Source organism: Oncorhynchus masou, chromosome 8, assembly GCF_036934945.1.
Source record: "Oncorhynchus masou masou isolate Uvic2021 chromosome 8, UVic_Omas_1.1, whole genome shotgun sequence".
NCBI classification, from domain to species: domain Eukaryota; kingdom Metazoa; phylum Chordata; class Actinopteri; order Salmoniformes; family Salmonidae; genus Oncorhynchus; species Oncorhynchus masou.
This window is the reverse complement of record NC_088219.1, coordinates 35,680,977-35,904,723: the sequence shown is the minus strand read 5'-3', so window position 1 is coordinate 35,904,723 and position 223,747 is coordinate 35,680,977. Positions and strand designations below refer to the sequence as shown.

General features: G+C 43.7%; 8 protein-coding genes across 18 annotated transcripts in view; 4 read left to right on the top strand and 4 right to left on the bottom strand.

Moving 5' to 3' along the window:
* Window positions 1-9,177, top strand: part of LOC135543938 (substance-P receptor-like) — a 24,262-nt gene extending 15,085 nt beyond the window's left edge. The window contains exons 4-7 of the mRNA XM_064971260.1: window positions 7,504-7,654; window positions 8,381-8,586; window positions 8,704-8,806; window positions 8,965-9,177. Coding sequence (XP_064827332.1) covers window positions 7,504-7,654; window positions 8,381-8,586; window positions 8,704-8,806; window positions 8,965-9,177 — 673 coding nt within the window. The remainder of the gene's footprint in view (window positions 1-7,503; window positions 7,655-8,380; window positions 8,587-8,703; window positions 8,807-8,964) is intronic.
* Window positions 9,178-33,514: 24,337 nt separating this feature from the next.
* On the bottom strand, window positions 33,515-65,366 carry LOC135544577 (scavenger receptor class B member 1-like). Of its 7 annotated transcripts, XM_064972303.1 has the most exons (14): window positions 64,920-65,366; window positions 57,265-57,425; window positions 55,013-55,154; window positions 54,688-54,891; window positions 53,219-53,314; window positions 52,402-52,517; window positions 51,957-52,123; window positions 48,951-49,069; window positions 40,425-40,498; window positions 40,207-40,258; window positions 39,719-39,865; window positions 38,790-38,831; window positions 37,924-37,980; window positions 36,850-36,937 (listed from the first exon to the last, which is right to left on the bottom strand). In XM_064972303.1, the coding sequence occupies exons 1-13, from the start codon at window positions 65,031-65,033 to the stop codon at window positions 37,927-37,929; spliced, it is 1,488 nt and encodes a 495-aa protein (XP_064828375.1). In that variant the 5' UTR covers window positions 65,034-65,366; the 3' UTR covers window positions 36,850-36,937; window positions 37,924-37,926. The 7 variants fall into 7 exon arrangements, 5 of the variants coding, with proteins under 5 accessions (XP_064828377.1, XP_064828376.1, XP_064828374.1 ...); XR_010456351.1 differs by lacking the exons at window positions 37,924-37,980; window positions 38,790-38,831 and adding an exon at window positions 33,515-33,679 and having other exon boundaries at window positions 33,732-36,937; window positions 64,920-65,365; XM_064972305.1 differs by lacking the exons at window positions 37,924-37,980; window positions 38,790-38,831 and adding an exon at window positions 33,515-36,697 and having other exon boundaries at window positions 36,838-36,937; window positions 64,920-65,365.
* An 18,919-nt stretch (window positions 65,367-84,285) lies between these two features.
* On the top strand, window positions 84,286-91,275 carry ddx56 (DEAD (Asp-Glu-Ala-Asp) box helicase 56). Of its 2 annotated transcripts, none has more exons than XM_064972300.1 (14): window positions 84,286-84,372; window positions 84,783-84,944; window positions 85,921-86,075; window positions 86,222-86,392; window positions 87,272-87,362; window positions 87,508-87,749; window positions 87,848-87,985; window positions 88,283-88,396; window positions 88,629-88,723; window positions 88,848-88,921; window positions 89,733-89,822; window positions 89,913-90,018; window positions 90,126-90,226; window positions 90,478-91,275. In XM_064972300.1, exons 1-14 carry the CDS (start codon window positions 84,316-84,318, stop codon window positions 90,556-90,558), a joined length of 1,677 nt encoding a protein of 558 aa, XP_064828372.1. In that variant the 5' UTR covers window positions 84,286-84,315; the 3' UTR covers window positions 90,559-91,275. The 2 variants fall into 2 exon arrangements, with proteins under 2 accessions (XP_064828372.1, XP_064828371.1); XM_064972299.1 differs by having other exon boundaries at window positions 90,475-91,275.
* A 2,090-nt stretch (window positions 91,276-93,365) lies between these two features.
* On the bottom strand, window positions 93,366-114,649 carry LOC135544575 (inactive carboxypeptidase-like protein X2). Its single transcript, XM_064972297.1, has 21 exons — window positions 113,708-114,649; window positions 107,520-107,846; window positions 107,269-107,313; window positions 106,960-107,046; window positions 106,684-106,728; window positions 106,529-106,582; window positions 106,381-106,440; window positions 105,650-105,727; window positions 104,896-105,005; window positions 101,317-101,456; window positions 100,924-101,008; window positions 100,688-100,832; window positions 100,408-100,487; window positions 100,057-100,180; window positions 99,757-99,953; window positions 99,370-99,543; window positions 99,049-99,180; window positions 98,600-98,855; window positions 97,365-97,504; window positions 94,239-94,338; window positions 93,366-94,130 (listed from the first exon to the last, which is right to left on the bottom strand). Exons 1-21 carry the CDS (start codon window positions 113,949-113,951, stop codon window positions 93,535-93,537), a joined length of 3,219 nt encoding a protein of 1,072 aa, XP_064828369.1. The 5' UTR covers window positions 113,952-114,649; the 3' UTR covers window positions 93,366-93,534.
* A 2,174-nt stretch (window positions 114,650-116,823) lies between these two features.
* pnx (posterior neuron-specific homeobox) lies at window positions 116,824-119,314 on the bottom strand. Its single transcript, XM_064971259.1, has 2 exons — window positions 118,934-119,314; window positions 116,824-118,520 (listed from the first exon to the last, which is right to left on the bottom strand). The coding sequence occupies exons 1-2, from the start codon at window positions 119,076-119,078 to the stop codon at window positions 118,003-118,005; spliced, it is 663 nt and encodes a 220-aa protein (XP_064827331.1). The 5' UTR covers window positions 119,079-119,314; the 3' UTR covers window positions 116,824-118,002.
* Window positions 119,315-122,315: 3,001 nt separating this feature from the next.
* Window positions 122,316-137,435, top strand: LOC135544572 (set1/Ash2 histone methyltransferase complex subunit ASH2-like). Of its 3 annotated transcripts, XM_064972295.1 has the most exons (18): window positions 122,326-122,387; window positions 123,469-123,645; window positions 123,797-123,863; window positions 123,954-124,099; window positions 124,288-124,376; window positions 124,488-124,582; window positions 125,328-125,423; window positions 125,557-125,652; window positions 125,727-125,802; window positions 125,991-126,008; window positions 126,606-126,705; window positions 128,495-128,712; window positions 132,204-132,371; window positions 132,488-132,681; window positions 132,837-132,929; window positions 133,562-133,660; window positions 135,219-135,278; window positions 135,414-137,435. In XM_064972295.1, the coding sequence occupies exons 3-18, from the start codon at window positions 123,828-123,830 to the stop codon at window positions 135,519-135,521; spliced, it is 1,692 nt and encodes a 563-aa protein (XP_064828367.1). In that variant the 5' UTR covers window positions 122,326-122,387; window positions 123,469-123,645; window positions 123,797-123,827; the 3' UTR covers window positions 135,522-137,435. The 3 variants fall into 3 exon arrangements, with proteins under 3 accessions (XP_064828364.1, XP_064828366.1, XP_064828367.1); XM_064972292.1 differs by lacking the exon at window positions 123,469-123,645 and having other exon boundaries at window positions 122,316-122,387; XM_064972294.1 differs by lacking the exons at window positions 123,469-123,645; window positions 125,991-126,008 and having other exon boundaries at window positions 122,316-122,387.
* A 2-nt stretch (window positions 137,436-137,437) lies between these two features.
* LOC135544574 (G protein-coupled receptor kinase 5-like) lies at window positions 137,438-169,834 on the bottom strand. The gene is made up of 15 exons (XM_064972296.1): window positions 169,449-169,834; window positions 155,573-155,662; window positions 153,002-153,114; window positions 152,473-152,550; window positions 152,289-152,386; window positions 152,025-152,117; window positions 151,853-151,916; window positions 151,532-151,672; window positions 151,197-151,387; window positions 150,884-150,921; window positions 148,678-148,767; window positions 139,415-139,623; window positions 138,704-138,841; window positions 138,458-138,595; window positions 137,438-138,299 (listed from the first exon to the last, which is right to left on the bottom strand). Exons 1-15 carry the CDS (start codon window positions 169,498-169,500, stop codon window positions 138,150-138,152), a joined length of 1,683 nt encoding a protein of 560 aa, XP_064828368.1. The 5' UTR covers window positions 169,501-169,834; the 3' UTR covers window positions 137,438-138,149.
* Window positions 169,835-176,629: 6,795 nt separating this feature from the next.
* ttll11 (tubulin tyrosine ligase-like family, member 11) lies at window positions 176,630-217,286 on the top strand. 2 transcript variants are annotated; one of them, XM_064972291.1, is made up of 10 exons: window positions 176,630-176,737; window positions 185,890-185,989; window positions 187,383-187,516; window positions 192,220-192,510; window positions 192,716-193,000; window positions 193,800-193,895; window positions 193,966-194,078; window positions 211,981-212,202; window positions 212,441-212,547; window positions 214,690-217,286. In XM_064972291.1, exons 3-10 carry the CDS (start codon window positions 187,385-187,387, stop codon window positions 215,058-215,060), a joined length of 1,617 nt encoding a protein of 538 aa, XP_064828363.1. In that variant the 5' UTR covers window positions 176,630-176,737; window positions 185,890-185,989; window positions 187,383-187,384; the 3' UTR covers window positions 215,061-217,286. The 2 variants fall into 2 exon arrangements, with proteins under 2 accessions (XP_064828363.1, XP_064828362.1); XM_064972290.1 differs by having other exon boundaries at window positions 176,630-177,878.
* Window positions 217,287-223,747: the final 6,461 nt, after the last annotated feature.

Sequence of the window (223,747 nt, the reverse complement as noted above, 5' to 3'; positions counted from 1 at the left end):
TTTTTCCATAGCGTTGAAGGTCCCGAAGCTTCTGCGCATGTCTTTATTCTGTACTTTGGACACTCTGCTATAATCGTAGAGAACAGGCTACTCTGGCAAATGGTTCTCGTTTTAATAAGGTCAGATCAAAGTGGAATCAATGTCTGCACGATCACATAATGATATTATTCTACCGAACAGAATATAGAAGCATAGCGTTACTGGAAGACAAAAACACCACCACATTTTTCTCTCATATGGCCAAAACTCAACTGCGTGCCACGTGGCAAAAGACACAGGTGGGCTATGCTACAGTTTGTTAACACCCTATGCTATACAATTCTCTCACTGTACATCATTGAAAACAACACTGTAAGCCCTATAACTCAACACGATCTTATATGCAGATCCCTGTTGAAACTGATTGAGATCAAATGGTTGATGCTGCAAGGCCCGTTTCACCGGGTAAAACTTGAAGAATTATCATTCACGATTGACAGTGAGATATGTGAAGGGGAAGGAGACCAACAAAATGTGAGTGTGATGTACAGGTATTAAGAAACACACGTGCAGAGCGTGATCCTCATATGCACAGCAGCTTTGGGACCTTTGGAAGAAGAAAAAAAGTCGGATCCCACAGCCAAAGGCTTTGTTTAATCATGTCACATGACTTGGCGTTTAACCTTTTATTTTAAGCCTTTTCCAAATGAGAATTAGACCAAAAATGTAAGCAATTGTCTGAGGATGTTGCCGGACCGTCTGATACATAAAGAAAAGGGGACAGTTTGATGAAAATGCTTGAAATATAGGTTCAAATCCAGGTTATGTGACATGATTAACCAAAACACAGGGCACTACATATGTTACAACCACATATGGTATATAATAGAAACATGTATTTGTTATTACAAATGAAGGTGCATATGCATGTTTTTCGAGAAACTCCATGACAACCTTTGAACGGAGAGTTAAAAGCCACTTTTGTTTCAATTATGCCTGTTTTCAGTCACTAGCCCACCCAGACTTTATGCTTGCGTTTGTAAATTCACTCTCGGGCTATCTACTCCAAATTCACTCGGGCTATCTACTCCAATTTCAGCGCACTCTCTTCTAACTGTGCCAGAAATCAGAATAACTGGTTAATTTACAAACAAGCAACGCCCATTGAATATGACCGGTGTCAGTAAACGTCTGCAAAACGTTGATAAGTTGTTGCCAGCAGCACAGTTACAGTCACCAGCTCTCTAGATAACATGAAAACAGCCTAACCAGCTTTGCTAGTGTGAGTAAAAGGGTCAGAGAGAGGTGTTCTCTCATTTGTGTCAGGAAGTAGCTAGCAAGGCCAGAACGCTTGGATCAACCCTACTCCTCGGCCAGAGCTGAACGTTCCGAGAGCGAAACGCTCTGCATTTACGAAAAGACAATCTGACAATGCTCTGACTTTACGAACACCCAGAGTGCAGAGTGAGCACACTCTGGCACTCCAGAGTGAATTTATGAAAACCCTTATGTCAATTAATTTGCATAACCAGGTAAACAGAAGAGGAGACAAGATAACTTGCAGTGACAGACTCACGGAGAGGCAGTTTAGGAGGATTTAGATGACACATCATCAACTTCAATAGCTGTTTAAACATTTTTTACAATTATTTATGAAATGGGCCTCCCGGGTGGCGCAGTGGTTAAGGGCGCTGTACTGCAGCGCCAGCTGTGCCATCAGAGACTCTGGGTTTGCGCCCAGGCTCTGTCGTAACCGGCCGCGACCGGGAGGTCCGTGGGGCGAAGCACAATTGGCCTAGCGTCATCCGGGTTAGGGAGGGCTTGGTCAGTAGGGATGTCCTTGTCTCACCGCGCACCAGCGACTCCTGTGGAGGACCGGGCGCAGTGTGCGCTAACCAAGGTTGCCAGGTGCACGGTGTTTCCTCCGACACATTGGTGCGGCTGGCTTCCGGGTTGGATGCGCGCTGTGTTAAGAAGCAGTGCGGCTTGGTTGGGTTGTGTATCGGAGGACGCATGACTTTCAACCTTCGTCTCTCCCGAGCCCGTACGGGAGTTGTAGCGATGAGACAAGGTAGTAGCTACTAAAACAATTGGATACCACGAAATTGGGGAGAAAAAGGGGTAAAAAAAATAAATATATATATATATTTATAAAATTATGAAAAATCTTTATAACATTCCACCCATGAGGCAACTGGAGAGCAATTTGGTGATTTAACTGCAGGAAAGTGGTCTGCCTGCTTGCTTATTGGATAATTTTTTGTAGCTCGTTTGCTAAATAGCTTTCTAGCAAGCTATGCTCAGGGGTGAAAATTTGGCAGAAACCTCAGTGTTCCTATCTCCTCTGTGCTTGGGGCTACAAACAAATGGAAAAATGCATGCAATAGCCTCTATCCCTAGCCAGTTCATGTAGGATCAGCTGCTAGATAATAGTAAAAAAAAATTAAGTGCTTTTCACAGTCATCCAAGTTGTCTATGTCATCGATATACACCACTACACCCTGCCCGTGCAGGTCCCTGAAAATCTTGTCTACGAAGGATTGGAAGACTGAGGCAGCATTCATCAACCTGTACGGCATGATGAGGTACTCATAGTGCCCTGAGGTGGTACTAAACGTCGTCTTCCACTTGTCTCCCTCCCGGATACGCACCAGGTTGTACGCACTCCTGAGATCCAGTTTCGTGAAGAAGCGCGCCCCGTGCATTGACTCAATCGCCATGGCGATAAGAGGTAGCGGGTAACTGTACCTCACAGTGATTTGATTGAGACCTCTATAATCAATGCATGGGCGCAGACCTCCATCCTTCTTCTTCACAAAAAAGAAACTTGAGGAGGCGGGTGAAGTGGAGTACCGAATGTACCCCTGACGCAGGGATTCTGAGAAATATGTCTCCATAGCCACCGTCACGAGGTCCACGTGACCAGCAGGTTATCCAACCGGATGGACAGATCCACCAGTTGGTCAAAGGTGATGGTGGCATCCCTGCAGGCCAACTCCCATCGGACGTCCTCCCGCAGGCTGCATCGATAGTGGTTGATGAGGGCCCTGTCGTTCCATCCTGCTCCGGCGGTCCAACGCCGCGACTCCTTCTCCCCACACGGCGTTTGCCCACTCCAGAGCTCTCCCCGAGAGGCATGAGACGAGGGAGGACACTCTCTCACCTTCCCAAAGGAGCTGGGTGAACGGTGGCCAGGTATAGGTCCAGTTGTAATAGGAACCCCTGGCACCATGCTGCTGTCCCATCATACTCCCTGGGAAGGGAGAGACGCATCCCACTGGGACTGGATCCGGATGGGCCGGGTAGAGGTAACCCCCAGTTGCGCTGGTCAAGGCGCTGGAGAGACTTCCTGTCTCTCCCAGCGGTCCATGGTCTGGACAACGCAATCCATCATGGCACCAAGATGATGAGCATAGCCGCGTGTTCCTGGATGTGATCCTCGACTCCTCTGACCGGGGTACCTGCTCCTGCTGACTCCATGGTGGGTGTGAGATTCTGTCAGGCATGTGCGTACTGGTGCTGGAGAGCAGAGAATTGTGAACAGGCGTACACACTTTATTTCGGCAGGAGAGACTATACAGACGGACACAGCTGCGTCCAAAAACATCCAACCAACAAGGCAAAGTGTAAAACTCGCACAAACAGTCACAACGTTCCAATGTATACAAACAGGCTTCGTGGAGATAATACGAGAGAAAACGCACGCAAGCCCAGTGCGTACAAAACGCGTACCACACAAACAATCTCACACAAAGACATGAGGGGGAACAGAGGAATAAATACATGTTGTGTGATTGGGGAATGAAAACCAAGTGGGCAGGGAACAAGACAAAACAAATGGATAAATAAAAAATGGAGCGGCGATGGCTAGAAAGCCCGAACAAAGTGAGGAGCCGACTTTGGCGGAAGTCGTGACAGTCATTCATAAAAAAACACAGAAATAAATATGTATATAAACTCAGCAAAAAAAGAAACGTCCCTTTTTCAGGACCCTGTCTTTCAAAAATAATTCATAAAAATCCAAATAACTTCACAGATCTTCATTTTAAAGGGTTTAAACTCTGTTTCCCATGCTTGCTCAATGAACCATAAACAATTAATGAACATGCATCTGTGGAACGGTCGTTAAGACACAAACAGCTTACAGACGGTAGGCAATTAAGATCACAGTTATGAAAACTTAGGACACTAAAGAGACCTTTCTACTGACTGAAAAATACCAAAAGAAAGATGCCCAGGGTCCCTGCTCATCTGTGTGAACGTGCCTTAGACATGATGTAAAGAGGCATGAGGACTGCAAATGTGGCCAGGGCAATAAATTGCGATGTCCGTACTGTGAGACACCTAAGAAAGCGCTACAGGGAAACAGGACGGACAGCTGATCGTCCTTGCAGTGGCAGACCACATGTAACAACACCTGCACAGGATGGGTACATCCGAACATCACACCTGCAGGGCAGGTACTGGATGGCAACAACAACTGTCCGAGTTACACCAGGAACGCACAATCCCTCCATCAGTGCTCAGAATGTCCTCTCAGACTGTGGCTGAGAGAGGCAGGACTGAGGGCTTGTATGCCTATTGTAAGGCAGGTCCTCACCAGAAATCACCGGCAACAACGTTGCCTATGGGCACAAACCCTCTGTCGCTGGACTAAACAGGACTGGAAAAAAGTGCTCTTCACTGACGAGTTGCGGTTTTGTCTCACCAGGGGTGATGGTCGTATCCGCTTTTATCGTCGAAGGAAGGAGCGTTACACCGAGGCCTGTACTCTGGAGCGGGATCGATTTGAAGGTGGAGGGTCCGTCATGGTCTGGGGCGATGTGTCACAGCATCATCAGACTGAGCTTGTTGTCATTGAAGGCAATCTCTACGCTGTGCATTACAGGGAAGACATCCTCCTCCCTCATGTGGTACACTTCCTGCAAGCTCAACCTGACATGACCCTCCAGCATGACAATGCCACCAGCCATACTGCTCGATCTGTGGGTGATTTCCTGCAAGACAGGAATGTCAGTGTTCTGCCATGGCCAGCGAAGAGCCCGGATCTCAATCCCATTGAGCACGTCTGGGACCTGTTGGATCGGAGGGTGAGGTCTCGGGCCATTCCGCCAGAAATGTTCGGGAACTTGCAGGCGCTTTGATGGAAGAGTGGGTTAACATCTCACAGCAAGAACTGGAAAATCTGGTGTAGTCCATGAGGAGTAGAGGCACAGCAGTACTTAATGCAGCTGGTGGCCACACCAGATACTGACTAACTTTTGATTTTGACCCCCCCCTTTGTTCAGGGACACATTATTACATTTCTGTTCGTCACATGTCTGTGGAACTTTAGTTTATGTCTCAGTTGTTGAATCTTGTAATGTTCATACAAATATTTAGACATGTTTGCTGTAAATAAATGCAGTTGACAGTGAGAGGACATTTATTTTTTTGCTGAGTTTATATATACACTAACTGGTCACAAGTTCTTCTTTATTAAGAGCGTCTGCTAAATGACTTAAATGTAAATGTAATTATTTTCTACATTGTAGAATAATAGTGAAGACATCAAAACTTTGAAATAACACATGGAATCATGGAGTAACCAAAAAAGTGTTAATTAAACAAATCAATATATATTTGAGATTCTTCAAAGTAGCCACCATTCGCCTTGATGACAGCTTTGCACACTCTTGGCATTCTCTCAACCAGCTTCATGGGGTAGTCACCTGGGTCCGGATTCACAAAACATTACTACCGAAAAAAACGTAAGAAGTTTCTTAAGGAAAAAAATAAGAAGGTCATAAGATAGTTCGTAAACGCAATTCCTCAAAATGTTCTTAGGAATTTGTGGTTCTCTTAGGAACTTCGTAAATATCTTCTTATGTGTCATTGACATTCTATGTGTCATTTGAGACACATATGTGTCATTCTATGTCATTTGAGATTCTACAAATAGCCACCCTTTTCCTTGGGGTGGCCTACCCCTTCGGGGCTGAGCCGTAGTTGCTCCTAGATGTTTCCACTTCACAATAACAGCACTTACAGTTGACCGGGGCAGCTCTAGCAGGGCAGAAATTTGACGAACTAACTTGTTGGACGTTGAAAGTATTGGACGTTGAAAGTCACTGAGCTCTTCAGTAAGGCCATTCTACTTCTAATGTTTGTCTATGGAGATTGCATGGCTGCGTGCTTGGTTTTATACACCTGTCAGCAACAGGTGTGGCTGAAATACCTGAATCCACTAATTTGAAGGTGTGTCCACATACTTTTGTATATATAGTGAATGTACATGTCCATTGCCTCTGACTCGATGACGATGGCAGTATTACCAGTTCATGTTAATCAGTTCATTATCAGTTCAAGTATCATTAGTTCATGGTAATTCATTAACTTGACATTTTTTTAACTCGAAAAACCTTATTTGTCAATTGCCCAAGAACCACAAAGTGGTCTTTTTAGCTATTAAAAAATTCTTTATTACAGAATTTACTCTACTAATTACCTGACGTTATTGATTTTATAGTTTATAAACACACACACACACACATGCATGTGGATGCACATGGTCCTGGCTTTTTTCCTAGTTGTCTCGGGCCGGGATTCAATCCGATTACGGGTTCTAGGCATTTACACTTCTAAAGGAAAAGTTGCGGTAAATCCCAGTAAACGCTGCTTATATCGGCTCAATCGGAAATTGCCTTTAAAAGCCGCAATGCCTGTAACCCGCGATCGGATTGAATCCCGGCATCACTAGTTTCACAGTTCTCGCTCTCGCTGTCCCCACTTTTTCTGCCTCTCTCTCTCACTTGTACTTGCTGTTTTTCTCACCCTCCACCTGCTCTCCCTCTCCACTCTCTCTCTCTCTCCCTCTCCCTATCTCTCCCTCTCCCTCTCCCTCTCTCATGAGTATATGTGTGTGTGTGTCTCTGTGTGTCTGTGTGTTATTTAGTATCTCCATTAGTCTCAGGTGTTGAAGGAATTGAAGTCATTTCCATAAGCAGCTGACTCCCTGTAGTTAGTCTGATGGTAAAGTTAGGGGCTATGAGATGATAAATCCTCGTGACCTTCCCTCCTTCCTCTTCCTCTTCCCTCCCCCTCTCCTCTCCTGCTCTCAGTTAATTGATTTCATGCATCTTTCAGTGAGTCTTGCTACTCCCTGTAGCGAGACCGATAATCAATCAGCAGACAGTGTGTGTGTGTGTTTGTATGTGTGGACAGGCGGACGCAGAGATAAGGAAGCAATTCAGAACTCTGTTCCACTAGACTACTATCTGACTGACATCCCTGTCCGACTTTCTCATTTGTGTGTAATAATTTGGCGGGTCCCTGTATTTGTATAAGTGTGCATTTTTACGCATGTGTGAATTGGAAAAGTTTTTGCATATTCCACTCTCCCTGAGACACCCTCGGAGATTGTGGTCATAGCCAGGGATCTGCCAATATTAATGGCGACACTGGAAAAACTAGGGTTAAGTGCCCTTGCTCAAGGGCACTTTGACAGATCTGTGTGTGTGTCTAACTGACTCTCTATGTGTGTAGGTACTATTTGTCTGTGGTGATCCTTTGCTATTTCCTGCCGCTGTGCATTATGGGATGTGCCTACCTGGTGGTGGGCTTGTCCCTGTGGGCGGGGACAATCCCTGGAGACTCCACCCACCGCTACCGAGAACAGCTCATCGCCAAACGCAAGGTAGACACACAATCAACCACACACACACACACACACACACACACACACACACACACACACACACACACACACACACACACACACACACACACACACACACACACACACACACTCTCTCTCTCTCTCTCTCTCTCTCTATTTCTCCCTCCCTTCCTCTCTCTCTCTCTCTCTCTCTCTATTTCCCACTCCCTTTCTCTCTCTCTATTTCCCACTCCCTCTCTCTCTATTTCCCACTCCCTCTCTCTCCCCCTCTCTCTCTCTCTTTCTCTCTATTTCCCACTCCCTTTCTCTCTCTCTCTCTCTCTCTCTCTCTCTCTCTCTCTCTCTCTCCCCCTCTCTCTCTCTATTTATCCCCCCCTTTCTCTCGCTCTCTCTATTTCTCTCTCCCTTTCTCTCTCTCTCTCTCTCTATTTCTCCCTCCCTTTCTCTATCTCTCTATTTCTTCCTCACTTTCTCTCTCTCTATTTCTCCCTCCTTTTCTTTATTTCTTTCTCTCTCTCTCTCTATATATATATATATATATATTTCTCCCTCCCTTTCTCTCTCTCTATTTCTCCCTCCCTTTCTCTCTCTCCCTCCATCCCCCTCCCCTCTCTCTGCGTAGTGAAGATGATGACCATGCGTGACGATTGACGTACGCCCACACGCACACAGCAAGGAACCTCTTAAATGAATATTCTTAGGCAAATCCCTGAATTTCCTTCAACTCTCTAACCTCCCTCTCAGGTAGTGAAGATGATGATCGTGGTGGTGTGTACGTTTGCGGTGTGCTGGCTGCCGTACCACATCTACTTCCTGCTCCAGCAGTTCCACCCTGACCCCATGCAGCTGTTTGAGTGGCGCTACATCCAGCAGGTCTACCTGGCTGTCATGTGGTTGGCCATGAGCTCCACCATGTACAACCCTATCATCTACTGCTGTCTCAACGACAGGTGGGCTTACGTACATACACAGACATCCACACACCGTTCGGTGGGTGGCTATGAGCTGGTCCCATTTGTCTCTTTGTTCCTCTGTCTGTCTCTATACGTATATGTATCCCTCTCTAGGTTCAGAGCAGGCTTTCAGCAGGTGTTCTGTTGGTGTCCGTGTGTTCCTGCAGGCTCCTACGAGGGACTGGAACTTAAGTCCACCAGCTACCTACAAACTCAGGTGTGTGTGTGTGTGTGTGTGTGTGTGTGTGTGTGTGTGTGTGTGTGTGTGTGTGTGTGTGTGTGTGTGTGTGTGTGTGTGTGTGTGTTTCAAGTCCGTGTACTTTGTATATGCATGAATGTGTGTATAAACTTTGTCTCCTTTATCTCGGTTTCCAGGTGAGTGTGTACCGAGCCAGCCGGACAGAGACCAGTGTGTCGACGGTTCTTCAGCCCACTGAGGAGGAGTGCTGTGGGGCCGAGCTGCCAGCTAGCGCCCCTATCAGCCAGACAACTCTGGAGCTCACCTCCATGGACTCACAATCAGCCCCAAACACCCCCGACAGCCCTGTTTTTTTGCGGCCGACGCAACATGGATTAGTAGCTCAATAAACGCCTAACTGGACTGGTGTCTGAAACATTTCTGCAGGTTTATGTGCATTAGTACGGTACCAACTAGTTCACCAAGAAGTATTAAACAGGACTAGCATCGAGAGCGCTTCTGTAGGCAGACGTGGTTTTGGTGGACTACGACCTGCAGTTCTATTATCCTTGTCTAGTATACCTGACCAGGCCAAGTGGGGAACACATTAAGGATTCTTTCCATCATTCACCACACCATCCCTGTGTACCCCCTGCCTCACCCCCCCCCCCCCTGCATTCCAGAACCATAGGGCTGTGTTTGGAACACTCCGACCGCCACGTCCCTCAGCAACAACAGCAGCCACGGGTCTCTCGCTAAGAAAACACTGATGATTGTGTGTGCGCGTGCATGTGTGTGTGTGTGTGTGTGAACAGTGTCAGGCAGGGTGTGTGCCTGCGTGGATTTGTTTCTTCGTGCAAGCGCGTGTTGTGTGTGTGTGTGTGCGTGGGTTCATTTGTGCAAGTGTGCGTGTGTGTGGATTTCTGCGAGGTGATGTGTGCTGGCCCAGCACTTGTTGTCAGGGATTGCTGCTCAAAGCCGACAATGTGCGGAGCAGGGCAGATACACTACATGACCAAAAGTATGTGGACCCCTGCTCGTCGAACATCTCATTCCAATATCATGGGCATTAATATGGAGTAGTTCCCCCCTTTGCTGCTATAATAGCCTCCGCTCTTCTGGGAAGGCTTTCCACTAGATGTTGGAACATTGCTGTGGGGACTTGCTTCCATTCAGCCACAAGAGCATTAGTGAGGTCGGGCACTGATGTTGGGAAATTAGGCTTGGCTCGCAGTCGGAGCTCCGATTCATCCCAAAGGTGTTCGATGGGGTTGAGGTCAGGGCTCTGTGCATGCCAGTCAAGTTCTTTTCACACCGATCTCGATCACCATTTCTGTATGGACCTCGCTTTGTGCATGGGGGCATTGTCATGCTAAAACAGGAATGGGCCTTCCCCAAACTGTTGCCACAAATTTGGAAGCACAGAATCATCTAGAATGTCATTGTATGCTGTAGCGTTAAGATTTCACATCACGGGAACTAAGGGGCCTAGTCCTAACCATGAATGAAAAAGCCCTGGACCATAATTCCACTGTGGATTTGTCTGTCAGACTGCCAGATGCAAGACTCCTAGTCCAGGACCATTTAAGAATGGTCTTTGAATGAGTAGGTAATGGTCAACGATGTTGAATGCCTTGGAAAGGTCTACAAATAGGGGAGCACAATGTTTTTTATGATCTAGGCAATTTAACACATAATCTAAAACAAGCATTAATTGAGAGTCAGGTGAACTCCTGCTCTGTGGTCTGGGGAAATGCAACACCAAGTGACATTAGGAGGCTGCAGATTGCACAGAACAACGCTGCAAGGATTGTTTTAAAGTGGAGATATGGTTCTTCTGTTGCAGTCATGCGCAATGTTCTTGGTTGGTCATCAATTAACAAGATAACTGAAAGAAACATGCTTATTTTATTTCATAATATACACCATTTAAAACGGCCAAACTCTATTCACAACAGTATTCAGTTGGTAAGAGACAGTCATTCAGTAAATACTAGGAATAGATTGTCCAGACAGAAAAGAGAAATGGGCAAAATAACATTTCGATTTAGAGCAGTAAAGAAATTGAATAATTCATCTGAGCAAACCAGAAACCTTTCAATAAATAGATTCCAACAATACTTTAAAACCATTTAAATATAACACATAGGAAAGTTGTGCTGGACTATGGTCGATGAAGAATCAATCTATCTTTTTAGACTGTTAGAGTATTTATCTGGTCAATATGTTGGTATATTATGTATGTTTGTAATAGTGTGTTACATGTGAAAATGTGATCGTATTATAAATTGTATTTTAATGTTTAAGGACTCTTGGAAGATTAGTCCAACTGAGGACTAAAAGAGATCCTAATAAAATCTAAATCAAATCTAAATCTAAAACAAGCATAGTGGCTGAAACAGTGCTGTGTTCCACATCTAAAACCAGACCGGTGCATATTTAGAATAGAATTAGAACTAAAAAATAAAAATAAAAAAAGTTCTTAGCTGGGAGTTGTTAAGAGATTCTAGTACCTTGGTGAGGAAGAAAACTTGGAGATTTGGATGGTAATTATCTAAGTCAGAAGGATCTCCCCCTTTATGTAGGGGGAGGACGTGCCACTTTCCACATTTTTGGGAGAACATCAGTAGCAAATGCCAAGTTAAAAATACAGGTTAAAGGTTCAACAACGAGTGGGGCAGAGAGCTGTAGTAAAAAGGGGTCAAGTGCCCCTGTGGATTTAAAAAACAATAATACATCGTAGATATCAAATGGTTGAAATGAAAATAAAGTATGAGAGTCTGTTAGAGCATCGTTCTCTACAATCAGTTCTGAGGTGACTAAAGGACTCTCTCCTAAAGGAGAGTCATTTTCAGAGACTATCCTTTCAAACAAGTGGGCAGCTGAATCAAAAACGGTTATTAAAAGTACGACACATTTCAATTTTGTCCAGTATGGGACCAGAGGCTGTCAAAACTTGTTGAGGCAACGAGGAGATGGCGTTTTGTTTCAAAGATTTGACCACTTTCCAGAAATGTTGCTGGATTACTACCAGTTTCCGACACACAATTCAAGAAGTATGTCTATTTAGCTTTTCTAACCAGAGATAGACATCTATTTCTCAGCTGTCTGAAACTCTGCCAATCAGACTTAGAATCAGTCAGTCCAAAGCCCAAAGCTACATTTCTTCCCTGTCAATTCTCAAGGATTAGATTTAAACTGGGGAATAAAACAATTAAGGGCCTGATCCGAGTCAGTGATAGTCGACAGCAATTAAACAGATGTGTGAGTATATGTCTATGTTGTAAAAAACTATATTATTAACTCCCACACACATGATTTTACCTTTGCACATTTAGTTTTTTGATAGTTCACTGAAAAATGTGGGTAAGTGTACTTATTAAACCCACAAAAATCTAAGTTTAGACATTTCTAACATATACTGCCCTCATTTTTGTAAGAAAAGTGGAGATAAAATGAAAGGTAAATCTCTTATGTGAGGTTTTATGAATTTAATAAGGCATACAAATATTTGATAAAATATGTGAAAAGTCTGGACTGGGCTTAATGGGTATCGAGTGTACAGGGGGTTCCAAATAAGCCCGCCTCTAAAATATGAATATATTTTTTTAATTTACAAATGTTCAAAACTTAGAAACTGACATTTCATGTGTAAAATTTGAATATATTTAACTCCCCTGAAGTTATTAAAATAAATTAATCATTGCTATTCATTGTGAAAGTAGCATTTATAACAGGGGGGGGGGTGGACTTATGCTTTTGTTCTTTGCAACCTGTAATCAATTAACCACAGACTTCAATCAAGAGACAATTAGTTGAATCAGGTGTGTTACTGCTTGGTTGGACCACAAACCTACACCCACACCGGCCCCTCTGTGTATAAGAAGCAACGCTCAAAGACCATAAAACTCACAATTGTCAACGGGTTATCTGAAAGCTGAATAACATTTAATGTACTGCTAAACTTGTTAATTAGTTCAACTTGTCTTCCTTAAGCCTGTCTGAAGACAGTTTGAAATCTCCCTCTGAAGACAGTTTGAAATCTCCCTCTGAAGACAGTTTGAAATCTCCCTCTGAAGACAGTTTGAAATCTCCCTCTGAAGACAGTTTGAAATCTCCCTCTGAAGACAGTTTGAAATCTCCCTCTGAAGACAGTTTGAAATCTCCCTCTGAAGACAGTTTGAAATCTCCCTCTGAAGACAGTTTGAAATCTCCCTCTGCTGTGTATAATATTTTTTACAGGTGGTGGACCCAAAAAAACAGAATCACCTGGATGAATGAAGGACAACAATATGACAATGCCCCCACCCAAACGTGAATGAGTAGTCACCCAATAGTCATCTTATTGTCCCTCATTTGTTTGCATTTTTGTCCACCACTTGTGGTCGATTTATTTATTATCATTTACATTCTGAATAGAGGGAGTGATCTCTGTGCTACCTAATCTTTTAAACCCAACTAAGATAAATGTCATATTTTTTTTTTAAATGGCGTCTATGCATAACAATGCAAGGTTCATTTAACAGTAAAATATGAGAAAATGTATTTAAAAATGTAAGCTGTGAATGCCTGTAACATCTTGTAGTTATGTCGGAACATTAAATAGGAGAAAATCTTAGTTTTGAGTGGGCTTAATGGGTATGTGGGCTTCATAGGTACGCTTACCCTAAATGTGCAGAGGTAAAATGGAGAAACACATGGTAGTATGTGACTTAGTATGTGTCTGTGCTTTCATGTGTGTATGTGTCATGTACAGTATGTATGTGCTGTATATACATGTTCGGTTGACACAAACAGTGGCACTGGAAGTCTCTGCCACAGCTGTGAGGGTAGGGACTGTTATCCCCTCTGTGTGTTGGTGGAAGACATCTTTCACAGCCAGGTATGACATGCCAAGTGTCACCCAATGCCCAGGTGTGTGTGTGTGTGTGTGTCTGTGATTTGCTTTGAACACCTGACTGAGCATCCAGTAGCTGCACCTGCTCCTTCCCTACACCGTGCGTGTGTCTGGCAGACCATGGGTACACACACACACACACACACACACACACACACACACACACACACACACACACACGCACGCACGCACGCACGCACGCACACACACACACACACACATCCACACACACACACACACACACACACACTGACTGACCACATTATTATGCCTACTGGTTCAGCTGTCTGTGTGTGTTGAGTTCATGACGATAAGTAGCATAGTGCGATTGATGCATGATTGTCACTCTTTCATTTAGAAGGTAATCAAACCATTTAAATACCTGAAGAACTGAGAACATTATGTCCTCCGTGATTTGCCAGTTCACACAATGTTTTATGAATCATAGTCATTATTCTTATTGAGTGTGTTTACATAAATTAACGTGAAAAGTTTAACGAGTTATGTCATGTTATTTTATCATGACTCTGTACTGAATATACAGCTGTGTCCATGTTTGGTTTTGTCGTGCATCAGAAGATGTTGCCTAGAGCTTTACGGTGTTCATATTTGTGGTGTATTGAATTAAATTGTGACCTCAGCTCCTTGCCTGTAGTGTGAATACACATTATTTACTGCATCAAACAGTAGCCAGACTTCCTTCTGTCAAAGTTTTGAACCAGCTGAAGAATGCTGTTGACACACACAAAATGTACGTATTTATGATACAGAAAACTCGACTTCTAAAGTTGTGTATTATATGTTGGACAACATCAGGAAAGTTAACTTGGAAATGTCTAAATGGGAAGTTCACTTTCTCTAAGTGTTTGTCTCGGCAGACAGCCTGCAGGACAATCCATTCAACAGGAGGACCCGCTGTCTGCCTGGGGAGATGCTGTATACAGCCTGTTGATCAGTCTGATGAGAACACTTTAATTTCAAAATTAGAGCACTATATAAGGAATAAGGTACCCGAGTAACCTGAGGAAAGTTAACTTAAGTCAAATATACACCTTGCGCTAATATGTGGGTTTTGTGATCTGATCAATATTGACATTTGAGTCATTTAGCAGATGCTCTTATCCAGAGCAACTTACAGGAGCAATTAGGGTTGCTCAAGAGCACATCGACAGATTTTTCACCTTGTCAGCTTGGGGATTCGAATCAGTGACCTTTCAGTTACTGGCCCAGTGCTCTAACTGTGTCTGCATTGTGACCAGATTTCCTGGTGCTCCCCTATATGCAAACATTTTTTTAAATATTATTTTAAACAAATATGAATTCATTTATTTTTTAAGATATTTGATGCCATGAGTCAATGGTGGTACAATGGTTTTAGAGGCCGGTATAGTGATGATTTCAATGGTTTAATCCAGATCTGTTGACACTTTAATGATACCCAGATACAATGGGTCCCTGACTACCTCTAGAGGTTGTCAGGGAGATCTGATCACAATCAGATCACAATCCCTCTTTTAATCGTCTACACATGTCAAAAAATTAAAGACAAAGGACACATGTAAGAACCAGGTATAAACGAGGCTTGAGATGATCTCAGGTGCCACCAGAGCCTCTTTTACACCTTGAGCAAACGTGAGTTTCATGATCTAAATAACATGATCCAATCACTATTTGATTTAAGGTTTGTTGCGTCTACACATTGTAGTAAAATGTGTCGCTTATCTGTTCACTATGTTTGCATTGTGACCAGATTAGATGTTGCATCCCTGTTTGCAAATTATTTGAGAGATAGTCTTTCAAACTAACATGGACGTATTTTAAGACAATGCCGTAAGTCAATGGTGCTACCTGTCAAGGATTTTAGAGAACGTTATAATGATGATTTAAATCGCTCAACCATCCAGATCTGTTTACACAATGTGTGCCTGACTACTTCCGGAGGTGGTCAGAAAGATCTGATCCCAATCAGACAATGTGTATTTTAATCGTCTACACCTGTCTAAAATTGTAGGCACAATCAGAATGTGGACAAGATCAGGACAAAGGATGAATATTAGCACCAGATATAAATGGGGCTTGTAGGTGAAAATTCATGACTATGGTTGATTTTCAGTAACATATACTGTTCTCTTTGAAGTAGAAAGAATAATCGATATAAGTTTAAATATTAGACATGTGTAAACAGAATGAATCTGTGTGGATTAGGCAAGGTAAACCAACAAGACATGTCTGGTCTGGGCCATGTCTGATCTTGTGAAGGCTGCTGGACACGTAAATGGGTTAATCATACATAGACAACCTCTGTCTGAACTTGTGAAGACCTTTGGACAGGAATATTAGCTAATCAGTGATAGGCAACAGTAGGAGTATGCATGTCATGCCACCAATAGAATCTATGCCCCAATGTCTGAGCCAATAAGAGAATGGAAACTAAGTAAGACAACAAGATTCATAAAGTGAAGTGATGACGTTATGTAAGGGTAATACTGTTTAAAAACCAAGCACTGTAACGGTCATCGTAGGTGGAAGAAGGAGAGGACCAAGGTACAGTGTGGTACGTGTTCAGGATTTTTTAATTACACTGAACACTAGAACAAAAATAACAAAAACGGAACAAACGGGACAGTCCTGTCTGGTACAGAGACAGAAAACAGCTGCCCCTGATTGGGAACCATACCAGGCCAAACACATAGAAATACAAACATAGAATGCCCATCCCAATTCACGCCCTGAAGAACCTAAAATAGAGACATAAAAAAGGAATTAAGGTCAGGACGTAACAAGCACTAAGAATGGAATTGCTCGGCTTTGTTACTCTCTGTGATAAAGTCTATTTGAATTCACAAGCGCCGGTATCTGAGAAGTATTTGATTCAATATTTTCCACAACAGGCTCTGGTGTCTGGAGGAACTCCACCTTCAGTCTGTTCTCATAATAGGCCTGCAAAAATGAAATCATTTGCTAATGAATCTAAACCGTGCAGCTGATATCCTGGCAGTTAACACATCTGATTGAGTGTTAACCGTCTGAGTGAACACACATTTTCATTTAAATTCAATAGTAAATGAGGATATTGTAAGCCCTCATCAGCCACCTGTGACTGCATGTTCTGCAATGATGAGTGTGTGTGTTGACTGTGTGTTTTCTGTGTGTGTGTGTGTGTGTGTGTGTGTTGAGTGTGTTGACCGTGTGTGTGTGTGTGTGTGTGTGTGTGTGTGTTGAGTGTGTTGACCGTGTGTTTTCTGTGTGTGTGTGTGTGTGTGTGTTGAGTGTGTTGACCGTGTGTTTTCTGTGTGTGTGTGTGTGTTTATCAGAGAGAGAAACATAACTGACATATAACTCCTTTGTGTTCCTATCCAATGATGACAGATCATTTTTTATTGCTCCTCTGTATTCAAACCAGTGTTTGACAGCGCTGGTATTAACAAAAGAGAGGGAGGGAAGGGAAGGGAGGGAAGAGAGAGATGCAGTGGGAGCAAAAGCAAGGTAGACAAAGAAAGAGAGAAAAAGTGACAGAGAGGGGAGGAGAGACAGAAACAGGTCATAGAGATATAGACACAGAGAGAGGTTGTTCTGGATGGCCAGGTTGTTATGGTTACAGCTCCTCTACGTGAACCCATCTGCTTTAGCATGTGTGTGTGTCTGAGAGAGAGAGTGTGCCTGTAATATGTGGCAAATTGATGTTTGATCAATATTAGCCGTTTCTGTCTCTCTTCTCCTCTCACTCTGGATGCCATTAGGACCTATAGGAAATTACCTGCAATTTTCTCACTATTACGTGTTCACACACACACGTACTGGCGAGAAAATTGCAGGTAATTTCCTATCCAGAGTGAGAGTAGAAAGGAAGCTGCCGATAGCTGAATATTGATCTCATATTAATGTGCCACATATTACAGCCTCACAGACACACACACACACAGACACACGCACGTTACAGCAAATAACAATGCAAATAATTTATTACATTTGTAAAGTGCTTTTCAATTTACAGAACAAAATGCATAAAATTACAAATTTGACACGGCAACTAGACATAGCAACTGACACAAAGAACACAGCTGACACGACAAATGACAAGGACACCAAGGATGACAGCTATCAACAGACAGCCTTCCTGTCACACCCTGATCTGTTTCACCTGTCTTTGTGCTTGTCTCCACCCCCCACCAGGTGTCTCCCATCTCCCTCACTATCCCCTGAGTATTTATATCGCGTTTTCGGGATGGTCTGTTCCCAGCTCGTCTTGTCCCACCAGCGTGTTTCAGTGTTTCCTGTGCTCTAGTTTTTGTTTTTCCTCGTCTTCCCAGTTCTGACCTGTCTGCCTGTCCGACCTGATACTGCCTGCCGTGACTTACCTTTTTGTCTGCTCCTTGTTATGTAATAAACTCTGAGACTCGCACTAGTAACAGACACATCTCAACATTAACTGTTCAGAGGAGACTGCATATATCATGCCTTCATGGTCGAATTGCTGCTAAGAAACCACTACTTAAGGACACCATTAATAAGAAGAGACTTTCATAGGTCAAGAAACACGAGCAATGGACATTAGACTGGTGGAAATCTGTCCTTTGGTCTGATATGTCCAAATTTGCGATTTTTCCTTCCAACCACCATGTCTTGGTGAAATGCAGAGTAGGTGGACGGATGATCTTCACATGTGAGGTTCCCACAGTGAAGCATGGAGGAGGAGGTGTGACGGTGTGGGGGTGCTTTGCTGGTGACATTGTCAGTGATCTATTTAGAATTCAAGGCACATTTAACCAGCATGGCTACCACAGCATTCTGTAGCGATACGCCATCCCATCTGATTTGCGCTTAGTGGGACTATAATTTATCTTTCAACAGGACAATGACCCAACCCACCTCCAGGCTGTGTAAGGGCTATTTGACCAAGAAGGAGAGTGATGGAGTGCTACATCAGATGACCTGGCCTCCGCAATCACCCGACCTCTACCCAATTGAGATGGTTTGGGATGAGTTGGACCGCAGAGTGAATGAAAAGCAGCCAACAAGTGCTCCACATATGTGGGAACTCCTTCAAGACTGTTGGAATAGCATTCCTCATTAAGCTGGTTGAGAGAATGCCAAGATTGTGCAAAGCTGTCATAAAGGAAAAATGTGGCTACTTTAAAGAATCTCAAATATAAAATATATTTTGAATTGTTTAACACTTTTTGGGTTGTTGTCTGCCCTATTATTCTACAAAGTAGAAAATAGTAAAAAATAACGAAACCCTTGAATGAGTAGGCATGCCCAAACTTTGACTGGTACTGTATTTGTATTTAAACTATTAGCCCCAACACGTTCAATGTTATGTTTGTAGTACTTCCCCTAGACCAGAATGTTATCACACATCAGGCGAATGCGACAGAATTAGCCTCGCAGCGAGCTCACCGTCTTGTCCTCTTTCACTGGAAGTCTGCAAAGCCGCCTTTCTTTATGCTTTGGTTTGAGGAGGTGATGTCATCTCTGCCTCCGGGAAAAGGTTAGGTACAGTTTGTATCTGTCCAGACAAAAGTTTGATTTAACCTGATACCGATTTCCCCCCTCTATTGTTTTTGTTTCTATTATTGGTGTGGATGGATGGGATGGGTGGGTGAATGAGGGATTGGGGTTGTTGTACTGTTTTTGTTTCTGTTCTCATATCTTAAAATCGATAAATAAACTATATAAAAAATAAACTACATATAGATAAACTACATAACAAAAACTTCTCTGCAGATCCTCTCAAGCTCTGACAGATTGGATGGGGAGCGTCGTTGCACAGCTATTTTTAGGTCTCTTCAGAGATGTTCAAGTCCGGGTTCTGGCTGGGCCACTCAAGGACTCCTGCTTTGTCTTGACTGTATGCTTATGGTCATTGTCCTGTTGGAAAGTGAACCTTCAACCCAATCTGAGGTCCTGAAAGCTCTGGAGCAGGTTTTCATCAAGGATCTCTCCGTAGGGTATCTCTGTGCATTGACATTGCTATCGTTAATATGCAATTGTGTTAGTTGTTTGTAGCTTATGTCTGCCCATACCATAATCCCACCACCACCATGAGGCACTCTGTTCACAACGTTGACATCAGCAACCATGTAGCCATACACATGGTCTGCGGTTGTGAGACCGGTTGGACATACTGCTAAATTCTCTAAAATGACATTGCAGGCAGCTTATGCTAGGGAAATTAACATTCAATTATCTGGCAACAGCTCTGGTGGACATTCCTGCAGTCAGCATGCAAGTTGCACTCTCCCTCAAAACTTGAGACGTCTGTGGAATTGTGTTGTGTGACAAAACTGCACATTTTAGAGTGGCCTTTTATTGTCCCCAGCATAAGGTGCACCTGTGCAATGTTCATGCTTTTTAATCAGTTTATTGATATGCCACAACTGTCAGGCGGATTGAATATCTTGGCAAAGGAGAAATGCTCACTAACAGTGATGTGAACAAATTTGTGCTCAACATTTTGATAAGTACGATATTTTTGCCTATGGAACATTTCTGGGATCTTTATTTCAGCTCATGAAACATGGGGCCAACACTTTACATGTTGCGTTTATATTTTTGTTCAGTGTAATTACTATGACTATGCCTAATTCACGTGCTCTAGGCTCCACCAGCTTTATCAGCTGGAACTTAAAAGGCATGAATCTTGTGGTCAAGCATAGCCGAGTGTGTGCTCATCCTAAGTTTTTAAGTCTGGACACCGTTTGTCTCCAGGAGACCCATCTCCGGTCCAGCGACCATGATAAACTAAAGAGAGGATGGGTGGACCAAATATTTCACTTCAACTTTAGTGCCAAGGCCAGAGGGACAGCCGTCCTTATCAAAAACGTCACCCCGTTTGTCTCCTCCAAAGTCATTTCAGATACTAATGGAAGATATGTTACAGTGATGGGGAAATTGTTTAACACACAGGTTGCTCTGGTTAACCTTTCTGCTCCTAATTGGGATGACGCAAACATCTCTCTCATCATTTGATACTGGGCAGAGATTTCAATTGTGTACTACATCCAAGTCTAGACAGATCCAGACCGAAGCCCAACAATGTAACTTCAAAATTGAGCGCAATAATCAACTCATTTCTAGAATCCCATAATTTGTCTAATCCATGGAGGAGGAACAATCCCACTGCTAAACAGTACTTGTTTTTTTCTCCAGTCCATCCCTCATACTCTAGGATTGACTTTTTCCTGCTGAACAATAGAATTCCTCCTTTTGTAACTAATAACCAATATCATCAGCATCTTTATCTCGGAACAGAGCCCTGTCCAGCTAGATATCCACTTTCCGGACAGTATTACTACTATCATGTAGTGCCTTTAAAAATATATATATCAAACTCACATTGGGTTTTTTTTACAGGTCAACTGCACCCCTGACATTTCTCATTCTACTGTGTGGGAGTCGTTAAAAGCGTAGGGGCCACATTTTTTCATACACAGCACATGACAACAAACAGCGCACTAAACGCATGTCGAAGCTATCTTAACCCATTCTAGATGTGGACAACAGATATACCTCTTCTCCAACTCCGGAACTCTACAAAGAGAGACTGCTACTTCACATGGAATTTAACAATTTTCCCACAAAACAAGCCGGGCGGCTTCTGCTAAAAATCGAGGCAGATATTATATGAACACGGAGAGAAAGCTTCACCAGCTTCCACAATCTGCTGCTAGCAGCACCATACCTGAAGTCTGTGTTGAAGCTGATTTCATTTCTACCAATCCCCAAGAAATCAACAATCAATTTAAGCAATTCTACTCTTCTCTTTACTCGTCAGAGTAAAGAGCAGGTCCTCTTGTGCATTTCACAGACAGTGATTCCTAGCATAATTAACTCTCACCAAACTGGCTTTATCTCAGGTAGGCAATCTTTCTATACTATAAAGCTACTATTTAATGTTCTTTATTCTGCCCACTCAACTCTACAGCCAGAGGTCGGCATCTCTCTCGATGCTGAGAAGGCTTTCGACCGGGTTGAGTGGGAATATCTATTTACAGTACTAGAGAGATTTGGGTTTGGCCCGTCATTTCTTTCCTGGATTCATATTTTGTACTCGTCCCCAGTGGCTTCTGTTTGCACCAACAATGTTACCTCCAGCTACTTCCCTCTCCACAGGGGGACCACGTAGGGTTGCTGTTTATCCCCTTTCCTATTTGATATGGCTACTGAGCCTCTTGCTATCCCTCTGCAGGCAGAGGAGAGGATGAAGGGAATACTAAGGGGCAACATACTGTAACTCACAAGGTGTCTTTATATGCAGATGGTGTTCTTCTATATATCTATATAGCCCTGTGGAGTCTATACCCTATCTCTTAGTCATGCTACAAGGTTTTGGGACATTCTCTGGTTATAAGTTAAACCTTACAAAAAGTGTGCCAGTTAGCAGAAGGTATTGAGTATGCCAATTTCCTGTTTAAAGTGGAACATCAGGTCTTTACTAATTTAGGGACGAAGATCACACGCTCATTATTAAGGTTCTGTTTAAACATGACTTCAAAACAATACTCTGCAGTATTTCATACAGTGGCCGTCTCTTCCCATTTCATTAACAGGTCGCATTACTTCTGTCAAGAAGACTATACTACCTAGGTTTTTGTACTTATTTCAAGGATTCAAATTTTTCTGCCAAAGTCGATGTTCAAACAACTGGACAGCTGCTATTTCAACTTCATTTGGAATAAGTCAAATCCACAAATGAGAAAAGTATATCTAGAGAGATCTAAACCCACAGGCGGGCTGACTACTGGTCAGCAAATATATCTAAATGCGTTTATTGGTTTTCTACATTTGAAAAACGTTTGTTCCAACTTGGGCTATCATGGAGTCACAGTCAAGCCTCCCACCTTCTCCAGTCTCGTTGCTGTACTCTACCTATGAATCTTGGCACCCATGTTTTGAATCCCATTGTCAAGAAATTGGGTCCAAATTCCCGAAATCACTTTAGCCTTAAAGTTGTGACCTATTTGCTGATATCACATTTGTCTCATTCAATACTTGGATAGTTGACCATAATATTCCCAAAACCCACTTTTTTAGGTACCTGCAAATTCACACATGTTCTGTCTCCTAGAGATGAATGTACTTTGCAGTGAAAAGTGCCTAATCAATCCCAGAACAACAGCAAATGACCTTGTGAAGATGCTGGAGGAAACAGGTACAAAAGTATCTATATCCACAGTAAAATGAGTCCTATATCAACATAACCTGAAAGGCTGCTCAGCAAGGAAGAAGCACTGCTCAAAAACAGCTAATAAAAAAGCCAGACTACGGTTTGCAACTGCACATGGGGACAAAGATCATACTTTTTGGTGAAATGTCCTCTGGTCTGATGAAACAAAATTAGAACTGTTTGGCCACAATGACCATTGTTATGTTTGGAGGAAAAGGGGATGCTTGCAAGCCGAAGACTACCATCCCAACCGTGAAGCACTGGGGTGCAGTATCATGTTGTGGGGGTGTTTTGATGCAGGAGGGACTGGTGCACTTCACAAAATAGATGGCATCATGAGGCAGGAAAATTATGTGGATATATTGAAGCAACATCTCAAGACATCAGTCAGGAAGTTAAAGCTTGGTCACAAATGGGTCTTCCAAATGGACAATGACCCCAAGCATACTTCCAAAGTTGTGGCAAAATGGCCTAAGGACAACAAAGTCAAGGTATTGGAGTGGCCATCACAAAGCCCTTACCTCAATCCTATAGAACATTTTTGGCCAGAACTAAAAAAGTGTGTGCAAGCAAGGAGGCCTGCAAACCTGAATCAGTTGCATCAGCTCTGTCAGGAGGAATGGCCAAAATTCACCCAAATTATTTTGGGAAACTTGTGGAAGGCTACCCAAAACGTTTGACCCAAGTTAAAAAATGTAAAGGCAATTACAACCCACTGGGAATGTGATGAAAGCTGAATAAAAGCTGAAATAAGTCACTCTCTCTACTATTATTCTTACATTTCACATTCTTAAAATAAAGTGGTGATCCTAACTGACCTAAGACAGGACATTTTTACACTGATTAAATGTCAGGTATTGTGGGAAAAAAAAAGAGTTTAAATGTGTTTGGCTAAGGTGTATGTAAAACTTCCGACTTCACCTATATGTTCCGCTCCCCACCCCACCCTGTGACCAACCCCATCCACTTGGGATGTAATTGTATCAAAAAATACATAAATAAATTGGAAAACAAACCCATTTGAAAGTGCAGTATAATTCAGCATTTGTATGAATGTAACTCTCTATTGAAAATCCTAACAAGCCAGAACACAGACAAATTACTGGCAAACGCATGGTAATTAATACCCGTCTTGCAGTGTTTGCTCGGCTGTACAACCTGCGGTCCCATGTCAGCAAGTTGAAGGAAGTTTTGCCTCATCCACGCCCTTATCTCCTCGTGGCAGGTGTTCAGACAGGCACATGCATCAGAGGGACTTGGGGCAGTTTTTACAAACAGTAAGGTGTCAGCATAGCTATGAAAACAGCTTCCATGCTGGCTAATGACATGAGCGAGGGGGCGCATGTACAGGACGAACAGCATGGGTGCAAGAAGAGATGCTTGTCGGATGCCGCAGGTGACGTGGTGGGTCCAGGATTGGACTCACCTAGCGACACATAATCAGTCCCGTCTGACAGGTAGGAGTGGATCCAGCGCAGAGCTGGTCCAGACCGACAGTCCGATGGATTCTAGGAGGCGTTCCAGTAGGATTGGGTGGTTGACAGTGTCAAACACTGCACTCAAGTCCAGGACGATCAGCAGATAGGGAGAGCATGCATCAGCCCTCATCAGCTGTTGGCCGGACGGAAGCCTGACTGGAACTTCTCAAATAGGTTGTTCTGATTGAGTTGTACAGCAACCACTTTTTCCAAAACCTTGGATAGAAGGGGAGGTTGGATATTGGACTGTAATTGGCCAGCAATTCCGGGTTCATGGTGGGCTTCTTCAGAAGGGGCTGATGACAGGTGTCTTAAATGCAGGTGGGACACTGTCAGATTGGCAGGAGTGGTTAACAATCTGGGTTATCAGAGTGCTGAGTCTAGTATTGATTGACACCATGCCATTACTAGAGACAATTACTAGTTGGAGAAAACATCCATTAATCTTAAGGCTAGGGGGCAGTATCCTGAATTTCCGGATGACTGACATGCCCAAAGTAAACTGCCTGTTACTCAGGCCCAGAAGTTATGATATGCATGTAATTGGTAGATGTGGATAGAAAACACTGAAGGTTCTAAAACTCTTAAAATAATGTATCTGAGTATAACAGAACTGATATGGCAGGCAAAAGCCCAAGGAAAATTACATCCGGAAATGTTCTTTTGTTGAGGTCACAGGCCTTTTCAATGCTAGTCTATGGGATATGCAAAAAAATAGGACCCCGATTACAGTTGTTTTGGCTTCCACTAGATGTCAACAGTCTTTAGAAAGGGTTTCAGGCTTGTTTCTTGAAAAACAAACAAGTAGTTGTAGTTTATCCAAGGTGTTCTCATCAGGACAGGTAGACTTTTGGCGTGCGTGAATGAGGGCGCACACTTCGTTATTTTCCTTTTCTATTAAACACTGCTCTTTCCGTCTGAAATATGATCATTTATTTACATATTAGGGTACCTGAGGATTGATTAGAAACATTGTTTGACTTGTTTGGACGAAGTTTACCAGTAGCTTTTTGGATTCCTTTGTATGCATGTTGAAGGAGTGGATTACTGAAATCAATGGCACCAACTAAACAGACTTTTTGGATATAAAGAAGGACTTCGAACAAAACAAACATTCATTGTGTAGCTGGGACCGTTGAGATTGCAAAAAGAGGAAGATCTTCAAAGGTAAGTTATTTATTCTATCACTATTTGTGATTTTTGTGAAGCCTGTGCTGGTTGAAAAAGTTTTTTGATGTGGGGCGCTGTCCTCAGATAATAGCATGGTATGCTTTTGCCGTAAAGCCTTTTTGAAATCTGACAAAGCGGTTGGATTAATGAGAAGTTAACCTCTTGAAACTCCCCATCCCAGATCCGGGATTGTGACTAAGCCTCAGGCTCATTAGCATAACGCAACGTTAACGATTTCTGAAAATCGCAAATAAAATTAAAATAATGCGTTTGCTCTCAAGCTTAGCCTTTTCTTAACAACACTGTCATCTCAGATTTTCAAAATATGCTTTTGAACCATAGAAATTGACTAATTTGTGTAAGAGTATGCAAAGCTAGCATAGCATTTTGTGTAGCATGTAGCACGCAACATTTTCACAAAAGCCAGATAACCAAATAAATAAAATCATTTACCTTTGAAGAGCTTCTGATGTTTTCAATGAGGAGACTCCCAGCCACATACCAAATGCGCAGTGTTTCCTGAAAGCGTCTGTGTGTAGGAGAAATCGTTCCGTTTTCTACATTGCGCCTGGCTACCGAAACGAACCGAAAATGCAGTCACCTACAACGTGAAACTTTTTCCGGATTAACTACATAATATCGACCGAAACATGGCAAACGTTGTTTGGAATCAATCCTCAAGGTGTTTTTTCACATATCTCTTCATTGACATGCAGTTCGTGGAAGCTTGCTTCTCTCTCTGTGCCCCATGGAAAAATACTGGCAGGTGACTTTTGCGCACCAATTTCGGCGCAGGACACCGGGCGGACACGTGGTAAATGTGGTCTCTTATGGTCAATCTTCCAATGATCTGCCCACAAATACGTCACAATGCTGCAGACACCTTGGGGAAACGACAGAAAGGGCAGACTCATTCCTCTTGCGTTCACAGCCATATAAGGAGATCATGAAAGACAGAGCCTCAAAAATCCTTGTCATTTCCTGGATGCCAAGTCATCTTGGTTTTGCCTGAAGCTCACGTTAAAGGGCACGCACAGAGAAGATATTTGTATTTCTGGACACGTCAGAGTGTTTTCTTTCGAACAGTAGCAATTATATGCATAGTCGAGCATCTTTTTTGTGACAAAATATCTTGTTTAAAACGGGAACGTTTTTCTTCCAAAAATGAAATAGCGCCACCATAAGTGTAAGAGGTTAAGCTTTTAAATGTTGTAAGACACTTGTATGTTCATGAATGTTTAATATGTTGATTATATTTTTTTCATTATGGAGCTCTGCAATGTCACCAGATGTTGTCGCAGGTGGACCGCTAGCAGTCCACGATCCCTAAGAGTTAAATTAGCTGTTCTATTACCACTCTGTCCAATGTCTTATGTTGTTATGTACTTTGCTAGTTAATTACAAGTCCATTTCATTGCATAACCTGAAAACCAGGGATTGTGGCATCTGTGTTGTGCAAACAAAAACACTTGTTCGCAAATTTCACTGACAGAGAGGGCTGCCCCGCTTCTAATTGTTAGGAAACCTTGCAGTATTTTGTTTTGTTATATATTGTTTCTTACATTGTTAGCCAAGAGAATGTTATGTGTTATTACATACTCCCGGGAAGAACTATTGGACACAGGAAGAACCCATGCTAAGGACTATTCAACGCAAGCCTGACCAATCGGAATCCACGCTTCAAGATTATTTTGATCACATTGGCTGGCATATGTTCCAGGTAGCTTCCGAGAATAATATCGACGAATTTCCTGAGAAGGTGACTGAGTTTATCAGAACGTGTATAGGAGATGTTATACCCACTATTAAAACCTACCCTAACCAGAAACCGTGGATAGATGGCAGCATTTGTTAAAAAACTGAAAGCGTGAACCGCTGCATTGAACCATGCAAGGTGACTGGGAATATGGCAGAATACAAACAGAGTAGTCATTCCCTCTGTAAGGCAATCAAACAGGCAAAACATCAGTATAGAGACAAGGTGGAGTCGCAATTCAACGGCTCAGACACAAGACGTATCTGGCAGGGTCAACAGACAATCATGGACTACAAAAGGAAAACCAGCCACGTCGCAGACACCGACGTCTGGCTGCCGGACAAGCTAAACACCTTCTTTGCCCGCTTTGAGGATAACACAGTGCCACCAATGCGGCCCGCTATCAAAGACTGTGGGCTCGCCTTCTCCACGGCCAACATGAGTAAGATATTTAAACGTGTTAACCCTCAAAAGGCTGCTGGCCCAGACGGCATCCATAGCCGCGTCCTCAATGCATGCGCAGACCAGCTGACTGGTGTGTGTACAGACATATTCAATCTCTCCCTATCCCAGTCTGCTGTCCCCACACGCTTCAAGATGGCCACCTCTACCTTACTTGTCTCCCTAGACCCACTACAAGTTGCTTACTGCCCCAATAGGTTCCCAGATGATGCAATCGTCATCACACTGCACACTGCCCTATCCCATCTGGACAAGAGGAATACCTATGTAAGAATGCTGTTCATTGACTATAGCTCAGATTTTCAACACCATAGTACCCTCCAAGCTCATCATTAAGCTCGAGGCCCTGGGTCTGAACCCCGCTTTGTGCAACTGGGTCCTGGAATTCCCGACGGGCCACCCCCAGGTGGTGAAGGTAGGAAACAACAACTCCCCTTCGCTGATCCTCAACACTGGAGCCCCACAAGGGTGCATGCTCAGCCCACTCCTGTACTCCCTGTTCACCCATGACTGCGTGGCCAAGCACGCCTCCAACTCAATCATCAAGTTTGCAGACGACACTACAGTGGTAGGCTTGATTACCAACAACGACGAGACAGCCTACAGGGAGGAGGTGAGGGCTTTGCGAGTGTGATGCCAGGAAAACAACCTCTCACCCAACATCAACCAAACAAAGGAGATGATCGTGGACTTCAGGAAACAGCAGAGGGAGCACCCCCCTATCCACTTCAAGAGGAGGCTGAAGAAATTTGGCTTGTCATCTAAAACCCTCACAAAGTTTTACAGATGCACAATTGAGAGCATCCTGTCTGCTGTATGACCGCCTGGTACAGCAACTGCACCGCCCACAACTGCAGGGCTCACCAGAGGGTGGTGCTGTCTGTTCAACGCATCACAGGGGGCAAACTACCTGCCCTCCAGGACACCTACAGCACCAGATGTCATAGGAAGGCCAAAAAAGATCATGAAGGACAACAGCCACCCGAGCCATTGTCTGTTCACCCCGCTATCATCTAGAAGGTGAGAAGGAGAGACTGAAAAACAGCTCCTATCTCAAGGCCATCAAACTTAAATAGCCATCACTAGCACAGAGGCTGCTGCCTATATACACAGACTTGAAATCTCTGGCCACTTTAATAAATGGAACACTGGTAACTTTATTAATGCCACATTAATAATGTTTACATATCTTGCATTATTCATCTCATATGTAAACTCAGCAAAAAATAGGCAACGTTGTTGCCGGTGATGTCTGGTGAGGACCTGCCTTACAACAGGCCTACAAGCCCTCAGTCCAGCCTCTCTCAGCCTATTGCGGACAGTATGAGCACTGATGGAGGGATTGTGCGTTCCTGGTGTAACTTGGGCAGTTATTGTTGCCATCCTGTACCTGTCCTGCAGGTGTGATGTTCGGATGTACCAATCCTGTGCAATCCGATCACTTGTCCGTCCTGTCTCCCTGTAGCACTGTCTTAGGCATCTCACAGTACGGACATTGCAATGTATTTCCCTGGCCACATCTGCAGTCCTCATGCCTCCTTGCAGCATACCTAAGGCACATTCACGCAGATGAGCATGGATCCTAGGCATCTTTCTTTTGCTGTTTTTCAGAGTCAGTAGAAAGGCCTCTTTAGTGTCCTATAATGAAGATTTGTGAAGTTATTTTGATTTTTACGAACTATCTTTGAAAGACAGGGTCCTGAAAAAGGGACGTTTCTTTTTTTGCTGAGATTATATACTGTATTCTATACTATTCTACTGTATCTTCGTCTATGTCGCTCTGGCATTGCTCATCCATATATTTATATATTCTTAATTATTTACTTAGATTTGTGTGTATTGGGTGTATGTTGTGAAACTGTTAGATGTTACTTGTTAGATATTACTGCACTGTTGAAGCGAGAAACACAAGCATTTCGTCACACCGGCAATAACATCTGCCAAGTACGTGTGTGACCAATACAATTTGATTAGATTTGAATAGTTTATTTTCTTGTTTGTTTCAGACAGTTACTACATTACCGAGGCACCTGGACACCCACATCAAGGTGTGTGTGAGAGTCTGTTCTGTTCTGAACCAGTGTTCAGACTTCTAAAGCCTGTGGGGAGGACCTAGGTTATATGCTCTGTTTGATGTCCCATATAGGACTGTCACCCCTGCCTACCTTCAAACCTCAGAGGAGAGGAGGGAAGGATGGAGAGAAGGATGACGGGATGGAGAAAGGGTTCAGAGCGAGGGCAAGTTGAAATAACACACACCTGCATACAAAGAAACGCCTGCATGTACACCGACAGATGAACGAACAGACACACATGCAGACGCACAGAGCCAAAGCACGACATGCATTTGTCGTGGCAACAGCCAGACAAGGTCTAGACGCTCTAAAGGTCACCAGACAGTTAATTCATCCCCTTTTTCTTCCGTAAGTCCGCTCTGTTTCTCTCCCCCCTCTCTCTCTTCTGATCTCTCAGCTTTAATAGATTCCTCCCTCGCTTGTTTACCTGACTGCTGTCTTGTTTCATTTCCTTCGCTGTTAATCTTGTTCCCTCTGTCCCTCTTTCTTTTGACCTCATATGTCATCTCCTCTTAGACTTGCTCATCTCTTGTTCACCGACATACACTCCTCCAGGTGTCTCTCTCACTCTCTCTCTCCTTCTCTTTACCCCCCTCCCCCCCCTCTTTTTTTTAAAGGCCATCTGCCCTCTGGCTCACATCCATCTGAGAGGAGGCAGAGGGGAATGAGGACTGGTTCTGTCCCTCAACAGCAAGCATCTGTTTTACTCTGATGCCATCTAGTGGACCAGATTAAAACTGCAGCAGACTATGCTCGCTCTCTCACACACACACACATACGCATGCAAATGCAAGCACTTATTCAAAACAACAGCTGACTCGTAGAGTGGTTAGAAGGTGCAGTGGAAATATGTGGAAAATCCTGTTTGAGAAAGAAGAGAATAGGAGAGGGAGAGTTTGGTGAGTGATTAGGGGGTGAGTAGATATACTGTTGTAGTCCATGGGCCACCCACCAATAAATGCTTCAGAAAAGGCATTGCAAAGTTTCAACATCATTACGTAGATACTTTAATGAATATGAACACTGTGTGGTTTAAAAATTCTACAAGTTGCAGATGAATTAAAATGTTATAAATCAAAAGGTAACATTTCTAAATCATAGCGCAAGAAGCTGTTGAAAGGTGATAAAAGCATTTTTTTTCTCAGATGCCAGAAGAGCGGTTTATGTAGCTTTCTGGACCTTGAATGTTTTGAGAGCTGTTGTTAGCTAGCAAATTGCTGTCTTTAGACACAATGGTGGCCCTTGTAGGCTAAACATATCTGGCAAAATGTCTTTTAACTGAGAAAACCACTACATGGTTAAAACATATGACCTAATTTCAGGGTTAATCTGGATCAGTGAAGGACTGGTAACGTGCTGCTTGAATTTATGCAAGGACGAACATGAATAGTTACTAGTGTGACTTGTAAGTACAGTGGTATTTTCTTTCCAATATTTAACGATCTTATTTTTTTAAAAAGTTTTGGATTATTATTATGATAATTGTATTTAATGTCCTTGTCTATAACTGTTCTGTACTTTGTCATGTATTTGTTTGTTTTATGTGGACCCCAGTAAGAGTAGCTGCTGTGATTCTAGTAAACTAAACTCAAACGCACAATTTACACTACATGACCATAAGTATGTGGACACCTCATTTCCTCATCTCATTTCAAAATCATGTGCTTTAATATGGAGTAGGTCTGTGGAGTGGAGGCTTTTGGGAAGGCTTTCCACTAGTTGTTGGAACATTAGTGAGGTCAGGCACTGATATTGGGCGATTAGGCCTGGCTCGCAGTTGGCATTCCAATTCATCCCAAAGTTGTTCAATGGGGTTGAGGTCAGGGCTCTGTGCAGGCTAGTCAAGTTTATCCACACTGATCTCAACAAACCATTTTTGTATGAACCTCGCTTTGAGCACGGGGTTATTGTCATGCTGAAACAGGAAAGGTCCTAGCCCAAACTGTTGCCAGCACAGCTTACCCTTCACTGGAACTAACGAGCCCGAACCATGAAAAACAGCCTAAGACCATTATTCCTCCTCCACCAAACTTTACAGTTGGCATTCTCCTGGCATCCGCCAAACCCAGATTTATCCGTTGGATTGCCAGATGGTGAAGCGTGATTCATCACACACAACGCTTTTCCACTGCTCTAGAGTCCAATGGCAGTGAGCTTTACACCATTTTAGCCAATGGCCTTGCGCATGGTGATCTTAGGCTTGTCTGCGGCTGCTCGGCCATGGAAAGCAATTTCATGAAGCTCCCTACGAACAATTGTGCTGACGTTGCTTCCAGAGGCAGTTTGGAACTCGGCAGTGAGTGTAGCAACCGAGGACAACCATTTTTTGGCAGTGCAGTTCTGTGCGCTTGTGTGGCCTACCACTTCGCAGCTGAGCCTTTTTGCTCCTAGATGTTTCCACTTCACAATAACAGCACTTACAGTTGACCGGTGCAACTCTAGCAGGGCAGAAATTTTACAAACTGACTGGAAAGGTGGCATCCTATGCCGGTGCCACATTGAAAGTCATTAAGCTCTTCAGTAAGGCCGTTCTACTGCCAATGTTTGTCTATGGTGATTACATGGTTGCGTGCTTGATTTTACAGGTGTGGCTGAAATAGCCAAATCCACTTATTTGAAGGGGTGTCCACATACGTTTGTATATATAGTGTAGTTGAACCAGTGTTCATATTCATAACATTATCTACATAACATTGTTGACATGTTAACAGTTTTGTTTCCAGGGTCACTGAACATGTTTGGTTGGTGGCAACATAGAAATCAAATAAAGAGAATGGGCTTGGAAGCTCTAACCCTGGTAATGTGACTGGTAAACTCACAATGGCTGCCTGGTTGGGTGATGCAATAATTCCCATGGTGTTTCATTCTATCAACTGATGCTGGATTGTTATGGTAATGTAGAATGTTCATTCAAATTATGACAACTGATTTGGCCCATGCAAAGGAAAGTGCTTTTTGTAATGTCATTGGGTCAATAAATCACAGCACATATTGAAGGGTACACTTTCAGCTTTTACTTCCTGGCATGGTTACACGCACAATGGCTGCCAGTCCCACCCAATATGCCATTATCATCTTGAATGGAGACATCTTTTCTATTTCTATGGGCGGCCCTGGGACTATAGGAAAGGACTGAAGAATCAGGAAGATGTCTAAATATCCCAAACCAACTCTCTATGCTCCTTCCTCCTCTCTTCCCTTTCCAAAGTTGTTGCATATCAAGTTGTCGTTGATAGTCCCTATAGATGCTCAGACTCTCCAAACAGTGGGATCTTGGCAGTTCAGCACATGTCATAGACTACAGTGCATGTTTTACCCTTCTTTCTCACCTCTTACTCTGGTGTGTGTTTACAGTCAAAGCTGGAGGGGGGGGACCGTGAAATGGTGGCTCGTTCCTGATTGGCATAGTAACCGTTGTGATTGTCATCACATTCCTTCTGTTGACCACTGGTCATTCCCATGAATGTCAAACACTTCCCACACCACCAGCAGACACAAATGCACATAGTATGTAATGCAATGTCTTTGTATGCATTATAATTAAAGCACACAATCATGCATACACAGTTTTACAATGTATGCATATAAAACATGCGTACAGAGCAAACACACATCTGAAGCATCATGGGTTCTATTGCACTTTAAGTATGAACAGGTCTTTGTTATAAATCAATATAAAAGTATGTTTACGTCACACACACACACCTGATGTAAAATACCACAGGAGACCAACCCAGCAGTGGAAGTAATGTACGCCAATTTCATGGCACATTTATTTACAAAATTATCCTCGCCACTTAAAGGAGTACGATGGTGCAAATTCACAAATCTCACAGCAGCCTCTCATTCACAGATCCTGCGTTGTCAAAAAGCACACAATGAAACGCATCCAGACCCTTGTGTGCCTCCCAAAAGACACCCCATTCCATGCCTCCCAAAAGACACCCCATTCCATGCCTCCCAAAAGACACCCCATTCCCAATATATGCCTCCCAAAAGACACCCCATTCCCAATATATGCCTCCCAAAAGACACCCCATTCCCAATATATGCCTCCCAAAAGACACCCCATTCCCAATATATGCCTCCCAAAAGACACCCCATTCCCAATATATGCCTCCCAAAAGACACCCCATTCCCAATATATGCCTCCCAAAAGACACCCCATTCCCAATATATGCCTCCCAAAAGACACCCCATTCCCAATATATGCCTCCCAAAAGACACCCTATTCCTCAATACATATGTCCCAAATGGTTCCCTAATCACTAATAGTGCACTCTGGCCAAAGGTAGTGTATTATATAGGGAATAGGGTGCCATTTGAGACAGACAGTTTGGACACAAGCATTTTTAGGTACTACGCGCTTTACATTCAATCACAGAATTATTACTGTGTACAGTATGGTCTATGGCAGGGCCGACAACGTTTGGTTTGGCCTCTCATGGTAATGTAGCCCATGTCAGGGAACATTTTTGTTATTGCTAGATCGTCTAGCCAGCTATCATCACCAAACTACCAACTGGGCATGAGCCCAGGGGCCCTAACCACCAGGGGCCTCCCACTGATTGCTTACTTAGTCACTCACTCAGATGAACATGGCATAAGTCATGGCAACATTTGTACAATGGCCCCTGCGGGGAGGGGGACACACGAAATTGTCTTGCCTGTGAGGTGGTAATCAGAATGTAGTTGTGTTTCAAGTTATGGCTACAATGTTTTGAAGTGTGATTTTATGTTTGCTTACTAAAAAGCTATCCTTTTTTTAAATTTAAATTTTAATAAATACTTATACGTTCAGCCCGTGGCCCACCACTTCGATTATATTTTGGCTCACCAAGCCCAAAAGTTTGAGCACCCCTAGTTTGAACACCCCTGGTCACAATACACAGGACACACCATAAACGGCCCCATTCCAAATTGACCCCTGGCCCCGAGCCTTGGACGCCCATGAGCATTTGCTGTATGGTGAAAATCCAGAGAGGGCAAGATGGAGCGACCAGAGCTCTCCAATCCTCTCAAATCTACACGGAGTGGCAAGGGTTTAGGAGTCAATTTGGACAAAGGAGAAGTTTCCAATTGAAAAGGCACATCGGTGTAGTAAAACAGTCATTATTGGTGCCTATGCCATCAGTAGAGGAACATTTCTAGGTCAACTAATTTACTCTGAATGAGGCGTCATTCCTAACAATTGCAAAAAAATAAATTAGGTGGCCAAACCCCCCCCAAAAATAAAGACCTACTACACATAATAAACCGTAGAGCTAGAATGGAGTGAGACCTGAACATAAAACACCCTGATATAGCAGTAATAATCACAACCGGCTTGGTAACTTCTCTGGATCAGCAACCAGGAGACGAGGAGGCCACAAGTCATTTTGACTGGAAATTCACTTTCTCCAATTACTCTTGACATTTATTTTTAAAGCCGGCACCCCTGTCCTAAATAAGTCCAACACGTGATCGTTGTTAGAATCGCAATGCTTATAACCTCAATTCTGGTTGATATTAAGAGGATGTCATTCCTTCCCCTGCCCATCAGGTCTGTGCAGCCAATAGCCCAACCAAACTACACCTAAACCATATCAAAAGTAATTTTACATATACTTAGCATAAAGACTAGATTAAATTGACAATAACGTAATGGGTGAGAATATTATTAATTGTATATGAAGTATCTGATGAACAATTAAATTATCGATAGTCTATAGAGCCTAACTATAATGCATGGGCAGAGAAACAGGGAACAGTTCTGTTTCCAATTCAATTCCTAAAAATCATTGACTGGAAATACTGGTTTGACTATTTCACGCATTTGCCTATTTTCATATATAAATAACAGATCCGGTTTTATCCACTTAGGCCCACCCTTATAAATAACATAGAATCCCTTCTATTTCAAAATTAGTCTCACGCTAGGCTATGAACACGGGTAAGACAATAGCCTATTATTTGCGAGGCACATCGGAGCACACATTTAAATAACCTTTTCACTGGACTGATGTCCATGAGTCGAAGTGGAGAAGAGCATTTCATAATTAAAAAAAAAAAAGAAAAAAGTGTTGAATGAAAAATTGTAAGCGCTGATTGAATTTACTGAAAATGTCTTGAAAGGCCCTTAAATTAGATCCGTGAGTAATATAGAGGAGGACAGGTGGCCCTTCGTGGTGAAATCACTAAGATCAAATAACATGGCATATGCTCCAAAATCCTCTTCTAGAAATGGCATCTTAAAAAAAAAAGTAACCAATGAGCGTTGTTGGCAGCCTGAGTGGGTAAGCCTTTGTCCCCGAGTTGGGGGTAAATCCCATTTAAATGCCAGTCAATTCAGAAAGTAGACCAAATTTCAGTTTCCCTAATTGAAAAGCATGGAAGATTGAAATTCCAACTGTCTACTTCCTGAATTGACTGGAATTTACCACAGAAACAAGTTCACTTTTTGAGTCGTTGGTCTGGTGAGATATTGTTGAATGATGTTGCTTTTAGGTGCCGACTTTTACATTTCTTCCCCTAAAAGGCTAAGGGTAGGATTATCTGATCCTAGGTCTGTGCATACAGGCAACTTCTACACACACCAGAGGAGAGGAAAGCAGGACAATACAGATCTAGTGGTGTGGTTTCCTATGGCATTTCAGGAATAGTAAAAACACATGATACTAAGTTGTTAAAACATCGGAGGAACTGGAAGGACAAACAGACGAAGGAAGGATTCACATAACAGCGACTGAGGATGCGGTGATGTATTCCAATAGTGGATCCTCATTGGAGGATTGGATGGGACACCACAAGAGAGCAGAACCAACCGGGGGGGGGGTCCTGCCCTTCCCTGTTGACCGGTGAGTACTGAACAGAGTGAAGGTCTCCAAAGTCTCCCGGAGCAGATGCACGACCAGGTGAGAACTGTACCAGGTGAGAGTTTATAGCTGAGAGAGAGAGAGGGAGAGGGAGAGAGAGATAGATAGCAGGAGAGAATCAGTGGTTTTTGGAGTTCCAGTGATTATCAGTCTCAATAAAACACATGCAGAGTGTCCTGCAGAACTGGGCTAGGCAGCTCGCCCCCTACATGCGTGTTAGTCCACGTGGTCCTGTATTAGAGGGGTTTGCTCGCTGGATGAAGTGCTCACGCTGGCGTCCGGTATGACAGTCCTCTCACATTTTACGATCTGTTAGGAGAAAGAAACGGGATGGGAGAAGTCAGAGGCGAGGGTATAAGAGAACGGATGTTAGAAGCACAACACCGTCAACGTAGTGAGGATCAAGTCTGTTTTGGAGCCGAACTAGGCAGCTGACACCACTGATGCACAAATTAACTCAATGAAATGACACAGGCGGCTGGTGGCACCTTACATTTGGAAGAACAGGCTCATAGTAAATGGCTGGAATGGTAGACATGGTTGCATTTGATACAATTCACTTCATCCCAGTTATTATTATGAGCTGTCCTCCACTCACCAGCCTCCTGTGGTGGGCATACAGTAAACTTTTTAATGATCTATCAAACTCACGCACCAACACCTTTTCACTACAAAAGGCCCATAAACAATGCCTCGTCCCAAACAGACATTTTCAGACACTTTTCAGTTCGATTTACATTGGGTGTATTCATTCCACTGATTCTGTTGTAAACAGTTTTTTAAACTGAAACAACCGGAACAAAATGGAGGAACCTACCCGAATATGTTCAATACAAACTCTTGTCGAGTTGTTTACCTTTTAAGAACCAAATGGAAGCAAAATGTTTCCGTAATGAATACATCCGTTTGACGACAGAGCGTCGCCTGTAATCCACATTCTGTTAACATCATTTAAACTCCCAAAACATTGATCCTAAATTTATAACAGCAGTCTTCAGAGGGTCTGCTGCAAGAGTGTTATCTATGGCCTGTCGGGAGTTCTGGCTCAGACCATGCTCAGATTTCCAGACTGGACACTTAAAAACACAAACATGGGCAGACCACTGGGTCATATGAAACATGGCACAACCGCAGTGGATAAGAAAAGTTGATTTTAAATGATAGTGATGTTTGTACATTAAATATGGGTGAGCGTGATGCCTCGTGAGCCCTCTGTGTTCGTGTGACCTGTAGAAAGAAAAGGTGCACACAATGTACAGAAAAAGGGTGAGTGTGTATGTCGGCCTGAAACCTACCTGTCATTCACGATAAATGTGTCCATCTGTGCCATTTACTGGGTCTTTAACCGTTGCCTAAAAGATAGCCAGACCTTTACTAATGAGCCAGTCAGAAGCAGCTACAGGAAATCATTGACCAACCTGATTGGCTGTCAGGTGGTTGATTTGACTGACAGACAGGAAGTGCAGTAATTTAGTCACTCAGCCATTGGGTCATTTAATCACGGGCTGAATGTGTGTGTTCATGCAGTGTGTTTTAATTGTTGCAGTGTGTGTGTACGCAGATTCATATCTGAGAAAGACAACATATTTAAAAGGTGTGGCATGCAGGGCTCATGCGATTGGTTAATGACGCACCTCAGTCTTGACAAATCAATTGTGCCATTTGGATTGATTGACACCTGACCCAGTTGAGAAGGGATGATCAGATTCCATATTCCTCTGATCAAATCAACTTCGTACAGTAACACAATCAGGCTGAAACTGACACGTTATACGCATCCCCCCGGATCAGGAAAACTCTGGATCAGGAAGGCCAGCGTGTGCAGCCCTTTTGCGACAACCCAGCTTCCACACACACCTGCTTCAGCTAACACAACAGTACTCACCGTCTTCAATCTCCATCAACAGAACTTAACTAAAGATCGAAGACCACGAACACTAGTGTGCAAGCGCTTGGCTGGAGCAAAAGCCTGCACACGGGGGAGCAGCCCCCAAGGACCAAAGTTGGCCTTCCCCTCCCTACGGATGGGTCCTTATAATCAAATCAAAGCCGATCAGAGGCTGTCAGGGTATATAATTTTATATTCATATTGCCATCACATTCTCCTGATTGACAGAGGCAACTTTTCTGGAGTGATTGGGAACAGTTTGTGTAAACCAACCCCGTGGTTCTCCATCACTGTAGACAGATCTTTTTTCAACACCTGCAAGAAAGAAAATCGTTCACGCCACACTAGTCATAACCACGTGACCCGAAATGCCTGTGTACATGCCATAACCATACACTGTACGTATGGGTAGTCTTTATGGTCCCTGGGGAACATTGCGAATCTTGGCAATCAGGGCCTTAGTCTACTTCCCCAGAGTCAGATGAACTAGTGGAGACCATGTGTCTGTGTCCAGTATGAAGTTTGATAAGGTACTTTCGTGAGCCAATGCTAACTGGCGTTAGCACAAGGACTGGACGTCTGAGGGCATCTGCTAGTACATACACCCATAGACGTCGTCATTGAGCTAATCTAGCATATACCCATAGACTTCGTCGTCACAACTCTAGTTAGCATTGGCTTGAGAGTGCCGTTCATGCGTTGATCAAATTAACTGGCTAACGTATAGAGTCAGCCATGTAAAATACAACATGTGCCTTTGGATGAGTGTCTGTAAGGAAATCTCTCCCGTGATTAGTCTAACGAGAGTGAGGCGGTGGGGGTGGCAATGTGTGTGTGTGTGTCCCCACGTGGCACCATTGTACTGTATAAATCACAATCTACAGCTACTCAGAGAGAGATGGGGGAGACCTCACAGCACCCTTTCTGGCAGTTAGAAAGGGGGGGCCAGTGTGTTGGTTTGTTAGCCGAGGCTGTGGGAAGAGCCTGTTCTCTGGTGGGTAACAGAGGGCTGCTCAGGAGTCACAGTACCTAGTACCCATGCAAACTAAAGAACGACTCATGTCTCTCCCCTCTCACAACGACTTGCAGCACATTCAGTTTGTGAACACACAAACACTCTCGCTCTCCCATCCAACACACCACGCAAAACGTTCCCATCCACACAGTCAGCGAGTGGTGACCATGTGCTGTAGAGGCCTTACCTTCCCGCTGTAGTGTAGTAGTACAGCTCCCAGAACAGTGGCCAGGCCCAGGCCTAGGAAACAGTACTGCATGTACACCATCACCATTGGCAATAGCACCAGGTTGGTGTGGAACGTTTTCACGATGGCTCCGTCCATGTAGCCATTCTACATGAGAGAGAGACGTAGAGAAACACAGGGAACACAAATCTGATGAGCGGACAGAGTTATGAGGGTGTTAAAAAGGGCTAGACACACCTTAGGGCGGTGATGCTTAATCCTGGTCTTTGGTGAGTTGATTAGTGGTATCAGGTTGGTAGTGATATTACAAAAACAAAAAGGTGTACCCCTTTGGGTCCCCAGGACCAGGATTAAGAAACACTGATCTAGGGGTATGGGTGAGATATGGAGAGTGTGTTGGTTAGGTTTGGAGAGTGTTGGAGGGAGGGTAGAGGTATAGAGCAGGTTAGGGGGTAAACGAACCCAGTAATAGTCAAATCACCACTCACCTCCTCAAACCAGATCATGGGCATAACAACCTCTGAGATCTTCCCCGTTTCCCTGCAACAGACAAAACAGTCACACAGATGCACAAAAACACATCCTAAATAAAGACCTGAAACTCCCAGATTGAATGGGATCCTTCCGCTTTTTGGCCTTTGCGGTTAAAGGTCAGGGATAAGGAGTTGTCATGTGAGGAGTGCTGGGTTGGGGGGGGGGTCCTTACGTGATACCCAACACCTTCTTCATGTACAGGTTGAGCTGCAGACGGATAGACACATTCAGAGGCACACCAGTCTCCTGCAGAGAGAGAGATATACACACACAAACTGAGTGTCCAAAACATTAAGAACAACTTCCTAATATTGAGTTGCACCCCGTTTTGCACTCCGAAGAGCCAGGGCACGGACTCCAAGGTGTCCAAAGCATTCCACAGGGACGCTGGCCCATGTTGACTCCAATGCTTCCCACAGTTGTGTCCAGTTGGCTGGTGGACCATTCTTGATACGCACGGGGGACAACTTTGCAGAGCTGTGTTTCTTGACACACTCAAACCAGTGCACCTGGCAACTAGAACCACACCTTGTTCAAAAGTACTGTAATCTTTTGTCTTGCCCATTCACCCTCTGAATAGCACACAAACAAGCCATGAAAAGTGGGAAAGGATAGAAAAAAGAGAAAGAGGATAAGGACAGAGGAGAGAGTGTCAATGCAAAAATACTTGCTACAGTAAGCAAGTATACAAATGCTCCGTTGAAGGAGAGGAAATGCACATTGATGAGAAAGCACTGCGCGTCCTCAATGGAAAAATGTTTTGTTTGGACAAAGGCTCTCTGCCCTCTTATTTGGATACAGTCGTTAAGCTTAGGAAGAGACCTAGAACCACACATCTAGTCTCGCCTTCTTTTACCAGGATCATTTCATTCCACTCCCTTGTTCCCAAACACAGTTGTGACAAACGAGTGCATCCCCTCATAACTTGACTGGCATAGCTTAGTCTGCATTTTGTCAAAACACGGGATTAAAAACACGCGCAGAGTTAATTTAACACAAGGGGCATACACATACGGACACCACACCACCCCTATGAGCTCGGAGACTGAGCATCAGTCCAACCTCACAAATCAACTGTTAGCTAGCGTAAGTTAGTTGTACCTGAACCAATACTCCAGTATCTGTCATCATATAGCTTGTTCTGCAGCTTCTTTTTAAACCCCGTGAGACCCAACTTTGCAACAAAAAAAACAAAAATCATTAAATAAATCCTAATTTGCATCCTGTAAAGGTCTTAAATAACACTACAAAGTGCAGCTCATTCGGCCCACGTATCTCTTGGTACTGTGTTGTGTCAGTATGATTGTGGCATCTGCAGCCTCTGAAACATTGGAAAACTGTCCACGCATCTGACACCACACTGGTCACATGACTTGAAAAATGTGTTCCTTCTTTTTGTTAAAAAAAAACAATAAGTGAAATCCTCCAGAAACAAAACATTCCCGAGCCAGAGTTAGTTTCGTAAGTGTAGCAAAAACACTACAAAAAGGCTTAAAGGGTTGCCAAACAGACATTGGGTCAAGATCATATATTGATAGACACGTTGGATTGTGTCCCTTCCAAATATGGACAATCCATTACTTACGTAATTTGTCACATTAAATGTCATAGATATATCTATTTTTTGAAATAATTGTGGTTTATGAGACCATTCATTTTATGGTAAGTAGTACGGTTCTCTTCAAATTAAGCCAGAAAGGCCAACCAAATATTACTAAAAATGTGTTAGATGTTCTCTCTACATAGAAAACACAAAATAGTATTTTATTCTAAGGATAAACTATCAAAAAAAAAGTTTAACATTTGGATTGGTCAAATTTATCAATTTGGCTATTTCAGATGAAATTTGACTTCATTTCAAATGTATACACCATTACACAATATTTTATATCACATATATGCTTTTGATCCATTTATGTGATTTTAATATCAATTTCAGTTAAAAATGTTTGTTTTTTTACCATTGAAGCCCAATGTTGCATTTTTGCAACACTTCCAGCAGATTGTCTTTTACAAATGTCAAAATGTAAGTAATTTTTATGAGGCTTTTTACAAGTATTTCTGGCGAGTAATAGGTTTCCCCCCCCCCCTTCATTTGAATCTATGCTTGGGTCTCACAGGGTTAAATAGTGAGGCAACGCGTCATCACTTTTACTTCCCTGACTGGTCAAAACTGGTTTTCAGCATTCCCTTTGACCCTCTGCAGCAAGCATATAGTGAGCAACACGTTTGAAACTTCAAAAAATGGCAAATGCATATAGAATCGTAAGAAATCGCACTACGTATCGTGATAATATCGTATCGTGAGGTCTCTGGCAAGTCCCAGCCCTAATATGACTGGATAACATGAAACTTTGGTCAATAAGAGCAATCTCTCCACCATTGTCACATTCAAATTTTACTGCCGATCGCCATAAAACAGACTGCTAAACCAACATTATCGACTGAGTCGACTAAGACATCAGTATATCTATTAGGTTACATTCATATGCAATGCTACATATGTGAACATTAACAGAAATCAATAGATGACTGAAAACAGACTGAAGGGAGGTCATTGATCTGTCATTATCTTAACCAGAGTTTAGATCGTGACACACCCTGACTAACATACAACCGCCCCACCTTCTACCCCCCAAGCCATAATACAGTTACAACATCAAATTGATCAGAAATACAGTGTAGACATTGTTAATGTTGTAAATGACTATTGTAGCTGGAAACGGCAGATTTTTAATGGAATATCTACATAGGCCTAGAGGCCCAATATCAGCAACCATCACTTCTGCATTTCAATGGCACATTGTGTTAGCTCATCCAAGTCTATCATTTTAAAAGGCTCATTTATCATTAGAAAACACTTTTGCAATTATGTTCACACAGCTGAACTGTTGTGGTGATTAAAAGAAGCAATACAACTGGCCTTCTTTAGACTAGCTGAGTATCTGGAGCATCAGCATTTATGGGTTCGATTACAGGCTCAAAATGGCCAGAAACAACTTTCTTCTGAAACTCAGTATTCTTGTTCTGAGAAATGACGGTTATTCCATGCGAGAAATTGAAAACCTCTTACGTATGTAAAACACAATGTTGTATCTTGTCTGAGCCGCTTGAATTGCGACTCCACTTTATCTCTATACTGACATTTTACCTGTTTGATTGCCTTGGAGGATAATAAATACTCTGTATTCAGCCATATTCCTAGTCGCCTTGGCATGGTTAAATGCAGCGGTTCACACTTTCACTTTTGCGAATGCCGCCATCTATCCACTGTTTCTGGTTAGGGTAGGTTTTATTCACAGTGGGTACAACATCTCCTATACACTTTCTGATAAACGCAGTCACCGAACCAGCGTATTCGTCCATGTTATTCTCAGAGGCTACCCGGAACATATCCCAGTCCGCGTGATCAAAACAATCTCGAAGCATGGTTTCCGATTGGTCAGATAGGCGTTGAATAGACCTCAACTCAAACAGGAAGTACCCGTGCTTCTGCCTATAGGAAGGGAGGAGCAAAATGGAGCCGTGGTCAGATTTGCCAAAAGGAGGGCGGAGGCCTTGTATGCATCGTGGAAGTTAGTGTAACAATGGTCGTGTTTTTCCAGCACGAGTGCTAGTCGATAGAACTTCGGCAGCGGTTTCCTCAAATTTGCTTTGTTAAAATCCTCGGCGACATTAACTGCAGCCTCAAGATATATGGTTTACAGTTTTCATAAAGCCCAGTCAAGTTACTTGAGGAAACTCGTGGTGTTTGCTTGGGGGGTGGCATACACGGCTGTGACAATAACCGAAGAGAATTCTCTCGGGAGATAATACGGTCGGCATTTGTTTGTGAGGAATTCTAGTTCAGGTTAACAAAAAGGACTTGAGTTCCTGTATGTTGTTACAATTGCATCTCAATTACCTCATACCCCTGTACAGCGACTTGGTACACGGTTTATATAACCAAGTTATCGTCACTCAGTATGCGCTTATTCCTTGATTTCTAAAATATCATCTCTGCATTGTTCTGAAGTGCCCATAAGTAAACATTACACTTTTAGTCAACACCTGTTATTTATGAAGCATGTGACAAATAACATTTGATTTGACACACACAGTTCAGGCTGGCAAGGACTTCGATGAGAGTTGCGGCCCGGGGCTGTGGATGGGACCACCAGGTGTCAAGCTGCAATCCAACCCCAGATGGTCAGTCCCACATCCGGGGAGCCTTCCTCTCGCCATATCCTCTCCCTCCTGGAACTATGCATTACTCAACAGTCCACGTCTGATCCCACTGCCAATCGTTACAACAGCAGTTACAAACCATGTCTTCACTTAGATAACGACGCCGCCTTGTATGGAAGTAAACTACCAAGAGATCTGGCCCTAATTGGCACAGTTGGTAGTAACTGGCTCAAACCCTGCTGTGGTTGTCCCCCCCTTAAAATTGCTACACACCAACAGACCGAACATAAACAATTACTGGGAAAAGCTTATTGCCATGTCTGCAATGCTTTTATAATTGGCAGTGATGTGATAGTAGAGTGACCTAAAACAAGTGTGCGATTCTTGCTTAGTCAGCGATCATAAACCAACTTTATTGGGGCAAATACTAGCAGATCAGACATACGGTCTTATCTGTACAATACATCTTATCACCTTCAGCCATATTATGACATGGTGCCAATAATTAGTTGCAGTGTATTGGCCAGCAACAGTACGGGATCACCAAAAGCACCAGTCACAGCCTTACACCCCCACACATCTGGCCTTAATCTGTTTATAGGAGCAATCTCAACACCATCATAATACCCATTTCCTCGTACCGTAATACACAGAAAAGCTACAGCTCCAATTAGGCTGTCGCTAAAAAAAGGTCAGACTGTGTCCTGTGCCAGACAGTTTACCATTAGCATGCACACGTCTTAAATATTTAGCTGCTAATGTCTGTTCCAGACAATTTGACTTTAGACCTTTTATAGTTTCATCGTGGACGGGGAGGATTACTGCATGGCAGGCAAACTGAACCACATACATGACCCCCAGGCCTAAGAGGATTGTTAAGATAGAGCTGATATGTTTTTTGGTGCAATCTAAAGGAGGACATTTACACTAACCACTGCCACAGAAAAGCACTGTATATAATTAAGGACCCCCAGCAACCACGGTCACCAATGGCATTTATTCCTACAGAACAACTCATGCTTTGGCCAACGTTCTACAGCAAGGCATCACGAGTAGACTAGGTTAAAACGTTATTTTATTTTAAAAATCTGTCAATGTGCTCTGATTTAAGCAACCCTTTGCTCCTGTAAGTCGCTCTGGATAAGAGAGTCTGCTAAATGACAAATGTACTATGAAAAAGAGTACACCATATCCAACTTGGCACAGGAGCTGGACAAAAAAAGATTTGGATGATATCTGCTCACGTTGGCTGTCCCACAAGTGTATTTTGAAACCAAGCTCTCTGCGATCACAGTTGAAGATCAATGTTTGCATCAAACATCGAGTGGATATGAATGTTTATCTACAAATGAGTTCAGAGGCAGGACTCATAGGAGTCACAACCACACACACAAGAAACTGTGAATATACGAGAATGACTGTCCAACACAAGTTTCTCACCCTCAGCCAGGGAAAATAAATGTTATCTAAATGAATTCTAAGAAAGTTCTCTGGCCAAGCCTCCTCTGTGTGTGCGTCAGGTGATTGCCTCAAGGACAGGCTGCATGGTGTGCGTTCGCTACGGCTATGAGATCAGATGTGTTTACACAATCAATTTAGATAAGGGGAAACAGCCTCGCTTTTACTGTCAGAGATAGGTTTATAACAACGTGAATGGGCCCAATTCGCACTAGTAAAAGCACACACGTCTATAAATGGGGAAGAACTTGGCACAGATGCTTCAGCCATTCAGACAATGTTTTTAGCCCCCTTGTCAGATATATTGAGCGTCGTAAACCAATTCTTCATTCAATTTGACACGAAGTGGCACCAAGACCAACACGGTATTGAAACATTACGCACCCGATACAGACCAGTGGGGCTAAAAACCAGCGTCGCAAATCTAACTGGAACTCAATATATCTGTCAGAGAAGTGACATTCTTCATCTAAATAAAACCCACCGGGGTATAGTTCAAGGGTCAATTGATTGACTGCGAAACTGTAGAGACCACATTGGAGCCGTCTTGTCTCTGGATGATCACCTGTCAGAAACCCACTGGTCTTTGACCCTAATAGATCATAAAGGTGTGTGTGTGTGTGTGTGTGTGTGTGTCGCCGTCCACAAATCAGATTTCTTATGCAAGACCTATTAGAATAAAAAGGGGACGAGTCCACAGTCAACAGGAAAAATTCATCTTACTAAACTCAGCAGAAAAAGAAAATGTCCTCAATGTCAACACCGCTTATTTTCAGCAAACTTAATGTGGAAATATTTGTATGAACATGAATCACCAACTTAGAAACTGAACAAGTTCCACAGACGTGACTAACAGAAATTAAATAATGTGTTCCTGAACAAAGAGAGGGAAGAGTGTCAAAATCAAAAGTTGTCAGTATCAGTGCATCTCCTCCTCATGGACTGCACCAGATTTGCCAGTTCTTGCTGTGAGATGTTACCCCACTCTTCCACCAAGACATTCCTGTCTTGCGGGAAATCACCCACTGAACGAGCAGTATGGCTGGTGGCATTATCATGCTGGAGGGTCATGTCAGGATGAGCCTGCAGGAAGGGTACCACATGAGGGAGGAGGATGTCTTCCCTGTAATGCACAGCGTTGAGATTGCAGGCAATAACAAGCGCAGTCCGATGATGCTGTGACACACCGCCGCAGACCATGACGGACCCTCCAGCACGATCCCGCTCCAGAGCACAGGCCTCGGGTTAACACTCATCCCTGCGACGATAAACGTGAAGCCGACCATCACCCATGGTGAGACAAAACCGCGACTCGTCAGTGAAGAGCACTTTTTGCCAGTCTTGTCTGGTCCAGCGACGGTGGGTTTGTGCCCATAGGTGTCATTGTTGCCAGGAATGTCTGGTGAGGACCTGCCTTACAACAGCCCTCAGTCCAGCCTCTCAGCCTATTGCGGACAGTATGAGCACTGATTGAGGTATTGTGCGTTCCTGGTGTAACTTGGGCAGTTGTTGCCATCCTGTACCTGTCCCGCAGGTGTGACGTTCGGATGTACCAATCCTGTGCAGGTGTTGTTACACTTGGTGTGCCACTGCAAGGACGATCAGTTGTCCGTCCCGTCTCTCTGTAGCGCTGTCTTAGGCATCTCACAGTACAGACATTGCAATTTATTGCCCAGGCCACATCTGCAGTCCTCATGCCTCCTTGGCACATTCACACAGATGAGCAGGGACCCTGGGCATCTTTCTTTAGTTTTTTTCCCCAGAGTCAGTAGAAAGGCCTCTTTAGTGTCTTAACCTCTCTGGCCCACCCGACACGCTAGCGTCCCACCTTGCCAACAAAAAATGCAAATGCACTACGCCAAATGCTAATAGCACTCGTTAAAACTCAAACGTTCATTAAAACATATGCAGGGTACTCAATTGAAGCTACACTCGTTGTGAATCTAGCCAACAAATCAGATTTTTAAAATGCTTTTCGGCGAAAGCATGAGAAGCTATTATCTGATAGCATGCAACGCCCCGAAATACCTGAAGGGGACGTAAACAAAAGAATTAGCGTTGCCGGCGCTACACAAAACGCAGAAATAAAATAAAACATTACCTTTGACGAGCTTCTTTGTTGGCACTCCTATATGTCCCATAAACATCACAATTGGGTCTTTTTTTCGATTAAAATCGGTCCTTGTATACCCAAAATGTCAATTTATGAAGACTGTGATCCAGGAAAAACAGTTTCTAAACGCAACGTTATTTTTTTTTAATTAAAAAAGTTGCCTATAAACTTTGACAAACCACTTCAAACTTACTTCTGTAATCCAACTTTAGGTATTAGTAAACGTTAATAAACGATCAAATTGATCACGGAGCGATCTGTATTCAATAGCAGCAAGTTTAGAGAACATTGTCCCCTTTCCCCCTTCCATAACTTCCTGCTGTGTACCCGAAGACAGGATGTGCCTATTACTCATATGACCAAGGATTTACCTGAATAGAATTCACAACACTGGCGACATCGTGTGGAAGCTGTAGGAACTGTAAGCCGTTCGCTCTCCATTATACCTTGCAATAGACAATAGAGACTGGCGGATTGATTTTCTCTTCGTCGATTTTGTGATCAGGTTTCCTTGGGATTTTGACCACGAAACACGTTCTGTTATAGTCACAGACATCATTTAACCAGTTTTAGAAACTTCAGAGTGTTTTCTATCCACACATACTAATCAAATGCATATACTATATTCCTGGCATGAGTAGCAGGACATTGAAATGTTGCGAGATTTTTAACAGAATGTTGAAAAAAGTAGCCCTAGCTCTAACAGTTCATAACAGACCTTAATTGCCTACCATCTAAGCTTGTTCGTGTCTTAACGACCATTCCACAGGTGCATGTTCATTAATTGTTTATGGTTCATTGAACAAGCATGGGAAACAGTGTTCAAACCCTTTACAATGAAGATCTGTGAAATTATTTGGATTATCTTGCAAAGACAGGGTCCTGAAAAAGGGACAGTTCTTTTTTATTGCTGAGTTTTCTAAGTGTTCCAATTCAGGACAGCGTGTATGTGTTACTCACAGGGTGGATGTCTATGAAAAGTCCGTGTTCGTCCTCAGTAGGCTGAAGTCCCTGTACGTAGTCCAGCAACACAGGGTCAGCATTGTAGAAGTGGGGTTGGGAAATGAACACTGGGGCGTCTAGAACACAATATTAATACAACGTCACCTTGATTTGTATCATACATTTCCTTTTTAACAAGCACACTACCGTTCAAAAGTTTGGGCTCACTTGGGGAAAAAAAACAAGAATTTCTATGAAAACATACATGAAATGAGTCGCAAAATGAATAGGAAATAGTCAAGTTGTTAACAAGGTTATGAAATTTATTTTTTCTTTAAATAATTGTGAACTTCAAACTCTGCTTTCGTCAAAGAACCCATCATTTGCAGCAATTACAGCCTTGCAGACCTTTGGCATTCTAGAGATTTCACCCCACAAGCACCTCCCACAAGTTGGATGGGCATTTATGTACCACACGTCAAGCTGTTCCCACAACAGCTCAATAGGGTTGAGATCTGGTGACGGTGCTGGCCACTATTATAGACAGAATAGCAGCTGACTGCTTCTTCCCTAAATAGTTATTCCATAGTTTGGACCTGTGCTTTGGCTCATTCTCCTTGTCTAGGAATAAATTGGCTTCAATTAAGCACCGTCCACAGGGGATGGTATGGAGCGGTAGCCTTCCTTCTTCAAGATCCCTTTTACCCTGTACAAATCTCACACTTTACCACCACCAACGCACCCCCAGACCACCACATTGCCTCCACCATGCTTGACAGATGTCAACATGCACTCATCTAGCATCTTTATTTTTTTTCTGCGTTTCGCAAATGTTCTTCTTTGTGAGCCAAACACATCAAACTTAGATTTGTCTGTCCATAACGCCTTTTTTCCCCCCTCTAATATTCCGCTGTTCAGTGTGTGTTCTTTTGCCCATCTTAATCTTTTCTTTTTATTGGCCAGAATGAGATATGGCTTTTCTTTGCAACTCTGCCTAGAATAATTTGTAAGTCGCTCTGGATAAGAGCGTCTGCTAAATGACTTAAATGTAATGTAAATGTAATGACAGCATCCCGGAGACACCGCTTCACTGTTACTAGTTAATGAAGCTGCCAGTTGAGGATTTGTGAGGCGTCCGTTTCTCAAACTAGACACTAATGTGGACAAGAGGTTGAATCATAATTTAGAACTTAGTTTGAAATCAGGGACGGGCAACTGGTGGCCCAACTTTTGTAGACATGTGGATCAATTCTGAGAGTTAGAATACTAGAGTTTTGAACGTGCAACAGTTTCTCTTGTTATGTCAGTCACTCAATAATCCCATGTCAGCAAAAAAAATAATCTGGCTAGACTAAGACAAATCTATCCAAACTTTTATTAATCATGGTTGAATAACAGCCTGTTGGGCCCAAGTTGATTTTGATAATCACGCAATCAGATATCACATTGAAAACTGCAAGCATTTCTCGTCACCCGATGGCAAAATGTGTAGAATTGCATACAGATTTGTTACAAGCTTTGGTTTTTCAATTTATAATTTCGAGGTTGGACGCTAGCGGGCCGATGGGTGTCACCTCATTAGTCAGAATGTGTTACACTTCTGATGGTTTGTCATCTTGTTAGTGGAAAGTGTTTCATCAGTGTTGGCCCATGTGATATTTAAGAGAGGCTGGCCCAGTACTCCAGGTGTCTTGAGAGATGTGGAGGGTGAACACCTTTAGTTGCGAGCCCCCCCCCCCATTTGATTTCTAAAAGAACACGATGCCGGTTTTCGTTTTGCTTCCTGTCTAAGTTTGGTGTGGGTTTTCATTTTGTTTGCCTGTTCTTGGGAAAATTTGGTGGGTGTCTTAAGGTCCCAGGTGTTGCTAGTCAACTTTCAGAACCCTTCCTAAAGTCACCTGTTTAGATTTGGCTGTTAATTACTATTCATTAGGTCCCCCTTCTGTTTGAGTGACGATATTAGGTTTTCTTGCTGGGGAATTTAACAAATTGCAAACTCTTCTCTCCACCCATGGCAAAAATGTGTAGAATTGCAGCAAACTGCAACATTTTCTCTTTGTAGAATTACAGGAAATTAATTCCAAAACGTAAATGCTCGCTGTGCTGTCGAAAGGGGGTACGCTAAAACATTTTGCTCTCAAGGTGGGGTGCGGGGGACCAACAGAATTTCACTTAGGGACCCAAAAGGGCTAAGGCCAGCTCTGACCGAATTTGTCTACAGATATGCAGACCACTGTGACCCATCATGATGAGTTCAGATTGTGGCCCCCACTCCTATCAAAGTTGCCCATCACTGGTTTAAAATATCCCCTTGACATTGAATCATGATTTATACAAAACATTCCTATAGTATGTGGGCATTTCTAAAACCTACAACTCGGTGCCAAGTGCTCATGTGATCTTGAGATGTGATGTTCTATGGGGCGCTATTGGGAACATAAGTGTGTAATGACTCGTGTTGTCGTCTCATGCCCAAGTGTTTCTACAATGTGTTTCTACAGCGGCATGGCTCCTCAGTGTGTGTGCGCGCCATACTTCCTCCTCCAGTCTGTTGACCAGACAAGGCATGTCGGTTATGACTAACAGGGTAAACGACAGCGAAATGTATGCTGAGAAACATCTACTCACTTAGAAATAATTACTCCGGTCATCATTCAGTTCCTATTAGGCAAAAACAAAAAAAACTACAAATCGCATGTTTGTAGAGTGACAAGCTTGATGTTGTCGTCGAGTCCTAGGAATATGGGACCAAATACTAAGCATTTGACTATTTTAATACACTATTAGAGAATTTGTCCAAATACTTATGACTTCCTCAAATGGAACTTGATACATAGTGCATTCATGTCTAAACAGTAAAACATATGTATGAAAATACCCTCAAATAATAAGTGACATTCTGTCTGTACTGTCACCTGATATGAATCATTTGATCTCAAATTCAAAACGCTGGAGCCAAACTTCAAGTTTAAGCTCCACTGTCCAAATAAATACGTAGGGGAGGGTGTATGCATCTGTACTCACTGGATCTACAGCTGCTGACGTTGAGGAGGCCAGATTGTCTGCAGGGACAGAAGCCCTCATTGGGAGCGAAGTCTGAGCCATTAGCCAACATAGTCTTAGGAGCCACAAAGCGATAGAGGGGAATCCTTTTCATTATCCCCTCACGCTGATACACCAGCTCCAAAGACCTATAGAGAGTGTGTGAGGGAAAGGGGGATACCTAGTCACAACGCATTCAACTGAAATGTGTCTTCCACATTTAACCCAACCCTTCTGAATCAGAGGTGCGGGGGGGATGCCATAATGCACATCTTCGGCTCCCGGGGAACAGTGAGTTAACTGCCTTACTCGGGGCAGAACGACAGATTTTTACCTCGTCAGCTCGGGGATTCGATCCAGCAACCTTTCGGTTACTGGTCCAACGCTCTAACCACTAGGCTACGTGAGTGTTTGAAAGCGTGCGTACCTGCAGGCGTCAGGACTGTAGAACGGCAGTGTGGACTCTTTGGTCATGAAGGGCGGCCACATTTGTCCTGCTGTACCGTTGATCATGTTACACTGGGGAGTATTCCAATATATCAACTGGAGAGAGAAGGTTAACATCCGTTACACATTGAGCTCTCTAGAGCAAGAAAGTTTAAAAAGTACATTCAGGATTTGACTAAAGTCAAACTTTATATTCATTTAGCTGTCAGATTCAGAGAGTTTAATAGTCACATGCACAGGGTTGTTGGTGTGATTGCAGGGTACAGGGAAAATCTTAGGCGTCGAGCTCCAACATGTAGGACAAGTGAAATAAAAAACTCACAGAAATAGCACTATATACACACATAACCACTGTGGCAGTGATGAATAAATAATGTGACCAAGTGAAAAAGGTCCGCTCCATAACAGTAGCGGCAGATAGCCTGGTGGGTAGGAGCGTTGGGCCAGTAACCGAAAGGTTGCTGGATCGAACCCCAGAGCAGACGAGATAAAAATATGTCATCCTGCCCCTGAGCAAGACATTTAACCCACTGTTCCCCGGGTGCCGATGACGTGGATGTCACCCGCACACCACTGAATCAGAGAGGTTGGGTTGAATGCCGAGGGCCCATTTCAGTTGAATTCATTCAGTTGTACAACGGATTAGGTATCCTCCCTTTCCTATTGTAAAAGGACCCCATGAAAACAAAGGGCCCAGATTTGTTTTCCCCTCATCTATGCTTCTAACTGCCCTTCTCAAACCAAATCTGTAAAGATGAAAGGTCACGGCTGTGTGATCACTAAACTCCAGACATCACCTTGGTCAAGCCGTTCCATGAGTTGACTTTGTGAATCAGCCGGATGTCATCCTTCCCAGTGTGGACGGTGAACATACCAGTGTTGGAGTTGTTGAACTGATGGGAGAAAACAGAAGGGTTAGCTAGTCACCAGTCACTAAACAAACTAGACAGCCAACTTAAACAGGCTGTAGATAAGGGGCACTTATATATTATTTGAGAAGGTTGGGTCACAAACACATACTTCCTATGTGACAAGTCCGGATGGATAGTCATTTACCAGCGTAGTAAGAGTGGCGAACGACTGCCCCCTCGTTGAAGCTCCCAAGTGCTGCAACGGTCTAAGGCACTACATCTCAGTGCGAGAGGTATCACTATAGACACCCTGGTTCGATTCCATGCTGTATCACAACCGGCCGTGTTTGGGAGTCCCATAGGTCGGCGCACAATTGGCCCAGCGCGTTCGTCAATATAAATAAGAATGTTCTTAACTGACTTACCTAGTTAAATAAAAGGTTAAAATATATTTTTTTTAAATGTAAAGAAGCCAAAGTTTAAGGCTGACCTCAGTATTGCAGGCATGGTTAACAGAAAACAGATCCCCCCATTAGAGTGAATGGAAAAAATGCCAATCTTCGTGGCCAATCTAAATAAAAACGTTTGAAGACAATCATGGTACCAATAATTGCTTCTAATACACCAGATAAGGTTCTTGAACAGATTAGATTTATATACATTAAAAAGAACCCCCCCCCCCACAGAAGAAGTTAAAGGATTACTTTGATGCCAATTGAAGCCTTGAACTTGAGTTACTCAATGGAGGGGGCAGCACTGAGCTAGCCTGCAAAGTCACTTCCAGGAGTAACTCAAATCTGCACATTAGGTCTCCATGAAAACAGCATCTTAACAGAGCATTGAAGCCAAAGTCAGTTAGATCTTTACGTAGGAATGAGAGGTGCGATGGCTTTGTCCATTCATACATAGTCATTGCTCACTACCCATGCGACCCCAAACTGTTCAAACCGTCCCCTGGGGATGGAGTGTGGATGTGGTCATGTCCATCTAGGTTCCAACACTAAACTACCTACAGGGGGATGAGGCCACGAGGCACATTATTTGGCTTGGATAACTACAAGATTTAGATAGATAGCTGATAAGCCGAACACTTGATCAACTGGACATTTCTGACATGGTATTAATAGCGCTTTAAGGTCTGCCTGTGAATTAACATAATAGGGAAACTACCCTCGCACTACATAATTTCAAAGCATGACTGAAGCCTTGAATAAATTAGATCAGGCATTAAAGGGATACCGTGAGATCCGAGCAATTGTTTTTCTACATCCTCAGAGTAGAGATGAACTTGTGAATCGCATTTTTAATGTCTCCGTGTGCAGTGTGAAGGAAGAACGAGGTGGTTTCTAGCATATGCTACTGTACCCGTAGACTTCCGGTCATTGTGCGCTCATCTCCTCCACCCGCTCACTCACCTCAGAGAAGAGGCCAAACTTGCCAGTGGAGGGCAGCATCCCAGGGAACCACTTATTGAGGAAGTCCACCAGCTTGCTGTCGTAGCCCCACATCAGCTCCCCTACAGACTTGCTTAGGAAGGGTCCCTCCTTAAAGCTCTTAAAGGTGGCACTGAGCAACAGACGCACTGCGTGTGGCATGTTTTCCATCATCACCGCCGCACCCTGGAAGACAGAGGGAACAGAGGATGGGAGAAAGGGGATGAAGTGGGGGAGAGATGAGGGGGGCCGAAGAGATAGGAGTCCAGTTCATAGTGTGTATGTGTGTGTAGCAGTGCCGTCTTACCAACACCAGCATGTTAGGGATGGTGACCACATCCGACTCGTTGCCCACTGACATGCTGGGCTCAAAGAAGTAGCTCCTGTATTCAAGATACGACACTGTGTGGTTGGGATGGAACGTGATGTTCTCCTTCTGAAGACGCTTCCTGAAAACACAACCTCAGGTCAACCTCCCAACTGAGATGCAAATGGAGACACTTTACAACAGAGGGTTGATAGACTTCGTAGTTAAGACGACTGGAGATCTGATTGAATAGCTGATAGAGAAAAGAAGCAGAGAACGGGGATTGAGAGTTAACTTGCAGGGATAGGGCATGTCAGTTTAGGTTATTTTATTAAGTCACAAAGGGCATTCCACTGACACTGGCTTCCTAAAAATCGCTTACCGAGATGAACAGGGTAGATATTCTCAGAGTTACTCAAGGATAAAGAGAGGTAAGGTAATGAGAGAAGGAAGATCAGTTTGAGAACAGAGTAGGGCTGCACGATATGGGCAAAAAAAGTGATTTATTTTTAACTAAATATTGCGATGCCGATTTCTTTATAAGTAAAACGCAGCATCGTTCATGTTTGGAACAACCTGACTGCATTTGACCTAACAGAAGAGCATGCAAACTTGGTGAATCTAACAGCGAGGAGGAACTGCACTGCTTGAGAAATGGGGCGGGGCTTGACTTGTGCGGAAAGCAGCCGCAAGAGCAGAAAAAAAGGGTTACATGTGGCTGATGAGCATTTCCAAATAATGCATGCAGTGTGCATGCAGTGTGCATGCAGTGTAGACCTCTTCCAATATGAATATTGCATGTCAATATTGCAGTTTTGATGAAAATTAAATTGTGCAGCCCTAGAACAGAGACTGGATAGATCAATTGGATACGTTACAGGGTGAGACAGGCCAGATCCATAAGGAAAGGGGGTTCAATTTGGGGCGTTTCTCCCATTCTTCTCTGCGGATCCTCTCAAGCTCTGCCAGGTTGGATAGGGAGCGTCGTGGCACAGTTATTTTCAGGGCTCTCCCGAGATGTTAGATCCGGTTCAAGTCCTGGCTCTGGCTGGGCCACTCAAAGACATTCAGAGACTTGTCCCGAAGCTACTCCTGCGTTGTCTTGGCTGTGTGCTTAGGGTCGTTGTCTTTTGGAAGGTGAACTGTCGCTCCAGTCAGAGGTCCTGAGCAGGTTTCATCAAGGATCTGCCTGTACTTTTCTCCGTTCATCTTTCTTCAATCTGGACTAGTGTCCCAGTTCCTGCCCCTGACAATCACCACCACAGGATGCTACCACCGTCACCATAGGGATGGTGCCATGTTTCCTCCAGACTTGACACTTGGCATTCAGGGCCAATTCATTTCTCAGTTTGGCCGGGCGGCCAGCTCTGGGAAGAGTCTAGATTGTCCAATTGCACTGTATATTGCAGAGGATTTTGGTGGATCAGAGCAGAAAACTAGTTTGGGAAGAACTGATGGCACAAAATATTGCAGGACACAGTCATTTGGGCAACCCCCCTCCTCGAGCGTCTTATTGGTTCCTGCACACCATCTTCATGTTTGTGTGGCACTTGATTTCCACTGATTGTCAACGCAATTAAAATGTGGGTCAAAAAATGAGTTATTCGGGGCTGAAGAACACCGTCTACCGGTGTCACCCCATCGAACACCTGCCTAGCAATCATTAACAGACCTGTGAGAAAGCAGTTCCCGCCTCTTCTGTGGGGTTTACCAACGTTGTGGTGCATTACCGCCACCGACTGTAGGGCTCCCCACCTCCCAACTGTGTACCGGGGTTCTAGCTTTTTCTCTAAATTGACCAATAGAAATAAAAGCGAGAGGTTCCTGCAGATGCAATTGCATCCTTCTCCAAACGTACAGCAGTTCAGTCAACACACCATCATAGAAAATCTTGTGGTAATTTGTCTTTCACGAGATTCTAAAGTAAATTGTGTCCATTACATGTTGTTATTCCAATTTATGGCTAATGTTAGCTAGGCTAGGGGTTAAGTTTGTGTTAAATTGTTAAATGCTAGCTAAGGGTTTAGGCTAGGTAACATGTTAGTTACGGGTTAGCGCAGCATTCCCCAAACTTTGGGTCACACGAATTGAAAACGGGTAAATAAAAAGGCACTCGCAAATCTGAGCTATTTGTTGCAGTTGCATGGTAACAGCTGAATAAGATGAGAAATAAAAAGAAATCCACACACTACTTCCTGCTAGTATCACTGCTCTTTATTACGTTACGTAGCCGGTCAGGTATGAAAGCTTACCTGTATACGTAGGGTCCTCTCTGCTCCACCATGGGTTTCTCTCCCGCCAGGAATTCGGTGGGGTTGAGGATGTTGAAGAAGTAGACAGACATGAAGAAGGGGACAGGGATGTCCTTCCACATGGTGTAGGACAACTCATTCTCAGGGTCTATTACTAAGTTCTGAGAGAACAATGACAAAAGGCATATTATTATACAGTGGGGCAAAAAAGTATTTAGTCAGCCACCAATTGTGCAAGTTCTCCCACTTAAAAAGATTGGCCATAGTAGAGTTTGGAGTGTGACTGAGGTTGTGGACGGGTGTCTTTTATACTGATAACAAGTTCAAACAGGTGCCATTAATACAGGTAACGAGTGGAGTACAGAGGAGCCTCTTAAAGAAGAAGTTACAGTGAGAACCAGAAATCTTGCTTGTTTGTAGGTGACCAAATACTTATTTTCCACCATAATTTGCAAATTCATTAAATCCAATGTGATTGTTTTTTTTTCTCATTTTGTCTGTCATAGTTGAAGTGTACCTATGATGAAAATTACAGGCCTCATCTTTAAGTGGGAGAACTTGCACAATTGGTGGCTGACTAAATACTTTTTTGCTCCACTGTACATAACATATACAAAAGGTGTTCAGTATGACAGCTTGTTCCTCTATGCAGGATGGGATCACTGGCAGTTGACACTCATACTCAGTGTTCCTGATCCACAGGGGAACCAAACCCATAACTGTGTGGCTGCCAGTACTTCATGCCAACCAGCTGAGTCTTTGGAACCGGTGTTGGCAATAAAAGGATTGTGGTAGCAGTATAAAGTGACATTAACCCCAAGGGGGAATTGGTTATGGCAGAATCATCCTTAAAAACCAGAGCAACATCTTGGGAAAGCAAGACATACCCGTAGGCCTATAAACTATGGCAAGCCAAACATGCAATGCACAGGGGTCCCTGCTGGCTGGGGCTTCTGCATGTCAGGATAGGAAACAATACATTTTAGGTAATAGGGCGTCAAGTGCATTGACAATATACTGAACAAAATTATAAAAACGCAACATGTAACGTGTTGGTCCCATGTTTCATGAGCTGAAATTTTAAAAAAGCCCAGAAATGTTCCATAACCACAAAAAGCTAATTTCCCTAAAATGAATGAAAACAAATTTGTGCACATTCCTGTTAGTTAGAAGCTGATTAAACAGCATGATCATTACACAGGTGCACCTTGTGCTGGGGGACAATAAAAAGGCCATTAAAAATATGCAGTTGTCACAACACAACGCTACAGATGTCTCAAGTTGAGGGAGCATGCAATTGGCATGCTGACTGCAGGAATGTCCACCAGAGCTGTTGCCAGAGAATTTTGAATGTCCATGTTTATAACCCGCCTCCAACATTTTAGAGAATTTGGCAATAAGTCCAACCGGTCTCACAACCACAAACCACGTGTAACTATGCCAGTCCAGGATATCCACCTTCTTCAAACGCGGGATTGTCTGAGACCAGCCACAGGACAGCTGTGGAGTATTTTATTAATAAAGGTCTTTAAGGGGCAAAACGTATTTGATTGCCCTCAGGCGCCCCTACCCAGTTATGTGAAATCCATACACTACTTTGTTTCAATATACTGATTTCCTTCTTTGAGCTGTAAATCAGTAAAATTTTTCAACTTGAATTTATATTTCTGTTAAGCTTAGGCAGTGTGGTTAGGGTTAGGTTTGAAACCAGATTTAAGAAAATAAATTGTAGAGATAGGTGGGGTTTATAACCTTGTGGCAGCTCGTTGACGACAGCAATTTATTTTCTCGAGCGGATAGTCAGGGGGCCGATACATAATTACAAATCATTTGTAGAATCGAAATTGGCCGCAAGAAGACCAAACAGATATAATTTGACTGTGGAATATGCAAACAAATGCATCTTCCCAGATCCTTGATTTCATTTGTCTGTGCTTATGGACTGCCCTCTTCAATTCAAACCACAGGTTTCTAAATGGGGATCAGAGTTAAGCGACTGATGGCCATGGCAAAATGTTGATCTGTGAGGTCAGATAGCCATTTATTTGTGGGTTTTGTTGGTGTGTGCCTGGGGCTGTGGTCTTGCTAGAAGATCCAATTGCAATCAAGTTTCAGCCTCCTGGCAGAGGCTACTGGGTTTTTGGCTAAAATGTCCTGGTACTGGGTAAAGGTAATGATGCCGTTGACCTTAACAAGGGCGCCAAGACCAGTGTCATGACTCCTGGGAGGATCCAAAGGATCAGGTTACAGTGCATCAGCTCTACAGAACTCTCCCGCAGAGGGAGGGGGATTGATGTGTGTGTGTTTCACACCTCAAACCCATCAGAAATTGTAAGGCAGCAGACGATTCCTTTCTGCTCTAGTTGGAGAGATTGGAAAGTCTGTGTCTTATGAAGGGGTTTACAGCCTAAAACTACAATATTAAACAATGGACATGAGGACAGAAAGAGATACCTCTATCATCCTCCAAATGCTGGTAATAAGAGGTGGATTGTGGAAAATTAATGTCTATTTTGTGATGCCATTAAAAGTTATATGAAGACGTTATGACAAACACTAACTTAAGTTTGTATCATGTTTACATACTTTACATTGTGTAGAAAATATCCAGATGAACGAGAACGTTTGTGACAATAAGACTGATTTTAGTTATCTAAACGAGATCGTAAATTGTGATGCCTTGCCTCGTAACTCGCTACGCCCCAGGGAACCCAGTGAGCGTGTTAGCAAGACGGAAACGGCCCTTTCTACCCGAGGGTATAACGCATTTTAGTTCACAATTAACAGACTAGGATGACCACGCGTTGCGGCAGGGGTCTACGATTAGTCACGACCCCAAAACGCAACGAGGTTGAAGACAAAAGGAACCTCTTAATTAACAATCAAAGTACTTTCATCTATGGTCAATTTAAGCTCGACCATCCGGTTATTCTCTTCAAATCATCGGTTGCCTACACAGTTTACACCCGAGAACAAGGCCTCACTAAGCGGAACTCAGTCCGCGAAGGCCTCGGCCCAACAAAGACCTTCAACACGTAAATACAACCATTATACTTAACCATAAGAGCGGCAGTTCAGGGCAAGGTATTAGAGATACATTTTGTGAACTACGCTTAGTGTATCCAAGTGTTGCTTCTCTTTAAATCTCCATCTTGTGTAACACGTGTCAATCCACTAGGGACTGTTGTCGTCATTAAGTTTCTAATCAATACCGAGTGTGTGTATGTTATCATTTAGCTTGTTAATAAATAATCAAATCAATGAGTGGTACAGAATGATCAGTGAGACTCGGGTTTGTGCAGATTATGCGAGGCCGATATGAGGAAATAATTAATTATTGACTTATGTTGGAGTTAATTTGGGAAACAGTAACTCATTAAACAAACTCTTCCCACGGTGCCCCAGATTCCTAAGGAGTTAATTGTTACATGATAATTAAATTACCCAATTTAAGTGGAGTAGATAATTATTCAATGAATAGCAGCCATCACATGAATGGAAGTCACGTCACCAGTGAAAGCAAAATAGCCCCGTATCAGATCCTCCACCATATTTTACAGTAGATATGAGGGTTATTTTCCGCATCAATATTTCCAGAGCAAACCCACCACTGGTCTGTGTGGCCAAAGACCTCTATTTTCCATGTCATCTGACAGTATCACTGGTTCAAATATGCATGTTCATAGCAATCATTTACGCTGGACATGAGGAATACCTATGTGAGAATGCTGTTCATCGACTACAGCTCGGCATTTAACACCATAGTACCCTCCAAGCTCGTCATCAAGCTCGAGACCCTGGGTCTCGACCCCGCCCTGTGCAACTGGGTACTGGACTTCCTGACGGGCCGCCCCCAGGTGGTGAGGGTAGGCAACAACATCTCCACCCCGCTGATCCTCAACACTGGGGCCCCACAAGGGTGCGTTCTGAGCCCTCTCATGTACTCCGTTCACCCACGACTGCGTGTCCACACACGCCTCCAACTCAATCATCAAGTTTGCGGACGACACAACAGTGGTAGGCTTGATTACCAACAACAAGACGGCCTACAGGCAGGAGGTGAGGGCCCTCGGAGTGTGGTGTCAGGAAAATAACCTCACACTCAACGTCAACAAAACTAAGGAGATGATTGTGGACTTCAGGAAACAGCAGAGGGAACACCCCCCTATCCACATCGATGGAACAGTAGTGGAGAGGGTAGTAAGTTTTAAGTTCCTCGGCATACACGTCACAGACAAACTGAATTGGTCCACTCACACAGGCAGCATCGTGAAGAAGGAGCAGCAGCGCCTCTTCAACCTCAGGAGGCTGAAAAATTTGGCTTGTCACCAAAAGCACTCACAAAATTCTACAGATGCACAATCGAGAGCATCCTGGCGGGCTGTATCACCACCTGGTACGGCAACTGCTCCGCCCACAACCGTAAGGCTCTCCAGAGGGTAGTGAGGTCTGCACAACGTATCACCGGGGGCAAACTACCTGCCCTCCAGGACACCTACACCACCCGATGTCACAGGAAGACCATAAAGATCATCAAGGAAAACAACCACCCGAGCCACTGCCTGTTCACCCCGCTATCATCCAGAAGGCGAGGTCAGTACAGGTGCATCAAAGCTGGGACCGAGAGACTGAAAAACAGCTTCTATCTCAAGGCCATCAGACTGTTAAACAGCCACCACTAACATTGAGTGGCTGCTGCCAACACACTGACTCAACTCCAGCCACTTTAATAATGGGAATTGATGGGAAATGTAAAATATATCACTAGACACTTTAAACGATGCTACCTAATATAATGTTTACATACCCTACATTATTCATCTCATATGTATACATATATACTGTACTCTATATCATCTACTGCATCTTTATGTAATACATGTATCACTAGCCACTTTAACTATGCCACTTTGTTTACATACTCATCTCATATGTATATACTGTACTCGATACCATCTATTGTATCTTGCCTATGCTGCTCTGTACCATCACTCATTCATATATCTTTATGTACATATTCTTTAACCCCTTACACTTGTGTATAAGACAGTAGTTTTGGATTTGTTAGTAAGATTACTTGTTGGTTATTACTGCATTGTCGGAACTAGAAGCACAAGCATTTCACTACACTCGCATTAACATATGCTAAACATGTGTATGTGACAAATAAATTTGATTTGAGGTGGTCACAATTTATATATTCTAGTTTTAACAACCAGGAACTTAAAAGCTGAAGATTATGCATTACACGGCATAAAACGGTAAATGATCGAGGAGGAACTAGCTTAACATTTAAAAGGAAGTTGTGGGGCAAAACCAATATATAAAGAACAGATCAAATAAAAATAAACATTTATTGCCGTTATTTTACCAGGTAAGTTGACTGAGAACACGTTCTCATTTACAGTTATGACCTGGGGAATAGTTACAGGGGAGAGGAGATGAATGAGCCAATTGTAAGCTTAGGATGATTGGGTGACCGTGATGGTATGAGGGACAGCTTGGGAATTTAGCCAGGACACCAGGGTTAACACCCCTACTCTTACAATAAGTTCAATGGGATCTTAAATGACCTCAGAGAGTCGGGACACCCGTTTAACGTACCATCCGAAAGACGGCACCCTACACACGGCAGTGTCCTGGGGCATTGGGATATTTTTGTTTAGACCAGGGGAAAGGGTGCCGCCTGCTGGCCCTCCAACACCACTTCCAGCAGCATCTGGTCTCCCATCCAGGGACTGACCAGGACCAACCCTGCTTAGCTTCAGAAGCAAGCCAGCAGTGGGATGCAAGGTGGTATAATAAAAAGTAAAGATTACTACACTGTACACTGAACCTTTTTTTTTTACTTTGTGGCTGTACTATCTAGTGTAAGTCACCCATTCGCTGATTTCATTCTTTTGTGTGTAGACTTTTTTGACAAAATATCTATAACACACGAGAATTTGGCTATATCAATCACACTTGTGAACAACCGGTGTATAAAATCGAGCACACAATCTCCACAGACAAACATTGGCAGTGGAACAGCCTTACTGAAGTGCTCATTGACTTTCAACGTGGTACCGCCATAGGATGCTCATAAGTGCTGTTGTTGTGAAGTGGAAACGTTTAGAAGCAACAGCTCAGCCAGGAAGTGGTAAGGCCACACAAGCTCACAGAACGGGACCGCCGAGTGCTGTAGTGTGCAAAAATCACATGTCCACGGTTGCAACACTCACTACGGAGTTACAAACTGCCTCTGGAAGCAACGAGAGCTCAAGAACTGTTAGTTGGGAGGTTCATGAAATTGGTCTCCATGGTCGTGCAGCCGCACACAATCTTAAGATTACCATGAGCAATGCCAAGCGTCAACCGCAGTTGTGTAAAGACACTGCCATTGGACACCTGAGAAGTGGAAACGCGTTCCTTGGAGTGATGAATCATGCTTCACCATCTGGCAGTCCGACGGACGAGTCTGGGTTTTGACGATGCCAGGAGAACGATGCCACTGCCAACTGTAAAGTTAAGTGAAGGAGGAATGGTCTGGGGTCGTTTTTAATGGGTCGGGCTAGGCCACTTAGTTCCAGTAAAGGAAATCTTAACGCTACCACACACAATTACATTCTTATGATTCGGTGCACAAAGCCAAGTCCATAAATAAATTGTTTGTTGAGATCGGTGTGGAAGACCTTGACTGGCCTGTGCAGAGCCCTGCCCTCACCACCATCAATTATCCTTTGGAATAAATTGGAACGCAGACTGCGAGCCAGGCCTAATCGGCCAACATCAGTGCGACCTCACTAATGCTCGTAGCCGAATGGAAGTTCACAGCAATGTTCCAACATCTAGTGGAAAGCCTTCCCAGAAGAGCAGAGGCTGTCATAGCAGCAAAGGGGAGACCAACTTCATATTAGTACCCATTATATTGGAATGGTGTTTGACGAGCAGGCGTCCACATACTTTTGGTCATGTAATGTCCAGAAGTGAAATCAAAGTATTATATCTTTCAGGGAATTTGGGGGTGTCAAATAAAATCACCGCCAGTTGGGAAACCCTGCTAGAGGTCTACAGTCATCAACACCAACCGAAGTCTTGCATGTGTTTAGTCTACACAGTGGTGTAAAAAGTAGCCAATTGTCATACAGATAAGTGAGTTACTTCAGTAAAATTTAGATGTTATATTTACTTAAATCTCAAAAGTAAAAAAAATAGTTGCTCAAATACACTTAAGAATAAATAATTTCAAATTCCTTATATTTAGCAAAACACGAAAGATTATTATTTTATTTTTTTAATCACACCCACAGAAGTATCGACCGCAACCAGTGGAGTAGTTTCTGGCTTGTAGAGAACTAGGAAATGTTCCAAACAAATGTATGGCATTTATCTCAGACTGTGGCCATGTGGTAGGTATTAAGCATAGTTAAGCCCTACAGTAAAATGCCTCGCTTGTTTGCGCCTTCCCAACAATGCAGTAATCAATATCAATATAAATCAAATAAGTAGAAAAAGAACGAGAAATACGAGTAATAAGTCAAGTTCATTCTTCGCTATACATTAGTCGTGACTGGCCAGGAGAAAACGAAGCCTTTTCCATTAGATGTAGCCCTACAACATAAGTATAAAACTATAGGAAAAAGCTACATTCCATAGCTTTAATCTCAATAACTTACCTTTACTATTTGGTCGTCAATGATGATTGGTCCAACGAATAAAATAACTAACCCAAACACTGCAGTCAGAGTACCTGCGACAAAAAGTCCGATTGCTAACTTCGATTTATTCATTGTTATGGACAAGGTTTAACTGTTCACCGATAAAACTGTAGGCCTACTGAAATGTATACATAAAAAAACAACGCATGTACGCTATCTGCAATGTCAAATTCACTGGCTTTTGTTCGGAGCGCTGCCTGGTTCGTTGCAGAGCTAAACAAGGCAAGAAGATGACGGACTGTCAAGCGACTCACAACAACACCTCAAGTGTTGAAGGGCCTTGCCACTCTTCAGAAGATGATCTTAAAGTCCAAAAAAAAAAAACAGGTACATGAATAAGGCTTGTCTTGAAGTCGAGTGTAAGCGATCAGCAGCGGAACCGTAGTGTTTATATTGTACAAGCCACGCCTTCCTTCACGCTGAGGCTGGTGGGGGCTGTAGTTTATTTACGTTAACAGAGACGCATTTCATTTATGCCATGACGTTTCGTGCAAAATCTAAGAAAATGTGATATACACATTATTAATGTATATCAATATTGTATGAATAGCGTTTCCTCACATTTTAAGAACTGATCATACACTAACATTTGAAAACTAAACGCATTTTTATAAATGAGGCCCCAGGTGGGAAAAGGAAGATGGAGCACAACATGTTGATCAGTCACCTTTGGTTTGCAGTTGTGAATTATGAGGCAGACAGACAAACAACAGACAGGAAATAATAATGCCATGTGTAAATTGTGGTGAAACGCTCTGGACCGAAAGAGCCCCGTGGAAGGCAGCAAATCTGTACACTCAAGGCTGATTTACTGACATACACATTACAGTTTCAGATTCGTTTTTGAAACCTCCAGCCCTTCAAAGAAATAGTAAAAGGGAAGCCTTTAGTTTAGACAGAAAACACCACGTATTCGTTAACCATTTATTTATTAGAAGATTGCAGTACATTAGGCTTAGCATTAAGCTCTGCTACTCCAGGGAAACTCACTGCCAGAGCATACATCATGCAAGATAATAATAATTACAGGCAGTGAACAAGATATGCTATACCAATCCCCCTGACCAAAACAATGGTGCGCGTGGTGGGAAAGCAGAAAACAGACATGCATGGCATACAGCGCATGTCAAATCAGAATTTGAATTACTTTTTATTCGTCACATACACAGTGTACAGCAGGTATAAAAGGTGCAGTGAAATACTTATGTGGTCGCTCCCTCAACAAGGCAGTACATTAATCAATATCAATAAATGGTCACATAGTCTACACAGTTTAGTAGAATGTTGTAGTGGGCGTTGTAGCTCTTAACACTGCAGTAAAATGTCAAACAGTACACAATCATTTTAAATTTTAAATAAATCAAGAAATGGCACAGCATAGCCAATCAAATAGCACTGTAACAATTATCCAAATGCAATTAACACAATATATACTAAGAGTGATATGTACAGCAGTAGATATATTAGAATCTAGTATAGAAATAAGTCAAGAATCTTGTACTTTGACAAATCTTGTACTGTGACAAACTCATATCGTCTTGGTCACAGGCAACCGGTAATGTCCTGCTTACAGTGCAGCTACACCATCAGATTTGTGAGTGTGAAAGAAATATGGCCACAGACTTATTGGCCCAGAATGCATTTCTGCACATCACACAAGCTGCACAGAATCAAGAACATAATTATCCAATTATCACCACGAAAGTATCATTAGCTTAAAACTAGCAGTGCTACAGGACACTTGATGTTGAGCAAGGGTGAAAGTAGACATTGCGCATGCTCCAAAACATCGTTTGGGCCTAATCATAGAATTACATATTAATTCAATGCGATCTCTGGACATAGTCATAAAGATGTATGTAATTTCAGTTGTCAAATGTATTACATTTTATTGTGGCGTAACACAACCAGTCATGTTTTGTTTTTTTATCTGACTTTCAATGGCTCTTTCATTAGGCTCCCCAAGCGCATTCATTCACTTGCCACATATTTCCAGCCTCCAAACAATGGAGAATGGAAAGAGACCGTTCCACAAAACACCAAAAAGTGTAATGACAGTTCGATGTTTATGCTGATGGAGGTAGAAAACCTATTTCGGAAGGTTTGCAAACTTGGTAAAAGATTGTCAGTAATGAGCTGCAGTGAAAAGAGGTTATTGTGTATTTTCCTGTAACTTAACGGCAGCCTGTTGCGAATTTGTCATTTCAGCTTTATAATAAAGTTGCTTTTAACATGTTTTCATTTCTTAAATGTTTTACCCTGGTTAAATAATTTGTACAAATTTCAAATGCCTTTTACAGATTTGATGTTTTACAAGAAAAATTACTTTTATTCATGTTTTTTTCTATTGTTTTTAACAACATGTACTTTTTAACTAATTTCAATGTAATATTCAAATGCTGTTTTTATATGTTTTTATGCCATTGTTATGTGCATAAAATGATCTACAAAAATATAATCGAGCTATTTTTAAAGAAAATTCAACAAGAAAACACACAAAAAAATGGCATGTTATATCAGGAATAGCGTGTTGACTAGCCGTAGGCAGTGACTTTGATAGCCATGGGATGGTATGGACGAAAGGATGCATCAACACCAGACAAAGGGTCTCCCGCAACATTTAAGGTACCGGTGGCCACGGCCTGATAGTGCTACGGCGCCTAGAGGAGGGATCTGTGCCCCGAAGGAATGGGACGGAGTTGATTCAGAAGAGCAGGATGAGGCGAGTTTGATAAGGACTCATCCTGTTCCTACACAAAGGACAGAAGACAGCTTTTTGAACAAAGTGACTTTTTAACATGTTTTCATGCCTCAAAAATGTATACTCTTGTTTAAATCATTATGTTTACATTTTAAATGGATTTTACTGATTGGATTTTTTAAAAGTACTTCTATCTTAGGCTGCTTTGTTGTTTTTAATAAAAAACACATACCTTTTTGTAAATGTTCAATGCTGTTTTTAAAACATATTATGCTATTTTGAAGTGTACAAAGTATTATGTAAAAGTATGAGCTGTTTTAATGAAACCCTGTGACAAAAAAGCTGCATGTAATACAAAAGATACATAAGCTATTTAATTTGTATTTAACTTATATATTATGGATCCCCATTAGCTGCTGCCAAGGAACATTTAAGGCAGTTATACAGTTAAAAACATTAAGTGTGTACCCCCCCCTACACTATTCTACAACACAAAATACATGTATAAGCTAGTCTCCATATAATTGTACTACTCATTTTCCTACCACACCATCAGGTCAGTGAGTATGATGAATTAGCTACAGTAAGTTACTATAACTCACTTGTAACTAGTTGACAGTAAATTATTGACAATTAAACAGTAACTTCCAGGGAACCAGCTGTCATTAAGCTAGTAGAAATTGTACAGTAACCTCTTAACAATGCAGATCTCAATTGTCACAAGATCGTAAAGATATTACAGAACTGACAATGTGGAGACAAAAAAGGCCTTAACTTTAATCAACATAACAATAAAACCACTTAAAATGATACACCATTCACACTGAAGGTTGGCAAAAATACAACATATTTTAGACCATGACCACAAATATGATAATAAGCCCCACTAGCACATTGCCCCCTCCTACATTTCAAAGTGCAGTAATGACTGTACCTAATGCTGCGTTCGTTGCCAAGTGGGAAGTGGGAGTTTACCACATACAACTGCTAAAAATCCACTTGAATGGCCCTCCAACTGGTAATTACTAGTGGGAAATGCATCTTCTCCAAATTCTCCAACATGCTGACCTCTGACGCCACCCACTAAAGAAATTAGCTCGATAACAGTATTTTTGGCAGTTAAATGTAACAACAAAACATTATTTATAAAAAGCAATCTATTAATATGGTTTTTGAACTCTATAATTTGGTTACATGAATGATAGCTGTACTTTAAGTTAATTTATTTTTTTTAACAGGATTTTTCTTTGCTCCACTCTGGAGAGATTAATCTAGGTCAGCCATTGGCTAGACCATCAGAAGCTAGATAAACGCTCTGCCATTCACCCGTATTAGGGCAACATTTTAGATTGATAGTGGAATCAACCATTCACAATTTGACTTAATGGTTGGACACTTTCTTATGGAAACTTCTGCCTTGAAGGCTCGGTCACTGCGCAATAGCAAGCAGTAGTTTTACCACGGTCTACCAAGCTCGCTTTTATTGTCAGCTAGTTTGCAGTGGTTTCGAGCAGGTGTTATCAAAGAGGGAATTGTTGCTAATTTGTTAGCTTCTCCCTTTTCAAGAATAACTTTCAACTATTAGTTAAGATTCAAATGATCATCATCTGGTGAGTGGAACTGTGTTTTTTTCTTTCTTTTGTTAGCCATCTCTTTGAAATTAACTTAAGTGTGAGAAACTTTTAAAAGTGGAACTGCATTTTAGCAACATGAAATCTTATTACAATCTGTTCATATATACCCCCAGGAAGAATATGACACTTTTAAAAACATTTTCTGACAAGCTACCACTTAGATATGGCCCTTTTCACGTTTTGATAAATTCTTAGAATGTTTGGGAATTACCTATACTAAGGCATTTGTCAAAAATCTATAGCAATATAGAGTGGGAAAGTGGGCTAGCATTTGTACAATTATTAGACACTGCAGTAAATAAACCTGAATAAAAACATCTGTCTTGTCCAGGACCGGAGTCTGCACAAAGCCAATGAGAACCACAGTAGGCCTTTATACAAACAAGCCATATGCCACACAGGCCTGCCATCATTCACTTTGAACTGGACTGTGTGTTTACAGGCAGTTGCAACAGCGTGATATTAGATCATTACAACACATTCACCAAAACCCACAAAATACACCTGAATGGATTTCTGCAAATATGCAAACACCCTCAATATGCAAACACTCTTACATTTGCGAACTTTACTGTCCTATTGATCAAACAACCATGAAAATGTAGGCTCTCTTTCCCTCAGTTATGCACATCATCAACAACAATATCAACAACTAATGCTAGCCAGAGCAAGATTAGTTAAAATCTAAAGAAGGAACATTCGATTAACTTTTTCAGCTAGTTGGCTGTCAAAATTGCACTGATAAACGATGGGGAATTGTAGCCACCTTGTCCTTCTGCAGCTTGCCTACCAATGCATGCTTGTCCCAACCAAGCACCCAAGCTAAATGGCTAAAGTTGGCTAGCTTGTTAGCTAGCTACTTCCAGACACAAATGAGAGAACACCTCACGCTGACCATTTTACTTACCCTAGCAGAGCTGGTTACCTAGGCTGTTTACATGTTATCTAGGGCGTTCATGACTATTACTTGTTTTGCCTACGTTTACTGATACCGGTCATATTCAGTGGGTGTTGAGCGCTCATAAATTCATCAGTTCTGAGCTCTGGCACACTCAGATGCGAGTGCTCTGAAATCGGAATAGATAGCCAGAGTAAATTTGTGAACGAAAGAGATATGCTAACTGGATAACAGTTGTTCTTGCTAGCTAACCAAATTACATATGTATCTCTAGCTGTGTGTAGCCACCAAAAAAAAACAATATGAGGGGAAAAAGTCAGTCACTCACCCACTCCTCCAATGGCATGACATCCTCCTAGCAGCTAGCTAATGTTAGGCTCTGTGTTTTCATCTTGCTACATAAATAGATATGCTAGCCTATTAGCCATGTTATGACTGACTTGTGATAATTGCTCTTGCTAGTTTGATTGTATTGACATTCCCAGCCTGAGTTACATTTCTGTTTTTGTCCAGAATATTGAGTCATTGAAACTGAAACAGTGCATCCTGAATGGAGACAGAAAACAATGTACCAGGCCAGCTGTGATTTACAAACTGATAGCAATATTTTTTGGACTATCAACAAATGTATTGGTGAATTGTGTTAATCATGCATTGAACTGCATCCATGTATTCTGCTAACAATGCCTTAGTAGTGTACGTCATGGAAAGTTGAGTCAAATATAACATGTTTGTAAATTCTCTTATAAAGTTGGTTTTGTAGCATAAACAGGGAATTTAATATTTTTTTACTGATATTATGATTCTCTGTTTGTTTCATATCTGCAAAGTAGTTAACGTTTTATGGCTGCAGGGGCAGTATTGAGTAGCTTGGATGAAAAGGTGCCCATTGTAAACGGCCAGCTCCTCAGTCTCAGTTGCATATATATATATATATATATATATAAGTATTGGATAGAAAACACTCTGAACTTTCTAAAACTGTTTGAATTATGTCTGTGAGTATGACAGAACTTATATTGCAGGCAGAAACCTGAGAAATTCCACTTCCTGTTTGTATTTTTCTGGGGGTGGCAGATTTTCAACTAAGCTCCCATTGAAATTACAGAGAGATATGGATGAGTTTTCATTTCCTACGCCTTCCACTAGATGTCAACAGTCAATAGAACTTTGTCTGATGACTCTAATGTGAAGGGGGGTCGAATGAGACAGGAAATAGTCACCACTGCCACGAGTTGACCATGCTTTCACCATGCACGTTCACAGGGGAAGGACCTGTGTTCCACCGGTCATCTGAAGTCATTCTAATTCTCTGGTTGGAATGTTATTCAAGATATATGTTAACAACATTCTAAAGATTGATTCAGTACATCGTTTGACATGTTTCTACTGACTGTTACGGAACTTTTTGACATTTCGTCACGTTACAGTGCCTTGCGAAAGTATTCGGCCCCCTTGAACTTTGCGACCTTTTGCCACATTTCAGGCTTCAAACATAAAGATATAAAACTGTATTTTTTTGTGAAGAATCAACAACAAGTGGGACACAATCATGAAGTGGAACGACATTTATTGGATATTTCAAACTTTTTTAACAAATCAAAAACTGAAAAATTGGGCGTGCAAAATTATTCAGCCCCTTTACTTTCAGTGCAGCAAACTCTCTCCAGAAGTTCAGTGAGGATCTCTGAATGATCCAATGTTGACCTAAATGACTAATGATGATAAATACAATCCACCTGTGTGTAATCAAGTCTCCGTATAAATGCACCTGCACTGTGATAGTCTCAGAGGTCCGTTAAAAGCGCAGAGAGCATCATGAAGAACAAGGAACACACCAGGCAGGTCCGAGATACTGTTGTGAAGAAGTTTAAAGCTGGATTTGGATACAAAAAGATTTCCCAAGCTTTAAACATCCCAAGGAGCACTGTGCAAGCGATAATATTGAAATGGAAGGTGTATCAGACCACTGCAAATCTACCAAGACCTGGCCGTCCCTCTAAACTTTCAGCTCATACAAGGTGAAGACTGATCAGAGATGCAGCCAAGAGGCCCATGATCACTCTGGATGAAACTGCAGAGATCTACAGCTGAGGTGGGAGACTCTGTCCATAGGACAACAATCAGTCGTATATTGTACAAATCTGGCCTTTATGGAAGAGTGGCAAGAAGAAAGCCATTTCTTAAAGATATCCATAAAAAGTGTCGTTTGAAGTTTGCCACAAGCCACCTGGGAGACACACCAAACATGTGGAAGAAGGTGCTCTGGTCAGATGAAACCAAAATTGAACTTTTTGGCAACAATGCAAAACGTTATGTTTGGCGTAAAAGCAACACAGCTCATCACCCTGACCACACCATCCCCACTGTCAAACATGGTGGTGGCAGCATCATGGTTTGGGCCTGTTTTTCTTCAGCAGGGACAGGGAAGATGGTTAAAATTGATGGGAAGATGGATGGAGCCAAATACAGGACCATTCTGGAAGAAAACCTGATGGAGTCTGCAAAAGACCTGAGACTAGGATGGAGATTTGTCTTCCAACAAGACAATGATCCAAAACATAAAGCAAAATCTAAAATGGAATGGTTCACAAATAAACATATCCAAGTGTTAGAATGGCCAAGTCAAAGTCCAGACCTGAATCCAATCGAGAATCTGTGGAAAGAACTGAAAACTGCTGTTCACAAATGCTCTCCATCCAACCTCACTGAGCTCGAGCTGTTTTGCAAGGAGGAATGGGAAAAAATGTCAGTCTCTCGATGTGCAAAACTGACATACCCCAAGCGACTTACAGCTGTATTCGCAGCAAAAGGTGGCGCTACAAAGTATTAACTTAAGGGGGCTGAATAATTTTGCACACCCAATTTTTCAGTTTTTGATTTGTTAAAAAAGTTTGAAATATCCAATAAATGTCGTTCCACTTCATGATTGTGTCCCACTTGTTGTTGATTCTTCACAAAAAAATACAGTTTTATATCTTTATGTTTGAAGCCTGAAATGTGGCAAAAGGTCGCAAAGTTCAAGGGGGCCGAATACTTTCGCAAGGCACTGTAGTTCTCAGAACTTTGTGTGCTAGCTGGCTGGTAAAAAGCTTGAACAGCAATTGTAGCCAAAGATAGTTGAGTTGTGTTCATTACACCACATACTTTACACCTTGGGAAAACACTGCAGTTCGCTAAAGGACCTGGACCTCAAAAACACCTCATCGTGGAGCTGTCTCGATGGGCTGCAACACACAGACCTGATGCCACTACTAGCTCTGGAAAACAGACAGGCATGTCTGTTCTACACACTGTGTTTCTATCTGGACATTGTGTATGTTCTGTCTGTTTTTCTGGCTTTTATTTTGATTTAGAAAAAATGTGTTGAAAACTATAGAAATGGACTGAAGCCGGTGATCAATACTGTTGAAAAAAAGCCTGGTGTTACAAGCGCCATGCTCTACCAACTGAGCTTCAAAGGACCTGTCTGGTGGAGTGATCAAGAGCTGAAATGGTTGTTCTGTCACATGCCTTCCTGCCCAATCGCTGACAGAAGCATAACACCGTTTTTGACACAGGCACACACTCTGAATCACACGGCCTCTGACATGGTGACAGTCACATTACCAAAACACGTGGTTTTCCCGCGAGTACTTCCTTTTCTTTGTCTAGAGTAACATTCTATCAGGTAAACACTGCACTGATTTCTATCAGTTTATTCACAGTGAATACTTTTTACTTTTATTAGTGGTAGAATATGAAGTCAAGAGGCCGTCTGTCTGCCCTCTTATTGCTCAGTCAGACTCAAACTGAATTCTAATTATAACTTCATTAGAGCTCAAAAAAAAACATTCCTTTCCTAAACATAGCTAAATTCTGTTTTCGAATACTTTTCTCCCAAGGTAGCATTGTATTTATAAGCGGCTCAGAGTAGAATTGCTGATCTTGCATTTAAGATTTGATTGAATGAACGGGGGGGGGCTGATCCTAGATCACCCCTCCAACACAACTGCCAACAGTGGTGTTGGAATGAAGAGGATGGGCAATCAAATCACAATAGAGCAATGCACATAATTACTCAACAGCTTCATTGGTTTGAGTTGGGAGAGGTGGACTCAAATCATTACAAGTACTCAAAAGTCATGCAACAGTTCATTTTCCATACTTAATAGGTCACATGCCGGTGATGAGTGTTACAATAGCAAAACAGTTTTGAAAATATCCATGTGGTGTTTTGGGAAATTCAAATGCGAGTAGTAATGTTAGTTACTAGCCAGTAGTAATGTTAGTTAGTAGTAATGTTAGTCTGGAATTCAATCAAACACATGCAACCACAGTGGGACTGGCACTGTCAACTCCCTCCACTGGGATAAACTGCTGTGCATATCAAATGCAGTTGAGAAAGATTCCAGAAAACGTGCACTGTTTTTCGAGTGTATAGTATTTATCCTTTGATGGTATTAATATTATATGACCAGTATAGTGATTTTATTTTGTGTTGCAATGACAGCCTGGTATTTCAAGTACAGTATACTAAAGTATGTACAGTACCAATCAAACGTTTTAACACACCTACTCGTTCAATGTTTTTTCTTTATTTTGCTATTTTCTACATTGTAGAATAATAGTGAAGACATCAAAACTATGAAATAGCACATATGGAAACATGTAGGAACCAAAAAAGTGTTAAACAAATTCTTTAAAGTAGCCACCCTTTGCCTTGATGACACCTTTGCGCACTCTTGACAGCATCTCAACCAGCTTCACCTGGAATGCTTTTCCAACAGTCTTGAAGGAGTTCCCATATATGCTGAGCACTTGTTGGCTGCTTTTCCTTCACTCTGCGGTCCAACTCATCCCAAATCATCCCAATTGGGTTGAGGTCGGGTGACTGTGCAGACCAGGTCATATGATGCAGCACTCCATCACTCTCCTTCAAATAGCCTTTACACAGCCTGGAGGTGTGTTGAGTCATTGTCCTGTTGAAAGACAAATGATAGTCCCACTAAGCATAAACCAGATGGGCTGACGTATCACTGCAGAATGCTGTGGTAGCCATGCTGGTTAAGTGTGCCTTGAATTCAAAATAAATCACAGACAGTGTCACTAGTAAAGCACCATCACACCTGCTCCTCCATGCTTCACGGTGGGAACCAAACTTGCAGAGATCATCCGTTCACCGACTCTGCGTCTCACAAAGACACGGCGGCTGGAACCAAAATGTCAAAATTTTGACTTATCAGACCAAAGGCCACATTTCCACCTGTCTAATGTCCATTGCTCGTGTTTCTTGGCCCAAGCAAGTCTCTTCTTCTTATTGGTGTCCTTTAGTAGTGGTTTCTTTGCAGCAATTCAACCATGAAGGCCTGATTCACGCAGTCTCCTCTGAACAGTTGATGTTGAGATGTGTCTGTTACTTGAACTCTGTGAAGCATTTATTTGGGCTACAATTTCTCAGGCATGTTACTCTAATTAACTTATCCTCTGCAGCAGAGGTAACTCTGGGTCTTCCTTTCCTGTGGCGGTCCTCATGAGAGCCAGTTTCATCATAGTGCTTGATGGTTTTTGTGACTGCACTTTAAGAAACTTTCAAAGTTCTTGAAATATTCCAGATTGACTGACCTTCATTCCTACTCACTATACTAAGCAGAATGTCTTATCCCTTTGCCCCATACTTCCTCTTCTTGCACTCCACACTGCCATTTCCCACCAGGACAAAATGAACACCTAAGTGAGAATTCTATTCATTGACGACAGCTCAGCATTCAATACCATAGTGCCCTCAAAGCTCATCAATAAGCTAAGGACCCTGGAACTAAACACCTCCCTCTGCAACTGGATCCAGGACTTCCTGACGGGCCACCCCCAGGTGGTAAGGGTAGGCAACAACTGTGTTGATCCTCAACACAGGGGCCCCTCAGTGCACAGTCCCCTCTTGTACTCCCTGTTCACTCATGTCTGCACGGCCAAGCATGACTCCAACACCATCATTAAGTTGCAGATGACACAACAGTGGAAGGTCTGATCCCCGACAACGAAGACAGCCTATAGGGAGGAGGTCAGAGACCTGGCCGTGTGGTGCCAGGACAACAACCTCTCCCTCAACGTGAACAAGACAAAGGAGAGGATTGTGGACGCCAAGAAAAAGAGGTTTGAGTACGCCTCCATTCTCATCGACGGGGCTGCAGTGGAGCAGGTTGAGAGCTTCAAGTTCCTTGGTGTCCACATCACCAACAAACTAACATGGTCCAACTAACATGGTCCAAGCACACCGAGACAGTCGTGAAGAGGGACCAACAAAACATATTCCCCCTCAGGAGACTGAAAATATTTGGCATGGGTCCCCAGAACCTCAAAAGGTTCTACAGCTGCACCATCGAGAGCATTCTGACTGGTTGCATCACTCCCTGGTATGGTAACTGCTCAGCCTCCGACCGCAAGGCACTACAGAGGGTAGGTAGTGCGTACGGCCCAGTACATCACTGGGGCAAAGGTTCCTGCCATCCAGGACCTCTATACCAGGCGGTGTCAGAGGAAGGCCCTAAAAATGGCCAAAGACTCCAGCCACCCTAGTCATAGACTGTTCTCTCTGCCTCCGCATGACAAGCGGTACCGGAGTCCCAGGTCCAGGTCCAAGAGGCTTCTAAACAGCTTCTACCCACTCACTTCCTCCAAATGGCCCTGGTTTCCTGTTCTAAAGCCGTCACGAGACACAGCCCCAGAACAAAAAAGGACACAGCAGTTTAACTGACTCCCGGCCCAGAAAGACAATTTCCATAGACGGCCACAGAGAAGTAATATTAGAAAATTCCTAATAAGACACACTAGTCATCTTTGTGCACAAAACATCCATTGAATTAATCAAATAATTGTCACTGAGACAGTTTTTTTTTTTGCTATTGTCATCATTCACAGCCCAACGTGATGACATTGTGTGTTAGTGTGCATGTCAGTATAAACTGGATGCAACCTGGAAATAGGCTGTCCATAAATTGACATATGCAAACGTTAGTAGATTACCTTGATAACAACGGTCAGACATCTTGTAAGAAATCTCCAGTTCTTATTATACCTCAGTGGTTGGGCCCGACATTACAGTCAAATATATTGATATCAGAGATTACCAACAGTCATTTGTCGTTGGGCCACTGTATAGAGGGGTTGATTGTTTAGCAACAAAACCGACATGTGCGCAACTAACCACCTCAGCCCCCACAGCTGGTGTTGCCTCCCTGGACCCTCCAGACTTCCAGCCACACGCCTTCTCCATCACTGGAGCTCCACGTAACAGCCCACAGTTACTTGAACACACAGAGAGAGAGACTTAACATGTATGTGTACAGTCGTGGCCAAAAGTTTTGAGAATGACACAAATATTCATTTCCACAAAGTTTGCTGCAAAATTGTGAGTGAGCCCACTCCCTTGGCAGAGAAGCAACCCCACACATGAATGGTCTCAGGATGCTCTACTGTTGGCATGACACAGGACTGATGGTAGCACTCACCTTGTCTTCTCCGGACAAGCTTTTTTCCGGATGCCCCAAACAATCCGAAAGGGGATTCATCAGAGAAAATTACTTTACCCCAGTCCTCAGCAATCCAATCCCTGTACCTTCTGCAGAAAATCAGTCTGTCCCTGATGTTTTTCCTGGAGAGAAGCGGCTTCTTTGCTGCCTTTCTTGACACCAGGTCATCCTCCAAAAGTCTTTGCCTCACTGTGCGTGCAGATGCACTCACACTTGTCTGCTGCCATTCCTGAGCAAGCGCTGTACTGGTGGTGCCCCGATACCGCAGCTGAATCAACTTTAGGAGACGGTCCTGGCACTTGCTGGACTTTCTTTGGCGCCCTGAAGCCTTCTTCACAACAATTGAACTGCTCTCCGTGAAGTTCTTGATGATCCGATAAATGGTTGATTTAGGTGCAATCTTACTGGCAGCCATATCCTTGCCTGTGAAGCCCTTTTGTGCAAAGCAATGATGATGGCACGTGTTTCCTTGCAGGTAACCATGGTTGACAGAGGAAGAACAATGGTTCCAAGCACCCCCCTCCTACTGAAGCATCCAGTCTGTTATTCAAACTCAATCAGCATGACAGAGTGATCTCCAGTCCTCATCAACACACCTGTGTGGCAGTGCTGAAATGCAGTGGAAATGTTTTGGAGGGATTCAGTTCATTTGACTGGCAAAGAGGGACTTTGCAATTAATTGCAATTCATCTGATCACTCTTCATAACATTCTGGATTATATTCAAATTGCCATCATATAGACTGAGGCAGCAGACTTTATGAAAATGAATATTTGTGTCATTCTCAAAACTTTTGGCCACGACTGTATGTTATATGACTGTTTATGAATGTGTTTGTGTAAAGGTTCAAGCAAGGACTTTGTCGTTGTCTATCCTAAGTGGTGTCATGGTCAAAAACACACCCTACATAAACTGTGGCATGTAAAGAAGGTAGATGTATCCAGTATCTCTGTTTGTCCATTATATCATTATCTATTCAATATCTATAGTTGTCTTGTAGAAACAGAGTAAAGTACAGCTCCTTATCTTTATTGGCCACCACTCTCTTTTGCTCAGTGTGTGTGTGTGTGTGTGCGCACGTGTGTATAATGGTGTGAGGATGGCTCATTCACAACGTTATCATCCAGCAGGAGAGTAAAAGTGAGGCCATTTCTCCTTATTTAAATTGATTGTGTAAACACCTCTGATCTCATAGCTCTAGGGCCGTTGGAATATCCACTTTACATCCTGGCCTTGAGGCAATCGCCTGACACAGAGAAGGAATTTCTTAGAATGATCATCTAATTTTAGATAAGAGAATGCATAGCCTTCCATGCTGATATTAGGTTCTGGCTCCTCCCAGCGAGAGGCTATCTTGTATGGACATTGTCCCTCCACACACACCTTATTCAACAACTCCTGCACCTGGTTAGGTGTGAGCCACAGCCCTAGTGACAGTAAGATGTTGTGAAGGTCAGCTCACCTGTCGCTGCAAGTGAGAATAGAGAGCGCTCATTATAATAATTTTATTTTGTATCATGAGGATGAATTTACTCCAAAGCAGATTAGTACATTACATATCAGTGTAACTCCGTGTGGTCTAGGGACCTACTTTACCTCGAAGGCCTCCTTGGTTGTTGAGGTGTGCTGCTTCAGGAGAGAGGAGAGGGGGACGGGGCTAGCCCAGGTCTACGCTCTGTAACCAGGCACAGGTTGGCAGGGAGAGGGGCCCCCTCCTGATACACAGACAATGTCAAAGCCTTAGAATAGCAGCGAGCTGTGACTACTAGATGATATGGCTGGAACTCACTCACAAACACAAGGTCACACACGTCTGATGTTACGTTCTGAATGTGTTCTTGTCCTCCTCTGTAGGTACCATCCGCCAGACATCAGGTAACAGAGACACTTATACCTGATAGAGAGAGAGGGAGGGTGGTTCATTCCAATTCACTGTTACTGGTTTGTAGATGGAGTGCCACATAAAGTGGACAAGGGCAAAACAAAGCAAGCATCTGATTGGCTGTTGTACTGCCTATGTATATGTGTGTGTATATCTGTGAGAGTTGAGAGAGCGGGCGGATTTGATTACACTGAGCCGTGGGGCACCGGTCTACGGCCCGTGGTGTGAGCGGGCAAAAACGGTGAGGGATGAGTGCCCTTCTCAAATCGGTTCGGTCATGTTGTCAACAAGGCATCGTCCAGAAACATACATCTCTTTTCCATAAAATATCTGTTTGTATTTTCAAACTAGTTTTCATTGGGAATGCAGATAAAGCTTTTAAAAAAACAAAGCAATACTCAACATGCTTACGTCACTTCTGTTTTAAGCCAATTATGTCACCATTTTATGGGTCCGACTTTGCCTTTTGAACAGGAGGCTGCCCGATTCCAAAACGGATACACTCATCTTTAACCCAGTGCAAAACACGCCTTTCTGGATGCCCGGGACAAATTCATCTAATCTCCCCAGTGGGTGAGCATGAACATGTGCTTGTGTAGTGTGTGTGTGTGTGTGTGACTGACTGTGAACGTGTGTGTGTATACTGACCCCTGGGAGCAGGCGCCGAGGTCCAATCCACTACATTCCATCACGCAGTGCAAGGCGGTCCTCACTATCGCCTGAAGGTTCTTCAGCAGACTTGGACCCCACTTCCCCCAACAGGAACTGTCAAAGAAGGGGGAGAGGAGAGAAAGATGATGTGCTTATTATAGTTGAGGTAAATTGCGGTCTGTACCCAATCACAACGTAACCGTCCTCACCTTGATGAAAGAGGCATGGTGCCCACAGTGCTCACCTGTGGTTATGTCTGATCATACTGCACCGTCTGTACAGCTCCTCTGATCTGGCCATGGACAACAGCAGCACCTGTGACACACACACAGTTACCATCCGTTGGGCAAACAAGACACACGGGTGGTGAGTGTGTGTGTGTGAGTGTCTTATTCTGTGGCCTCTCTCTCTGTGTGTGTTGGTTGGGCTCGGGCTGGGCCGGACCTATGTAGTAAGAGACAGGGCTGTGGGAAGGGGAGTGGAGGGGCTGGAAGGAAGGAAGGAAGGAAGGAAGGAAGGAAGGAAGGAAGGAAGGAAGGAAGGAAGGAAGGAAGGAAGGAAGGAAGGAAGGAAGGAAGGAAGGAAAGCTGTCAATCCAGTTGATTGTGAGGTGGCAGAAGCGGGAGGTGGGGGTAGTGACGCTGGAGCTCTAGACTGTCACAGGACACACTGGGGGAGACGGGGAGAAGGGAGGGGAGGATCAATTACCAGATGTACAGATTTGTTGAATGCCTGATTTAGAAAAATGAATGAATGACAGGTGGACTCACCAATTTCTGGGGAAGCAGGAGAAGAGGGCAGGACTGAGGTGTGGTAGTGGAGGTCTTTTTGGGATGAGCTCACTTCTCCTCCTCCTTCCACCTCCTCCTCTTCTGGTCACAACCCCTCACTCTGCTGTCCTCCCAGAAACACACATACATGAACACATGGCCCAATCTCACAGAACATACATTTTCCTTTGAGGTAAACAAAGAGACAAATCACACACCTCAGTGGATCTCTTTCTGGTGCCTCTGCCCCAGCCATCAAGTCGATGACCATCGTTGGTCACCACCTTTCAAAGTGTGTTGCATTCTGGGGAGAAAAATTGTCAGACAGGTGCAAGTGTAACACATGGGGATGTGTAAAACGTACTCCTCAGCCTGAAGTGTCCCCACTTATGCGAGCAAATAGCTAGCTGTTTGTGTGGTACCGACTGGTACAATACTTCGGGAGGGTGGTCACGTGTGCAAGCAAGGCATAGGTACTGGGTTCGAGCCTCAGTGTGAGCATAATCAGGAGGAAGTGGTACTCGCTAAGCAAACAGCGTGATGTCCTTTACACCTACATCGGCTAAAAACATTTTCAGGTTCTTGCCATAGATTCTCAAGCAGATTTAAGTCAAAACCGTAACACGGCCACACAGAAACATACACTGTCTTCTTGGAAAGCAACTCCAGTGTAGATTTAGGTTATTGTCCTGCTGAAAGGTAAATTAATCTCCCAGTGTCTGGTGGAAAGCGGACTGAATCAGGTTATTTTCTAGGATTTTGCCTGTTCTTAGTTCCATTTTTTTTATCCAAACAAACTCCCCAGTCCTTACTAGCATACTCATATCATGATGCAGTGACCACTATTCTTAATGTGTCATACTGGATTTTCCCTAAACATAACACTGTATTTGGGACAAAAATATTTAGAAGCTGGAACCCCCCCCCCCCCACAAAAAATAAAAAATAAAATATATATTATTATTTGAAAACCTCGTCAGATTTTGCCCCCCAAAAAACTCGAAATAAACATAATTCATGATGGTTTATATTTTATTTTGGTTTGTTTTATTTGTACATTTAGAAATTACAGAAGTTTTAGTCGTTAATCATTAATAATGATGAGTGAGAAAGTTACAGACACACAAATACACCACAAGTATGTGGACACCCACTCAAATTAGCAATCACCATAGACAAACACTGGCAGTAGAATGGCCTTACTGAAGAGCTCAGTGACTTTCACCGTGGCAGCGTCATAGGACGCCAGCTTTCCAACAAGTCAGTTCGTCAACTTTCTCCCCAGCTAGAGCTTCTGTAAGTGCTGTTATTGTGAAGTGGAAACGTCTAGGAGCAACAGCATCTCAGCCACGAAGTGGTAGGCCACACAAGCTCACAGAACGGGAAGGCCAAGTGCTTTGAAAAAAGAAAAATATTTAACCTTTATTTAACTAGGCAAGTCAGTTAAGAACAAATTCTTATTTCCAATAACGGCCTACCCTGGCCAAACCCTAAAACATCTCCCTTTTGAAGTAGTCCATTTTCTACTAATACTTGTACGAGGGGCGGCAGGTAACCTAGTGGTTAGAGCGTTGGGCCAGTAACCAAAAGGTTGTTAGATCAAATCCCCGTGCTGACAAGGTAAAAATCCGTTGTTCTGCCCCTGAACAAGGCAGTTAACCCACAGTTCCCCGGGCGCCGAAGATGTGGATGTTGACAGAGGGGTTGTGTTAAATGCGGAAGACATATTTCAGTTGAATGCATTGTTGTGACTAGTTATTCCCATTTCCCCCATGCTCTTTCTGTAGATCTTTGGAGCTGGTCATTGTAAATAAGAATGTGTTCTTAACTGGCTTGCCTTGTTAAAAATGAGTTGGTAAACAAACTGAAAGGGTACATTTCTGCCACCTGAAGAGATATAAAGCCAAGGTTGGTGATTTACTGCCACCTGCAGTTATAGAGTGTTTCCTCACACGAGTACAAATCATTATCTGAGCCTTCCTAGTGACATGGATAGAAATATGTGACCCTTCCTACAAACCTTGACAGAAAAGCTGCACATATCAGCCTACAACTTGTAAATCATTTTCTCCATTCCTGTTCAGAAAGTGTGATTATACCTTGTCCTAATAGCCTTGTTAATGTTCATTACATTTCACTTGTAAATAAACAAGATTTTTATTTACGTTTCTTTTATTTTTTGTTGAGTGTGTATTGATTTCAGGACCGTGGACATTACCAGGTAATTTAAAGATGTGTTTCCAGATATGTAAGACACAGTCACCCCCCAAAAGGAACCATATTTGGTTAACAGAGAATAGAGACCCACCCACTTTAGCTGATCCAGGTAGGATAGTTCTCTCTACAACCCAATAACCTATGTATCCCATGTACAGTGTATTACAGTGTATTGCATTTTGGGGCTATTGAGGAGGTGGAGAACGAAGTGCTGCTGGATATGTTCGATTTAGTTTACCTACAAAACAAACCGTATTTGGTTAGTAGAGACCCTACTTTCTATTTTCCACCCCACTTTAGCCTAGACCGGTAGAACAGTACTCTCTACAAGCCAGTATTTTCCCCCAAATATAGTGTATTTTATTGGGGGCTTTGGAGGGGCGGAGTGAAAAGCCAGCAGCAGGTAATGTAACATAGTCCCCCAACATAATATTTGGTTAGTGGAGACCCTATTGAGTATTTCACACCCCAGTTTACGAGACAGTTAGTAAAACAAAATGGTATTCTCTACAAACCAACAAGTATCCCATATACAGTGTGTTGCATTGCTAAGTTTTTCTTAAATACGTCAAAATTATTCATTAATTTTTTCATAGATGGTTGCAAAGCTGTGAAACAGTTGCACTGCACTTTGCAGGGGACATATTTTGAGAGAGAAAAAACATCTGCGTTCGTGCCCCGTGGCTCCTGCGGTCATAGTATCCTGCTGTTTGGAGAAAGGTATATATCATGAGTATATCGAGATTAAAAACGTGTACTTTTAAGGAAAAGTAGTCTAATATCGCCACCTAGAGTCTATTGGTCTTTACAAAATTTAGTTGTGGTATATTAATCTATTTGATTTATTATTGCATACGTGATCTGTAAATATTTTAACTAATTAAAGAAGAAAACAAATACATAAATATATATATATATATATATATATATATATATATAGATTCGAAAATATATTAATTGACGGGAATAAATGTTGCCTTTCGTAAAAACAAATAAAAAATGTTCTACGCGTCCCTGCTCAAGTGATGGATGACGTAGAAGTCAAGCGACGTACACACGTGTCGAAGCCTGGTGGAAGCACTAGAGACAAGAAATGGCTACCGACAGGCTGCAGTTCCATGAAATGGGCATAGATGATCGCATTTTAAAGGTAGATGTTCTTCTCTCCTGTGAAACTATATGAGGATAAATAAATTGTTAAATTGCATGACCTCAATTGTGATATAAATCCGAGAACTATACGCCAGTAGACACTGAACGCTGCTAGGATAGCTAACATACGTCGCTAACGATAGCTAACTGTTAGCTAGCTACCATGTAAAAGTGTTTACTTAGCCTGTCAATTTGTCTGGATATCAACGTATTCAATTTTATATGGGACGTAGAATTAACCTAGTTATCTATGTAACTACGTTACTTCGTTATGTAACTAGTTAGTTAGTTATTTAAACAATCACCTTAAATACAGGAAATGCAGAATATTTCAGAAATAAACGAATGAGATCATATAACGTCACACAGTATTTTGTTCTGATTATGATTCCCCCCCCCACCACCTAGGCGCTGGCGGACTTGGGCTGGGCTCAGCCCACTTTGATCCAGGAGAAAGCCATTCCACTGGCGCTGGAGGGCAAGGACATTCTAGCCCGGGCCAGGACTGGCTCAGGAAAAACAGCTGCTTACGCTGTGCCCGTCATCCAGCGTATCTTGACATCCAAACAAGTGAGAAGTAGTAGTAGCAAAGGCCATACTGTATCAAGGGGTTTATAACATCAGATCATGGGTGTCAAACTCATTCCATGGGTGGAGGGTGGTATGGCTGTGGTCTAATCAACACTGTTACCATGGGTACTCCATGGCTATCAGTCCAAAATAAGCCTCTAAGAAATATTCAATAGTTTCAACAAGCCAGAATGTTGAATAAAATGACATTTAAACGTACTTTACTGGTTGTCTGTGCCGTTGGTACGTTTGGCTGTAGGAAGTGTGGATGGGGTATCCACGGGAAAAGGTTGTTTACCCAACGTTTTGCAGCACCGGTGGGTTCTGATGAGTTTCATGGCTGCATGTAACCGAACGTTGTCGACCAAAGCGTGTTCCTTTGCAGTCACCTGGAAGTGCTTGTGAAATGTGCCAGCTGATTGCGTGGGATAACATTTGGTCTGTGCTTCGGGTTAAACTCGGCCATTGTTGACACACACAGGCGCATGCTAATTGCATTCGCATTGAAAATACAAACCGATATACAGACCAGCATACTGAAAGTCAGGTTAATAACACTACTCTCTGGGTATTTTGTCTCCGATTTACCTCCTACACGACAAAATCAGAACAACAGGTAGAGCACATTCATGGGACTGTTCACAAAATGTTAGACGAGAGAGAGGAGTCTTTCACTCTCTGATTCATAGAAGCTAGAGCGGAGCCAAGTAAGACCTCAACCAGGTGAGTGCAGTTCCTAACTAACCAGTGATCTTAATTGATTATTATTTGGTCCATCAAGTACAGGGGAGGAGTGGAAACCCAAAGAGACTTGAGTCTTCCCTCCGTTGAATGAGTTTGACACCTGTGCTTTAGACCATCTCTGGTAGTAGTGGCAGAGCCCTTCGATTGGGCTAAGAGTAATCCGTAGTTGGCATAGTGGTAGGTGATGTAGCCAGGGGGAGCAGCTTGAACCTTGCGTGTGTGTTCTCTCCAGAATGTCCGTGAGCAGGCAGTGAGAGTGTTGATCCTGGTTCCTACCAAGGAGCTGGGCCAGCAGGTACAGGCCATGATCCGCCAGCTGACTGCCTACTGTGCCAGAGACGTGAGGGTGGCAGACATCTCCGGCAAGGCTGACCTGTCTGCCCAGAGGTCAGTTTGCTCAACTGGCATCATCTAACATATTGTTACAGGAGACATTGTTCTGGTCTGCATATTAATGCCTGGGGAAAAGTATTTGTAGTCTTCATGCTTGTGTGTGTGTACCTGCACTTACGTGTGTGTGTGTTTCATGACAGGCCCATCCTGATGGAAAAGCCAGATGTGGTAGTGGGGACCCCCTCTAGGGTTCTGGCCCACCTCAGTGCCCAGAGCCTGGACCTGCAGGCCTCGCTGGAGACCCTGGTCATAGATGAGGCTGACCTGCTCTTCTCCTTCGGCTTCGAGGCAGACCTCAAGAGCCTGCTATGGTAAGACACCAAGACGGAGAGACGTACACACACTCTTGATAGTGTCACTATAATAGAGTACTGTTTGTGAGTGGTTATGTTGAAATGTGCTAGATTTCCATCCAATTGGCAAAAGATGTATGTGAATATTCTAAAAATCAATATGCTTATTTTCCCAACAAGAGATGTTTCCATCAAATTGACGTGTTTTGCATAAAATGCTGTGTGTGATGCCCGTGCACATACAAATAACTTTTGTGGTTAAATTCCCTTGTGCCCCCCCCCCCAAATAATACAAGCTACATGGGTTTCCTGATAATTAGGCCACAATAAACGTTGCGTTGTATAGCGAATGTACCCACTCTGGTCTTAGCAGGTGTTCTCTAGCCAATAGCTTGCAGATAGTGTGGGAAGACTATCGATATGATGAGATTATAATAAGCGCAAGATTATTTTTTATTTGTCACACGGCCGCCAATCATGCCACCGGAATAAGACGCTCGATATTCGCTTGAAAGGCAGCACCGACCCTCATCGCCGTGCACTTCCACCACCCTGTGAAGTTCATCATAACTTATTTGATCTGTAGCCTAATACAGTGCGTGCTTACTCGAATCATGGTGGGAGGACCACACATGTCATTGCTTGACTCCGTTTACTTCGATATGATGGTTATTGTATTCCACTGCAATTTCTCGCATAACTATCTTTACAGACACAATAGGATCCCACCTTGTCTAGGGTCATTTTGTTTTGTTGACACGTTTCTATCAGGCCTGTCGTGACATTTACTTGACTTGCGTAAGAAAGGTTGGATGGAAACCTGTTTAGAGGGAATCTCCCTTTCCCATGTACCTTTTTAAGTATATATTTTTTAATTTGTGTGTGTCATTCCATCAGCCACCTGCCAAAGATCTACCAGTCCTTCCTAATGTCAGCTACTCTCAGTGAGGATGTCCAGGCCCTGAAGGAACTGCTGCTGCACAATCCTGTAAGACAAACAAGAGTAGTGCTCATTTTAGTTTTCCTTTTCAAAACGTTTTTCGGCGGTGTGCCCAACTGAACACGGCCCTGCTTTGATAGCATATTCTCTGTCGGAATTCCTCTCATATGGTGTGTGTGTGTGTCCGCCCTAGGTGATTTTAAAGCTGCAGGGCTCCCAGCTGCCAGACAGCTCCCAGCTGCAGCAGTACAGTGTTCAGTGTGAGGAAGAGGACAAGTTCCTGCTCATCTACACCCTGTTGAAACTGCACCTGGTTCAGGGCAAGACCCTGGTGTTTGTTGGGGCAGTGGAGAGGTGCTACAGACTCAAACTGTTTCTGGAACAGTTCAGCATCCCCACCTGTGTACTCAACTCTGAGCTGCCTGTCCACTCCAGGTGAGGAGGGTGGGAAGGAACGATGTAGATGTTGATTGACGTCCATCCGTTTTATCCATCAAAATCTGAGCACTTTCCTGCGCGCTCTCGCCCCCCAGGTGCCACATCATAACCCAGTTTAACCAGGGGTTCTATGATTACATCATCGCCACGGACGAGCAGGTATTGGCTGATCCCACCACCACCACAGCGCAGGCTGCCGAGGGGAAAGGGAAGAAGAAGAAGAATGCAGGGAGGTATGGGATACTGCAACATACAATTAAGCTATTTAGCAATCGGCTGTTTTAAACGCCTCTTATCCAGAGTTGAAATGATACCATTTGTGCCCAGTTGGACTGAATTTGTTTGTTGTAGCAGAGAAGGAGCCACTTAGTTAGGATGCTGTAGACTGTAGCAAAATGTTTCGCAACAGAAACGAGAGTTCCTATTGGACAAATTCACATAGCTCCCTGCTTCGTTTGGTTCGGTTTATAGGTAATAGACCCCCAGGTGATGGTACAATGACCCTTGACCTCTCACACCTGACTCCACAGAGCCAAGGACAAGGAGTACGGTGTCTCCAGAGGAATCGACTTCCAGAATGTCTCCAACGTCATCAACTTTGACTTTCCCACCACCGTGGATTCCTATATCCACCGCGTTGGACGGTCAGTGTCAACAGAATACAATTCTATTGCTCAATTTTGAAGAAACAAGCCTGCACCTCTGAAATAACACACAAAGGCTACGTCTCGAATCACGCCCTATTGCTCCTGTAGTGCACTACTTTTTGAGCGGAGCTCTAGAAGAGGGTGTCATTCAAAATTTGCCCCTGGGCTATCCGCTCAAAGGATGAAGGTATTGGATTAAGCTCAACAATTCAACCTTTTCCTTCTATAGAACGGCACGAGCAGACAACCCAGGCACCGCTCTCACCTTCATCTCACACACAGAGCTCCCCCTGCTGGCAGAGGTGGAGGACGCACTCATTGGCGGTAAGATCAGGCACAGTGTTTCTATCTGAGGTAGTCTGTCTTTGTGACAAAACCTATTCTCTGTGCGGATATAACGGTAGTCTGTGTGTGTTTGACCTAGCGTCTCTGTGTTGTGCGTTTTCAGATAACACAGAGTGTGCTCTGAAGCCGTACGGGTTTAAAATGGAGGAGATTGAGGGCTTCAGATACCGCTGCCGGGTACGTACAGCACACCTGGGATGTTATATCATTGTTCACCTCACACTAGAGAGGCTGTGGGTCCCAATAGAGATCATTGCGGTGAGTGGGGGTGCAATCCAAAAATGACGTGATGGGATAAAGGCGCAGCACGTGCGTATGGGCTACCGTGGTGAGCGTCGCGAGCAACTTTAATTTTCATACAAAAAGACCCATTTTGTCTCTGCTTGAATATCGTCCTCCTTAAAGGCAAGCTATATCCTATAGGACAATGCGAAATGTAGACAGTATCGCTGTCGTCATTCTTGCTGCCTCCAGTTCAGTAGTCATACCTGCGAGATCAGGTTTGTGCGTGTGTGTGGTCTCAATTAGAGAAGGATCCAACCTCCTGCATGGGCAGAGAAGCATGGGGCAACTTTCCAAGGAAGTCTTCTCAAGGAAATGTACTTCCTAAATATGGTTAGGCTATAGTTTACTACATTGCCTAGAAATAAATATTGTTCACCCACATTTGTCTCCATCTGAAAATCGTCCTGCTCCTAAAAGATAGGCTATAAAACTAATATAATGGGCCATGTGAGAATGTCTGGTAATTTAACCTACTACTTAGGTTATTTTTGTGTGTTTTTGATATGGCTGGCAAGTGAGCTGTGTCACATACGCCTAAAATAACGTTGTGGGACTGCGGTTGGGTTCGGGACCAGTTCTGCGGTAGCGGGTGGGAGTTGGGACAGAACCAGCGGGTGTGGGCAGGTGCGGTTTGAAAAGCTGTGGGCTATACACTGGGTAGTCTATGAGTTTGGATTTTGTAATAATAAATGTGTGTGTCTAGGATGCCATGAGGTCAGTAACTAAGCAGGCGGTGAGGGAGGCCAGACTGAAAGAGATCAAACAGGAGCTGCTCAACTCAGAGAAACTCAAGGTGAGTGGGCTTCTCGTTCTCGCTCTCTCTCCTGCTCCCCTTTTCTGTTTCTCTTTTCCATGGCACTGATTGGTCAGTTCTGTCACTCAGACGTACTTTGAGGACAACCCCCGAGACCTGCAGCTGCTGAGGCACGATAAAGACCTGCACCCAGCTGTCATCAAGCCACACCTGAAGAACGTACCAGAATACCTCAGTAAGACACACACATTGTTTCGGGACCTCTCTCCTATCAATAATGGTTTTCAACCTTACACTCAGCTTATGGTAATATGTAAACAATATTCTAATTGGCCATTTCAGTCCCTCCGACGCTGAGGGGAGTGGCCAACCCAATGTCCGGCAGGAAGAGAAGGAGGAGAGAGAAGCCCAAACCTGACGGGGTCGTCAAGACGACCTTTAAGGTAAGGTTCCAAACTAACTCTAGCCCAGACATAACTTTAACCCTAACATAATCCCTATACCCCTGGCCTTAACCCTAACCTAGCTCAACAAAGACCGCGCTGGGGAGTTGGAGACGTTCCATTAGCTTTTTTCTCTCCCATTATTTCCTTCACACTGGGAGCAGCAAACAATAAGCAAGCATTTACTTTCAAAACTGTAATGGATACTCTGATCCGTCTAACCCCGTCTCATCCCTTTTTCCTCCTAGAAGGACTTCCGAGGCAAGAACCCCTTGAAGAGTTTCCACTACACCGGGGGGAGGAGCCGAGGGGGCAAGGCTGGCAAATCCTAGGCCTCCATGTCAACGTGCACCAATCAGACTTGCTGTGCACAGCTGGCCTATGACATCACCAGTTTCCAGATCAGTTCGGGTGGAGAGGAGACAAACTGAGGAAGCCATTGTAGACTACTGAGATGCAGCCGGAGTGTCCAACATCAGGATGGTATTCACTAGACCCCAAACGGAAGCAAACCGACTGAAACAGGGCGGGACTGCCTGAACTTTTCCAATAAGAAACGCTTATTTGAGTTTTGCTACGTCTTGAAACGGTGTGCACTAATGAATACCACCCAGGTTTGAGGAACCTACCAGCAGCACCGTTACTCCTCTGTCAGTGAACCAACATCCTCGTTTCCATTGTCTGGTTAGAAAACCTTTATGTGAGCTCAACAGACTGTCCCTTCCCTCAACACAACAGGTGTTTATCACAGTAATGTAACAATGACTGCATTACTCTGAACTTCCACTGAAGCAAATTGCCTTCACTAGTGTTCAAAATCCTAATTTGAAGAATGAAAATTGCCATTTCGTTTCAGTAAGTAACTTTCTATTGTTGAATTGGGATCTCAATTTACTTCCGTAACTGAAATGCAACACCTGTTTTACGACACACACGATGTACCTTGAAATGTCCGTGTGATTTCAGATGGTTACATGTGGGTATTGTTTCTTTGTAACATAATAATTCAGAGAAGTGTAACATTTTATTAAATGGTTTGTGCTCTTTAAGCTGTTTGCTGTTGATCATGTCACTCCCAGAGGTCTCTCCCTCTAATGAAAGGTTGCTGTGTTGCTGCTTCTGAGACTCCAGACTCCTGCATGCATCTGCGGTTCCTTTCCTTGGTCTCTGCCAGGAGGCTGCTGAAAAACCCTGAGCCCACAGCTATATCTTCCTCTCTCTGACACACCACCAAACAGGACTAAGTTCTATACACATCTGCACACCAAATTTTTCACCACAGCCTTCTACGAACCAAAACGTTCTACACACCAAAGATTTCAACAATATTTTCTTCAGTCTCCAGGCTTTTAGAGACTCGTCAAGCTTTTAGAGACTCTTCAAGCTCTTAGAGACTCTTCAAGACAGACTGACTCCGGCTGAGACGTCTTCTAAACCTGTGGACTGTTGGATGGTCTATTGTTGTCGTCTAGCACATGCAGGTCATCTGTTAGCTGACTACTCTGACTGGTCTGTGTGAGAGACTGTGGGTGGCCTGAGGATTTTGTGAGTTACTAAAACATTAGTTGGCCTATTTGGTCTGCAACCTTGCCTTTGTTTCGTTGGTGCAACCCAGAGTGACTGAGGAATCTTCTCCTGCACGGTAGATAAGGCCTTTTTAGAGCTGGGGTCAGGTTGCACTGCGAGTCCTGGTTCTGAGGGTAGGAAGAAGATGAGGGGTGCAGTGTTGAGTTTGTGGGTGTCTCTGGTCCTGTGCTGCTGGGTTCTGGGCTGGAGGTGTAGAGGGACAGGACACTGCACGTGTCCAGACACAGGTGAGACAGACGACCTGTGGTGCGTGGGAGAATGGAACAAATCGTTCATCCATTGTAACGTGAGGACCAGGATTGTACAGTAACGGTAAAATGTCCACCCATTTATCCCACCCATTTATCCCATACATCTCTGATTGCAGCTGGTTTGTCTCTCTCACGTCGACCGGGTCTAGTATCACGGTTATCAAAGCGAATCGCCCGAGAAATGATGTGGAATTCTTGCGGAGAAATTGTTGCCCGGAATATTGGCTTTCCATTTTCTTCATCCCACAGGCTGGCCCTTCGCTTCTCCGTTTGACTTGTACACTCCAGCTAATATCAGCAATCCAATGTCCGCCTGCAAGTCAATCCGATCCAGTGGCTTCCAGTTCTCTTGAAACACACGGCTCCCCCCAAGTTGGTCATGTCCAGTACAATCTTCTCTATTGCTTGGGGTAAAAAAGAGCATCATGGACTCGAGTGACAGCAAATCGTGTAGGCCCTGGATCAACTCTGATTACATTGGAAGCTGACAGTCTACCTTGATTTCGTCGTGGTGACGGTGAACATTCAGTATTACCATCTTTAGACTTCTATGTCCTCCCTTCTCTGGATGATGGCTGTTGTTCTCTCTCTCATCTGATGGAGGGGATGGTATGGAAGATATCATCTCGGAATCCTCTTCACCAAAGATACATTCAGTCTGGATCATCGACAGCATTGTCCTCCATCTCTGAAATGCCCGAAACCTCTTCTTCTATTTCACTGTCACAGTCCAGAATTTGTGATAAGGCTTCATGGACTGAACATCTTTCGGAGCTCATTTTTGACCGTCTGTGTCAGAGATCAGCTGCTCTCGCACTGAGAAGGAGAAGCTTGGGGAAAGCTCCTTTTCACCCAAACATAATTATAAAATTGCAACCAGAACCAGTCAAAACAAAATACATCAAAGACACTTGTTTATTTTGGATTTATCTGTACACATGAAAGCCTCCTGGTCAAAATGACCTCCGACATCATGTTTTTATACACAATCTAGACAAACATTCCACAAAACATCAGTGTGTCCACATTTTGAAGTGAAGGTTCATGACCCTAAATGAGGAAAAGTAATTTAATTTCATGGCGAAAAAGAGAGGTTAACTGGTATTTTAGACGACTCATAGTGGAAATGGGTCAAATTGACCCTCAACATAATAGCAAGGCTAGATACCTCAGAGTAGGCTTGCCTGAGTAAATAATACCGTTAGCATGCCTTTGACTTCTCTGATCAATGTGTGTGCGTCACAAAAATATATCAGAATAAATGTAAAACCATCATGAGACATTAATAGAAGAGCACCAAATAAGTATTATTCTTTTAATATAAAAAGTGCTACAAAAAATGCAGTTACAATATTGTCTTTCAGCACGAGACGGAATTATATTTGTTTTTTATTTCCCACAATTTGAATAATGCCTTTTAGCTATGATTGTGTATTTACAAACTGTAATTTGTTACTTTAGCAATTCAATTTAGTAATCATCAAACTTGTAATCAAAGATGTAGTCCTGTGTGGGCTCTGACTCCTGGATTTCCGTGAGGATCTCTGCCTGCGTGGGCTCTGTGTACGAACTCTCCACAGGGAACCACGAGTCATACCAAGAAGTAGTGCTCTCGGTCACCAGCTCCGCCGTCGTCGTGGGGGCCGGTGTGGTGGTCGTGGTGGCAACGGTCGTGGTGGTGGAGAGGTTGGCCCTGAGTCTCCGCAGGCGCAGCTGGCGCAGGCGCATCAGCCGTAAGCGGCGGAGGTTCTGCGCATTCTGTGAGTCGGCTGCTCTGCCACCGGTGTCCGTCTTTGTGGTGTTCATGCTGCCAACGGCTCCACCACTGATGTCACTTCCTGCCTGGGGTGGTGCCTTGGTGACAAGCCGTATTGGCCTCTTGCCGTGGAGGTCCATGATCTGCTTGATGCGATCCCAGTTGGACTTGGCCAGGGTGAAGCTGCAGGGGGTGGCCCCGGAGTCGTAGCCCACCATGCACAGCCGGGTCTGGGGAGTGTGGCCTTCGGCGCGGGCCATCACACGGTACTCCCCAGGGTTCAACAACCGCCAGTAGTCTCCGGCTGCAGCTGGGGGGGGGGAGAAAGACCAGAAATATAATTTTGGAAGGAACTACCCATGTACATTTGTCTTTGGTCTTCCTCTGCAATATGCTGTGTGTGTAAATGCAGGTTTACCAGTCTTGACGTCGTGCTTGATACCTTCCACAGAGATGGTGGCGTTGGCCAGAGGATTGCCCTCCATGTCCCTCACTATACCCTTTATCCCACGATGCACCTGGCACAGGAAACAACCTCTATCATGGCTCAACGCTCAGATGACATCACTGGGCGCAATTCAATCAAGTACAGCATTTACTCAGTGGCATATAGGGAAAGGGGGATTCCTGGTCAGTTGTACAACTAAAAGACTTCAACTGAAATGTATCTTCCGCATTTAAACCAACCCCTTTGAATCAAAGGTGCGGGGCGCTGCCCTAATCAACATCCACGTCTTCAGCACCAGTGGGTTACTGCCTTGCTCAGGGGCAAAACAACAGTTTTACCTTGTCAGCTCAGGGATTTGATCCAGCAACCTTTCGGTTATTGGCCCAACATTCGTAACCACTAGGCCACCTGCCACTCTTACTTTCTTGGGGACCTGAATATTGACTGGTTTTCATCAAGCTGTCCTCTCAAGTGGAAGCTTCTTACTGTAACCAGTGCCTGTAATCTGGTTCAGGTTATTAATCAACCTACCAGGGTGTTTACAAACACTACAGGAACAAGATCACCCACATGTAAAAATGTGATTGATACTAAAGCTGTATCCATACCCATTGGATGCAGTGATCACAATATAGTGGCTATGTCCAGAAATGCCAAAGTTCCAACAGCTGGGCCTAAAATTGTGTATAAGAGATCATACAGAAGATATTGCCGTGACTCATGTGGATGATGTTAAAAATATTTGTTGGTCTGATGTGATTAATGAGGAGCATCCAGATGCTGCACTTGATGAATTTATGAAATTGCTTCTTCCAATTAGTGATAAACATGCACCTGTTAAGAAAATGATTGTTAGAACTGTTAAGACTCCATTGATGAGGAATTGAACAACTGTATGGTTGAAAGAGATGTGCAAAAGGAGTGGCTAATAAGTCTGGCTGGCTTACTGCAAATTGAGAAATTGTGACTCAACTCAACAAAAAGAAGAAACTTTATTATGAAGCCAAGATCAACGATATAAAGAACGATGGAAAAGAAACTTGAGTACTTTTAAATGAAATGATGGGCAGAAAGACATTTCAACTCCGTCTTTCATCGAATCAGGTGGCTTATTCATCACAAAACCATTTGATGTTGCCAATTATTTTAATGATTATTTAATTGGCAAACTTAGGCAGGAAATGCCCACGACAAACGGTGAGCATTTATATTTATGCATAAAAAACTAATAATGAAAGAAAAGCAGTGCAAGTTTGAATTTTGTAAAGTTAGTGAGGGAAAGGTAGAAAACTTATTGTTATTGATCAATAATGACTGGCATTGACAACTTAGATGAAAAGCTACTGAGGATGGTGGCTGACTCTATAGCCACTCCTATCTGTCATATTTTGAATCTGAGCCTAAAGGAAAGTCTTTGTCCTCGGGCCTTGGAGGAAGCCAAAGTAATTCTGCTACCCAAGAGTGGTAAAGCGGCCTTTACTAGTTCTAACAGACCTATCAGCTTGCTGCCAGCTCTTAGCAAACTTGGAAGAAATTGTGTTTGACCAAATTCAATGCTATTTCTCTGTAAACAAATTAACAACAGACTTTCAGCATGCTTTTTGAGATGGGCACTCAACATGTACTGCACTGACACAAATGAGTGATGATTGGTTGAAACAAATTGATAATAAGAAGATTGTGGGTGCTGTACTGTTAGACTTCAGTGCAGCCTTTGATATTATTGACCATAACCTGTTGTTGAAAAAACTTAAGTGCTATGGCCTTTCAACCTCAGCTCTGAATCCACGATATGGTGGCAATCTATCTAATAGAACTCAAAGGATTTTCTTTAATTGGAAGCGTCTCTAATGTCAAACATGGAAAGTGTGGGATACCGCAGGGCAGCTCTCTAGGCCCTCTACTCTTTTCTATTTTTACCAATGACCTGCCACTGGCATTAAACAAAGCATGTGTGTCCATGTATGCTGATGATTCAACCATATATGCATCAGCAACCACAGCTAATGAAGTCACTGAAACCCTTAACAAAAAGTTGCAGTCTGTTTTGGAATGGGTGGCCAGTAATAAACTGGTCCTGAACATCTCTAAAACTAAGAACATTGTATTAGGTACAAATCATTCTTTAAGTGCTGGACCTCAGCTGAATCTGATAATGAATGGTGTGGCTGTTGAACAAGTTGAAGAGACTGAATTACTTGCCGTTAAATTAGATTGTAAACTGTCATGGTCAAAACATATAGATTCAATGGTTGCAAAGATGGGGAGAGGTCTGTCCGTAATAAAGAGATGCTCTGCTTTTTTGACACCACACTCCAAAAAGCAAGTTCTGCAGGCTCTAGTTTTGTCTATCCTTGATTATTGTCCAGTCGTGTGGTCCAGTGCTGCAAGGAAAGACCTAGTTAAGCTGCAGCTGGCCCAGAACAGAGCGGCACGTTTTGCTCTTCATTGTAATCAGAGGGCTGATATTAATACTATACTGCCAGTCTCTCCAGGCTAAGAGTTGAGGAGAGACTGACTGCATCACTTCTTTTTATAAGAAACAATGTGTTGAAAATCCCAAATTGTTTGCATAGTCAACTTACACATAGCTCTGACACACACACACACACTTATCCCACCAGACATGCCACCAGGGGTCTTTTCACAGTCCCCAAATCCAGAACGAATTCAAGAAATGTACAGTATTATATAGAGACTTTATTGCATGGAACTTTCTTCCATCTCATATGGCTCAAATAAACAGCAAACCTGGTTTCAAAAAACAGAAAAAGTAACACCTCGCAGCACAACGCCTCTCCCCTATTTGACCTAGATATTTTGTGTATGCATTGATATGTAGGCTACGTGTGCCTTTTTAAAAATGTATGTAGTTCTGTCCTTGAGCTGTTGTCTAATGATGTTCTGTATTATGTTTCATGTTTTGTGTGGACCCCAGGAAGAGTAGCTGCTGCTTTTGCAACAGCTAATGGGGATCCTAATAAAATACCAAATGTTTATAAAATAACAAAGTAACAAAAGGCACAGTAAAATGCATTAGAAAAACAGATAATATTAAACATTAATTGATGTTGTCTTTGTAGTGTGTATTCTGACCTGTTCTATGAAGGACAGTAGTGCCTCTCGGTTGTTCTCCCACTCCAAAGGCAGCTCACTCTCGTGCGGAAACTTGTCACAGCCCAAGAAGACGGACAGCTCAAAGCAGTTAGTGTGCAGGTAGCTGAAGTCATTCATACCTGGGGGTTTAAATCATGAGGGAAGTATAAAACATGAGATAGAGAGAAGCAGACAGTGTTAAGAAACTCCATCTCTCTTTAACCTGAGTCTTCATACTTATTTCTTCCTCTCTCTATCACACCCTGATATGTTTCACCCGTCTTTGTGCTTGTCTCCACCCACCTCCAGGTGTGGCACATCTTCCCCATTATCCCCAGTGTATTTATACCTGTGTTCTCTGTTACCAGTTCGTTTTGTTTTGTCAAGCATACCAGCGTTTTCCCCCATGCTCCTGTCTTGCTCTAGTTCCTGTTTTCCCGGTTTTGACCATTCTGCCTGCCCTGAGCCTACCTGCTGTTCTGCACCTTTTGGACTCTGCTCTGGATTACTGACCTCTGCCTGCCCTGAGCCTACCTGCTGTTCTGTACCTTTTGGACTCTGCTCTGGATTACTGACCTCTGCCTGCCCTGAGCCTACCTGCTGTTCTGTACCTTTTGGACTCTGCTCTGGATTACTGACCTCTGCCTGCCCTGAGCCTACCTGCTGTTCTGTACCTTTTGGACTCTGCTCTGGATTACTGACCTCTGCCTGCCCTGAGCCTACCTGCTGTTCTGTACCTTTTGGACTCTGCTCTGGATTACTGACCTCTGCCTGCCCTGAGCCTACCTGCTGTTCTGTACCTTTTGGACTCTGCTCTGGATTACTGACCTCTGCCTGCCCTGAGCCTACCTGCTGTTCTGTACCTTTTGGACTCTGCTCTGGATTACTGACCTCTGCCTGCCCTGAGCCTACCTGCTGTTCTGTACCTTTTGGACTCTGCTCTGGATTACTGACCTCTGCCTGCCCTGAGCCTACCTGCTGTTCTGTACCTTTTGGACTCTGCTCTGGATTACTGACCTCTGTCTGCCCTTGATCTGTCATTTGCCTGCCCCACTGTTTTTGTAATAAACTTTTGTTACCTCGAAACTGACTGCATTTGGGTCTTCTCCTGAGCCTTGATACTCTCTCTCCTTTTTTTTCTCCCTATCTCTCTCCCGCGCCCTTCCTTCAGACTCCTCTCTTCTCTCGCCTCTCCTCCACTCTTCACGTCTTTCCCCGTCCCCATTGACACTCACTCCCCACCACAGGCTTCCAGCTGGCCCTGTTGATGATGCCCTGTCCCCCAGAGATGTCGTCGGTGTGGCAGGAGCCCCGCTGGGTCTCTGTCATGGTCAAGTGGCTGTGGGCGTACGACATGGCCAGCCAGCGGAACATGGTGTCGTCTGCCGTCTCCCGTAGCGCGTCCCCGTTCTGACGCTGCATCCGGGCCCACGTCTCCTCGTTCATCTCATGGTCCATACCGGGCCGAGACCCACGCCGAGACCCCAACGTCTGTTGAAAGACACAGGAATCAGATTATGTTAATGTAATAGAAGATAGCAGGGCTGGAAATGGGATCCTATTCTCTTGGGTCCTTGTGCAGATATAAATCTATGGGTACGTCTGAATTTCCTTAGATAAAGATTCCCGATGTAGGATACTACTTTTCCTGCTTTGTCTTATTTCAGTCACAACCGAAACCCACCCCTGCAGCCCTTGGAGGCCGCTGCATATCAAACGGGTAAGCCACTACTTTTTCTCCCCCCTGTAAATTGGCTCCCAACACAAATGGGGTCCGCTCCATCCAGTTAATGACAGCTTTGGTCTCCAGGGCAACCTACAAAAAGAGAGAGAGAGAGAGAAAATAGAGATGTCACCCCAGACATTCAAACTAGTATAATTGGAAATTGTGAGAGAGAGAAAGAGTGAGACAAAGCGAGAGAGAAAATAGAGACTAGTGTAATTGGAAATTGAACAGTACAAAATCAATAACAGAAACAACAACGTCTCGAGCCCAAACACTCACAGAGCCATTGAGGAAGTTCTCTGGGAGTGGGATGTGGTGATTGGGTACAATGCGTGGGACCCAGCCCCTGTCCTCTGCCCCCCACAGAACACTGTTGAGGTCCGGGAAGTTCTGGAAGATATCGTATCCCTCCTCCGTCCAGTGGCCCAGACCCCAGTTCCCCATCTCAGAGCCCTGGAGATGAGAGAGGAGAGGTGAGAAAATGCCATCTCTATTGGAGAGATTATTACAAATACACTTCTTAGAGCAGGCAGTTTGGGACCTATGGGGAGAGAAATAGGATATGGAAAGAACATTATGTAATGTTACATTGGTTCCCGTTTCATCAATTAAAACATATATATCCCTTGTTGGAGCATCTTTCTGGAATGAGCCCAGGTCCCTCACCATCTCGTAAGCCAGTTCGTAGGCGTCTGGGTTGAGTGAGGGAACCAGGTGTATTCTCACACCCTCCACCAGGCGGCGCACTCGGGGGTTGTCGTCATTGTACTCCTTACACATGAATTGCATCAGCAGGAGGAGCAGCTCCCGCCCCAGAGCCTCGTTGCCATGGAGACCTGCCGTGTAGCGAAACTCCGGCTCACCTGTTGAGTAAGATGTCTTTATGTGACAGTGTTTTGTGATCACTTAGTATGTGTGCGAGGTCCGTTGCTGTATGGCTCACCAATTACTCTCACACACACACACCTGTCTGGTGTTCCCCGGGGTTGTCAGAGATCTCCATGGCATACATCTTCAGGCCAGCAGAACTCTTCCCAATGTTATAGATCCTTGTGATGTTAGGACACTCCTCATTTATCACCTTCATCATCTGGGATGGAGAGAGGGAGGGGGGAGAGAGAAGGGAGGTGGGAGATATGGGAAGATGGAGGGAGAGAGGAGAGTGATGTGTTAGGTGGGCATGATGGAGGGGGAGATGGAGCAGGAGGAGAGAGTGGGAGAGGAGGATAGAGAGAGAGGGATGAGGGAGAGATGAAAGAGGGACAGTGGCTATCTCACCTGACATACCCACCTGTGCCCCACTCATTTTAGACTCACCTGTCTCATGTCCTTATAGTTGTGGTGTCTGTAGTCCAGGTCGTCTGTGGGGTGGACCTCATTCTCACTACGGAAGCTGCCTGCGGGGAGTGAAGGGAGGAACAACATTGGAAGCATGTGGTGGAATTCATATGGGAGAGTAACGGGGATGGTTGTGGGCGTGATTATGATCCTTTTATAGGTTATGAGGTGATGGAGTTAGGGACGTGATGAGGTTCTGGAGTTTTTGGAGGGGATGTTTTCACTGAGGTGATGGGGTTATGCATTGTATTGTACTCACTTGGCAGTTGGCAGGCCATGACCTCAGCTCTGAGACACAAGCTACCGTTCCAGCTCTGGGGTAGGATACGGATATAACGTGCCACAATTGGCCAATCAAACTGCACCATCACTGGCGTGTCCCTATCCACATTGCCATAGAACAACTGGAGGGATGGAGAGGGGAAAGATTAGAGAGGAGGAAAGTTGAGATAATAAATTGGCAGCTGCACTAACCAATCTTAAGAGGTTACTCACCCACTCCGCATAGCCATCGTGGAGCACCGTCCAATCACGACTGTCGTTACTGAAGGACACGTGGAACGTGGACACAAAATCTTCTCTGAAATACAGGAAGAGAGAGAGAAAGAGACTTTATAAGTCATACGAATAGCCAAAATTGTGTAATCTTTAACATTCAAAGTGCCAGTTGATTCCACAGGAAATATTCAATTTCCTATTACTTTTTCCCTATAATCAGTTTTGCAGCATTTTGCTTATCTAATGGATAAAAAAACATTGATGTGAATGGTGTTTGGTTTGTATTCATTTCATGTGTTGTTCATTTCAAATCAATTGTGCAGGCTAATGGGGATTCCAACTGGCCCTGGCTGTGTGAACAGTGCAGTGACCCCGGACAGCAGGACTTACACTGTGTCTGAATTCCTGCCCTGTACAATGACTCCAGTGAACTCCACCTCTCTGCGAGCGTCCACCTCAAACCAGTGGTTATTCTCCTCTGGCTCTGCGCACCACGCACCCCCATACACACCATCATCATCACCGGAACTCTGGGGAGACAAAATTATCCCCTCAACTGGTCAATCATGCAGCATCCTCTTAAGATCTGAGGAAATAGTTGGAAGGAAAAGCTCCCTAGGTAGGAATGAACCATGAGAGGAACCTGTCTCTAGAGGGGGAGCCCATTTTCCAGTACTATGGTGGCAAGATGGTGCCGACAGACATGGCAGCTCTGCGTCTAGCTCCTATGCAAATTTGCAATACTTAGTATTTTGTGTTATTTCTTACATTTTTAGCCCAGAGCGTTTTTTGTGTGTTTTTGCATACAGCCGGAAATAACTTTTGGATATCAGAGCGACGGTAACTCATCAGCATTACGACCAGGAATATGACTTTACCAAATTGGATCCTTTGTTCGTACCCTCCAGGGCAATTGAACTTATCCCAGAAGCTGCTCCAAGACGCCGCCAGCAGAGAACAAGTATTCAGAGTGGACTTCTAGTCCAACTCAGGAAGCGTGCACACCATCCACCACTTCCAAGTATATTACTTGCTAATGTTCAGTCTCTGGACAATAAAGTAAACGAGCTCAGGGCGAGGATCTCCTTCCAGAGAGACATCAGGGACTGTAACATACTCTCTTTCACAGAATCATGGCTCTCTCGGAATATACTGTTCCCGTTCATACAGCCAGCTGGGTTCTCAGTACATCGTACAGACAGGAATAAAGAACTCCTTGGGGAAGAACAAGGGCGGTGCTGTATGTTTCATGATTATTTTAACTACTCATGGTGTGATTGTGATAACATACAGAAACTCAAGTCCTTTTGTTCACCCGACCTAGAATACCTCAACCAGGAATACCTCTAATCAAATGCAGACCGTATTACTTCCCAAGAGAATTCTCTTTGGTTATAGTCACTGCCGTGTATATTCCCCTCCAGCCGATTCCACGACAGCCCTCAAGGACCTACACTGGACATAATGCAAACTGGAAACCACATATCCTGAGGCCACATTTATTGTAGCTGGGGATTTTAAGAATGAACATTTTAGGAAAACACTACCAAAGTTCTATCAACACTTTTGCTCTAGTACTCGCTCTGGTTAAATACTCCCCCTTTCGAAATGCCTACAAGGCCCTCCCCCGCCCTCCCTTCAGCAAATCAGATCCGAACTCCATTTTACTCCTTCCCTCCTATAGGCAGAAACTCAAATAGGAAGTACCCATGCTAAGGTCTATTCAGCGCTGGTCTGACCAATCAGAATCCATGCTTCAAGATTGTTTTGATCACGCGGACTGGGATATGTTCCGGGTAGCCTTTGAGAATAACATTGACTTATACATAGACACGGTGACTGAGTTCATCAGGAAGTCTATAGGGGATGTTTTTCCCACTGTGACTATTAAAATCTACCCAAAGCAGAAAACATGGATAGATGGCAGAATTTGCGCAAAACTGAAAGCATGAACCATCACATTAAACAATGGCAAGGTGACTGATAATATGGTTGAATACAAACATTGTAATTATTCCCTCCGTAAGGCAATCAAACAGGCAAAACGTCAGTACAGAGACTAAGTGGAATCGCAATTTCAATGGCTCAGACAGGATACGTATGGGAGGGTCTACAGACAACCACAGACTACAAAGGGAAAACCAGCCACGTCGCAGACACCGTCTTGCTCTCAGACAAGCTAAACACCCTTTTCACCCGCTTTGAGGATAGCACAGTGCCACCGACGCAGCCTGCACCCAAGGACTGTGGGCTCTCGATCTCCGTGGCCGATGTGAGTAAGACATTTAAGCGTGTTAACCCTCGTAAGGCTGCCGGCCGAGAGCAGACCAGCTGGCTGGAGTGTTTAAGGATATATTCAATCTCCCCCTATCCCAGTCTGCTGTCCACACATGATTCAAGATGGCCACCATTGTTCCTGTACCCAAGAAAGCAAAGGTCACTGAACGAAATGACTACACTCACTTCTGTCATCATGAAGTGCTTTGAGAGGCTAGTTAATGATCATATAATTTCTACCTTACATGACACCCTAGACCCACTTCAATTCGACACAATAGATCCACAGACAATGCAATCAGCATCACACTGCTCTATCCCATTTGGACAACAGGAATACCTGCGTACGAATGCTGTTCATTGACTATAGCACAGCCTTCAACACCACAGTACCCTACAAGCTCATCATTAAGCTCGGGGCCCTGGGTCTGCACCCCGCCTTGTGCAACTGGGTCCAGGACTTCCTGACGAACTACCCCCAGGTAGTGAAGGTAGGAAACAACACCTCCACTTTGCTGATCCTCATCACAGGGGCCCCACAAGGGTGCGTGCTCAGCCCCCTCCTGTACTCCCTGTTCACCCATGACTGCTTGGCCACGCACGCCTCCAACTCAATCATCAGGTTTGTAGAATACACAACAGCAGTAGGACTGATTACCAACAATGGAAACAGCAGAGGGAGCAAGCCCCTATCCACATCGATGGGACCGAAGTGGAGAAGGTGGAAAGCTTCAAGTTCCTCCGCGTACACATCACTGACAGTCTGAAATGGACTACCCACACAGACAGTGTGGTGAAGAAGGCGCAAAAGAAATTTGGCTTGGCCTGTAAGACCCTCACAAACTTTTACTGATGCACAATTGTGAGCATCCTGTTGGGCTGTATCACCGCCTGGCACGGCAACTGCACCACCCACAACCACTGGGATCTCCAGAGGGTGATGCGGCACATCACCGGGGGCACACTGCCTGACACCTACAGCACAGGAAGACCAAAAATATCATCAAGGACATCAACCACCCGAGCCACAGCCTGTTCACCCCGCTATTATCTTTAAGGCAACGTCAGTACAGGTGCATCAAAGCTGGGACCTAGAGACTGAAAAACAGCTTCTATCTCAAGGCCATCAGACTGTTAAATAGCCATCACTCGCCGGCACCACCCAGTTACTCAACCCTGCATCTTCGAGGCTGCTGCTCTATATACATAGACATTGCCACTTTAATAATGGAACACTGGTCACTTTGATCATGTTTCCATTACTGCTTTATTAATCTCATATGTATTAACTGTATTTTAGTCAATGCCACTCCGACATTGCTCAATCTAACATTTATATATTTATTAATTCCATTCTTTTACTTTTAGATTTGTGTGTATTGGTATGAATTGTTAGATACTTCTGCACTGTTGGAGCTAGAAACACAAGCATTTTACTACACCTGCAATAACATCTGCTAAACACGTGTATGTGACCAATAACATTTTATTTTATTTGGTGTCCAGTATGTAGTATTCTAAGTATATCTGCAGTACTATGGTGTGTATGTTATGTAGTATATGTTATACAATACAGTGTGTACCTGCATGTGGAGTCTGCCCCTCTAAGCAGAGAAATCGTGGTGAGACTGAGACAAGGCAATACTATGGTGTAGTACTGTGTATCTCTATACTATAGTGTACTCTGTGTACCTGCATGTTGAGCCTGCCTCTCTGAGCTGAGAAGCCGTGGTGAGACTGAGACGAGGCCAGCAGCTGGTCATCATCAACACGATGGGACTCCAGGCCTAGAGGAGGGCATTCTGGGAAAACAAAACAAAACAACTGAAAACTAATGGGACACACACCAAAACAGTCCAGTCAGCCATGCTAAATGTTATGGTCTGTAGTCGTCAAGAGCAACAGGCTAAAAACACAGTCCAATACTGACCACATCTTACACAAACACACACACGCACGCACGCACACTCACCCACAACCACACACAATGCTTTTTTTTTAATTCTGAAAAGGCTATAAGTGAATGGTTGTTTTCAAGTGCTGCAAAACGTTTTTGCTTTCTCATAGCATTCTTTTTCCTTTTTATGAGGTCTCGGAGGCCATAACACGAGTCTCAGATCTGGTACTTGGAAGAGAAAGAGACGGTGAGATAAAGAGAGAACAGGCTCGTCGTCTCCTAGTCTGACTGTACAGTAAACATCTATTTCTGGCCGGACCAGAAGGCTGATTGGGGAGAAAACAAGTTTATTACAGGAAACAGAAGAAAACAGGCCAGCATTCCAACAGTATCTAACTGCGACAGATAAACACTCACATATCAAATACTGTGACTGAGACATTTACTGTAGGGAAGGTTTGGGAGTATAGGGTTAGGGGTTCAAGTAAAGTTGAAGCTGATCATTGGTGAATATGATTATGAAAACCGGTATTGAGGTGATTTTCTTACTCTTGGACTCGGCGTGTAACGGGATCTGCCTCAGCCTCTCCTCCTCTTCCTCTTCCCACATCTTCCTCAGCCGCTCCACTGTGGTGCAAGACACCGCCATTACTCTCCAGCTCAGCAAGCATCAAATACTGTCCTCTCATATGTGCTGCCGGTATAGCACTGCGCAGTTACTGCCATTCCATTACCCTCCAATAACCCTCCCTGCATATTCTCAAAAACAGATGGCTCAGTTTACTCTATGAAACTATCCTGATAGGCCTACACCGAGTGGTGAATTTAACTCCACTTTACATCATCAAATGTACACTTGAAATCTCTCCGCCTGCTCTGCACACACTCAAAATGAACCCCAACCCCCCTCCTACCCTCCCTCCCTTCTTCCCTCTCATCATCCTTCCCCCCTTGTCTGTCTCACTGATACTGAGGCCCAGGGCGCCAACATGTGACAGCAGTTGTTTTGAAAAACCCCATTCTTTTCCTTATCGCTCTCCCTTCCTCTCCCCTTTCTCTCTTTCTCAATCCACCCCATTCTCTCTCCAACAGCCACATGGCGATTGACTCTTCTCTCCTTCCACTCCCCGATATTGACACTGTCGCAATCCACAGGATATAACATACCTTGTCCCATAAACAACCCAGTCGCCTAAGTGAGGAATTAACACATAAGGGTGTCCTAAAAGGGACAGATCTACAGGGTTCTTCCTGGCAGAAAGATTCAAAGGGATTCAGACCTTTCTCCTCCTTCTCCTTGCGAGCTTTCTCTGCCTCCTCCTCTAGCTTCTTAGCTGCCACTGTGGAGAGAGCAGAGGTTGGACGTTACAGAGGGGAGTGCTCTTACAGAGCATGATAAATAACCAGACAGGCAGGTGGTGTACCTACAATCTGCATAATCATACTCTTCGTACCAGGGCATGGGCGGTACGGTGGTTTCCTCTGAAAGAAAAATACATTTATTTGTGTGCGTGTTAAATAGATGCAAAATAAACGATTGAAACTAGTACTGTAATTTGTTACGTGACGGGATTGGCTGTTACCTGGTATGTACATAATGACCTCAGTGGTGGTCCTCTCTCTGTCAGCTGTAAACAGACGTTTAGATGTCTTAGAGGGCTGAACAACAACAGTTTTCTCTACGTGAAAGTGTTTCCTCTCAACTGTCACGAACATTAGGCGTTTGACAATATTAGTGTCTTGCTTTTTTTGCAATTTCTCATAGATGACGTATGATCATAATCTCTGTCAAGCTGAACTCATGCGTCAAAACAGAGAAGATTGGATTGAAAGTGACTGTTGAGTCATGTCAGACGCACGCTTGGCATCCCAGTAATCTTGGTCATGCTCTGTCAGGGTCTTGGAGCCAGCAGAGGGTGGTGTGGGCCCCGAGGGTCTCCTGTCCACTGGGCAGAAACAACACACACACAAACCCCAACGCAGAGTCAACAGAGAACTATTGGCTACAACACCTGCACATTGAAAATGAATGAGATTACACTGAAACGTTTACATGAACGTGACCTGCCGTTTTCAAAGGTCTCGCGTGAAAAGAACCAGCTCATAGCACAGAGATAAGCTGATTTCTCATGTGTGATCCCATTGTCTGATATCAAACCATCTCTTACCCTGGCCTGGCTCTTGGGGCTCCTTGGGAGTCACAGGTGGAATCACTGCAGAGACAGTTCTGTTAAGTCACCAACCGTTCTACTCAGTCACAAACCAACACACTGCATTAAAAGACTATATTGTCTACTGAAACATACAGCCCATTAAAAGACTAACGTAATATTGTAAAGCATTTTGGGGTCCTTAGAAAAGCCCTGTATATATCAAATATACATCTGTCACATTATTATTAAAGCCTCTGTATAAGTACATCTATCCCAGCCCAGCTCAATCAGCAGTTTCTCCTCCTCTTCCTCCAGAGTGGGTCTTTTGGCCACTGGCTCCACCACCTCGTCCTTCCTTCCAGTCGTCTTGGAGTCCTTCGTAGCTTTGGGCTTGGTGACCTTGAGTGCCTTGGTGGCTTTAGGTGCCTTGGTAGCCTTGGGCTTCTTGGGTGCCTTGGTGGCTTTAGGTGCCTTGGTGGCTTTAGGTGCCTTGGTAGCCTTGGGCTTCTTGGGTGCCTTGGTGGCTTTCGGTGCCTTGGGGGCTTTCTGCTTCTTGGCTTTGGCCTCCCTCTCTGCAGCTTTCTTTGCCCTGGCTGAAGAGAAAGAGAGAGTGTGAGAAAAAGCATTTAATAAAAAATGACCACCACCACTACTACACCCTAGCTCCATCCAGAAAATTAGAGAAAGAGACTAAAAGGTTGGAACAGAAGACGGGACCACTAGCTACAGCAAGAGAGAGAGAGAGAGAGAGAGAGAAATCTCTCCACAGATATCCCTTTGCCCTCTCTTTCCCTCTCTTCTCTTTCCTATTTCCTGAAGGACAGGACTGAACACATTCTCCCTCTCCCACAGGGTTCAAGGGTTCAGCAATGATGCTGAGCCCTTGTACGGACAGACAGGGTCAGCCAGGTCACTGCTTTGTTTTGGTTTGCAGGCCAGGCAGCCAGCTGGCCAAGCTCAAACCCACCGCGTTGACGGTCCTTCAACTCTCTGAGTGTCGACAGCTGTCCAACTGTTCCTGGTTGGTTCGTTGTGGCTTGTGGATAATGCTTCATTAAAGGTGTAATCATTTACACTTCAGTCTCCGCACCAAGCAAGAAGTTGAGTTGTAGAGCTACAGTGCTCACCCAGGAAAGTATTGTGAAATACTACTATTTCATATAATGATTTAAAAGCAGTTTACTTATGGTTAGCAAACTTTAAAAAAAAACTAGTTTGTATTCAAAAGTGTTCAGAGACTTGCATACTCAGAGACACTGCAGCTGTGGAAAGAGAGTAGTCAACCATTGCCATCCATGCAATTGCCCTCAGACTAGAAGACAGACACAGGACTGTAACAGACAGAGCAGTAGCATAACTATCCCCATACTAGCAGACAGACACAGGACTGTAATACACAGAGTAGTAGCATAACTATCCCCAGACTAGCAGACAGACACAGGACTGTAATACACAGAGTAGTAGCATAACTATCCCCAGACTAGCAGACAGACACAGGACTGTAATACACAGAGTAGTAGCATAACTATCCCCAGACTAGCAGACAGACACAGGACTGTAATACACAGAGTAGTAGCATAACTATCCCCAGACTAGCAGACAGACACAGGACTGTAATACACAGAGTAGTAGCATAACTATCCCCATACTAGCAGACAGACACAGGACTGTAATACACAGAGTAGTAGCATAACTATCCCCATACTAGCAGACAGACACAGGACTGTAATACACAGAGTAGTAGCATAACTATCCCCAGACTAGAAGACAGACACAGGACTGTAATACACAAAGTAGTAGCATAACTATCCCCAGACTAGCAGACAGACACAGGACTGTAATACACAGAGTAGTAGCATAACTATCCCCAGACTAGCAGACAGACACAGGACTGTAATACACAGAGTAGTAGCATAACTATCCCCAGACTAGAAGACAGACACAGGACTGTAATACACAGAGTAGTAGCATAACTATCCCCAGACTAGCAGACAGACACAGGACTGTAATACACAGAGTAGTAGCATAACTATCCCCATACTAGCAGACAGACACAGGACTGTAATACACAGAGTAGTAGCATAACTATCCCCAGACTAGAAGACAGACACAGGACTGTAATACACAGAGTAGTAGCATAACTATCCCCAGACTAACAGACAGACACAGGACTGTAATACACAGAGTAGTAGCATAACTATCCCCAGACTAGCAGACAGACACAGGACTGTAATACACAGAGTAGTAGCATAACTATCCCCAGACTAGCAGACAGACACAGGACTGTAATACACAGAGTAGTAGCATAACTATCCCCAGACTAGCAGACAGACACAGGACTGTAATACACAGAGTAGTAGCATAACTATCCCCAGACTAGCAGACAGACACAGGACTGTAATACACAGAGTAGTAGCATAACTATCCCCAGACTAACAGACAGACACAGGACTGTAATACACAGAGTAGTAGCATAACTATCCCCAGACTAGCAGACAGACACAGGACTGTAATACACAGAGTAGTAGCATAACTATCCCCAGACTAGCAGACAGACACAGGACTGTAACACACAAAGAAGTGCTTGTTTTCTCCCCAGTAGATTTCAGTAGACCTGCTCCTGCAGCTCTGTTATGGTTCCATGATCACAGCATTACCTAGCTGTCTGAAATGTAAATGTCAACATCCTCACACACACACACAGGCCAGCTAAACACACTGCCCAGGAAACTGTCTGCTCTTTCTCTGTCTACTCACCTTTTCCACTAACATTTTATTGGTAGGTAAGGATTTTCCTCAAGTGCTGTTAACCAATGAATATTTTTTTTTTCACCTTTATTTAACCAGGTAGGCTAGTTGAGAACAAGTTCTCATTTGCAACTGCGACCTGGCCAAGATAAAGCTTAGCAGTGTGAACAGACAACACAGAGTTACACATGGAGTAAATAATTAACAAGTCAATAACACAGTACAAAAAAGGCGAGTCTATATACATTGTGTGCAAAAGGCATGAGGAGGTAGGCGAATAATTACAATTTTGCAGATTAGCACTGGAGTGATAAATGATCAGATGGTCATGTACAGGTAGAGATACTGGTGTGCAAAAGAGCAGAAAAGTAAATAAATAAAAACAGTGTGGGGATGAGGTAGGTGAAAATGGGTGGGCTATTTACCAATAGACTATGTACAGCTGCAGCGATCGGTTAGCTGCTCGGATAGCACATGTTTGAAGTTGGTGAGGGAGATAAAAGTCTCCAACTTCAGGGATTTTTGCAATTCGTTCCAGTCACAGGCAGCAGAGTACTGGAACGAAAGGCGGCCAAATGAGGTGTTGGCTTTAGGGATGATCAGTGAGATACACCTGCTGGAGCGCGTGCTATGGATGGGTGTTGCCATCGTGACCAGTGAACTGAGATAAGGCGGAGCTTTACCTAGCATGGACTTGTAGATGACCTGGAGCCAGTGGGTCTGGCGACGAATATGTAGCGAGGGCCAGCCGACTAGAGCATACAAGTTGCAGTGGTGGGTGGTATAAGGTGCTTTAGTGACAAAACGGATGGCACTGTGATAAACTGCATCCAGTTTGCTGAGTAGAGTGTTGGAAGCAATTTTGTAGATGACATCGCCGAAGTCGAGGATCGGTAGGATAGTCAGTTTTACTAGGGTAAGTTTGGCGGCGTGAGTGAAGGAGGCTTTGTTGCGGAATAGAAAGCCGACTCTTGATTTGATTTTCGATTGGAGATGTTTGATATGAGTCTAGAAGGAGAGTTTACAGTCTAGCCAGACACCTAGGTACTTATAGGTGTCCACATATTCAAGGTCGGAACCATCCAGGGTGGTGATGCTCGTCGGGCATGCGGGTGCAGGCAGCGATCGGTTAAAAAGCATGCATTTGGTTTTACTAGTGTTTAAGAGCAGTTGGAGGCCACGAAAGGAGTGTTGTATGGCATTGAAGCTCGTTTGGAGGTTATATAGCACAGTGTCCAAGGACGGGCCGGAAGTATATAGAATGGTGTCGTCTGCGGAGAGGTGGATCAGGGAATCGCCCGCAGCAAGAGCAACATCATTGATATATACAGAGAAAAGAGTCGGCCCGAGAATTGAACCCTGTGGCACCCCCATAGAGACTGCCAGAGGACTGGACAGCATGCCCTCCGATTTGACACACTAAACTCTGTCTGCAAAGTAATTGGTGAACCAGGCAAGGCAGTCATCTGAAAAACCGAGGCTACTGAGTCTGCCGATAAGAATATGGTGATTGACAGAGTCGAAAGCCTTGGCAAGGTCGATGAAGACGGCTGCACAGTACTGTCTTTTATCGATGGCGGTTATGATATCGTTTAGTACCTTGAGTGTGGCTGAGGTGCACCCGTGACCGGCTCGGAAACCAGATTGCACAGCGGAGAAGGTACGGTGGGATTCGAGATGGTCAGTGACCTGTTTGTTGACTTGGCTTTCGAAGACCTTAGATAGGCAGGGCAGGATGGATATAGGTCTGTAACAGTTTGGGTCCAGGGTGTCTCCCCCTTTGAAGAGGGGGATGACTGCGGCAGCTTTCCAATCCTTGGGGATCTCAGACGATATGAAAGAGAGGTTGAACAGGCTGGTAATAGGGTGAGAAATAAGTGAGAACTCAAGCCTGAAGAAGGCTGTTTTTTTCTCCCATTAAGATACGTTGCTATCTGAAGGTAGAAACAAGGAAGCACTCCTGGATCCCTGTGAGACGTCTTTGGCACTGTGAATCATGCCATTTTATGACAAGTTAAATGCATAAATCAAGCAGTTTTTGTTCATAATTGTATCTCCCTGCAACACAACCAAATGAAAGATCCCTCAGTGGTTCCCGGTTCTGCAAACTCAGCCTTTAAAAAAAAAAATGTAGCCTAATTCTAACCGCCCGGAATGGATTTGGAAAGAACTAGTAGAGTTGTGGCTTTGCAGTGGAAAATGTAATAGTGCACACATTAAACATCAATTCCATTGTTATAACTGGGCCCAGTCATAAATTCTCTCTTCGTACTGTGAAGATGTTTTTGTATGTTACACAAAAGTATTCTGGAAATTGATGGCCTGGGTATGCAGAAAGATGTTATAATGTATTCAATCAGACAATGCAATATTTTCTCTCAGATAAATGATGTAAAGTGTGAAACCCAAGATGTGTTGGTTCTGCCACGAAAATGCTGTCAGACCGCTAAGTAAGTGCATATGACAGTAACCCTCTCCCTCATCCTTGAATTACTGTAGTGTTAGCCACACATACGCACACAGGCATGCATGCAGACACACACGCAACAACACACTTAGTCACAACCTAACCTAATGCAGAAAGCGTGAAAAGACAACTGAGCGGAGTCCCCAGATCCGTTTCTCAGGGGAAACGGAAGTTAGGTTGAAAATACTGTATCCTCGGAAACATACACTTTCTTCAGGCTGAGAGTGAGCACAATTCTGCATCAGCCAAACACCACATGGTTACTAACCGGTGAAATCCACAGTAGGGAGTCTTCCCCACTACAACACAAACTTGTAAAACTTTTTAAGTAAACTGTATGTATATGTATGCATGCCTCTTAGAAAATTGGTCTTCGGAGATCATTTGTGGATAATAAAGATAAACTGCACTACGGAGTCGAGACATTAACAGTCTCACTGAAAACATATTGTTGACAGATAACTAACTGTGTGTTTTCCCCACGAAATGGAGAGTGTAGAGAGGATGGAGGGGGGGGGGCGGGGTAAAGACGAAGGTAAAGAGAGAAGGGTTATAAAAAGAAGGGTGATGAAGGGATGGAAAGGAAACCCACTGAACCACCCCTTACCACTCTGCTTCTACCCCTTACCACCACGTACCCCTTACCACCCTGCTTCTTCCATGAGACAGACCAGATGTGTTTGCCATCTACACATGCAAACACACACACACACACACACACACACACACATGCACACTGCTGAACTGGGATGTTTCCCACTGCCTGTGCGAAATTGTGAGTAATTTTTGACAGTAAGAGGCTTAAGGAACGACTCGTGTTCCCACACATTGTTCAATACTATTATTACATATCTAAACTATAGAGAAACAACATTATAGAAAAGTGCTACAGCTCCGTTACCCTCCTCTCTCAGAGCCGACAGCATCAGGCGTGTTGGGTTTGGATGAGACACACCACGTTGGTTGGCTCCATGCACACGTGTTTCAGAGAGGAGTGTGTGGGAATCATTCCGCTGGGAGCTCTACTGGACCAGGATCGTCTCTGCCAATGCCTCTGTCTCCACGCATGTTTGTGAACAAGACGCAACAAGGGGAAAACTGGGCCAAGTCTTTGGTAAGTTTGTTCCCAAGAGGTTGTTACAGGGATTGCTGGTTGATGGACCACCAGGAAGATACAGTCAAGGAGAAAAAGAGGACAAAAAAAGAAGAAGAAGAAGACCTGAAGGAGCCACCTCTTACCTTCCTCGACCTCCTCTGGAGATTTCTTCTTCTTTGGTTTGCTCTCCTCCACCTCCACGCCAGGGTCGTCCATCATAACCTCCTCCCTGTTTTCCTCCACCTCTCTCCCACGTGCCACAGGTCCAGTCTGTCTCACCTGTGTCTGGACACGTGCAGTGTCCTGTCCCGCTACACCTCCAGCCCAGCCCAGAACCCAGCAGCACAGGACCAGAGACACCCACAAACTCAACACTGCACCCCTCATCTTCTTCCTACGCTCAGAACCAGGACTCGCAGTGCAACCTGACCCCAGCTCTAAAAAGGCCTTATCTGCCGTGCAGGAGAAGATTCCTCAGTCACTCTGGGTTGTACCAACGAAACAAAGGCAAGGTTGCAGACCAAATAGGCCAACTAATGTTTTAGTGACGCACAAAATCCTCAGGCCACCCACAGTCTCTCACACAGACCAGTCAGAGTAGTCAGCTAACAGATGACCTGCATGTGCTAGACGACAACAATAGACCATCCAACAGTCCACAGGTTTAGAAGACGTCTCAGCCGGAGTCAGTCTGTCTTGAAGAGTCTCTAAGAGCTTGAAGAGTCTCTAAAAGCTTGACGAGTCTCTAAAAGCCTGGAGACTGAAGAAAATATTGTTGAAATCTTTGGTGTGTAGAACGTTTTGGTTCGTAGAAGGCTGTGGTGAAAAAGTTGGTGTGCAGATGTGTATAGAACTTAGTCCTGTTTGGGGGTGTGTCAGAGAGAGGAAGATATAGCTGTGGGCTCAGGGTTTTTAAGCAGCCTCCTGGCAGAGACCAAGGAAAGGAACCGCAGATGCATGCAGGAGTCTGGAGTCTCAGAAGCAGCTACACAGCACACCTCCTGGCTCCCGTCTGTTCCTCTCTCTCTCGCTCCTCCGTAGGCATTCTTCTCTTATCCCCTCTCCTCTCCGTCTATCCCCCTCTCCCTCTCTTCACTAAACACCGGGGAGGAGCCTTCCACACTTCACATTCCAGAGGAGGAGAGATAGAGGGAGAAAGAAAAGAGAAGAATAGTAATGAGAATAAAAAATAAAAAAATGTTTAGACTCAAAAGTTGACAAAAGTTGACAAGGAAAAGAGAAAAGAAAAGAGAAAAGAGAAAAGAAAAGAGAAGAATAGTAATGAGAATTTAAAAAAAGAATGTTTAGACTCAAAAAATTGACAAGGCATTTGCACAGAAAGACAAAATAGTGAATCCATTTTATCCAGCTAGGTCAACATGTTCAATGTGTTCCGGAAAAACTACAGTATTTACACATGAAAAGATTTATTGGAGAGGAAAACTCATTCCATCTTTAAGAATGTACCCACATTGTGTGGTTGGATATAAGTGCTTCAGCAGACTTGCTAAAAGACTGCACACACACACACACACACACACACACACACACACACACACACACACACACACACACACACACACACACACACACACACACACACACACACACACACACACACACACACACACACACACACACACACAGACACACACACACCAAAACAACCCAGCTCAGCTTCACATGCCTCCAAGTCATACAGGAGATGTCAGGACCTATCTCTCTCGCCTACTCTGCTCTTAAGCAGAAAACAGGAGAGAAAGGGAGAGAGAAAAAAGAGAGAGAAATTGTGGAAAGGAGAGTGTGAGCTGAAAGTGAATTTCCCCCCCAAAAATACATGAAGTATACATGAAGGTTCCCAAAGGTGGGTCGGGACATAGCGGTGAGTTGCAGTTCATTCCTTCAGAGTTCTCTGGGTTCCGAATAGAAACATTGAACGAGAAAGAACCTACAGCTTTGCATTGGTCGATATACTCTCATAACAAAGAAATATGTTTGTTACTGTTCATTCATCATAGACTTGTACCGAAAGTGACCTACAGTTACAGTAATACATTTAGTATGACCCCAACTCATGCTCGGACTACTGAGTCTAGGGGCCACGGAGTTACAGAGTTATTCCTCCTGTGAGAGTAATGGCAGTCAGATGTGCTGTGATGTCTAAGTGCTCAATTTCTAGGCCAGATGTGCTGGGATATCTACGTTCTCTATTTCTGGAGCAGTGAGTCAGACTGCAGAATGTCAGCAGGAGGACATTCCTTTGTATTGCCATGCATCAAAGAACACATCTGATCTGATGTACAAAGAAACGATAGAAGTCCGCTATTCACAGATCATCAGAAGTCAGTGAACATGAATTAAAATGCTATGAACTCTGGGAGGTAATCCAGCAGTGTATGTACTTTGCTCAACATACCTGGTAATCATATGTTGTACATTTGATCATGCATAAAAGTTATAAATGAATGGGTCGTCAATTCCTGTACAGTTTATGACTTGGTAGATACGTCTATGTTGAAGCCTCAAGAACGGAAAAATACCTTCCTCATTATTACTGTAGTATGTAACCAGTCACCCAATCAGTCATACTGATGTCTGCATTGTATCATCTGTATCTGTGTGTCTCATGGAAAATTGGTAGATTCATTTCCATAAGATCTCGTCTCTCTCTCTCTCTCTCTCTCTCTCTCTGTTCATTTACACACATTTGGCCTTGCTGTTAGTGACTGTGATAGGCCTACAAAGGGTGACCTGATATTATTAACCGTGTGTGTGTGTGTGTGTGTGCGTGCGTGCGTGTTGGTGTGTGTGTGTGTGTGTGTGTGTACTATTGGACTCAGTCTTATATTAGTCCCACAGTGACTGAGATCATTTCATGGAGAGAGCCAGAGAACCCTCCCTCCATTGTTAAAGACAGAGTCCGTGTTGACACTCTGCCCAACGGCTGTGTCCGATTATCAAAGCAAGGACAACGAGCTACGTTTAACCCAATGAGGACCATCCAATGACCCATATATTAGCCTGGGTACCAGTCTGTTTGTGCTATCATTCCACTCCTTGTGAAACATGAATGATAGCACAAACAGACTGGTACCAGCTACCACATACAGTATATCAACAGAACCAACAAAGTATGTACCCACGGAAATCAACCCAGAGATCAAATATCCTATCACAACCCACGTGGATGTTGTTCTTTAATTCTGGAAGAAAAAAAAGTTTCTTAAATGTTACAGAAATTCAAGTCGCCGTTTTCTCTCCGTTTGAGTTAACGTTGCGCATTCTTCTGCGGTGGATCCATCTGGTTGTAATAGTGGTGCTGGAGGGGGTGCCTGGTGGTCAAGGAGGAGTTCTGCTTCTCTTAAAGATCTCCAGAACAGAACAATGTGCTTTAGTTCAGATGGCTGTACAGTGCTGTTTAATGGACAGAGATTATTACATGGAAAGATTGTCCATATAAAAGAGCATAGGTTAATATTCTGTCAGAGAGAGACCTCTCTCTCTCAGTGGAGTGGCACTGCTCTCAGAGAGCAGTGCCAACGAGTTCCCTTACAACTTGAAGTGCTCTCTAACTTGCGTCTCGGACTGTCTGTCCCCCCTTGGCTACATGACAAAGTACAAGGAAATCGCTGTGAAACAACCAAGCCAAAGAGCGATTTACAACCAATGGGTGTGTCTGTTATTTTACTGTTCCTCTTTGGTTTTTGAGTGACACTTGGAAGTCAGATTGCAGTGTTCGGAATTGCCATATTAGGGCTACCCTAAACATTTACAGCTGCTTCTCTTTGAGGATCCATATTAAGAAAACCTAAGAAGCATAACAAGGGTTATTTACTAGCTGCGTCTCCTTAGTGATGATTCTGCTGGGGTTGGTGATTGTGAGGGAGGGGATCTGATAACCCTTTGCCATCGACGAGAACACAAGAGCATGTGGTGGGTTGCACACCTTCCTCATCTGAGTGGTGCCGTCTCAGAGACCAGGAAACCACTAGAAGGACTGGCGGCTATTACGATCATTTCCGTTCCATCTGTGCGTGTGTCTTTCTTGCATAATAAATGCAGGATTTATTGACTTGTTTTATTTGGAAGAACACTCGTGGTACAGTACAAAAATATTTCATGCTCATGGGAAATGTATCAAAATGAGTTCAAACCTTTCAAACAGTAAGAAAGATAAGCCTATCAGTTAACATGTCACAGTAATAATCCTTTGGCACATTACAGGATCGCTTGGCATAGTTTTCCCACTGGCTTTCAAACAGCACATAAATAGTAACTCATTTATAAATACTTACATTCATTTACAGTGGACTATAGTATATTGCACAAATACATTTAGGACAGGGCAGGTTACAGTATCTAAACTGTGAACGCCGACTTCAATCTCCTTACAAAACACCAACGTTAGCTCTTCCAAACAGGCTACATCCTTTCTCATTTAATACGGACGACGGTGGTATTGTGGAACGAGGAAGCACGGTGGCGTGAATAGTTGAGTCTGTGGTCCCTGGTGACAACGCATAGTGTTGTACAGTGGCAGGGTTGTAGGATAGACAGGAGGCGGTGAGGGGTAATCGACCCCACACTGGCGGTGCTCTTCAGGCACCCCTTTCCCCTCACACTCTTTCTTCCACTTGGTGCGCCGGTTCTGGAACCAGATCTTCACCTGGGTCTCCGTGAGACAGAGTGTCGAAGCAACAGCGTAGCGCTCAAAGACAGACAGGTAGCGGCTGCTATGGAAACTATGTTCTAGAATGCGTAGTTGGTCCAGGGTGAACGCTGTCCGGACCCTCCGCAACTTGCCCTTTGACCTCTCCGGGCAATGGCATGCAGATGCAGGACGGGCCTCGCTCACTACCGGCGACATTGCTGATTCCACTGTGGTGGAGCATTCACTGGCTGCTGGACCACTTGGGAACTCTACTCTGGATTGGCGTTCAGTAATGGCTGCCCCACCTGAATAGAAAATAGTGAGTTTAAAGCAGGAACTCATCGATTCTTTAAAAAATAATAATAAAAAATATTTTAAAAAATCAGCAGTTATGATGACATTAGTTTAATGCTGATGAAGAAATAACCTTTTCATGAAAGTTTATCATTATGATACTTGTCTGAGGCTGGGCCAATAATAAATAAACCAACACTGACCTCTCTTGGGATGAAACTAATACTACCGCATCTAACGTAGGAGGACACTCTTATTAAACTAAACTTCTGCATAAAACCCATACCTCAGTCCAAGGGGTCATATTTATAAAAAAGCAACAGCTCACGAGTAAGTAAATAGCTTCGAAGCCATTCATGTGTTTGTAAAGCTTTAAAGCCCGTTAAGCTTTCAAAATATATAGATCGAATAACAGAAATCTCACCTGTAGTCCCTCTCGCTGCGTCAATCTGAATTGAACCATGGTTTGGATGAGTAATGTTTGGTCTCCCAGTGAATTTAGACGGATCCAGGATGTCTGCCACAGAGAAAGAGGTTCTGCTGACCTGCAGCAACTTGTCTGGCTGCATTTCTATTTTTAGTTCTGTAAAATTGGACGAAAAGGCACGTTGTTCGCTGAAGACCGTGGCAGAGAACTCGAATAGACGACCACTACGCACGTATCATATATCCACCTTGCTTCCCTATGATCTGATGCATGTGGCCCTTCCGCCACATCTATTTATACAGGTCAAGAACACGCCCATCACAAGCATAACATTTACATTTCCAAAACAGTAAAGGCCCACAATGACAAGTCACTGCGCAATGCAAGACAAAACACGCGCTCCTTCTTTCTGGGTGACTAATTTGGCGCGCGCCACACACACACACACACACACACACACACACACACACACGAAATCGACCTCGTGCGCGGAAGAAGGAACCCCCGCGCGGGTACTTTAAAATGCTAATGCCCGCACTCAGCTAGCTGGGTTACTTATTGCAGGGCATCTGGTTAAAATGTGCCCCTTTCTTTACAACCGTGTTCCTGTTTTGTTGTTTGAGTTGTCGTTATTTGCAATTGTGTGATTTTACGCTGGTAGGACACGTAAACGCGGGTTGTAATGCTAATTAATCGACTCTACTCAGGGATTTGTAGGCAAAATTCTGCTGCTTCACTTGTGCACGAATATCAATAGGGGCATTTGTTTTTTTTATTGAATGTGGTTAAAGTGTATAGCTTTGTAGTCAGTCTAATCACACAAAGTACTTAGCTATAAATAGAGGGCCACACAATTAGAACTAACAAGATTATGAGTGCCCATCTGCCTGTTCAACAGGGGGAAACGAGACTGATTTTTATCATTGGGAAGCTTGTTGTGCCCTTTTTGTTAATTTATTTCCTCTGTAGTCATGAAGTGCTGCTGTAGCCTACTATTAGAAAGTTAGATTAAAAATCCCTTGATATTGGTTCCCCAAATGCTCTTCATTGGTGTACAGTTTCTCCAACGTTTCCAAATACACCTGCTGGGGTTGAAGTGGGAACCTATTGCTATCCGATTGTGGACTGTTATAGGTTACAGTTCAAACCAGTCAACAAACGTCTATACAAAAATCTCTTGGTCTCTTTCATGTCAACCAAACCGAGATGAGAGCAACATCAGCCACAGAGCGTAATATGACCACAGAGAGATCCACCTGGAAGTTTGTACTGTATAATAATCAAGCCCACTGATAAGTGCACATTGGATAAGTGCAAACTTTTTTTTAGGTGGTGCAGTCTACTAGTCTCCCAAATAACTGTAGGGCCTACTATACGTTCTTTGCAGCCTACATGTTGTATATCTGCATCCTCTATCAGGAATGGTCTATAATTGCACCAAGCGCTTTTAAGCCTTAGTAATAGTCCTGTCCCTAGCTATACAGTAGTAATATGACTTCTACTGATCTGTAGTCTCCAGAGAATGAGTAAAGGGAAAGAGCGGGGGTATATGAGGGGGTTAAATGACTTGACCCCTTGGAGCAGGCCAGGTCGTAAAGGTGGGGTAGCAGGATGGCATCTGCCAGCGTCCTCCCAGCAGTGACCCCTACAGAGCGGCTGGTATTGAGGGGAGAAGAGAGGCCGGCCCACCGGGACAATTAGCAGATGTCACCAGTGGGCCTGACCCTCCCTGACCCATGTCTTTGTCCAACAGGACCAGAGGAGACCAGGGGGAGGGGGGGGGGGGGACCATTTCTGAAATGTGTGGTGAGAAGCATCAAACTTATCAACCCACACCAAGCACTGGCTTACCCAGGGTCGAAGAAAGAGTCCTTACTATTGCATCAACTTTATTCTATATTCTTGACATAGTGTATTTACCTTATATTTTACATGACCTTCCATATTGCTAAAAATCGAATAAAACTTGTATCTGATCTAAATCTGACGGAGAGGGGTGAGAAGGAGGTGAGGATAAGGGGGGGGGGGGGGGCAAGAAGAGAACTGTGGAAGAGGCAGAGATTTTCTAGATTATACAGTATACTTTTTAACTTTAACCAGGCCCAGGTCTATCCTTTGTGTCTATTAGTAAAGCCTTAATAAAGGTTGAACTTACTCATCAACATTGTGTCATGATAGACATCATGGATTGTGGGTAGATATCAATAGCTATACCGATGGTAGAGCCTACAGTGGGTGAAATAATGAACTAGTATCCATCCGTATCGCTCTCCTTTGGTGAAATGTATATATCCTGACAGTCATGGTGTAATTGAGAATTGAATGTGCTTACAGGGGGTACCCCATTCATAACTACCCCTTACCCCTCTCCTCCTTACCCCCCTTCGACCTGCCTCTCTCCACTCTACCTCACAGATGGGCTCCACTACAATAAGAGAGCGAAAAGGAGGAGAACCTACAAATATGTAATCTCCTTAACAACAGTTAAAAGCACTTCTAACCACACTCAGGGGTGCTCTTAGCATTCCATAGCAGTAGGATTCCTTTATGGTCTATCTATCTGCCACACTTTTGGACACACGCCTATGGGGTATAATGGTGCCCTTCTGTCGTCATGGTAAAGCCGGAGGAAACTGCCAATAAATATCAGAATGGCATTATAGCATTGATGGTGGTAATAAATGTGTTTTAGACATGTTTAACCACACATTAGGAAGGGGTTTGTCTGTGGTCATAAATGTAAGCTTATGTGTTCAAACAAAAAATTGCTATTTCATTTATAGGATGTGGGTTTTGCCTAAAAAACATGTTCTACAACAGGCGTGGGCAATTCCAGTCCCCGAGGGCCTGATTGGTGTTACATTTTTGCCCCCAGCCACAGCTAACACCTGACTCCAATAATCACCTAATCATGATCTTCAGTTTAGAATGCAATTTGATTAATCAGCTGTGTTTCTGTTCTACAATAATGCTGCACTCGGAGTGTTGTTTTTTTATACGGACCATCCTAGCAGAGAAAAGTCTACGTGGGAACCTTGGGACGTTCACCTCTGACCCAATTTAAGTTGAAATGTAAAACGGGTTATGGTATGGTATGATTGATATAAAGGTTAAGGTTATGGTTAGGCAAGGGTTTGGGTTTAAGGTAGGGACTTCCCAAGGATTCCATTTAACAACTTCCATCCCGAGCAGTGCGACACAATTTCATGGTACACTCACAGAAGTTTCTACTTAATTGTCACTGATATAGGATCATATTTCCCCTACCCCAATGCATGTATAATGTTTACATGCGAAAAGCTGACACTGACTCCAGATCAGCGCTTGTCGTCTAGCGTCAGTTTACACCAAAACGTCTCGCGAGATGTCATATCACATCATAGATTTGAAACATGGCGTCGGAAGGAGAAGCGGGTAGTGCTTCTGTTGTTGAACCAGATACTGGAGACTGGTAAGTCTCCGTTAAAACAGGGAAAGGGCAGTCGTTTTGTTTGTTGTTTAAGTGTGATGCTCGACAACCAGATAAATATTGCTCAACAAGCTAAACCGCTGATGTTAGCTAACTAAACTGAAGCTAGCTGGCTAGCAAGCTAACGTTAGACGCCTCATTCAAATGCCCAACTTGTAAGCTAACTTGCAACAAACTAACTAAAGCATGAAAGAACATGTTCATTTCCTTGTCGAATATTTACTTATAAATAAATATCTAGCATGAATCCTGCAGAACCTAGCTAACTAGCAAACCAAATGAAAATAGCTAGCTGAGGTCCGGGGAGTTACGTGCGGCTTGCGGATGCTTAGCCAAGGCTGAAGGTTCAGCAGCGGGGCTCTGCATCTTTCTCTATTATACTTTCGTTACTCATACAAGTAAAGATATTACTATAGTGCTGAATAACAGTCTGTGTGCACAAGCTGTCATTTATCCAAAATACGAAATAAACGAGTTTTGAGCGCTTTATCCCAGCTGGCAGCATTGGTATTTTATTAGGAGCCCTAATACTAGTTGTTGCGAAAGCCGCAGCTCGTCGTACTGTGGTCCACACAGAACATGACACAATACATAACATTAATAGACAAGAACAGTTCAAGGACATAACTACATACATAGCCTACATATCAATACATACACAAAATATCTAGGGCAAATATGGGACAGGTCTTGTGCTGTGAGGTGTTGCTTTATCTGTTTGAAAAAAAAAACAGGTTTGCTGTTTATTTGAGCAATATGAGATAGAAGTGCCATGCAATAATGGCACTATATAATACTGTACGCTTTCTTGCATTTGTTTTGGATTTGGGGACTATGAAAAGACCCCTGGTGGCATATGTGGTATGTGTGTGTGTCAGCTGTGCATACGTTGACGACGCAAATAATTTTGAATTTTCACATGGTTTCTTATAAAAAGTGACGCAGTCAGTTTCTCAACTCTTAGCCAAGAGACTGTCATGTATAGTATTTATATTAGCCCTCTGATTACAATGATGCGCCACACTGTTCTGGGCCAGCCGCAACTTAACTTGGTCTTTCTTAGCACCACTTGACCACATGGCTGGACAATAATCAAGAGAAGACATAACTAGAGCCTGCAGGACTTGCTTTGTGGAGTGTGGTGTCAAAAAAGCAGAATATCTCTTTATTACGGACAGACCTCTTCCCATCGTTACAACCATTGAATCTATGTTTTGACTTTGACAGTTCACAATCTAAGGTAACGCCAAGTCATTTAGTCTCAACTTGTTCAACAGCCACACCATTTATTACCAGATTCAGCGAAGGTCTAGAGCTTAGGGAATTATTTGTATCAAATACATAGCTGAAGCTAAGCTAATGTTCATGTTGATATGTTTGTTTACTTTCAGTGATGCTGGATTTGGGGACTTGACAGGCAACATGGACACTGAGTCATCAAATGGCAAAGAGGCCATGGTATTACACCTCTTATACAGCAGTTCTCTGGGCATCCCTGTTCTCAAACAGACAGACAGTAGCTAACCCTTTTCCCTGTGTTCTCCTCAGGACACGGGTGGTGAGGGTTTGGAGGCGGCGGACACCCAGGCAGGTTCTGGGGACGAGGAAAGCGGCAGGCACCAGGGAGAGGTGGAGCTGCAGTGTGCTCTCTGTATGAAGTGGTTCACAGCCGACACCTTCAGCATCGACACCGCGTACGTCTGACTCGCTGAGTAACTCATTCTCTCTCTTTTCATGGAGGCCTTTGGCCAACTGATTATAAGACTAAGCTTGTTAGACTTTTTAAAATTGCTCCCTGTAGCTCGACTAACCAGGTACTGGCTGAGATGAACATATAAGGATCAAGGTTTTTTGATGAGTCTTTCTCCCTCTCTCTCTCCAGGACTTGTTTGCCTTTCATGACCAACTATGTGTTCCATTGTAACGTGTGTCATCACAGCGGCAACACCTACTTCCTCAGGAAACAAGCCAGTAGGTGTTCTCAGTCAGCTGATACACTTCCGTGTGCATGTGTGAGCTTGGGGATTATTGATGGTCTGTTATCGATTGATTGTACTGATTGAGTGTCGCTGTGTGTTCCAGACCTGAAGGAGATGTGTCTGACTGCCCTGGCTAACCTCACATGGAGGTCCAGGACTCAGGAAGAGCACCCCAAGACGATGTTCTCCAAAGACAAGGTTAGTCCTCTTAACAGTCCCTACATAATCCACTTTGAAAGCCAATGTGATCTTTTGAAAATGCTTGATACTACATGTCACGCCAAGATACGACACAGTCTTTTGGGTATGTTTTTCCGTTCTCTACACCTGCTTAATTAAACCTCTCTGGGATATGTGGGACGGTAGCGTCCCACCTCGCCAACAGCCAGTGAAATTGCAGGGCGCCAAATTCAAAACAATAGAAATCCCATTATTAAAATTCCTCAAACATACAAGTATTTTACACAATTTTAAAGATAAACTTGTTGTAAATCCAGCCACAGTGTACGATTTCAAAAAGACTTTACGACGAAAGCACACCAAACGATTGTTATGTCAGTACCTAGTCACAGAAAACACAGCCATTTTTCCTGCCAAAGAGAGGAGTCACAAAAAGCAGAAATAGAGATAAAATTAATCACTAACCTTTGATCATCTTCATCAGATGACACTCATAGGACTTCATGTTACACAATACATTTATGTTTTGTTCGATAAAGCTCATATTTATATCCAAAAATCTCAGTTTAAATTGGCACGTTATGTTCAGTAGTTCCAAAACATCCAGTGATTTTGCAGAGCCACATCAATTTACAGAAATACTCATAGTAAACATTGATAAAAGATACAAGTGTTATGCATGGAATTTTAGATCCACTTCTCCTTAAAGACTCCGGATGTGTTTTGTTAGTGTTTTTCCTGTATTCCCCTTCTCTCCTTGCAGGACATCATCCCGTTCATTGATAAATACTGGGAGTGTATGACCACCCGACAGAGACCTGGAAAGCTCACCTGGCCCAACAACATAGTGAAAGCCATGGTGATTCTATGAGCAACCACCGACTTACACAAGTGCACCAAACTGCACACGTCACACCAAATTATCACTGTTGAAAAAGTACCCGGACTTTCTCTTTAGAATCATGTCTTTACTTGATTTTACTGTGTTTCAGAGTAAAGAGCGGGATGTGTTCCTGGTGAAGGAGCATCCAGACCCAGGCAGTAAGGACCCAGAGGAGGACTACCCCAAGTTTGGCCTGCTGGACCAGGTAGAAAAACACAACACACACACACAGACACACACACACAGTGAGGCTGACTGTTGGTTGGTTTTTCATCTCAGGATCTGGGCAACATTGGACCGTCTTACGACAACCAGAAACAGACCACCGCTGCTCCCACTCCTGGAGGGCTCAACGGTAAGCTCAAAACATACCAACACACTTGCTAAACACATCAACACAAATTCGCACCAAACACACAACACATGTCACACACAGTTTTTCATGGAATTAGTTATCAAAGTGTCACAGATTATAATTCCACACTAAAGCCCTAAGTGGTTCTCCTGTTATAAATGCTCTGTACATGCTGTGTTGCGTTCCAGGTGGACCTTGTTTCTCAGGTGAATATGTGGTGGTTTGGTATCTACCTCTGAGCTCTGTGTTTTGTGCAATCACAACTTTCCGGTTAGAGGTTGCCATAGGCACAGATCTAGGATCAGCGTACCCCCTCCCCCATTCCTTAGCAAAACAACGAAGGGGCAAAATGCAATCTGACCTTAGATCAGCGTCAATGGGCAACTTCACTCTGCTCCAATGGAAACCCCGTCCCTCACCTGCTCTGCGCTTATGCTTGGTGCCCTGAAGCTTTTACCGTTTTGATCTGGCTTTTGATTAGTGGACTGATTGAATGATTTAATTTTCTCTGGCTTTCTGCTCCTGAGTTCCCGGTCTTCATCCCAATGCTCTGGAAAAGCCTCGTCTTCCTTTCCGTATCCAGTGGTGAGTGGTAAAGGACAGACCAAAGGAGGCTGTTACTGTTGGGATGCAGCCGCGAAGTGGTTTGAAATAATCCCCTGGCTTCCTCTGTGGCTGCTACTCTCCTTTCACCCTAATATGTGGTGTCCCTCCCTGCTCAATCCATGCTTGTGCCTCTTCGGTGACTTTTTGCTGAAAGTGTGTGCATTCTATATTGTAACTTGTGTATTTGTCGTGTGAAGGTGGTCTGGCCCCTGGCCCAGGGAAGGGTAGAGGAGCCAAGCGTAAGCAGCAGCAGCAACAGGAGGGAGCCACAGCCGGAGCAGCCAAGAGAACACGCAGGTACAACACAGACTGAAACATACAGTGCCTTGCGAAAGTATTCGGCCCCTTGAACTTTGCGACCTTTGCCACATTTCAGGCTTCAAACATAAAGATATAAAACTGTATTTTTTTGTGAAGAATCAACAAGTGGGACACAATCATGAAGTGGAACGACATTTATTGGATATTTCAAACTTTTTTAACAAATCAAAAACTGAAAAATTGGGCGTGCAAAATTATTCAGCCCCCTTAAGTTAGTACTTTGTAGCGCCGCCTTTTGCTGCGATTACAGCTGTAAGTCGCTTGGGGTATGTCTATCAGTTTTGCACATCGAGAGACTCACATTTTTTTCCCATTCCTCCTTGCAAAACAGCTCGAGCTCAGTGAGGTTGGATGGAGAGCATTTGTGAACAGCAGTTTTCAGTTCTTTCCACAGATTCTCGATTGGATTCAGGTCTGGACTTTGACTTGGCCATTCTAACACCTGGATATGTTTATTTTTGAACCATTCCATTTTAGATTTTGCTTTATGTTTTGGATCATTGTCTTGTTGGAAGACAAATCTCCGTCCCAGTCTCGGGTCTTTTGCAGACTCCATCAGGTTTTCTTCCAGAATGGTCCTGTATTTGGCTCCATCCATCTTCCCATCAATTTTAAACATCTTCCCTGTTCTTTCTGAAGAAAAGCAGGCCCAAACCATGATGCTGCCACCACCATGTTTGACAGTGGGTATGGTGTGTTCAGGGTGATGAGCTGTGTTGCTTTTACGCCAAACATAACGTTTTGCATTGTTGCCAAAAAGTTCAATTCTGGTTTCATCTGACCAGAGCACCTTCTTCCACATGTTTGGTGTGTCTCCCAGGTGGCTTGTGGCAAACTTTAAATGACACTTTTTATGGATATCTTTAAGAAATGGCTTTCTTCTTGCCACTCTTCCATAAAGGCCAGATTTGTGCAATATACGACTGATTGTTGTCCTATGGACAGAGTCTCCCACCTCAGCTGTAGATCTCTACAGTTCATCCAGAGTGATCATGGGCCTCTTGGCTGCATCTCTGATCAGTCTTCTCCTTGTATGAGCTGAAAGTTTAGAGGGACGGCCAGGTCTTGGTAGATTTGCAGTGGTCTGATACTCCTTCCATTTCAATATTATCGCTTGCACAGTGCTCCTTGGGATGTTTAAAGCTTGGGAAATCTTTTTTTTGTATCCAAATCCGGCTTTAAACTTCTTCACAACAGTATCTCGGACCTGGTGTGTTCCTTGTTCTTCATGATCCTCTCTGCGCTTTTAACGGACCTCTGAGACTATGACAGTGCAGGTGCATTTATACGGAGACTTGATTACACACAGGTGGATTGTATTTATCATCATTAGTCATTTAGATTGGATCATTCAGAGATCCTCACTGAACTTCTGGAGAGAGTTTGCTGCACTGAAAGTAAAGGGGCTGAATAATTTTGCACGCCCAATTTTTCAGTTTTTGATTTGTTAAAAAAGTTTGAAATATCCAATAAATGTCGTTCCACTTCATGATTGTGTCCCACTTGTTGTTGATTCTTCACAAAAAAATACAGTTTTATATCTTTATGTTTGAAGCCTGAAATGTGGCAAAAGGTCGCAAAGTTCAAGGGGCCGAATACTTTCGCAAGGCACTGTATGTAGGATGTATTATAATATGCAATCAATGCAACTCTCCCCTCTCTCTCTGTTATTCTCCTTCTCTTTCCCTCCACCTAATTTCTCTTTCTATCCCAAATACACACAATCCTGTTCTCTCATTCTTTCCTCTCTCTTTCCCCTCTGTAGTGACCCTCTGTTTTCGGCCCAGCGTCTACCCCCCCATGGTTACCCCCTGGAGCACCCCTTCAACAAAGATGGCTACCGCTACATCCTAGCAGAGCCGGACCCCCATGCCCCCGACCCAGAGAAACTAGAGCTGGACTGCTGGGCTGGGAAACCCATCCCCGGAGACCTCTACAGAGCCTGTCTCTACGAGAGAGTACTGCTAGCCCTGCACGACAGAGGTACACACACACCCAGGAAATCCTACTGTAATGTAGTAGAGATGGGCTTCTTCTTATTAGCGTTACCCAGTAATGTCTTTCACCTTCTCTCAGAATACTGTGTGTGTGTAGGCGTCTTTGTGCTTGTGTGTCTGTTATTTCAATTTTACAATACTGATACAGTGTGTGTGTGTGTATATACAGTTAAAGTCGGAATTTTACATACTTAGTTTGGAGTCATTAAAACTAGTTTTCCAACCACTCCACTAATTTCTTGTTAACAAACTATAGTTTTGACAAGTCTACTTTGTGCATCACACACAATTTCTCCAACAATTGTTAACAGATTATTTAACTTATAATTCACTGAATCACAATTCCAGTGGGTCAGAAGTTTACATACACTAAGTTCACTGTGCCTTTAAACGGCTTGGAAAATTCCAGAAAATGTCATGGCTTTAGAAGCTTCTGATAGGCTAATTGTAGGTGTACCTGTGGATGTATTTCAAGGCCTTACCTTCAAACTCAGTGCCTCTTTGCTTGCCGTCATGTAAAAATCTAAAGAAATCAGCCAAGACCTCAGAAAAATATTGTAGACCTCCACAAGTCTGGTTCATCCTTGGGAGCAATTTCCAAACGCCTGAAGGTACCACGTTCATTTATACAAACAATAGTATGCAAGTATAAATACCATGGGACCACGCAGCCATCATACCGCTCAGGAAGGAGACGCGTTCTGTCTCCTAGAGATGAACGTACTTTGGTGCGAACAGTGCAAATCAATCCCAGAACAACAGCAAAGGACCTTGTGAAGATGCTGGAGGAAGCAGCTACAAAAGTACCTATATCCACAGTAAAACGAGTCCTATATCAACATAACCGGAAATGCCGCTCAGCAAGGAAGAAGCCACTGCTCCAAAACCGACATAAAAAAGCCAGACTACGGTTTGCAACTACACATGGGGACAAAGATTGTACGTTTTGGTGAAATGTCCTCTTGTCTGATGAATCTAAAATGGCCATAATGACCACCGTTATGTCTGGAGGAAAAAGGGGGAGGCTTGCAAGCTGAAGAACACCATCCCAACCGTGAAGCACGGGAGGAAGGACTGGAGGGACTGGTGCACTTCACAAAATAGATGGCAACACGAGAAAGGACAATTATGTGGATATATTGAAGCAACATCTCAAGATATCAGTCAGGAACTTAGTTTGGTCGCAAATGGGTCTTCCAAATGGACAATGACCCCAAGCATACTTCCAAAGGTATGGCAAAATGGCTTAAGGACAACAAAGTCAAGGTATTGGAGTGGCCATCACAAAGCCCTTACCTCATTCCTATAGAAAATGTGTGGGCTGAACTGTAAAAAGCATGTGCGAGCAAGGAGCCCTACAAACCTGACTTAGTCACACCAGCTCTGTCAGGAGGAGTGGGCCAAAATTCCCCCAACTTATTGTGGGAAGCTTGTGTTTGACCGAAGTTTAACAATTTAAAAGCAATGCTACCAAATACCCACGGAGTGTATGTAAACTTCTGACCCACTGGGAATGTGATAAAAGAAAAATAAGCTGAAATAAATCATTCTCTCTACTATTATTCAGACATTTCACATTCTTAAAATAAAGTGGTGAACCTAACTGACCTAAGACAGGGAATTTTAACTGATTAAATGTCAATAATTGTGAAAAACTGAGTTTAAACTGAGTTTAAATGTATTTGGATAAGGTGCATATATTTCAGTAATCACTTACATTTTGTTCAATATGGGAAAAATAATGCATTTCTCAGAATGCATTAGTTTAACCCTCAAGTTGACCCTGAGGTCTTGGGGCAAAAAAGTATTTAGTCAGCCACCAATTGTGCAAGTTCTCCCACTTAAAGATGAGAGGCCTGTAATTTTCATCATAGGTACACTTCAACTATGGCCGACAAAATGAGGGGGAAAAAATCCAGAAAATAACATTAGGATTTTTAATGAATTTATTTGCAAATTATGGTGGAAAATAAGTATTTGGTCACCTACAAACAAGTAAGATTTCTGGCTCTCACAGACCTGTAACTTCTTCTTTAAGAGGCTCCTCTGTCCTCCACTCGTTACCTGTATTAATGGCACCTGTTTGAACTTGTTATCAGTATAAAAGACACCTGTCCACAACCTCAAACAGTCACACTCCAAACTCCACTATGGCCTAGACCAAAGAGCTGTCAAAGGACACCAAAAACAAAATTGTAGACCTGCACCAGGCTGGGAAGACTGAATCTGCAATAGGTAAGCAGCTTGGTTTAAAGAAATCAACTGTGGGAGCAATTATTAGGAAATGGAAGACATACAAGACCACTGATAATCTCCCTCGATCTGGGGCTCCACGCAAGATCTCACCCCGTGGGGTCAAAATGATCACAAGAACGGTGAGCAAAAATCCCAGAACCACACGGGGGTACCTAGTGAATGACCTGCAGAGAGCTGGGACCAAAGTAACAAAGCCTACCATCAGTAACACACTACGCCGCCAGGGACTCAAATCCTGCAGTGCCAGACATGTCCCCCTGCTTAAGCCATTACATGTCCAGGCCCGTCTGAAGTTTGCTAGAGAGAATTTGGGTGATCCAGAAGAAGATTGGGAGAATGTCATATGGTCAGATGAAACTAAAATATAACTTTTTGGTAAAAACTAAACTCGTCGTGTTTGGAGGACAAAGAAGGCTGAGTTGCATCCAAAGAACACCATACCTACTGTGAAGCATGGGGGTGGAAATATCATGCTTTGGGGCTGTTTTTCTGCAAAGGGACCAGGACGACTGATCCGTGTAAAGGAAAGAATGAATGGGGCCATGTATTGTGAGATTTTGAGTGAGATACCTCCTTCCATCAGCAAGGGCATTGAAGATGAAACGTGGTTGGGTCTTTCAGCAGGACAATGATCCCAAACACACCGCCCGGGCAACGAAGGAGTGGCTTCGTAAGAAGCATTTCAAGGTCCTGGAGTGGCCTAGCCAGTCTCCAGATCTCAACCGCATAGAAAATCTTTGGAAGGAGTTGAATGTCCGTGTTGCCCAGCAACAGCCCCAAAACATCACTGCGCTAGAGGAGATCTGCATGGAGGAATGGGCCAAAATACCAGCAAGTGTGTGAAAGCCTTGTGAAGACTTACAGAAAACGTTTGACCTCGGTCATTGCCAACAAAGAGTATATAACAAAGTATTGAGAAACTTTTGTTATTGACCAAATACTTATTTTCCACCATAATTTGCAAATATATTCATTAAAAATCCTACAAATGTGATTTTCTGGATTTTTCTTATTTTGTCTGTCATAGTGGAAGTGTACCTATGATGAAAATTACAGGCCTCATCTTTTTAAGTGGGAGAACTTGACAATTGGTGGCTGTATTGATTCCATGTTTTTATTAAGAATCTATTCTGGATTTGACAGAAAAAGCTTGCAAGTAAGCATTTCACCTGCTGTATTCTGTGCACATGACAAACGTTGATTTGAGTTGTCTGTATGCAGCCCCCCAGCTGAAAATCTCAGATGACCGTCTGACAGTGACAGGGGAGAAGGGTTACTCCATGGTCAGAGCCTCCCACGGTGTCAGGAAAGGATCCTGGTACTTTGAGGTCTCCATTGATGAGATGCCCCCGGACACCGCAGCCAGACTGGGCTGGTCTCAGCCCCTAGGTAGATACTACAGAGACACACACTCACACACACTGAGAGACCGGTACAAACACCGCAGCTACATCTAGTTGATACCACACGTTAAAACATGTCCTGTCTCCCTGTGTGTGTTGTAGGTAACCTGCAGGCCCCTCTGGGATATGATAAGTTCAGCTACTCGTGGCGCAGTAAGAAAGGGACACGCTTCCACCAGTCTGTGGGGAAACACTACTCCTCAGGCTACGGACAAGGAGACACTCTGGGCTTCTTCGTAGAACTGCCGGACGGCACTGAGACAGCCAAGGCACTGCCTGACACGTACAAAGACAAGGTACTTAAAAAAATATATTTTTCAAATACTATAGTTAATAAATGAGTAACTGAGAATTAATACAATATCCGAATTATGATTAGCAAATAGCAGACATCCACTCTCTGTTTTTATGAGACTTGACTGCTCATCCCTTTGTGTTTGTGTTCACTCAGGCGCTGATTAAGTTTAAGAGCTACCTGTACTTTGAGGAGAAGGACTATGTGGACAAGGCAGAGAAGAGCCTGAAGACTGTTACCCCCAGCAGGGTGAGGCTCCAGCATAGAACTCCAACCAATAGCTCAGACATTCAAATCAATGGAACACATAGCTAGAACCAGTAGATCATTCAGAGCAGTGGAATGCATAACTAGAACCAGAGGATCATTCAGAACAGTGGAACGCATAACTACAACCAGTAGATCATTAAAAGCAGTGGAATGCATAGCTAGAACCAGTAGATCATTCAGAGCAGTGGAATGCATAGCTAGAACCAGTGGATCATTCAGAACAGTGGAACGCGTAACTAGAACCAGAGGATCATTCAGAGCAGTGGAACGCATAACTAGAACCAGTAGATCATTAAAAGCAGTGGAACTTATAACTAGAACCAGTCGATCATTCAGAGCAGTGGAACGCATAACTAGAACCAGAGGATCATTCAGAGCAGTGGAACGCATAACTAGAACCAATAGATCATTCAAAGCAGTGGAACGCATAACTAGAACCAGTAGATCATTCAGAGCAGTGGCAACCAGAGGCCATATTGGATGTACCATTTGAAATGTTGATGAATTTGGATAATCTCAATCTATTTTTATTGTCAATATCATACGTTTGTTGACAGATGTAGCAATTGGCTTTTCCATTTGTTGAAATCTCTGTTCTTCCCTCTTTCTAGATGCTGTTCTATAAGAATGGGGTGAATCAGGGTCAGGCCTATGAGAACCTGTTTGAGGGGCTTTACTTTCCTGCCATCTCTCTCTACAGGGGCTGCACGGTTAGTGCTGTGTGTGTGTCTGTTTGAAGGGTTCTATTTTCTCTCGCTCTCTCCATCTGCAGCAGCCTTTCTTAAAGTATGGGTCGTGACCCACGGACCCGTTAATGGTAGGTCGCGACGTGTCAGTAAATTTTATGAAATTGATTTGGCAACGTGCATTTGCTCTCTCCGTTCAGTGCGCTCTCTGCTTAGTAGCAGCCTCTGCTCAGTTTGGCAGCTGCGGAAGTGTGAGAGGGAGATGCCCGTGTTGCTTTGCGGTTTACCAGATCTTTTTTCTGCAGTTTTCTTTAAGATTACTTGCCGACCCCACACGATGCAGCGCTGTCTTGCTATTCCCACTCGCCATCACTCCCCTCTGTCATCAAATGGACTCATGCTAGCCAGAAGTTCTGACTGAGCTCAATTCATACAAACTTATAACGCGGAGCGCCCACAATGTGTTTTGTGCGGGGAAGTGTGTAGTAATGAGTCTCTCATAACAAACAAATGAATAAAACAACACGTCCTGACCAAACATTCACAGCATGATGGTAAACCCAGGGAGTTCTTTCAGAACAGGGCAGAATGCTTCAGGGAACAGTGCTTCAAAACGTGGAAAAGTAAGTCAGCTGGCAAGGAATTGATGTCATTTTATAACAGATGATAATAAGCAGAAATAAGGGCGTACTAACTGTCATAGTAGTAGATGTGAGTTTCTCTTTCAAACTATCCCCTGTCCTTGTACACAGCTAATAGCTAACATTCACCAAAGCAAGCAAGCTACTGATAGTGCAACCCTAGTAACAGTACAGATGAAAAATGATCAGGCCCTATGTACATCTTACTGTAGAAATGATTGTTGAAAACTAGTCTAGGCTGGAACTGTTGCTGCTAAAATACAATCATATTTTGTATTCTTAACTGGAATAAACTGAAGGTAAACACACTCACACAGTTCTGGGTTGCTCATCTACAGCAGGAAGCGGTCTCCTGCCTGACTGAGAAAGCAGTAGATGTTCTGGTCCAGTTTGGCACCACATACCTATGTGAGTCAGGGTTCTCAACTCTGACATACTTAAAACACAAGTACAGAAACAGTTTCAAGGCTGTGCTTGACCTCAGTGTTACACTGTCAAAAACAGAGCCCAGAACAGACATGCTCTCATTAGGACTGTGTTTTCTGGTCTACATCTGTGTGATGTGATCAATCTTTATTCCAGTTTATTCCAGTTCAGAATGTCAATGATTTATTGTATTTTAACAGCAACAGTTCCAACCAAGACACATATGTACGAGTGTTTTGTTTTTTTATGGGGGAGAATAAACATGAATATATATTTATATGGATATTAAATGTCATTGTTATTTGTTTTTGTCTCTATTGCATTTGTTTTAAGCATAAGGACAATGAAATGTACCGACATTTATGTATAGTTCCATATTGTTTAAGAACCCCTGCCCTACAGCCACTGTAAATAATTCAATTCCCCAAAGTTTTGTGCTCTGATATAGCCAAGTATCTACTTCAGGGATTCTCATTTGAATCACATTATTGTTGATTGTCCCTCCTTTCTCCCAGGTGTCTGTTAACTTTGGACCACATTTCAAACACCCCCCAAAGGACATCAAGTACCAGCCAGTGAGTACACAGACATGCATGCTTTTAAAAAATTTGATTAGACGAGCAATAGAGGTACAGTACTTGGGAGTTTTGACGTCACTTGAGGTTGTAGATGGGATTAATTGGTGTACGTTTGTGTGTGTCCCCTCCCAGATGAGTGACATGGGCTGGGGAGCAGTGATGGAACACACGTTGGCTGACATGCTGTACCACGTAGAGACGGACGTGGACGGACGACGTAGCCCGCCCTGGGAAGGATAAACGCACACCAGAGCTCAACACACAGACGGCCAGTTGAGTGTTCGGACAAAGGCACGGAGGAGTCCATTCCAGCAGATATAGGTGGGCTGATGTCGACCTGAACACTGACACACTGTACTCTCTTTGTACGGTCTCACTGTACTCTCTGTAAACATTACCTTCATTGGTAACTTAGAAGAAATCCTAATGGATAAGATGTGTGTGTGATCTAAAAAAGGGAGACTTTGATGTCTGATTTTTACGTGTGTCTGAACATAACACTCTTAGCTTATGAAGCACGTCCAGGTGTTTCAGCATTGTAAATTCATGTACTAGTATGCATAAACAGTTAAAGGGAAGTGTAAAAAAAAAAATCTACTTCATATTCATCTCCAGCATCACCCCAATGTCAACATATGTGAAAATGGCGCGTTTCTGTTTTGTAGTAAAAACGATAGAGAACCTTAAGTGTTTCTAATGACATCATCGGTGTGCATCATGTGATTTTTAACCAATTATGAGTAGGCATTGCCTACTAATTGGAAACAATTATTTTCCTCTTTTACTACAAAACATAAAAACACGCCATTTTCACATATGTTGATGTTGGCGTGGAGATGATGAATATGAAGTTAAAATTGTGAAATTTCCCTCAAAAGGAAGGAACAAATCTGTACATTGTTTTGACCCAACTAAGTTTCAATTTAATATATCTAACATTTGTCAGCACCCCAGGTAGTCTCATTGACAGACGTTCTATCTTCAAACGAACAGATTCAGTTGCCTGTGTTCTGTTATTTGTCGTAATATACTGTATATACACACAAGTATGTGGACATCCCTTCAAACTAGTGGATTTGGCTGTTTCAGCCACACCTGTTGATGACAGGTGTATAAAATCGAGCGCACAGCCATGCAATCTCCATAGACAAACATTGGCAGTAGAATGACCTTACTGAAGAGCTCAGTGACTTTCAATGTGGCACCGTCATAGGATGCCACCTCCAAGTCAGTTTGCCAAATTTCTGCCCTGCTTGAGCTGCACCGGTCAACTGTAAGGGCTGTTATTGGGAAGTGGAAATGTCTAGGAGTGTTGAGCAATAACGAAGTATGAGGCTCAGCTGCGAAGTGGTAGGCCACACAAGCTCACAGAATGGGACCACAAGGGCTGAAGGGTGTAGTGTGTTATCTGTCATTGGTTGCAACACTCACTACCACATTCCAAACTGGCTCTGGAAGCAACGTCATCACAAGAACTGTTTGTCGGGAGCGTCATGAAATGGGTTTCCATGGCCGAGCAGCCACACACAAGCCTAAGATCACAATGCGCAATGCCAAGCGTCGACTGGAGTGGTGTAAAGCTCGTCACCATTGGACTCTGGAGCAGTGGAAACTCGTTCTCTGGAGGGATGAATCACGCTTCAGTATTTGGCAGTCCGACGGACGAATCTGGGTTTGGCGAATGCCAAAAGAACGCTACCTGCCGCAATGTGTAGTGCCAACTATAACATTTGGTGGAGATGGAATAATGGTATGGGGATGTTTTTCATGGTTGGGACTAGGCACCTTAGTTCCAGTGAAGGGAAACCTTGGCGCTACAGCATACAATGACATTCTAGATGATTCTGTGCTTCCTCCTTTGTGGCAACAGTTTGGGGAAGGCCATTTCCTTTCTAGTGGAAAGCCTTTACAGAAGAGTGGAGGCTGTTATAGCCGCAACTGGGGGGACCAACTCCATATTAATGTCCATGATTTTGGAATGAGATGTTTGATGGGCCGGTGTCCACATACTTTTGGCCATGTAGCTGCTAGCTGGTCTCGTAGATGTAAAATCTAATTGTTTTACCAAGTAGTTGTCTTTTTGTGGTCTTTTTTTTACTATGTTATTTTGTTTTACATTCATACTGGTTTTAATAAAGTGAAGATTTTTGGAAAGATTTGTTTTCAGGCTCTTTATTCTGAGGTTACATACAAAACACAGGTAGGTACAAAATCAAAACGCTGTCTTTGCTGAGGTTTCCCTTTGATCATTCTAAATGAGTGTTTTACAGAAATAAGATCGCCTCTCCTCAGTATGATAGTTTGGGGATGGTACCTTTGGCCTGTGCTGATGAATGATAGACGTTATGGCCCGAGTGTGTGACAGAGACATTAAAGACATCTCTTAAATAAAGCCCTGTCTTATCCCTTCATCTTTAAAGTGTGTGCTCTTTAAGTGCTGGAGAGAAAGCGAGAACATCTGGCCACAGATTCTTGTTCTTCTTTGGCTGTGTTTGGGTTGTTGATTTGCAGAAGGCGGCAGGGTAGCCTTGTGGTTAGAGCTTTGGACTAGTAACCGAAAGGTTGCAAGTTCAAATCCCAGAGCTGACAAGGTACAAATCTGTCATTCTGCCCCTGAACAAGTTAACCCACTGTTCCTAGGCCGTCATTGAAAATAAGAATTTGTTCTTAACTGACTTGCCTAGTTAAATAAAGGTAACATACATTAAAAAAAAAGTACTAACTGGTTGATCTGTGTATTGATCAGTGTGCTGAGTGATCATCAACACCAACAAACCATTTTACTCTACACCGGGTAAGCTGATTGAGGGAATGTTCTCATTTACAACTAATGTTGCAGTGGTGAGAGGGTTTGAGGAAGCCCATCTCTCAACAGGTGTGTGTCTTGTGGAGGATGCGGTCCAGCAGTCTACGTTTAGGTGTCTCTGGGGCAGGATTCTGGCCCCAGTCCAGGTCAGGGGGTCTAGAACCCTGAGGGCCAAACACATTCAGCTCCTTGAAACAACCCATCTCTATCATCTATAGAGAGAGACGGGGGGAGAAAGGCGAGTAATCTCTATTAGCCTATGACGTAACCATACCTAACCTTATGTTCAAATTGCTACCAAGCGGACAAATTGCATTGAATTGAACAAAACGTAACTAAATCAAAGGTAATCTGCTACAGTTGACTTTACCTCTGTCTGCCAGGGTATGGCCACGCAGCCTGTGTTAAACTTGGTGTAGAAGTCGTCGTCTGTCCTCTCCAAAATGACTCCTTTTACTGTGGAGAACTCATCAATGTCCTGCACATCCTTGCAGTACACCGCCCTGGGCTGGACAGAGGGAGGGAAGGATGGGGATGATGGCATGCCTTCATTAGGGTTAATGCTATAGTTGGGGGTTAACAAGTAGAGGTTAGTGGGTACAGATAGGGTATGTACATTCGGTTTGAAGGGTGGCTCAATGACTCCGGCGTCCAGCCTCCTGAAGTTGATGGTGCTGAAGAAGGGATGGGACTTCACCCCTTCCACCCCACACCTTCGACACCCCAACCTCTGTCTCGGGTCTTTGGTCAACAGCTGAGAGAGCGGTGGGGGGTGAAAGAGAAGGATTAGTGAGAGCGAGAGAAAGAAAAGCATTGATGCAGTTCTAATATAGAACTATAGGTAACTGCTAAAATAAAGGAAACACTTGAGTATATTGAAAGCAGGTGCTTCCACACGTGGTCCCTAACCCATGCTTCGGGTCGTGTATATAAATGCCCAGTTGTCCATTTATAAGAGATCTTAGTGACTTTCAAAAAGGGGTGTCAAAGGAGCATTAAAGGTTTGTCTCTGTCTCCAGATCTTAACCCAATAACACTTATGGGAGATTCTGGAGTGGTGCCTGAGACAGTGTTTTCCACCATCAACAAAATACCAAATTATGGAATTTCTCAGGGGGGAAAAGGTGTTGCATCCTTCCATCAGAGTTTCAGACACTTGTTGAATCTATGCCAAGGTGCATTGAATCTGTTCTGACGGCTGGTGGTGGCCCAACGCTCTATTAAGACACATTGTTGGTGTTTCCTTTATGTTGACAGTTACATTTACATTTGAACTATATTTAGTTGACAAGCTTCAGGTCAAAGCTGAGCAAAAGTCTAGTCTCACAGAGCGGCAGAAGTCTTCTGTCTCGCTGCTAAATGTCTTCCCGTAAACCTCATCCGTCTCCTGTATCCTTCTCTCCATCTCTTTTTCCGTCAATTGCTCCCCTTGTCTCTTGAATGGGGATCGTCCGGCCGTCATCTCGTACACAAGGCAGCCCAGGCCCCACCAATCAGGGCTTATCCCGTAGTACTCATGGCCAATCACCTCTGGAGCTGAGGGAAAGAGGGACGGGTTTGGAAATGTTCACTCCCTGTTTGTTGCTGCTCCTAAATTAGATCTTTAATGAGACTTAGTGATAGTACAACATCTGGAAGGAAAAGGTGAATGTAAAAAAAATATATATATATATTCATTTTGACCACTGTGGGCATCTAAACAGTGTGCAAGTCTTGTAATGATATTTCATATACCTTGCTCTTTTTGAAGTCCGCAAGATATGAATACACAACCTGTGTTGGAGCCAAATTCCGAGTCGAGTCCGGGTGAAGGGGTCCGAGTCAAGACCGAGACCAGAAATATGCGAGTTCAATTACCATGATTTTAATTGTCAAATTGCCACAACAAAAGTTCAAAATGTCCACTATTTAAATTGTATTAGGGAAAAATGTTGAAGCGGAATCATATTTTGACTTTACAATAATTTAGGTAAACTTATTGCGCAATAGCGAGCAGTAGTTTTCCCATGGGTGGGCTAGCTAGCTTGTTGTCGGCTAGTTTTCAGCAGATGCAGCAATTGTTATCAAAGAGGATGATGTTGCTAATTTGTTAGCTTCTCCCTTTTCAGGAATCACTTTCAACAAGAAATTAAGTTTCAAATGATCACCATCTGGTGAGTGGAACTGTTTTTTATTTTTTTATTGCGGCTCATTTGCTGTTAGCCATCTCTTTGAAAATGACTTGTTTGTGTGAAACATTGTTGCATTTAAAGTGGAACTGATAGCATTTTAGCAACATGAAATCTTATTAAAATCACTTAATATAAACCCCCAGTAATGACACTTAAAAAAACATTTTCTGACAAGCGACCACTTAAATATGGTAATTTTCATGTTTTTATAAATTCTTAGAACGTCTGGGAATTAAGTATACTAAGGCATTTGTGAAAAGCGGCCGTGCATTTGTACAATTAATACACTGCAGTAAATAAAACCGAATAAAAACATTGGTGTTGTCCAGGACCGGTCTGGTGCAATATAGCCAATCAGAGCTACAGTAGGCCTTTATACAAACAAGCCATTTGTGTCGGAAATACTTCTTAAAAATATTTCTTAGACACCGGAGCTTGTGAATTCAATGTTGACTTTATTACACAGTAACAAGCCGAGCTGGTCCATGGAGCAACTGCCGGTCCCAGACTGAGATCACTTTCTATACAGTTTCAGTTTGACACAACATGTCCAAGGACACCCAAAGGACTAGACAATGGCCTCCCTCAAGCCCAGACACACACACACAATGGCCTCCCCCCAAGCCCACACTGATTGTGCTCACCACTCCAAGACGCACTACACATGCACCAGAATATCCCCCGTATTTGCCACAAGGGCCTGTCATCATTCACTTTGAACTGGACTGTGTGATTACAGGCAGTTGGAACAGTGTTAGATCATTACAACACATTCACCAAAAGCCACAAAATACACCTGAAAATATGTAAACACCACAGGAGTCCTCTTACTTTTGGGAACTTTACAGTCTTTTTGCTCAAACAACTCTGAAAAAGGTAGGCTCCCTCTCCCTCAGTTATGAACATTAACAACAACTAGATCAACAACTAATGCTTGCCAGTGCAGGATGAGCTAAAATCTAATGAAGGAACAACTTTTTCCGCTACTTGGCCATCAAAATTGCACTGAATAACGATGGGAAATTGTAGCCTCATCGTCCTTCTGCAGCTCGCCTGCCAATTCCCAATTCTCTAGCCTAGTGGTTAGAGCGTTGGACTAGCCGGAAGGTTGCAAGTTCAAACCCCCGAGCTGACAAGGTACAAATCTGTTGTTCTGCCCCTGAACAGGCACCCACTGTAGGAACCCACTGTTCCTAGGCCGTCATTGAAAATAATGTGTTCTTAACTGACTTGCCTAGTTAAAGGTAAAATAAAATAAAAATTATTGCTTGTCCCAACCAAGCACCCGAGCTAACTGGCTAAAGTTTGCTAGCTAGCTTCTTCCAGACACAAATGAGAGAACACCTCACTATGACCATTTTACTCACTGTAGCAGGGCTGGTTAGGCTGTTTACATGTTATCTAGGGCATTCTTGACTATTACTTTTTTTTTGCCTACATTTACTGACACCGGTCATATTCAGCGGGTGTCAGAGAGAAAGAGATATGCTAACTGGATAACAGTTGTTCAAGTTCTTGCTAGCTAACCAAATGACATGTGTCTCTAGCTGTGTGTAGCCACCAAAAAAACAATATGAGGGGGAAAAGTCAGTCACTCACCCACTCCTCCAATGGCATAGCATCCTCCTAGCAGCTAGCTAATGTTAGGTTGTGTTTTCATCTTGCTACATAAATAGATATGCTAGCCTATTAGCCATGTTATGACTGACTTGTGATAATTGCTCTTGCTAGTTTGATTGTACTGACATTCCCAGCCTGAGTTACATTTCTGTTTTTGTCCAGAATATTGAGTCATTGAAACTGAAACAGTACATCCTGAATGGAGGCAGCAGACAATGTACCAGGCCAGCTGTGATTTACAAACTGATAGCAATATTTTCTGGACTACCAAGAAATGTACTGGTGAATGAATCATGCATTGAACTGCATCCATTTATACTGCCAACAATGCCTTAGTGTGTGTCATGGAACGTTGAGTTAAATATAGCCTATTTTTAAAACCTCCTTATAAAGTTGGTTTTGTAGCATGAACTGGGAATTTTATATTTTTGACTGAGATGATTGTCTGTTTCATATTAAAATTCTGACAGTTCCACTTTAAACTTTGTCACTGGTTACTTTGTGTGCTAAATGTGATGTTTCTTTGGGAAGTAATAGTTGTACATTTCGATTTGGGAAATGCTTAATGGTTGTGTTTTTATATTCTTATGATTGGGACCTACTGGCTTCTGTCTGAGTGAATGGACTGCTTATCATTCATGTCATGGGAGCTCCCGTGTGCCGCAGCAGTCTAAGGCACTACATCTCAGTGCTAGAGGCGTCACTACAGACTCTGGTTCGATTCCAAGTTAAATAAAGGTAAAACAAAAAAAAGTTGTACTCTATCTGTTCCCAAATTAATATAATTGGTTCATGGTTCGTTTTGATATTTCAACCTGTGTGTTCTGATCGCGTCTGGTGTGGATGGACAAAATCAATATGCTCGCAATGACGTGTACTCACTTCTTATTCCCTACTGATGCGTATCGAAGTAGTGTAGCAGAGGTATATGACTTACTATAATGTAGTACAATAGAGAAATTATGCAAAAAGTTGCCTACACTATCGCAAAGTACATGAAATATATTCACACATGCGCCGCACACATAGTTTACTTTCAACGGAATATCATCTGCAGGCAGCAAGTGTGTGCAGCTCAACTGGTCTTGGCATGGAGCAGCTCACCGAAGAATGACATCAGTGGCCGGTAGGGTAAGAAATGCGAAGGCAATAATGGGTATGCAAACCAGGAATTGAAAAAGTTTAGTCCGAAGTGTTGGTTAGTAGGTTATTGGTGATGTGCAATTGTCTTCATGTGCTATTTGCATCAGGGGCGTAGACATGGATGGGGCCTAGGTGGACAGAGGCCCACCCAATCAGATTTGATGTGGTTTAAGCATTGTTATGACAATCAAATTGTTAAATAAAAAAACTACTGACAGTGAAAATCCTATAGGAAAACAAACAAAACAGGATGTCTCACACAGGGTGCATTTCCTTCGCTGGGCGAAGGATTTAGAAATATTGTTGGTGTTTTAATAAACAGATTGCTTTTTTTGTTTGATATCAAGCCCTCAATAGGCTGCCCTTACCGGAGGCTACTAAGGCTGGTTCAACAGCAATGCGTTGTGTTTTTGTGTGGGAACTTTTTGGCAACATTTGAGTATACCCACTCCTCCACTGCATAGGGCCGATGGAAAGACAGCAGTCACAGAGAGCATATTTGTATTTTATTCGACCTTTTAACTAGGCAAGTCAGTGAAGAACACATTCTTATTTACAATGACCGCCAAAACCGGACGATGCTGGGCCAATTGTGCGCTGCCCAATGGGACTCCCAATCACGGCCGGTTGTGATACAGCCTGGATAAGCATTAAACATTCATGGCGATTTAGCTAGCTAATTTGTCCTGGGATATAAACATTGGGTTGTTATTTTACCTGAAATGCACAAGGTCTTCTACTCCGACAATTAATCCACAGATAAACGAGTAAACCGAGTTAGTTTCTCGTAATCTCTCGTTCAGTCTTCTTCTTTTGACTTCATATGGCGGTTGGCAACCAACTTTAAAGTGCATTACCACCACCAGCTGGACTGGAGTGTTGATCTCAGTTTATCTTCAATCACCCACTTGTGTATATGCTCCTATAAACCAATGAGGGGATGGGAGAGGCAGGACTTGCATTGTGTCAAGCGTCACAAATAGAACCAAGTTATATTTTAGCACCGAGCTACGCAGATGCTCATGGGCAGTTTGGATGCAATGATTGAATAACGTTTACATTTATTTTGCAACGCTCGCTCACGTAATACGAGCAGTATGGTTAGCATATGGTCAGCAAACGGTATGGTTAGCAAACGCCCTTTGTGTTTGACGAAAAGTACACTCTCCCACATTAGTATGCTGGTATTAAATTTCTGTCCTTTCAGGATCACAAAACTGTCACGCACTGAAAGACTATAGGTTCACCCCTGCGCAAACATGGCTATAAAATATAGAAAGGCTCTTAAGATACTGTATTCATGTTTCAAGAAAGGAGTGTGTATCTGGTGAAGTGGTTTTATGCGCTGACTTAATAGATGCTGATGATTTTAGTTTTTTACTCTGCTGATCTCAGGAAGAAATTACTAGTCCTCACTGTCCGAGACCGAGTCAAGGCCGAGGACCCGATCAATATGTGGTCTCGAGACCGGTCTCGGGTACTACAACACTGACTGAAGCTAGTGTAGCTCGGACTGCTTTTTATTTTCGCTTCGTGCTACTCACTGTGGAGAAGGGTTATGAAGTGCGGTTACTCTTTCTATTGCTCAATCTGCTCGAAGTGTTGGATGAATTTGGGAACTTTTGAGATTGTGGAACTTTAGCTGTGTGTGCCTTCTGTTGGATTCGCGCTCTGAGTTGAGAGCTCTTTTTGCAGCGGAGAGAAAAGCGGACACTTTGCTGGTTGTCTGTTATGTGTTGGGCTCATTCATTACGCTGTGCCTTGCTAAACTGTATTCCTGCTGTGCTGGTGGTTGCAAATCAATGGGATTTATGTTCAGTGTTTACATGCCTTTTAAAATGGAAACTGCAAAAATTCAAAGGATCTAGAAGTGCTAAGTTCAGCGCACTTGTTAAAAGAGATGCGATCACACAGCTCATAGTGAAAATGTTCAATTGGTTGTCAAAGATGTGCACTGATTTCTCAAAGTTGGTTGAGTTGCATGATCTCAATGAGTCCATAAAGGCTTTGTAACCTGCTGAGGAGGCAGAAAAGGATCCGGTTGAATGGTCTGGCCCAAACGCCAGTCTGAAAAGACAGCCTTCTTATTGGTTAAAGTTGAAGCATTGAAAAGGAAACGAGCATTGGAAACACTGGTAAAGCAGCAAAGGTTGTCCTCATCACCTCTTAGTGTACCAGTGTTTAAGGGTGACCCACTAGACTACAGGTTCTTTGAACATGCTATTGAAGACAGTACCGAGAACACCAAAGACAGGCTGTACTTTTTGGAGCAATGCACCATGGGCCAACCCAGACATCTAGTCTGCAGTTGCCGACACGTGGAGGCTGACAGAGATTATGCAGATGCCAAAAGGCTTCTGAAAAAAAAGCCTACTGGAGATGAGTATAGAATCGCCACAGCTTACATTGAGAAGCTGGTCGCCAATCAGGGTTGAAGATTCCGACATTTTTCTCACTGGAGGCCTCAACACTATGGATAATGTTCAATATAGGGAGGAAATGGACAGCCCAACAAATGAGAGCTGTAGTCTCAAAGCTGCCATATAAGTTTAAAGGTGAATTGGCTACCTACAAGAGAAATGGAAGAAGAGCCAGGTTTGCTGATCTGGTTCACTTTTTGTTGATTGCCAAGCCAGGATAGCATAACATCCTGTGTTTGGAAACCTAAGGGAAACCCTCCCCCCACCTCAGCAGTGAGGGGAGGTTCAGTACCTGTAAATAGGTCGTGTTTTGAAAGAGAGAGAAAATGGTTTTGCCATCAGTGTCACACCAGCTGTGAAAACAGTGAAAGAGCTGGGTTGGCAATCCCTCTGGTGCGGCACCCCGGCAGTGTCCGTTCTGTCAAAAGAGAACACAGTCCAGGCACATGCACAGAACTGAACAAAAAGCCACATCGAGAGAAGTTGGACTTGTTGAAGATCCAAAGGAGCCTGCTTCGGGTTGTCTGACCCCTGGAAACACGAGCAAAGGATGGACACAGACTTACCCGTGAAGTTTGTTCGCGCAAACATCCTACCATGTTGCACATCACCCACAAAAAGGTAAACCACTGCAAAATAAATGAAAACGGAGAGCAGAGTGCTACCAGTGCATTTGTTAATTTGGATGGAGATGCTGGGGACAGGAATCCTGATTGCATCCTAGTCATCGTGCCTGTCAGGATTAATAAAATCAACAAAAAAAGGGGGGAAAAGTAAGAACTTAACTTTGATTGGAAATTGGACTAATGGATCATTGCGTGCAGAATGTCAGGTTTTTGGAATCGCTCATGCTATGCCTGTGACAACGAGCAAGGGTCTGTGGCAAGCATTTCCCGGCAAAACGAGAAGAATTCGTTGAGCCAAATCTTCCGCGCCGTTGCTCATCAAAGGACATTGGTATGTGTGCGAAACACTTGTGTTGCGCGATGCAAGTTGAACATTTTGCTTTGGAAATTGGAAGCGTTGTGGAATAGGAATTGGAGTCAAGTGTTTCATAGGGAAATACTATCCAATATGTTGATGCTTCATTTATGAACATGAGAACAGAGTATTGGGCTCTGTATCTTCGCATTGGTGAACAGGCAAAGAGTGGCGTCATGTCATTGAATAATCAAACCTTCTGGTGAGTGGGCTTCATGAGGTGAAGATGGATTGTAAAGGAAGAAGTGGAGAACCACTGCCCTGATAACATGTAAGAAATTGACAGATAAAAACAATATGGTGGATTGGCAGTGATGATCCACAGGCCATCAACCCTGCTGGTGACGACCATGTTGGAGATGGATCCGATTGGTGTGGGTCTCTGGCGGTCCCTTAGGAGAAGGTGGTGGCAACCCAGGACAGATTGGCTGCCCTGCTGTTACTGCCCACCACATCTACACATAGGAGTGGCACACTGGGGTCAAGCTGTTTAAAAAAAATGTAACTTGGGAAGTCCGTTAAGAACAAATTCTTATTTACAATGACTGCCTACCCCGGCCAAACCAGGACGATGCTGGGCCAATTGTGCACCACCCTATGGGACTCCCAATCACGGCCGGATGTGATTTAAAAAAAAATATATTTCACCTTTATTTAACCAGGTAGGCTAGTTGAGAACAAGTTCTCATTTGCAACTAGGACCTGGTCAAGATAGAGCAAAGCAGTTCGACACATACAGCAACACAGAGTTACACATGGAATAAACAATCAATCAATAATACAGTAGAAAAATCTATATACAGTGTGTGCAAATGAGGTACGATAAGAGAGGTAAGGCAATAAGTAGGCCATGGTGGCAAAGTAATTACAATATAGCAATAAAACACTGGAATGGTAGAATGTGCAGAAAATGAATGTGCAAGTAGAGATACTGGGGTGCAAAGGAGCAAGATAAATAAATACAGTATGGGGATGAGGTAGATTGGATGGGGTATTTACAGATGAGCTATGTGCAGGTGCAGTGATCTGTGAGCTGCTCTGACAGCTGGTGCTTAAATCTAGTGAGGGAGGTAAGAGTCTCCAGCTTTAGTCATTTTTGCAGTTCGTTCCAGTCATTGGCAGCAGAGAACTGGAAGGAGAGGCGGCCGAAGGAAGAATTGGCTTTGGGGGTGACCAGTGAGATATACCTGCTGGAGCGTGTGCTACGGGTGGGTGCTGCTATGGTGACCAGTGAGCTGAGATAAGGCGGGGCTTTACCTAGTAGAGACTTGTAGATGACCTGGAGTCAGTGGGTTTGGCGACGAGTAAGAAGCGAGGGCCAGCCAATGAGAGCGTACAGGTCGCAGTGGTGGGTAGTATATGGGGCTTTGGTGACAAAACGGATGGCACTGTGGTAGACTGAATCCAATTAGTTGAGTATAGTGTTGGAGGCTATTCTGTAAATGACATCGGTAGGATGGTCAGTTTTACGAGGGTATGTTTGGCAGCATGAGTGAAGGATGCTTTGTTGCGAAATAGGAAGCCGGTTCTAGATTCAATTTTGGATTGGAGTATTTTAATGTGAGTCTGGAAGGAGAGTTTACAGTCTAACCAGACACCTAGGGATTTGTAGTTGTCCACATATTTTAGAACTAGGTACTGCAGTGATGCTTCTTGCACTGAGATGCAGTGTCTTAGACCACTGTGCCACTCGGGAGCTACTACAGAACTTATGCTGAACAACAGGGGCAAAGTGCTAGAAACCTCTGGTCCTGAAGATCATCCCTTCCTGAAGACTAATCCACACACATACATTTGTGTAATTGTTTCTTCCCTAAATCAGAGAACAATTCGGGGCCGGAGTGTAGGAGCCATTTTGGCCTGTTTATGTGTTGTGTGTATGTTGTCTGTCAAGGGCTATTTTAACTCGTTTTGTACACTATATATATGATGGGGTCACTGGTCGTGTGTGTGTCGGTAGCACAGGTGACCAGGAAGGGTAAGCACAGTTGAGAGGAGAGCGCATACAGTTCTTAACCATATCACAGACACAGCTTATAAAATGCTTCTCTCTGCACCTTTTTGTATAGGAATATGTGTATTGGAGCTATTTATATTTTAAATGCGCAATAAATGGGAACTTCAGCCGACAAGAGTAACGTTTGGAAAGTTGATTCTTTTGGACGTGTTATGGACGGCTCTCTCCTGTGCCAGTGGCTTTTCATAGGGAATCACCACTACAACATGTAAGTGTACAGTAGGTTAGAGCCACGTACCCATGTAACCCAGGGTCCCCACCCTGCCTCGTACCAGATTCCCCCCGGATAGCTTCACTGCCAGGCCCAGGTCTGAGATACGGATGTGCCCTAAGAGATGAGGTGAGGGGAGGGGTTAAGTGGAGCATTAGTTCATATAGTATGGTAGCCACAGATTATTTCACATACTAGATCAATGTTTTCCCATGACAGGGAAAGTCATCGAACACAAAGTACAGTGCTTTCGGAAAGTGTTCAGACCCCTTCACTTTTCCCACATTTTGTTACGTTACAGCCTTATTCTAAAATTGATTAAATAAAAATGTTCCTCATCAATCTACGCACAATAACCCATAATGAGAAAGCGAAAACAGATTTTTGGAGTTTTTCCAAATTTATTGAAAATAAAAAACATACCGACGTAAGTATTCAGACCTTTTGCTATGAGACTCAATTGAGCTTAGTTGCATCCTGTTTCCATTAATCATCCTTGAGATGTTTCTGCAACATGATTGGAGTCCACCTGTGGTAATTTCAATTGATTTTACATGATTTGGAAAGGCACACACCTGTCTATATAAGGTCCCACAGTTGACGATGTATGTTGGAGCAAAAACCAAACCATGCGGTCGAAGGAACTGTTCTTAGAGCTACGAGACAGGATTGTGTCGAGTCACAGATCTGGGGAAGGATACCAAAACAATTATGCAGCATTGAAGATCCCTAAGAACACAGTGGCCTCCATCATTCTTAAAATGGAAGAAGTTTGGAACCACTAAGACACTTCCTAGAGCTGACCACCTGGCCAAACTGAGCAATCGGGGGAGAAGGGCCTTGGTCCGGGAGGTGAACAAGAACCCAATGGTCACTCTGACAGAGCTCCAGAGTTCCTCTGTAGAGATGGGGCAACCTTCCAGAAAGACAACCATCTCTGCAAGACTCCATTAATCAGGCTTTTATTGGTAGTGGCCAGATGGAAGCCACTCCTCAGTAAAAGACACATGACAGCCCTCTTGGAGTTTGCCAAAAGACACCCAAAGGACTCTGACTATGAGAAACAAGATTCTCTGGTCTGATGAAACCAAGATTGAAGTCTTTGGCCTGAATGCCAAGCGTCACATATGGGGAGATGTTTTCAGTTGCAGGAACTGCGAGACTTGTCAGGATCGAGGGAAAGACGAACGGAGCAAAGTACAGAGAGATCCTTGATGAAAATCTTTTCCAGATCGCTCAGGACCTCAGACTGGGGCGAAGGTTCACCTTCCAACAGGACAACAACCCTAAGCACACAGCCAAGACAACGCAGGAGTGGCTTCGGGACAAGTCTCTGAATGTCCTTGAGTGGCCCAGCCAGAGCCCAGATTGAACCCGAACGAACATCTCTGGAGAGACCTGAAAATAGCTATGCAGCGACACTCCCCATCCAACCTGACAGAGCTTGAGAGTATCAGCAGAGAAGAATGGGAGAAACTCCCAAAATACAGGTGTGCCAAGCTTGTAGCGTCATACACAAGAAGACTCAATGCTGTTAGCGCTGCCAAAGGTGCTTCAACAAAGTACTAAGTAAAGGGTCTGAATACAGAATGATTTCTGTTTTTATTTTTAATAAACTGCAAAAATTACTAAACCAGTTTTTGCCTTGTCATTATGGGGTATTGGGTGTAGATCCCCCCCCCCCTCCCCCCATTCAATGTAATGCAATGTTGAATAAGGCTGTAACAAAATGTGGAAAAAGTGAAGGGGTCTGAATACTTTCCGAATGCACTGTATATGAGGGAAGAAGTAGGATGTTTTTGGCAGGTGACATTGGCAGAGTGTGTGTATCCTGTGAGGTAGTTACTAATTCCAGTGGTATGGTTGATATCATCTACAGGTGCCTCCAACACACTGCCAAGTTTGGAACAGGTGCAAATAAGTTGATCTAAATATATACTAGACCCGCTTATCACACACCGTCAATTTACTTCCTGATAGACCAACCGTTTGTGTGAAAAGAAAATCTGAAATGACGTCACCAGGATATCCTGCTTGGGGAAACTAGATTCTGCATCGATGGAAGCGTGATCTGATCTGGGCGTGAAGCACAGATAAGGTTGCGACAGAGGTGCAACTTTCAACTTTTGTTTGGTGTGTTTATCTGACTGGATAATAATAATTATGCCACCCACCACCACTTCTCAAACCAAAGTTGCGCTCCTGGATTGTGATATTATTAAAGTGTGCCTACCATTGTCATCCAGAAGTATGTTCTCCGGTTTCAGATCCCTGAAACAAAAAAAACAAAAAAGACAGAAGTCAGTACAGTGCCTTTTCAATGTCACAATCTGTTTTAATCTGGTTGTGTTCCAGTTCTCCACCCTTTTCCAGAAGTGTGCAAGAGGTGGGCAAACAATTTCTCGCACAGATTTACAATGGGGGGACGGACTCCTTTCAGTCAATACTTACACCAATCCTATGCTTTTAAATCCATGAAGGGGAGTGTGCGAGGGCACACTTCTGGAAAAGAGTGTAGAATCAGGACAGAGCCCGTGTCTACTGACCTGTAGACAATGTTCTTCTGGTGGAGGTGGTGGAGACCACAGCAGACCTCAGCAGCATAGAACCGAACCCTGGCCGGCTCCAGGCCTGGAGGACCAATGTTATAGATGTGGAACCGCAGGTCTCCTCCGTTCATTATGCTTAGCACCAAACAAAGAGATTGTTTGGTCTCATACGCATACACCAGACTCACCTAGAGATAGAGTTATGGGAGGATGGAGGGGAAGAGAGGACGTAGATAGACAAAAAGAAAAGAGGGGATGAGGGAAAAAGGATGGAAAGAAAGAGAAGAGGATGGAGAGAAAGAGAGAGAGTCCGATTGTGTGAAGAACCCTACCACAAATCTGCTGTTGATCTTTTCCAGTATCTGTTTCTCGTTGAGGGCCATGGCCTCTCCTCTCCTCTTCTTCATGTGAGTCTTCTCCAGCTTCTTGCACGCATACATCTTCCCAGAGGCTCGCACCTGGCATGCCCACACCTGGGGGAGAGGGGAGGAAGCGAGAGAAGGATGGGGAGGCGGAGATTGTATGAGCTGAATCCTCACGATCAAAATTGTCGTTAATAATTTGTATCTCAGTTGGATTTGGGCTCTATCTTTTCAGAGTTTTGATTTCTCTCCAAAACTTTGTGAAAAGAAGTGTAGTGAAAGAAGCCTAACCTCCCCGAAGCCTCCCTTGCCCAGCATCCTGTACTGTCTGAAGGTGTGTTTGGTAACGGGCTTTCTGGTGGGAGAGAAATACACAGTTAGTGGCTGGGTGTCAAGCACGTGGGGACATATCTCACTTAGTTTGATTACTCAGTCAAACACACACCCGTCCATATGCACTGACCTCTCTACCATCTTCCATTGCAGAAAACGCTCAAAGTACATGCTCTGCAGGTACTGAAGGAAGGGGGCACCACTCAGGAACTCATGGAGGTCACTGTGATCACACAGTGAAAGAAGGGTGAATTACTTCACAGCACACACATTCACATTCACTCATGTGTGGGGTAAGATAGTGGAGGGAAGGGTGAGAGCAACATGGGGAAGGTTGGAGTAAGAGGGAGGTCAGGGTTTAGAGATCTGTGGTTAGGTTAAGGGTCAGACTCACTCTGTGCAGTCAATGAAGATGTCTCTACCGTGCCACACCTCCAGACTCTCTCTGCACCTCTTACCATAGCTCTCCACAACCTGTACACACTCAGACGACTGGCAGGAGAACATACACAGTTATTTAGCACAAATCTAAAGTGAGAAATCAACCCTTAGTGTATGTGTGTGTGTAAAGACGGTACCTGTCTACTGAGGAACCTGTTAATGATTTGCATGCCAAAACTCTTCCTATCTTCATCTGATTGCACCTCATACTCCCCCTGTAAAAATTCAAAGAGATCTGCACATGTGATTCCTGTTTTGTCAACATGAATTTTGAAGATCCCCATCTAGCATCTGTCACTGATTGCTTGATCGTTCTTCATGAACGACCCAGGTCACTAAATCTCAGCATGCCATTGAATCCAGGCCAATAAGGAAACACAGAGAGATCTGAATAACAAAGTTATTTATAACCCAGTAGACATAAGACGTCTTCTGCATACTGTAACATACTTTACGTTTCTAACAAAGTTATCATATTAGAACTCTTTCCTGGCCGTGCGCCCAATACACACACCCTTCGGAAATATGGCATCACTTTGCTATGACACAGGTCTTTCAGCAGAGTGTACTTTAACATCAGCTTGCCGCATTCAGTCGGATCATATCCCCCAAAATGGACCATACCACCTCCTTTATCGTGAATAAGGCCTATATAGTGGATCGTACCATTTTGTCCAGTAGGGAGTTGCAGTGCCGTAGCTCAGGTTTGCTCTGACAGAAGAGACAGAATAGTTGTCTGCCAATAGGCTGCTTCACACACAGACTGGAGTAGTCTCTCGCTGAAACAAACACATTACAAACATACAGTATTACACATACAAAACTTGCACTCACACACGCACATAGACACACATACATACCAGGGTTGTGCTCAATTCACAATTGCATTGAGAATGCATCATAAGTCATTTTGAATTGAAGTAGTAAACATGATACAGAATTTCAATTGAAATTGGTATTAAAGGCAATAGAACTGAATTCAGTGAAATGAATTGAAATTCAAATGCCTCTTCTATTGTATATTAGGTGTAGTCTATACAAATATACATATTGTACATAAAACATCAAACATGTCATTATATACAGTTGAAGTCAGAAGTTTACATACACTTAGGTTGGAGTCATTAAAACTCGTTTTTCAACCACTCCACACATTACTTGTTAACAAACTATAGTTTTGGCAAGTCGGTTAGGACATCTACTTTGTACATGATACAAGTAATTTTTCCAACAATTGTTTACAGACACATTATTTCACTTATAATTCACTGTATCACAATTCCGGTGGGTCAGAAGTTTACATACACTAAGTTGACTGTGCCTTTAAACAGCTTGGAACATTCCAGAAAATTATGTTACGGCTTTAGAAGCTTCTGATAGGCTAATTGACATAATTTGAGTCAATTAGAGGTGTACCTGTGGATGTATTTCAAGGCCTACCTTCAAACTCAGTGCCTCTTTGCTTGACATCATGAGAAAATCAATAGAAATCAGCCAAGACCTCAGAAAAAAATATTGTAGACTTCCACAAGTCTGGTTCATTCTTGGGAGCAATTTCCAAACACCCTGAAGGTACCACGTTCATCTGTACAAACAATAGTACGCATGTATAAACACCATGGGACCACGCAGCCGTCATACCGCTCAGAAAGGAGACATGTTCTGTCTCCTAGAGATGAACGTACTTTGGTGTAAAAAGTGCAAATCAATCCCAGAACAACAGCAAATGACCTTGTGAAGATGCTGGAGGAAACAGGTACAAAAGTATCTATATCCACAGTAAAACAAGTCCTATATCGACATAACCGGAAAGCCTGCTCAGCAAGGAAGAAGCCACTGCTCCAAAACTGCCATAAAAAAAGCCAGACTACGGTTTGCAACTGCACATGGGGACAAATATCATACTTTTTGGAGAAATTCACTCTGGTCTGATGAAACAAAAATAGAACTGTTTGGCCATAATGACCATCGTTATGTTTGGAGGAAAAAGGGGGAGGCTTGCAAGCCGAAGAACAACATCCCACTGTGAAGCATGGGGGTGACAGCATCATGTTGTGGGGTTGCTTTGCTGCAGGAGGGACTGGTGCACTTCACAAAATAGATGGCATCATGAGGAATTTAAATTATGTGGATATATTGAAGCAACATCTCAAGACATCAGTCGGGAAGTTAAAGCTTGGTCACAAATGGGTCTTCCAAATGGACAATGACCCCATTGTGGCAAAATGGCTTAAGGACAACAAAGTCAAGGTATTGGAGTGGCCATCACAAAGCCCTGACCTCAATCCCATAGAGCATTTGTGGGCGGAACTGACAAAGCGTGTGCGAGCAAGGAGGCCTAAACACCTGACTTAGTTCCACCAGCTCTGTCAGGAGGACTGGGCCAAAATTCACTCAACTTATTGTGGGAAGCTTGTGGAAGGCTACCCAAAACGTTTGACCCAAGCTAAACAATTTAAAGGCAATGCTACAAAATACTAATTGAGTTTAAGTAAACTTCTGACTCACTGGGAAAGTGATGAAAGAAATAAAAGCTGAAATAAATAATTCTCTCTACTATTATTCTGACATTACACATTCTTAAAATACAGTGGTGATCCTAACTGACTTAAGACAGGGAATTTTTAATAGGATTAAATGTCAGTAATTGTGAAAACTGAGTTTAAATGTATTTGGATAAGGTGCATGTGAACTTCCGACTTCAACACGCATATGAAATATTGTTGATACAATAGATTTTCAGGACAAAACCTTAAAATGTATGATCAAGGAAAACAAAACCTGTATGTGAATATTCTAAGTTATTATATTTCAGTAATCACTTACATTTTGTTCAATATGGGAAAAATAATACATTTCCCAGAATGCATTCGTTTAACCCTCAAGTTGACCCTGATGCCTTACATTTATTTTTCAAACAAATGAAATGGTTGGTGGACATATAATTGGCTATTAAGTTTCAAAGAGCATATGACATTTCTTTTATAGAGAAAAGTTATATATTCTTTGTTATCTGGAAGTGTGACCTGTCGGATTCAATGAAACTCTCATGTTCAACGATTGAGTGGAATTTCTTTGAATTGAACCAAATTAAATTCTACTTCCTGACATTCAAATTCTACATCCTGTTGGGTGTGGTCAATTCAATTCAAATTTCAACTCATGAGTCAATTCCAAAATTATGAACGGAGCACAGCCCTGATATATATATACACACACAAACAAACACACACTGACCGATGGTGTTGCCCAGCTCCATACACTGGCTTATGTGAGGGAAGCGCAGCATCCTTCTCCATTTCCAACTCCTGCCTTTTCCTCGTCCACCTGGAGAGAGATGCAATAGGGTAGGGAAGAATGAGAAGACGTTTGATTTTACAGCTGAGCTGTCGTAGTATACTGTTTTTCTTACCCAAAAGCATGCGAGTTTATTCAACCCTTTGGGTTATGTATTGTGTGTGATATCTTAACAGGGGGCTTCAGAAATAAAATAAATAGATAAACAATATCAGCAGTAAGACCAAAACATTTCACATTTGATAACTGGACAGATTCAGGCTTCTAGTTGAGCAGTTACAACCTTAACCTGAAGGTCTTTGCTCTGTTTACCTTTTCGTTCACCTCAACACACTGGAAATAGATTACTATCAGTCTGTCAACAACAGCCTTTGTTCCAGTGTGTATGTGTGTGTAGTTTCCTTGTCAATCAGGTTCTAGCCCTGGCATCCATCCATTCCAAAAGAGAGATCTATAAATAGGTCTAGGAGCAGGAACAAAGCCTATGGGTCCACATACAGTAGCACTGCATCCTACACACACACACGTTTGTTATACAATCCTTGCGGGGACCAAACCATTGATTCCCATTCAAAATTCTATTTTCCCTAACCTTAACCCTTAACCCTAATTCTAACACTAATTGTAAACCAAACCCTAAACCTAACCCCTAAGCCTAAAATAGCCTTTTTCTTTGTGGGGACCAGCAAAATGTCCCCACTTGTCTGAAAATTCTAATCCCCACAAGGATAGTAAAACCACAAAAAACCACACTCACAGTGCAAAAAATAGCTGTGTCCAGCTTACATGTGTCCCCTACTGATGATGTCATTGACAGATGGAATCTAGAGAGGAGCCCAACCTGTTTTGTGACCTCACGCAAAATCCCAACATTAATGTCTCACAGAATGGAAAATCAAAATATAAAGTTATCTTTTGATGTGTGTGCCTACCACAGGAGTTTGGTGGCACCTTAATTGGGGAGGACAGGCTCGTGGTAATGAGCCATCCTCCCCTCAGCAGCCTCCACTGGTGTCTACAGTACCCCTTGGGGAGGGTATACCCCAAAAAAGGGGATGTTGGAGAAAAAGCAAATAAGAAGCGTTATGTATGTTACATGAAATAGACACACTTTTTGGGCAGACTGAACTAATTAGCAAAAGTCTGAGTTCGTAGACCTTATGTCAAAACATGCATGGTCAGTTGGAAGGAAAGGCTTGGTTGAACACAAAAACAATAATTAAAAGAAACGTGTCATTCCCATTAGTACTTTAAGAGAGGAAAAACGACCGTTGTGGATGTTACTGAGTCTGAAATAAACATTTGAATCTTAAACATTTCTTGATAAAACTCTATCACAACACATTTGTTGTCATTTTGAATGTTTTTAAAAAGTCCTGTCGAAGGCATAGTGTATTAGGATTGCATACTTAACATGTACCCTGGATAATAGACTGCCAGGCACCACACCCTAATAGGTCCTTTTTTTTCTCTTGATGTATTTAAAAATGTACCTTTACCAGTTAAATAAAACATTTAAAAAATATTTAAATGTTTCTGAAATATTGTAACAAAGCATGCAAATAAGACCATCGACGTGCCTCTACCGCCAATCCACTTTTCCGGACACTGGATGACGTCAGAATATTTTGCTTGCATTTGAAAAGGACACTTATCTTTCTATCTAAAAAAACCAGTACTGCCATATATGACAAATGTATTTCAGCATATATTTTCCAAGAGAATCTTAGCTGGAACCCATCGTTTTCAAGATATCAACAATTGCTTCAGTAAAAGTCTGAAGAACATGGTGCATTCGGAAAGTATTCAGACCCCTTGACTTTTTCCAAATTTTGATATGATGTTGGAATGGGGGACTGTCCTGTCCCAGTATTCTGCCCTGGACCTCAAGTTACATCCCTGCGCCGCCTTCTCCCATCGCCTCTATGCCATGGAGAGGAACTACGATGTGGGGAATCGTGAGCTCCTCACGGTGAAGATGGCGTTGGAGGAGTGGAGGCACTGGCTGGAAGTGGGTGGAACATCTGTTCATTGTTTGGACCGACTACAAGAACCTGGAATATCTCCGCCCCGCCAAGCGTCTCAATTCCAGGCAAGCTAGCGGCGCCCTGCTTTTCTCCCGGTTCAACTTCTCCCTCTCATACCGACTGGGATCCAAGAATGCCAAGCCGGATGCTCTGTCACGCCGCTATAGCCCCACGGCTACAACCCCAGAACCCGAGACCATCCTTCCCACCTCGTGGGGGGGGGGGGGGGGGATAACCGGATGTTTGTTCCTGACGTGGTCCACTCCTCGGTCCTGGAGTGGGTCCGCTCCTCGGTCCTGGAGTGGGTCCGCTCCTCGGTCCTGGAGTGGGTCCGCTCCTCGGTCCTGGAGTGGGTCCGCTCCTCGGTCCTGACGTGGTCCGTTCCTCGGTCCTGACGTGGGTCCGCTCCTCGGTCCTGGAGTGGGTCCGCTCCTCGGTCCTGACGTGGTCCGCTCCTCGGTCCTGACGTGGTCCGCTCCTCGGTCCTGGAGTGGGCCCGCTCCTCGGTCCTGGAGTGGGCCCCGCTCCTCGGTCCTGGAGTGGGCCCCGCTCCTCGGTCCTGGAGTGGGCCCCGCTCCTCGGTCCTGGAGTGGGCCCCGCTCCGGTCCTGGAGTGGGCCCCGCTCCTCGGTCCTGGAGTGGGCCCCGCTCCTCGGTCCTGGAGTGGGCCCCGCTCGGTCCTGGAGTGGGCCCCGCTCCTCGGTCCTGGAGTGGGCCCCGCTCCTCGGTCCTGGAGTGGGCCCCGCTCCTCGGTCCTGGAGTGGGCCCCGCTCCTCGGTCCTGGAGTGGGCCCCGCTCCTCGGTCCTGGAGTGGGCCCGCTCCTCGGTCCTGGAGTGGGCCCGCTCCTCGGTCCTGGAGTGGGCCCGCTCCTCGGTCCTGGAGTGGGCCCGCTCCTCCAGGCTTGCCTACCACCCGGGCTCCCGTCAAACCTTGGCCTTTGTGCGACAACGCTTTTAGTGGCCCTGACGTCTCAGCATTCATCGCCGCATGCACGATTTGTGCACAGAACAAGACTCCTCAGTAAGCTCCAGCTGGTTACCTTCAACCTCAGCCTGTCCCTCACCGTCCCTGGTCTCACATATCCCTGGAATTTGTCACGGGTCTCCCCCCGTCTCATGGCAACATCGCCATGACTTCTGCCGCGTTCAAAACAACTGGAAACTCGGAACTGGCAAATCTCAGACTTCAGTGAGTTCAAGACAACAGGGAACTCGGATAAAACTAGCTCAGACTGGGAAAATACGGGAAATAATTTTGAACAGTCATCCAACTCGGAATTCCAAGTTGGGTTTTCGGGTCTCTTTCTAGAGCCCACAAGAAGGACCGCTGCGCCACCTTCCTGTTCAAGTGAAGCACAACTGTAAGGGTGCGTGCTGGTGGCAGGGAGGTCAGGCGCAGGAGGTCGAACTTGGTATAAAACGGAGCAGTTTAATAAGTGCTCAAAAACGCCGAAAACCAAAATATACAAAATAATACAAGCGGGTACAAAATCCGTCGCACACCAGAACATATCTTGCACATAGTTTACAAAGAAACAATCACCGACAAGGACAATGAGGTGGAACAGAGGGTTAAATACACAAAATGTAATGTATGGGATTGGAACCAGGTGTGATACAAGACAAGACAAAACCAAAGGAAAATGAAAAGAGGATCAGCGATGGCTAGAAGGTCGGTGACTTCGAACGCCACCCGAACAAGGAGAGGGACCAACTTCGGCGGAAGTCGTGACAACAACACAACAAGGTGAGTCCAAAAATGTATTGTATGCTGCTGCATAAATGATGTAATATGCCAGGGAAATATGTATACTGAAAGTAATACTGAGTGTATGTTGTGTAGTAAGCTGTTAGTAGCCCAAGTGCCTCACCCTAATAATTTGGTCCCTTTCCTACTTCATAATTTAGCCTACTGTTCTGACTGTTGGAACTGTTGAGATGCGCTGAAGAACACGTTTTACATTCTCCAAACCATTTGTGCTATTTAGTTGTTTTTTTTGCGTTTTGTGTAACTTTCAAAAAAACCTATTGTGTACATAAATGTTGCTGCTACCGTCTCTTATAACCAAAAATAACTTCTGGACATCAGAAAAGTGAATATTCATCGCGGACTGGAAGAAACTTTTTCTTTTAACGAGTCCAACGACAATGAAATCCTGCTTTCACTGGAACAGGCCCAGATCCATGCCTTGTGCGTGAAGAAAAGACGCCGGAAAAGGGGACGTAGATCGGGGATCCTTCTGAGAACCCGGAGGCGAACGAGTAAACTCCCACTGCCTTCCATTCTTCTTGCTAATGTGCAATCATTGGAAAATAAAATTGATGACCTAATATTAAGATTATCCTACCAACGGGACATTAAAAACTGTAACATCTTATGTTTCACCGAGACATGGCTGAACGAAGACGCGGGCAATATAGAGCAAGCGGGATTTCCCATGCACCGGCAGAACAGAGACGCGACCTCTGGTAAGACGAGGGGTGTGTGTCTTTTTGTCAATAACAGCTGGTGCTCTCCCCCGCCCTCCATTTGTCAATTTGACCATAATTCTATCCTCCTGATTCTTGCTTACAAGCAAAAACTAAAGCAGGAAGTACCAGTGACTCGGTCAATACGGAAGTGGTCAGATGCTACACTACAGCACTGTTTTACTAGCACAGACTGGAATATGTTCCAGGATTCATCCAATGGTATTGAGGAATACACCACCTCAGTCATCGGCTTCATCAATATGTGCATCGATGACTGCATGTACATATCCCAACCAGTAGCCATGGATTACAGGCAACATCCGCATCGAGCTAAAGGCTAGAGCTGCCGCTTTCAAGGAGTGGGAGACTAATCCGGACGCTTATAAGAAATCCCGCTATGCCTTCAGATGAACCATCAAACAAGCAAAGCGTCAATACAGGATCAAGATTGAATCCTACTACACCGGCTCTGACGCTCGTCAGATGTGGCAGGGCTTGAAAACTATTACGGACTACAAAGGGAAACCCAGACGCGTGCTGCCCAGTGATGCGAGCCTACCAGACGAGCTAAATGCCTTTTATGCTTGCTTCGAGGCAAGCAACACTGAAGCATGCACGAGAGCACCAGCTGTTCTGGATGACTGTGTGATAATGCTCTCGGTAGCCGATGTGAACAAAACCATTAAACAGGTCAACATTCACAAAGCCGCTGGGCCAGACGAATTACCAGGACATGTACTCAAAGCATGCGTGGACCAACTGTCAAGTGTCTTCACTGACATTTTCAACCTCTCCCTGACCGAACTGTAATACCTACATGTTTCAAGCAGACCACCATAGTCCCTGTGCCCAAGGAAGCGAAGGTAACCTGCCTAAATAGCACTCACGTCGGTAGCCATGAAGTGCTTTGAAAGGCTGGTCATTGCTCACAACAACAGCATCCTCCCGGACACCCGAGACCCACTCCTATTTGCATACCACCCCAATAGATCCACAGATGACACAATCTCAATCGCACTCCACACTGCCCTATCACACCTGGACAAAAGGAACACCTATGTGAGAATGCTGTTCATTCATTCCAGTTCTCTGCTGCCAATGACTGGAACGAACTACAAAAATCTCTGAAACTGGAAACACTTATCTCCCTCACTAGCTTTAAGCACCAGCTGTCAGAGCAGCTCACAGATTACTGCACCTGTACATTGCCCATCTATAATTTAGTCCAAACAACTACCTCTTCCCCTACTGTATTTATTTAATTAATTTGCTCCTTTGCACCCCATTATTTTTATTTCTACTTTGCACATTCTTCCACTGCAAATCTACCATTCCGGTGTTTTACTTGCTATATTGTATTTACTTCGCCACCATGGCCTTTTTTGCCTTTATTTCCCTTATCTCACCTCATTTGCTCACATTGTATATAGACTTATTTTTCTATTGTATTATTGACGGTATGTTTGTTTTACTCCATGTGTAACTCTGTTGTTGTATGTGTCGATCTGTTTTGCTTTATCTTGGCCAGGTCGCAATTGTAAATGAGAACTTGTTAGCAACTTGCTTACCTGGTTAAATAAAGGTGAAATAAATAAATAAAATTGACTACAGGTCAGTGGTCAACACCATAGTTCCCCTTGAAGCTCATCACTAAGCTAAGGACTCTGGGACTCAACACCTCCCTCTGCAACTGGATCCTGGACTTCCTGTTGGGCCGCCCCCAGGTGGTAAGAGTGGGCAACAACACGTCTGCTACACTGATCCTTAACACTGGGGCCCCTCATGGGTGTGTATGTAGTCCCCTCCTGTATTACCTGTTCACCCACGACTGTGTGTCCAAACACGACTCCAACACCATCATTAAGTTTGCTGACGACACAACAGTGGGTGGCCTGATCACCGACAACAATGAGACGGCCTATAGGGAGGAGGTCAGAGAACTGGCAGTGTGGTGCCAGGACAACAACCTCTCCCTCAATGTGAGCAAGACTAAGGAGCTGATCGTGGACTACAGGAAAACATCACCAACAAACTATGGTCCTAACATACCAAGATAGTCGTGAAGAGGGCACAACAAAATCTTTTCTCCCTCAGGAGACTGAAAAGATTTGGCATGGGTCCCCAGATCCTCAAATGGTTCTACAGCTGCACCATCGAGAGCAGGTTGCATCACTGCCTGGTATATCAACTGCTTGGCATCTGACCATATGGCGCTACAGAGTGTAGAGGTTGACCGATTAATCGTAATGGCCGATTAATGAGCGACGATTTCTAGTTTTCATAACAATCGGAAATCTGTATTTTTGGACACCGATTTGGCCAATTTTTTTTTATTTATTACACCTTTATTTATCCTTTATTTAACTAGGCAATTAAGTTAAGAACACGTTCTTATTTTCAATGGCGGTGAGTTAACTGCCTTGTTCATGGGCAGAATGACAGATTTTTACCTTGTCAGCTCGGGGATTCAATCTTTCAACCTTACAGTTAACTAGTCGAACACTTTAATGCAGTAAGAAGCCAAGGTAAGTTGCTAGCTAGCATTAAACTTATCTTATAAAAAACAATCAATCAATCATAATCACAAGTTAACTACACATGGTTGATGATATTACTAGTTTATCTAGCGTGTCCTGCGTTGCATATAATCAATGCGGTTCGTATTTGCGAAAAAGGACTGTCTTGCTCCAATGAGTACCTAACCATAAACATAAATGCCTTTCTTAAAATCAATACACAAGTATATATTTTTAATCCTGCATATTTAGTTAATATTGCCTGCTAACCTGGCTCGTTGCAAACTCTGTGAAGACTATTTCTTTCTAACAAAGACAGCCAACTTCGCCAAACGGGATGATTTAACAAAAGCGCATTTACGGAAAAAATTAAATTGTTGCATGACTGTACCTAACCTTAAACATCAATGCCTTTCTTAAAATCAATACACAGAAGTATATATTTTTAAACCTGCATATTTTGCTAAAAGAAATCCAGATTAGCAGGCAATATTAACCAGGTGAAATTGTGTCACTTCTCTTGAGTTCATTGCACGCAGAGTCAGTGTATATGCAACAGTTTGGGCCGCCTAATTTTACATAATTATGACATAACATTGAAGGTTATGCAATGTAACAGGAATATTTAGACTAATGGATGCCACCTGTTAGATAAAATACAGAACGCTTCCGTATTTCACTGAAAGAATAAACGTCTTGTTTTCGAGATGATAGTTTCCGGATTCTACCATATTAATGACATAAGGCTCTTATTTCTTGTGTGTTATTATGTTATAATTAAGTCTGATTTGATAGAGCAGTCTGACTGAGCGATGGTAGGCACCAGCAGGCTCGTAAGCATTCATTCAAACAGCACTTTCATGCGTTTTGCTAGCAGCTCGTTGCTGTGCTTCAAGTATTGAGCTGTTTTTGACTTCAAGCCTATCAACTCCCGAGATTAGGCTGGTGTAACCGATGTGAAATGGCTAGCTAGTTAGCGGGGTGCGCGTTAATAGCGTTTCAAACATCATTCGCTCTGAGACTTGGAGTGGTTGTTCCCCTTGCTTTGCAAGGGCTGCGGCTTTTGTGGAGCGATGGGTAACAATGCTTCGTGGGTGGCTGTTGTCGATGTGTTCCTGGTTTGAGCCCAGGTAGGGGCGAGGAGAGGGAAGGAAGCTATACTGTTACACTGGCAATACTAAAGTGCCTATAAGAACATCCAATAGTCAAAGGTATAGGAAATACAAATCGTATAGAGAGAAATTGTCCTATAATAACTACAACCTAAAACATCTTACCTGGGAATATTGAAGACTCCTGTTAAAAGGAACCACCAGCTTTCATATGTTCTCATGTAATGAGCAAGGAACTTAAACGTTATCTTTTTTACATGGCACATATTGCACTTTTACTTACTTCTCCAACACTTTGTTTTTTCATTATTTAAACCAAATTGAACATGTTTAATTTTGAGGCTAAATTGATTTTATTGATGTATTATATTAAGTTAAAATAAGTGTTCATTCAGTATTGTTGTAATTGTCATTATTACAAATACATTTTTTTATTTTTTTATTGGCCAATTAATCGGTATCAGCTTTTTTTTGTGGGTCATCCAATAATCGGTATCGGCGTTGAAAAATCATAATCGGTCGATCTCTAACAGAGGGTAGTGCAAATGGCCCAGTACATCACTGGGGCCAAGCATCCTGCCATCCAGGACCTATATAATAGGCCAGAGGAAAGCCCATAAAATTGTCAGAGACTCCAACCACCCAAATTATAGACTGTTTTCTCTGATACCACACTGCAAGCGGTACCAGAGGGCCAAGTCTAGGACCAAAAGGCTCCTCAACAGCTTCTACCCCAAGCCATTAGACTGCTAAACAAATCACAAAAATCGGCATCGGACAATTTACATTGACCCCCCCACCCCCTTTTGTAGACTGCTGCTACTCGCTGTCTATGCATAGTCTATCACGCCCTGACCTTAGACATCCTTTAAATCTCTATTTGGTAGGTCAGGGTGTGACTAGGGTGGGAAATCTATGTTTATATTTCTTTGTTGGCCGAGTATGGTTCTCAGAGGCAGCTGTTTATCGTTATCTCTGATTGGGGATCATACTCAGGCAGCCCTTTTTCCCACCTTCTGTTGTGGGATCTTGTCTTTGTGTGTTGCATGTTATTTGCACTCCAAGGTTTACGTTCGTTGAGTTGTTTATTGTTTTTGTTGGAACATTTAAAATTGAAAGAAAATGTACGCCACGCTGCACCTTGGTCTTCATTTAACGACGAGCGTTACATAGTCACTTCGCCCCCACCTACATACTGACTCGGTACCAGTGACCCCTGTATATAGCCTCGTTATTCTTATTGTGTTACTTTTTACTTTAGTCTATTTGGTAAATATTTTTTTATTAAACTGCACTGTTGGTTAAGGGCTTGTAAGTAAGAATTTCACAGTAAAGTCTACACTTGTGGCAAATAAAGTTTGATTTAATTTGACTTGATGGTGCTCATGTGACCTATAGACTGTTTTTAGAGAAATGTAATCATTGAATATTGTAAGAGCTTTCATTGTCTGCTTATATGCCCCCAAGCCATAACACTGCTGACCAAATAATCAAATGACCACCTGGAGTATTTACATTGACCCCCCCCCATTTGTTTTTACACCGCTGCTACTCGCTGTTTATTATCTATGCATGGTGGGGAAAACAAACCAAAAATGTGGGATGCATGCCGACAAAGCCACTACACAACACAACACTAAACAATACATTAATTGCACTATAACGGTGACAAACGGGGCCCACAAACTGTTAGGGCCTACATAAAACTGGCCCAGCAGCAGAGTCCCAACAGCAGTCCCAGCACCTTACCGCTGCTACACCTGGCTATCAACAGAGCCTTGTCTGGCAGCAAAACAGTTCATTCAGCCTCATTTACTGCCTTTTTAAAAAACACATGATATGGCTGACTTGCTTAAACAAATGTGGTTTCTACTGACAATTGAGATGTACAAACTATGGCATAAGGGGAAGACAAGCAGATAAGAGGCAATCGGTAATTTCGATTAAGACATTCATGAGCGAGCGACGACGGACGTAGTCAATATAACTATTTGTTCAGCACTTTTGAAATGTATAGCGATAGAATTCAGAACATGGGCCGTTCTTACAGTGTACTCCCTGTACACCAAGTCAAAGCCGTAGGATAAATAAAGGGGGCATAGAAGCAGACAATAAAAGCTCTTACAATATTCGATGATTACATTTCTATAAAACATGCTATAGGCTACATGTGCACCACCAAGTTAGAACAGTAGGTGAAATTAAGAGGTGAAAATAGACCAAATTATGAGGGTGAGGCACATTGAATGCTGTTTGGGTCTTTGTGTGTCGAAAAAGATACACGTCATATAACACGATTTGACACGTTAAATAAGCTTTTAATTTGACTGGTCAAATAACACAATTCTATTATAGAAGGTTGTTTGTGCTGAATTTGCACGTACAAGTCAAACGCCACCACTACTATCAGTAGCACTGTCAAAGCAGCACGCCAGCCACGAACAATGTGTTTACAATACCGCGTTGGTGAAAACAGACCAAATTATTAGGGTGAGGGACATGGGCTACTAGCAGCTTACTACACAACATACACTTAGTATTACTTTCTTAACTACGGGATACATATCTCTCTGGCATCCTACATAATTTATGACGAAGCACAATACATTTTTGGACTCACGTTGTTGTGATGTGCTTGAACAGGAAAGTGGTGCGTGCGGTGGTCCTTTGAGAGCAAATTTTGTCACCAAAGAGAAAGATGCCGGATTTACAATTCTGAGTTTAATGACTGTTCAAAGTTTATTTTCCCAGTTTGAGCTTGTTTATTCCCGACTTCCCAGTTGCAATGCTTGCAGTTAGCCACTGTCCCCGATTCCTTACAAACAACTCATTGTTGAATTTGCGATCTCCAAATTGTTGTGTAGTGTTTATGTCCAATGGCCGATGAGCACCGATACAGTTTATCTGTATTTTCTCTTCGTTATTTCTCTTCATATGACAAGGATTAAACAGGATTTGGCAGTAGACTTGATTCATGATGATGACTGCTAGCTAAGATTGTGAAAGTAAGATGTTGACATGATCAGTCCAATCAATGCTACTGTACATTTAATGTGATTTGACGTTATTTCTGTGGCCAATGACCTTGAGCTTTCTTGAAAGGGCAATTGTAAATATAACTCTGACAGTACCCACAGGGCTGAAATGTTGGATGTCTACCCTTACTAAGGACTTAAGCTTGGCATTGCAGAAGGTCCCCATGAGTGACAGAACACTGAGCCAATCACGGTGCAATGCTCCTATTTTCTGCTGGCCCGCCCTACCACCACAGAAAGCACCGAGCCAGGCTGAAACACTTGCATTTTGAAGCTCCCTTACTCAAGAAAACAAAAAAGAGACCATATACATTATATTATTTGTATTTTTTAAATTGTTTGCTAAAAATGTGGTTCTCAAAGCCCCACCTGCCCTGAATGACGGGTTGCCACTGGTCACTTTACCTTTGTAAGTAGAGGTCGACCGATTATGATCTATCAACGACGATGCCGATTATTGGAGGACCAAAAAAGCCGATACCGATTAATCGGCCGATTTAAAAATAAATAAATAAAATGTATTTGTAATAATGACAATTACAACAATACTGAATGAACACTTATTTTAACTTAATATAATACATCAATAAAATCAATTTAGCCTCAAGTAAATAATGAAACATGTTCAATTTGGTTTAAATAATGCAAAAACAAAGTGTTGGAGAAGAAAGTAAAAGTGCAATATGTGCTTTGTAAGAAAGCTAACGTTTCAGTTCCTTGCTCAGAATATGAGAACATATGAAAGCTGGTGGTTCTTTTTAACATGAGTCTTCAATATTCCCAGGTAAGAAGTTTTAGGTTGTAGTTATTATAGGAATTATAGGACTATTTCCCTCTATACCATTTGTATTTCATTAACCTTTGACTATTGGATGTTCTTATAGGCACTATAATATTGCCAGTATAACAGTATAGCTTCCATCCCTATCCTTGCTTCTCCCTGGGCTCGAACCAGCAACACAATGACAATTAGCGCGCTAACTAGCTAGCCATTTCACTTCGGTTACACGAGCCTCATCTCGGGAGTTGATAAGCTTGAAGTCATAAACTGCGCAATGCTTGACGCACAACGAAGAGCTGCTGTCAAAACGCACGAAAGTGCTGTTTGAATTAATGTTTACGCGCCTGCTTCTGCCTACCACCGCTCAGTCAGATACTTAGATACTTGTATGCTCAGTCAGATTATATGCAACGCAGGACATAATCTGTCGTTCTGCCCCTGAACAGGCAGTTAACCCACTGTTCCTAGGCCGTCATTGAAAATAAGAATTTGTTCTTAATTAACTGACTTGCCTAGTAAAATAAAGGTAAAATAAATTTAAAAAATTAGGGCCGATTTCAAGTTTTCATAACAATCGGCAAATCGGCGCCAAAAAATACCGATTTCCGATTGTTATGAAAACTTGAAATCGGCCCTAATTAACCGGCCATTACAATTAATCAGTCAACCTCTACTTGTAAATAAGAGTTTCACGGTAAGGTCTACAGCTTTTGTATTTGGCGCATGTGACAAAGTTTGATTTGATTTATTCTACGGTTCTGACTTTTTAAAATGTATTTAAAAAAAACAACTTTATTTAACTAGGCAAGTCAGTTAAGAACACATTCTTATTTTCAATGACGGCCTAGGAACAGTGGGTTAACTGCCTGTTCAGGGGCAGAACGACAGATTTTGTACCTTGTCAGCTCGGGGATTTGAACTTGCAACCTTTTGGTTACTAGTCCAATGCTCTAACCACTAGGCAACACTGCCGCCATTCTGTCCATTCCGATTAATCGGTTGACCTCTACTTGTAAGTAAGAATTTCACGGTAAGGTCTACAGCTTTTGTATTTGGCGTATGTGACAAAGTTTGATTTGATTTATTCTGCGGTTCTGACTTGGTGTACAGGGAGAAAAATGTAAGAACTGTCCATATTCTAGAACTGTCCATATTCTGAGTTCTGTCACTGTACATTTCAAAAGCGCTGGTCAAATAGTTACGTTGACTACGTCTGTCCTAGTTCGCTCATTATAATGGCCCAATTCGAAATTATGGATTGCCTCTTTTCCACTCGTAGTTCCCTTATGCCAGGGTTTGTACATCTGAATTGTCAGTAGAAACCACATTTGTTTAAACAAGTAAGCCATATCAGCTATGTTTTTTTTAAAGGCAGTGTAATGAGTCTGAATGAACTGTTTCGCTGCCAGACAAGGCTCCTTCACTTCATCTAGTTGAAAATAAAACTCTGCTGTTGGGACAGCTTTATGCAGGCCCTAACAGTTTGTGGTCACCTTTATAGTGCAATGAATGTATTGTTTAGTGTTGTGTAGTGGCTTTGCTGGCAAAAAAAGGTTTTTCGTTTACACCACCAATATGTACTTGCTAAAATCGTCACTGCCTGTAGCCTACTGTAACCCCCCTACTCATATGTGGCAACACAGCATTGTAACAGAGGTGTAAATAGGCTATGTTCTTCTAAACTTCTTAAACGAATATACTGTACAACTAACTGTAGACGCATCATTACTGACTTCCATGGTTAAATAAAACGAATGCATAAAGACAGACATGTTGACGAGTGACAACTAGAAGAAAAAATGTTTTCCTGAAGAAAATGTTTTCTTGCTTCTATATGGTAATGGAAGAAGTAGTTTTTCCTATATATTTCTTACCTTCCCTGGCACTGATGAGTGCGCTGTTTGCCGCCATACTATCTATTTCCATTGTTGCAGAGTGATGCGGACTGGAACAACTTTCGTTTTTCTCTCCTTTACCTTATTCAAACCATCCGTCTGCAATGACAGATCTAACCACCATCCATTCTACTGATGACGCGCATAGTCTGGTTCTCGTTCTCATGCGGAGATAGATTCCATAAAATGGGAAAGTGTTTCTTAACCAAATACCGATCTAAAAACGCAGTAGCCTACCCTACCCTAACATAAACTTGTTTCAAAAGTGGGATAAAGTAGGCTAGGCTAAAGCGTTCGATCTGTCAGAGCTTCGGCCTACAGTAACCGACCAAACGAATACAGGTGCGCCCAGGTGCACCGGCAGCGGCATCACAGGTAGGATATAAAGGGTGGGGCAAGTGCCCCCCCCGTAAATCACATTAAGACCACAAGATCTCTCCCCCTGTTTTCAGTCACATGTGGGTGGGGACCTTGTGGTCCTGAAAGGCCTTTTTTAAGACTGCTGAGATTTAGTGCAATTGTACATAATGGATTGTATGGAAAAGGAACAACACAGAAAGAACAAAGAAAATGAATGTGCATGTGAGTTAAAAAGAGGGACTTTACATCAAATCTCCCCATAGTGTGGATATTAATGGTGACATGTGCAACACAATTTATCCCCCATATTTAATTTAAATAATTCAAATAAGACAACTAGATTTAGCTTTTAGGTATTACTTACTAAATCATTTCTAAATAAAACTGATTAAATGGATTTTAACACAGTTGTGTGAAACCCTATGCCATAATGTTCTGTCGTAGTACCAGGGTAACTGGCACCCCCCATGAAATAACAAAAACATTTCCCTTTGTAGATTATTCGCCTAAGCATGATCTTCATCCACATTTTTTTTCTCCAAAATGTGCTTTTTTTGTGTCAGCAATTAGACATTGTTCTTACGGGGGCTAGTTAGCCCCTAGTACCCTAAGTTGCTGCCAAAGGCAAGCCATGAAAAAATTATAAAAGTGTGCTGCAGTTGAACTGCAGTTATTCTCTACAGGATGTATGAGGTTATAGGTAACAAGAACATTTCCCAGTACATAGACATATCTGTTAGGTGCAGAAAGCTTAAGTGATTGGTAATCTAACTACACTGTTCAATTTATTACATTTACATTTAAGTCATTTAGCAGACGCTCTTATCCAGAGCGACTTACAAATTGGTGAATTCACCTTCTGACATCCAGTGGAACAGCCACTTTACAATAGTGCATCTAAATCATTAAGGGGGAGGGGGGTGAGAAGGATTACTTATCCTATCCTAGGTATTCCTTGAAGAGGTGGGGTTTCAGGTGTCTCCGGAAGGTGGTGATTGACTCCGCTGTCCTGAAATAACGTGAGGGAGTTTGTTCCACCATTGGGGGCCAGAGCAGCGAACAGTTTTGACTGGGCTGAGCATGGGAACTTTCCTCAGTGGTAGGGAGGCGAGCAGGCCAGAGGTGGATGAAAATGTGCCCTTGTTTGGGTGTAGGGCCTGATCAGAGCCTGGAGGTACTGCGGTGCCGTTCCCCTCACAGCTCCGTAGGCAAGCACCATGGTCTTGTAGCGGATGCGAGCTTCAACTGGAAGCCAGTGGAGAGAAAGGAGCGGGGTGACGTGAGAGAACTTGGGAAGGTTGAACACCAGACGGGCTTCGGCGTTCTGGATGAGTTGTAGGGGTTTGATGGCACAGGCAGGGAGCCCAGCCAACAGCGAGTTGCAGTAATCCAGACGGGAGATGACAAGTGCCTGGATTAGGACCTGCGCCGCTTCCTGTGTGAGGCAGGGGCGTACTCTGCGGATGTTTATAATTTATAATAGCTATTACAGTGAAAGAATACCATGCTATTGTTTGAGGAGAGTGCACAGTTATGAACTTGACAATGTATCAATAAACCAATTAGGCACATTTGGGCAGACTTGATACAACATTTTGAACAGATATATAATGGTTCATTGGATCAGTCTAAAACTTTGCAAATACACTGCTGCCATCTAGTGATCAAAATTGAAATTGCGCCTAACCTGAAATAATGCATTGTGACATTTCTCTTGCATTTCAAAGATAATGGAACAACAAAAAGAAAATACAAAGAAAGAAATTAGTTTTCTTTTACCAGATCTAATGTGTTATATTCTCCGACATGAATTTCACATTTCTGCAAACTTCAACGTGTTTCCTTTCAAATGGTATCAATAATATGCATATCCTTGCTTCAGGGCCCGAGTTACAGGCAGTTATATTTTGGTATGTCATTTTAGGCGAAAATTTAAAAAAGTTACACTGCAAAATTACTGTAGTAAAAAAAAAACGGTTATTTTGGACGTGGTGTTTTCTGCAGTTATACTCCACAAGTCAGACTGCAATATTTTTTCTTAAGGGTGGGCACAATACAGGTACTTGTGCAACCTTCACAACCACTAATACCTCACCACACCTTCCGCGTCACTAATCCGCGTAGAGGGGATATTGTATTTGTTAGAAGTACAATATTGGCAGCATATCGGAGAAACAATAGATCAATGTACCTAAAATAGAGAAAGCACGTCCTCTGTTGGTAATATAACTACAGCACTGCCAGCTTGTCAGCTGTTTTGTCCCCCAAACTCTTCCGTCAGTTGCGTTGTCAAGGGGATGAAAACACAGGCGATGTCCACGGTACAACAAAATTAGATGACCGTTCTCCGAGAAGCGGGATATCATGCTGGTAGCACAATGGTGCATTCCTTTTCAAAATAAGAGTCGCGTTTGGAACCACCTTCGGAAAAATAAATGGATAATTTGATGTACTTTTATTTTTTATATTGTATTATTTATACCAGCATTTCTTTAGAAGGTTTACACACCAATACTGGTATGTTAAAATCTATTGTGTAGGCTATATTTAAAGAAATACCATTTTAATAAAATTAATACCCATTATGTACAAACGTATGTGCACACCCATTCCAATGAGTGGATTCGGCTATTTCAGCCACACCTGTTGCTGACAGGTGTATGAAATCGAGCACACCGCCATGACATCTCCATAGATAAACATTGTCAGTAGAACGGCCTTACTGAAGAGTTCCGTATCTTTCAATGTGGCACAGTCATAGGATGCCACCTTTCCCTTCTTGAGCTGCCCCGGTCAACTGTAAATGCTGTTATTACATCTAGGAGCAATAAAGGCTCGTCCACGAAGTGATAAGCCACACAAGCTCACAGAACCGGACCGCAGTGTGCTGAAATGAGTAACGCGTAAAAATCGCCTGTCCTCGGTTGCAGCACTCACTACCAAGTTCCAAACTGCCTCTGGAAGCAAAGCACAATAACTGTTCATCTGGAGCTTCATAAAATGGGTTTCCATGGCTGAGCAGCCGCACACAAACCTAAGATCACCATGCGCAATGCCAAGCGTCGGCTGGAGTGACCTCTTTCTCCCCTCTCTCTCCAGATGAAATCTCGCTTCTTGTGACGGCCGGCCGGCCGCCCAACAACCTGCCCGCTTGACCCTATCCCCTCCTCTCTTCTCCAGACCATTTCCGGAGACCTTCTCCCTTACCTCACCTCGCTCATCAACTCATCCCTGACCGCTGGCTACGTCCCTTCCGTCTTCAAGAGAGCGAGAGTTGCACCCCTTCTGAAAAAACCTACACTCGATCCCTCCGATGTCAACAACTACAGACCAGTATCCCTTCTTTCTTTTCTCTCCAAAACTCTTGAACGTGCCTGGTCCTTGGCCAGCTCTCCCGCTATCTCTCTCAGAATGACCTTCTTGATCCAAATCAGTCAGGTTTCAAGACTAGTCATTCAACTGAGACTGCTCTTCTCTGTATCACGGAGGCGCTCCGCACTGCTAAAGCTAACTCTCTCTCCTCTGCTCTCATCCTTCTAGACCTATCGGCTGCCTTCGACACTGTGAACCATCAGATCCTCCTCTCCACCCTCTCCGAGTTGGGCATCTCCGGTGCGGCCCACGCTTGGATTGCGTCCTACCTGACAGGTCGCTCCTACCAGGTGGCGTGGCGAGAATCTGTCTCCTCGCCACGCGCTCTCACCACTGGTGTCCCCCAGGGCTCTGTTCTAGGCCCTCTCCTATTCTCGCTATACACCAAGTCACTTGGCTCTGTCATAACCTCACATGGTCTCTCCTATCATTGCTATGCAGACGACACACAATTAATCTTCTCCTTTCCCCCTTCTGATGACCAGGTGGCAAATCGCATCTCTGCATGTCTGGCAGACATATCAGTGTGGATGACGGATCACCACCTCAAGCTGAACCTCGGCAAGACGGAGTTGCTCTTCCTCCCGGGGAAAGACTGCCCGTTCCATGATCTCGCCATCACGGTTGACAACTCCATTGTTTCCTCCTCCCAGAGCGCTAAGAACCTTGGCGTGATCCTGGACAACACCCTGTCGTTCTCAACTAACATCAAGGCGGTGGCCCGTTCCTGTAGGTTCATGCTCTACAACATCCGCAGAGTACGCCCCTGCCTCACACAGGAAGCGGTGCAGGTCCTAATCCAGGCACTTGTCATCTCCCGTCTGGATTACTGCAACTCGCTGTTGGCTGGGCTCCCTGCCTGTGCCATTAAACCCCTACAACTCATCCAGAACGCCGCAGCCCGTCTGGTGTTCAACCTTCCCAAGTTCTCTCACGTCACCCCGCTCCTCCGCTCTCTCCACTGGCTTCCAGTTGACGCTCGCATCCGCTACAAGACCATGGTGCTTGCCTACGGAGCTGTGAGGGGAACGGCACCGCAGTACCTCCAGGCTCTGATCAGGCCCTACACCCAAACAAGGGCACTGCGTTCATCCACCTCTGGCCTGCTCGCCTCCCTACCACTGAGGAAGTACAGTTCCCGCTCAGCCCAGTCAAAACTGTTCGCTGCTCTGGCCCCCCAATGGTGGAACAAACTCCCTCACGACGCCAGGACAGCGGAGTCAATCACCACCTTCCGGAGACACCTGAAACCCCACCTCTTCAAGGAATACCTAGGATAGGATAAAGCAATCCTTCTCACCCCCCCCTTAAAGGATTTAGATGCACTATTGTAAAGTGGCTGTTCCACTGATGTCAGAAGGTGAATTCACCAATTTGTAAGTCGCTCTGGATAAGAGCGTCTGCTAAATGACTTAAATGTAAATGTAAAATGTAAAGCTCGCTGCCATTGGACTCTGGAGCAGTGGAAACAGTAGTCTGACGGACAAATCTGGGTTTGGCAGAAGCCAGGAGAATGCTACCTGCCCGGATGCATAGTGCCAAATGCAAAGTTTGGTGGAGGAGGAATAATGGTCTAGGGTTGTTTTTCATGGTTGGGGCTCGGCCGCTAACTTCCAGTGAAGGGAAACCTTAAAGTTACAGCATGCAATGCCATTATAAACGATTATGTGCTTCCAGCTTTATGGCAACAGTTTGGGGAAGGTCCTTCCCCGTTTCAGCATGACAATGCCTCTATGCACAAAGCTAGGTCCATGCAGCAATGGCTCGTCGAAATCGATTCTATGTGTAAAAAGTACAAGTGAGGTTGGAAATACTCAGTCGGGTCTGTAGAATCTATATATGGTGTTTTTTTTGTTGGGGGACTGAGGTCTAATTACCCAGCAGTACTTTCTACTCTACCCACACTTCATTCACTTGCGATGCAATAAGCCTACACTAGACTCTTAGAAAAAAAGGTGCTATGTAGAAACTAAAATGGTTCTTCGGCTGTCCCCATAGGAGAACCCTTTTGAAGAACCATTTTTTGGTTCCAGGTAGAACCCTTTTGGTTGCAGGTAGAACCCATTCTACAGAGGGTTCTACCTGGAAGCCAAAATAGTTTGACCTGGAACCAAAAAGGGTTCTCTTATGGGGATCACCGTAGAACCCCTTTGGAACCCTTTAACATATTGGCTTATAGAGAAAAAACTATTCTACATGCCAAGGTAAAAGTGCAATTGGGAATACTCAGTAGGGTCTGTGGAATGTAAATATGGTGTTATTTGTTGTGGGACTGTTGTGTAAATACCCAGCAGCACTTCCTACTATGCAATTTATAGGCCTATAGTGTATTACAGTGAATGTAGTGGGTGCAGTATAAAGTGCAGCTGGGTATTTATACCACAGTCCCCCAAGAAATAACACCTTATACAGTACCAGTCAAAAGTTTGGACACAGCTACTCATTCATTGTGTGTGACTATTTTCTACGTTGTAGAATAATAGTGAAGACATCAAACCTATGAAATAACACATATGGAATCATGTAATAACCAAAAAAGTGTGAAACAAATCCAAATATATTTGAGGTTTGTTATTCTTCAAAGTAGCCACCCTTTGCCTTGATAACAGCTTTGCACACTCTTGCAATTCTCTCAACCAGCTTCACGAGAACTGCTTTTCCAACAGTCTTGAAGGAGTTCCCACACATGCTGAGCCCTTATTGACTGCTTCTCCTTCACTCCAGTTTATAGAGGAGTATAGAGTAATCTCTCATATTAAATACATTTTAACTTGTTTAACACTTTTTTGGTTCTACATGACTCCATATGTGTTATTTCATAGTATGTATTCACTATTATTCTACAATGTAGAAAATAGTAAAAATATAGAAAAACACTTGAATGAGTAGATGTGCCCAAACTTTTGCCTGGTACTGTATATATTCTACAGACCCTACTGATTAATCCCAACACCAAGTTTACTTCGACACATGGGGTATTTGTTTCTCTATAAGCAAATATGTCATTAATGTGCCTATAATATATGCCTATACTATGCCTATATTGCAGTGAATGTATTCAGTGGAATAGAAAGTGCTGCTGGGTATTCTACAGGCCCTACTGAGTATACCCAACCCAACTTTTCCTTTGCACATAAAATTGTTTTTTCTCTACAGCCCAATATTGTGAACATAGCAGTCTGAACATTGTATTGTTCGATAGTGGTGTTCATTTTTTGTAGGGGAAGCATAATTGTTTCCATCAATTCCTTATCCTTATACGCACAATACAAATGGACATTAGTTCAAATGTAATATCTTTTCATTGAGTTATTCACATTTGCAATGTTTTGAAATGCGGGCTTTTATTTTGAAGGTTTCAACCTTTCCATGCGAAGTGACGTCATCATTTGTGCTGCTGGCCCTGCGCAATTGTTGCCAAAATGACTCTTCCGCCGACCCAGGCACAGTGACAGCCAGGCAGGGGCACATCTGCCGCACGACAGTCTTGTCCCGATGATCGGACGATATTCACTTGCTATAAATGCATTTGAAAGGTAACTCGATACAATCTGTAGATTAAATGGTGACATTCGATTCTGTGGATGACACAAAAGACAACTGATGTGTTACTGTTCGCTAGGTGCAAGCTAGCGGTGTGAGGCAGTCAAGCCAGCAATGTCCACTGGTGTTAGCTAGCCTGCTAGCCCTGCAATTTACTCTACTCAGTGATTGAATAATGATAGCCAGCTATCGCAACCTAAGCAAACATTTACTTTCCGGGGATGAAACAAAGTAGTTAGCTAACGTTAGCTATATCTCGTGGGAAGATTTTGCCCAAACCTCACATACAATAGCCTAGTTTAAAGCCTTACTTGGCTAGCTACTAGGCAATTTAACGATGACAGCTGACATGGGCTCCGTCCATGGGCGGTTTCACTGAATCATCTGTAGTCTAGCTGAACTGTCGGCACCGTTGCAACGTTAGGCAAGCTGGTCCACGAGTGGTTACACTGTAGCTTGCGTGTGACTGGACAGCTATGCAAAATTCTGTTTGTCACTGGCTCACACATTATTTTCGGGCTGTGCGTTATTGCCGAGCCCTGCCTTGTGGTATTTATTCGTATAATGAGTGATCATTATGTAAAAGTGAAGGTTCAACTCGAACAAATGAAATCATCCGGCGAGGGTGTGGAGAAGGAGGAGGCAGATATGATCGAGGATGAGGTGCTGGTGGCATCCCCGCCCGCATCTGTCTCCCCAATCCCGGCTAGTTGTACCCCCGCAGCCCAGAGGGAACCACCCAAGACCTCTGTCACTTGCAGGAATCAGAGTAAAAATAGGAGCAAACTAGGCAAAGATGAGAAGAACACCGGCACCAAGCAGGATTCAGTACCTGCACTGCAAGGGACAATAGTAGCTTCCAATGCCAATTCGGGGAAACCTGTGAATCGAAAAGACAATGAGCAGCAGACGCTTCAAATCAAAGGGACTGGGAAGATGCTGCAGGGGAAGACGGAAACAAATGGGAACACTGTTCCCATCCACCTGCCAGAAGACATCAAAGTAGGCCCACACAACAAAGAGGACGCCAACAAAGTTGCGAAGAGAAGGAAGCCAGTCACCGTGGACACGTTCAAAGCCAAAACCTCTTTGGAGGCACTGAAGCTCAGCATCAGGCAGCTCAAATGGAAAGAGGTAAGTGCTTGTTTCATTGATTAATATTTATTGACAAAATGTAGGCGATAGATAGTCAACATGGCCTCTGTGCTTAAGTTAGGGGGTTCAGAAGCTTCTGGGCCGGTCCTTGCCATTCCGCCGCCCTCGTTGAGACCAAAAAAATGTGGCCCCTGCAAAACTAGTATAATCCCAGTAAGCTAAATGACATTGAAAATAAGTCTAAAATACGTATTGTTCAGATGTTGAAGTTGCGTTCAATTTAGGTTCTGAATGAAAGGTGAAAATACGTATTTTCCGTACGTTTAGTACATATTTTCCAGGACGTTGAGAAGGCATCTTCCGGAAGTTGAATAATACTTATTTTCCGGAAGTTGAAACTAGGTCATTTTTAGGTTTTGAATGAAAGTTGAAAAGATGTCATTTATAGACGTCTATGTTTTGGGCCAAATCAAGGCTGGTCCAGACCTAACCAAATCTGAACCAAATATAGACATCTATAAGTGGTTCAGATTTGGTCCGGACCAAAAACAAAATATCTGTGGATGTGGAAATCAAGGCCGGTCCGGACTGCACCAAAAAAAAGCATCCAGCCGGCGTCGGCCTGTGCTGACTGAGGTGTAGCCTACAGTGTTAGCTGAAACTGAATTGGATGAATGCCCATCTACGTGGTAAGCCTACCGTTTGTAATCCACCAAAAAGGACATCTGGACAAGACCAACAAAAAAACCATCCAAAAAGACATTGGCTCGTGTTTACTGGGGTGCAGTTTACCATGTCAGCCCTCAATGGAATTGTATGAATGACCATCACAGGAGGTTGGTGGCACCTTTTTAATTGGGGAGGGCGGGCTTGTGGTAATGGCTGGAACGGAATGAGTGGAATGGTATCAAGGGGATTTTGACACATTTCTATCCATATTTAGGCTCCTTTTGGAGGATGGATTGTTGACATACAGCACTCGTCAAATCCAACAGCACCCTGGAGAGGCATGCTGGGAATGGACACGCAACATATTTTGACTAAGTGGCCACTGCTTATCACAGGGCGACATCAACACTCAACCTAAAAAAACAACCTGTTATGCCACCGGATGAAGCAAATTGTCATTGTTTTGGGGGCAGAATTATGTGAGGTTTTATGTGTTGTTGTCGGGCAGTCATAAACCCTGACGAAGACGTTTTGCATCTGAGCTCCTAGAGTGTGCAGCTCTCCTTTTATTTTGAAGTTGTTGCGCAGGTTGCCTCAGAAAAGGCCGCCCGCGTCAATCTGCCGCTGTAGACGGCCGCCGAATCCTGCCTGATGAGCGGGCCGGCCGTGAGTGGCCTACATCTATCAGGGGTGCACGACTCCAGTTTACTGTAGGACTGACGCTAATAATACAGAACAGCGTGAATTACTACAACAACTATATAAAGGAACAACAATGTTATAACCGGTATAGCAGCTACCACTATACACCCCATTAATCTTTGTTGCAACAACAGTTTTAATCTGTTCGTAGTCTTTTGTCCCTCAAGGGCTTGATAAAGAATAGCATAGAAGGCCTTCAATGTTAGTGTTGATTGACCGTGTCCTACAACACATGGATGAGGTCACACGGCCTCTGTTAACCCTTTCACACCGGCCTGACCGCCCCAAGTCCCGTATGCGGTTACACAGCCTGCCCCTGGGTATGTGCTGCCTGAAAGTTGTGCTTAATGGCAAGCAATGTCTTTTAATACATTTATGAGATGGCTAATTGATATGGGTCTCCTCACGTCGCCAGGCGAGCTCCATCTGTTCGGCCCTACAGGCAACGAATGTGACGCAATTAATACCTGCCTTCAGCCATTATCAACGGTGTGGTTCATTATACATGAGACCCAGAGGAGTTTGTGAGAGGTAAACAACTCTCTTTACTATCACCACGGATGACCGCCGTGCGTAGAAACGTAATCCTTTCCAAGTCCGCCTCAGCACCATCTGATCTGGTTTCAAAACTTTTGTAGACGGAGGCCCTATACATTACCCTTTGTTCTGACAGATGCACCTTTAACATAGTCAAGGGCGTAACTGATCCCCTGTCAGTCTGAAGAGGTTTGAGGCATGCAGTGCTGAGGTGTAGTGAGTGATTTCTCACAAATAGAACAGAACAAAATGATTTTCACAAATTTCTATTCATATTTAGGGTCCTTTCGGAGGAAGGATTGTTGACATACAGGACCATTCAAATTTCTAGACACCTACTCATTAATTTTTATTTTTTTATTACTATTTTCTACGTTGTATAGTAATAGTGAAGACATCAAACCTATGAAATAACACACGTGTTACACAAATCAAAATATAGTTTATATTTGAGATTCTTCAAAGTAGCCACCCTTTGCCTTTGACAGCTTTGCACTCTCTTGGCATTCTCTCAACCAGCTTCAATGCTTTTCCAACAGTCTTGAAGGAGTTCCCACATATGCTGAGCACTTGTTGGCTGCTTTTCCTTCACTCTGCTGTCTAACTCATCCCAAACCATCTCAATTGGGTTGACGTTGAGTGATTGTGGAGGCCAGGTCCTCTGATGCAGCAGTCCATCACTCTCCTTCTTGGTCAAATATCACTTACACAGCCTGGAGGTGTCCTGTCATTGTCCTGTTGAAAAACAAATGATAGTCCCACTAAGCGCAAAACCAGATAGGATGGCGTATTGCTGCAGAATGCTGTGGTAGCCATGCTGGTTAACTGTCCCTTGAATTCTAAATGAATCACAGACAGTGTCACTAGTAAAGCCACATCACACCTGCTCCTCCATGCTTCACGGTGGGGACCACACATGCAGAGATCATCCGTTCACCTACTCTGCGTCTCACAAAGACATGGCGGTTGGGACCATAAATCTCAAATTTGAACTCATCAGACCAAAGGACAGATTTGTACTGGTCTAATGTCCATTGCTTATATTTCTTGGCCCAAGCAAGTCTCTTCTTTATTATTGATGTCCTTTAGTGATGATTTCTTTGCAGTTGATGTTGAGATGTGTCTGTTACTTTACCTCTGAAGCATTTATTTGGGTTGCAATTTCTAAGGCTGGTGACTAATGAACGTATCCTCTGCAGCAGAGGTAACTCTGGGTTTTCCTTTCCTGTGGCGGTCCTCATGAGAGCCAGTTTCATCATAGCACTTGATTGTTTTTGCGACTGCACTTGAAGAAATGTTCAAAGTTCTTGACCTTCATGTCTTTTAAAGTAATGATGGACTGTTTCTCTTTGCTTGGTTGAGCTGTTCTTGCCATAAGATGGACTTGGTCTTTTACCAAAAAAGTATATCTTCTGTATACCACCCCTACCTTGTCACAACACAACTGATTGGCTCAAACCATTTAAGAAGGAAATAAATTCCACATATTAACTTTTAACAAGGCACACCTGTTAATTTAAATGCATTCCAGGTGACTACCTCATGAAGCTGGTTGAGAGAATGCCAAGAGTGTTCAAAGCTGTCTTCAAGGCAAAGTTGTGGCTACTTTGAAGAATCTTAAGTATAAAATATATTTTGATTTGTTTAACACTTTTTTGTTGTTGTTGGTCACTACATGATTCCATATGTGTACAAATGAAGAAAAACCCTTGAATGAGTAGGTGTGTCCAAACTTTCGACTGGTACTGTATATGTGATATTTGTATCTTTTAAGCATAATTTACATCATTCATTTTAAGTTGGGAATATTTGTGACATGGCCTTTGGCCTTACCCAGGCCTCCTTTGAAACTCTGTTTCATCTGTCGTTGCTTAAGTTGGTGTCATATGAAACTTGCTCTGTAATATGATTTGGTATTTTCAATAACAATTTTCTTACATTCATTTATGAATATTGGAAAATATAAATTATACACTGCTTAAAAAAAATAAAGGGAACACTTAAACAACACAATGTAACTCCCAAGTCAATCACAATTCTGTGAAATCAAACTGTCCACTTAGGAAGCAACACTGATTGACAATAAATTTCACATGCTGTTGTGCAAATGGAATAGACAACAGGTGGAAATTATAGGCAATTAGCAAGACACCCCCAATAAAGGAGTGGTTCTGCAGGTGGTGACAACAGACCACTTCTCAGTTCCTATGCTTCCTGGCTAATGTTTTGGTCACTTTTGAATGCTGGCGGTGCTTTCATTCTAGTGGTAGCATGAGATGGAGTCTACAACCCACACAAGTGGCTCAGGTAGTGCAGCTCATCCAGGATGGAACATCAATGCGAGCTGTGGCAAGAAGGTTTGCTGTGTCTGTCAGCGTAGTGTCCAGAGCATGGAGGCGCTACCAGGAGACAGGCCAGTACATCAGAAGACGTGGAGGAGGGCAACAATCCAGCAGCAGGACCGCTACCTCCGCCTTTGTGCAAGGAGGAGCAGGAGGAGCACTGCCAGAGTCCTGCAAAATGACCTCGAGCAGGCCACAAATGTGCATGTCTGCTCAAACGGTCAGAAACAGACTCTATGAGGGTGGTATGAGGGCCCGACGTCCACAGGTGGGGGTTGTGCTTACAGCCCAACACCGTGCAGGACGTTTGGCATTTGCCAGAGAACACCAAGATTGGCAAATTCGCATGCCCAGGCGTTGTAGGGAGGTCATACAGGCACGTGGAGGCCACACACACTACTGAGCCTCACTTTGACTTGTTTTAAGGACATTACATCAAAGTTGGATCAGCCTGTAGTGTGGTTTTCCACCTTAATTTTGAGCGTGACTCCAATTCCAGACCTCCATGGGTTGATAAATTTGATTTCCATTGATAATTTTTGTGTGATTTTGTTGTCAGCACATTCAACTATGTAAAGAAATAAGTATTTAATAAGAATATTTCATTCATTCAGATCTAGGATGTGTTATTTTAGTGTTCCCTTTATTTTTTTGAGCAGTGCATATATATTTATATATTTTCATGAGAGAGGCTTTAGTAAGGCCAACATGTCATAAATGTATTTCTCAATTGTGTTTTAAGATATGTGTCAATAATCCTTCCGTTCTATGGATTACATTTTGTGAAAATCCCCCAAATCATATTTTAAAATATTTTTTATTTTAGTTTCGTAAGGAATTACACTCGTTTAGGTAGGAAAGTATATTAAGGCCTACCTACCTTTCAGTGGCAGGAGAATATTCAGCGTAACATGTTTTGAGTGACACTTTGACCTTTAGTAGACTAAAGCCAGGTGTATGGAGAGGAGGAACTTGGAACAATTTGATTATCTAATATCATTTATTATCCGAGTAGGTCTTTGAAGATTTTGGCCCATATGTGAACTCGGAGAGTGGTTCCTCCCTCCATATTCAATTACAATAATTACATTACAATAATGACATCTAATTCCCCCATTCCTTCCTACGGCAGGAAGCCGGTCTCGTTAGTTGATTCCAGAGCCATTTACTGTATGGCTCTGGTTCTCAACTTCGCTTTTCACTGATAACCAGTAAGGGACATGCGGTTTTAAGTTTTGCCAGTAGCCTAACATGACATTGGATATGCTTGCGGTGCATTGCATGTACTGAAACGATGTGGGCTAGGCCCGAAAGACGAGATGCACAGTGGGAGAATCGCACAGTCTTCCCGCTAAGCCTAAATGTATTGATCGACGACAGAGAGAAAGTGACCCATCTCTCCTCTCATTTCCTACACTACTCCCGCACTCTACGGTTGTTATTGATCCATGCTCCACTGCAGATGACCCACCCTTACTGTCATCTGTCGTTAGACATTACCCTCAGTCGCTCACTACACCCACTCGCTGCTATCCATTTCCTGAGTTTAAAAAAAACATTTTTTTTTATTTTTAGGATGAGGACCGACACTAGTGTTATTCCCCAGGCGTAGTCTAGTCTTGCGTAAAGTAGCTTCAGCCTGCATGAGAGAAACTGTCCAAAGCCTGGCTCTGCTATGGGGGAACAAGCCCTCCGTATCATTGACTGTCACTAAGGGCATTTTGTATGTTAGATTATAGCACCATAATAGGCCCTGGGCAGGGTCCTAATCATGGTTTGCTCACTGAGTTAGTGTAGCCTATAAGGCTTGGCCATAATGTGTCAGGGAACTAGGCCTAACATTCTGGCTGCTGTCTAACCGGGTGGTTTTGTTGGCACAGCACTTTTGAAGCCCCAGAGGCATCTCTGTCTGCTGACTTTTCAGCATATGGCCTTCTCTTAACGGTAGGAAATGATTAGAGAGTAATCTCTGATAATCCAATATGATTATATTCCCCTCAGGGAGCTGCACAGGAAAGAGTCAGATTGAGACGGATAAATAGGGAAAGTCAAACGTCACTTGAAATAGGGAGGATAATGTCTGTTTTAATTTGGATCTGACAGATTATCTTTCTGTTTTCTACTACTTCCCAAGTGAGGTTGATTTAAAAATATATATTTTTTAAAGACAGTAGGCTGTCATCAATAACCGTTTCTGGATTAAAATAAAAAATATTTTAGCCTAACCTACTGTCTTTCTGTGGAACCAAAAAAGGGTTGTCCTGGAACCAAAAAAGGGTTGTCCTGGAACCAAAAAAGGGTTGTCCTGGAACCAAAAAAGGGTTGTCCTGGAACCAAAAAAGGGTTGTCCTGGAACCAAAAAAGGGTTGTCCTGGAACCAAAAAAGGGTTGTCCGATGGAGACTTTCCCCTCTAAGAGTGTAGGCAAGTCTTCAGGTCTTGGGCAAGGTTACCAATCACCTGAACGTGGTTCACCAAATCACCTCTGTTAAACCGGTCTGTCTCTCACTTGCCCTCTACCAACAACACCATACATGGCCACGTGCCAAGGGCTGACTTAACCGCTTGGCATATTCGGCCACGTGTAGCATTGTTGACATGGATAGCTCGCCTAACAACTCCAACTTTAGTATGATGTGAAAGAATAGTGAGGCGACGGGTTGACAGGCAGAGTACAGATCTTGTTATAAAACTGTTACGTGCCCACTGCCAGGCAACCTTACCAGGCTGGATCGGGAGGAATGATCAGGCTTGCCAAGACAAGTCTGCTAATTCATGCCAATGTCTCTCAGCCAATTATGATTGAATGGTAAGGAGATGAGCTCATGTCCTCTTCTGAACTGTGGGACGGTGCCAGAAGAACTAGAATTGTTCATTATTCACTCAAATCACGCAATGTCCACAAGTGACCCTTTGTGTGTGTGTTAGTGTGTTAGATGAAGTTCTGGAATGCACTCACAGATGGGGCTATTCCCGTCCTCTCTTCCCCCTCCTCCACTAGATACTGCCCAAATGAATGTGACCCAATTGGCTGATAAGATTAAGGGGTGGTTAAACATTGAAATCTATGAGATCGTATTTATAGCAGGCTTTGACTGTCATGCATGTTTTTGTCTCGCACTCTTTCTTTCTTTATTCAGTTTCGGACCATAGGATGGTCCTACACCTCCCCTGGCATGTAGCTCCCCAAACAGAAAAAAACTAAAGGACTTCACGTGTTTCGTGTTATCACGTTGCTTTGCGTGTTACCACGTTGACCTCCCGTAAGATCACGTGTTCACATCTGAAATCCAAGTCGTTTTTCTTCAAGGGCCACCTTGGGCCTCTTCACTTGAGGTGGCAATGAGGATATGTCAGAACATCGCAGATAGAAATACGATGTGTAGAGTGGTGAGATTCCCTAACTTTAACCATCATAAAGGTAGATTCCAGACAATAACCCACATTTTCTGTTTGATGTGACGAGACAGTATGTTGCCACCGCTGGTGACACCGTGTGTGTGTGTGAAGGGTTAGCAGGAAGGTTTCAGTGGTCCAGGGCAGACCCCAGCAGGGGGTTGTTGAAAACATGTCATCCCCCCTGCCAGGGCTCCTCCTCAACAGAGACTTACAGTATATGATTAGCTAACACCGGATTGCAAGTCTCATTCACTTTACCCACTGGGAGGATAAGCTCTGTCTCCTAGTGTCACTGGAAGGGCCACCCCTACGCCTTGGCCTGAAATGATTTCTCTTATTCATTACAATCAAATGGCCTCATCAAAACCCCATCCTCTAACATGGCTCTTCTTCCTTTTCCAGTTCCCTGTGGGTAGACGGTCTGCCTGTGACATCTACTGGCATGGTGTCTCTTTCCATGACAATGACAACATCATCTCTGGACAGGTCAACAAGTTCCCAGGTAGACTGATCCCCTCTATTTATGGAAAGAACCTATGGGAGATGCCGGGCACCATTTTGTATGTTGTCACAGTGTTTCCCACAGATGATTTTCCAGTTTCCCAATTCAACATCCAGAGCCTCTTTTAACTAAAAATGTATTGGTCAGTCCTACCCCCTATATAATATTATAGTGGGAAGCACTGTTGTCAGGCAGGTTTTTGGCATGCATCCTGTTATGCGAGCCTTGCTAAGCCCAGCTTTGTTAATGCCTTGTCATGCCAAGGTAATAACCAAGTATTACTGATTTATTGTAATGTCTGTAGAACCCTTTTGGGTTCAGTGTAGAACCCTTTCGACAGAGGGTTCTACCTGGAACCCAAAAGGGTTCTACCTGGAACTTTAAAAGGGTTGTCCTAAGGAGACAGCCACCCTTTTGGAACCTTTTCTGTTGTTGTAAGATCTTAGCCAAGTCTTCAGCTCTTGGGCAAGGTTGCTTATCACCTGAATGTGGTTCACCAAATTACCTCTTTTACACCGATCTGTTTCTCTCTTGTCTTCTACCTCTCAATATACACTATATATACAAAAGTATGTGGACACCCCTTCAAGTTAGTGGATTCGGGCTATTTCAGCTACACCTGTTGCTGACAGGTGTATAAAATCAAGCACACAGCAATGCAATCTCCGTAGACAAACATTGGCAGTAGAATGGCCTTACTGAAGAGCTCAGGGACTTTCAACGTGGCACTGTCATAGGATGCCACTTTTCCAACAAGTCATTTTGTCAAATTTCGGCCCTGCTGGAGCTGCCCCGGTCAACTGTAAGTGCTGTTATTATAAAGCGGAAACGTCTAGGAGCAACAATGGCTCTGCTGCAAAGTGGTAGGCCACACAAGCTCACAGAACAGGACCACCGAGTGCCGAAGCACGTAGCGTGTAAAAATCGTCTGTCTTCAGTTGCAACACTCGCTACCGAGTCCCAAACTGCCCCTGGAAACAACGTCAGCACAATAACTGTTTCTTCGGGATCTTGGATTTCAATGGCCGCGCAGCCACAAACAAGCCAAAGATCACCAAAGCTCACCACCATTTGGACTCTGGAACAGTGGAAACACGTTCTCTGTAGTCATAAATCATGCTTCACCATCTGGCAGTCCGATGGACGAATCTGGGTTTGGCGCATGCCAGGAGAACGCGATCTTCCCCAACGCATAGTACCAACTGTAAAGTTTGGTGGAGGAGGAATAATGGTCTTGGGCTGTTTTTCATGGTTCAGGCTAGGTTCCAGTGGCAGGAAATCTTAACGCTACAGCATACAATGACATTCTAGACGATTCTACGCTTCCAACTTTGTGGCGACAGTTTGGGAAAGGCCCTTTCCTGTTTCTGACCATCTGTGAATTGTTCTGTAGGTATGATTGAGATGCTGAGGAAGATCAACCTGACACGAGCTGTAAGGACCATGCAGGAGCTGTTCCCTGAGGAGTACAACTTCTACCCCCGCTCCTGGATCCTGCCCGAGGAGTACCAGCTCTTCTCCACACAGGTAGAGGACAATAATTGGGCAAGAGATTAGAATTGAGCTGCCTGTGTAAATGCCTGTCTCACCACCTCTGTTTTCAGCTGCGTTCAGTGTTTCCCGGTGGCAAAGTTGGTGTGGGTTTTAGAGGCCCTCGGTTTTAAAGCAAATTTCTTGCAATTCTACACATTTTGCCATGGCTTATGCCGTGTTCTTATATCTAAGTGACAAAAAAATGATAAAATCAACGGGGGCCCCATGCCACTGAGAATGTTTGATTCTCCCTGACTCGTGTTTTCTTTTTTGTTGGTGATTATTAGTTCTCAAAGATGATCTTATAAAAAACAATATATAGCATTATCATTTCTGCATACTTTATATCTGGTTTTAGTAGTTTAAGTTTACACTGAACGTTTTACCATCCCCCAAATGATATATAAAAACATACAGTATATACACTCCGTGGACTGTTTATTAGGTACACCATCCCATTCACGAAAATGGTTTGCTCCCACAGACAGTGGCCGTGGCTTGTTATATAAAGCAGGCATCGAGGCATTCAGTTACTGTTCGATTGAACGTTTGAACGGGCAAAACGAGTGACCTAAGAGACGTTGAGCATGGTATGATCGTCTGTGCCAGGCGCGCTGGTTCCAGTATCAGTCAATGTTTTTCTGGCATACGTTAGGTAAGTTTCCATGCCCCAAAGAATTCAGGCTGTTCCAGAGGCAAAGGGTGGGTCTGACCCGGTACTAGATTGGTGTACCTAATAAACTGAGTATATATTCGTATCATTAATCTTTTTTTGTGGCGGCAACGATTTAGCACTAGCGCCCCGCCCCTGCTAAATTAAAATAGGGGAAACACTGGCACTGTAAGACTACTTCCCTCCAGAGACTGTCCTCCAATAGTGGACCAGGGACATTCACTCCCCAGGGCATCCAGTCACAAGGCTGAGCTCTTGACCTTAATTGGATGTTGTAAAATAGTGTAAGTGCTTGCTGGCATCTCTGAGTCAATGATGAGGTTTTACTATTCTTGGTTAACTTTCTTTGGCACAGTTTGGCAGTGTACCGCTAACCCATCTGTCGAAAATGGCAATCCAGACAGTGTCTTAACTCCTATGGCACAGTTTTGCGTCCAATGATTTCATGCAAACTAGTGGTGCACAGGCCTTTGTGTATTCCACACACACACGTATACACACACACACACGTACACTAACACACACACTTCTGGGGTAATTGGCAGGGACAGTGGATCTGTTCTGAGCGTGCTCAGTGCGAACAGGGCATGGCTAAGCAGTTTAGCACAGAGAGAGCCAGCAGCAGCTGCTAATAGTGAATGACACGCTCTGTAACAGGCTGTGACACACCCTGGTCCCTACCATATCACAGCATACCACACACACACATACTGTACCACAGCTCCTGCTGTGTTAAACACACACACACACACACATACTCTAATGCTCGCATGTACTCGCACTTATATAAACACACACACACCTCACATATACAGTCCTCCTGTCTCCATATTGAAGCCTCAGCATTGGCACCAATGTCTATATACAGTCAGGCCCATAAGTATTTGGACAGTGACACAATGTGCATCATTTTGGCTCCGTTCTCCCCCACAATGGATTTGAAAGGAAACAAGCAAGATGCGTGGTGAAAGTGTAGACTTTGATCTTTAATTTAAGGGTTTTGTCAAAATGATTGCACGAACGGTGCAGGAATTACGACCATTTTTAGGGTCTTAAAAGGTAATTGGACAAACCAAGCGAATCACGAGTTAATTCTTGGCTGCAAATCCTTTGCAGTCAATGACTGTCTGAAGTCTGGAACCCATAGACATCACCAGATGCTGGGTTTCAGCCCTGGTGATGCTCTGCCAGGGCCTTTACCTCTGCTGTTGTCAGTTCCTGCTTGTTCTTGGGGAGTTTTGCCTTCAGCAAGTGAAATGAATGCTCAATTGGATTCAGGTCAGGTGATTTGACTTGGTCATTGCAGAACATTCCACTTCTTTGCCTTAAAGTATTGGGTTGCTTTTGCAGTGTGCTTGGGGGTCATTGGGGCGGCAGGTAGATTAGTGGTTAGAGCGTTGGACCTGTAACCGAAAGGTTGCAAGATCGAATCCCCGAGCTGACAAGGTAAAAATCTTGTCGTTCTGACCCTGAACAAGGCAGTTAACCCACTAGGCCGTCATTGAACATAAGAATTTGTTCTTAACTGACTTTCCTAGTTAAATAAAAGTAAAAATGTAAAAAAAAAAAAAAATGTACATCTGCACTGTGGAGCGCCGTCCAATGAGTTTTGATGCATTTGGCTGAATCTGAGCAGATAATATAGCCCTAAACCCTTCAGAATTCAGCCTGCTGCTTTTGTCAGCAGTCACATCAATAAATACAAGGGAACCAGCTCCATCGGCAGCCATACATGCCCACTCCATAACACTACCTCCACCATGCTTCACAGATGAGGTGGTATGCTTTGGATCATGAGCAGTTCCCTTCTCCATACTCTTCTCTTCCCATCATTCTGTCCATAGGATGTTGTTCCAGAACTGTACAGGTTTTTCTTTTTTTTCTTTTTTTTGGTAAACTCTAATCTGGTCTTCCTGTTTGAGGCTTACCAATGGTTTAAATCTTGTGCTAAACTCTCTGTATTTACTCTTGTGAAGTCTTCTCTTGATTGTCGACTTTGACACAGATACACCTGCCTCCTGGAGGGCATTCTTGAGCTGGACAACTGTTGTGAAGGGGTTTTTCTTCACAATTCTTCTGTCCACCACAGTTGTTTTCCGTGGTCTTTCTGGGCTTTTTGGTGCTCCTGAGCTCACCAGTGCGTTCGTTCTTTTTACGATTTCTCAGCCTAATGATGGCTTGCTTCTCTGGCAGTGACAGCTCTTTGGACTTCATATTGAGGGTTAAGGGCAACTGATTCCAAATCGACCCTAGACCTTTTGTCTGCTTACTTGTAAACGAACTAATGAGAGAATAACGCACACCTGGCCATGGAACAGTTGAGCAGCCAATTGTCCAATTACTTTTGGTCCCTTAAAAAGGGGCGGACCACATATATAAAGTACTGTTATTCCTACAATATTAATATTCATTATTTAATATGCTGTGGTAGACAGGTAAAAATAATAATAACTTGGTCAATATCCAAATATTTATGTACCTGACTGTATGAATGGATAAAGCCTTTGATTACGTGACACCATATATGTCTAATAACGCTTTGAAGCCAAATGAAGTCTGTTACGATGGCCTCTCATGGAGACATAACATGCACAGTTTGAGCTACTCCAGGAAGTGATGTTGCAGGCTAGCTCAGTGCTGCCCCCTCTCATTGAGTAACTCACGTTGATGGCCGACCGGTGTACTGCAGGCTCCCATTAGCAACTCGATTTGTCTTTATATCTTATTTTTGTGTGTGATTTTAAAATTATTGGCACCGTGATTGTCTTTGAAACATTTTATTATGTACAAGAAGATTGACCTATTCATTATAATGTGACATCCTGTTTTCTGCTAACAATGCCTGCCGTTCAGAAGTTGGCCTTGAACTATTGTGGCTTCGATGAGAGGGGGCAGTCGTTCTCCCCTGGTTGGCACGCAGGATTATTCAGAGCTAGAAAATGTAATGGTGTTTGACCTTCGGAGGTCACTGTGACTTTGAGAGGGTGTGTCCTCGGACAGCCTCCCTGCTTAGCATAGGGATGAATGGTGGATGGGTCATTCAACTGGCTTTGTGAATGCACTGACATTGAAAGGGCACAGTGTAAAAAAAACACAGCTCAGCTAGTCCAACAGAGGGGGGCACTACAGCCCCTTTTTTAAAAGGCTCTGCATCTCTACCACAGACTGTCTACAGCAGGGCTCTCCAATTCCGGTTCCTGGTTTATGCTCCGACCCTAACCTTGCGCACCTGATTTTAATAATTAGCTGGTCGGTAAGATGAATCAGGTTAGTTACAACTGGGGTTGAATTGAAAACCTAGAGGACGGTAGGAACAGGGCTGGAGAGCCCTGGACTAGACATAGACTATCCTGGATGGGGCTGTGCCATAAGGATCCTATCAGAGCTGAGGGCGTTAAGTATTAACATCAGGCTGAATTACTTCATTCTTCAATCACGGTAGGTTACGATAAGGAATGAGACTGTGTATGTAGTTTAATATGAATGAATCCCAATGTAGGAAATTGCTCTAGATAAATATAAGCCCCCCCGAGCTCAATATCTGGCCTTGGGATGTGGTGTCTGACTGGTGCAAAAATACTCATGAGAGAGTGAATATTGAAAAATGTCCATACAGACATTAGCAGTCATGTTTTTCCAGAGAGACACAGACAGGATAATGTCCTGCGCTAAAGATGCAGTCAAGCATAGGCAAAGCCAATGGCTACACGATTAGACTTGATATCGCTCTCCTTATATCACTCTGCATGAGCTTAAGTCACGTTTACGGGGGATGACAGGAAGTGCACTACCATCTTTCACCACTAAATGTACTGGGATTTGACTCGGAGGGGGCTCCTTTACAATCCAGCTGATTTGGCCTCTTTGCCATTGATGAGAATTGGTTTGAATGTTAAAGCGCAAAAATATTTGGAATTTTCCCCTAAACATCAAATCAGATGACTAATTGACCTTTAACGTCTTCTCACATTTAGACTCCTGGCTGGTCAAATGTTTTATTTCTGAGTGTTGCCGCCTGTCTCAGATCAGTCTGGCCAAGGACGGTGACGTGTCCCAGAAGCCCACCTTCATCATCAAGCCGGACGGTGGGTCCCAGGGGGATGGCATCTACCTCATCCGTGACCCCGGCGACCTCAGGGTCATAGCGGGGTCACATACCAAGCAGTCCGTGGTCCAGGAGTACATCCACAAGCCCCTGCTCATCGACAAGCTCAAGTTCGACATCCGTCTCTACGTGCTGGTCAAGTCCCTGGAGCCGCTGGAGATCTACATCGCGAAAGAGGGGCTGTCGCGTTTCTGTACCGAGCCATACCAGGTAGGAACACTTTAACTGAAGAGCACCTACGCATGTCCTTCATGACGCATACATACCGCATCCATAAGCAGTACATAGATATCTTAACTTCCATTTGGCCTAAAAGCATACGACTAGCATTTTAAACATTTCCTTTCTTCATGTTTTAAATAGTGAATATAGTATTCTGAAATGTGTTTCTCCCATCTCCCTGCCACCCCACTAGGAGCCCAGTCAGAAGAACCTGAGCCACGTGTTCATGCACCTGACCAACTACTCTCTCAACGTCCAGAGTGGGAACTTTGTCCACTCCGACAGCCTGTCGTCGGGCAGCAAGCGCACCTTCTCCAGCGTGCTCTACCGCCTGGCCTCTAAAGGAGTGGACATTAAGAAGGTGTGGTCAGACATCATCTCTCTGGTCATCAAGACGATCATCGCCCTGGTTCCTGAGCTCAAGGTTTACTACCAGGCCGACATACCGGCCGGCAAACCAGGACCCACTTGTTTCCAGGTAGGAAGTAGGGAGAGGAGAGTGTGGAGTGTGTGAATGTCACGGGAAAGAGGTTTTGCAGTCTAATACAACTATTGTCGTTGAATATTCTAATCAAGTGAGAGAGACTTTTGTCATTTCTTCAAACAATCATCTTTATTCAATATTGATTCATTATTGCAATAACGAGGCCGGTCGAGTAACCTAACCTTTACACAAATACAGAGTCCAAATATAGCTGACACTAACAATGCATCATAAGCCACTCTGGGTTCATCCAGTCGTTATCTGCACGGGGTTGTTGTGTTAACCCCACCCTGTTTTTAGTCTCCCAGATGCAAGGATGATTTTGAGACAGTGAGCGATCGTTCTACTCCTAAGCTATCCCTAGTAAAACATATGCTTGTTTCTGTAATGCAGCCTGTAACTCATTTGTCAGCTCCAGCCTTCTCTGGTGACCATACGCCCAGATGAGCTGCAGGGAACTAGAGTGGAGACTATTAAAAACACAGACACTAGTAGGACAGAAATGTCTTACTCTTAGTTAAATATTAATTGTTAACCATTTAATATGAAATAAATCAGGTAAAAATTTAATTTTCCTCTCACACTATCTTCGGTTGTATCAAGGTTTGAGCGCAGAAGGAGTTATGGAAAACTACACCTAATATATATGATATGTGTTCTTAGGTACTAGATGTATTTCAGGGATAATGTGACTGAGTTTTTAGATGTGGTGTTTTGCAATACATAACGCCCATCTGTGTGTGTGTGTGTGTGTGTGTGTGTGTGTGTGTGTGTGTGTGTGTGTGTGTGTTAGATCTTGGGATTTGACATCCTCCTGATGAAGAACCTAAAGCCAGTTTTACTGGAGGTCAACGCCAACCCCAGTATGAGAATAGAACACGAGCAGGAAGTGAGTAGGACGATCATCATCATCATCATCACTACCATGCTCTGAAGTGCTAATGATGTGTCTGTTTCAGGTGTCCCCGGGGGTGTTTGAGTACGTCCCAAGCCCAGTAGACGAGGAGGTGAAGGTGGGAGTCATTAGGGACACACTTCGTCTCATGGACCCTGCTCAGAAGAAATCACTAACGTGAGTCTCACACACACACACACACACACACGTGACCATGAAGCTATGGTTAAGGCAGGGGTTTGGATGGACCTGGAATGTGGACATAAAGTTAGGGTTCAGGGCCCTACGACATCACAGCGTTCGGTGTTCACAATCCATTTCAAGGAAACAGGTTTGTGATTTTGACGTGCGCAGAAAGGAGTCCTCGTTATTGCGTTCGAGTGCGTGTGTCGCGGCTAATTCTCTTCACAATATATAAACACAGGCTCATTCTGTTCAGAACAACCCAGGGTAGCCTAGAGGTTAAGAGCATTGGGCCAGTAACTGAAAGGTCGATGGTTCGAATCCCTGAGCTGACTCGGTGAAAAATCTGTTGATGTGCCCTTGTGCAAAAGCTCATAACCCTAATTGGTCCTGTAAGTCGCTCAAGATAAGAGCTTATGCTAAATGACTACAATGTACCTTTACATCAAGCGTAGTGATCGTAAATGTATATTTAATTAATCGTCAATGTCTTATCGTTCAAAATACAGAGAGTCCTATTCATTTTATAGCATTTCCCTCACTCCGACAACAAAAACATTTGAAATATTAGCGCGTCTTGTCACGCGAGGTGCTCAAGTTCAGAACTGCTGTCAGTCCAAAACCCATCCAGCACGGAGCCAGAGCTCTGACGTCTTGTATCGCATGTCACTGTACAGCCACTGTGTTCCAATTTTAGGCGTTTATCGTGACCAAATATGCAAAGCAGTATAAAAGGCTACAAAGCTTTATGACATATCTGAGGAATGTAATTACTCTATTCTTTAGGATTGCATTGCGTTTATTTTTGTTTCCAAAGTAGGCCTGTCTTTTTTAAGATTGACGACAGTAAGGCTAGCCAAGACAAATGCTCGGTGTCTTTTTAATAAGATTGACGACTGTAGGCTAGCCAAGACAAATGCTAGGTGTCTTTTTAATACGATTGACGACAGTAGGCTAGCCAAGACAAACGCTATGTGTCTTTTTAAGATTGACGACTGTAGGCTAGCCAAGACAAATGCTCGGTGTCTTTTTAATAAGATTGACGACAGTAGGCTAGCCAAGACAAACGCTATGTGTCTTTTTAAGATTGACGACAGTAGGCTAGCCAAGACAAATGCTAGGTGTCTTTTTGTACCTTTTTTTCTTTTTGTAGACTATCAGTAGCCAATAGACACCTTTTTTTTCTTCTTCTCCCAGTGACAAGTAAGATAGGCTACCATCTAGGTTATGATTAAAAAACGTAAGCTATTTTAATCTGACATATCCAGGGAATGTGTGATGGATATTTTGACGAAATCGAATTATCTGATTTTTGTATTATTTTTTAGGTTTTTGTGCATATTGGCCTGGGCTATATTATTCACCACCTGAGGAAGTGTGAACTCCAAAACACTTATATTGCTAACTTTAAATATGACAATGTTGCAAGATAGCCATGTGTAGGCTAATTGAGTCATCTATCAATAAATGTAATGTCCTACAGCAACTTTCCAGCGCTAGGCCTCTGCAGGCTACTTTAGGTAGGCCTAGTCACCGCATGTGGAGTGCTCCGCTCCGCGGGCGCATCAAAACCATATAGGTGTTCCTCTTGTCCAGATGTGCTACGGCCGTGTGAATGGCGATGGAAATGTCATCTTGCGTGGAGCTGTTGGCGGTATGCAAACTGGAGTGAGTACGGTGTGCCTGGCATGTTGGCCTTGATGTGGGCCGTGACCAGCCTCTCGAAGCACTTCGTGATGACCGGGGTGAGTGCGAAGGGGCGATAGTCATGTCACCTTGTCTTTCCTTGGGCACTGGGACGATGGTCGTCTCCTTGAAGCAAGTAGGGACTACAGCCTGGGACAGGGACAGGTTGCAGATGTCCAAGAAGAAGCCTACTCTGATTGTAAAGTGGTGCTATGAACTCTATCAAGAGGTGAGAAATAAATAATGTACGACCAGAAAGCCGTGACTCTCCTCTATGTAACGAGAACAACAGTAGTTACTTTGAAGACGGTTTATTTTGAGGCTAGGGTTAGTGTTCTACTGAGATATGGATGAAACTTAAGGTGACGCTGCATCATTCCCCCATTACCATAGCTGGTGTCAGCGACCCAAGTCTCTCCTTCCCTACCTCCCTCCATCTCGACTAAGTTCACCCTGTGTGTGTGGTGATATTAGCCAATCAGTGTGACGTGTGTGGGTCTGGGCTCTAGGCTGGACCTGGGGATTGCTGATAGACTTTCCCCTATCTCTCTCTCGCCCTCTGGTCTCTCTGGCCAGCCAGCTTTAGAAACGCCCCAGTGAGCAGCTCTCCATAAGCCTGTTAAAGGGAAACATTCAATTCCAGCCCAGCCGTGATGAAATTTCACACATGACTGCCATGTGTGTCTATACCGTGTGTATGTGTGTGTGTGTGTGTGTCTAGCAGGCAGCTCGATGCTCTGCGGCCCTTGGGGTGGCCATCACTAACCTCCCCTTACCACTCTTCTGTTGAGACTTACCGTAACGGTATCTCTCTCTCTCTCTGCTTTCCCTGCCCTTTTCTATCATTTCCTATCATTTTCATCCTCTCGCTTTCTGTCTTGATCTATCCCTGTTCTCTCTCGCTCTCCCTTCCTTGGTTATCAAGACACGGCTTTCACAGTCAATGGTCTCTCTCTCCGCATCTCTTTCTCTATGTACGATTATCTTCCATATGTGACTCGTTTCAGGAAACTAGGCACATGTTGCACGTCACGACTTCGCAGCAGCACCATTTGAATGTAAACCTCTGGAACGTGATCTTTCATGTGCCTTAATAATAAACTCGTATGCCATCTGTAAATACGAATAAAAATGGTTAAATTACGAGCCTAGTTGGTTTAGCCACGGAAAAAGTCAGCAACCTTCCCGCTAGCCATGACTGGCTAAAATAACGAGTTGGCTGGACATGCCGAGAGATGAGTTCAGATTGGTCTGCCATGTAGCATGCTTCGATTATATTAATGAGCTGGTCAGTATGTGTAGGTAATCCTTTCTAACGTGTTAAAAAAAAGAAAAAAAAGATCACGTCGTAGAGCTGCATAAGTGTTCTCCACTTTCTGGAGGACTGAGTTTTGAAATCAGTGGAGTATGATAGCTAAGGAGAGAGAGAAAATTCTGCCGGTTGATTGCAAATATGCAGACAGTCGAAAAGAGCTTAGACTGTAGGCATTTAAGGTCACAGTTCTGAACTTAGGACACTAAAGAGGCCTTTCTACTGACTCTGGAAAAAAAACAAAAGAAAGATGCCCAGGGTCCCTGCTCATCTGCAGAAATGTGCCTGAGGCATGCTGCAAGGAGGCATGAGGACTGCAGATGTGGCCAGGGCAATAAATTGCGATGTCCGTACTGTGAGACGCGTAAGACAGCACTACAGGGAGACAGAACGGACAGTGGCAGACCACGTCCTCACAGTGGCAGACCACGTGTAACAACACCTGCACAAGATTGGTACATCCGAACATCACACCTGCGGGACAGGTACAGGATGGCAACAACAACTGCCCGAGTTACACCAGGAATGCACAATCCCTCCATCAGTGCCCAGACTGTCCGCAATAAGAGGAGAGAGGCTGGACTGAGGGCTTGTAGGCCTGTGGTAAGGCAGGTCCTCACCAGACATCACCGGCAACAATGTCGCCTATGGCCACAAACCCACCGTCGCTCGACCAGACAGGACGGGCAAAAAGTGCTCTTCACTGACAAGTTGCAGTTTTGTCTCACCAGGGGTGATGGTCGGATTTGCGTTCATCGTCGAAGGAAGGAGCGTTACACCGAGGCCTGTACTCTGGAGCGGGATCGATTTGAAGGTGGAGGGTCCGTCATGGTCTGGGGCGATGTGTCACAGCATCATCGGACTGAGCTTGTTGTCATTGAAGGCAATCCCAACGCTGTGCGTTACAGGGAAGACATCCTCCTCCCTCATGTGTTACTCTTCCTGCAGGCTCATCCAGACATGACCCTACAGCATGACAATGCCACCAGCCATACTGCTCGTTCTATGCGTGATTTCCTGCAAGACAGGAATGTCTTGGTGGAAGAGTGGGGTAACATCTCACAGCAAGAACAGGCAAATCTGGTGCAGTCCATGAGGAGATGATGCACTGCAGTACTTAATGCAGCTGGTGGCCAGACCAGATACTGACTGCTACTTTTGATTTTGACTTTTGTTCAGGGACACATCATTCCATTTCTGTTAGTCACATGTCTGTGGAACTTGTTCAGTTTATGTCTGTTGAATCTTATGTTCATTCAAATATTTACAAGCTAAGTTTGCTGAAAATAAACGCAGTTGACAGTGAGAGGATGTTTCTTTTTTTGCTGAGTTTAGTTATAGCCTAATGTTAGCTAGCTGACATTGAACCCTGTTGGTTAGCGACCTGCAGATTCATGCTACATGTCTAAAAATAAGACTCCACAATGCAAGTAGCTATTTCAATAGAATGTTTACGATGCCACTGCGACAACTGTCTATCGACGAAGCTGGTAAATTCACTCTGGCTATCTACTCTATTTCAGAGCACTCTTGTCTGAGTGTGCCAGAGCGCAGAATAACTGACAAATTTACGAAACACTCAACACCTGTTGAATATAGCCGGTGTCAGTAAACATTGGATTCACCAACGCTCTGGATAACATAAAAACAGCTTCACCCAGCTCTCTTGCGGTGAGTAAAATGGTCAGTGAGCTGTTCTCTCATTTGTTTCTGGAGGTAGCTAGCCAACGTTAGCCAGTTAGCTTGGGTTCTTGACTGCTGCTGTTAGGACAGAGCGCTCTAATCAACCCTACACCTCAGCCAGAGCATCCAGTGTGCGCTTTGAACGCTCCGAGAGTGAAACACTCTGAATTTACCAACGGATCTGAGTTTCTGCAAACCCAGAGCGCCTTCGGACACTCCAGATTTCATTTAGGAACACACCCGTAGTATAAACCAGCCGTAAGTCTTGAAATCTTAGGTTGTGTAGTAGAGTGGTCACCAACTGGTCGATCGCGATCGACTTGTCGATTTCCAAGGCATTTCTAGTCGATCGCCAAACATTGATAAAGCCTTGTGTTGATACTAGGTGCAGCCAATTCAGCTGCCCTGCGCGCCAGTTAGGCAAACTGTTGCCATTTTCATGTGTCTGAAGGTACGAACTCTGCCTTCCCGGTGGGCCTGGAGAGGAAATCAAGTGCACTATGTCTCTGCTGGCCAATCAGATTGCTCAGATGACCTGCAGTAACATAGCAGGCATAAAAGAAAGCTACGGCAAAATTGATACTGGTGAGATTTCAAAACGTTTAAGACCATGACTAGAGAGAGACTCGACGAACACAGCAAAGAGCTGCTGTTTTTACGAGTGAGTTCATGTTTAAGTTCTTACTAAGCACTGTCAACACTTTGTATTCAACACTTTTTTATAACCCATATAATGTGTATTCTTCCTATTTCCACTCAGCTCTACAACAAGCAGTGCAGCAGTAATGAATGAGTAGGAAAGTGTATCTATAGGCTTACGTTGTTTTTGTTATTATTAGCAGCTTGGGTCTTTTTTAATATCAAGGAATATTTCACTTTCTCTGTTCATAGGAGTAACATGAGTTTGTGCATGAGGCAGAAATAATGCGGTGCGACTCGAGTTTCGCAATCGGCTGGAAGACGGTGTCCCTTTTTGGTCAGTGTCAGTGGAGGAAAGGGAGAGCGGAGGGATGTTGTGAGACGGACCCTCAGTCTGCTGCTCTCTCCTCTCCCTCTGCTGAGACTGACCATCAGATGCAGGCACCATCAACCCAGTAAAATAAAAATACAATTATTTTAATGTATGCTCACTCAGCAGTGCCTCACAAGTAATACAACAATGGATCTATTTCCGGTGTGATCGTATAGCCTACCTCAAATTTTTAAATAGAATTTTAAAAAAATGTCCCGAACAACAACGCATTGGCAGGTAAATTCAAGCAATGCCAGTATGCGGTGATAATGTATTGGACCTATCGCTTACTGCACAAACCTCACTGCCACAGTACTGTTTTTAATTGGTTAATGTTGCATAGGCTTACATTTTTTAAGTCATGTTAATAAAAAAATCAGAGCGGTAGATCTCTGCATACATTTTGACTCAGGAAAGGTTGGTGACCACTGGTTTAGCACATGGCCTCACATTTGAATCTTTAAACAGATGGGTGGGGCTAAAGCTTAAGAGGGTGTGAATGATGCTGAATGGGTGGAGACAACGGAGAACTCTCCAGTAGGTACCATAATATTCCAGGGCCATTTTCTCAAATGTGAGGTTACAAGTTTATTAACTTTCAAAGCAGAATTACTTTCCCATTGTTCCTCAACTGTAGTGTATGATATACCATTTTCTAGCTCTGTCTCTATTTTTATCCAATGTAAAAAATAAAATTAACATGTTGCTTCATAAGACCGAATCAAGCCGGTCGGTCACATATCTTCTATGATCAGTCAGTTTTTCCTATGTGAGAGGAATATCTGTTGGGGGATAATGCCCTTTCAGCTATTACCATATTCATGACCAGGACCTTATTGATATAATCCTGTATAATATCTATAATCCTAGATCATCCCCACTGCATATCTCTCACTCTTTATACAACCGGTGTGGGGCTAAACCTGGATGCTGATTGGTTACAACCACATTTCAGCCGGTGTCTATTCCACAAGTTACCACCGGCTAAATCTTACATTGAAATGCCTTTTTTACTCTGTTCCTTCTGACTGTTCAATCCACTGTCTTTTCAGCTCAGCCAGGCAATTTATATACGAGATCTACACTGTACAAAGCATCTAGACATTATGTTCCATTTTTCTTTCCGTGTAGCATTAGGTTTTCAACAGCGGAGATTTGTAATGACCTTGCCGTCTGTCTCCAACATTTGCAACGTTTTCAATATTGAAGTTCGATCTCCAACGTGTCGGAACAAGAAACAGGCTGGCAGCTTTTCTTAGCCAGTAGAAGTCATGAATTGGCATCATTTTTATGGATGTACATGAAGAAACATCAATCGAAAAACACAAAATGCAGCTAGTTTGCTTTCATTTCAGCTTAATTTTGAAGTGATCGTGTTAGCTGTGTAGTCGGCCATCTTGTCTGAATAGTGGCCTGGCGAGAGAGCAAGTGTTCTAGGGAGCAAGAGATTACAACGTTGCCAGGCATCATGGCAACCAAACCGATAGACTAACGACCAGCTGGCTTGGGTAGCAACCCTAGATTTGTGTCGGGACTATATCTCGTAGACGGATGAAATAGAATGAATAAATTCATCAAAATAATGAAAATATGTCTAATTATTTGAATATGTTGGTAACCCGTTGTATCGCGTACATCGCAGCTGAATAGGGCAGTATTTTAATATTTTATGAGGGATTCATACTTTCTGTGACGTCGTTGGCGGAAAATACACTGAACAGTAAAGTGATTTCTGGATTCTTTTCCCCAACAAGGTGTAATGCCATAGTTACAGTACTGCCGTAGATATCATGTATGACACCAATGACATTGGCTCCTACTACCAGGAGAGCTATGACCTTCTGAAGAAAGACTTGACTCAGTTGTTATGGTGTTTGGCATTGGTATTCCCTTGTCGTCATTTCTGCCTTAGCCCACTTGTGTTCTATATCAGATGACGGGAGTATTGAGTTGCTTTTAAGCCGTCAACAGTTTCTGATTGTTTTCTATCCCACAATTCTGTTTGATTCAGTGTTTCAGTCTGCTGAAATCTGCTGAAAACGACACAACAAATCCGATTGTTTTGCTTTGGTTCCCTTTATGTATTCTGCTAAGACACACGCACCCACACACAGTACACACTCCCCCTGCTTTTTCTGCCAGGTGGGAACAAAAATGTGAGTGATCGTGTCAGGCAGGTGAGGCGGTGATTGCGTGGAGATGTGTTGTCAGCTGTGCAGATGGAGTGTGACAGAGTCCGATGGCGGCCTGTAGTGGAAACCGCTAATTATCCCCGGCTATCTAGCGCTAATGCTTATTAATTTAACCATTTAGATTTGATGTGTTGCTAAAACATGCAATCAGTGCAGCGCCGAGCGATACAGTGAGCAAAATGAGAAGACGTTAATCATGTCTTCTTTTTTTTACTGTGTGTGTGTGTGTGTGTGTCCTGAGCTGTGTTTATCAACTCTATGCCTATCGAACAAAAACCCATCGTTAAGAAACTACGTGACGCAGCTGTGGAAACAGCCAGCCAAAACTTGCTGCTGGTGGCTTCATCTGATGCATCCTAAACTAGCCGCACTGACAAGCTCTTTCCTCCCCCTCCATACCTTCCACAGCAGCCACACGTGTCTGATTTCCAGTAATGATCTGCAAAATTCAAATAAAACGAAGTGTAAAAATGGATGGGAGACATTTTGATTCGGGAATCGTCACGGGAACAGATGAAGAAAGTAATGACCGGGTGGCCAAGGGAGGTCACATCCGTGTGTCAAACCCACCGCGAAGGTGGTTCTAAGGCCAGGGCCCGTATCCACAAAGCGTCTTAGATTGCTGATCCGGGATTTGTCCGTATAATATTATGATCTGAAAGGCGTAACTGCTCTGAGATCAGCACTCCTTCTCTGAGATGCTTTGTGAATACAGGCCACCCATCCATAGCTGCTGGTACGGTTCATCTTTTGACTTCTCTCTCGTTCTGCCAGGGGGATGTCGTGGGCTCAAAACAGAACAGGCAATAACAATGTTAGCAGGAAAGCAATACCAACTCGAACAACTCTGCGGTTTTCCCTGGTTTCACTGGAACTGGATGGGATACACTTCTGTTTTCCTCGTCGTCGCTCTGGCTGGCTATTAATGAGTTAATAACGGCTCACTCTCTCAGCATACCTCTCGTTATCCGACGTTTACTGTTCCGGAATGCGTAAAAAAAAAAAAATTTAAAACACTGATCTTCAACTCTAGGAAAACAATGTGTGTTTCCATCGTCATTTGGGGGAACTAAGGCGTTACTCAGCAGATGGTGCAGGTACATCCGTAACCAAACGTACCAGAGTGGATTATAACCGCAGGCAGCTTTAGACGCTGTAGAGAGGTAGGATGTAGAAAAGGTAGGATGTGGAAAAGATGGCACATCGAAAGGTAGGACACAAAGGTAGGCTGTAGACTAGAGACACGCTATATATATATATATATATATATATATATATATATATATATATATATATATATATACATACATACATACATACACACACACACACACACACACACACACACACACACACACACACACACACACACACAACACACACACACACACACACACACACACACACACACACACACACACACACACACACACACACACACACACACACACACACACACACACACACACACACACACACGTATGTGTGGACACCCCTTCAAATGAGTGGATTCGGCTATTTCAGCTACAACCGTTGCTGACCGGTGTATAAAATTGAGCACACACCCATGCAAACTCCATAGACAAAAATTGGCAGTAGAATGGCCTTACCGAACAGCTCAGTGACTTTCAAAGTGTCACTGTTATAGGATGCGACCTTTCCAACAAGTCAGTTCGTCAACTTTCTGCCATTCTAGAGCTGCCCTGGTCAACTGTAAGTGCTGTTATTGTGAAGTGGAAACGTCTAGGAGCAACAACGACTCTGTTGCGAAGTAGTAGGACACACAAGCTCGAAGAACGGGACCACTGAGTGCTGAAGCTTGTAAAAATCATCTGTCCTCTAATGCAACACTCACTACCGAGTTCCAAACTGCCTCTGGAAGCAGCGTCAACAGAATAACTGTTCATCGGGAGCTTCGTGAAATGGGTTTCCATGGCCGAGCAGCCTTAGATCAACATGTGCAATGCCAACCGTCGACTGGAGTGGTGTAAACCTCGCCCTCGCCATCATTGGACTCTGGAGCAGTGGAAACACGTTCTCTGGAGTGATGATTCACGATTCACTATCTGGCAGTCCGACGGACAAGTCTGGGATTGGCGGATGCCAGGAGAACGCTATTTCCCCCATGCAATATTGCCAACTGTAAAGTTTGGTGGAGGAATAATGGTCTGGGGCTGTTTCTCATGGTTTGGGCTAGGCCCCTTAGTTCCATTGAACTGAAATCTTAACGCTACAGCATACAATGACATTCTAGACTATTCTGTGCTTTCACTTTGTGGCAACAGTTTGGGGAAGGCTCTTTCCTATTTCAGCATCTCAATGCACAAAGTGAGCTCCATACAGAAATTGTTTGTTGAGATCGGTGTGGAAGACCTTGACTGGCCTGCACAGAGCCCTGACCTCAACCCCATGGAACACCTGTGGTGTAAAGTACTTCAGTAAAAATACATGAAAGTACTACTTAAGTAGTTTTTTGGGGTATCTGTACTTTACTATGTATATTTGACTACTTTTACTTCCCTACATTCCTAAAGAAAAGTATGTACTTTTTACTCCATACATTTTCCCTGATACCCAAATGTACTCATTTACATTTTGAATGCTTAGTAGGACAGGAAAATGGTCTAATTCACATACTTATACAAGAGAACATCCCTACTACCCATCCCTATCTGGCGCTCACTAAACACATGCTTTGTTTGTAAATGATGTCTGAGTGTTGGAGTGGGCCCCTGGCTATCTGTAAAAAATAAAATGCATGTATAAATGCATATAGTCTGGGTAGCCATTTGATTAGCTGTTCAGGAGTCTTATGGCTTGGGGGTAGAAGTTGTTAAGAAGCTTTTTGGACCTAGACTTGGTGTTCCGGTACCGCTTGCCGTGTGGTAACAGAGAGAACAGTCTATGACTAGGGTGGCTGGAGTCTTTGGTCATTTTTATGGCCTTCAACTGACACCGCCTGGTATAGAGGTCCTGGATGGCAGAAAGCTTTGCCCCGGTGATGTACTGGGCCGTACCACTACCCTCTGTAGTGCCTTGTGGTCGGAGGCTGAGCAGTTACTATACCAAGCAGTGATGCAACCAGTGCGGATGCTCTCGATGGTGCAGCTGTAGAACCTTTTGAGGATCTGAGGACCCATGCCAAATCTTTTCAGTCTCCTGAGGGGGAATATGTGTTGTCGTGCCCCCTTCACGACTGTCTTGGTATGTTTAGACCATGATAGTTTGTTGGTGTTGTGGACACCAAGGAACTTGAATCTCTCAGCCTGCTCCACTGCAGCTCCGTCGATGAGAATTAAGGTGTGCTCGGCCCTCCATTTCCTGTAGTCCACGATTATCTCCTTTTGTCTTGATCATGTTGAGGGAGAGGTTGTTATCCTGGCACCACACAACCAGGTCTCTGACCTCCTCCCTGTCATTGTCGGTGATCAGGCCTACCACTGTTGTGTCATCAGCAAACTTAATGATGGTGTTGGAGTCAAATATAGAGGTAAAAAAAACAATAGAGAGCGTGGAAAGACATTGGTGAGGTTTGACAGGCGAGAGTGAGAGAGCTAGACAGGCAGGATGAATAATTACGGTTCGAACGGCACCCAGAGAGCGGTAGAATGGAGAGGTTTGATGGTATCACTGACACACTCAGACATGCAGTGCACTCACCAAGCACATTAATCTTTCAGCACAGACTCTGTGTTACAGTGTTACGCTGAGCTACGGTGAGCTGAGGTGTGTGTCGCGGTGAGCTACGACGTGTGTCCTGTGCCGTCGGTGAGGACGATTTATGAGTCGGAATGAGGTGTGTGTGTGTGTGTCATTACTTCACACATCCCAACATACAGGAAGCTTTACCTGACTGAAACCCACTTCACTTACCCTGGGGTGCCCCCAATAGCACGGGGCGACCAAGGCTGCGTGAGTTCCCTTATCCTCTTCACGCTGTATACAACAACGACAACAACTGCGTCATCAGGCAACTACGTGGTTAAGCTCTCGGACAGCGCCGCTGTCCTCGGGCTCCAGATTGGTCCGTCTGACTGCCAGATGGTAAAGCGATATTCATCACTCCAGAGAACGCGTTTCCACTGCTCCAGTGTCCAATGGCAGAGCACTTTACACCACTCTGGTCAACACCAACGGCCACAGGGCAGAGCTCAAAATATTTGTCAGATGGTGTGATGAACATCACCTACAAGTGAATGTGACAAAAAAAAAAACAGGAGATTATCCTCAACCCTAAGTCCGTTGGGCACCACGGCCCCATAGGGGTGCACAGAGGGAACGTTGAGCAGGTCAACTCCTTCAAGTACCCGGGGGTCCGCGTCAACATTGGGCTGTGCAGGCACACCACTGTGGAGAGCTCGTCAACGCCGGGTCTATGGCGTCAACACTACAGCATTGCTACATGGTTTGGTAACCTGACTGTGTAGCCCGATGCCCAAATCTTGAGATTAACCAAGACCGCAGGGAAGATTTATAGGCATGACACTTCCCTCCTCTCTCCAAGACACCATCAGACAGGCCAGAAAGGTCATATGGGACACCATGCATGCACTGAAAACAGTTCCAGCCATCGAGGAGACGTTATGGGGTGCCTATATGCAGTCGGAACAGATAGAAACATTAGTTTGTACCCCCGTCAATAAAAAATCTTAACAACAGGGGAGACATACAGTAGAGATGAGGGAGTTGGCAATGACTGACTGGAGCATGGCCCGTAGTTCTTCATCATGTGGAACTGCCACCTTGTCACGGCCTGGCCTGACATGAACTTTTTGTGTGTGTGTGTGTGTGTGTGTATGATTGAGTGTTTATTCTCAATTGATTCTATTTATTTGTGTATTTATGTGGGAGCAGCAGCATTCTCTATTGTCCAAGGGGACAATAAAGTATATTTATATGAAATGAGAGGACCATTTGTAGCATTTCCTGTGTATTTGCTCTGGTTCTGTTTTGGATCTGCTTTTCTTGTTGCCGGGCTGATTTGAGCCCATTAAAGGCAGAAATACCACCTTTTGTGGAGCCGGGTCACAGGAGCCCTTTCTCTAGTTCTAAAACTGCTGGAAAAGGTGAAGGGCTGAGCCAACTGGCAGAAGACCCATAGTAAGGAAGACTGTCTTTCCTTCAAGCCAAACCTAGATTACGCTGACTACCTGGTGACAAATTCACACGATCCATCGCTCTTTTTTCCCCAAACACTCCTAATCAACTTCAATGGAAACTTCAGCCTGAATCTGCGTTTCGCCTTTACATCCGTCTTTGCCCACCCAGTGAAGGCTCCGATTCAGACAAGTAGAAAATCAGTCAGCTGCACACTTTGGTCAACAACAACCGGGCTGTTTTATCAGTGATCAATGCTACTTTCTCGTCTCCGTGGTCACGTTGGTTACTGGAGGGTGACGATTCACAAAGTTGCCGTGAGAAAACAGAAAGTGGAATATAGATTGTTTTAGCTCTTCAGCTGGCTACGGTTGGCGTGGCAGGGAGTGTTTTGGAAACGCTAGCTGCTGGTTAAACCCCCCTCTGCAGTGTGACAGCAGGTTTAAGAGTTATGTGGCCACTCTGCTACCACCACAGCAATTTGAGTGGAAAGGGAGAGATGTGGGAGGGAGAGATGGATGTGGATGACAGGAGAGTGGACGGATAAAGGGTGGGAATGAGGTTGTTTCTTCTGTCATTGATTAGCTGTAGCTCAGCTCTGTGGTTACCCTTTCCAATGGACAGTCTCTCTCTCACTCTCGGTCTCTCTCTCTGTCTCTTGGTCTCTCTCTCTCTCTGTGTGTCTCTCTCTCTGTGTGTCTCTCTCTCTCTCTCTCTCTCGGTCTCTCGGTGTCGGTCTCTCGGGGTGTCTCTCTCTCTCTCTCTCGGGGTGTCTCTCTCTCTCTCTCTCTCGGGGTGTCTCTCTCTCTCTCTCTCTCTCTCTCTCGGGGTGGCTCTCTCTCTCTCTCGGTGGCTCTCTCTCTCCTACTATGCACCAACAGTAGACCCTAATCGCTCCTCTGCACTCTATCCATTCTCCTATTTCTTCATACATTTTATTTTTTTAGCTTCTGTCCTTTTCTCTCTCCCTCTCTTGCTCAACCTATTGTTGACTCTTTCTCTTGCCTCCACCCTGTTACCATCGCCCACACATAATCATCCAAGGTAAGTCTACTCTCCAGTTTGGAGAAACAAAGTCGGACAACATTTTGTTTGGACAAGAAATGTCATCATTTCTCTCCTAGATGAGCCGTATTCAAAGGGGAAAACCCACAAAAATGTTGCATCATCGTGATGATGCGGCCGGTGACACGTTTGCTTCTTGAATGTCCGATATCTTGAACACTTGACTGATGACACGCACAACACTTTGGGACTGTGTTAACAGTCAACTAATGAAAAGAATGTTGTTGAGTGGATAATTGATTTGTGTTTTGAGAGCGGTTGTAGAGGGCAGATCGGTCGTTGTTGTTTTCTGGGCCTGTCGAAAAGTATAGTTGTATAATTATCGGTAAAGCGGTCTCTGCTTTTCACATCTGCAGCATTTGTAAGCTCACAGGGACAGAATATACAGTACCAGTCAAAAGTGTGGACACACCTACTCATTCCAGGGTTTTTCTTTATTTGAAGTAACACACGGTAACCAAAAAAGTGTTAAACAAATCAAAATATATTTTATATTTGAGATTCTTCAAAGTAACCACCCTTTGCCTTGATGACAGCTTTTCACACTCTTGGCATTCTCTCAACCAGCTTCATGAGTTAGTCACTGGGAATGCATTTCAATTAACATGTGTGCCTTGTTAAAAGGTCATTTGTGGAATTTCTTGCCTTTAATGCTTTTGAGCCAATCAGTTGTGTTGTGACAAGGTAGGGGTGATATTTTACCCCGTTTGGTAAAAGACCACGTCCATATTATGGCAAGAACAGCTCAAATAGGCAAAGAGAAATGACGGTCCATCCCTTAAGACATGAAGGTCAATCAAAGTTTCTTCAAGTGCCGTCGCAAGAACCATCAAGCGCTATGATGAAACTGGCTCTCATGAGGACTGCCACAGGAAATGAAGAACCAGAGTTTCCTCTGCTGCAGAGGAAAAGTTCATTAGAGTTACCAGCCTCAGATTGCAGCACAAATAAATTCTTCAGAGTACAAGTAACAGACACATCTCAACATCAACTGTTCAGAGGAGACTGAATCAGTTCTTCATGGTCGAATTGCTGCGAAGAAACCACTACTAAAGGACACCAATAAGAAGAAGAGACTTGGGCCAAGAAACAAGCAATGGACATTAGGCCGGTGGAAATCTGTCCTTTGGTCTGAATCCAAATTTGAGATTTTTGGTTCCAACTGCCTGCCGTGTCTTTGTGAGATGCAGAGTAGGTGAACAGATGATCTCTGTGTGGTTCATACCGTGAAGCATGGAGGCGGAGGTGTGATGGTGCTTTGCTGGTGACACCATTTGTGATTTATTTAGAATTCAAGGCACACTTAACCAGTAAGGCTACCACAGCATTCTACAGCAAAACGCCATCCCATCTGGTTTGTGCTTTGTTTTTCAACAGGACAATGACCCAACACACCTTCAGGCTGTGTAAAGGCTATTTGACCAAGAAAGAGAGTGATGGCGTGCTGCATCAGATGACCTGGCCTCCACAATCACCCGACCTCAACCCATTTGAGATGGTTTGGGATGAGTTGGACCACAGAGTGACGAAAAAGCAGCCAACATATGCTCAGCATATGTGGGAACTCCTTCAGGACTGTTGGAAAATAATTCCAGGTGAAGCTGCTTGAGAGAATGCCAAGAGTGTGCAAAGCTGTCGTCAAGGCAAAGGGTGGCTACTTTGAAGAATCTGAAATAGAAAATATATTTTGATTTGTTTAACACTTTTTGGGGGGGGCGGTTAGTACATGGTTCCGTATGTTATTTCATAGTTTGGATGTCTTCACTATTATTCTACAATGTAGAAAATAGTACAAATAAAGAAAAACCCTTGAAATGAGCAGGTGCGTCCAAACGTTCGACTGGTACCGTATGTTTTTCGCCTCTTGTCTTATTCTCTGGTTTATTCTGCCGTCATTCATCAAAGCATGGCACTCTGCATAAAGGTCAAATCGAATAGGTAACGTCTAATACAAAGATATTCCTCGAGAACTGTCTTGAGAGAGAGAATGGGTTCAAACTGAGTTTGACATAGAAACATGACAGTTAATCTGAGTTGGTCTGTGCGAAAGTCGGGCCGCTATCTGTTCTCCCGAGCAGCAGTATGCCACTCAGAACTAAACATTAATTGTTTTGCCGCTACAGCTTTGCTCAACACTGCCGAATATCCTCCACAGCCAACGCCGAGTGTTTATGAATTGCTCACACAGGGGAGCTTGAGGGATTCATCTGTGTGTCCAGTCTCCTTCCAGCATGTGTGAATGTATGTTAACCTGCTCTTAGGTCTTCAACCAGGGCAAAACTACTAATTACCTAGCAGAGCTAGCACTGAACCACCTACCTCCTGAAAGAACGACGTTAAGAAAGACTAAAGTTCTCACACAGCTTCTGAAAGGGCGAGTTGTGTTCGTCTCCTCTGGTAGAACACGTGTGGGTGATTTTGTTCCACGTCAACTACAGGAGCAGAACAGCAAAATGTGTTTTTTAACAGCACTACAGTCGTCCCCCCCCCCCCCCCCAATGTGCTGCTGATTTGTACGATTCAGTGTCCTGTTGAAGACGAAGAAAGTGAGGATTGGAGATTTGCATTGTAAGCTCAAATGTTTTGTTCTCGGGAAGTGGTACTCTGCTCCCCTGTTTTCACTTGTGTTTGTGACGGGTTTTCCGGGTTGGCTTTAAATTTCTGTTGACGTTGTCCTTTCTTCATCAAACACGAGCGGTACTTCAGCATATTCAGCCGTTGTATCGGAGAGGAATACAGATATAACCTACAGCAAGTTAAACCAGAGTGCTGAGAGTGCTACCTCATTTGTCTTCTGTGTGTGTGCGTACGTGCGGGTTCCTTTACCTGTGTGGGTGCTGTGGGCCGTGGGTGCGTTATCCTAATGATTCGCCACAGTGGGCCAATGGTGGTAGACCCCTGGTCCCTCTCTGAGTACATGGGAACACCGCTAGAAGGAATGGTGGGATGAACTCCTGCACCCTGTCCTCTCTGGCCCCCTCTCTCCTCCCTTCGGCCCCCTCTTCCTCCCCTGCCTCGAGGACTAATTGAAAGTAAGGAGTGTGGCCTGCATCACATTAACATAATTCAGAAATAATTGCTTTTGTTTCTCCTTGAACTGTAAGAATGTTATGTTGTTCTCCCCTTTTCTCTCTCCTCCTCTCCCTTGGTTCGCTAAGACTGACCTAGACGTCCAGGAACAGAGAGGAGAGCTTAGCATCTTCCACTCTTCACCACTTAGTGTATGTCTTGTTTGTAGTCCATCTGGTAGCCGGCCTTTTAGGTGACATTTGCGACGTGTGTGTGTGTGTGTGTGTATGGGCCAGGCATGAGTGTGTTATCTGCTCCAGTGAAGAGCCACAGCACAGTGCTTTTATAGACAGATGATTTAATCTCCCGGCCGAGCGCAGTGAAACCTTCCATCCACATACCCTTACCTTCCGTCCTCCTTTTCCTCCGACTCGCCTGTCCATCTCCTCTCTCTCCTCCTCTCCAGTATACCAGCTGACTCATTAGGCTGGCCTTGTGCTCCTATGTCCAGAAGGACTATAGAGGCCATTACTCAGCCCTGCTGCCTGGGTACATAGGGTCAGACGCCGCATCAGTGTTACATCACTATAGGCGTCTACACAAGATGGAGACCGCTCTTATTCACTCATAGATCACCTCCTATCAACACACAATTCCCCTAAATAACCTCTCTCGCTCTCTCTTTCTCTCAATCTATCTCTGTCTTCTCTCTCTCACACACACACACACACACACACACACACACACACACACACACACACACCTGACCTCTGTAGAATAGGTGAATCTAGGTGGATACACCCACGTCCCATCAATGACCCTCCCCCTCTCCTCCCCCAGGTCCTACCCAGAGCAGGAGGAGCTGTCGGGGTCACCAGTGAGGGGGGCTGGGGAGGAGGGGCGTGTCCTGCCCTCTATGTGTCTGAAGCAGGTGTTCCCTAAGTACACCAAGCAGTTCAGCTACCTGCGGACTGTGGAGCGCATCACTGCCCTCTTCCTGCGCTTCCTAGGCGTCAAGGGCAACATGCGCCTGGGGCCCACTGGCTTCAGAACCTTCATCAGGTACTAGTTCCTCTTCCTCACCCCTTACACGCACAGAGTCAGAGAGCTTACGTTGGTGTGCGCGTGGACTTATTGTCAAGCAGTGCCTTAGCATGGTTCTTTTTTGATAAGTAACCTAATTTGTCAGTTGTTTCAAGCGATTCCACTTCTTGGCTGCCGATGGTGCGTTGTGTTCTTTTTCAGGTCAATGAAACCCATAGGCCACATAAAACCATGCTATCCGTCTGTCTGTGTGTAGGAACTGTAAACTGAGCAACAGTCACTTCTCCATGGCGACTGTGGATATCCTCTACATCGACGTCACACGACGCTGGGCCAGCATGCTGCCTGGCTCCAGAGAAGCGGGTAAACCCTTCGGCCAATAACAAGTCACCTCTCACACAGCCCGCCAATCACAAATCACTCTGCACACCAATAACAACAAACCCTAATTGTGTTAGCCCGCTGAACTAAGCACTAGGTATTCGTTGGGGGAGCTAATGCACATCTTCAGGTCTCCGGCAGAACTAGCTGTGACCTTTTTTTAGAATTGGCCAGGTTTTGTTTTTGGCTCTAACTGTCCACGGAATCCCCTCTCACATCATTGAAATGAGCTCACAGCGTAGTGACATCCATTTGTGAGAGCATCCACTATGAATAATTCACCAGCTTCCACCTGAAAATATGCAGAGGGGGCAGGATGATGAGGAAGAGAGGGGTACAGCGGTACGATTGATTGCTGTTCGGGTTTCCTCTTGCTGGGCTCGGTTGGCAATGGGGGGGACAGTTTTTAGCAGGACGGAACGCGAGGAGTTGTGAGCTGAATATTTGGTTCCAGACCAAAATCAAGGGGTGAGAATTTGGTCATTACCCCTGCGAGTAATAGGAAAACAGAGCCAATCTCTCTCTGATGATTGCGTCGCAGTGTTGGGGAGGGAAGGATTGTGGAGTGTATGTAGGGATAAGGCAAGTATTTATTATTAATAATAAAGTTTTGGGAAGAGGGAAGCGCTGACTCAGGACTTTAGCTGAATGCTAAAAGCCCCTTATCACCTCAGAAGAAAGTCGCTCTCTCTGGCTTTCTCCCCCCCCCCAACGAGACTTTATAGGAAAATAACTCTCGCCCTCACTTTATTCCTTGTTTTTCACTTTCTTCGTGTGTTTCACCCACTCATCCTAATGTTTTATTGAGGGCCACAGCAGTCTGATGGAACGTGTGGTAAATAGTAAAAGCTAGAATAAATGGTGTGCAATGTTCAAGTACTGTATATCAAAGGGATGTAGTGTACCTACCTGGATGGTGTGTCTCTGGGTGTGTTCTGGTTGGACGGTCAGAGCTTCTGTGTGTCGTAGGTAGGTTGATTTATTAGTTTGACTTCATCTTGATGTGGATACCTACAGGTGTGGCATGTCAAGATGCTGGTTAAACTGGGGACAATAAAAGGCCACTCTCTAAAATGTGCACTTTTGACCAGGAATGTCCACCAGAGCTGTTGCCAGAGAATTGAATGTTCATTTCTCTACCATGAGCCACCTCAAGTTTTAGAGAATTTAGCAGTATGTTCAACTGGCGTCAAAACCGCAGACTACGTGGCGTCTTGTGGGTGAGCAGGTTTGCTGATGTCAACAGAGTGCCCCATGGTGGGGTTATGTATTGGCAGGCATAGGTTACGGACAACAAGAGGGATGTTGGAGAGCTAGTGGACAGCTACAGTCACAATTGCATTGTATTGATGGCAATTTGAATGCACATAGATACCGTGACGAGACCCTGAGGCCCATTGTTGTCCCATTCATCTGACCCCATCACCTCCTGTTTCAGCATGATAATGCACGTCCCCATGTTGTAAGGATCTGTACACAATTCTAGGAAGCTGAAGATGGCCCAGTTCTTCCACGGCCTGCATACTCACAAGACATGTCACCCATTGAGCATGTTTGGGATGCTCTGGATTGACGTGTACAACCGCGTGTTCCAGTTCCCTCCAATATCTAGCAACTTCGCACAGCCATTGAATAGGAGTGGGACCACATTCCACAGGACACAATCAGCCTGATCAACTTAATGTGAAAGAGATGTGTTGTACTGCATAAGGCAAATGGTGGTCACACCATTTGCCTCATGCAGTACAACACATCTCTTTCACTGGTTTTCTCATCCACTCCCCTACTCTTTAAAAAAAAAAGTTATCTGTGACCAACCGATGCGTATCTCTATTCCCAATCATGTGAAATCCATAGATTAGGGCCAAATGTATTTATTTAAATTGACTGATTTCCTATATGAACTGTAACTCAGTAAAATCTTAGAGATGGCATGTTGCGTTTTATATTTTTGTTCAGTATAGTTACTCATTATAGGAGAGTGACTCAAGGATCAGGGAGAATCAGTTTGATGCATGGCAAATACTCTCTCTCTCTTCCACCTCCCTGTTATCTTTTCCCCCCGCTCTCCTCTCACCCTTCTCCCCCTCTACCACATCTCTTCTATTTGTCTCCTCCTCTCAGGGATGGGTCTGCAGGCATTCGTAGAGGCCTTCTTCTACCTGGCCCAGCGCCGGTTCAAGTCCCTCCCCCTGAGGGAGCAGGTGGTGTCCCTGCTGGAGGTGTGTGAGGCTCAGCTGGAGAACCAGGGAAGAGGGGATCCTGGAGGAGCTCTACCCGAGGACAGCACCTCCTCCACCAGGCGCTCTGTAAGCTGCGGCAGGACACAGCCAGGCAGGACTGTACACCCCCACCATATGTCAACCTCCACCCCAGGCCAGGCTTTGTCGGCCCCCCAGCTCTGCTCCCCGGCCACCCCGCGCAGGGCCTCGTCCCAAGACTACAGGCTGCATCAGAGACTACGTCCCACACACAAGGGCAATGTAGAGAACTGACCCGACTGGGGCCTAAGCAGCTACACACACACACACACACACACACACACACACACACACACACACACACTCCTAACAGAGGAACACAAAGACTGGCTCAAATTCCCCCAGGGGGTCCTGTTGAGAGAAGAGACACAGATTGTTGGGAGCTGACCTCAGAGGCTCAGCACCATGAGGCCTTTTCTGGAATTCATTACTTTCCTTAAAAAGGAGAGGAGGAAGTCCACAGGGTGGTTGAGGAAGTGGGAGAACGAGGTATGAAGGGTGTGTGTGTGTCAAGAAAGGTCACTCAGGTCCAGAGGGGGAGATGGTTGGTTGTAAGGCCCTGCTTGAGATGCAATTATTGATTAATAACTTCAGGGTAGGTTGTGTCTCACTTCAGCCCTGTTGAGCAACCCACTGAGCAATCACACACACACACGCTCTCTCTTCAGGGAAATCGACGCACGTACTGCAGTTTTACACACAGTGTATGTTGCGGGTATGGATCTGAGCAATTCCACGATAGCTTTAGAACCTACAACATTTGCACAGATGTGTGTGTGTGTGTTTGCATGTGTGTTTAGTGTATTTGAGATAACGGCCATAAACTGTAATGGCCAGCGGTTCTGCCATTCAGCTGTTCCTGCTCACAGAACCAATCAGTGATGAGATGTCTCATCATTGTACCAAAGGGAAAAGGACATCCTCCCAGACCGTTCTACCCCATCACAAATTGTCCCTTAGCCCAACAGTACCCTGCACTGAAGACCACCTGAGAAGATTGGATGGTATATAAGTAATATGGAAAAAAACAGCCTATCTGAAGACAAAGTCAAGTTAATTAATGATTTGCCAATACCTATCATATACTCTCAGATCTCCAGTGTGTAGGTCATATGGGCTATGGTTTGATTTGGGACTGGGCATTTCCTCTCCTTTCATAACAGCAGCTACTCTAATAACATAGCAGCCTTAGACAAGCAGCAGTGAGCGAGACAGATGGTTACTCAAAATGGCCGCCACAGACCCAAATAGGAGCGCGTCTCCTTTGCTTTGACGCCCTTCATGGGGAATAGGAAGTTACGAGACCGAACCAGGACTGTAATCAGGAGAATGCTGTCGTTCAACACTGCTCGTTTGCGAATACTGTGTCATCCGTATGCATAGGAATGTTTTGAATTGTATTTGATTTTGTTCGTTTTTCCTCCACATAATTTATTCCCGCCAGTCAGTGTCACCTATAAACAGTTGCCGCTTGCCGGAGAATGAAACTAAACACTAAAGCTGTCATCTTGGTTCCTTCAGTACCATATGGGCTGCTGCTTGTTCACAAGCCCATCATTAAGAACACACACTACACTACTAAGACTATAGACGTTTGCGCCATCAACTACTGTACTCCACCACAGCATCTGAGAAAATAGATACTCAACCATAACCTCCATTGGGATGTACTGTGCGTCTGTTCACAGCACTGCAATGCAGAATAAAGGACTGTATTTAAACCAGTTGAAAGGGTTTTTCTTGGTCTCAAAATGAATGCTGACAGATTGTAAAAACAAAATCTCCTAACTCCCAATAGGTTTTGAATGTGCAGTGCATATACATATTTTCCTGCGCCAGTGTGGATGAACGGGTATGGGGGGGGTCAATTTTAAAGCTATATGTATTCAATTCAAAATAAAATAAATCGTGTACATGAAGAATAAAGTTAAGAATGTAGGCAGAGGTAGCCTAGTGGTTAGACCGTTGGACTGTTCACTGAAAGGTTGCGAGATCGTATCCCCAGTGTTGACAAGGTAGAAATCTGTCGTTCTGCCCCTGAACAAGGGAGTTTATATTATTTTTATTAATAACAAATCAATACATAAAGCACATGAGGGAACATAAGCATACATAGATTACAAACAATAGACAATCGAGCTAGGGGGTACAATATCACATTACAATTACAAGGACCTTAAGGGACATGCATATACTTACAATTCTAACAGCTTTTTTGTTAGTAGAGCATTTAACCGTCTTAAAATACAGTTCAATTTCTTTTTGTAGGGTACGAAAATGTGGTTTTCTGTTTGTAAATGTACATTTGTGTATATGAAATTTGTCCAAAAGTATAATGAAATTAATTACATAAAAATGATTCCGCTTATTTCTATTGTATGTAAAGTATCCAAACAGTACATCTCTCCACAATAGTGTAAAATCTTCATAAATGTGTTCAATTATAAACCTACTGATGTCTTGCCACAGTTTTCTTACACACAGTTTTCTTTCCTGAACAAGGCAGTTAACCCACTGTTCCTAGTTCCTAGGCCGTCATTTTAAATAAGAATTTGTTTGCCTAGTTAAATATAAAATTGTAAACATTTGAGGACGGGTGAAATAATGAATGTTGAAATCAAAAACCAAACGATTGAAAGCAAAATGTATAGAATTGTAAACAAAAATAAGGTGTCAAAAGCAAAACCCCAACTTGTAAGCAGATCATTTTAAAGCGAGAGCTGAACTCTGACAAATTATTTAAAAATATATTTATATTTGAAAAATAAAATCGTATTCAGTTCAACTTTCCCAGCAACCAATCCTATTGAATAGATTTTGCCAACGCTCTTTTCCCTGCATGTACTACCTTTTGGTTACGCTACTCGTATCTTTGCTTTGAATGTCTGTATCTTTGCTTTAACTGCCAGTCTTTTCGATTGCGAGTTTTGGCATTATTTTTCTGAGAAATGCCGTGTTTAGAGGGAGGCGGAGACAACGAGTCTCCATTGGTCCGCTAGTTTTGGAGTGACGGTTCGTCTTAACCCAATCAATGAACATGATAAGACAGGCTTTTTTTCTGTTGCCTACTTAAGTAGACTAACATACCTTAAGGGAACTTTTCGACAATTACCGTATGGTTAGTGAGAAAGTCCATATTGCAAATGTACCGTCCCTTACTAGACGTCCGAAAACATTTTTAAAATTCGGGGACGGCGTCGGGCCGAGCGGCAGGGCCAGACCTACCGGGAAGTCATCAAATGAACTTTGTCGGACATTCGGTTTTCGTTTTATAAAATAATCAAATTTTGGTCCATTTTTCCGCTATGCCGGAAAATCCCACAAGAGGGCATAAGCAATCATATTGCAATTTGACAAAACATCACGAATCACGACGGGCCATATCTCGAAAACTGAAAATATTTAGAAGACGAAACTTGATGAGCATAGGTTTGGCATAATGGGCAGTTGGCCCCGAACAAGATGGCGCCTAGGCCTCAACGGTTTTTGAGTTATGGCCATATTTCTGGATTAAAGGTCCAAAATGAAAATAGAGAAATTATTTTTTTCACTTCACGTCAAAGTCAAGCAGCCTCCGGGGGTCAATAAAAAAAAATCAGCCATTTATCTATCGTCATTTAAGAGAAATCGTACGATGACAGATTTGTGATGTTCAAATATAGTGTTTTTTTTTTCAACGGTTACAGATCCAGTTGCAGGGTGTTCATACGAATATTTTTAAAGTGTGCTGCGGAGCTCTGCGACATTTCTGTGATTTTCTATGATTTTCTGAAATAACACACACTCACTAAACCCTCCGTAAATAACTCAGTTCTTAACGTAAAGACTTAAAACTCAGGATTCTGTAAAGGCATACCCCAATGAGGATATGAGTTTATTTATAGCTTCCTGTGCCAACAGGAAGTGCCTTAAATGGTGTCATAGTGGCTGTATCCAAGGGTTAAAAAGGTCAGATCTTTTCAAAACTTCATATGTGATTAGGCAACCCTCCTGAACTGTAAAATCAGTCATTTCTCCCAACAGATGTCAAAGAAAAGCTCTCACACACACACACACAGCAAGGATGGAGTGACAAAGCGCGGTGTTTAAAGACACAGAGAGCAGGCAATGGCATAAACATAATCCCAAGGCCGTGCCGAGTTCAACGAGATATCCCGCTTGACCGTAGCTCGCTCGGTCTAAGCGCAGCGACCATGTGAAAAGTAGGCCCAATATGAAGCCTGCACCAGAACGTCATTTGATTTTGGGTGACAGCGGCGGAACCGTTAGGTTTAGAAGGACAATTCAAACACAGGACTGTTCCTAAGGTCCTCCCGATCTGTGCAAGCCTAACCTTGACCGTGTGACATTAACCCTTCACAGGTAAAAGAAGGTGTTTACATAAAAACAGTTTGCATTGACTTCTCTCCCCATAGGAATACATTGCCTGCTCCCCTAAATACAACCTGGAGTCTATATGGGTTATGAATGCTGTATGAACCTGTCTTCGGTACCAGTCCATCAGGCCACTATAAGGTCTACCTGTGTCGATTCTAGGCTTCCTGGGCCAACCGGAAGTGCTTAAAATCACCCTAAAAGTGTATATCCATACACTGCCTGCAATTTGATGGACATAGTGCATTGAACCCTGTGTAAATCAGTCAATTCTTAACGTAAAGACTTAAAACTCAGGATTCTGTAAAAGCATAGCCCAATGAGGATATGTGTTGACTTATAGCTTCCTGTGTCAACCGGAAGTGCCATAATTGGTGTCTCAGGGGCTGTTTGGAAGGGTTAAAAAAATCAGATCTGTCCAAAACTTCATATGTGTGATTAGGCAACCCCCATGAACTGTAAATCAGTCATTTTTCCCATAAAAATTTAAAGGAAGACTAAATCACACAGATACACAACTTGGATGGAGGAACGTATTGGGGTGCGTAGAGACTGACACTGCCTCCAATAGTTAGCTTTGTTCGAGCTAAAAAAGAACCGTCAGACCTAGAGTTCCGAAACTTTAGAAACCTGTTCTAGACCTCAGGTCGATAGTGCGTGGTGAGTTACGGCGCTCTAGAAGGTTCTCGGACTGAGAAACAGCCTCGAACATTTGCAATGACTTCAATTAATTTTGACCATTACGAAAATGGCGACATTTAGAAAAGTCTCAGAGACACAAGACTAGGTGCATTGAAACCGGCTCGGCCCATAGACACGGACCCCAACGTTTCTGTCCGATAGCTCATTCAAGGACCCCATAGCAAGGCATGGAAAAAAGTGGATTTTCAGCACCAATTAGGCTTTTACTCGGACACCAAATGACCTATCGAGCCGAAACTCGGGATTCGGGGTCGCCTCACATAGGACTACACATAATGTCCGAACTGGCCCCGCAGCTAGAAAGTAACTATGTGTTTTATGTTTTTTTTTATGGTTTGAACCGAAGGCGTTGTGAATTTTGGGCCAGCTCTGAAGTATGTGATACTTGGCTCCTAAATGAGTTGGGAAAAGTGGGTTTGGTGTCAGTTTGTATCAGTTTGGTGTCAGAATTATATCAAATTGACTGATGGACGGTGAATTGCAGGTGACTCTTGTCCATTTGCAATATGTTTAAGCGGTGAGGTACCATCACCAAAAGTGACATTCTGAAATCAACCCTAACGAGCGATGGAGAGGTACCAGAATCACTGCCCAGCCATCCCGAGTTCATCGGGCCAGTCAATTTGGCATTCCTGCACGATTTTTATAGCATGACAAATTGGTGATGGTGAATGCCCAGTTAACCATATTGCAAATGCACAGTGACTTTGCATTCCTGAGAAAAAAGTGAGAAAACACCATCACAAATGGACATTCTGAAATCAACCCTAACAAGCGATGGAGAGGTACCAGAATCACTGCCCAGCCATCCCGAGTTCATCGGGCCAGTCAATTTGGCATTCCTGCACGATTTTTATAGCATGACAAATTGGTGATGGTGAATGCCCAGTTAACCATATTGCAAATGCACAGTGACTTTGCAAGAGTGAGAAACATCACCAAATGGACATTTGCAATCAACCCTGTGAGAAACACCACCAAATGGACATTCTGGAATCAACCAAAAGTGAGAAAACATTTGCAACAAGCGTGATGGAGAGGTACCAGAATCACTGCCCAGCCATCCCGAGTTCATCGGGCCAGTCAATTTGGCATTCCTGCACGATTTTTATAGCATGACAAATTGGTGATGGTGAATGCCCAGTTAACCATATTGCAAATGCACAGTGACTTTGCAAGTGTGAGAAACACCACCAAATGGACATTCTGGAATCAACCCTAACAAGCGATGGAGAGGTACCAGAATCACTGCCCAGCCATCCCGAGTTCATCGGGCCAGTCAATTTGGCATTCCTGCACGATTTTTATAGCATGACAAATTGGTGATGGTGAATGCCCAGTTAACCATATTGCAAATGCACAGTGACTTTGCAAAAGTGAGAAAAACATAAACAAATGGACATGATGAAATTAACACCACGAGTGATTGAAAGGAACAACAATCACTGCCCGGCCATCCCGAGTTCATCAGGCCAGTCCATTTTGCATTTCTGCAGGATTTTTGAGCATGTCAAATTTCTTATGACATTTGGCCCCCACAAAACATATGCCTTATGCACAAGTAAAAAAAAAAATAAAAAAAAATTGATAATAAAATATGACGAAAGTATGTTGATACAGTTCTTATACATATGTAATTGACACAAAATTCTAAAGAATTTCGAAAAACGGTCCAGAAAGCACTTTTTTAGGGGTGTGTGAAGTTTTTTATGAAATTTTGCAATTATTGACTTTTGACTTCTGACTTCCTATGAAATCATATTGCAAATGGAGAAAACACATGCAATAATGCGCAAGTAAAAAAAATAAAATAATAATGATAATAAAATTGGACAAAAGTATATTCATACAGTTCTTACACATGTGTAATTGACAAAAAAAGCGAAAGAATTTCGAAAAACGGTCCAGAAAGCACTTTTTTAAGGGGTGATAAGTTTTTGACAAAAAATCCATTTTTTCAAAATTTGGCTTTTGGATGTTGACTTGGAGTCCATTTTCAATATGAAAAACCACGGTGGAGCGCACACGCCACCTGTTGGATTTTTGAAGTGTTACAACTGGCAATAGCCATATGGCATTTGAAGTACATTTTGCATGAATCAACGCCGATTTGGGTGGTATTGGCCAATGTGTACATGGTTTGTACTATGCCAATAGTTTGCCATTCATTTTTGTCCAATACAGGGGGGAATTCCCTTACGTACTTAAACATTTGGAGACCCAAGATCTAGGCTTCAGTAGCCATGCGCAAATTAATAACAGTATAGCGTCAAGCCTTCTGAGTTGATTTATAAAATGTTTTAATTCTATGCCAGAACTTTTCACTGCATTTTTTAAAACAATTTGTATCGTGTTAAATGTTAGCCACTATCAGTAACCACCGTCAGTTATACCCATAACCTACATTTATAACTCATTTGAATGTTAATTTCCTTACGTTTAGCATCGTTCCATTACAATGTTATTTTAGCATTCTTTCCTCTGTCACATTCATGTGGTTGTTCCTGAGGATCTCGAGCAATAGTGGATCATATTAGACTAACGTATTACAAGTTGTGCAATAGTGTAGCCTATTTGAATTATTATTATGGAACGCTCGTTTAAACCTGGAGCCTGGCACGGTTCATGAAGGTTCACGACTACTGGAACATTGTCATCACAGTTCCATGATTAGTGATAATTATTAGAGTAAATTTATAGGACCAGTTGTATATTTTTATATTATATATTTATGTTTATACAATATACACTGCTCAAAAAAATAAAGGGAACACTTAAACAACACAATGTAACTCCAAGTCAATCATACTTCTGTGAAATCAAATGGAATAGATAACAGGTGGAAATTATAGGCAATTAGCAAGACACCCCCAATCAAGGAGTGGTTCTGCAGGTGATAACCACAGACCACTTCTCAGTTCCTATGCTTCCTGGCTGATGTTTTGGTCATTTTTGAATGCTGGCGGTGCTTTCACTCTAGTGGTAGCATGAGATGGAGTCTACAACCCACACAAGTGGATCAGGTAGTGCAGCTCATTCAGGATGGCACATCAATGCAAGCTGTGGCAAGAAGGTTTGCTGTGTCTGTTAGCGTAGTGTCCAGAGCATGGAGGCGCTACCAGGAGACAGGCCAGTACATCAGGAGACGTGGAGGAGGGCAACAACCCAGCAGCAGGACCGCTACCTCTGCCTTTGTGCAAGGAGGAGCACTGCCACAACCCTGCAAAATGACCTCCAGCAGGCCACAAATGTGCATGTGTCTGCTCAAACGGTCAGAAACAGACTCCATGAGGGTGGTATGAGGCTCCGACGTCCACAAGTGGGGGTTGTGCTTACAGCCCAACACCGTGCAGGACGTTTGGCATTTGCCAGAGAACAACAAGATTGGCAAATTCGCCACTGGCGCCCTGTGCTCTTCACAGATGAAAGCAGGTTCACACTGAGCACATGTGACAGACGTGACAGTCTGGAGAACGTTCTGCTGCCTGCAACATCCTCCAGCATGACCGGTTTGGCGGTGGGTCAGTCATGGTGTGTGGTGGCATTTCTTTGGGGGGCCGCACAGCCCTCCATGTGCTCACCTGCGGTAGCCTGACTGCCATTAGGTACTGAGATGAGATCCTCAGACCCCTTGTGAGACCATATGCTGGTGCGGTTGGCCCTGGGTTCCTCCTAATCCAAGACAATGCTAGACCTCATGTGGCTGGAGTGTGTCAGCAGTTCCTGCAAGAGGAAGGCATTGATGCTATGGACTGCCCCGCCCGTTCCCCAGACCTGAATCCAATTGAGCACATCTGGGACATCATGTCTCGCTCCATCCACCAACGCCACGTTGCACCACAGAC

Coding starts and splice junctions, on each gene's coding strand:
- LOC135544577 (XM_064972301.1), bottom strand. CDS start 65,033: ATGAATAAATCGAAGTTAGCAATCGGACTTTTTGTCGCAGGTACTCTG. Junction 57,426..64,919: donor TTGACGACCAAATAGTAAAG/GTAAGTTATTGA, acceptor TTGTTCTCTCAG/AACTTAGTAATAGACCCTGA. Junction 53,315..54,687: donor AGTTTGGCCTCTTCTCTGAG/GTGAGTGAGCGG, acceptor TTCTCCCATCAG/TTCAACAACTCCAACACTGG.
- ddx56 (XM_064972299.1), top strand. CDS start 84,316: ATGGCTACCGACAGGCTGCAGTTCCATGAAATGGGCATAGATGATCGC. Junction 87,750..87,847: donor GAGCTGCCTGTCCACTCCAG/GTGAGGAGGGTG, acceptor CTCGCCCCCCAG/GTGCCACATCATAACCCAGT. Junction 88,397..88,628: donor TATATCCACCGCGTTGGACG/GTCAGTGTCAAC, acceptor TTCCTTCTATAG/AACGGCACGAGCAGACAACC.
- LOC135544575 (XM_064972297.1), bottom strand. CDS start 113,951: ATGAGGGGTGCAGTGTTGAGTTTGTGGGTGTCTCTGGTCCTGTGCTGC. Junction 107,847..113,707: donor TCCAGAGGAGGTCGAGGAAG/GTAAGAGGTGGC, acceptor CTTTCTCTTCAG/CCAGGGCAAAGAAAGCTGCA. Junction 105,728..106,380: donor CAAGGAGAAGGAGGAGAAAG/GTCTGAATCCCT, acceptor CTTGCACCACAG/TGGAGCGGCTGAGGAAGATG.
- pnx (XM_064971259.1), bottom strand. CDS start 119,078: ATGCAGCCAGACAAGTTGCTGCAGGTCAGCAGAACCTCTTTCTCTGTG. Junction 118,521..118,933: donor CGCAGCGAGAGGGACTACAG/GTGAGATTTCTG, acceptor TTTTCTATTCAG/GTGGGGCAGCCATTACTGAA.
- LOC135544572 (XM_064972292.1), top strand. CDS start 122,329: ATGGCGTCGGAAGGAGAAGCGGGTAGTGCTTCTGTTGTTGAACCAGAT. Junction 132,930..133,561: donor AGACTGTTACCCCCAGCAGG/GTGAGGCTCCAG, acceptor CCCTCTTTCTAG/ATGCTGTTCTATAAGAATGG. Junction 135,279..135,413: donor AGGACATCAAGTACCAGCCA/GTGAGTACACAG, acceptor GTCCCCTCCCAG/ATGAGTGACATGGGCTGGGG.
- LOC135544574 (XM_064972296.1), bottom strand. CDS start 169,500: ATGGAAATAGATAGTATGGCGGCAAACAGCGCACTCATCAGTGCCAGG. Junction 155,663..169,448: donor ACTCATCAGTGCCAGGGAAG/GTAAGAAATATA, acceptor ATCTCTCTCCAG/GTGGACGAGGAAAAGGCAGG. Junction 152,387..152,472: donor ACAGGTTCCTCAGTAGACAG/GTACCGTCTTTA, acceptor TTCTCCTGCCAG/TCGTCTGAGTGTGTACAGGT.
- ttll11 (XM_064972290.1), top strand. CDS start 177,309: ATGAGTGATCATTATGTAAAAGTGAAGGTTCAACTCGAACAAATGAAA. Junction 193,001..193,799: donor CAGGACCCACTTGTTTCCAG/GTAGGAAGTAGG, acceptor TGTGTGTGTTAG/ATCTTGGGATTTGACATCCT. Junction 212,548..214,689: donor GCCTGGCTCCAGAGAAGCGG/GTAAACCCTTCG, acceptor TCCTCCTCTCAG/GGATGGGTCTGCAGGCATTC.